Genomic DNA, 288,358 nt, shown 5'->3' with positions numbered 1-288,358 from the left:
ATAAAATGAAAGACGGCTAACAGGCCCCCAAGAAAGAAAACTTTTACTGAATAAAAATAAACTGGAGCGGTATACACTGTAGCTAATGTTTTTATCTGAGCTTCTGGCATTTGTAACTTGAATATTTTATTTTTAAAAAACTGTATTTCTTGAAAGAGTAGATACTTCAACCGATGATGAAAGCTGTGGCACGTTTTTAGAACAGATGCTGTTTGCACACAGAAAGTCCCAGGTTCAGTCCCTCAAATTTCTGAAGACTCACCCAGGAGACCTGCTGGTAATCAGTGTAGACCAGGTGCAGAGAACCTTTGACCTTCCAGATGCTGCTGAACTACAACTCCCATCACCCCTCGGTCATCAGCCATCCTTAGTGGGGCTGATGGGAGTTGTAGTTCAGCAACAACTGGAGGGCCACAGGTTTGCTATGCCTGAGGAACTGGGAAGAAACTGTGGTTCTCCAGATGTTATTGGGCTTTGGTTCCCATCTGCCTCAGCAGCAAGGCCAATGTTTAGAGAGGGTGGTAGTCTAATGAAATGTGGAAGGCTAGTTTCACCCATCCTAGTGGAGGCAGTATTGCAGCTGACTTGTAATGCAGTACAGTGGTACCTCTGGTTACATATGCTTCAGGTTACATATGCTTCAGGTTACAGACTCTGCTAACCCAGAAATATTACCTCAGGTTAAGAACTTTGCTTCAGGATGAGAACAGAAATGCTCCAGTGGCGCGGCGGCAGCAGGAGGCCTCATTAGCTAAAGTGGTGCTTCAGGTTAAGAACAGTTTCAGGTTAAGAACGGACCTCCAGAACGAATTAAGTACTTAACCTGAGGTACCACTGTATAATATCCTGCCTACTCTTCAATCTGTGTCTTGATCAGCAAAAATGTGCTAGCCACCTAAGCTTTTCACTGCATGGCCAGAAGCATTTTCATCTAGTAATGTCTGCACATTGACTAGCTGTTAAAGAAATAGGATCAGAACCCAGTTTTAAAAGTTGATAACCATGGAAAGGATAGATAGTAGAGCACACTGGTTACATTATTTGAGTAGGCTGTAAGGAATGCCTACTGTTACTCTCAGACCCGTTACTCATTATTCTTTTTTAGAATGCTAACTAGCTAATATGAATATATTTACCATCAGTACATCATCATATAAAACATCCATTTCTGTAGTAATATACTAGTAATATGTTTGAAATAAATAAAATTAATAGTTCATGTATATGTGGCTGGGGGAGAGAGTACAGTAAATGATTATAGATAATATATATCTGACTGAATTCTCCCCCACACCAGCCACACACATATTCAGTTATTAAAAAAAAAATATTTTAAACATATTACTGGTATGTAGTGCACAGCTTGTGTAAAACACAAACAATATCCAATGTAACAATAACAATCAGAATAAATGTTCCATAAGTATCATAAGCCCGGCATGATGGCTGCTCAGAGTGTAGATGGCTGAATGCACACCTTACATCTAAGTACCATTTAAAGTACACTGCTACCACCAAAGAACCTTAGGAGCAGTAGTGTACACTTCATAGCACTACAATTCTCAGCACCCTAAACTACAGCTCCCCAGGATTCTTGGGGAGCGGCATGCATGCAGCAGGAAAAATAGAATTAGGAGAGCACAACCCTCAGAAGGCCTTGAAAGTACTTCGCGTTAAAAGTATGTTCCCTTCAAGGCTAGGTGCTGCCCTGGCAATCATAGCTGTTGAAACAGTCTTTCGTGCATTTTTATTTACTTATTTTTTGCTAAGGTAGGTTTCTGTCAAGGGGCCAGATAGCACATAGTTTATTCCCTTATGTTTCCTGCCTGATCCTCTGAGATTCTTCCTTGAGGGGGGTCTAATAAACACATTGCCGAACAGGTGGCAATATATATGAATGTTGTAATATCTCTTAGAACCATTTTGATTGTGTTAGCTCCTAGCTTGTTACCAATTGGGGACGGAAGTAGTAGTTTTCCATGCAGAAGATCCTAGGTCCAATCTGCACCATTTCCAGGTAGGGCTGGAAAAATCCCCCATCTGAAACCTTGGAGAGGTGCCACCAGTGAGTGTCAACATAAAAAAACCTGTCTTATAGTGAGCCAGACCACTGGTCCATCTGACTCAGGATTGTCTACACTGACCTGCAGCAGCATTCCAGGCAGGGTTCTCTCCCAGTCCTACCTGTAGATGCTGAGGATTGAACCTGGCATCTTCTGCATGTAAAGTGAATGCTCTATCTCTGAGCTACAGCCCTTCCAGCACTAGACAAGCTTGGATTAAGCAGCCCTTTGTGTTCCTATGGAAAGATGCTCCATGAACAATGTGTGGACCCTGGAGTCTTCCTCTCTGATCCTCTCTGCACATTGACTACCTCATTTCCCCTCCATCCACACAGCATTAGAATCTTGTAACAGAAGGGTCTTATCTTCATTGACAGACAAATTCCATATCACAGGGCCTCAAACCTGCTGTATGGGAGAATTCAAGGCTGGCAGACTCAGCACATTTCATGTGCAGCATTTGTCCCTTCCACTCTTTTTCACACTACGAGGCAGCTTCACCCCTCCCCCTACTCTCTAAACAGAATTCTAAAATATCTCCCTGGGCATTTTTTGTTTACAAAGAGGATATATTCTATTATATTGCTACACCCCCCCCCACCACCACTTTTTCTCCGAAGGGAGTGACCTCCGAACGTGACATCTTTTTGTACAGACAGAGCTGCAAGGAGGGTGGTTCCTCCCCTCTCCCTGTGTCTATTGCTGCTCGAAATAATGGAATGGCTTTAAATAGAGAGGTTAAAGGTCTTTTCTGCGAGGGCAGCTTCATACATATTTATTTGTATTTGATGGCAGGAAAGAGAAACCAAGACACACAACAGGATTGCTGAATGATAAAACAATGTGCTTACTTTATTTGTGTGCTAATCTAACAGAGATTGATCGACACACCCCACACACACCCCACCCCACCAAGGGCTGTATCTGATTGTCTTAAAAGCCCTACATCTTGTTCTGCAGTCCCTAGCCCTTTCTAGGGCAAAGGTATGGCAACATTCTCTACCCAAGGGCCACATTCGTTTCTGGGCAACCTTCTGGAGGCCGCATTCCAGTGGTGGGTGGGGCCAGATGCAAAAGTGGGAGGAACGGGGTGTGTGTGATGAATTTTATTTTGTACAGTAGGCTGATTTCTACTCACACCCAAACAACCCCCTCTAACTTCAATCCAGGCAACCAAGATACATTGATCACAGTTCCAAGACTGCAAAAACACTCAGGGTGATTCTCAAGGGGTGTGGCTTAGGGAGCGAGAGGGTGTCTCTGGGTAGAGTTCTGAGGACCATATAGAAATGCCTTGGGGGGGTCTCATTTAGGTACCCAGGCCTGAAGTTCCCAACTGCTGTTCCTTGGAGTGAATTCATGGCATTCCGGCATTGCAGGGGTTGAACTAAATGACCCTCAACTTGACAGTTGCTGACCTGGTTAGAGACTATAATTCAGAACGTTTCTGCTCACTGGAGAAATCCAATGTTCATTCCCCAGTATAGGTGGACAGCAGTACTTTTATTTTATTTTTTATTATTCATTAAATTTGTATAGCACCCTTCATCCAAGATCACAGGGTGGTTTACAATATAAAAACACAGAAATGCAAGCAAAAACAATAACCCCTCAACAGTTCAAAAGGTCATATATTGTTTAATTAGCCAAAGGCCTGGGAGAAGCAGAATGTTTTTGCCTGGTAGCTAAAAATATGGAACAAAGGTGCCAGGCGAGTCTCCCTGGGGAGAGCATTCCAAAAATGGGGAGCCACCACAGAAAAGGCCCATTTTCTCTGTTGCCACCCTCTAGACCTCTCATGCAGGAGACACATGAAGAAGGGCTTCAGAAGATGATTTCAGGATCTGATATTGAGAAAGGCAGTTACTGAGTTTTTAGAATGATGCAAAGTGGAGGATCATATTCGGAAAAGGCTGGGAATATGTCTTATCTGAAGTTGCTGTATAACTTTCATTGTTCTTGGTCCGTATACCTGCCAGGAAGCTCCTTGCATCAGAGGACCAGCCTATCACAATGTCCCTTACTTACACATGCATCCACGAATGAGACAAAATCAAAAAGGACTAAGACTATCAATGGCAACTAGCCATGATGGCTACAAGAACATAAGAGGAGCTTGCTGGATCAGACCAATGACCCTTCAAATCTCACAGTAGACAATCAGATGCCTGTAGGAAACCAGGGAGCAGAACATGAGCACAAGAGCACTCCATGAATTTGTCCAATCCTCCTTTAAAGCCATCCAAGTTGGTGACCATCACTGCCTCCTGGGGGAGTGAGTTTCATAGTTTGACTACATCCTGCTGTGTTCTGTCTCCAGTGTCAGAGGAAGTATGCCTCTGAATACTAGTTGCTGGGATCTGCAAGTGAAGAGATCACTGTTGTACTCAGGTTCTACTTGTGAGCTTCCCATGGGTATCTGGTTGGCCACTGAGAGAACAGAATGCTAGATGAAATGGGTCTTTGGCCTGATCCAACAGGGCTCTTCTTATGTTCTTAAACCCATTGAAAGAGTATATACAACACTCCATGCTGTATCCACCATACTTTTTTTTAAAAAAATATTCTAGCCAATTGGAGCAATCCTTCACGAGTACTCCCTTCATATATTTTTCCAGTTGCTCCCTAGCGCTGTCTTACATAGTTATGGATGTGTGTGCTGGATCCAACACATGGGTGGAGAGAACCCTATGAGCCTTTTGCATTAAATGGCCTCCTCACTATGAAGGAGAATGCTGATTTGGGTTGAATAATGTTCCACAATTGGAACTTGTGGAACACTAAGACCAGCCAGCCAGTAATTCCAGCAACATCTGCAGGGCCAATCCTTAATCTACATTAGGGATACCAAACCACATCCGGACAACTCTATCTAGCCCTCAGGACTCTTCTCAGGTCATATCCTCTTCCCAGCTGCAACTGCTCGGACTCACTCATGGACCCTTCATTTGACTGTTTTTGCTTGACCATAATATGTCACAACTCTGATAAGGACTCTTGTTTGCCTGGATGTTGTATAGATACTGGTGTGTGATAAGAACATAAGATGAACCCTCTGGATCAAGCCAATGGCTCATCTTATCCAAGATGCCATTCCCACAATGGCCAACCAGATGACTGTGAGAAGCCTGCCAAGCTGGACATGAGACAATGAATACAGAACATAGCCATCATGGCTAGTACCCACTGATAGCTTTGTCTCCATGAATTGTCTAACCCTTTTTTAAAAAAAGCCATCCATGTTGGTGGCTATCACTGCCTCCTGTGTGGGTGAGCTCCATATTCAACTATGCACTACATGAAGAATTACTTTATTTCATCTCTAAGACCCTAAACATGTTGGTGTGCTTAGAAACCAGCCTAATGTACAGAGGTAAAATTGACACTCATTGCTCCATCAACTTTTACTTATGGCCTTACTCAGCACTAGCATGTGGCTCCTGGAAAGTTGCTTGGAAGGGAATGTGGTCCTCAGACTGAAAAAGGCTCCCCACCCATGAACAGCCCTTCACATGCGGTTGCATTATTCATGCACATAAAACTACAGCCGTGTGAGAAGGTGCTATAGGGGAACAGCTGCCACATGAGCGAATGAATGCAAGAAAGAGGCCTCAAGAGAATGCTGAAGGAACTTAACTACAATAGGAGGAAATGAAAAGGCGCTGCAACGGAGGCCCTTGCTAAATTATCTTAAATCTCTTTTGTAATCTCATCAGCATTACAAGTCTGGTCAGGTGCAGTTCAATCATGTTGCCTCTGTATTTGAGCTAGATATATATACTGTACATGGTATTTTTTTAATTAGTTGCCTGCGATTTATGGATTAAACTAAGAGAGACAGAGAGCATCTTAAATCAATTCAGAGCTTTGTGTTAAATTACCTGGTGCCGAAGTATATTCTGGATGGCAGAATTCTTAATTGCACTGGTTAAAATGTATTTTAGTAGTACATGCTAAGGGGGGGGGTGGCTTTGTGCAGGACTTAACTCCTAGACATGTATAATGTATTCAAAAGACACCTAGCCAGCCCAGATCCTATGGTACAAGGATGTACCAGACTGATCCATCCTAGTCATATGTTTTCAAATATTCTGTCAGAAAGTTATAGCTGTCCAGCACTGACTCTACACCCGAGGAGAGTGGGTCTGGCAAAGGGACCTCTGCTGACCCCTCCAATATCGTTGCACCCCAAAAATAGTTTACCTGGTGGTGGTGGTAGCAGCAACACTTTAATCTGTGTCAAGTGATTGCAAACAGTGAATTGACAAACATCTAGTGGAAGGCCAGGAGAGACTCTGAAGCATTTTTTATTATTATTTAAGAATATAGAGGCCAACCCAAAGAATCCATCTGCATCTGTTCAAAGGGTTGGGCTTGTACTAGTTGCTGGCACAAGTCGGTTTTAACTAAGGTTCAGCAGCAGCTCTCCTTCTTCGCTGCAGGAGTCCTTTATTAAGAAATGACCACTTTGGGTGTACACAGTGCAATCCTATACTTGCCTACTACCCAGAAGTGAACCGCTTTGAGTTCAGTGGGTCTTAAATGTGCAAAGGGCTCCAGTCTTCCTAAGTGCCAAGGGTCAGAAAATCAGAATTGGTAGAATCTACATGCAGTCTACATGTGGGAGTGGATTTCAATGCAAGCTTTCAAATCATCAACAGAAAATCGTAGGATACCTTAGCTAAAATGTATAACATAAGTAATAAATGCTGGAAATGTAAAGAAAAAGAAGGATTTTTTATCACATGTGGTGGGAATGTAAGAAAGTGAAAAGCTTCTGGGAAATGATATATAATGAGATGAAAAAGATGTTGAAATATACATTTATTTAAAAATCCAGAAGCATTTTTACTTGGCATTGTAGTGGAGGATATTAACAGACAGGATAGCAAATTGTTTTTAAATGCAGCAATGGCAGCAAGAGTATTATTGGCACAGAAATGGAAACAAGAAGAACTACTGACAAAAGAAGAATGGCAGACAAAATTAATGGACTATGCAGAATTAGACAAGATGACAGGAAGGATTCGAAACCTGCGGGACCAGAGATTCTCAGAGGACTGGATTAAATATTTGAACTATTTGAAAAGCAATTGTAATAAACAGATTACGCTAGCAGGATTGCAAGAAGTTCTGTAAGGAGGACTATGCGAAATATTGCAGAGAAAATTATGAAGAGAATTATTAGTGAAGGATTATTAAAAGTAATAATGAAATTAATGAAATGTAGACTAAGTGATAAAGATTGAAAAATCTTCAGATGTGGCTGATGGAAGTCCAAAACAAGAAAATATGTTATATGATTTTTGGAAATTATATGTAAAAATCAATAAAAATATATAATAAAAAAAGAAAGAAAATCGTAAGATACCTACAAAATGTATGTTATTCAATGCCATATAGAAGGAATTGGGGAACCTGTTGCCCTCCAGCTCCTATAAGCCCAAACCAACAGTTTTTTTTGCAGCTTCTTCTGTCCATGCCTATTTGTGTTTGATTTAATCACTTTGAATCAGCTAACAGCTTTTGACATTTTAAACTGGGGCTTAAATATTTTTGACAAATAAATTGGGGAGTAGTTTCGATGAGAACAAATTTGGAAGCATTTCTGCAAAAAATAAAATAAAAAAGAATAGAATCCAAACATTTGATGAAGCTGCAACTGCCATGTTCATTATCTCAACCAACCTGTAACAGCCTTTGTAGATTTGCAGCTGCTGTCCAGAGCTCTGCCCATTTTAACCTCCATCAGACGGAATAGACTATCAAATAAAAATGAAATAAAATGCCCCCTTTTCATTTACTGAACTAGTAAACACAGAGTCAGCTCTACTCCAGTTTCTATTAGACTTGGTGAGATGCATTTTGTGTTGTGTTTGGCAGCCTGAGCTGTTTTTTGAAAAGTAATGAATTTTTTAGTGTTATTCAGTGTTTTATATTTTCAAAGACAGTAAAAACATGAGAAGAGCCTGCTGGATCAGGCCAAGGATTCCTCTAGTCCAGCATCCTGTTCTCACAGAGGCTGGCCAGATGTGTGCAGGAAACCTTCAAGCAGGACCCAAGCACAAGACCATCCTCCCCACTCCATGGTTTCCAGCATCGATTATCCAGAAGCATTACTGCCTCCGACTATGGAGCCAGAGCACAGCCATCATGGCTGTAGACATTTGATAGCCTTTGCCTCCATGATATATAAATGCTTTACCACTTAATAAGAAGAACTCTAGTAGATTTGAATAAAAATAGCAATAAAAAGACTTAGAAACATAGGCATGATATAAATATTCAAATATAGACAAAATCATCAGATTTTAGAAATATGCACATCCCTAATAAAACGGCACAGCTGGGTAGGTTTATCTAACCAAAACGATTTTTTAGCAGGCATCAAAAACAGCACAATTAAGCTGCCTGCCTAATATCAGTAGCACTGCATATTAGGCAGGACATTCCAGAAAATTGGTGCTTCCATATTAAAAGATTATTTTATTGCAAGTGAAGAATGAACATTTATGTGCCACTAGCTAACATGCCAGTTCCAAATACTGAAGTGGTCAAGTGGGCACATATGGGATAAGTCTAGTCTCAAGCTGCTGAGGACTTTACGTGCTAATAAGAGCACCTTGAATTTGGTCATTGGTAGCAATGTGGGACGCGGGTGGCACTGTGGGTTAAACCGCAGAGCCTAGGGCTTGCCGATCAGAAGGTTGGTGGTTCGAATCCCTGCGACGGGGTGAGCTCCCGTTGCTCAGTCCCTGCTCCTGTCAACCTAGCAGTTCAAAAGCAGCACATCAAAGTGCAAGTAGATAAATAGGTACCGCTCCCTGCAGGAAGGTAAACGGCGTTTCCGTGCGCTGCTCTGGTTCACCAGAAGCGGCTTAGTCATGCTGGCCACATGACCTGGAAGCTGTACACCGGCTCCCTCGGCCAATAAAGCGAGATGAGCGCTGCAATCCCAGAGTCTGCCACGACTAGACCTAATGGTCAGGGGTCCCTTTACCTTTACCTTTATGATTGTGGAAATTGTTCAGATTGGTTGTGTACTTTTTGATGTGTTTTGTTTATTGTTTATTATTATTTTTGTTATATTATATATATTTATATTGATATTATTTTTCATGCTGTAAGCCGCCTTGAGTATGGGTTTAACTATGGAAAGGCGGCATACAAATAAAATGATGAATGAATGACCCAGATCATGCTGGTGCCTACATGCAAGCAGGTGCTCATTATAATGATCCCCAAAAGCAGGTGTTTGAACCAATATTCAGAAGCCCAGGGTCAGCAATGCAGTCTTAGGAATGTAGGAATCTGCCTTGTATTGAATCACAGCATTTGTCCATCTAGCTCAGAGTTGTCTACACTGACTGGCAGAGGCTCTCTGGGGTTTCAGACCATGGGCATTCCCACTGGGACCTTCTGTGTGCAAAGCAGATGCTCTACCATGAAACTACAGCCATTCGACTTGTTTCCTGATAACTGCATGGAGCTTTGAAGGGGAAATATGTATCAGGCCCTTCCACTTCCCAGACTCATGGAGATCTATCAGATGTTTATTGCATAGAAGGATGAGATGAAACATTAAACTTCTTGCCTATCTCTCTCTCCCCCCCTTTTTCTTTTCCTTCTTCCAGTTGACTAAATCCTTCTACTCACAAAAATATCTAGGAAGGTTTCACTCAGCTGAAAACCTATGCATAAATATTATATGAGCTCTACTGACCAAAATAAATATATACAGCTTCTCTTCTAATGGGCATTTTGAAGAGTCAGGAAGAGTTTTGATGACATGGGACATTATCCCAGCACTTGGCTCTCTCTCAGCGCTGACACAAGGTACTGGAGGAGGAGAAAACAGCAAACCTGGATGCAGTCGTGTCCCCCCTGCATGCCAATTCTCTGAACTTTCCTTTAGGTTACAGCATTGTGGAGAGAACATTCATCCTATAGTTTCAGGGCATGGCACAGGAATTGTCCACATGGTCCTGTCTGGCACAGATCCTGTTCAGTTTTTCCACAGCTTCCAATATTGTTTGTCATGGTGGGCCCATTATCAAGATTCCTCTGGAGTCATTCTTGCACTTGTTCTTAGCAGTGAGTCAACTAAAGCTGCTGTAAGGCAAATATTTCTCATTGCTGTTTCACAAGAAAGCCCTGCAGGACAGGACCAAAGGTCAATGTAACACAGCATCCTCTTTCCCACAGTGGCCAATCAGATGCTAGCCAGAGCAGCTGTGCTCAGGTTCTGCTTACAGACTCCCCATTGGGGCATCTGGATAGCCACTGTGAGAAGAGAATGCTGCACTAGATAGACCTTTGGCCTGATCCAACAAGCCTCCCATCGGGTTCTTATGCCTCTCTTCCTCTTATGCCCCAAAGTATGGAACAAAGTAAGTGAAATCAACCTCCAAGAATGTGTGTAATCAATCTAAACCAATAGCCATCAGCACATTTCCTGGCAGTGAATTTCATCAATTCTGATGGTTACAAGAAAAGAAAAAAAGTTTATAGAAGAAAGAAAAATTCCCTGGATGCAAAGATGCAGGTTTGGGGCAATTACTCTTTGGTGAGAGAGCCCAGCAGAGATTTAAAATTACAAAATATGCAGCAGAGTAAAGCATGGAAATATATGTTGTTAGGGCTTTAAAACATGCCCTTGTGAGTTCCAAAACTTCCCCCAGCATAGGAAAAGACCACACATTTGGTAAGTTTAAAAAATGGTTTACATACAAACTGTTAGAAGTTCAGATTTATATGCTTTTCCATACATCAAAAAAGTTATACAGGCGGTTAAACTTGGCTTAGTTACAGTGGTGAAAGTTCCTAAATTATTGGTATAGGAACTCAAGAGTGTCTTTTGAGAGCCATGCAATCTGAGCTGCAGCAACCAGCTTACACCTCCTCACACATTGAGCTTCTCTGGTAGACTGAAAGGGAACAAAGGCTTGATTATCTAGTCCCTCCAAATGTGAGCTAAGCCTAGCAGGACAGCTTACTCTATGGTCTTAACCACTTCATGCATTAATTAGACTTATGCATGTTGGTTATATGAGGCTGGTTATTCCTACAAATTATTCATCCACTGCATGAAGAAGTCTTTCGTCACCCCTGTCTGCAATCTGCTGCCAACCCATTTTATTGGGTGACTCAAAGTTCTACTGTCAGAAAAAACTTTCTGAGAATAAGAGCTATTCACCAGTGGAACAGACTAGTTCAGGAGGTTGGGGACTCTCCTTCATTGGAGGTTTTTAAGCAGAGTTTGGATGACCAACTGTTATGGATGCTTTAGCTGAGATTTCTGCATTGCAGCAGGTTAGACTAGATGACCCTTGGTGTCCTTTCCAACTCTATGATTCTATGAGAGGGGGAAAGTGAAAGAGATCTAACCATGTCATATATAATTTTATGAACCTATGCCATGTACCTCACTAGTTCTCCCACCTCCTAGCTCACAAATGCCCTATGATCATTCTAGTTGCCCAGCTGGTATTATGCAGAGCTCTGGAGTTCAATGAACCTGTTAAAGATGTGATGACTGGATGAAATGTGGCCACACATTGTAATTCATGATTAAAACCTTCATAACATGGATGAGTTAGAAGGTGAAAGCTACATTAAACCGTCAGACAATTGGTTCATGTAGCTCAATATTGTCTATGCAGACTGGAAGCAGCTCTCTGTGGTTTCAGATTGGGAACATTCCTGGAGATCCACAGATTGAACCTGGAATGTGTTGCATCTTAAGAAAAATATAATTAGTGATTCTTTCTGGTGTATTACCTCAACTCATCACAAAACCTGTGAACCAGGCCTTACTTAGGGGAATAGCTGCCCACATGCTTGGCCAGTGTTGATGGAAGTTGGTTCAACAACATATGAAGGGTTACAGGTTCCCATTCCACAGCGTTTGTATGCCTTGGGTTTCTGAGATTCAGAAGATTTAGAAGCAGTGCCTTTTTAGTGGTTACCTCTTTACTGTGGAACTCCCTGCTCAGGGAAACTCCCTAAGTTCTTTCTCTCTCTTCCATACTCATGGCTTTTTGGAGACCAACTGGAACATTCATTTTGTGAAGTCTTGTGAAGGAGGAATGGTGTGAACCAGGAATCTAGCTACTAGTGCAGGCAACTTGCATTTTTACTGAAGTGTAGGAATCTAAATACTTCTAGGTGGGTTAAGAATTATTAGAGTTATACAGGAACTGAAAAGACTACAACACTAGACTAGATCATCCTTGATTTTGTTGTTGCTTTTCTTTTGTTTCTTATCTCTTTTTGACTGCAATCTATTCAATATGGAACTACTTTAGCTGGTGATACAGATTCATCACTGCAATACTGCCTATTGAGCTTGTGAGCTTAGAGGCAAGTTAAAAGCAAGTGCCATAAAAACACAATGTGAAACATTTGCCAGGTCTCAGAGTGGTTGATTAGACTGTTGTAATGCACCTGTAATTTTCCCACAGCCATGTTGCAGTGGGGAAATAGTCCCAAGGGGAGATATTATGGTTTCTAATTTTGTTCGTCTCTCACTCTGTCCATTTATAGAGTGCTGAATCCTTACCAATACAGCTCCTACACAGGAGCAGCCAGTGGGGAGCAGCAGTGCTGTGGGCCTGCCCTCCTAGAACTGGCATCACTGAACTTGCCTGTACAATATGGTGGAAAGGTTGGGGTGGTGCAGGTGCACTGGCAGGAGCACAGTAGGAGACTTCACTGCTATTAAAGCACTGCCCTGATCCCACCGCTACACTGTCCTAGCACATGGCAACACTGCTGTTACTGGATGCAAGGTCTGCAGTTCTATCCCTCCCCTCTCCCCTCTTGGTTCTGCACCATTAACAATCTAGAACCTCCAGTCAATGCACACTTAGTCCTGGTGAGGTTGTCAGATAGGTGTCCATAACAACATAAGAAGAGCCTTGGCTTACTAGTTCAGCATTCTGTTCCATACAGTTGTCAGCATTTAGGAAGCCCAGTAGGAGGAACTGGGAGTAGTAGCCTTTTCCACTTGCAATTCCCAGTGACTGGTATTCAGAGGCACCTGGAATATATTCATTCATTAAACCAGAAGAGCATTTCGTAACATGGGGCATGCTTTCAAAAGTATTGTTTAATGCAGAAGTAGCCAATGGGATATTCTTCGGGTATTTTGGACTACAGTCCCCATCAGCCTCAGCCAGCATGGCCAATGGTCAGGGAAGATGGGAGTTGTAGTCAACAACATCTAGAGGGCACTACATTGGCTACTCCTGGTTTAAAGAAGGGTATGCTACCCAAGTTCCTTTGCCTTAGCTTATGTGAAGGCCAGTGTAGACAAATCACAGCTGAACTGAAGGGTGCTCATAAACATAATAGAGCTTGCAAAAGGAGAACAGAGATGGATTGAGTCAATTTTTTCCTTAGGTAAACTCTAAAAAAAATCAACAAACTAGTGACAGATTCCGCCCCCCAAAGGGACAAAATACAGAAAAAAACAAAAATAGCTACAGTGTTTGTGAAAGATGGTAGTGTTCCCCACCACCACCACCAATGACATCCAGCAGTGGAGATGAGTATCTTTCTCTTCCATCAGTTTTCCTCCAAATGTGGAGAATCTGGATTACTATTCTTTCTTCAAATGTACCTTAATTCTTTGTCCCTAAAAAACAACAACCCTCGACTGCCACCATAGAATTTATAATAAAACCTCTTACCCATGGGTAGGCAAAGTAAGGCCTGGGGGCGGATCCGGTCCAATTTTCTTCTAAATCCAGCCTGCAAACGGTTCGGGAATCGGCGTGTTTTTACATGAGTAGAATGTGTCCTTTTATTTAAAATGCATCTCTGGGTTATTTGTGGGGCCTGCCTGGTGTTTTTACATGAGTAGAATGTGTCCTTTTATTTAAAATGCATCTCTGGGTTATTTGTGGGGCATAGGAATGCGTTCATTTGTGGTGGGGGGGGGTTCACAATATAGTCCGCTCCCCAAAAAAAGGTCTGAGGTAAGGTTACCAAACATCCCCGTTTCCCGGGGACAGTCCCAGATTTACAAATCAGCCCCAACACAAAAATCCATTGAAGTTGAAAGTGTGCATGGATTCATTGAAAAAAATCTGGTAACCTTGGTCTGAGGGACAGTGGACTGGCCCCCTGCTGAAAAAGTTTGCTGACCCCATCTCTTACCCCTTAATATGTCAGCAACATCACAGCCACAGAATTTTTTTTTTTACCAGATTCATTGAAAAAAATCTGGTAACCTTGGTCTGAGGGACAGTGGACTGGCCCCCTGCTGAAAAAGTTTGCTGACCCCATCTCTTACCCCTTAATATGTCAGCAACATCACAGCCACAGAATATTTTAAAATAGCTTCACAGTGTGACTTCCGGAGGCGGCGCCTCCGACAATGGCGGATTCCCTCTGATCTAGAGGGAGAAAGCCCTGCAGAAATCGGGTCCTACCGCTGCAGCGAAGCGGGGACCCTTTCGAAAACCGCAGGCGGTGAAGCCTGCGACTGTGGGACTCGGCGGGCACCCTTTGCGCCCCCCCCATCGGCAAAGGAACCCTGTAAAGGGCTCCGGAGCGAGACGGGGTGCTGGCGCGGTGCTGTGAGTCAATCGCTACTTCTGCGGAGCGAAGCTGCACAGCTGATGTCGGAGAGCGCTGTCCTCTTTCCTGTGACAATTCGGCTTTTAAACAACAACCCGTGAGTAGGACAATTGAAAGATCGGGAGATCAAAGGAATTCCCCCTTTGATCAAAGGAACAACTTTGAATTTGGCACCGAAGCGGGAAGGTGTAAAAAGGAAGTCCGCCTCCTGTTTTTTGTAAATAGACCGAAGCAAAGATCTTATAAGCTAAAAAGCCGGAAAAATTGATTTTAAGATTGAAATTTCCTGCATCTATAACTATAAAAAAACCCCTGGACAGCAGGAGGAAAGGGGGAAAGAAATTTTGACCTTTTAATCCTGCAAAGAGAGTGAAAGAATACAAGCTTCCATCGTCCCAAACCTGGGGACGGAATGTCAGGACAGAAACTGTCGGTGATGATTACTAATTGAAAACGGGAAAACTACTGACAGACAGAACTAAAAGAGAAATAAAATAATTCTAATGCCGCTTTCTGCTTGTCTGCATTATATTGAAAGGAAACAAAGAATCTGAAAATCAAAAGTAAATTTCCCTTTGTTGGATACACTTTAAAGGACGTTAAATAGTAATTGTATCCCCTAGAGGGAGCTAGCCAGTGTGTTTGTTGCAATTTACAGGGAACACATAACATCTGTGAAAATCAGACCCTGGGACCAGCTATTTGACCTTGACAGAAAATGAATAGGGAGGAAGCCTTACTTGCTGCCCTTGGCAAAATAAATGCTATGCTGCAGCAGTTGGATGAGAAAGTGATCTTGATGAACCAAAAGTTGGATCTTATATCTGCTCCAGCTAGTAAAGATGAACTAACAGGAAACGAAGTCAAAGAAACCTCACAACAGCCATTACAGGAAACTGGTTCAACAAGGCAAGTCCAAGGGCAGAGGAAGATGGAAGAGGTTGTGATTGCACCTCAAAAGATACAGAGACTTAAAATCCTGCATGACCAAAAGCTGCAACACTGGAAGATTGAACTTGGAGAACATCTGTTAAACTTTGGAGTTAAGGAAGTCATCAGCTCTGGTGGGACTGTGAAACAAGTTGATGATCATTTTTGGAACAACTACTTCTTGGATTACAAATCAAATATTGGGGAGTGGAGTATCGGGGAATGGAGCAATCTGATAAAAGAAAATGGAGAATATTTCTGTATGGAGTTCCCCGGAGATTCACTCCCCAAGGAGAAAGGGAAGAAAACATGCAAGAATCCAACAAGGGACAGGGATGCGAGCAAGTTTAAACAGGAACAAGAAAACCTGCAGAGGGGGCACAGAAGGGACTTGAGAGCCTCTGATATTAGAACACCTGATTGATGGATAGAACTTAATGGTGTAAGGACTGACATTATCTGAAACCAGGAAAAAGGGACGTTGGATAAATCCAGAATGAGAATCTTTTCTTTATAAACTATTTTACTTTTGGAATTAGTGTAACACTAATGAAATACTAAAATGTGCTGGAAAGGAATTAATTGGCTTTAGCAGAAAGGTTTGAAGGAGTTAAGTTTAAATATGGTTTAAATTCTGAAATTTTGAAACTTTAAGGTTTAGAAGGTAAGATAAGGTTAAAGAAATTAATGGTAAATTCAACTGTAAAATTTTTAAATGGTAACGATGTCGAAACGTAACGAAGCAGTTCTAGTAATAAGGTAAAATAAGAACCTGTAAGAATGGATTGATATTAGATAGAAATCTGAAGTGACAACATATGAGGATAAATAATTAAGGGTAAAATAAGAAGGTATGAATTTGCTGAACCAACTTCTAAATGGAATACAAAAAAGGGAGGTGAGAGGAAGACAGGAAAATAAGTAAATGAATGGTAAGAAACTGAAAAGAGGGATTTTTATTTTTTATTTTTTTTACTTTTTTATGTTAAATTTTGGTTTTTGTATCTTTTGTGTGCTTTTTGACTTTTCTGTCTATTGTTTTGTAACCTTTTTTCTGTTAAAATTTAATAAAATATCATTTTTTAAAAAATAGCTTCACAGTGTGAAACAGGAAATGACCTATCCAGACAATGTGACCATTTTATTGCATCTTTTACTCTCTATGTGTCTTTTCCTTCCTTTCTTTTCCACTTCATTCCATTTCCTCCTCACACAGGTTTGTTGTTGTGTCATCAACATTCCATGCCACTGCATTTTTCTAAACCCTGTTTGTTCTTTTGCGAACCCCAAGAATTCTCCTGAGTCTGCTGAATCCTCCCTCTTAAGGATAGATGCTGCTGTTTGGGCAACATAATGGCAGACACTTTCCCCCAGAAACAGAATATAAGAAGACATTGCTACTTGATTAATGACTGAGGAGCATAGCTATCCTGGCTGGACTTTTGGGTGCTCAAGCCAGTTCCTGCCCAAATAAGTAACTGGCTAAGCAATCCAATAGTCCCACTAACCCCCCCTCCTAAGACTGGTTACCGGAGAACTATAGGGTTGTGTTATAAACTGCAAAACATAACCAAAATATGTCAGAGTGTTTTCACTGGTTTTATTGGCACTCTTAGAACAGGTGTGGGGTATCTGGCTCTCCAGATGTTGCTGAAATTCAACTTCTATCATCTCCAGCAAACTAGAAATGATGAACATTGTAGTTTGGCAACATCTGGAAGGCCAAAGGCTCTCCATTCCTGCCTTAGGAACTTGCTCTACTCGTAGCCTAACAGCCCTTTCCATGTTTACTCAGAAGTAAATCCCATTATGTCTAATGGGGCTTATTCCCAGATGAGGGTGCATAGGATTGCATTGTTAGTCTACCTGAAAGTATTCCAGTAAAATGAAAAACACCTATCAGTGGAACGACTGCTAATGGAAATCTAACCTAGCCAGAACGTAATTAATTTCATCTGAATCTCAACTACTCAAAATATAAGCATTTAATTGGCCTGGTTTGTACTTTAATAGAATGTGTTCACTTTATGTCCTTTAACAAGCTATGCCAAGTTATATAAAAATTGGGCATCCAATTGAAACCTCTTTCATTTACAGATACCTCCCAAATGAAAAGTTAATACACCAGTTGTAAAGAGAAATTACTACAAAATTATTTGAAAGCATGGAGAATTACTTATACCTAAAGGGCACAAACTCACAAAGGAAAGAGGAACAAAGTATACATTACTTATTAAAAAAAAAATAGTGCTGTGACCTGGCCTCAACATTGCTCTTGAATGGAGAATTCTCTGGTAGAGATCTCATATTATAATAACTCGCCAAGCACATGGATAGGGGAATCCAACATGATGATATGTTTTCATACTTAGTCATACTTGACTGGGGATGTGGTCCAACAACATCTGAAGAACCACAGGTTTCCCATCCTGGCTTTAAGGACCCTTTGTCCATCTACCCTCTGGAAGTCTCCACTCCCTGGCATCTGTGTCCTTCACCATATAGGACAAGAATGAGGAAAGTGTGGCCTTACAGATGATGTTGGTCTACAACTCCCATCATCCATTACCATCCACCAGGCTGGCTGGAGACAATGGGTGCTAAAGTTCAATACCTCGAAGGCTAAAATCTCCATCCCTGACCAAACAAGTCTTTCACTGATCCTGAATTTGCCCAAAATAAATGTGACACTCTAAAAAAGTGTGGAAAATATAGGAATATAAGAAAAAACCCACTGGAGCTTCCTGTGAGAATATCTAGTCCAACGTTCTATTCCCTGAATAGTCAACCAGATGTCTATGGGAAGCCCACAGGCAGGACACGAGCACAGTAGCTCATGTTCCCTTGCCATTGGTATTCAGAGACACAGTACTTCTGATACTAGAGGTAATATGTAGCAGTTATGACTAGTAGAAAGCCTAAATTTGGAAGGTTCTTTATCGGCATAAGGGTTCTCAAAGCATGGGGCCCAGATTGTTGCACTGATCCTCCCACTCTCAAAGGGCTGCCGGTGTGGTTGGGTGAGGCTAGTGAGGGGCTCAGCCAGGGCCTTACCTGGCCCACCATGGGAGCTGGCCCTGCTTACCTTCCTACAGAAGGCTGAAAAAGTGTCTCTACCCTGCAAAAAGAATCTAGAAAAAACCTTGATAATACATTACTGGATAAATTGAACAAAAACAGAACATAATACAAAGAGAAATAAATACAGAGATCTGTCTTTCTTAATTTGGGCCTCACAGCAGGAAGACTTACAACTGCACATACAGGGAGAACTCCCACAGAGCCACACAGCCAATCAGAGGAGGAGTTACCTTGGCAAAGATCATGCGGCTCTGACGGGTTGCTAGGCAATACCTCCACCGTCACCATTCTTGGTTGGCTAATTAACTGTAAACTGTAAATGGAATTAACCCCTAGGTTACTGAGTGAATGATTCCAACAGGTCAGTGGCTACTCTCCCTCACTGTTCTTCTTCAAGCAAAGTTTGGAAAGCCAACTGTTGGAGATGCTGTACCTCTGGATCTCCTGCATTGCACATACGATTGAACTCAATGCCCCTACAACATGGGTAGGCAAACTAAGGCCCGGGGGGCCGGATCCAGCCCAATCGCCTTCTAAATCCGGCCTGCGGATGGTCCGGGAATCAGCATGTTTTTACATGAGTAGAATGTGTCCTTTTATTTAAAATGCCTCTCTGGGTTATTTGTGGGGCTTGCCTAGTGTTTTTACATGAGTAGAATGTGTGCTTTTGTTTAAAATGCATCTCTGGGTTATTTGTGGGGCATAGGAATTTGTTCAATTTTTTTCCCCAAAATATAGTCTGGCCCCCCACAAGGTCTGAGGGACAGTGGACCGGCCCCCTGCTGAAAAAGTTTGCTGACCCCTGCCCTACAAGGACCCTTCCAACTCTATGATTCTTCTTCACCTTTTAAAAAAGCCACTGTGGCCAAATACTAGGGGCACAGTATTTCAAAGCAGAAAACAAGTTTGGGACAGGTGCTATATAACCTACAGTTAATATTGTGAACATCTTTAGAAGGAATGACCTATGAGACGTTTCCGACATTCTGCTCTCAATAGTGATTATGATCATCATCATATTTCACTAGTAAACCAAAGAAGCCACAGTGAGCTTGTTGGTGATGCAATTTTCAGTGGTATGAGCGGTGAGCACTGGGGATGACAGCAGTGGGGAAAATTAGAGAAGATCTGCCAAGCTGGTTCAAGCATTTTAGAGATTCCAGCTGTGCACATTGTACTGGCTCCATGAAAGATTCAGCAGTGCTGCAAGAGAAAAATGCCTGGAGAAAAGTATCTATAATGAAGTTGTTTAAATCTGAGTTTATGGAGATTTGACGCATGAAGGATTTCCCAAGTTATTAAGCAGCAAGATTAATAGCTTCTTAAGTTTCAGCAGTGGCAGACAAACAGAAAAGTCACACACTTCTTTTCTTCTTTCTCTTTCTTTCTGCAAACAACAAACTTTATCTCTCTAGCTGCAAACAAAGTAAGTTGGTAGAACATGGGTCTCCTTGATGGTCTTACCAAACGTTAGTGACTTGTAACCCATCAACATCAACCGGATGGTGGAGACAAGCTCAGCAGAAGTTGAAAATTGAATCTGATTAGTTTTGCTGTAGCCTAATGATTATCAGCTTGTGGTAGCATGGAGGTAGGCTTTTTCACTGGTGTGGAATGCCCTCTCTGCTGAAATACAAGAGGCCTCTTGGGTATTGCCATACCATCAACTCTTGAAGACAAGTATTTCCCTGAAGTTGAACTTCCTGATTTAATTGTTTTAATTGCTCTTTTAAACTTTTTTTAAATTGTTACACTTTTTAATAGGCTTGTTTTTTATTGTATATTTTAATTATGGATGTTTCTCATGTTTTCATGAAATTGTTCCATGACATTCTGACCATGGGGACTGTTTAAGTTTCACAGTCCTTCATGTTCAGCCCCTTCCTCTGGCTGGTCAAAGTCCTCCCCCTCCCTGATGATCCTTTGTGCTCTTTAATAATAATAATAATTTATTATTTGTACCCCGCCTATTTGGCTGGGTTTCCCCAACCACTCTGGGCAGCTTCCAACAAAGATTAAAAATACATTAAAATGTCACACATTAAAAACTTCCCTGAACTTCTCCTTCTTTGTCATCTAGAGTCACAAGGGCACCTCTTCTCCATCTGTGGGTGCCAGCCTTACAGCCCCTGGCCTCTCCTCATCCTCTTCCCTTCTCCTCATGATCTGTCTAGGGCTGCCAAACCATCCCAAACCTGAATGGAGCTGAAGAGACCAGGACAACCTCATTGTATTTCGGAATGCAGTATCCATTTGAAGAGGTTCCAAAAATGCAAACACTGGCTCACATTTCAAGATTCCTCCTATAATGCCAAGAGTATAGGACAGGGGTCAACAACCTTTTTCAGCCATGGGCCGGTCCACCGTCCCTCAGACCATGTGGTGGGCCATACTAGATTTTTTTTGGGGGGGGGGAGAATGAATGAATTCCTATGCCCCACAAATAACCCAGAGATGCATTTTAAATAAAAGCACACATTCTACTCATGTTAAAAACACCAGGCGGGCCCCACAAATAACCCAGAGATGCATTTTAAATAAAAGGACACATTCTACTCATGTAAAAACATGCTGATTCCCGGACTGTCCGCGGGCCGGATTTAGAAGGCGATTGGGCTGGATCCGGCCCCCCGGGCCTTAGGTTGCCTACCCCTGGTATAGGAGCTCAACTTATGAACTATAATGAAGTGCATGAAATGAAAGAATCACATTTCAAATGCCACACACCACCACCACAACTGTAGCTGCCATTAAGACAGCCAAGGTCTCTCAAAGATGCACCACTCCTTCACCTTACATGGCTTGCCAAAAGAAAGGGAAGGATTAGAAGACATAAGAAAAAAATCACATAGAGCAAAAAGCCCAACATTGCTGTGGAAACAAGTATAGGGCTAAAATAATAAATGGATTCCTGTTCAATATTTTTTTTTTTAAGTAAAGAAAGAATCAAGGCACATTCCAGCAAAAGGTTAGGTTTCCTTAAGCCTAATTGCTTTCAGTGGGATTTAAGTGTATGTAAGGGTTGTGGCCATTCACCATGACTGTCACGTTCCCAATTTGCCAATAAAATCAAGCTCAAACAAACATGCCATGCATCGCTTCATGGAAGATGGAAATGATTGTTTGCCTTCCTCCTGGGAAAAGGTATCTCATATCACAAGAATTCCAAACCATCCAACAAAATAAATTGGCAATATGTCTGGGACAGCGATAAGGAGTCTCATTACAGGAGACACATTTATGGAATTAACTGTAAAATGTGGAGATGAGCACTGGCTTTCAAGTAGGATTTGCTAAATCCATTGTGGAGGATAGGTATGTCAGTATCATGACCCCATAGTCCGGCAGTATTCACAATACAGAATTGGAGGCTAGAAAGTTCCCAGTTGAGGAGCTGGACCAGGTTTGGGTTCAGGGACTGCTGCTGGAGATCAAGAGACCTCTGGAAGACAGGAGTTTATAGAATAACCTCCCATAGCACCAGAATCTGTACAGCCAGAGCCAAGACCATCACACGAACCTTTCCCTCCCAGAGTACCACACCGATTCAGAGGCACATGGAGTATACAGAGCTCTGGAACAGGGAAAGAGTACCCATCTTCAGGCCATCGCATGGGCTCTTTCAAAATCTAATTTACTGAGAAGTGATGAAACTTTAGAGAGGTAGTCTGGGGGCAAAGGCTTTAAAACAGAGGCAAGGAAATTTTGGCCATTCATATGTTACTAGACTTCAACTCCCACCATTCTCAGTCAATGGGGCCAATTGTCTGAGATAATGGGAGTTCAGCAACATCCTGGAGGAGGGCTCTAAGGTTCTCCTGGAAAAATCTGAATTTTCCTTTTAACTTCTTTGGAGAAAGGTGCTCAGTCAGAGCTCTCCATGGTCCTGAAACGCCTAACCTGTCTAGCATCACCCCACCAGCTCTGGCACAATACCTGGCCAGGACAATAGCAATAAATTGCTATTAGGCTTCATAGCTTAATGGAACCTCCACCTTCAGTACATTATTGAATACCAGTTGCTTGGGTGACCAACAGCTTGTAGTTAACTAAGCTGCATAAACTCTACCTTCTTCATTGTACAGTAGAAAATACAACATATTGATTTTTAGCAATGTAAACATTGAGCAAGACATTGCATTATTTGATTATTGTATTATTTGGTTTTTTTAAAATAAATAAATAATATATAGATAATAAATAGATGGCTAGACAGACAGACAGACAGACAGACAGACAGACATTGTCTTCATGTCCTGTCCATGGACTTCCCACAATAATGTGGCTGGCAGCTATAGATAACAGCATGATGGACTATATTAGGGATATGGAACTTTTGGCCTTCCAGATATTGTTGGACTACAGTTCTGGTTGATCCCAATCAACATGGCCAATGGTCAAGGATGATGGGTGTTGTAGTTCAACAACATCTGGAGCTCTATATGGACCTCTGGTCTGACCCACTAGGGCTTTTGTTGTTCTATGAAGCATAAAATTCACCTGTTGACCATGGGTAAGTCTCTACCTCTAAACTAAATCTATTTCATTGGTTGTTGTGAGGATAAAACAGGGGTGTCAGTGTACACAGAGCATGGTTATTTTTTTTTAATTGGTGGTTAATAAATATTTTTATTAAATGAATAAAAAATAAACAGAGCTCTGTAGATGAAAACTTGGCAATAAAAGTGATAAGACCATGTCATTATATGTGGGCTGGTTTACACATCAATATCCATCACTTGATAGCTACAGCATCAAGCGATGTCCTGTGTGCATAATAAAGCCATCACAAATCCTACATCACAGACAGAACTTGTGTCAGATCACTGGAATCTCTAAGTCTGATGCCTTCTCAATAAGCATTTTGAAAGCATTTGCTGCCTGGAAGCATGTGTTGCATTTTGAAATACGAAAAAGAAAAAGCCTGTTTTCATGGGAAAGGTTTGATTCCATTAAACACTCTGCAGAATAACAATTGCTGAGAGCTGAAGAAATATTACATAATGGTTTCTAGAGCCATAGCTTATGCAAGATGTCATTATGTCGTCATTTAGATGGTTAATGGCTTTTATTGGGAGATGACATTGTAAAACACAATTGCCTAGAGAGAAATGGATGTAGTTTGGTCCAAAGCTATGTAATAACAATGGTTTAGCAAAGGTAATATTATTTTTCCCCTCCCATGACTGAGAACAATTTGCTGTATACTGCATCTCCTCAAGTGCTTTCAGTTGCGTTTATTCAGGAATCAGGAACCTGTAACCTTCCAAATGTTGCAGGACCAGAATTCACATGCCCCCAATGCTTGGCTATCCTGGGGAGAACTGATGAGAGGTGGAGTCCAGCAACATCTAGAGGGCCACAGGTTAACCACCCCTTAGTTCAAGCATTCAGTAGTTGGTCCTCAATTGTTTAGTGACAGGAAACTGCATGATCTACATGGATGTGTCAAGTGCCTGTCATCTTCAAAGGTAAGCAGTCATTGATAAGAAACAAAGAAGGAATTCAGCTGAAGGTCTATCTATGGGTCCCAGGATATGGTCTAAGATTATGAGGCTGCCACCTTGCTGGAGCATGGGTCTGGTCAGTGCCAAGATAGGTGACTTCCTGAGAACTACACATACACTGTTTTTATTTCTATGATGTAAGAAAATGGACTATAAGTATAAGATAAATAAATAAAGAAAGAAAGAACACTGTGTTTCTCCCAGAGCAACTAAATTTTAGAAGCATACCTTTTATAAATATATCTTTTCTACTTTACTCTCATGGTAGCCAAGAACTGTTGCCAGACCTATTCTTTTTCAATAATTTGTCTATTTTCCTTTTGGAAGCCACATTAGACCATCACTGCAACTTTTAGGTAGTAAATTCTATAAGGTAAAGGAATCCATACCCAACAGAAACATACACAAATCATTTATGGCAGGGGATGCTTCACTAGCTCATTTTCTGTCCGAAACCTTTTACCCCAAATCATTTTCATTGGCTGACACACATGTAAAATTCAATCAATTTTCTTCCATTTTATTTTGGGGTTTTTGGTCCAAGACACTTCTTAATGTACAGAAAGAAAACTGTATGAAGTAAGCAGATAATATGTAAGAACACTGTTACTTCTGTGCAGGTGCTAATGTCCTAGAAGGACTTCGATCTCATTCTGAAATGTAAAGTGGAGCAGGGGTATAACTGCAACCCTAAGTGTCTGAGCTAGGGGGCTCCTAATTTCAAAAATAGAAACAGCAGTATCAACATAACTTAAGATTTGCATAACTTCAAGAGAGCAAGGAAGAATGAGCACTCCTTTATTACCTAGCTGTGGACAAATATACACCAGAAAGTCCTTCCTACTGAGGCCAGTGTGATTTACAGTGTCAGCCTGAATAACAGACATTAGCAATCTAAACAATGACGTAATTACATATTTCATATGCTTTGGTGCTGGAAGTCACTATGCCCTATTTCATCAGAAAGGTAGAATTCTATTTCAACAGAGTATTCTTTAATGGATTCAAACCTTTCAGATGAAACGTGCATTTCTGTAAAATACAGCACATACTTTTGTGCAGCAAATGCTTTCAACATGCTGATTGAGAAGTCATTAACCTCAGGGACATCAGTGATCCGACACTAAGTGACTATTTCATGCAAAATCTCAATGTCTTTCAAGTTCATCCTTCTCCCAGATCAGATTGCCTTCTTATCATGCTACTTTGTCGTCGTCCCTCTACCACCAACACAGTGCTGCTTTGGACAGCTAACTGCTGCTATCTAAATCCGCCAAAATGTCCTTATTTAACCTGGGATTAAATTCTATTGAAATCCACAGAATTTACCTCCAATAAGTACACATAAGGGTAGGCTGCACCTCCTTTGTTTCCAACTATTATCTGCTATATATTTTGGAAAGTTGTTTTTCTGTTGATATCAAAATCAAATTTTCCATTATGATTCCTGAGATCAGTGAGCAGGTTTTCATCTATGGATATGACTGGGTGTTGGTCTGAAGCAAGATGGCAGACAGAACCTTTCAAAACTGCAGATGATGATGATGATTTGCTTTCTTCGAATTCCTGAGCAATGGCAAATTCAAGACAGGTAATATTAAAGATAATTAACCATATACATATTCTTTGTTTGTTGGTTGTGAATAATGAGTCCTCAAGGTGGCTTATAACAGACTGTTATAATACACTGTTTCAAACAAAATAAATTCTCCTGTATGTAAATTCACATCCAACCCCCTGACTCTTACGCCTCTGGCCAATGATGTAGCCAGAGCATGCTTCTCCCCTTTTGCAGCCTGAGAGCAATTGGCATTTAAAGCAGACTGTACTTTTAAGTACAGAAAAGGTCTAGGTTAGGTGTGGCTGATGCTTCTTCCACTGTGGGGTTCTTCCTGGGAGGCAGAGAGTCCAGCCTTAGTCCAGAGAGTAACCCTTAGTCCTGAGGAAGGAATATTTTTTCAGACTGAAAGCTACATTCTCATTTGGACAATCTTCCAGGGTCTACATTCCGGAATAGGGTGGGGTCAAGTCAAAAGTGAGCAGAACAATGAATGTAAACACACTTTCACACCTGTCCTCCATCCAGGGAGGCAAGAAGCACTGGCATAGTTCAAGGACACATTCCAACCACCTACGAACACTCAAGGGCCAGTGGGGTTATGTGGCCTGGGGAGAGTTATGAGGGACTGACAAAGAGGCTGGAGGACTACATACAGCCCAATGAGCCTAAGATTCCCCATTCTTGTTATAATCCTTTGTTTGATTAGATGCCAGGAGAGGATATGTTTATTAGGTATTATCCTTCCTCCCTCACATGTGTGAGTTCAACAGAGTGCCACCCCCTTGCTGCTTAAAGAGAAACTTAGATAGACTAGTTTTAGCCTTTCAGTATAAGAAATCCAAGATGCTTAAACTGAATTTTGCCTTAAACTGGATTTTTCTGGTATGACTTCCTGTTCCTCCACTTAAAATAAAACCCACCAACATCATCACACACACAAAAATATTATAAAAGGTTTTTAAAAAAACATTTACTTATTCAGAATAGGTTTTGAAGAGTAACAGGTGCAGTAGCATGATGCAGACAGGCTTAAATAGGTAATTAAGTCACTAAGGCATAGGAAGTCTAGTTTAAAAATGTAGCCAGAGATGCAAGTGCTGTCATGTTGCAGACATGGTGGGAAAGAATGGAAAGAGAGTATGTCCAGACAGGGAGCAGCATATATAGCTACACCTTCTTCCTGTCAGGACACAAAAGGGAAATGATGTGTGAATGTATCTCACAGGGTTCTCTCTAGCATGTGCACAGAAAAGCTCTGTGAGCCTCAGCCCCTTCATGAGCCTATCTGGCAAAACATGAATCATTGGTCTGACTGCATTAAATACCCCACAAATCCTACACACTGGAACTAAGATCCACCTTAATGAATGGGGTTGACTTCTGTGTAGAAAGGCACCGAACCACACTGTAAACCAATGTGCTTCTGCAACTGTTTTGCTGAGATAATAACTTATTTGTTCATCTCTTAACACAAACATGAGGAGTAGGAGGCGAAAATGTTTTTACTCACATAGAAAACAAAAAAATTATTAAGCGTGCTAATCCTTGCACGCAAGGCCTGATTAGGCTACAAACACCCTTGGAAGATTTTAGTTCTGCAGGTCTGTAACACCACATTATTTTGACTGAAGCCACATTTGCCAGGATAGCAAGAAAACATTTGTCCGTAACAACAAGAAGTGTGTCTTCTTCATGCTGTGGACAATCAATTTTCAAACCAAGGGTTGAAATATGTATATGTATCTTACCTATTTTGAGTATATATTTCATTAACTCATTTGGTTGAACAGAGGAAAAAAGCAAGATTTTTTTGTTGTGGGGGTAAGCATCGCTTTCCTCTAAATGACCTTTCCCTCAACAAATATACCATTTAATTGAAACAAGAAACAAACGTTTTCCTGCTGTATATTTACTCAGAAACTTTTATAAAGGTCAAGCAGAAACAATTGTAAATGTGGCATTTAGCCTTTAGTATTTTGGAAAGTATTAATTGAATCTCCACATACACAAAGGGTACATTGCCTTTGTTTAGTCAGGAAACTTTGGAATAAAGAACAGTTCCCCCACCCAATAGAAATAATAATTCTGTTTTCCTGCTCTTTTTAAAATGTTTATATTGCCTTCTGATCTAAACAAACTGCAGCAGATTTCTTTTAAAACAAGAAAATATATTTTAAAATCTGAACTTGGAGTGGTGTCTTCATGCTCACAATCACCTTACGTTACCCAGCAGGACGGAGTCAACTATTGCTTTGTGAAAGCATGATGCCACATTGCTTGCTTTTATCCTTATAGTGTTTGAATAATTAGTCTTTGAAAGCAAGGTGCAGGCATTATCAAGCTCAGGCCCACACTCCTACAATGGGGTTGCTTTTGCTCCCTGGAGTTTCCTCGTCCTGCTGCTTCTACCTCTTTACTGTCACTGTCTATTCACCTCCCTCTCTGGATAAAAAAGCTGTGCCCAAGCTTCAACAGCATCATTCATTTGCCTTGGCGTCTCACTCTAGGGAATGGGCACCCTGAACAGCAGTGAGGAGATGGTGGCAACTCTTAAGGAGGCAGAAACACAGAGGGCACCTTTGCCCACAGGCCCCCTTGAACTTGAAGCTGGCAAATATATTTGGGAGGCATATATATGCTAAACATTTCTATAGGAAATGGTTTCTGCATAATAGAATTGTGTTTTGCATCTGAGTGCCAGGCATCTTGCATAATATTTTGAAAATGCATCTTCTATAAATGGTTGCTTTTTCTTTCACAGTAATTATGAGTGATGACAGCTAGGTATAGACTGCCATATCCTGACCACATTTGGATTCTTCTTAGGGGCATCATGCCACTTCCTGGTTGTTTGATGTATGTTGATGTATGTTGGCTCCCAATGTGTGTCCAGGTGCAATTCAAAGGACTACTCATTACCTTTAGTTGGTGGCACCACAAGGGCTGCCCTTAAAGCTGCAATCAGAGGTCTTGCTTCATGATCCACTATTTGTAATAGTACACACCTGTCTGAGCAGTAGCAGTTTCTGAAGTGGCATAATGGCACATCCATGACTTCTTTTGGAAGAGGAGGCAAACATTAGCAGGGCATTGGGAAACTGTTTACAGTGGGAGTTGCATTCTTTTCTGGACAACTTTCCAAGATTCATATGTCAGTGGTGGGGTCAGGGCAAAATATAAATTTTACCTTGTACAGCTGCCTACTTTCTACAAATACATGCACCTCTCTATCCTTCAACCAAAATCACTTCAGGATGGTGTGAAGCAGGGCTGTGGATTGGCGAGACAGTGTGTGGATTGGAGAGAGTTCCAAGGACCAGGCAGAAATGCCTGGAGGACCACAGTTGGGAACCACATGTACACTGCTACCTTAGGTTTTATTTTGGGGGGGAAAGGCAGGGTTTAATGTAAGTTTCTTTTAAAAAAAAGTATTTGGCAAGTGTGCACAGGGCTCAAAATTACTGTTTATTATTTGTTCCTAAAAACTCATTTGCCAGTGCCGAAGAAACAATAATTCAGCAAATAGACCCCATTTCAAGAGCAGCCAGCAAAGAAAGGATTTACAAAAATCCAATAAAAAGCTTACGTTTTTGTCACCATGTGATAACATTTCAAAGTAGTATGAGGAAGGGGTGAGGGAGAGGGAGAGAGAGGGAGAATGTGCTTAATAGAATTAGCCAGGGAATTGGATGCTCGAATATTTCAGTCAGATTAATGTTAATCTTAGCATGATTTACAACATAAAGGGAGCTTAGAGAATAAACACAGCAGACTTAATTCATCCCTGGAGTAACTTCATTAACTCCAGTGATGCTACTCTAGGCATAAATCTGGCCTGAGCCTCTAGGAGCAAGTTGGTGAAGTTCCTATTCTAGCTAAACTCTTTTTGAAGGAACATGTTTTAGGAAGGACTATGTGCAAACACTGGTCAGAAGTCAAGAATTGCTAAAGAAAAAGGCAAAAGCATGCCCTCCAAAGGCATCAAAGGAATGACAAACTTTGAACATCTGCACCCAGAGGTTCCATTGCTATCATTACAATCAAGAGGAATTATGGGGAACAAACAAAGGTCTCCATCCTCTGGACTGTAGCTCAGTGGTAGGGCACCTGCTTTGCATGCAGAAGGCACTGCTGTCTGAAACCTGGAGAGCTACTGCCAGTCAGTGTACACTATACTGAGCTAGATGGACCAATGGTTTGACTCAGTATAAGGCAACTTCCTTTGCTCTCTGCATCAATCAACTGACGGGCACTGAAAGTGAGCCCCCTTGAACTCTGATTGTACATGTGATTTGTATCCACACTGTGCCTGCAACTGGACTTCAGAGGAGTTGCTCTCAGCAGTGATCAGCTGATTAGCACTGAGAGTAGTCAGTACCTAACATTATGATATCACAAGAGGCATTCCCTCCTCTAAGTATTAAAGAAGGGAGAATACTTCTTTCAAAATGGTTTTCCATAGCAGACATCATTCAGAAGATGCATTCCCTTCAACACAAGAGAAGGACCATAGCTCAGTTGTAGAGCATCTACTTTGCTTGGAGAACATTCCAGGTTCAGTCCCTGACATCTGCAGATAGGGCAGGGTACAGGTAGGGCTAAGAGTGTCCCCAGTCTGAGATCCTGGAGAGCTGTTGCCAGTCGGTTTAGACAGCACTGAGCTAGGTGGTCCAAGGGTCTGCCTTATACTAAGGCAGCATTCTTTGCATCTATCTTATTTTAGGAGCAGGATGATAGTTCAGTAGTAGAGCATCTGTTTCATAGAAGGTCCCAGGTTCAATTCTCAGCATGTCCAGGTAGGACTAGCAGTGATCCTTACCTGAAATCCTGGAGAGCTGCTGTCAGACAGTGCAGGCAATACTGAGCTAGAAGGACCAATGGGAAATTCTGATGTCCATTGAGACCAGTATTCGCTGACAATAAGGCTTTACAGTCTCAGACATGTTTTTCCCTGCCTTACTATGTAGTATTTTTAACTGCATTCTGCTCCTGGGCATGACATGTGTTGGAGATAAGCAAACATGTTTCCTTCTCTTGAATTTTTGGTTAATGCATGTGCTATTTTATTTATTGCTTATGACTACTTTTGTTATGTTTGTAAATTTGTGTTCTTTTCATGTTATATGCCACCTTGAGCATGGTTTTGGGTACTAAAAGACAGCATACAAATAAAACAATGTACCGGTATGTATGTGTATATGTTACTTTAAACCACCAAAGGGTAATGTTTTTCTAGGAATCTAGTCAACACTTGCTTGTAGTCTTTGCTGTGTCCACCCCTAAAAGCCGAGTCATTTTGTTTGTGGTTCTATCCAGACAAGATGTGCCCTATTTTTATATCCTCTCCACTTATATGGTAAATAGTTCCTGCATGAATAGAGTCTTTGAACTCCAGACTGCAAGTTATTGTTCCAATCTAATTCACTCAACGCGGGTGGCGCTGTGGGTAAAAGCCTCAGCGCCTAGAGCTTGCCGATCGAAAGGTCGGCGGTTCGAATCCCTGCGGCGGGGTGCGCTCCCGTTGTTCGGTCCCAGCGCCTGCCAACCTAGCAGTTTGAAAGCACCCCCGGGTGCAAGTAGATAAATAGGGACCGCTTACTAGCGGGAAGGTAAACGGCGTTTCCGTGTGCGGCTCTGGCTTGCCAGAGCAGCGATGTCACGCTGGCCACGTGACCCGGAAGTGTCTCCGGACAGCGCTGGCCCCCAGCCTCTTGAGTGAGATGGGCGCACAACCCTAGAGTCTGTCAAGACTGACCCGTACGGGCAGGGGTACCTTTACCTAATTCACTCAAGCTGCAGGGTCTGTTAACAGGGTTACCCTCCCATGATGTAGACAACAGTGAAGTAGATGAACCAATGGTCTGACTAAATATGAGGCCGCTTCCCCTGTTTCTGGGTTATCTTCAGATGTTGGTCATTACTTTAATTCATATTGAAAACTGAGTACCTCAATGATAACAACATCATATTTGTCTCTGTCCCTGTGGGGCAATTAATTACTGCAGAAATTTATCCATTAGAATATTGGGTATATGAATGTGAGTAATCTGAAAACAATAGCAAATGGCTTGGCAGTTTAGGAAAATGAAACCCATCAATTTATGGGGCTAGATAAATTGAATCGTGAATTGAACAGCCACACATTCCATTGCTTTAGAGGAGGGGAGGGGGAGACTTGCCAGAGATTAGTATGATCATGTCACTCAGAGTAGATACCTTTCTCAAGCCAATTATTCAGGATTAACCCTACTGCCTTCAGCATTTTGATGTACCTGTCTAGTTAACTCTTCACATAACAGTCTTGTTCCAGATTTAATTCCAAGGAACTGGTTGTGTGCTGCAATTAGTGGACTAGGATTGGGATGCACACAGCTCAATCTGTATCAAAAGATTAGTTGTTAGTTAGTTAGTTAGTTAGTTAGTTAGTTAGTTAGATTTCTACCCCATCGTTCATGTGGCAACAGACCACAGGTAGGTTTGGAATATCAATCCACCAATTGCAGCACCTCATAAAATGCAGTTTAAAATTAACAACAATCTGCAACAGGTATGATTATTACCTTTGCTCATCCAGCCACACAAAAGTCTAATGAATTGCTCAGCCTAAGGAAGTTCTCCTGGCCCCATCACTGCTAGCCTTTCAACAGACAACTGGGGGTTGTATCCAGTTTTAGAGCAGACCCCCTGAAATTATTGGACACAACTATTTAAGGTCTATTAATTTTAATGGTTCTGCTCTGAATATGAGTAAGTTTTTATACATGCAGTTGTTTTAAGTATATTTTTATTCTCTTGTGAAATTGCTTTGAGATCTTCATAGGAAGCAATTCATAAATGGAAACTACAATGTACTGTATTGCAATTCTATATCTAGTTTCCCTAAGCCCCACTGAGCAAGACTTGGTTTTAAGTGGACATGAATAGAATTGGGCATGAGTCCCATTGAACTGAGTGGGGCTTGTTTCTGAGTGTTGTTGTTTAGTCGTTTAGTCGTGTCCAACTCTTTGTGACCCCATGGACCAGAGAACACCAGGCACTCCTGTCTTCCACTTCCTCCCGCACTTTGGTCAAATCGGAGGAATTTAGTTACAGCTTCATGCCGGTATAGCTGATGTCAGCAAATTCTGCCAGAAACAGAAGCAAGAGCAGAATTTGCTGCAATTCACATGTTTATCCAAGGTTAGAAATGGAAGTCATGCAAGTGAACATGAGTGGCATTTGTTATTATTGGTTTTTTAGTTAGGAAATGTTATGTAAATAATTACATTATTTTCTGCAAGTTTTTGACAGTTCTCTTCCACTGAAATGAATTATGTAATTAATTAGGTTAGTTTCAGCCATAGCATATAGCAAGATAAACAACATAGGTTTTAGTAGAAGATGATCTATAGTAGAACAAAACAGCACTGATTGTGATGAACTTAGGATGGGATAGAAATCACTGCCTCTTTACATCCCTAACTGAGAGATCTTAATTAGGGCAATGGAGTAGTATGGAAAGCAGTAGATCCATAGCTTTTTCTGTCTCCATTCACATCTTGACCGTGCACTTACTACCACTGGCAAGAACACCACTAGTGGTGCCTTTCTGCCTGCTCAGCTCTCCACACATAAAGCAGAGAGCCCCCTTACACACACACACACCCCAATGGCAAAGGGACAAATGGAGGGCAAATGGAGACTGTTCTCCATTTATTGTCTGACTACAATTCCATTCCTGCTCATTGGCTATGCTGTCTGAGGATGGTGGGAGTTTGTGTCCAAGAACATCTGGAGGACCAAAGGTCTCCATCTGTGTACCAATCCCCTTTAGCAAGCAACATCAGAGGGTTAGAGCTGCTTGCTTAATTTTGTTTTGTGTGATCTATCATCTATCTATCTATCATCTTTCTATCTATCATCTATCTATCTATCATCTATCTATGAATATGAGAGAAAATAGATGAAGAAATAAAAAAGGAATGTATGTAGCTGCATACCCATGAGATATACCTTAGTATGCCATTTCTGGAAATATATAAAAGAAAATGAAATGTGAGCAATATGGATGCAAGAGGTAGCAATCTTACCTCTTTTCACAGGCAAGTGAAAGGTATTTGATCTTTCTCTCGCTTTGATTACCTGGCATAGTATTCCCTTAAGGTTATTTTTGCTAGTCAAGAACATGAGACCTCGTAGTTGCCACAATGTGAAATAGATATAAAGTTCCGTGTTGCAGGAAATCCAACCTTGCAAATGTAGATGATTGTAGGAGCACAACACAATTATTCTCTCTTTAGATATGTCATTGGATTCACATACTTCACTTTTGAGTCCTCAAACTCACCTTTGCAATTATTATTTTTACAGTGTTGCCACTGAAAATGCAGTCTTGGATGTGATGTGAAGGGTGGAAGGGTTCAAGGAAGGGAAAAGCCAGCAATACAAAGAGGCACTTTTTTAGTAATATGCTTTAAGCTGGGCTCTGTCTTATTAGGAGCTATTTGGGCAGAATTGCAGTGGTTAACATGAGGTGGTAAAGATCAGCCACCATGAGTCCACAGGGCAATTTGCCCAGCATAATTATACTTACCTGAATCCAATTAGCTGACTGCACCAGCACATCAGAGTTATTCTGACTGTAACAGCAAACTCCAATTATGTTTAGGAGGTTAGGACTGTTTGTCCATTTCCTCCATTCACAGTGCTTTAAGGGAGCTGTTGCTTCAGCAGTGAAGCCGCTCAGATCTGGAGCAGGAATGAGGAACCTTGTTTAGCTTGAGAGCTTAGTGGGCAACTTTTCAGGAATCACATGCTGGTGGTGGGTGAGGCAATGGACATGACTCTTGGCTTTGAAAAGGAATCTACAGTCCAACCATGCAAAATCCAGAGGTTTCTACATGCACATGTCTCCATCCAGGTCTAAGCAAGAGGCATCACTGTAGTTCAAGGACACATTCTGGAGGGTCATTGAAGGGTGTGGTCTGAAGAGTAAACGCCTTCCATCCAAAACATTCCCAGTTCAATGCTTGGCATCTTCAGGAAAATATGGGTAAAGAACACCTGTCTGAAATCTTGGAGAGCAACTACTAGTCAGTGTACACCTGGTGCCCTCCACATGTTTTGGACCAACTCACATCAGGCAGAGATGTTGGGGGTTGTAGTTCAAATGAGCTAGGTGGACTATTGATTTGACTTGCTGTAAGACAGCTTCCAGCACAAGGCAGCTGGTAAATATTGCCACATTTACAGCAATCCCCAAAATATACATCTCTGCTCCAGCAGCAAAATATACCTATATATATTCAAGGTGTGCAATCTGTGATCAGTTTTTACTGTAAACCCAAGGGATTTGAGGGTGAAATATAGCAATGCATGCAGATTCTGCAGAGGCTGATTTGCATATGAATAAATTGCCATGTACAAAAAAAGGCTAGGAGAGGCAAATCCATATACTAACCATACTAGAAAGTTCATGCCAATCCTGTATTATCATGGGTACTCAAAATGCATCCCTCACCCTTCAGAGGTGTACATTAATATTTGAACAAAAAGAATTCTGAAAGCACGTGTGTGTGTGTGTGTGTGTGTGTGTGTGTGCGTGCGTGTGCGTGTGTGCGTGCTTGTATGTGAAAAAGAGGAACTATCACCGCAATCCTATGAGTGTTCACTCAGAAGTTAGTGATACTGTGTGTGTGTGTGTGTGTGTGTGTGTGTGTGTGTGTGTGAGAGAGAGAGAGAGAGAGAGAGAGAGAGAGAGAGAGAGAGAGATGGGGAGGGAGGAAGTTGTTAAAAATAACACTTCAGGCTGCTGGATGCTGTTTTGTTGAATATTATAAGGTGGGGAGAAACAAGGACCAGTTGAACCAGTCCTATAGATCTATACTATCTGCCCCTTCCTCCTCTCTTGTGGTCTCCACCACTCTTGTTCATCTGCCCAGACCCTGTCACTGGCATTTCCAATTAGGGCTGGCAGAAACCCTGGAAAGGCACAGTTAGAATAAGCAATACTGACCCAGATGAATCCAATGACATATCTAAAGCAGTGTCCTATGCTCAAGGCCTGAGTAGAAATCATAATTTTAAAGGTTCTGAAATCCTGCCAGACTTAAGAAGGGACACCAAGGGCCTTGATTATCATCTTTATGCGCCCCCTCGCCCAGCTTGTTCGGAGTTTTGGGCTGGGTTGCCATCAGTATGCCGATGACACCCAACTCTATCTGTTGATGGATGGCCACCCTGACTCGGCCCCAGACACACTGACCAGATGCCTGGAGGCTGTGGCTGGATGGTTACGTGGGAGCCGGTTGAAGTTAAATCCTTCGAAGACAGAGGTCCTCTGGCTGGGACGGGACGATATGGGATTGAGGGGGCAACTCCCATCTCTTGCGGGGGTGCAGTTAGTGCCAGCACCGTCCGTTAAGAGTTTGGGTGTAATCTTCGATACCTCCCTCTCTATGGAGGCGCAGATTACAGCTATAACAAGGCGGCATTTTTTCATCTCCGCCAAGCTAAGCAGTTGGCCCCTTATCTCTCCCGCCCTGACCTAGCCACTGTGATCCATGCGACGGTCACCTCCAGACTGGATTATTGTAACTCGCTCTACGTGGGGCTGCCCTTGAGACTGACCCAGAAACTCCAGCGGGTGCAGAATGCCGCGGCGAGACTCCTTATGGGGTCTTCGCTGCAAGACCACATTCATCCGGTGCTATATCAGCTGCACTGGCTCCCGGTGGAGTACAGGATCAGGTTTAAGGTGCTGGTTTTAACCTTTAAAGCCCTATACGGCCTAGGACCCTCGTACCTACGGGACCGCCTCTCCTGGTATGCCCCACAAAGAAACCTACGGTCTGCAAATAAAAACATCCTGAAGGTCCCAGGCCTCAGAGAGGTTAGGCTGGCCTCAACTAGAGCCAGGGCCTTCTCGGCTGCGGCTCCAATCTGGTGGAACGCTCTGTCACAAGAGACTAGGGCCCTGCAGGACCTGACATCTTTCCGCAGGGCCTGCAAGACAGAGTTGTTCCATCAGGCCTTTGGTCAGGGCGCAGCCTGACTCCCTCCTCTGGCAACCTGCACAGAGTTTTGCTTAATGGTTGCCATTAACTTGATTTTAATTAATTTTTATAATGAAATATTTTTAGAATGTTGGTTTATTTGATTGTTTGATTATTTGATTGTTGTTAGCCGCCCTGAGCCCGGCTTCGGCTGGGGAGGGCGGGATATAAATAAAATTTATTATTATTATTATTATTATTATCATCAGTTTTATGTGAATTGTAGAACTCTCGAAAGACTGCCAGATGTACAGAGAAGTTTCGTCGGCCGAGGGGTTGGGGTAGATTTCTTACATGTGGAAGAACTGTGTGGTTTTGTGGTTGTAAGAAAATGACATCTTTCAAACATGGCAGAAGCTCATTACCATAAACTTTGTAGATGATTAATGTAGCACAGACTTCTGCTCATCCTCTGTCCAAATCCTGACAGCCAGACAGGCTTAAACAAATGTGTGAAAACACACCAATGGTGGGCAAGAGATCTAGGATCATTTGTATGACATTCATCTGCCTTACTTTAAATATTTATTATTCCCCAGTGCTTTTGTAAAAATGAAAATGAAAATGAATGCAATCCAAAAGAGAAGAAAGTTTACAAGGCCCGGAGACAATGAGAACAGAATGATTATTTTAGTCACGCTGCACGGAAGTCATGCAGTATTTATACTCACCTGTTGCTTGCTTCTTCAGCTGCTCCAGGCTCTCAACTTACTTTTGATTAAGGTGTTGGGTGACATCCTGATGATAGGCTGGCAGTGAATCCTCCAGGCAATTTCAACAAAAAACTGAAAGGGGTGTGTGAAATATAGGCATTGAACAGTAAGCAGAAGTATGTGATACAAAGCACACCTTTGGATGAGTGGCACATCAGTTCTGGGATCTAACCGTATAGCAGGAGTGAGGAATCTCAGGCCCAGAAGTTTGCTGCCATCCAGGCCTCTCCATCTGGACTCTTTCCAGTCCACACCCCAACCTCAGCCACTTCCCACACTGGCCCTGTTTTACCTAAGTGTTTTTGCAAGGCGGGGACCATTGAACTCTGTTAATGATTTTTACTAGCCTGGATGGAGAATAGAGAGGGGTGTGTGGGTTTAGAAAGTAGCGTACTGAAGAAAGATAAAATTTATATCCATAACTCCACCTATTTTGGCTCTGGCCCCACCCACCCTGACATGTGGCCCTGGCAGGTTTCCCAGAAGGAAAGGCAACCCTAGGGGTGCAAAGTGTTCCCTACTCATGCAATGTACCAAATGCATCTTTCTTTTCAAAATTCACACTTCTCTAAATTTTGTAGGGCAGTTCTCCAACCAAACTATGTGTACACAAATGTGTGTATTAGAGGGAATTGTGCATGGAAATGCATATATTAATAAAAATAACATTACATCAAAGGAAATTGCTTTGTAAACATGCAAGCAGAATTGCACACAAAACTCAGAACATCAAGAGAGTTGTATACCAAAAATGCTGATGAATTTGGGAAGGACTTTAAAAACAAAAGGTTGCTGATTTGAAAATGTGGTGAACTAAATGATTGGAAAGATGAGAAATGGAGAGAAACCAAACTGAGAGAAACCAAAATTACAAATCTGTCAATCCCTATTGCCCTACTCCAACTTTATTTTGTACCTGAAAGAGATGCTATGGCTTTAGTACATACCAATAGCCCCAAGTAGTTCATTAGTGTTTTCTGGTTCAGGCCCTGGAATCTTGTCTCTACAGTATCCTATCTCTTCACAGTGTACCTCACCAAAGACTACTATGAAGCATAGCAATCATGGAATAAGAGGAGAAGTCCTCTTGCAGATCAGGAATTGGTTAAGTAGCAGGAAGCACAATAGGAATAAATGGGAGTGCTCCACTTGGAGAGATAGCAGAAAGTGGAGTCCCCCAAGGGAATCTGTGCTTTTAAACTTGTTTGTAAACCATCTAGAGTTAGGGGTGTGCAGTGAAATGGCTGAATTTGCTGATGATACCAAATTGTTCAGGGTTCTTAAAACAGAAAGAGATTGCAAAAAGCTCTGAAAGGACCTCTCCAAACTGGGTGAATATGCAGGAAAATGGCAAATGCAATTCAGTGTAAACAAATATAAAGTGATGCATGTCAGTGCAATAAAAAATAAAACATCTTAAATTCACACATACACTCACGGGGTCTGAACTGGTGGTGACTAACCAGGAACAAGACCTTGGAGCATGATGAAGATGTTGACCCAGTTTGCAGCAACTGTGAAAAAGGCAAATCCCATACTAGGGATCATTTAGGAAGTGAATTGAAAGTAAAACTGCTGATATTATAATGCTGATAAACAAACCTTTGGTTCAACCACATTTGGAATACTGTGTACTGTTCTGGTCACCTCAGCTCAAAAAGGGTACTGTAAAGTTGGAAAAGGTTCAGAAAAGGGCAACCAAAATGATCAATAGGATAGAGTGACTACCCTAGGAGGAAAGGTTACAGCATCTGGAACTTTTTAGGCCACCTGTGTCCCTGAAGTACTCCTTAGGTTCTGCTTTAAGGCTTCCCACAGGGATCCTGTTGGCCACTGTGAGAATAGAAAATAGAAAAGCTATTGGCCTGATCCAGCAGGTTTAGTGCTGTTCCGGCAATCTTCTCTCTTCTCTCACCCCTCTGTGGGATATCCTGTCTTCAGGATCTTTCAATCCAGCACTACCTTAGGCATCATAGTTGTTGCATTGGGATCCAGATGGCTCTTCTTCTTTCTTCCAAAAGGAAGCCATGGGATCCTAATATTTCTTTTATCTTGTGCATTTCCAGGACAGAATCCTCTCTCCAAGATGTTGCTCTGAGCAGTATAGCTTCTAAGCAGGGGTAATGCTGAATACTTTACAGCAGAGCTACCAGAACCACATGTTAAAGTTTCTAGACAATGAGGATATAGCCTAAATACTGCTAATGTATCCTGTTATGCTGTAGGATAACATGGTTGGGATAGGAAGTAAGCATCTTTCAAGTTCTATTGACATCAGGAAATCTTCAAGGGGATATAGCTACTATGCTACATTGTCTGAGACTGATGCATCCCTTTTTGAACTTAAGGTCTATGATAAATTTAGTGCTGTCATCCTTCTTAAAAACTATGAAGATAATAGAATAGAGGGCCTGAAAGCACAGGAGGCTACCACCATGCTGACATGAAGCAGGTCTCAGTCTAGCCAGTGCCTGGATGGGAGACCATCTGGGAACCCTTGCATATGCTGTCTCAAGTTCCATAATGAAATATATGAGATATAAATATTAGATGAACTAGCCTTATCACTCTGAATTTATGAAGATATTGTTCATTCACCTGGACCATTAAGATGTGTTTCCATCAGCAGCAATGAGCAGCCAGTGTCACGCTGGATGATAGCATGTCTCCAACTCCCATCATCACTAATAAAAGACCATGGTGACTAGGGCTGATGGAAGTTGTATCCAACAACATCTGTAGATACACCCATAGGCCTAAAAGGATCCCACTGCCCATTTTTGGCAATGGAATATTGGTGGATCTTTGCCAGTCCAGCCAGTGTTCTTTAAATCACTAGTTCTCAGCAGGTGGGTTGTGAGCCACAATGGGTCACACCTTGAACTAAATTGGGGTCAGATGTGTCATCCTTTACACTGGAGTCATCTGCACTTCCTTTCTTTGAGTGGCTTAGCTTACTATTTTTTTAAGAGAGAGAGATGAGGAACCTGTGGCCCTCTAGATGCTGTTGGACTACAACTCTCATCATTATTGCCCATTGACCATGCTGGCTGAAGTCTAACAACATCTGTAGGGTCACAGGTTCTTCACCTCTGCTAAAGGCTACTTCAGCATCAGAGGGCTTAGAAACAATTTCCTTGGAGTGCTCGAATTCCAGAGAAGAGCGCATGCAAATGGCTTAGTGGACGCACTTGATCTGTTTCTGAAGCTCGCCAGACACTGCAGTAAACCTGCAGTCTCCCTCCCACTGCATCTGGCAATACAGAGAACTTTCTAATTCTGCATCTCTTTGGATTTTCAATACTTGGCAAGTACAAGAGCAGTATCAGAACAAGCATTATTTCTCCTTACTTTTACCTGAAACTGCATTCCAGGAATAGAGGAGTTAGGCCTGTTTAAGGACTGTAGAGTTTAATTCCAAACTGCCTTTATTCCTCCCATCTGCCAAAGAAGCAGTGGACTCCCCACCCCCACCTGCTCCAGAGAACAATGGAAATGTGCACTTGCTAATCGGGAGATTCTACAATAGTGCTTTTTTAATATTTTAAAACCTTACAACAGCACTCCTAAATTTACAGCACCAAAGAGTCCCATCTAGCGATGCCATTAGATTAATCTGCTCTCTCCTTCAGTCGCATGATTATGCTTGGAACAAAGATAGTGTTGGTGTATTCTTTGTTCAATTTAATAGGTCCAGGCACTTTCCTAAAGCACTGCAGTGGATCAATTGGAGTTAATTATTATACAAGATTAAACAGCAAATAACTACAGTACATCAAAGTAATGCAGGGAAGAATTGCCTGAACAACACAAAAGGAAAGAATTTCAAAGTTAAGCTGGGCAGTATCCTTAATTTACCCCATTGCACCTAAATGGCCAACACAGCATCAATGGCTGACTGTCCAATGCAGTTCTGGTGCAGGTGAGATGGTGTTTAGTATCCAGAAAGAGTTGGTCTCTGATTTCAAAGTTAGGAAGCAAGCCTGGTGCAGTAGCCTTTGTAAGTGTCAAGCTGTAACAGCTGAGCCTCTGTGGTCCTTTTGTGGTTCTGATGTGGCTGATTTCCGCCCCTTGCAATTCCCTACTTTGGCCAGAGCTAGGGGGGGCAGGGGGAGGAACCAGCTAAGGGGACAAGATCCACCAGGATGAGAAGCTTAGGATGCAGAAGATGCCCAGCTGACTGATTTCCATATCTGCCAGGCTCAGCTAGTGTTAAGTCCCTAACTCCTGCTCAGCTGGAAAAAAAATGCCCTGTATCACATTCCAGCTCAGCCAGGTGAGCTGAAGCCAGGTAAACCAAGGCTTGTGTGAATCCCCCAAAAGGGGCATTCTGGAGGCATGGTGTGCCTGAACCAGAGAGGAAGGGCTTAGGCTGAATCCTAACTCTGTTCAGCTTGGTCATGTGCAACCCAGCATAGAACAGTGTTTCAAAGCCTTGCTTTCTCTCTGCAGGCTTAGGCAGAGCAGCAGCCACCATGCTGCAGAATGAGCTTTGCATCTGATGTAACTTTATGGGGACTTAACATACACTGACTTGCTCCACACCAGCTTATTGTGTATAGGATTGCTTCCTAAATATCCCTCATGTCACCAGCTAGAATTCACTGTGAGTGCATATATCTGCGGCATGGGTTTTCTATAAATTTTTGAACTGGGAAAATTTCCAGTATTTTTATTGATTTTTTCCAGATTTGTTATTCCCACCCGCCCCAAAAAATTATCCAATGCCCTGATCTGATCAAAGCTTCTTTTTTCCCCAGTAGCTAAAATTTTGAATGAAAATAGGTGATTTAGAGAAACACACAATGTATGGTAGTTTAAATGTTGTATTCAGAGTCAAAGCTTTGCTTGGAATTTGTTTTTGTTGAAATACTTGCCAATATTTTAAGATACAACAGTTCAATAGCATGCATGTCCCTTAAAATTTAAGGGCTGTATATCATAAGCATGCATGCTTCATAGGGGTTGTCAGCTGAAAGAAGTTAATTATGACTTTGAAACCATCCAGCCTGATTTTGTATGCATTGTGCTATTCATTAATTCTAATTTTAAGAATTTATTGGAAATGAACATATGTGAAAAAGCCTATAGCTGGTCTGAAAAAATCTAGCATAAATGAAGCACAACTTATGGAGCTTCCATGGCACATCAAAAATATGATGCTTATGAAAAGTATCAGTTCATATAATAAACAGCAAGTCGTCAGCTAAAGCGTTCCTGGAGATAACCTGTTAAGTGATGTAGACGTTTGTTCAAAGTCCCTCACTGGAAATGAATTAAATAGCATTCCAGATTTTGCCTAAACAGATGTTTGGAATAAAGTAAAGATGTTTGAGGAATTCAATCTTTATAAATTTTGATATGATTTAATCCAATAAACACCTCCCCAGCTATTAGGCTGATCAGAACATAGTTATCCACTGACTTTACCAATTCCCAACATTTCCAAAAAAATTAAAAAGTCATTGGTCCACTGGATGGACCAATGGTCTGTTGAAAGGGACCCCAAAGGTCATCTAGTTCAACCCCCTGTAATGAAAGAACGTCAGCTAAAGCATCCATGACAGGTGGCCATCCAACCTCTGCTTAAAAACCTCCAGGGAAGGAGAGCCTGCAACCTCCCAAGGGAGACCGTTCAACTGCGGAACAGCTCTTACTGTCAGAAAGTTCTCCCGATGTTTAGTTGGAATCTCCTTTCTTGTAACTTAAAGCCATTGGTTCAAGTCCTACCCTCCAGAGCTCTTACTGGTGCTGCGTGGCTGCCCACTTCCGGGTCAGAGGAGCACCGATAATAGCTTGTGCACATGTGCAAGTGTCATTTGCGCATGTGCAAGCGTTATTTGTGCATGCGCAAGCATTATTTCTGGTGCACATCTGGGTTGGAGGAGGCTCGTGCACATGATCACAAGCTATTTCCGGTGCTCCTCCAACCTGGAAGTGCACCAGAAATAATGAGAAACTCGTGTGCACACGAGTATGGGCACACGCTCTCCTGCCCTCTGGCCCACCGTGCGATCAGTGCTGGAGACACCGGCCCAAGGAGCGGTAAGTTTGCTGACCCCTGGATTAGATGGTTGATCATCTTTGTTGCCCTCCTCCGCACATATTCCAGCTTGTCAACATCCTTTTTAAATTGTGGTGCCCAGAATTGATGCGGTCTGACCAAGAAAGAATAGAGTAATACTATTATTTCCCTTGATCTGGACACTATACCTCTGTTGATGCAGCCTAGAATAGTGTTAGCTATTCTGTTTACTCATCTTAAGCTTGTGGTCCACCAAGACCCCTAGATCTTTTTCACATGTACTGCTAATAAGCCAGGTTCAATCCTTGACATCTCCAGGTAGGTCTAGGAAAGCTCTATCTCTAAAACCTTGTAGAGCTACTGTCAATTACTGTAGACAATAGTGGGCTAAGGTGGACCATTGGTCTGACTCAGTATTAGACACCTTCTTATCCTCCAATGTTCATCTGAAGCACATTCCAAAAGTCAGGTCCTGGACATAAGATGGTAAAGTGTGAAATGTTCCTGGAGATAACCTGTTCTTACCTGCCCTTGTGCAAGAAGTTGAACATGAAGAACTACCTCTTGGGATTTAGTTTCACTTTCCTCATACAACACTCAGATGCAGAAGTTAAAACAGCCCTTGTGTTGAAGGGAAGAGCACCTCTAAATTCAGTCCACATCTTTGTTTCCACAAAGGAACTGATGTATTCATTCAAAAGATTGTGTTTTCCTATTGACTTGCATGTTAAAAGTGATAGAAAGGAACACCATCTTCTTTTAGAAAAATAAATATAACAAGTTTTCAAATTAGTCTCCATAAAATGCCAATTACATGAGAGACAGGTTAAAATTAATACCACAGTTAATTAGATAATATATTTGACTATAGCAGCTCTAATTAAAATCCTAATTGGCTTTTCACCACTTATCCTATTGTTGCCACTTTAAAACAATTTAACTCAAACATTTCTAGTTAATTTCACTGGTGCACTTTTCATGCTTGGACTACCCAAAACCCCAAATCCCAAAACTTCCAACCCACCCACCTGCATTCAACCTACTCTATAAATGATGAACTATGTGGTAGTTTCCCAGATACAATGTCACACAGCTGTTAAGCCTGCAGCCAAATATACATGTGTGAGTTTTCTGAGATCAAACAGATCCCAGGCTGCAATTCTAAGCATACTTACTAAGGAATAGGCTCCATTGAACACCATGGGAATTTCTTTTCAAGGAAACACATATAGGATTACATTGCACAATTTTACACAGTGTACTAGCAACGAGTCAGGAAATCCTCAGCTGAGCAACAAATGATTTTCTTGGGTTTGTGTGTTGATGCTTTCTTAAGGCCTTGATGGCTGGTGACTACTAGACCACATCACTTGGGGAGATTTAAAGGAAACAGTGTGTCAGTTGCCAGTAAGGAGGGGGGGAAGTCTAAGTAGTAGGTCCTAGCCAAGGAGAAAGCTTGGGGTGCTCCAAGGCTATGCTGAAGATTTCCCTTCTATGATTTTATTTGGCTATAGTCTCCGCCGACTACTGCTTAATTTCTCCTTCTCCCAGCCAATCAGGGACAGTATGTTGTGTTAGAAGCTGCCAGGGCTAAAATGAGGAACCTCCAAATTTATGTGCTTTGGACTCATTTAGTAAGCTACAAAGACTTAGGAATGGATGGATCAGTCCCTCATATTACACATCAGACAGGTACTGACTCTGTTCTCTTTGTGGCTCCCACTGAAGACTTTCCTCTTTCAACAATTGGAGATGTTCTTGTTCTATCTGTTGACATGTATACTGGATTTTAAAATTGTGTTTATATATGTAATTGTTTTAACTGTCTTTGTATATGTAATTGTTTTAACTGTCTTTGTATATGTAATAGTTTTTATGCCTGTAATCATTTTAACTGCTTTTATATTTTTCTTGTAGTATGAAATCACTTCAAGAGGCTTCACAAAAAGTGATTCATTCATTTTATTATTATTATTATTATTATTATTATTATTATTATTATTATTATTATTTCCTGATGTGTCAATTTGGCATATGTTCATACATAGGCTTCCTCTAATCCATTTCTGCATTAGTCTGCATTTCTAAAAGAAGTATGAGAGTTTTATTCAAATATGTATTTTATCACAAAATGTATTTTTAAATACATATTCTTTCACACTGTATGCATTTCTAAATGTGTGTACATTGAGCTAAAAGACACATTAATATACTTATTTTTACATGTCAAACTACGTTTTCCCATCTGGGAACAGCATCACAACATTCAGTGAATGAAACAATGTGTCTACTTGTCCATCTCCCACAAAAGAGGAAGAGCACCACCACAAACAGAGGATGCAGGTTAGCATAAAATTTGCATATGCTAATATATATGCATGCAAATTATCCCTAGAATTTAACAGAAACACAATGCAACTCACCATGGTGTGTCTGACTGTGACCAGGTGACATGTGCATCTGCTCAGTCTGCTGTCCATTTGCTAACTCTTGAGGGGGAAATTTGAAATCCCTGCTCTCCCTTTTTTATGTTATTTATCTTTCAGCTGCACTTGAACCACGCAGCCCTTCTAACAGAGGATTTATTCAAATAGAGGACTGTCTTCTGTAAGGCAGGACACATAGCATCCTAGCACCGAGTGCTACAATTGCACCCGTAGCCAGATTAACACTCTCTTCTTCTTTGGACAATTTGCTCCCTCTTTAATTCCCTTTCATCTCTGTTATTATCAGTGCTACTATCACACAATCTGCAAAAATAACCTGGTCTCCTTTGGAATTAATCAGGTTGTAGCTAATCAAACCACAGGCATTAGCATAAAGTTCAGTTAATTGTCTCTCCTCTGCTTTATGGGGAAATAACCATAGAGAAGCGACATATTTCTGATTAGATGAAAGGCTCTTTGGTTTAAAAAAGAAAAGAAAAAGAAAAAATAAGCTGGAAGATACAATAGAATCAGCCTTCCTTGCTAGCAATAGATAGTTTTAAGAGACTCAAAAGAAAAGGGATGGTCATTGTCTTACTCAGAAACCTCTCATACAATTAAAAAATAGAAATGGGAAAACTGTATGTGTCTGTATATATACCAGAATTTTCAGCCCCCTACTCCCCGCTTTCTATGAGCCTTTGCCCCTACTGCTCATTGTCTCACACACAAAGCTTCATGTGTGTTACTCCATTTCATTCTTGAGGATCACAAAAGAATGTTTTAGCAGACTTGAAGCCACTTTGCCTTTCAAGGGAGAATGCATTCAACACTTCTTCACCTCCCCATAATTTCTGCAGTTGAAGGTAGTTGTTAAGGCAGTTGTGAAGCTCCCTCCTTTCTCCATTCTCCTATATACACAGAGTATGGCACTGGACTGGTCCTATTCTGTTCTAATCCCAATGAGTAACCGCAACCCCAGAGTCATCCGCAACTGGACTTAACAGTCAGGGGTACCTTTACCTTTACCTTTTAATCGGGGACGCGGGTGGTGCTGTGGGTTAAACCACAGAGCCTAGGGCTTGCTGATCAGAAGGTCGGCGGTTCGAATCCCTGCGACGGGGTGAGCTCCCATTGTTCAGTCCCAGCTCCTCCCCACCTAGCAGTTTGAAAAGCACATCAAGTGCAAGCAGATAAATAGGTACCGCTCTGGCGGGAAGGTAAACAGCGTTTCCGTGTGCTGCTCTGCTTTGCCAGAAGTGGCTTAATCATGCTGGCCACATGACCCAGAAGCTGTCTGCGGACAAACGCTGGCTCTCTTGGCCTATAGAGCGAGATGAGCGCACAACCCCAGAGTCTTCCGTGACTGGACCTAACACACAGGGGTAACTTTACCTTTACCTTTTAACCCACCAGGCATGGTGGAGCAGGTAAAGTCAGTTTCTGCAGCACCAAGGGCAGCTCCCAGTGAGCAACTTGCAGGGGCTGAAAGTGAACTGGAACCTTTTGAGCCTGTAGCTCCACTCTACCTGTCATATGCCCTCCCAACACCCCCTTTGTTGGAAAACTGCAGCCTCTTAAAGGACCATCCCTCTGGCCCAAAAATATGCCTTTCTCCTTTGTACATGGCCTCTCACCTGATGCACTCCCTGCATTGTTGAAATGGCAAAGTAGTGTGGGAGGCACTCAGTTCATCAGGGCCAAAGGTGAACATCCCAGCTCTGGTTCTACAAGCCCTGGTGCTATGGGATCCTGCCTGCCTGTCTCAGGTTCAGTGTAGCCCTAATCACCAGCATTAGGCTAAGACTGCCAAAAACCTGGTCCAGCTCCTCTAACTCACTGATGGGTTCCAACTAAAGAAGATCTCTGGGGCTGAAGGTGCTCTCAGCATAGTGCTTTCCTCTGGACAGTTCTTGCTTTCTCAAAGACAATAGCAGTACAGGCAGGAACCAGCAACATGCAGTTGGGTACAGATGCCCTGTGCCCTAGATGCCATGCTAAATTCTTATGGTCCTTCATCTTTACACCAAACTTGGGCCAGATAGCACTTCAAATAATGGACACCTTCAAACAGAGGACGGCCACCCTGGCAGGCCTTCAAACAGGGGGACTGTCTGCTGCAAAGCAGGACACATGGATAACCTATTTCCATCTGTGAAATGCTGGATGGTATGGAAATATGGTCATCAAAGGCAGACTTTTCCTACAGGCAAGCAGTAGCTTTCAATTATAGTCAATGGCAACAGTAGCCATGTGTGGGAGGGAGACAAAACAAGGAAAGAGAGGGAGGCCATGTGCAAAAAATTCCTCCCTTTGAACATCTTCCCTGATACATAATTACATTTGCTGTGTGGTGAAGCTCTGGGAAAGGTTCCCTGTGGCAGTCCAGAAACATACCCCATTTAGCTGTAGAAGCTGCCATATCACCTACAGCAAAATACTTCAACTTGTACCCAAATTCCACCTAACATGAAATTCCTAGGTGAATATGGGGGTTACTGTTCAGACAAACCTCTTAGGAAATGTTGAGAAAAGCTCAGTATTTCTGAGTCAGGTGGTGAATGAGTTTACACATACTTAATCTGGAGATATATATATAGATATATATATATATATATATATATATATATATATATATATATTCCAAAGCTGTGGGCCTTTTGTTTCCTAAAACATTTCCTCAGGTTTAAGTGTTTGATTTGTCAGAAAACATGGGTTATGCTAGGAATGGGTAACTCATGGCCGTCCAGCCATTGTTGTACCACAAATATCATCCCTGACCTTGTTGGCTGGGGCTGATGGGTGTTTAAATCCAGCTACAGCAGGAGAGTTACAGGCGTACCATCCATGGCTTACATGACTCAAATTATTGTGTTGATTGGTTATCCTAAGGATCCCATGGTCCAGTTTAATATTTTTTCACTGCCTATTAGCTTTCTTGTTTGTTTATGGACTGTAAGGCATCTGATGCCCCAAAGAACCAGCACACAACAGGCAAAAAAGAATAACTGAGATATGGGAGCACTGGAAGAAAGGAATTAAAGCAGATATTGGGGAAATGCATTAAACTAGATTAGTCATATATATATATTTAGTGAGTTTGTTTTTAATGGTACTTACTAGTCCAGGAGACCATCACCTCTTTTTTTGCTACCCACAGTAGCTATCTTATGGCTCTTATGGCACAAGAGATGAGTACTAGCATCTCTCTCTCTCTTTTAAAACCCAAAAAATCCCCCTCTGTCTACATTTGCCTATCCTTCTCTCCTAATCTGGGGGCCAGGGACTTCTTGCATTACTTTCACCACCCTACAGGGTTCACTTTGAGAAGTTGTGATATTTAAATGGATATAAAACCATGCAATAGCATGATTCTTACTATGCCTGCCCTGAAGAAAATCCCATTGCATTCAGTGGAGCTTACTATCATACAAGCTTGTATAGGGTGGTGTACTAAATTTGCAATGTGCATCTGTCTACTAGTTAGAAGCAAACCATATTCTATAAGCTAGCTCTGCACTGAAGAGTTGAAATGTAGCTCACCTGCCATGGTGACATGTCCCACCTGTAAAATAAAGAGATTGAGAAAAAAGGATAGAGCAGATCGCATAAGCAGGCTGAAAGAAAGGCCTGACACATAGGTGTTGCTTCTGCCTCTTCTCAGAGACTATTAGGTGCTGAAGAAGGTAACATGGATCATATAATTGGTGAAAAAATACTGACATGCAACATAGATTAAAATATGTTGGGAAAGAAAATTGGGAGTTAAAAGATGGATGGTTTACTTTGGCAATATTCTGAGCAAGCAAAGCTCAAGGCCCTATTGCTTTAACACCTAGAGCCACACTTCTGTTGAATGAACTTGTAAACGTGATTCTTTCACTTCCCAACAGAGAGAGAAAGGGAAAAGGAAAGCACCTCAAAAGCTAGGCATGGTCTGCATATATAGCAGAATGGGTTGGTAAAGCATAGAATTGTAGAGTTGGAAGGGACAGCTAGGATCCTCTAGTCCAACCTCCTGAGTGTAGGAATCTTTTGCCCAATGTGGGGCTTGATCCCATCGCCCTAAGATTAAGAGTCTCATGCTCTACCAACTCAGCTATCCCATATCTGATTCATGTTAAAAACTCTTTCCCCCAGCACCACCAAGCTGTCCTTGGTTAGCCTCTCAGCCACATTTTATCTGGTCACTCTGATGTTTTAGTCTGTCTCAAACTTCAGTTTATGGATTGATTATATTCTTTGGGTTAATATTTTGTGGGACACCATTCTGAATCTTTATATGTTCAGCAGCCTAAAAGGACTATAAAATAAAAGGAATAGTATTATGGACTGAGTATGTAGCAGAGTATTTGAAAGTGGTATCCCCTACACAGAGAGAGGGAGAGGGAGGGAGGGCGGGAAAGAGAAAGTACAGGCATACATTAAAGAGCCAGTGTGGTATAGTTGTTAAGAGCGATAGACTCGTAATCTGGTGAACAGGGTTCGCTTCCCCACTCCTCCACATGCAGCTGCTGGGTGACCTTGGGCTAGTCACACTTCTCTGAAGTCTCTCAGCCCCACTCACCTCACAGAGTGTTTGTTGTGGGGGAGGAGGGGAAAGGAGAATGTTAGCCGCTTTGAGACTCCTTAGGGTAGTGATAAAGTGGGATATCAAATCCAAACTCTTCTTCTTCTTCTTCTTCTTCTTCTTCTTCTTCTTCTTCTTCTTCTTCGCACATCGTTGTCTCCCCCCCCCCCCCAATAAAAATAATCCTAGGTTCTGTAGTTCATTAAGCTGGCTGGGAATTGCAGCTCTGTGAAGGGTGAAGTAGAGTTCCCTGAATTATTTTGGGGAAGTTGTGTGCTTTATATATGCTTTAACCACATACAGTGTCCATAGCCAAAAACCTGGACTGGTATAATCTATTCTACTACATTTTTCACACTTCTTTTGGATGCATACATAGACCCAGCAGCAGAGAATGCTGGAAGGAATATTTGCTGCTAGTAATAGAACATACTTGCAGGGCACTAAAATGGGAACAGCTGCGTTTAGGAAAGAGCAGTGGCAGAACACACACTTTGCATGCAGAAGATTCCAGGTCCAGTCTTTGCATTTCCAAATAAAAAAATCAGGTAGCGGATGATGAGAAGGACAGACCTGCTTGAGGCTCCGGAGAGCCATTGCCAGTCATAGTAGGCAATATTGTGCAAGATAACTGAATGACTTAACAGGGTATGAAAGGCAGCTTCCTTCATTTCTATAAGAATTTATTTTTATTTTGCATTTGTTCAGGAACGAAAGAGATTACTTGAGATGTCTGTTCATCCCCCCCCTTTTTTTAAGGAATCTCATGCAGAGCTGAGAAGAGAGCAGCAAAATCTATAGACAGATAAACATGAAACAAATGCAGCATCTTTAACCCAGCAGGACTGTGCTTGGCCGTAGTTATGAAGAAATAAGAAGTGAGGGCTTTCAGGAAGGCCAGAATCCTGTATTATAATAGGGTTGCCTAGTCCTGCTTTTCTGCCTTGAGCTACAGTTCACTTTGCAGAAATCAGCAGGTGAAGCATTGCAACATGCATAAGGTAAGTCTGATTGCCTGCTAATACTTGATTTTATGGCTTTAACTCATTTTTAGTTTCATTGTATTAAGTCTTCTGCACAGTGTTTAGAGAGAACTTTGGTTAAGTGAGAAACAAATTGCCAAAATACATAAATAAATGTTGGTGGGTCAAAATGAATGCAAGCAAAACTCACTAAAAAAAAAAGTTGGCAACCCTACTTTTCATTGGGAAATGTACCTGCACAGCTCATTCTCACTGGAGTCCAGAATGCTGCAGCGAATAGTCTTAGACCAGGGTGATCTGAACCTGAAGTGCTGTTCTTCCACAAAGCCCATTGCATGGTGCTAGGTCAGTGTTCTCATTCCCTTTTCATTCCCAGATCCAGTTTGGCATCCCCCACATGCATTTGCGTACACACACAGGCTGGGAGCCTCAATGACATCCCTCTGGAGGCTGCACCCGGGGGGGGGACCCAGCTAGCTCCTCTCCCCCTCCCTCTCCCCCCCCCCGTAGCTACAGCTCTGCCAGATCCTTCTACTCCCTGATTGCCATTTTCAGCCCTAGCTCTTCTTATTTTCTGATGCGCCCACTCTCATGCACTCTTATCTTCAGTTATCCCATCCTGCATTTCCAGAGTTAGCCCAAGTACACATTCTTGGGATGACACGATATTATTCAGGGCAATAACAACATGGCATGAAGCATGGAAGACGGTACCCAGGAAGGAACTCTGTGGGTCCACTCTCAAACTGCACACAACTTAGATATGGAAGAGGTCATCAATTTGGATGGCTTTCATTATTTTTTTTAATAATAATATTTATTAAAATTTCAGAGGAAATACAAAAATATAAAAAAAGAAAAAAGAAGAAGAAAAAAAGAAGACAAAAAGATACAAAATACAGAAAAATAAAAATAAAAATAGTTAAAAACATTGCCAAAAATGTTATTTCTGTTTCAGTCATTGCAAATCTTGGACAAGATGGACTGTTTCAAGAAGTGGCAGAAAGATATATCTAGATTTGTCTGGCAGGGCAAAAAGCCCAGAATAAAATTTAAAATATTGACTGATGCAAAGGAAAGAGGTGGTTTTGCCCTGGCAGACTTAAAACTGTATTATGAATCAGCAGCATTCTGCTGGTTGAAAGATTGGCTGCTTCTTGAGAACACAGACATTTTGGATTTAGAAGGTTTTAATAATGTTTTTGGATGGCATGCATACTTGTGGTACGACAAGGTTAAAGCACATAAAGCATTTAAAAACCGTATCGTCAGGAAAGCATTGTTTAATGTCTGGATAAGATATAAAGACTTACTTGAAAATAAAACCCCAAGGTGGCTGGCACCAATGGAAGCGAATGCTCAGAAAAAGCTCAATATGGAGGCCAAATGGCCGAAATATTGGGAAATATTGGAACAAGAAGGAGATAAATTGAAATTGCAGAGTTTTGAGAAATTAAAAGATAAAGTGCGAGACTGGCTTCATTATTATCAAATAAGAGAGGCCTATAATTTGGACAAAAAAAATTGGCTTCCGGGTGGAAAAATCAAAATTGGAAACAGAACTGTTAGATCCCAAAACTAAGATACTTTCAAGAATGTATAATTTGCTGCTAAAATTGAATACGCAGGATGAAACGGTTAAATCTGCTATGATTAAATGGGCACAAGATATCGGTCACAACATTATGTTTGCTGACTGGGAACAGTTGTGGATCACCGGTATGAAATTTACGGCATGTAATGCCCTAAGAGAGAATATTATGAAAATGATATATAGGTGGTACATGACAGTCAAGCTTGCAAAAATATATCATTTGCCTGATAACAAATGTTGGAAATGTAAAGAAAATGAAGGTACATTCTTTCACCTTTGGTGGACGTGTCCAAAGATTAAGGCTTTCTGGGAGATGATCTACAATGAAATGAAAAAGGTGTTTAAATATACCTTCCCGAAGAAACCAGAGGCCTTTCTCCTGGGCATAGTCAGCCAATTGGTGCCAAAGAAGGACAGAACTTTCTTTTTGTACGCAACAACAGCAGCAAGAATACTTATTGCAAAGTATTGGAAGACACAAGATTTACCCACCCTGGAAGAGTGGCAGATGAAGGTGATGGACTATATGGAAATGGCGGAAATGACTGGCAGAATCCGAGACCTGGGAGAAGAGCTGGTGGAAGAAGATTGGAAGAAATTCAAAGACTATCTGCAGAAACACTGTAAAATTAATGAATGTTAAAATGATGTTGGATTGAAAATAAGTGGTATTAGCAACAAAGTTAATAAGAATATGCAAGAATGAAACTGATAAATGGATGAAAATATAGAATTATAAAATGTTATGATATAGTGTTAAGATAAATGAAAGAGGGTAAGGATTTGCTGACTTAATTATGCAAATGGGAATACAAAAAGGGGAGATGTGAGGTCAAAGAAACAAGCAAAGGAGTTTAAAGTTACGAAAAATGGATTTGTTTTTAATTTTTCCTTATTTTTTTTCCTTATGTATGTTGTATTTTTTTACTTATATTTTTTTTCTTTTTTATGTATTGTTGTATTCATGTTTTTGTAAAACTTTAATAAATATTTCTTTTTTTAAAAAAAACAAATCAGTCATTCCATATCCTATCTTTCATCTGCCTATTTCCCTGACTTCCTCACACCTCCCTTTTTTTGTATCCTGATTCAGTCATTGTTTCAGCAAATCCTTTCTATATTTTATCTTATAACCAATTAATTAACTCTATACATCCTATCCATCTTTCACCATATTCTGATGTTGAATTTACCTTACTTTATTTAACCTTATCTTACCATAAAATAACCTTATCTTAACATAAAATACTGTAAAATACCTTAAAACTTAAAAACTTAATACTTATTTATCCTTATATCATTTCTGCTAAAGCCAGACAATTTCATTCCAACATTCTCCCTAATATTCATTAATTTTACACTAATTCCCAAAATAAAAATTTTTCTTTATAGACTCTTCCAGTTTTCATCCAACGACCCTTCTTCCTGGTCTCGGGTTGTGTCAGTCCTTATTATCCAATTCCATCTAGTCCATCAACCTGGTAGTCTGATATCCGAGGCTCTTAAGTCTCTTCCATGCCCCTTCTGCAGATCTTTTTCTTCTTCTTTATGCTTGCACTTTTCCTTGTCTTTTGTTGGTCTCTTTCTTAGTTTCTTTCCTTTCTCCTTAGGGAGTAGGTCTCCGGGGAATTTCCATCCATACTCATGTCCATCTCCCCACGTCAAACCAGCCCATTCCCCACAGTCCCACTCCCCACAGTCATCAATATAATCCAAAAGATCTTTAACAGCATATTTTAAAATCTCTCCAAAGTTGAGATCCTCCTCAGCTCCAGATTCCTTCAGGCCTAATTCAAGTTCATTCTTCCAAAACAGCGGCTTATACTCCTGCAGGGCCTCGGGTCTCACCATTTGTGTTGCTTGAAGTAGCACCGTAGCTTCCTCCATTATTATCTGCCCTTGCATTTGCCCAGTCAAACCAGTTTCCTGGATTGGTCCCTGTATAATTTCTATGTCAATATTCCCTATTTGTCTACATTCACTAGTTGCAACAGTCATCAAATCCAACTTCTCATTCATCAAATCCACCTTCTCATGCAACTGCTCCAGCAAAGCACTTGTCTCGCAAAAAGCAAGCACCAGGACTTCTTCCAAACACATTTTTATTCAAGGTCACAGTCTGGTCCCACGATGTTAATCTCGCAGCTGTGAAATCCCCAAGTAAACTGCAGCAACAATTTGACAAGCTCCCTCTAGAGGATACAATTTCTATTTGTGTCCATCTTTTTAAATCATGTCCAACAAAAGAAAGTTACTTTCAGTTTTCAAATATTTTGTTTCTTTAGAATGCAACAGGCAGCAGTGGAATCAATTTGTTTCTCTTTTTTCTTGCTATCTGTCAAAATGTTCCATTCACAGTCAATGAACGTCTCCGATAATTTCTGTCTCTGGCACCCCGTTCCCAGGTTTGAGACGGTGGAAACTTATTTTCCTTTACTCCCTCTCCAGCAGGCTTAAACAGTTTAATTTCCCCCCCTTTTCTCCTGCTTCCAAGGGGGTTTTAATGGTTATAAATGAAGGAAATTTCAACCTTTGTAAAGCGACTTTCCAGGCTATTAGCTTACAAGATTTTTGCTTCAGTCTATTTACAGAAAGCGGAAGGCGGACTTCCTGTTTTGAACCTTCCTGCTTCGGTGCCAAATTAAAATATTTCTTGATCCAATTTTCCGTTTCTACTCACGGGTACTTGTTTAGAATCCAATTGTCAACAGGAAAAAGTCAGCACTCTCAATTTGGATGGCTTTCAAATGGGATTAGACAAATTCATGGAGGCTAAGGTTTTCAAGGGGACGCGGGTGGCACTGTGGGTTAAACCACAGAGCCTAGGACTTGCTGATCAGAAGGTCGGTGGTTCGAATCCCCGCAACAGGGTGAGCTGCCGTTGCTCGGTCCCTGCTCCTGCCAACCTAGCAGTTCGAAAGCACGTCAAAGTGCAAGTAGATAAATAGGTACCACTCCGGCGGGAAGGTAAACGGTGTTTCTGTGTGCTGCTCCGGTTCTCCAGAAGCAGCTTAGTCATGCTGGCCACATGACCCGGAAGCTGTAGGCCGGCTCCCTCAGTCAATAAAGCGAGATGAGCGCCACAACCCCAGAGTCGTCCATGACTGGATCTAATGGTCAGGGGTCCCTTTACTTTTACTAAGGTTTTCAATGCCTGCTAGTCATGATATATACCAGGGGTGGTTGGAAAGTATAGATAAGGATTTACTGATAGATCTTTTCAATGAGAAAGGTGGCAATTCCTGGCATCTCCAGGCAAGAAACTCTGGGGAGCTGCTGGCGGTCAGCAACATAGATAGCAATAGTAGGCAACTGGTCTGACTCAGTATTAGGCAGTTTCCTCTTGCAAACAAATTTTGCAAGAGTATTCTAGAGTATTCAACTAGGACCTGGGAGACCAAGCTTCACACCTCGATTCAGCCATGAAGCTCAGCTGGTGATCTTGGCCCAGTCAGCATCTTTCAGTCTAACCTACTGCACAGAGTTGTTTTGGGAATAAATAAAGGGAATAAGTATGTAAAGACACCTTGGAGAACAAGTGGGATAGAAAGGTAGTGAATAACTTAAAATAAAATAACTTACATCTTTCAGATAACATGATGCAGCACCACTGGTGGTTGCACAATGGTTTAAGCTGTAATGCTAAACAAACTTCACTGAGGAATAAACCCCATTAGAAGCAGTGCAGCTTACTTCTGAGTAAACATGCGTAGGAGAGCACTGTCAAGCCAGCTCTGAAAAGAGCTTTTATGCTTTATTTTCTTCAAAGCATTTACATTCCTTGCCCTAAAGTCTCCCTTTTTTATTATTCTGTTTCCAGAAGCTCCATTGGATATGTCTCTAGCTGTTCCTGTGCGTGTTGATGTCGTTTCACTATTTAGGCAGAGGGTGGGGGAGGGAGAAGAAGAAGAAGAAGAAGAAGAAGAAGAAGAAGAAGAAGAGGAAGAAGAAGAAGAAGAAGAGTTTGGATTTGATATCCCGCTTTATCACTACCCAAAGGAGTCTCAAAACGGCTAACATTCTCCTTTCCCTTCCTCCCCCACAACAAACACTCTGTGAGGTGAGTGGGGCTGAGAGACTTCAGAGAAGTGTGACTGGCCCAAGGTCACCCAGCAGCTGTATGTGGAGGAGTGGAGACGTGAACCCGGTTCACAAGATTACGAGTCTACTGCTCTTAACCACTACACCACACTGATCCAACTTTGTAGATCTTAACTCCTTCTTGTGCCTTTCTGAGATTGTGCAGAAGAAAGGTTAGCTGTCCAGCACAGACATCAGTTTGTTTTGCAGGGCTCAGAAAATACTAACATCCCTATTGAAATCCTCTCTTCGGCAGAGCACTCCCTGCCCAAGCCTACAAGTACATCTCACTACCTGCACTCACTCTCCCCATGGCGGACTACAGCCTGAGAGCCCAGTCCCTATGCATGTCTACCAGAAAGAAGCTCCACTGTATCTAAGAGGAGCTTATTTTGATATAAGCATACTTGCAGAGTGGTGACCTGATCCTATGCAGCAGATGGGGTTGGGCACCTTTGGCCCTCCAGATGCTGCTGAACTACAACTCCCATCATTCCCGGCCATTGTCTATGCTTGCTGAGACTAATGAGAGATGTAATACCTAGAAGCCAAAGGTTCCCCACCCTTGCTAAGGATAAGAAGGGAGGAGTCCCATTGTTGTTCAATAGGGATTACTCCCAAGGAAACATGTGTACAGAGATTGCAGCTCATCCTATGCAGCTTCCATCAGAAAGATAAAAACCTAAGAAGAGCCTGTCTAGATCAGGCCAATAGCCCATATAGTCCAGCATCCTATTATCACAGTGGCCAACCAGATACCTGTGGGAAGGTGACGGGGAAGACCCAAGCCTAAGAACACTCTTCCTCCCACTTGGTTGCAGGTACTAGACTCCATCTCCCATCTCCCTGGTCATTGGCTAGGCTGGCTGTAGGAGAGCTGGACTAGCTGGATGGCACCCTGTTGGCTGCCCTGGTGACTTTGGTGTTCCTTAGACTGTACTCCTTGGTCCAGGTGTATGAACAGCGGAACAGCCTTGAGGCATAGGTGCCTTGCTCCTGGGGAGAGCAGGAAGAGCCTTAGCTTGGTGATAGAGCACCTGCTTTGCATGCAGAAGGCCCAGAGGTTCAATCCCTGGCGTCTCCAGGGAGGGCAGGGGAAATGTCCTCTGCCAGAAACCTTGGAGAGCCGCTGCCACTCAGTGCAAACAATGCTGAGCTAGATAGACTAAATGAATATGTTTCCTAACACTCCTCACCCCCACTTTTCCGTGTGCTTGCCTTCCTCTCCCGCAATCCCTCTCTCCCCCCCCCCCACCTTTCTCATCTCCCCTTCGTGCCATCGCCCTGTCTCTTGGCTATACCTCCCTCTTTTCTTTCTCTCCCTCTCTTCCTTCCTTCCTTCCTTTCTCCCCTCCTCCTCCCAGAGATGGAATGCGAGAAAGAGTCAATGCAGCTTTAAAGGGGCCAGCTTTAAAGGAAGGTCCACGTGAGCCTCGGTGTGTTGCCATTGATCGCATCTCCCGGCGTTGCAGCAGCAGCCCGCCTGCCTCTCTCTCTCACTCACTCACTTGCCGGTGAAACTGACACACATCGAGACGCCGCGTTTTGCGGGGCTCTTGCGGCAGTTCGTGCGGGGAGCCTGAAAAGGGGACGACCCGCGCTCAAGCGGCAGCAGATGAAGTTTGAGCTGTGAGCCCCCGCGTGGCCCGATCGGGGGCGGCTCGCTCTTTGGGTGGGGGAAAGGCAGGCAGGCTAGCGAGGTGGGGGCGATCGTTTGCTTGGCTCGCCCCACCATCTTTGCGTAGGGGAAGAGGGGGAGAGGCAAGCGTAGTCCCAGCTCGGCTGCGCTGCAAGCTCCTCCAAGCCAATGAGCCTTTTCAGGCTGGAGTGAAGAAGGGAGGAACGAGGGAGAAAAGGAGGGCGAAGAACGGGAGGGAGTGAGGGGAGGAAGAAAGGAAGAAAGGAAGGAAGGAAGGAAGGGGGTCTTACTTCTGAGGCTCCCCACATTTGCGCCGATGCCCATCTGGTCAGTTTCGTCGTAGGGACTGAACTGCAGGGGCCGAAGAAGAACCGAGCGAAACGAAAACTAGACGAACAGAAGTAGGAAAAAAAACCATATTAATATGGGTCAGCCGGTGCCTCCAACTATTTTCCTCATGCTGGTGGGGCTTCTGGGGGAGTCGCTCGGAGGTTTTCCAAACACCATCAGTATAGGTAAGAAGCTCCTATCACTTTCCAAAGCGCCTAATTTTTTATTATTATTATTATTATTATTATTATTATTATTATTATTATTATTATTATTATATTAGCGCTTCAAGGTTATACTGAAAGAAGATTGAAAGAAGTCGATGATAGTAGTGGCGATGGGGGGGTCGACCTTTTCATCTCAAACTCGTGTACCCCACTCCTTTCCTCTTTCCACTCCCCCACCCCACCGCCACTCCCGCAAGGATCCCCCAAGACAGGAGCTCGCTAAAAGAAATTGTCATTTGCTTTAAAATTAAAATGCAGCGCTGCATACCTTTGGACAGATTAATAATGGGTCGAGGGTGGGCAGCGCTGGGACGGAAGCCTGGATTGCGGTACCATTATTAACAGTACTATGAGACTTGCAGTCTCATTTGAAATCGTGATTTATTTATGTTAAAGACCCCACCTCTTGATTTGATCGTCGATCGGGGTGCTATTCTCGTTAAAGAATTATCTGTAAGCCCTCACCCAATGGAAAAGCAAAACTTTCACTCATCTCCCCCCTTCCCCCAAGAAGGGGGCTAGAGAGGCTCCGTGTCTTATCACTCTATTTACCCCCGTAATCCACCTGAATCCAAAACTTCCTCTCCCCCTCTCTTTCCCTCCCCACTCAACAAGATTCACCAGGCACGTAACTCTGCCGTTTAATGGAGTACGCTTTTGTAACTCGCAGCTCTTCTAAAACCTCTAAACATTGTCTTGTTTGCAGACGCGGGAGACGCGGGGGGGGGGGGGGACGGGACGGTGTGTGAGTCTAGCTGATGGACCCAAATGTGCCAAGACTAATAGGACAAAGCTATCGGAAATGGCACAACCATCCATCGGGTGTCTCGTGTGTGTGTTGGGCTGGCATGGAGCGAGGTGGGGGGGGGAGTGGGGGCGGTTGGAGCGGACAAACGGACAGGCAGATGGCTAAAATAATCAATTCCTTGTCTGCCTGCATATGTCATCAAACGAGCGTTGCATCCAATGTATTTAGGGGGGGGGCTGTTCCGCGAGTGGGAGTGCAAAGTTCCCTCCCACTGGGGTTCTGGGGCATTGAGAAATGCCAAGCCGTGTTTAAAAATAGCGTTGTATTCATTTAGCGTAAGGCGCCGTTTTACCTCGGTTAGGGTTCCTCCCCCGCCCCCCTTCCGTTTGCGGCTGTAGCCTTCCCTACACGGCTGCAGAAGGAACAGGCAAGGGTGGTAGCGATACATAGGAAGCTCCTTTGAAATGCATCCCATCGATGCGCTGGAAGTCAGGCCATTGGTCCATCTGACTCACTGCCGTCTACACTGGCTGGCAGTGGCTCTCGAGGGTCCTTATTCCAGCCCGACCCGGAGATGGTGCTGGGGATTAAACCTTGGACCATCTTGCGGCTGAAGCAGATGGTCTTTTTGTTTCTTCATCTCTGGGGGGAGGGGGATTGACTCCCTGCCCCCCGCACAATAAAAATAACAAGAATAAGTTCTGTTTGAAGGGTCCACCCCAATGCTTTCTCCTTCACTGCTTCCAAGGCGAGATCCGTGCCAGTCTTTGTTGGGAAGACCTCTGTGCGCATTGCTGTTCAAAACTTTGTCCGTGCATAACGTGTGTCTGCTATGTGTTGCTCCGGGACCAAAACAGAACGTTTTTGAACCCTTACCTGGAGCCAAGACATATCAAGCAGATTGACCCTAAAACCCCTGCAGAAGCCTGCTAGCCCCCAGGCTCCATAGAGCCTTATGTTATGCATATCTGATCTTTATCTGTGTTTACTCAGAAGTAAGTCCCACTTAATTCGGTGCGTGTGTGTTCTTGGGTATATCTACACCATAGTTTAAGCCCGTAATCACACTGCAATCCTGTGCCCTCTTATCTGGGAATTAGCTCCATTGAACTCTGGATGATTTACTTCTAAGTAGGCATGCACAGGATGGCAGGGTTAAAGGTCCTTTCCTATGCATGCCTGCTTGGAAGTAAGAACCAGTTGGGACTCCTTCCAGGTAAGGCTGCAGTCGGGTTTCTGCATCATTACCAGGGAACAAGCCCCATTGAATGTAGTGATATGTGCATTTAAGTAAGCAAACATAGGAATGGGCTGCGCATGTTTAGGGTTTTTTTTGGGGGGGAGCCATAGTGATATTGGTAGGATTTGTTTCAGCTTGCTTGTTTAAAGTATTTGTTTGCTCTGAACGTGAAGCCCTAAAATGATACCTTAAGGTTTTGTTGTGAGCCACCAACATATATGAGGCATATAGACTGCAGGCACCAACTGTATGCATACCTGTGGGTTAGGAATAAGCCCCACTACACTCAGTGAGATTTGCTCTGGAGTAAGCATAGATGGTATTGGGCTACAGAAGCCCAATCCTATCCCTGTTTTCTTGGAAGTCATTGGGGCTTACTTCTAGGTAAACATGCACAAGATTCCACCTTGCAAGTGAGATAGAGATTGTGTGTACATGTTTCACATAAACCCTAGTTGTAAGCTGCATTATATGTTTGAATACGTAGCTTTAGATGTGGAATATAGTATTTTTGCTGTGTGATGTTTGGTAATAAGCATCAATTGCATAGCATATTCCCAACACAGTTGAAAATATGCAGGTTCTTTTACCCAAGCAAATAAACAAATGCTGTTTCTTCTGCCTTACAGGGGGACTTTTCATGAGAAACACAGTCCAGGAGCACAGCGCATTCCGATTTGCTGTACAGTTATACAACACAAACCAGAATTTTACAGAAAAACCTTTTCACTTGAACTACCATGTTGACCACCTGGATTCCTCCAACAGTTTTTCAGTAACAAATGCATGTAAGTAGCTAGCTGGATTTTTCATATTATAGCCGCTGCCTGTTTATAGACCGATTCCCCAACTCCACCGTCCAAACACATTATCTCCCTCTTGCCCTGAAAAGCTATCTAGAACTGCATATCATGTTTGGTAAAACTAGATTGCAGCAAGACATCATTAATTGCTCTTGCAGCATTTTTAATGCATGTTACTGTTGGGATCATGAATATGGTTTGGCCTCCCCCCCCTTCACAAGCACACCCCCCCCAATAAATCTGATGGAAGCAATTCCAAGTAAGACACATTTTCATGTGCCTCTGTTGCTTTGATGCGGAGATTATAAGCAGCATTTAGCAACAGCATGGATAGGAGTGTGAGCAAGTAGGTGGGGATTATTTCACAAATAATGTCTCTCAGGAACAAAATGTGGAGGAAGCTTTTTGAAGTGACCTTGAGGGTGGCAGAGGCAAATAGGCTTACTGGCCTCCTTCTGCCTTAAAAATAGCATTTCTTCTTGCTGAGAATGCCTTGATAAAAACCAGTGTGACTGTGCAAACTGATGGATGCCCTAGGAACCGAAGGGTGGGAGGAGAATTGGTGGAGAAAGCTTGACAGTCTGGAGAAATTAGCACTGCAAATGCATGTGTGTTTTTCATAGCTCTTGATGTTTCACAAGAGAAAAAGAGTGACTAGAGAGGGAGAGACTGAGGCAATCAGACAAGGAATGAATGTAGTATGGTCAGGGAAAGCAAGTTAGTTCTGCATTCTGTTACACTGCAGCCTGTTAGAAGGCCTATCTTAATATTTGGGCATCTGTTTTTGTTTGGGAGAGGGATGACGTTTACAGCAACAAGAGCATCTCTGGCTGTATGCCAGCCTCTAATCTTAAATCCAAAGGAGCTGTTTAGGGAGCAGACAAAAGGAGGGCTTTTTAGTTCCAGTGACCTTCCACACTGAAAGCTTAGTTGGTGTCTGATTTCAGACTTGGATTATTTGAACACCAGACAATTGGGTATACTGGGGTCAAGGGTACATTTCGCAGACTGGATGGTGGACCACACAATTCCAATTGTGCAGTGCTGGTTTTAAAATGTAAGGGGTTCATATCCTGCCCCTTCCTCCCAGAGGTTCAGGGTGACACAAACCTGGGTCTCCCTGATTCTAGTCTATGGACCTTACAGCCCAGGGGTGAGCCAACGTGGTATCTTCCAGGTGTTTTTACACTGTCAGCTCCCAACAGCCCAAGACAGCATAGTCAATGGTTAGGGATGATAAGAGTTGGAGTTCAAGAACATCTGGAAGCCATCACTACACCATGACAGCTCTCATGCCCTGCTGCCAAAAACCACTCTGTATGATGGTGCTTTAAAAGAAAGAAAGAAAGAAAGAAAGAAAGAAAGAAAGAAAGAAAGAAAGAAAGAAAGAAATCCTTACTCTTAAGCAAATAATTCAATTTGTTATCATGGTAACATTTGTGTAAAATGTTTCCCCTGGACCTTCCAGTTGAACTGGTGATGGTGGTGTGTGGGAGAATAACATGATCCTATTGCAAGATGTCCCAGAGACATGAAAATTATTGGGCAAGGAGCTTCGAGAATATGTGAGCTTAAGTTTTAAGAAAGCCTTTTTCTGCTGCACAGACCCTTGTAGGGAGGCTCCTAGTTGTGCAATTCCATCCTATTGGTTTATGTTTTGTTTTGTGTAGGATTTACAGTTCAAGCTCTTTGGAAGTTTAAATAAAAATTCCAATAGTCCTGTTTATAATGAAGTTCCCAGTTTTTTAAACCAGCCATTGAAACTGTGACAATAACAGCAACATATGTGTGAACCTTAGCAGGATTTTTTTTAATGCTATGGAAAGCTACATCTGCTGGTTTCTGCAATGTTAAAGGCACAAGAGCAGGACACACTTGTTTCTCTGGTCAGTTGGCAAGTACCCCCGCCCCCCCAATAAAACCCTATGTCTAGATTTGGAGTTTTATTTTAATAATCCTGTCCTTCCCGAACAGCTCTCTTAACACATATCTGAGTAGTAATCCTTAATGAATGTAATCCCTTCAAGAGGCCCTATCTCAAACATAGTTTCCTTTAAAATATCAATTATATGGATTTAAACTAAAGGCACTGTACTTTTATGATAATTGGCTATTAACTACTTTCTTTTTTTAAAAAAAACATAAAACTGCTGCTTGGATCCTATGAAGGGTGCCTCAAGGTGTCCTTTTAATGGCACAGATTATTATTATTTGTGTTCATGATGCTATTGGAACAGTCCTGAGTGATCCCACATCCAATACTGTTTGTACCTACAAATGTTTTGGAGCAGTCTCACTGCTTCATTTACAACCAGCACATGTTCTGTAACTTCCTGCTGAAACCTGTAACATTCTATACACCACCCTTGTTGCTCTATAAGCCCTCAGGTCAGCAATAACGTGGCAGCATTTGGGAAGCATCACAGAAAAACTAACAGAGCAGAATAAATCCACCACTGGTGCATTTATATTGTGGCAAAAGCATGCCATCCCAGTGTATTTTGGCACCTGAAGCAAACCGCAAAATGGTGCCCACCCCTCTCAGGGAAGAAGGGGGTGAGTGAAGATCATCATCAGGAACAAGGGGAAAATAAAGATCTACAAGAGGAACATGGGGGGGGGGACCAGCAGCACTTCCTATGAGCCGAGACTGCTGTACAGGTGCCTTGGGGCAGCTAAGGAGGAACACACCACAGTCATTGCTGCTACCACAGCAGCGAGTGATGTATTCATTGGAGGCTGGATCTACTGCCCCTGTGAATCCTACCACCTGAAGCAGTCTCCTCAGCTTGCCTTATGGGTGAGCCAGCACTGAAAACATGTTGCAGAATAAACCTTCAATAAAACTCCAGAATCACTTGCAAGGCTGGTTTAAAACACTTGTCGATCTGAGATGGAAAATAAACACTATTCCTTCTTCTTTCGGTTAATGAGGATTGTGCACTGAGATAGATATATAAAACCTCCAGGTTCAGAGGCAGTATGCCAGTGAATAGCAGTGAGGGTGGGCTATTGCTTTTATGCTCAGGAGCACATGACTGGTACCCTCTTTTCTGAAGCTTCTAAAGGGGGATCTGCAATAAGATATTGCTAAGTTGAGAGCTCCTGCACTTGTGGTCTGCTCCGTTCCAACCAGCCATGCCGCCTCTCAAGATTGCCCATTCCATTTGCCATCTCTCTCCAGTTTTCTATTCCTCTACCAGCTGATGCTTAACATCCTGTGGCCATGGAGCATTCTCATCCCTTACTGAGCTGACGTGAGAGGGCATTGCACTCTCTTAAAGCCTTCCCTCCTAAACATGGCAGTACCATGCTCCTTGGATGGTGCCTTGTAGCCTCCTTCCAACAGCTCTTACAGCCCAGCTGGTGCCAAGCGCATTGCTCTGCTTTCCTTTGGACCACATCGGCAAGGTCGAGGGGGGTGTTGTGTTGTCTGGGCAGCGCAATACCTCTATATGCACTGCCCAGGCTTGCTCCCCAGGGACGTCACTTCAGTACTTCTACTGCAGTAGTTTGACTTCACTCCCAGAGCTACATTCTATTGTCTCTTGAGAAAGATGCCAATGTGGCAGTACCTCTTCCTTTTTTCAGTAACCTCATTTTGCCTACATACCCATTGTAACCAGATATCACTATTAGCTTATATAATGCTGCTGCGCTGGATGACTTTGGGGTTTGGCTGAAAGGGCTCTTATATTCTTAAAATGAGGGTAATTATAAGGCAGAATGATTACTTTGGATGCCACAGAAGAGCAGCAAGGGGTCAATTATTTCATCATTAGGTGTGTGTGTTTGTTTTGTCTAACCCCCTTTAAAGCTATTCTCGATATTTGCCATGGAACTCCATGCATTAATTGTGCCTGGAGAGAAGCAGTTCTTTATCTTCACTCTCCTGAATACTACCAATCAGACTGGAATTGAACAGTTTATTAAATGCTCAGGAGCATATATCATGCATTATATTACTTGTTGCAGCAGCGCTTGATCTTCCTGAATGCATCCCTAATCCAATTAGAAAATAACATGGTAATGCCAAGGTGTATTTCTCCTCCACAACTGCATATTTTAACATCACTGGAGCTGCAATTCTTTTCACTAGGACTAAGCCCCACTAGGTGCACTTAATTTTGAGTAAACATAGAGTTGCAGTGTTGGTTGCTTGTTACTGCCCTTATATGTCCATACATGTGGTTAGTGTGATCATAGGGTACATTTGATGCTTGCTTATGGCAATCTAGTCTGCTTTAGCAATTAAGCATTTGGAAAGGAAACCAAAGCATGCTTATTTTTCCTCAAGTTGCACCCTATATTGGACCATGAGTTCCATCCAGGCCAGAGATGAGAAGCTACAGACTTCCAAATACAGCTGAAATCCAATTCCCATTGCCCCAGCCAGCATAGCCAATGGTCAGGGCTGATGGGAGTTGTGGTCTAGCAAAAGCATGTAGTGCCATAAATTCCCCATCACTAATCCTAGTCCAGGGACGTGGTTGGCACTGTGGGTTAAACCACAGAGCCTAGGACGTGCCGATCAGAAGGTTGGTGGTTCGAATCCCCGCAACAGGGTGAGCTCCTGTTGCTCGGTCCCTGCTCCTGCCCACCTAGCAGTTCGAAAGCACATCAAAGTGCAAGTAGATAAATAGGTACCGCTCCAGCGGGAAGGTAAACGGCATTTCCGTGCACTGCTCTGGTTCGCCAGAAGTGGCTTAGTCATGCTGGCCACATGACCCGGAAGCTGTACACCGGCTCCCTCAGCCAATAAAGCGAGATGAGCGCTGCAACCCCAGAGTCGGCCACAACTAGACCTAATGGTCAGGGGTCCCTTTACCTTTACCTAATCCTAGTCCAATGTCCTGCTTTAAAGAGCGGGCAGCAGCATCCTTCTGGGAAGCTTAAGGGCAAAACACAAAATAACCTTCCCCTGTTTGTTTCAAGCATCTGATATTCAGTGGCAAACTCCCTCAGATCATGGGTGTCTCCACAGCTTAAAGTTGCTGTTGGATACTTTAACTTGTCTCTGGAATTCAGGAGGAATGACTGTGACTTGGTGGAAGAGCATGCACTTTGCATGCAGAAGATCCCAAGTATAATTCATAGCACCTTCAGATAGAGCTGGGGAAGATCACAAACATTGGGAAATCACTGCTAAGCAGTGTAGGCCGTGCTGAGTTAGATGGATCAATGGTTTGACATGGTATAAGGAAACTGTCTAAGCCATTGTCATATCTTCTGTCAATGGAATTCCATACATGCCTTTTGAAAAGAAGTTACGTTTCTTTATTTGGCAGTAGACTTGCAACAGACTATTCAATGCAAGTGGCCCGGTAAATTTGTATCTGATATGATATGTGAAGGTAAACATTTTCTCTCCCCCCCCCCCCCCGCATCCTATTCTCCTGGAGCATCTGTGGCTACGTCCACAGAAGAAAGGGTAGGGAAAAGTGACCTTGTCTGGAATAAAAAGCTCAGTTGACAATGTATTACAGTGGGTGGAAATACATTATTTGCAGTCCTGCCCACTGAACACTGAAGTCTTTGCAGCTACAAATAAATATCCAGAAAGGCCACTACTATTCTCAGATCTGAAAGTAATTTGTCTCTGTAAAGTCATAATGCTCATGCATACAAATATGCCCTAGTTCCCCAAAGTGTATACAAATTAGCCACTGCCAATCCCTTATCCTTATTAATGAGCTAATGCTTTTTTATGTTTTGGATACATTTTCCTACAATTGTGTGGCTTCTCTTGGACAATCACCTACCCTCAAGGGCTACCATGTGATATTTGCCTTTGATATTTGCAACTGAAAATGAAAAAGTTGCAGTGACTCTACCGTGATTTGGGGTTTATCTGCACTGCAGATTCAACAGACTGTTTAGTCCATCCTTTCCCAACCTTGCACCATTCAGGTGTTTCGGACAAATCAGCTTTAGCTAGTATAGCCATGTTCCCTTCAGCACCAGCTTCATGCAGCCCATGCCCATGGGGGTTGTATTCTCAAAGATCTGAAGACCACCAGGTTAGGGAAGGTTGGTAGTTACATTCCCTTCCTTAGGGGACTCTGGGAAATATAATTCTGCGAAGAGTGGCTGGGGGACAAACTCAGTGCTTTACCAAATTACCTTCCTTGGGTGCAATTAGAGTGATAGGTATAAAACCAATATAAGTTTATACTATAAATAGAGCCCCATCATAGTGAATACTGCAAGGGACAAGGTGGTCGGATTACTATTATTCTTTTATCACTGAATTCTATAATATGTTTTAAATTGGGATGGTGCTAAATGTTCAGGTCCTTGGTTCCTATTTTGTTTTAACCACCCCTTTCTCTTTCAGCTGGGGCACTTGTAAAGGTATCAAGTGGTATATTGTTCTTCCTAAAGACATTTGAAGATGTTTTCACCCTAATAGTTTCACTATTTGATCCTAGGTTAAAATCATCCCAGGTTATTGTTGTGTGTGTGTGTGTGTAAATTTGATTCCCACTGGGTTGTTAAAATGCCTATAAAAATATTTTGCATTCCAAAGAAAGCCAGATAATTATTGCTGTTTTTATTTGTTATTTTGCTTTTTAAAAATAATGCTACCTTGTTTTCAGTGTTTGCTTCTATCAGTATTTTTAAATGGATATTTAAATGACATGTATTTTTTCCTATGGAGTGAGCAATATATAAATTAAGTAAATAAATTTATTATTATTATTATTATTATTATTATTATTATTATTATTAGCCACCCAGCCACCCAGCATAGAAAACCAGATGGAGCCACTCCATCTGGCTCAGCATTGCTTACACCAACTGGCAGTGGCTTTTCAGGGTTTCAAAACAGGAGTCATTCCTAGCCGTATCTAGAGATGCCAGGGATTGAACTGGAGATCTTCATCATGCAAGGCAGATGCTCTGTCACTGAGCTATGGCCCTTCCTCCCTGAAGAATCCAGGTGCAGTGCTCTGCTCAGTGAAGGATCAGTCAGGGATGCAATGGTCATATGTTCCATCCACAGCAACCCTGGAAGATGGCTAGCCTCCTGCTTAAATACCTCCAGCAAATGATAGCGCCCCCACCCCACCCTGTCCCACAAGGCAGTCTGGTCTGCTATTGAGCAGTTATTAGTGTTAGAAAGTTTATTGTTTGACTGAAATTTCCTTCTGTACAACCTTCACTCTACCCTCTGGTGTAACCAAGGGCACTTTCAGGGTGCCCAGAGCTCTGGCACTTAACAGGGCGTGTCTTAAGGGCTGGTCAGCTTGCAGTGTCATATAACTATAAACGGAGATCTAATCTAGATTTGCGAGTGTGGAGGCAGAATGATAAGGAAACATTTATACCAGGAAGATTGTCCTAAGGTCTGAAATTATGATCTCTTGAAACCATTTTCTAATTTGATCAAGGAGGAAGAAAACTCGTTTCTTATGCCGTATCCAGTTTACTGCAACCTGGTGCACATCTGAGGTAGCATAGACTTACCTGGGGAAACAGGGAAGGGAAAATGGGCTATTCGCTAAAAGGTATCATCTATTTTCAGAGGCAGAACCACTCTGATCTCATGAGATCGTGTGTGTGTGTAAGCACTCCCCCCTTTTCCAGTTAACTTGCTACATAAACCTGTAGTATTTTGTCTTGGCATACCATGTTTCTTATCTTGGTGTTAACACCTATCTGGGGATACAGAGGAGAGATGCTGTACTGAGCTGTAGCTCAGTGGTGGAGCATCTGCTTTGCACAGATCCAGCCCCCAGAATCTCCAGGTAGGGCTGGGAAAGTCTCCTTATCTGAAACCTTGGAGAGCCACTGCCAGTCAGTGTAGGCAACACCAATCAGATAAGCAAATGCTCTGTTAGCAATAGTGTGACCATTCTACAGCTTTGGGTTCTCTCTCTTCCTTGGGGAGTGGGAAATGCCAAATGAAGCTGCTAACTTGCTTTGCAAGTCTGACGAGTGCATAAGTCAATGTAAGCAGGTGGATACAGAGGCATTGCAGGGTTCAGCTCACATTTGAAGTGAGACGTCTTTGTTGGAGTATATTGAGACAGAGCAGCTTAAATGCATAATTCCATCCCTAGCATGTCTACCTGTGTGTGTATATATATATATATAAATAAATTCCCTCTCTCTGAGTTTAATTCAAAACCTCCAACGGTGTCTTTTACTGTTAGGTTTTCAATTATGTTTAACGTTCTGTTGCTCCTATTCCCTCAAAATAAAGCACTGCTGGTGTCTTTTTCTGTTCTGCTCTTGTAGTGCACTACACTACATTGCTCCAGCCACTGCAGTGTCAGCTCATTAGCACTCAGATCGCATATTCTCTCTCTCTCTCTCTGCACTGTCATCGCAAAAAAAAAAGGGCTGTTGTACACCTTTATGGTCAACAAATGTGGTCTTGGATTACGCACCATGTGCAGGGGATATTTAGAAACCCAAGCCTTGGGTTACTTCACCCACCCCGCTCTGGAATTTTCCTAGGGAAAAGGGTTAGCTTTAATACTTAAAACCCTGCAAGAAAATTGGTTGATCTTAGTGAAGGTGGGGCCTATTTTTAAAAGCTTTAGTTGCACGATGCAGATGATCTCTCATCAACAGCTAGCCACCTTGACCAATCTTCAGGCCACCCTCTATTCTCATTCCTCTTATTAAATTTCCTTGTAGGTATCTGTTGAAAATCTTCAGCTAGCCCACAAAGAGAGATAACAAATGTTGATCTGTCTGCATCCTAGATGCAGATGCCATGGCATTTCCTCCTTTGCCAACCAAAGGGAAAAAGAGCATAATTACCTAATTATCCTTGTTTGCCGAGATCCATTTAGATGTTTGTTTGGGTGCTTCTCATCAAATGGGGGGTTTTGTAGCTTTTCTTCACTATTTCTACTCAGTGGTGTGGTGTGTTTTCCCCCCTCTTTGATTCGTTTTCAAGCATTCAGAGGGATGGGGTTTTACAAAACAAAAACTTGGCATGTTTTGATGTGGTGAATAGTATTACAGGACATGATATGACCCACAATTTGGAGAGATCATTTAAATAAGAAAAAAAATGCCTTTACTCCCTGCTATGTGCATCACTTTTCTTGTCTGTTGCTGTTCCTCATTTTCTGTTTCCACTGGACAAACAACTTGCTTTCCTTGCCTCTGGGTGTTCTCTCTCTCTCTCTCTCTCTCTCTCTCTCTCTCTCTCTCTCTCTCTCTTTTAAGCCAGCTGGTAAAGCAATGATGATGCAAACTGGTCATTTCACTGCTGCCCAAGATGCCTCTGTTTTAAGGGAATTAACAGAGGAAGGGGAGGAGAGAGAGAGGACAGGGCTAGCAGTTGAAAGTGCAAATCACTCTTAAGTACATCAAAGGATGGCCCTCCCCACTAAGACACTCTAATGTGGGTTATGTTTTGAGAAGCTCAGTTTATATAGGGCTCCTGTGTTGTCCCAGACATCCAGACACCGGCCAGATTGGGGGCTTCTGCTTAGCTTTAAATGATAATGGCATCAATTAACCCAGTCTTTACGTTAGTGCAGGTGTGGTGAACATGTGGTCCTCCAGCTGTTGCTGAGCTATGCCTCCCAGCATCCCTGGCCATTGGCTATGCTTGCTGGAGCTGATGGAAGTTGTCCATAAGCATCTGGAGGACCAAAGGTTCCCTGCACCTGTTTTAGTTAGTGCCCTTCTCCTCCCTTACCCTCCTGTACTGCTGCAGTTACAATTAGCATGATGCTCCATGATTACTTCTCCTCCTGCTATCTGGATCTCATTAAGTTTCTGACCAATCTCTGGCCTCGCTAAAGATGAATTCATAGCAACAAGAAGAAGTGGTGACAGGTGCAAAGGCTTTGATACAGATGAAGCTACCCTTAAAGTCAGTGGTTCATAAATCTGTCTGTCCATGGACACACTTGACTGTAGCTACCCACCTGTAAAATACAAACAAGGACTGCTGGTGTGTTGATGACCTGTGAATGACTAGAGACATATTTTCAGCATTTATATACCGTATATTGTCCCCAAGACTAAATTCTCCCAGGTTACACTCACATCATAAATTAAAGCAGTGCTATGCCACTTTAACAGGGACGCAGGTGGCACTGTGGGTTAAACCACAGAGCCTAGGACTTGCTGATCAGAAGGTCGCTGGTTCGAATCCCTGCGACGGGGTGAGCTCCCATTGCTCGGTCCCTGTTCCTGCCAACCTAACAGTTCAAAAGCACGTCAAAGTGAAAGTAGATAAATAGATACCACTCCGGTGGGAAGGTAAACGGCATTTCCATGCGCTGCTCTGGCTCGCCAGAAGCGGCTTAGTCATGCTGGCCACATGACCCAGAAGCTATACGCCGGCTCCCTCGGTCAATAAAGCGAGATGAGTGCTGCAACCCTAGAGTCGGCCACAACTTGTCCGAATGGTCAGGGGTCCCTTTACCTTTACCTTATGCCACTTTAACAGCCAGGCCGTTCCCCACTCTAAAAAATTCCTGGGAGCTGTAGTCTGTTAAGAGTGCTGCGAATTGTTAGGACTTGTACAGCTTACACAGCTAAAATTACCAGCACCCTTAACAAACTACAGTTTCCATGATTCTTTTGGGGAAGCCATGACAGTTAAAGTGGTGTAAAAGTACCTTAAATGAATTCTGAAGATGTTCCCCCAGTGTTTTGCAAAGGCCTGGGCATCTGCTTGTCTTATTATTGACCATCTGCATCTGAGAACCTTTTCAGTATGTTTGATGCAAAATGTGAACTGCATTTCTCTAAGATGAGTATGGCCAGTAGTGCTTGTATTTTTACTTCTTATGTTTTGAGTATTCTTCACTGGAGCAGAAAGAGCCTGAGTTCTTACTTAGACAAGAAGCCTGGGGACTTTCATCCTCTGAGGTCTTTGAGAGTTTTATTTCCCATTGACTTCAGGAGGAACAAGACCCAAGCCCACTGGGAATATTCACATGAGAGGGCTGCAACAGCAAGCCAAATCTTTGACAAATTTGATACAGAAGACAGCAGTTCAGATCCAAGGGAGCATAGAGAGGCATGGCAAGCAAGGGGAAAACAGAGTGCTCAACATAAATGGCTATTTTAAACTGAAGGTTTAGAGTAGGGAGAGAGAATCTCCCATTTGAATAAATAGCAGGAACCTGCATTGGGACTTTCGTTTTGCAATGGTAAGTAATGCAGGTCTGGAGAACATTTGGCTTTCTTGATATTGCTAAAATATCCCAGCAGGTATGGCATGATGGGAGTTACTGCTCAGTAATACATGGAGAGTCAACTGTTCCCCACACCTGTCGAAAAGTGTTTAATTTTTTTGTATTTTTTAATGCATGCACAATGACTGATCAAACTAAGCTTACAATTTGAAATTAGAGAGTTGTGAGGGACCTTGGAAGTCATCTAGTCTAACACATTTTGGCACATAATGGTATAAATAATATAAACAACAACCCCTACACAATGCAGGAACGAAAATGCGCAGTGCAGCCACAGCATCGCAGAAAGATGACTGCCCAGACTTTACTGATATATCTCCAGCAAAGGACAGCCCACCATGTCCTGAGACTAATGTTGAACAAATCTTACTGCTATAAATTTCTCCTAAAACTTATCTGAAATCTTTCCTTGCAAGCCTGCTCCATCTACCTTATGACAATACCTGTATGGCAGCCCTATATTTAAACACAGCTGTAATATTTCCTCTTAATCTTCCCTTCTCCTGCCTAAACTTACCCAGCTCCACCAAGCCAACTCCATAGGACTTAGTTTCCAGACGTCCTCACTATTCTAGTTGCCCTCTGCTGGACACGCTCCAATTAGGACAATGATAGGGAACTTGTTGTCTAACAATATCTGGGATGCTAATATCTCCCATCATCCCTGACCACTGGCAGTGCTGCCTGGTGCTGAAAGGAGTTGGCATGAAACATGTTTATCTACCCTGAGTTAAGGGAAGGGTCATGATTCAGTGGCAGAGCTTATGCTTTGCATGCAAAAGGCTGAAGGTTGAATCCCTAGCTTCTCCAGCTAGGGCTGGTAGAGATTCCTCTCTGAAACTCCGAAGAGCCTTTGCCAGTATGTGCAGAAAATATTGAACTGGATGAACCAGTTATATAATTCAGCATCCTGTGTTTGTCAACAACTAACCTTTTGACTGTTACAAATCCCCCGCTTCAGTTGGGACCACACAGGAAAATAAGATTGCCCTAGGTAGGATCCATTAGTTACGACAAGTAGATGTATTGGCTTGATTTGGATCCAGTGAATATAGTACCAAATAATTACTAAACTTTTTGAAGATGACACTACCACTCATTTTTATTCTTCTTAAAACACCAACACTAATGCACTTCACATGTTTTGCCTATTGGGTCACTGTGTAATATGACCTTCACCTGAATACTCCCAAATTGAGTGGCTGATTTGAAATAAACAAAAGGCCAGAAAATTGGAACAAAAGGGAATTGCAGTCACATGGGGAGAGGGACCAGGTAGGTGACCACAGCTTCTCCTCTGCTGCTTCTCAGTTTTGCTATATTGATTGCATTTGTTTTGAAGCTGCCAAACTTCTCGTTGTCTAATTAACTTTGCTTAATGTCAAAAGAGCAGCCCTGTCATCAACCTCTTTCACACATCTGAAATATCAGGCAATGCTAACTCTGGCTTCAAGGTTGACATTTTCATTGCAATTCAGATTAGGTCACCCTTGGAGAAACTTTAGATGAATATAATTAGCAGATTGAGGAAGTCTCCTGCATCGAGCCACCATGGGATATTTGCTTTTCTCAGCATGCATATAATTTAATGCTTACCAAAAGGGGAGAGGGAAAACGCCAAAAATGTCACATCACAAGTCAGCATACTTCCATTCTTCCTGTTACTTGTTGGAATGTAGAGACATTAGCTCTCCTTCTACCTGCTAAAATTTAGGTCCTGAGCAGTAGGTTTCCTTTATAAACACTGTGCCAAATGCATGGGAAAATACAGTGGATGCCCTGTGCAGCTGGTCTCAGGGTTCACAGAGTAGCTGGACTGGAACACTGTTGCCATATATTGGCAGGGCAGCTTAGTCCCCATGCTGGGAACCTCATTTTGTTAAAGGTGCTGAGACTTATTGTTAGGAGACCCTGAGGGAGCTTATTGAAAAGAGGGATTGATTGTTCAACCACTCTGGAAACTGTAGCTCTCAGTGAGGGAAAGGGCAACTCTCAGTACCCTTAACAAACTACAGTCTTCATGATTTTTTGAGGGAAACCATGACTGTTTAAAGTGATATGATGGTGCTTTAAATGTGTAGTGCAGATATGGCTTTAGCGATTTGGTAAATCAGGGTCTGGCTTAGAAAAGGCATGTGCAGTCAGTACCTTGGACAGATCACTGTGTGAAAGCTGGCTGAAATGTTCTTACCCAAGGCGACGAGCTACTGATTCAGCAAAATGTATGTACAGGCCTTCAGAGGAACTGTGTGTGTCTTTCTGGGGCTACTACCTTATTCTACATTCATTGGAATGTTGGGGGCTGCCTTGGGAGTGAGTTTTCTAAAACAATATCCACTGGCTTGGAAGGATGAAGTATGTGATAGCAACCCGGCAAATGGCATGCTGTCCACAATTCATAGAATCATAGAATCATAGAGTTGGAAGAGACCACAAGGGCCATCGAGTCCAACCCCCTGCCAAGCAGGAAACACCATCAGAGCACTCCTGACATCCTCCTCTGTGCTGAGTACAGTTAGAGGGTGACAGTAATTCGTATTATGGATTTGTATATCTAGTACAAGATAAGGCAAGTTGAAGGGTCATTTTTGGAAGGTCATCATTAAACTATTTAAAGAAATCTGTCTCCTTTCCTCAAACATTAGTAGAAGCAGTGTCCATCTAGAATGGCATCCTGCAGGTGGTATGGAATGTGGCGTGACATTGCCTTGGACAGCCCTGGCACCAGTTTTGGGGGGAGACTGGCAAAGCAATATGCAGGCTTATCTACAGACAGCCACTAGCAGTAGTGCTGCATTCTACACTGGCATGTGTAATCCACCTACCATTGTAAATATACACAATGCCCCCAATTCAATCCAGCAGTGTGAATGAAATAGCCTACAGATGGCTCTCAGGATCAGCATTGCGTGGTAGCGGTCCCCACCACTTTTAATTTCATTGTTTGCAGATATAGCGAAAAGAAAGAAGGGATGTCAGCTGACATCAATACGAATCAACCCCGATATATATGTAGATGTTGTCTATATGTCCAAATAGATATACAAATGAGATAGATACCTCCAAATATTTTTGTAAAAAATGCAGTAAAATCTTCAGACCATTGAGTAAAGTATGGTGGGTGTTTCGCCTTCAAACCTTGAAGTAGAAGTCTATTTCTAACCACAAGGACTCGCTTTTGTTAGTGAGTCCCCAGACCCACTATTGTATGATGAGCAACTTTTTAGCTATTTAAATCCAAGAATGAGGCCTCTTGTTGAAATATGCTGGTGTCTATGGCATCAGTAACAACTAAAATGTAGTGTATCTGAAGAAGTGTGCATGCACACGAAAGCTCATACCAAGAACTAACTTAGTTGGTCTTTAAGGTGCTACTGGAAGGAAAAAAAATTTTTGTTTTAACTAAAATGAAGTCCAGACCACACATTCCAAAATTTACTAAAGGGCAAAGCCAATTGGTGCAGGACAAGTGCTCCTTATCAAATTAGTTTTTAAGATCTACCAGAAGTTAACAAAGAGAAAAAGAGTGGAAGGAGCTGCTTTTATATCTGCTGTACCGTGGTCTCCTGAGAGACAATGCAGACATTTGAAACTTACCTGGAATTTGATACCTTAACTCTTTGTGGGATAATTGCTTTTTGTCTTGCATCAGGATGGCTTTGACCCTTTTTTGTTGCTTTTCCATGGGAGAAGTTGGTCCTTTGAGATGACTGTATCCTATAGCTGGTGTCCTAAATCAGAGGAAGTGAGCCAAGACCCCACAAATTATTTACTTTTTTTATCAGGAACTCTTTATAATCTGCCCTTCACTCTCAAAGGTACTACTGTGGAACAATGAAATTAAACAAAATATATATGCAGTGCCACCTTGTTCCTCCCAAAGGTAGCTGAGGGTCAGCTGTGGACATCACTGGTGGACCAACATTAACTATGCTTCTTTCCAGGTGTCAAAAAGACTATGAACATCTGAATGCCATCCATCCAGATTCACTACAATGGCAGGATCCAACATGCCAACCCGCATTCAGAACCTACATTCTTAGATACTTTCTCCCAAATATTCCAGTTTTGTTTGGTTTTCTGATGTTTTCACAGGAGATTGGAACAGAGCTCAGTTTCCAGACCAAGGCTGCAGTCATAAAAAGCAGGTTTATACTGGCTGGTTGTATAGTTCCAGCTAATAGTGAAAGCTAGTTTGCATTCTTTTGTTGGTGAATTACTGGTGTTGATGGTGACAACAGATTTCCAGCTGCTGTGGCAGTTTCTACAGAGATGCCTCTGCATCTTCTTTTATGTTTCTTAATTCTTCAACACACTGAGGGACTTGCTTCTAGAACTTGTTGAGATTGACTACTGAGAAAAGATGCATATAGTCACAATACAAAATGTACTTTACTCTTTGCCATACTGGTGAGGGTCTTGAAAATCGTAATTATGATGATGATCTCAATGCAAATCAGCTAGGTATCGTTTGCCAGTGAGATTCTTCCTGGGCAGTGAGATTCTTCCTGGCCCACTGCTTGACACAATAAATAAACAACAAATAAATTCTATTATCCTTGGCCAGTGGGCATTTTGGCTAGGGCTGTTGGGAGTTGGAATCCAATGACATATGGAGTCCCTAATAATAATAATAATAATAATAATAATAATAATAATAATAATAATTTATTATTTATACCCCACCCATCTGGCTGGGCCTCCCCAGCCACTCTGGGCGGCTTTCAACAAAATTTTAAAATATAGTAATGCATCAAACATTAAAAGCTTCCCTAAACAGGGCTGCCTTCAGATGTCTTCTAAAAGTCTGGTAGTTATTTTTCTCTTTGACATCTTGTGGGAGGGCATTCCACAGGGCGGGTGCCACTACCGAGAAGGCCCTCTGCCTGGTTCCCTGTAACCTCACTTCTCACAAGGGAGGGAACCGCCAGAAGGCCCTTGGTGCTGGACCTCAGTGTCCGGGTAGAACGGAGGGGGGGAAACGCTCCTTCAGGTATACTGGACCGAGGCCATTTAGGTTTCCTATGATAGAAGTTTATAAAATTATGTATGGCATGGAGACAGTGGATAGAGAAATGGTTTTCTCCTCCTCTCATAATGCTAGAATTCATGGACATGCAATGAAGCTGAATGCTGGAAAATTCAGGACAGACAAAAGAAAGTACTTCTTCATGCAACACATAATTAAACTATGGAACTCACTCCCACAGGAGGCAATGATGGCCATCAACTAGCATGGTTTTAAAAGAGGATTAGACAAATTCAAGAAGGCTAACACTAACTAGCTGGGATTGCTATGTTCTGTCTCCACTGTTGAGGCATAATGCCTCTGAATGCCAATTGCTGGGAATCACAGTTGGGGAGTATGCCTTTGCACTCATGTCCAGTTTGCAGGCTTCCTGCAGGCATCTGGTCAGCCACTGTGAGACAAGAATGCTGGACTAGATGGGTCATTGGCCTGATTGAGCAGGCTCATCTTATGTTCTTAATTTGTGGTTTGTGACTGGTTAACTTTTAATCAACGTCACAGTGGTGGAACATCATGATAAGCAATGTGTGCTGTGTATACACTGACTGTTGTGTATGCAAAGGGAAGGCAAAAGTCTATGAGGGTTGGTACAGACTAGGAATGAAGCAAGCCAAATCAGACCCTGATATGCTTGTGCCAAGAATCAAAGTCTGACAGCTGGGGAGATTCCCAAAGATTTAATGGTTTCCTGCAAATGTAGCTGCTTTACATATATATCTTTAAAAAATAAAATAAAATAAAGCTTTCTTTTTAGAACAGATTCAGCCTTGTCGGCTGGTAAGAAAAGCTTTACAGTGCAAGCTGTGATCTATCTGTGTCCCTGGAGCCACAGGGGGCAGAACCACAAAGAAATGGGTGAGCCGCTAACATTCACACTGAAAAGAAGGGCCTATTTTATACTCCAAGGCCTAATTATGAACAGTTTAAGAGCTAACGTTCTTTTTATCCCTTTCACTATTGATTAGCATTGGCACAGAATGCAAGCTGGCACGATTGGAAGCTGTAATCAAGGGCAGCAGTGCTCATGTGATGATTCTGCAGTGTGAGGGCACCGGTTGCCTGGAAATCTCCTCGGGATTCTGGCTTGTGCTGATTTCGGACATCTGATTCTTATAGGGCATGCATAAGCCATGATGCCAGACAGGCAGAAATATATTGTGTAAGCTGTTTCAGTTATTCTACAGACCGCTCCTGAAGAAGGAACCTTGTGTTCCGAAGCACACTGAACTGTAATAAATCTTCTGAGAACAAATTTCTCCTTCCTGCACTCATTCTTTCCTTTTTGCTGGGTAGAAATGCTTCTCAAGTTGTCACCAGCCCTCCTTGCCTGAGGAACATATCATTTCCAAGGAAGCTGAATGCTGGAAAATTCAGGTGAATGAAAGAAACTACTTCTTCACACAGTGCATATTTAAACTATTCCCATAAGAGGTACTAACCTCAGATGAATTCATGAAAAAGGCTATCAGTGGGCACAAGTCATGAAGCAGTGTGTCTTTGCATACCAGTCGTTGGGAATCACAAATAGAGAGAGTGCTGTTGCATTCAGGTCTTGCTTGTGAGTTTCTCATGGCCATCTGGTTGGCCACTGTGAGAACAAGATGCTGGACTAGATGGTCCATTGGCCTGATCTAGCAGAGCTTTGCTTATGTTCTTATGGTATGCTTCTTAAGACTTCCAACCATGTTCTTGTTAACCCTGAGCCTATTTTCCATCCTAGCTGTTCCTTGCCTCCTTGCAACCTCAACCTCCCTTAGTCTCTTTGGTTGTGTCCTGCTCCTTACTACCCTTGCCCTAGGGCAGAAGATCTTCAGCCAACCCTTTCCGCTCTCCCTTGCCACCATTTCTTGCCAGCTTCAGGCAAATCCCAGTGACTGAATCTCCGTTCATCAGGGATTCAACACATATGGCATAGGCTCGTTTATTGAACTTTCCCCATACTAGCTATCTCACTATCTCGAGTTGGTGATTTATTAATTATCTGAAGTCTTGATCCTGTGGCCACATCTATCTAGGGCTATGGACCGGGTCTCCTATGACCCAGTGAGTGGTGGATGTGTGCACTATTATGAAGAAAAAACTGCTAAAAATGGGTGTTGAAAACTTAATGGTGCCTGAGTACCACCCATTAAATATTCTTGATGCACACTTGTACCTGTGCAGTGTTTCCAGCACTGTTTGGATGATCTTTAAGATTTGCCAGTTGTTGAGCCAGTGCTTGGTCTGTTTGGTTTCATCCAGTGGAAGCTCCAGTGATCAAGATACACCCCATGTACTCATTGTACATTCAAAATATGCTGATCTTTTAGTTCCGATCTCCAGCTCACATGAAGCTTAGTCAATTCACCTTTGCACATACATATTCCATCACCCGTGTTCCCCTGCTTTCTTCCTCACTCTCAACATTCTAGATCATAAAGCTCCTTGGGGCAGCAACCCCCCCCCCCAGCTTATTTTGACCTCCAAAGCAACATTGATGACAACAATGGATAATAATATAAATATACAAAAATGATGACTATGGTGCACTCATCTTGCAATTAAGCTCAGCCATTCGGGTTTTGAGTTTTGGACAGGCCAACAAAATGCAGCGAAACTGCTGATTGTTTTGACAACTTTGCCACTTCTTTGAAAGAACTTTGCACTGATTTATATTTACAGAGCTATTCATTTTGCCCTGGCAGTTACACAATGCAGCTATTATGAGGATATGAAATGATGCCCTGAGTTTTACCTTCCTTGCATGCCGAAAATAACAAGCTTTCTTCTTATGACTCTTTTTAGTGGCGGATGAATTTGAGAGCCATTCATCACTCGAGAGTACTTTAGGATGCTTAAAAGGAAAGGATAATAGGGTATTTCTGCTTTAAGAATCAAAAGATTACTATAATGCTTTCAAAAACAGGCAGAGTTAAGAAAAGGAGTAATTTTGCACTGATAAAGAACAAACTCAAAAAGCAGTGGCTTGCTGGCATGGACAAACGTCTGCTGCATAGACCAAAGGGCAAAAAAAATCCACTTTATTAAAAATTAAATACCCATAGTCTTTCTCCAGGGGTGGCTAAAAACTAACACAACTGGTGGGACCGTAGGCAGAGCAGCTAATGGGGGGCAGAGCCAGTCATCTGACTCTGATTACCCACCTCTCATCCTTTTCCCTTGCAAAAATGCAGTGGACAGCTAAGTTATTCTCAGACACAAGCATCAGATATTTAAGACACAGCTACTGAAGAGAAGGGACGCGGGTGGCACTGTGGGTAAAACAACAGAGCCTAGGACTTGCCGATCAGAAGGTTGGCAATTCGAATCCCCGCGACAGGGTGAGCTCCTGTTGCTTGGTCCCAGCTCCTGCCAACCTAGCAGTTCGAAAGCACGTCAAAGTGCAAGTAGATAAATAGGTACCACTCTGGCGGGAAGGTAAACGGTGTTTCTGTGCGCTGCTCTGGTTCGTCAGAAGCGGCTTAGTCATGCTGGCCAAATGACGTGGAAGCTGTATGCCGGCTCCCTCGGCCAATAAAGCGAGATGAGCGCCGCAACCCCAGAGTCGGTAGCAGCAGCAGCAGCAGCAGCAGCAGCAGCAACAACAACAGGACTCTAGAGCTCAGTTTCTGCTGTACTTTCCTTCTATGTCTTAGACATCGTTTATTAGGTTCCAGCAGTATTCAATGGTCTTCTGTTATAGCCTGCCAATCTTAGGGCCACCCTGAACCCTAAACAACAACACAGTGCTGCTGCTCCCCCCAAATCATATGTTACCATCTTGTTCATTGTTTGTTTTCTCTGTCTTTTTTATTATCAATATTTTATTGAAAGAATTTATGGTGATGAAAGAGAAGGAAAGGGGGGAAAGTGGAAAAAAACACTACATTAATAAAGAAAGATATAGTAAAGGATCCTTGGACGGTTAAGGCCAACTGAATTTGAGTATGGGGTACAGCACTCATCTCCGCTTTCAGGATGAGGGAGCCGGCGTTTGTCCACAGACAGTTTTCCAGCCAGCATGACTAAACCACTTCTGGTGCAATGGGACACCGTAATGATTTACCTTCCCACTGCAGCGGTACCTATTTATCTACTTACACTGCTGTGCTTCCCAAACTGCTAGGTTGGCAGGAGCTGGGACAGATGGCAGATGGCAGGTTTAGATTAGCAGCCATTGCAGAAGTTGAGACAGAAGATTGTGTAAGTAATGCATTATGGATTTTTCTTTTTTTTCATTTCCTCCAAACCTCTTCAGCTATATTAGGCGACTCTGGTTGTAGTACACTTGAGTTTTATGAAATCCCTCTAATAATCTTTGTAAGTCTCTGTTGTGTTTCCCCCCCACCTTTTTCATATATGAAAAAGCCAACAAATGCTTTGGCCTTTTCTAATGGATCAAGGGCCCCAACAGCAAAAGTAAAGAATATAGGGAGCTGCCTTACATGGAGTCAGGCCAACATTCCATCAAACTCAGTTTGGCCAATACATTGGCAGTGGCTCTCCAGAGAACACTCACAGTCCTGCCTGGGGTTGCCAGGGGATGTCCATTCTGCATGCAGAGCAAATGTCTTACCACTGAGTTACGGCCTTTGCCTAAGAAGTAGGGCTTCAAAAGTGCTCCAAACGTGGCATAATCCTGGTTTCCCTTTCTGGTTCTAAGATAAGAAGTGAAAAAGACAGTGATGCCTTTCCTTGAGAATCTGCTATACTTCAGCATCCTCAGTAACCATTATTGTTGCCTTTCTGAAATCTGATGGGGAGGAGAGAGAGGGGGGGGGGAAACAACTCTGGCAATCTTTTTATTTTTTATTTTGTTAAAGCTAACCCTAAAAAGTTGCTATTCCACATGCTGTCACTTAGCTAATGGTGTGTATATTCGCTTCCAATGCTCTTCAGTCACCTACTTCTCTTAGTGTTGAATTCTCCAGAGAGATGCTCAGCAGATGGCTGTTGGGCTGCTGTTTCTCTGTTCTTATCATCTGCAATCTGTTGATCTCAGTCAGAATCTTCAAGCAAAATATATGTGTCACTCCCCCTAATAGCAAACCAGGGCGGTGAGTGCCAATAGAAATTGAGGGGAAATGGGGCCACGGAGTAACATGAGGGAAGTAAAGGCATGCTTGAGGGAACCCTGAAATATGAAAAAAGTGCAAACTTTATTTTAAAAAAATGCCTAAGGAGTCACCCCAAAAACCCACAGCATAATTAGGAATGTGCATGATTAGCAATCATTGAATGCTGGGTGTCAGTTGGGGAAAATGAAAAACTGAATGAGGGGGAGGTATCTTCTGCTTCAGCTCCCTGTTGTATCTTGAAGCAGGTCACAGCTAGCTTACAGAACGTACTCATGATAGGCAGGGCCAGCCCAAGACATCTTAGCACCTGAAGCGAACCACAAAATGGCGCCCTTGCATCAGGGAGGAAGGGGTGAGTGAATATCTTCATCAGGAACAAGGGAGAAATAAAGATCAACAAGAAGAATGGGGTGGGGTGGAGGAAGGAAACCAGCAGCATTTCCTATTCACCAAGAGGCTGCTGTAGAGGTAGCTTGGGGTCAGGGCCGGATTTAGGTTTGATGAGGCCCTAAGCTACTGAAGGTAATGGGGCCCTTTATATGTCCAGCTGACCTTTGTTAACAACAAATTGTCGCTGTTTTTTGTGTATGGTGATTTATGGACTTAATAGGCCATTTTATTTGTTTTTTATCTTATATTTTGGAAATGTACATCCACTTTTTTGTCCTTTAAGAAGAAGAAGAGTTTGGATTTGATATCCCACTTTATCACAGAGAAGTGTGACTAGCCCAAGGTCACTCAGCAGCTGCATGTGGAGGAGCGGGGAAGCGAACCCGGTTCACCAGATTACGAGTCCACTCCTCTTAACCACTACACAACACTCTCTCTCTTTAATTTTTTGGGGGCCCCCAAGAGAGTGGGGCCCTAAGCTATAGCTTGTTTAGCTTATATGTAAATCTGGCACTGCTTGGGGTGCAGGCAGCAGATCCAACCTCCAAGGAGCACACCACAGCCATTGCTGTTATTGCAGCAGCAGTATCAGTGGATAATGCATTCTTTGGAGGCCAGATCTGCTGCCCCTATGGATTCTGCCACCCTAGACAATCACCTCACGAGTGGGCTAACCCTCCTGATAGCAGGTCAGGACATGGAAGCCAACTCCTAGGGGACGAGGGGTCTTCGCCCCCTAATAAAATATTTGAGGGGGTGCCACCCCCAAGTTGATGGGCATTGCCATTCAAATGGTATCCATGTGCCACGTTATGTGATTAATTATTCAGGGCTGGGCAGGGCTTACTTGGCCACCCCCAAGTTTGCACCCCAGGGTGAGGATAAGCTGCAGCATTTTCTCATTTGTTCCTTTCCTGCCATGTTAGGAGTAACTTGAGGAAGTGGCCGAAAATGGGTTCTCGTGTTCCAATTCTTAATTGCCCTGGCTAAAGCTGGATCCAGAATTATGAAAGGCAGGGACCAGACTTGGACCTCCACCCCACACAGAGAGGCTTTGAAAGAGATGGAATTGTTAGTCAAAAACACAATTGTAGGAATGATTGGATAATTATAGAACTGCTTGATCTAAACAGGATTCAAATATTCTCGCCTGCAGTCTTCTGCATTAGGATATGATTGCAGAGCAATCTATGGATGAAAGGTCCATTTGTATGCCTCTGCTCCTGGAGGCCAGGTCATCCTTTTTGTTTCTGATGAGAAATGGGGGAATTAATTTGAGCATTGGCCATGTCTGTGCATTCTTCTTCCTAATGTTCTATTAATATTTTTCTAAGCACTGCTTAATGCCAGGATTGGCTTCTAAATGGTTTACAAGTATCACAATGGATGACATACACATTAAAATAAGCATCTATAATTAAAATACACAATAAAATAATCCCATTAAAATATAAACATCCATAATTAAAATATGCAATGGTCTGATCCCATCAAAACAATGCTGTAATTAAAACTGCATACTTGGGTCAAGAGATCAAGGGAATGCCTGTGTACATAGATGCATTTTCTAAAACAAGTGGAATACCAATGCAAATAGGGAACTGTCTTAATTAAGCAGGGAATGAATTCCATAATTCTGGCACCACCAGTGAAAAAGCCTAATGGGTCCATGCACCTCTCTACTGTGGGTGGTGTTGCCTGCATCACAACTACTACTATTATATATGGTATTGGAGGATAACTCCAATGTTGTTCCTTCAGTCTTCACAAAGTTCTGTCAACTGGTTCAGAAATAGAGCTGGGGATGGGGAATTCAGTTCGGTTTGTCCGAAAGGCAAACTTACATTTTCTGCAACAATATGCTAATTCACACTTCTTCAGATTTTACATCTCAATTCTCCAGCCAAGTAATCTGTACAAAAATGCAATTATTAGTGAAGGCAGCAAACAAAATGTGCTATATCAGAGGAAACTGCTTTGCAAAAATATGTATATTAGGCAAAACTGCATGCAAAAAAGTGCATGCTAGGAAAAAAATCACACTAAAATGCTGATTGATTTCCATGAGAACTTTTTGTTAAAAAAAATTCCCAAACTAATGAGGGAATGTGGAGAACATTAAACCAGAAAAGTCAGAAACTAAAATCAACAGATTTGCCCATCCCTACCCAAAGGTTTACTTTAGTAAATACAACTGGGATTTATGTGTTTGTGTCCATTGGTAACTGTACCTTCCAAATACAATAATGAGAGGTAATGAGAAAACTGAAATAAAGAAAACCCATACATTGGTCAATTCCACACATTTTGCAGGAAAGAGCTGTTTTATGCCAGTGCTTTCTCCATGTACCTGATCAGGCTGTGATTTCTAAATGCATGCACATGAAACACTACCAGTATAAAACACCTGTATTTACTGCAGCAATCATAATTTTCAGAGCTACACTAATCTCTTATCATTTCTGCAGGAGACCAAGGCTTCCATTGCATTAACAACAACCACCCTTGCCTATGAATCCTGCAGGAAAGAAAATGTGTTCTTATACACAGCAGGATGGGAAAGATCGACTGGGCGCTATAATAATTGCCAAATGTCAGTGAATCTTGTGATTGTCTCTGCTTAATCATTGCCAGGGTTTCTCTGACCAGACTTATGCAGAATTGATACACAATTAGAATATCTACACACATTAATACACAAACATTAACATACACATTAATACACAAACAAAATACATACAGTATCTGTGAGAGATATGAACTCCTACTGTTCATGAAATGGATGGCTTTAGAACACAAAACAGTAGGTGTTCAGCCTCTCTTGAATTAAAACAACACGCAATTTTTCCTGTTCCACTATACTGTCATATTATTCCAGACACTAACCTACACTACAAAGCAACAGATATTATTTTGTCATAGTAAATACCAATGACTCATTTCATTATTATCATTTATGTTTACTGCAAAGGAAGCTAGAAAGGCAGATCACATCAAGGAACTACAGACTTTAAAAAGCGTGGCTACTGGAATTGTTTGTTTGTTTAATTAGAAAATGAATTTTTAGGAATTCCCTGGCAACCTAGGAAGTGAAATTACTCTTTCAGAGTTTGTGCCTTTATGGCAAATTTTCCACCCAGGAAATGAATGCTGAGCAGGGATATAAAGAGGCAGCAATTTCCAACCCATCCCATCTTTGCCGCTCTGTTTCCATTCTTCCATTCCAGTTCTATACGTTTCCATACAGTCTGACAAGCTAAAGTCTCTTTTTATTATCTGCTATGGCCAAAACTAACATAATTAATTGTGCAATCAATTTTAATGGGAGGGAAGCATTTAAAATTATGCAGATAATAATGTAATTATTTACATAACATTTGCAGACTAAAATAACGATAGCTAATACTGCTCCTATTCACTTGCAAGATTTCTGTTTCTGTATGATGAGCTTGCAAATTGAAGCAATTTCCACTCCTATTCCTGTTTCTGAAAGAATTCCCCGACACCCCTAATTTCTAATAAACATGTTTAGAGGCTGGATTACAGAAACCAAGAATGGCTTTCTACATGTTCACCACCACAGTCTATTTGATTTCTTATCCTGCCTTTTGATCCAGAAAGATCTTCAAGGTGGCTTACATAAAAAAACGATTTGATGCAATAACATGAGAGATCCTTGTATCCTCCGCAGCAAATGTCAGCTAGAAAGGTTATGTAAACTGACTCCACTCAAAATATTCTATGCAAGGTTATAGTGAAGTTCTATGCCTGGTGCTCGCATCCATAGAAGTCTATTTACACATGCCAAGGCATCACTTGTTGGTGCTGTCATCTTGTGCACCACTTGTGTGTCTGAACCAGGCCTTGCTGGGAGGAAGCTGAATCTGTTAACTGACTCTGTTGAAAAGCATTGTCTTTTATATGGCAAAATGAAAAGTCTGAGTTGTGGCATTAGGTCTGCAGGGTACCATTCACATCATGATAACTTGATTGATGCTGTCACCATAAATATGCATTGTTCCTTGGCTCTGGTTGAGTTGCTTCTCATGTTAACTATACTTAGAGTTTAATTATTGAAATTGAAAGACATGACTAATTTAAGCATATTAATTCCAATGAGTCTACTCTGAATAGGATTTAGTTGACTACAACCACACCTATTTTTCCTCCATGAATGGGATTAACTATGGTGGGGGTGAAGTAACAATTAAGTTCTCTGTAGCTTCTTGGAGTTATCTGGAACTGTATTTTCTCTATAAATTACCCCTTTGTTACTCCTTTATCTCTCTTTTTGAGCCTCACGAGACTTTCACAGCCCAAAGATAGCGACAGCTGCCAGCTATTGCTTAGCAGTCATATTTCTGTGACTTGATCACAGCAAAAAGACAGGGCAAAGATGGATAGTGAGATAGATTTGCCCTCTTATTTGAACTTACAAAAACATTAGGCACTGTTCTTATTTACCTTTTTCACAGGATTCCCTACTGTGCAAGAAAATGTCAGGCCCCCCCTTTTTCCCTCCTTAAATGCTTTTGATCCATCCTTAATGGTAACTTTTCCTGATGCAATTTCATTTCTGCTAGTCAAAACTACGCAGAGTGGCAGATTGATTTCATTCTCAATTTTCCTAAACCATAAACATAGAAAAAACTTCAGAAAAGATTTATAACTCCCTCCCCCATCAAACTCATTTTGCTGCAATAACAAGAAAAGAAGCTGAGAGATGAGTAACATGGCAATACAGTATAATAAAAAGCGAGGGAGAAGGTATAAGGAGAGCCCTGCAGGATCAGGCCTTGGGCCTATTTGGGTGCATTCAGATGTACAGACCAGTGCACTAGTTTTCCTGGTTATATTGCTAGCACTGCTGCCCTGGCTTATAACATACATTTCACTCTGCATTAGCTGCCATTTTATGGAACCATGGCTTCTTGATTAATATGCCAACATGTCAAGCTACATTTCGTTCAAACCAATGGGTGTGGTGTGATACAACAGCAGACATCACAAAACATATCACCCCCCCCCAACACATTACATATGCTCATATATGCTTCTCTCCCCCCCCCCCCCACACCTTGATAAAGGTGCTGGGAAATAATTATGTATGATTATCTGGGATAATGGGATTGCAAATGATTTTTTTTTCTGGGAGCAATTAACATGGAAATGAGTGCTAAATTCCACTAGATTCTCCTAGATTTTCAGAAGGTGTTTTGTTTTGTTTTGTCTTTTTACATCGTAGGAAAGATTACATGACTATTCAGGTAAGGAAATATCAGGATGATGGAATGCAACCCTATCAGCAGTCTGTGCTCACTGTAGCCAACCAGATACTAGTCACAGCAAGCCCCAAAGCAGGACAGAGTGCAAGAGCAGTCTCCCTATTTGTGATTTCCAGTGGAGGACCAGCATAGGGATTGTGGCTACTGGCCACTGATAGCCATCTGCTCCATGAGTTTGTCTAACTCTCTTTAAAATCTGCTCAAGTTGGTGGTGGCCATGCTCAAACATGAAGCTGGGATGCAGTCAAAGGCTGCTTCCAGGCCATCAAACTTTGGTGCAGATATTTTACACATTTGTGTTTAGGCCAGGGTAGGTTCTTTTGCACCAATTAGTTGCTTATTAGTGAATTTGCTCCAAAGAAGTGCCACCTTTAGGCTGAGGTAGGAGGACATTGGGCAGCATACTATATTTGAGTCCCATCACCTACTTGCTGAGCCCAATTTCTATTGCCACTTAGAGAAGACAAGGTAAGAGAATGGAACAGGCTGAAACTGCTGCTTCCCCTTTTCACAAGTGCTCTCCCTCTACCAATAGGTGAGGTAGCAGCAGGACCAAAGGTCCATTCTGGTCAGCTGTGGGCACCCTGCTGAAGTTTTGGCATTGGCAGCTGCCCAACAATAATGGGATCATGTGCTGTGCCTGGTCCAAAGGTTATTTTTGCAGATTGGTCCAAAGGCCAATTGCAGATTCTTTTTAAAAGGCTTCTATTCCTCTAGAAGCAACATGAAGCTGATCTGAAGCTAGCTAAAATTGCTACTCAGGAATTCCACCATGGTAGAAATATGAGTTTCATAGGCACCCTTTAGGAGACAGGTGTAGCAGTGATTGTGAATATTTCTATTGGTGAATCTATTCCTAGTGAACTCTCAATAGTTTTATATGGTTTGTAGTTGATGCTAGTCCTACTCAGAGTAGGGCATGGCAGGGGTGTACCAAGCGGGAGGCGGAGGGGGTGGTTCACCCCGGGTGCCACTCAAGGGGTGACAAGATGGCACCTGCCTCCCCCCCAGCTGTAGAGCAACTGAGGGTGCGTGCAGTCCGTATGGGTGCCACTCACATGGCGTCCATATGTGCTGCCTCTCGCATGGCAACCATACGGGCTGCAACGCGTGCGCACTTCATACAGGATGCCACACATGCGGGGTCCGTATGGGATGCCCCACCCCGGGTGCTGGAGAGGGTTCCTCTGCCACTGGGGTATGGCTAACTCTGATTCTTTAATCTCAGTGGGTCAGTTGTATACAGCCTTTGCATATCACTTTGTCAGGTGCCAATCTACCTTCAATGTCCATACCCGTGTAGGACATTGTGATGTTAGTGTTTCATTCTGTGTGTGTGCGCGCACACTCGCACACACACACACTGCATTACTGGCCCAATAGGCTTTTGAAATAGCTTGGAGTTTAGACCCAATGGAAGATGAGCACCACATATAAAAGATGTGAGCAGAACCTTCAGTAAAGCAGAATAATCTGAGCAAAGGGGGTGCTCAGGTATCTCTGGTTGGCCTAGAACCTCAAATATTGGCCTAGAACATCTCATTATTTTAGTCTGTAATATGTTGAAGGTGCAGTGGTGCCATCAGACCAACACTTTCGGACAGAGATCCAAGGTTCCGCCCTCCAGAATGGGTAGGAGGGCTGTCAAATACAGCCATGTTGGCTTCCGGCAATTTGAAACAAGTGAAGTAATATGCATTGCCATCTAAAGCATTTTAAGGAGAGAGTCATTGAAAGAATGCACCCACCCCAGGGATGAAGCACAACTTTGGGGCTGTTGACAGCAGTAGAGTTGAAAAAGTGAAAGTTCATGGGGCAGAGACAGTGACCTAATTTGTTTTTCCTAAAAATAATTTTTTAAAAAATCACATTTCCAGACACGTGCAAAGTGCTAGTGGGGGAAAAAATCTAGGATGAGGCAGATGTCGTGAAGGTGGGCGAGAGACAGAATTTGGCCTAAATAAATAATACGCTGCTGTGCATGTGAGCACATTCAGTACCTTTTAGCATTTCTAAGTAAAGAGACAGATGTCGCTAGGAATGCAAGGGAGGAAGAGCAGATGTTTGCCATGGACCCATAAAAATTCCCCTGCGAAAGCATTTTTCTCTTTGGTCTCTTTCTCTTTGAGTTTTGCGCAAATTTTGCTAATCTTATCATGTCTTATGGGTGGAAGTGTCCTCCATGCTATACTACCACACCCACAATAGATTATTTAAGATAACAGAAATCTAATATGTGGGAGAAATTCAAGTCATGGCACATTTTAAGGCAAATCTGTCTGACCTGCACTTTCTGAAACAGTACACAAGCCAACAGGCAGCCACCCTCTGAAATTTGCTGTCCTCTCAATTTTGCAATGCTATTCTTCAGGCAAGTAATATGTATAGGAATCAGCACACTACAGTAAAATGTGGATAAAAATGCATATGTTAGTGAGAAAAGCATGCAAAAGTCCATTATATTAGGGTACACTACTTTGCATAAATGTGTGTATCGAGCAAAATTACGTACAAAATGGGTACATTAGAAGAAATTTGTGTTGAAATACGGATGAATTGTCATGTGGACATACTGGTGTGGAAATGTTGAGAACGGGATTTAAGGCTGGAAAAACAGCAAACTCCAATGAACTTTCAAACATTTTAAATAATGTTAATGTGCCCTTCATTGTCAAGGAGACAATCCCAGGGCAGGGTACATTTAAAGTGAAACAACAGCTCCGGGCATCTGGCAAGGAAAGCTAAAATATACACCTTTGCCATCATCTTCCATCAAGCAATCAAATCAGGTCCAGGCACTAATAGCTAGAAAAAAAGCTGGACAAATAACTTCAGCCGGCACGGAAAGCTCATAGGAATTGGTGCAACCCATATCTCAGAAAGGTGGAGATTCGAGGGCTGGGGTGCCACCACTGAAAGTGCCCTGTATAAATATTTAGCGTAGTAGTGAGAACCTCCTCAGCCCTTTCCAGGCCTCAGGCCTCCCCAGCCTTGCTTCTCACCTCCTGCGAGTGTTTTTTGCTTTGCTGGAATGTATCCTCTAATAATGTCTCTTGACTGCCTAGATGGAGAATAAGGAGGCGGGGAGGAAACTAGCCTACTGTACAGGAGTAACAATAACATTTGTTCTGCCCACATTTGACTCTGGCCCCACCCACCAGTGGCGTAGCATGGGTTGTCAGCACCCGGGGCAAGGCAAGTAATTTGCGCCCCCTAACCCGTGGATTTTAGCACTCGAGTCTCTTCCGCAACCCCCCCCCCCAGATGTTGCGCCCGGTGCGGCCGGCACCCCCTGCACCCCCCACACTACGCCACTGCCACCCACCACTGGTATGTGGCCCCTGGAGGGTTGCCCAGATGGAAATGTGTCCCTTGGTCTGAAAAATATAATATTACCCTGGTTTAGAAGGTAGTATTAGCAGCAGCATGCTAACTGCACCAAACTTCTATTTGTGCTCTGTGCTCTGTACAAATTGTGATTCTCTTCACTTCAATTATGCCACCTTAAACATGTTGCTAACTAAACAGAAAGTTTAGAAGGGCAAAATGATCTTGCCACATCTAAGCAAAACAAGGCCTGGGCTAATGTCATAGCTTGGTGGCTGTGTATGCATGTGTGTGCGCACACACACACTGGATGAACTGCATTATAGAGCTACAAAGGCTTCTTCCAATATTGGCTTGATTACATTCTTGAGAGAACTGATTGCCTTCTGATTGCATTCTTCCTGATTGCTTTCCTTGCTGTTAATAATCAGGGACATCCTTTCGCCCCCTATTCAAAGGAAACAGTGGGAAACCTGTGACCGTGCAGATTTTCTTTACTCCTCCCAACTTCACTGACTACTGGAAATGCTGGGAGCTGAAATCCAGCAATATCTAGGGTGCCACAATGAGTGCCTACTTGGCCCTGCAATCCTGGGTGTCCGGGGCTGTGGATGCCATGCAGACCTATGCCAGAGTGCCAGTCTTGTTCTGGAGCCTTTTGTTCAATGATGTAGGCAGCACTATCTTTTAAAATAAAATAAAATGAATATTATAATATTTATCTTGCCCTCCTCCTCTGAATTCCAGTCCTGGGAATTCCAGTTCAGTCCTGAATTCCCAGTCCTGGAAAAAGGCTACTTCTGGAACAATCAGTATATAATTGGAGATTATATTTCACTTGTCCCTCATCAGTACTGTATAGATGTTATTCAGGCTGTGCTTAACTCATCTCCCCCAACTGAGACTGGTTACTTATTGTGGAGCAAGTGTGGAAGGAAATGGCTTGGGGATATTTGCAGAAGTGGTGTCTCTGTCTGTGAAGTATTCAGTCCTTCATCTATTCTCCACCCCCATCCCCACACCCAATACAGTGGTACCTCGGGTTACATACGCTTCAGGTTACATACGCTTCGGGTTACAGACTCCGCTAACCCCGAAATAGTACCTCGGGTTAAGAACTTTGCTTCAGGATGAGAACAGAGATTGTGCTCCGGAGGCGCAGCAGCAGCGGAGGCCCCATTAGCTAAAGTGGTGCTTCAGGTTAAGAACAGTTTCAGGTTAAGAACGGACCTCCGGCACGAATTAAGTACTTAATCCAAGGTACCACTGTACTTCCCACCCCACTTGTTGTCTCAGCAAACATAACTTTGAGAGGGCTTTTATATTGTGGGAGCTGTAGTCTTAAATCCTGCTCAAGTTCTATCTGTCTGCTCCAGTTTTCCCAGGTCTGATCCTACCGACCAGTATTTACTGTGCAATACCAGTCCAGCAATGTCCAAATATAAGTTTTGCAATATCCAGTGTCTCTTCCTTGCTGTTGATGGGACCTAAGGAGGCTAGAATATAACTGAATCTATCATTCCTTACAATCATAATGAATTCAATTCAGTCTCTTTCACAATCACCTTTTAAAAATGAAGCTCAGTTGTGTTCGTTGTTTCCAATGCCATTGTTGTCCAAGGTAAGGTTTGTACTGATTGATAACAACACTGACTGTGGAAGCACGGATTTGTTCATGGAGATAAAAAGTTGACAATAGCTTTAATAAAACCCACTCTCTTTCTGTTCTTTGAACTGCTACTTCTTGGAAAATGAGGTCTCTTGTCACTCCTCATTTTTGAAGAGTCACTTTACTTAATCTGTTGAATCCGCCTGTGAAACTGTATTATCCTACTTTGCCAAGCATGGGTACTTGAAGGATGCCAAGGATGCATCAATAATAAAACTGTCCAACCAGCTTGTAATTCTGTTTGGGGCAAAATAACCTCTATATAATTTTCAAGTTCAAAGAGGTAAAGGTAAGCTAGAATTTGTCATTTGGGCCATCTGCATGGAATACCTTTTTGCATTAAAAGGAGGACTGGTTTTATTGCAGTATTATTTTTCATGTACTTATCAACACTTCTGCTCTGAAAAGTAAGTCATCCACCTATCCCAAATGCAAGGTCACCCCCTTTAGTAGCAAAGTCCGTTGTGAAGTGCCAGTAAAATTACATGCAAAGTGGAGCCACCCAAAAACAAAGAGGAAAATATTGGCATACTTTGAACAGCATAAAAATGTTTTTGTTTTTTGTTTTTTGTTTTGCAGGGGTGGGGAACAGATACAGAACTGACTCTATGCAGGGCAGAGCCTCTCACCTATCAATCACAAGACATCCTATGATGTCAGGTGTCAGAATTCAAAAGAAGAATTGGGAGTATACTCAACACACTCCTGATTCCTCCTTTGCTGCCCTGGACTGAATTCAGGCTACAGCTGACAATATTCCTGCTGAAAGGAGGTCTTGCTTTCAGCAAATTCAGCTCTGATTGCAAGCCTTGGCTCCACCCTTTGTGGGAGCTCTGATCAGGAACTCCCAAGCAGAGGTGATGCAAGTGGGTTTTGCAATCTGTGCTGAATTTAAATCAGTCCTAATCCTTGCACCACGTGTTCCCCTCCTGTGCCCTAGATCTTGAAGCCCACTTGGAAGCAGAAGGCCCAGAAAACTCTTTCCACTTGATCTTTCCAGAAGTTCCCCAAGGGTGTTGCCACACCATGCTAGCTCTATCTTTCCATCCTGTAACTCAAGTTGGTGTACTTAGATTTTTCCCAATGCCCTGTGAAGTACCATAGGGTGATAGAGAATGACTGAATGAACAGAGATATGAACTGTAGTCCAAGACCAACTATCTACTGACTACATTATAGTTGCTTGCATACCTCTCTGATTACAGTAGCAATTTGGGTTCAGTGAGGCAGAGAGAGAGAGAAAGAGAGAGAGACTTTCCTAAGGCCAACCACTGAACATCTTGTCTGAACTGGGATTTGAATCCTGCTCTGCGCATGTGTGCCCAAGCCATCAGATTTTGACCTCTGCCTCTTCTGAAAATGCAAAATGCATTTTGAAAGCAGCAATGACTCCTTCTCTGTGCAATCAAATACTTATTGTTCAGTTTCCCTCCCTGTTTCTGGTGTGCGCATTACTCAGCAGTGCACCAGACATCTCTTTTGTTATGTGTCAATTAACTGAGCTCGATAAATACTGATTATGCATAATTTACATTGAGAAATCTTTTTCTTTTCCTGTGAATGTGTTTGGTTTTTGGTTTTTTTAAGATGATGAATTGTCCTGTGTTATTATGTTGAGGAAGAAGAAGGGCCGTTTTGAGGGCTAAAATTGATGCAGCATCTGGATCATCCCCTCTGCACCTTTGGGAAGACTCATGGGTCAATTCCCACAAAAGACTGAACCTTTCTCCTCCACTAGGGATAGACATGGAATCACAAATATTGCTTCTTGTGTCTTTTTTTCCTTTTTCCTTTTTTCTTTTCTTTCTTTTCTTTTCTTTTCTTTTCTTTCCTTTTTTTTGCTTTCTGGTCTTTTCTGGACTAAATGTGTGAGGGTTAGGGTTAGGGTTGGTGCAGAGCTGGGGAACCCGTTGCCCTCTTGATGTTGCTGGACTACAGGTCCCTTCACCCCTGATTGTTAGTCATGCTGGCTGTGGGCGATGGGAGCTGAGAGTCCAAGGTTACATCAAACACCATACATTTAATGCACATTTATACAGTTATTGTTTTCCCTCATAGAATCCTGAGGACTGTAGTTTAGCCCTTCACAGAACTATAATTCTCAGCATCCATAACATCCCAGGATTCTTTGGGGACCCAACAGCACCAGAAAAGCCACAGGTTTTCTCCTCCCGCCCTGCTCTCATAGTGTGGAAGAACAATATTACAAAATTATTATTGCTGTTGGAAAACTAACCAGGGATTGTAAGAGCTCGTCAGCTGGCCAACAGAAATTAATTGCCCTAAGTTAACCATGCCAATTGATTTCAGTGGGTCTACTCTGGGTAGGACTAGCTTTGACTACAACTCCTAGATTAGTGGTCCTTCTCCTTGTTCAATGACTTCATGATGAAATAACACACTTTTTTTCTTTCATAAAGAGGTCTTAATTTCTGTTCATCAGCAAAGAAGCCATTAAGCAAGGTTGCATTTCATAAACTAGAGCCCAACAGCTGCTCTGGAGCTGTGAAGTTAAATGATAGCTCCCTCTGGAAATGGCCCCTTGCAATAGATATTCCAGAATTGATCCATGAATGCGACACACAGCATTCTTCTAAGTATTCTTTTAATGGATATAAGCCTACAGTTGTATATTAGTCTAGCAGGTGCCTTACACTGCCAATTGATTTTATTTTCTTTCTCATTTTTTCCTTCCCTTATGCTATAAAATTCTTGTTTAACTGTTTGCTTATTATTTAAAGTATTGATCCAGCATATGGTGTACAATGCAGTTGGGGCAAAACAACAAAAATAATAATACATCCAAGAGGGAGGGAAACAAGCAATAGGCAGCATTTGACCTGTCAGAAATTTTGTCTGGCCTAGTGGAACAAAACTAGGAGAATTTCAGCTCCCCCCCCCCTTTTCCATTTGAGGAAAACAAACAAACGAATGAATAGTATAAAACTCTCAGAACACTTTTTTCTCAGATAATTTCTGTGACTTGGCTGACACTCATCTTCAACATATTGAGCTAGCTTTGTGTGTTGGGGAAGACATTAATCTGCATACTGTTCTCTCTCCTTAAAAAACCATACAAAATTTTAAAAAAACACACCAATTGCCTGGTTGTCCTCCTTTTTAGGACCTTGGGAATTAATGAAACCTGCTTCCTGGCTTGACAGCAAGGAAGTTTTACTTGAACAGAATGGAAAATTAGGTGTAGCTGTGTAACCCCTGGCTCCAGCATTTTGCCACAATCTGGCCTAGCTGCAACAGAGCTATTAAAACCCTAATCAGCTTGCCTGCTTACCTAAAACTTGGCCGAGTTCCTAATTGCTAGCCCTTCTAATTACCCAGCAAAATAATAAGGATAATTCTGAGTGGTTAGCATTTAAGCATAAATTCCTGAGATAAAATCTTTAGTTCATGTTGCAACATCCCACAAAAAACTACTATTAATAGCATGGTGGGTTCTTGTATCTTCTGTTGCTTTTTAATCCACCCTGATCCTTAAACCTCCATTTTAGATTTTGGCAAAACTCCCACAGGCAGTGGAGGCCAGTTTATTAGGTTGTAGCTCAAGGTCCAGGTTCAAGCCCCATCATCTCCAGGTAGGGCAGGGAATGTCCCTCCTCTGAAATTCTGGAGAGACACTGCCAATCACTGTAGACAACACTGAGCTAGATGGAGCAATGGTCTGATTCAGGATAAGACAGCATCTTTTGTTCTAACACAACCTCACCTGCTCTGCTTTTTTACTTACAGACAGTCAAGAGGGTCACATTGCCTGTCAGCTTCCTCTTTCTCAGTCTCAGTGTCAGCCTTGTAAAACTCACCATGGAGAAGGATGGAGACAAATGTAGAATGAGTTGCCCCTACCTGTCATGGCTTCTGGCACCACCTACTGGTGGCGTCTTTGCCTTTCACCCAATGGGCACTAGCCGCTGCTAGACACAAATTGCCCTCATATCCAGTGAAGACAATTTGTTAAATATTCCTTTGACAAGGAATGTCCTGCTAAAAATGCTGAACTCTGCATGGTTGTTTTTTTAAAGAATAGAATAAGTAATGTGGGCTGTTGGTTTTGTTTTGTTTTTTGAAAAAACCAAAGAGAATAGGTTTGTGAGCTCAAGGCAAAAATGATGTTTCCCTTAGTTTTATATTAAATCTGACAGTAAGCTAGAGCAAAGGTGATATTCTGCATGTTTTCACATATTGAAAATAACACTCTGCAATTAGAAAACTTAGCATGTTAAGGAAAGGATTCTCTCTCCCGCCCCACCCCCCTCAGCATGTCCATTTTCCATTTACAGGTTAATATGGGGAAATAATCAGACATATGGTAGGTACCTCACCTTGGTCTGGGCTATAAACTTGACAATGCTGGGCATGTCTACTCAGAAGTAAGCCCCTTTGTGTTCAGTGGACTTGCTTTCACATAAATGTATTGGTGCTTCCATATCAGGTTCAGTTTAAGAACACAATAAAAAATCTCTAGTTCTCACCGTGGCTAACCTGATGCTTAGGAGAAGCAAACAAGTAGGATGTGAGTGCAAGAGCACTCTTCCCACTTGTGATTCTCGCAACTGGAGGTAAAACATGGCTATTGCAGCTAATAGCCTCCTTGAACAGGTAATTGCAAATAAGTCATTGAGGTATTGCAGGTACATTGTTGACCACAGAGGTTTGTTTGTTTGTGTACTTACATTCTCCAGAGGAAAGATAAATCCGGACTAAACAGAGAAAGGAATATGGGCAGGCATTCTGATTCCAATGAATAAAAAAACCAACAACTATCATCAAAAAAGCTTTCCCAATAAACACTTGCCTGGCAGTGTCCTTTAGAGGATGGCTGCTTTCATGCTCATTTTTCAGCTGCTATGAATGATCTAAGGCAGTGGTCCTATTCCCACATATATGGGAGCAAGCCCCATTGTTCTTATTTGTGAAACTTGATTGAGCACAGTGATACTTATCTCTGATTAAGCATGCAAGGAAATGCTCTGCATCGATGCATGTGTGATGTTCAAAGGTGTGGGCCAGAGTATTAAAAATCCAGGCGTGACTCTACAGACAATTAAAATATATTGAGGAGTTCTGCCTGTGACCTGTCTTGAACTGGCAGGGAATCGCTTGTTGTCATGTATGAGTTCAAGAAAATGCAGCTTCTCACTTTCAGAATGACCAACCAATTAGCAGAGAGTGACCAAAGAGTCCTTTTCTCTCCCAGCTGGTCATTAGGACAACTTGAAACTAACAGTTTGAACCTGAGTTTGCTTATTTCCTCCCTTACCTCCCTCCCTTTTGTGTCATGTATTTTTGAAATTGTGAGTGCTCTCTCACACACACCCTCTCACTCTCTCTCTTTAGTGATTTGGGATCTGCTCTGGGAACGTTTCCTGTCTGAAGTGTGGGATAATTTATTGTTTTAATGAATACCTTTTCTGTTTCCAACCTCTGTTTCATGAATGTCTAGCCATGTTGTTGTTGGTTCATCTACGCAGCTTTTAATTTCCAGAAGGAGAGATGCCGAAATGATCTGCCTGGAAACTTTATCAGAAAAAAAAACCCCACTCTCTTCCAATCCCTCATATCTGTGACTTTATATTTACTTGGGTCCATCTATGTTAGCGGTAGGCAACCTAAGGCCTGTGGGCTGGATGCGGCCCAATCACCTTCTCAATCCTGCCCACGGATGGTCTGGGAATCAGCGTGTTTTTACATGAGTAGAATGTGTGCTTTTATTTAAAATGCATCTCTGGGTTATTTGTGGGGCATAGGAATTCATTCATTTTTATTTTTCCCCCAAAATATAGTCTGGCCCACCACATGGTCTGAGAGATGATGGACCACGATTGAAAAAGGTTGCTGACCCCTGACCTAGGTCAATATTGTCTGCACTTTTTAGCAGCAGCTCTCCAGGGTCTTGGGGGATGTCTCTAGCCCTACTAGGAGATGCTTGGGTTTGAACCCAGGACCTGCAAGTCAGACTAGTGTTCTTGCCCTGAGCCAAAGTCCTTTGAAGCTGTTGAAGCTTCGTCTTGTCTGTTCTCTATGTGTTTCAGCATTAAGATCTGACAACGGGCTGAAGCTTCTGAGCCCTAGCCTAAATTAAGACCTGTAGTACTTTCTGCTCAAGCAGAAGGAGCTGTCCAAGGTGCTAGAGGTCTTTTTTTATTTTTTTTAAAAATGTTTTAGCTGGAGATGCCAAAGACTGAACAGGGAGCTTCTACATGCAAAGCATGCACTCTACCCCTGAGCAATGTCCCTTGACCATCCATTATCAGGCTGCATTCAAGCTAAAACAATGGGCAAGCTATCAGATCTTAAGGAATGTTATTAAATGGCTGTAGCGTTTATATAGAAACTCCAACACTGCCTGTTCTGAGGTTATTTTAAAATGCTGCAACCTTTCCATTTTGATGATGCCCAAAAAATCTATTAATACTACAGTTAATTATATAATTAATTATAGTTAAAGTATTTCCCTGATTTTAAGGGGGGGGTGCCCCAAGTACCTGGAATATCCCAAGTCAGTAGATCCCATCAAAAAATTCCCTATGAAATGCTTGAAAATTGCTGAGGGTGTTCACAAAACACTTAATGATTTTGCTCCCTGTTGTTTCAGAATTGCAGTGATCTTTTCTAACTCTCCCCCTCCCTCTTTCTTACTGCTTCTTCCATTCCCATGTATTGAATCTCCACTCCTTTCAAGTGCCTTGACAGCCTCTTTTAGCAGCTTGGGACTTTTGTCCTCTGAGGATGAGAAGGCAGAGCCTCTTCTCACCCTCCACTACCTCCACAGACCACCTGAAGCTCACTGGTGGTCTATAGACCCACACTTTGGGAACCCCTGACTTAAGTGAGCAAAATGAAGATACCGCTTTTAAAATGAGTGAGGTATCCCTGAGTTATTTAAGCCAGAGAGGATCTAGCAGAGGGAGGGAGTTTGGAGGGCTTTTGTTCAAATCTGGCAGGTTGCAAACGAAAGTGCCAATTTCATGCTTGAGTTTCTCTCCCCCCCCCACCCGCCCCAAAATAAAAAAAAACAACCCTTCTGCATAATGTTTAGCTTCCTAGGCAATCTGCTCAAATAAAGGCTGCATCATGGCTCAACGTCTACACAAATTTTGGCTTTGTGAACTGAGCTCAGAAATGAAGCAGCAAACAAATACTGGGTCACAAATGTAAGCACGTCTCTTTTTGTCCTGCGCTTTATTGAAAATAGCTCTTGCTATTCTGTCGCAATGCCCACCCCCCGAGGCAGCATAGAATGAGGATTTCAAAAGCATCTCCCCCTCCTAAGAACCCAGACAATCATATAGTACAAATGGAACAGCAATGTGTGGAGTCTTCTCAATTATGCAGCTATTAGTATTACAGGGAAGGGGCACCTGATGCCTTGTTGGACTTCAGCTCCCATCATCCTTGACCATTGGCCATGCTGGCTAGGGCTGGGAGTTGGAGTCCAGCAACATCTGGTGAGCTGTAGTTTTCCCACCCATGTCATTTTGCCTCCTTCTGTCTTACATAATGCCATTTCTAGGAATGGCGGCATTGCCAACATACTGAAAAAAGTCTTCCCTGAATCCACAATTGATGCTCCATTGCTCTGCCACCCTTTTCTTAACCTTTCAGTTTTGAATAAGAAGGATGCTCATAAAATGGCCCCCTCCTAGAGAAGAAAACAAGAACAAAAACAGAACTACTGCAGCAGCAGCAGCAGCAGCATACTCCTGCACCCAACAGAGGCTAGTCCATTAGGGTGAACGGGGCACTGACCAACCATACTCAACATGTTCTCAACCATCTCCCTGCTTTCTTTCTGACAAGTTCAAGGACTGTCAGCTTTCCACCTCCTTAGTCTCAGTGTCGTTGCTACAGAACTCATAAGGGAGGAGGATGGAGATGAAAAATTAGTCAGCTCAGCCTGCCAATGGCTCTGCATCCACCACTACATCCACCACTGTTTCCATCTGATGTCCAAAGAGCAAATGGTGGCAGCAAATGAATCTCTCTCTCTCTCTCTGGTATTCCACAGATAATATTCTATCTCTGGTCATCACATACCTAAGCTCTTCAGGCTCTTGTGCACTGGTAGAACTTGCCATGGGGCATGATTCAGTCATAATTGCTGATCACTTACAATAGGTCAGTGAGATTCATTCCTGCATAAAGGTATACAGGAGTGGAGTCTTGCTGTGTCTTCCATGTTAAGGTGTAGACTGTAAGTCCCTCAGGACAGGGAGCTGCTATCTTTTGTTGCTTTATTTTAATAGCACAATAAATGTATTGGTGGTGGTGGTTGAGTAAATGCACTGTCATACTTATTATAATTATTTATTATTAGCATGTTAACAACCGCTTTGGCCACAGCTTCATGACCTTTTTGCCCTGCTGCCACATAGCCACTACCCCTTTAGATCCAAAGATCACTGCTTTGCATTCAGAAGGTGCTATGTTCAATCCCTGGTTTCTGAGGTTAAAAGGAGCAGATAATGATAGGTTTAGTGCTCCTTGAGGGTTCTGCATTGCGGTGTAGAATTCAGTTCCATCTACTTTGCAAGTCCATTTCTGCAAATGGCTAACCACAGCATAGAAATGGGGGGCAGAAAAATATCCATGTTAGATAACCAGCATGCAGATCATTAGAGAGTCGCTCTGTGTTTTGCTTCATGCAAGTGGAACTAAAGCATGCAAAATCGATGGGATCTGTAGGTACACTAGGGTTAAAGAGTGGGATCAAATGCTGCCATGGTTATCCTACCCTAAAAATAGCCTTGTAAATGTGATGTCTTCAGTTTGTGCTGGGATGTTTTTAGAATTCCACCAGATTCATACAGAGAGACAAGCCCACAAAGCCCATTGTTATAGTGCAGTTCTCCAGCCAGGTAATTTGTACCCCAAAAATGCCTATGCTAGGGTAAAGCATGCATAAAAATGCATATATTTGCAAAAATAGCGTACAAAAATGAATTAGGGAAACCTGCTTTGCAAAAAAAAGAGTATATTAGGCAAAAGCGTTGCAAAAATGTATATATTAGGAGAAATTCATACTGACATGCTGATAAATTTTCATAAGGATTTCAGAAACTGATGCTAAAATATGAAAACCTAAATTTAAAATTTGAGAAGCTGAGTGAAGTCAAAATTGACAGATTCACACGTTCCTAGGCTCAGCCTATCTGGACCTATTCCTACTTCTTCCCATGTCATCCTTAGCAAATATTCCTCTCTGTTCCAGTACAAGCAATTGCAGCACAGAGGAGAGAGATCTTCTGTGCATTCTAAATAATGTACTGTCCTTCACTGCACTGTCAAAAGGACAATCCACTCTGCTGAGAAATTCCCTGTACTGGAAAGACTAAAATAAAATAAAAATGATTAGTGTCCTTAAAAAAAATAATCCTCTGAAATAAATATTACAGTGTTAAGTGAATAAAAATGGAAAGCATTTCTAAGGAGCAATAATTATTAAGGAGATGAGCCTGTTGAGGCCAGAATTTATTTAAAGAATATTTTATTGCTGTTTGCTCCATCACGACTTACCAAAACTGCTTATTTAATAACCTGTTTATGAGCTTCCCGTTCTGACCACATGTCAAATGGAGATGAAAAATGCATTGATGCTGTTGGGCAGCGGGGAGAGGGGAGAGGGGAGGGAGGGTTTTACCTGAATTACATGGAAGTAGTAGGGAAGGGCAGCAGACAGAGAGTTGCTCCGCATTTTTCTTCATGCAAACAGCACTAAAGCATATGTAGAATTGATGGGAATTTTGTGTACAGTGCAAGGGAGAGATCAAATACCACAATGGTTATTCTGCCTTAAGAATAGCCTTGGAAATATGCCGTCTTTAGTACCTGCTGGCTTTTTCCCATGTTCTTCACGTTCTAAACTTAAAAGTCCATTTGCTTTTTATTTGCATGCATGCATTCTGATCAGCATCTAAGTAAGCCAGATGTGTTCCCTGCAGCAATCACAGTCTTCTATTTATACAGTATATTATAAAACAACCATCTGAGAGAATCCTCTTCCTTACAGTTTGGTATGTATGCGTGGTAGATGAGGCCCAAATATTGTTGCCAGATCTAAAGAGGTTTGCAGTGTAATCCCATGCAGGTCTACTTAGAGGTAATTCCTGTTGAGTTAAAAGGGACGTATCCCTAGGTAGGTAAGGTTGTCTGGCTAGTTGAAGTTGGCAGTTCCAAACATTTGAAGGCCACCAGATTCAGGAAGGCTATTGTGTAAGACTGCACCTTAAGAAGAGAAACAGGGCCAGGAACAGGGTAGGCAACTCAAGCAGAAGAACCACTCACCCACAGTGCCTCCATGATTCAAGCTCAGCTTGCTTTTGCTCAGATCCATGGAGCTACCCAAGAGCTTCTTCCTACTTGGGTCCATTGTTAGCAGCAAGACTTTTACTCTGCTGTGCACATTCAGAAACACCCCTCGTTGTAGAATTATAAGACCATCAACCATTTCTACAAATAATTTTTGAGTGCTTCAACTGTAAATTCTCAGGACCAAGCCTGGACTCTTGGGCACACATAACATGCATTCTTACCATTGAGCTATTGCCATTGGGTGACAAAGAGCCATGGGTTGCAATAGTTGCAGATGATAGTGCTTACTCACCTCTGACACATGAACAACACTCAAACGTTTCCCCCCACTCTATCTGCCCATGTTTATTTGTTTACAGTGTTGAAAAATCCTCTTTCTTTCATATATACTTTTAACAAAAGATCTAACAGTTCTCTTAAATCTTGGGGAAGAAGCAAATGTAGTATTCTATGTGCTTTTATATCTTCATTTCTGCTACTGAGGCTGCTTTTAACATTTTGTCCTTCATTTAAAGTGTGTTCTTTATTTCTTCAATGTGTCTGGTGGTGATCGACTCTTTATCCAAATGCACCTGCCCTTTTCTTAATATCCACATGCCCTTTTTGCTTTGTACTCATTCACAGTGTGTAACCACTCCAGAATAAAACCTCTTCTTACCAGTTTTATATTTTTGCATCTGTGTTTCATGAGGATGAGAAAAGATGTGTTTTAGTTTCTCTTTCCTAAGGTATTCTTTTGATTCTATGTCAATGAGCTATTGTGGATAATCTTTTTTCCCTTCTAAAATTATTTTAGCAGACTTCAGAGATTCTAAATATTATGATTTGTGGAAATAATGAATGCTCTGGGATCTGGTACTTGGGAATGCAGCATCGTATATTTACTGCAAAGGTTGTAGTCTCTATCCATTGCAATTATTCCTCCATGAATCTTGGGCAGTTAAATATATCATTACTAGGAAATGGTTGGTTTCCAAATACAGTGAAGATTATAGCTGTAAAGGGTGTTTCAGATGGCACAAAACAGATTTTCAAAAACAGATGCATAGAATGAGGTCTTCATAGATATCAAATACTAAGGGCTCATAAGTTCCAGTTGTCTGTTTTGAAACATAAATTTGTTTTTTTTTATTGCTTTTTTAAATGTAAAATTAGTAATAGAAGAATTCTAGAGAACCAAGTTTATGAGTCACTCCATTCTAAATCTGGATTTTCTTCTTGGCCTGAAAGCAAAGCAAACAGCAATCATCTTTGCAACTTGCCTTGTTAGTAAAGATGATTGTGACTTGCTTGCTATATAAGCATCACTGAAACTTCTTCATGTTTCTCATGCACTGTCATCCATCCTTGCCCATCCCTGATTTGTAACAGCTTTGTTCTTTTGTCTCTTAGTCTGTTCGCAGTTTTCCAGGGGAGTGTATGCCATCTTTGGATTCTACGACCAGATGTCGATGAACACGCTGACGTCTTTCTGTGGGGCGCTGCACACATCTTTCATCACTCCCAGTTTCCCAACTGATGCTGATGTGCAATTTGTCATTCAAATGCGCCCAGCTCTGAAGGGAGCCATCTTGAGCCTCCTGACTTACTACAACTGGGAGAAGTTCGTGTACCTCTATGACACAGAAAGAGGTAAGACAATCCCTTTGAACTCCCTGCACTTTCCTCTTTCTGCTCCTACACACAAGGTATTTTATCTAACATAATTTGTATACTGCTTAATCATCATGATAGCTACGCAGTTTCTTTCCTGGATCATCATCTAAGAGCTAGCATGGTATTGTGCTGTACTAGGATTCATATCCAGGGTTTAAATCCCCACTTGGCCATTAAGCTCACTGGGCAACCTTGGGACAATCATTGGCTCTCAGTCTAACCTACATCACAGGTTTGTGTGGGGATTAAATGAGCCAAGGGAGAACACCATGTGCACCAAGCTGAGCTCCCTGTAGAGAAAAGTGGGGTATAAATGCAATAAAGAATGCAAAGAATAAATAAATAACAGTTAGATATGTGTTGGCAACAGGCAGCTCCCTAGCCAGATCTGGCCTAGGTTGCATCAGCATGCCAAAGGTTCTAAAGCTAACTCTCAGCTGTCAAAATAAGCCACCTTTGGGGCTGAGTATTCTTAGTCCTCTTCCTTAGTTCTCACTGTGGCTCTGTGATGTGGGGAGGTGAAACTTAGATGCTAGTACTTAAGATGCTAAATACAAGAAGCAGTGTAAATGAAGTAATATTTATTTTTACTAAGCAAATATTAGCAAGGTCCAATAATAATAGCATTTTTAAAAAGCAGTGTGATTGAGCCATGGTTGCAGCCCATCACAATGTTATGCTAAGCCTAGTTCCCACAAATAGCAAATGAGGTAGTGACACTGTGTCTGGATTATACCACTTCAGGCTGCATAGTGAGGGGGCAGCTCATTTAACTGAATAATCCCAAGTACCAAAAGAGAAAAAGAAATAATCACAGAGAAACCTGTGCAAAGAACCTAGGATGTCAAGAGGGAGAGATGCTAGCTTCCCCTTCTTAGAAATCCAGCTGGAGTTTATATCTCTATGCTCTTCCTTATCTCAAACTAATTACTTTCTGCACACAAAGGATGGGCAGAGCAGCACATTTTGGACCAGAGGTACCCATTCAAAAGCCCATTCCATCCCATTTCTGCATTATTCAAGGAGATGGAATTGCTCCCCTATGAGGAAAGGTTACAGTTAGGGTTTTTTAGTTTAGAGAAAGGACAGGTAAGAGGTGACTTGATGGAGGTGTATAGAAGTATGCATATCATGAAGAAGGTGGATAGAGACAGGAAATTATTCCTTTCTCGTAACGCTACAACTTCTGGGCAAGCAGTGAAGCTGAATGTTGGAAGATTTAGGAGAGGCAGAAGAAAGTACTTCTTCACACTGCTATCACACAAGAGTCAGTGGTGGTCACCAATGTGGATGACTTTAAAAGAGAATTCAATAAATTCATGGAGTGCAAGGTTACCAATGGTTCCTGGTCACAATATCTATTTTCCACTTCCACTGTTGGCAGCAGTGGGGAGAGTGCTGTGATGCTCAGGTTTTTCTGGCAGGCTTCCCATGGGCATCTGATTGGCCACTGTAAGAATCTGATGCTGGGCCAGATGAGGCTGTGGTCTGATCCAGCAGGGCTCTTCTCATGTTTTCTTTATGTAATGTATTTGTATGCATGTGGATACACACACACACACACACACACATATATATATACACACACATACATACATACAGTTTGTGTACTCTGTGTGTGTCTATTGTGCATGCATGTGTCTCCATGTGTAAATCCATACTTAAATACATGTTTGAATCCATATAAAATTTCATATTTAAATACATGTTTCCATATGCATTACACATTTCTAAGCATACCTTATCCTAAAATATTCATTTTATACTCAAGTTTATTTTTATATCTAAAAATGGGATTGTTGTATTGTGTGTCTTAAGTGTGGATGCTTATATCTCCACGTATGTGAAACTGGTTTTTATACCTGTAAGCTGCTTAGAAGTCTATTTGGGCTTTTAGTGGTATACACAGTGCTTTTTTTTTCCTTAAAAAATGTTTAGGGGGTACTCTCATTTTCCTACTCATATTGAAATACTTCCCCTCAATGAGGTCAAACTTAGATTCATAAAATGTTTAGGGGTATGTGTACCGCTGCATACCCCCAGAATAAAAGGCACTGGGTAAACATAAAATAATAATAAAAATTAAATAAATAATTCTAACACACTTTGGCACAATTTGATTAAGCGAAAATTGTTTCACAAAATTTGGAGAAAACCTGAGTGATTTTCTGATCTATTTGTTAGTCCAGGAGCTTCGTTTACTGAAAAGCATGGACCAAACAAAAACAAAAGCTACCCTCTATTCCAACTCTATACTGATTTAGAGTTCTGCTGCCTCTTTATATAAGGCCAAAGTGACAATTTGGGTACCACCATCAAGAAGCAAAAAGTTGAGTTTCAATAGAGTGAAGCTTTTCAGCTTTGGGGTTTCTGGGTTTCTTGTGGGCTGATAAAGTCTGTGCAAAGCTGATTTTAAAAGCCTTTGGGTGGGGGCTAAAATGACCAGTGCATCACTCTTTTATCTTGGGGGGGGGGTGCTGTATTCTATTCTGCACAGCAGTTTTATCACCCACAAGTCCGTGGTGGTAGGCGTGGCCAGAGGCAAAAGTTGTTGGAGCAATAACAGCAAATTTTACTTTTGCAGAGTAGGCTAGGCTAGTAGTCACATGCCCCTCTATATCCACCATCCAGGCAAACAAGAGGCAATATCAGAATTTAATGACATATTCCATCCAGGCAAAAACATTTGAGGAGAATGCAAAGCAGGGCTGGTGAGAAGTGTGTGGCCTGAGGAGAGTCACAAGACCACATTTTGCTCCAAGGCCTGAGATTTCCCATCCATGGTATATGGTGGGGAACAGGGAGGAATAATCCTATCTTTTACTTTGTATGCACCTATTAGTAAAGTTTATATTAAATTTTGGGATGCGGGTGGAGCTGTGGGTTAAACCACAGAGCCTAGGACTTGCCAATCAGAAGGTCGGCAGTTTGAATCCCCACGACAGGGTGAGCTCCCATTGCTCGGTCCCTGCTCCTGCCAACCTAGCAGTTCAAAAGCACATCAAAGTGCAAGTAGATAAATAGATACCACTCCAGCGGGAAGGTAAACGGCGTTTCCATGCGCTGCTCTGGTTCATCTGAAGCGGCTTAGCCATGCTGGCCACATGACCCAGAAGCTGTACACCAGCTCCCTCGGCCAATAAAGTGAGATGAGCGCCGCAACCCCAGAGTCGGTCACAACTGAACCTAATGGTCAGGGGTCCCTTTACCTTTACCTATGTTAAATTTAGCAGAGCTCTTGAGGAACTAAAAGACATCTCAAAGCCAGGTTCTCTAAAACAAATTGCTGAGATACACACTCATACAAATGTAAAGTTCACTGCAGTGCTTTCCCCCAACCTTTTGCTAAAAATGAGGTGCTAGTATTCATATCTTGATAACAATGATTGAGAGAAAGGCAAGGGTACAGTATACCACTGGGCACCATCACACACACAAAAATACTGCTCTTATCTAATCCAAGACAGTATGGCGAGCTCCAAAATTAGTTGCTGCTTGGAAACCGCAGGCTAGGTATTCAAATAGCTTTGACTACCCACAGATTTCAGATAGGGAGAAAACTGGCTTGGAGCTTCTCCGCTTTTTCTTTTAGCTGGGGAAGAGAACTTGGTCTGATTTTGTAAATATCTATAAAAATATAATTGCCTTACAGTTTCACCAAAAAAAGCAAAGACAGTTTGTGTTTTGGGCAGATACAACCACAGTCAGAACATCTGTTTCATCTTTTTTGTGCTGTTAATGCCCTGTGAGGATATCTTTCCCAGACTAAGAAATTAAAGAAGTGTTGTAATTACTGCCCGAGGTCTTTAAATCCATAAAATGTAATAGAGATGCTTAGGCCCCAATACACACACACACACATACATATGCACAGCTCAGTTGCTAGCAGTTGTTTGGGAAGCGTGCCCTGATTCACTTTGTAATATAGGCCTATTAGCACATCCTCATGCACAGGTGGATGTTGGTGTCATGGCTCACAGGTAATGCACATGCTTTCTATGCAAGTGGTTCCAGGTTCAATCTCCAGGAAAACATCTGTTAAAAGATTTAGGTGGTAGGTGATGGGAAAAGCCTCTGCCTTAGACTCAGAAGAATCACTGTTACAGTACACAAAACTGGGCTAGATCTGATATAAGACAACTTCCTATTTTCCTAGTGGTGTGTATTTTAATTGACCTGTAGCTGTAGACCTGTAGACTGGCTACACCAGAGGGTGTGCTGTCATCTAAAACTGTACTCTCTCAGTCAAGGAAGGCAGAAATATTGTTCCACCTAAACTTGACTTTGCTACTAGGGTATGCCAGTGGCAGAACAGAGGGAGCTACGTACATTCTTGCTCCATGGTTGATGAATGACCAAAGGATGCCGCAATGGACCCCCAACCCATGCAAACCTCTTTGTCTCTACCATGTCCCACCTTGAAAATGCCCTTGCACAGTGTAACTTTTGCAGAAGGTCAATAGCTCAGTGGCAGAGCACATGTTCTGCATGCAGAAAGTCCCAGTTGTGACAACTGGTATCTAAGGTTGCCACCTTTGGTCGGGCAAAAAGGGAAATGTCAGGCAAAATAAAGGACAGGTTAGGGATGGGAACTGGTGGGGGGGCACACACATTCTCATGACACCCAATTCCTGCCTCCCAGCTTCCTCACCACCCTGGTTCCGCTCTTCCCCTCAACTCATGTAGACGGACAGGGTCCAAGGGTAGATAGCCAGCTCCGATAGACAACTTGAGCTGCAGCTCCTAACTCTCTCCTTTGCTGGCATTGGAAGATACTCGAGTGGGAAGGAGGAGGAGGGATGAGGGAGGAGAAGTCAGGTCGGGGGGGGCAAGCAGTGGCAGACCCACACCATGCTAGACCAATGGGCAGCAGCTGGCTGAGGAGGAGAACCAGTGAGAGGAGGAGGAGCGAGGGGGAGGAGGTCACTCCTTACCCCTTCTCTCTTGTGCTGGACCAGGCTCCTCATCAGCTGCACCAGTAGTGATGCAACCACCATTTTGGGCCAGCTGAGCTCAAATATAGGGGGGAAAGACACCCCATTTTAAGTCCAAATTGGACAGGGGACACTTTTGTTAAAAAGCATGGTGATCCCATTTTTCTAGGGACAAGGTGGCAACCCTATTGGTATCCCCAGTTACAAGGTTCAGGTAATGGGCAATGTCTCTGCCAGAGACTTCAGCATGGTATGGTAAGTCAAGAATAGATAGTTAAATGGAGATATAGTTTGTACTGGTTTAAGGGTTCTGTGTTCCACACATTCAAATGTGCATTGCAGCATAGATGTATCTCTGGTTCTGGTAACCAGGTCCTTCTGCTAGTGACGCCTAGGATAATATCTCCATGAAATCTCAAAGCCTGTAGAATCCGCCAGGCATGGTATGAGAGGGGTGTCAGCCCAGGTCTTTCCGATGAGCAATCTAAACTGGCCCACCCAGAACTCTTGGCTCCCCGTGAGAGATTTGAGAACACAGAGGGCGCGATCTAAGGCTGCTCAAGTCCTGGAACTGAAGAGCACCAGCTTGGTGGATGTTTGTTCTAAGACCACGTGAAAGTCAGTAGAATTTCCAAGGGTTTTTTTGTTTTGGGTTGTTTTGGCTTGGTGTTTTTTTTTACTTTCCATCTACTTTTATTGTTTCTGGGGGAAACCAGAGCAAGCTGGAGTTGCAGGACAAGTGCATTACCTTTTGGAGCAGGAGACCCTAAATCCCATCTTCTTGAGAGTTGTAATTGTATTTGACAGTATCTGAAACATTTGGCAGTTTGGGTAGCCTGCCTAATCTATTGTGATGGGTCTTCAAATAAGGGAGCATCGCAAGAGCCTCCCCAGTAATTGTGGTGAGTGATTGCTTGTATCAGATGGTTCAGTAAAAGACCTCATATACGTCACTGCCAAAATCCCACTGAAAATTGGGGAGGGCAGGCAAGGAGAGGAATCTGGAACTGTCATACTTTTTAATAATTTGTTCTGTCAAATCTTTGCTTGCTCGGGGCACTACTGGGAGACGGTACTGAGCAATTTTCTGTCGGTTCTTGAAATACATTATCATTTAAATACAATCTCTCTCTCAGTGTGTAAACATTATTAGCTTACTAGGCTGTTGTTAGAATCGGGTGATCGGTGAGAAATCGCAGGCTGTTGAGCTGTTTCCTCCTTGGTTTGACTATTGAGTTGCTGGGAAAGACAGACAGAAAGCATTAAACTCTGGATTTACCAGTGGAATGGCAAGTAGCATATTACAGGTGTTTGCAAAATAGAATGTGTTTTTGTAGAGGGGTATATTATATTGTAAGCTCCTTGGAAGGCAGGGACTTATTTTGCTCATGTTCTGTAAAGAGCTCCAGCACAGTAATCTATGTCCTTAACCCTGTGTCACACTTTGGGGTGATCAAAATTCGAAACACAGGATGCAAACTTGATTTCAGCATGGCTAGGATCACTAAGGATGAAAAGCAAGCTTAAACCCTCTGCTGTAACTGAGTCCATAGGATATACCCAGGTTTAGTTGTACCTAGAGTGGATCCATTGGAGATACTGCTACTTAAAACTGAGTTATGGTTTCAGGGGGTCTACTCTAAGCATTATAAAGTCTCACTCCAACCCTTTATTTTCTCCCTTTAATGAATATCGACTATATATACCGGTATATATATATATATATATATATATATATATATATATATATATATAATGGGGGGGGGACATAGTGTTGCCTTAAGAAGACAAAAAGATATCTGCTTGGGTAATAGCCTTCCCCTGCATTTGCTCTGTATCTGCTGCCCTGCAGGACATCTTCAAAATAAGATAAGGTTAAGGAGTAAATCCTATACAAATCTGGAGTAGAATCCCAGAGATGGTTGGAGGCACCTTGTATGCCTCCTTCTACCAACTCCTGCAGCCCAGCTGACGTAAAACATTTTGCTCTGCTTTCCTTTGGACCACATCAGTGGGTCCAATGTGTCAGCAAGGGTCTTATTGTCTGGGCAACCCAGGGCCTCCATGCACACTGCCCAAGCTTGCACCCCAGGGAGGTCACGTCAGTGCTGTTAACACAGCATTTGCTCTCCAGCAACAGGTATTCAATGGAATATTTCAGGTATTGGGAATGTGACACTCCAGCCTCTATATCTGCTCCTGCTTGGAAAGGAATGCAATCCTCAGACTGAAAAGGGGTTACCTGCTTCAGGTATATCGGCATCGAAGATGGAGGTTCCACTTGATAATTATGACTAAATGCTGTTGTATGCAGAAGGCTCCAGGTTTCCACCTAAAGTAGCAGCAAGTGATGGGAAAGGCTTGTGCCTAAGACCCTAAGGAGTTCTTGCTACTGAGAGTGAGAGTCCTTCATTTGAAGGGTTGTTCAGTCCTACTCCAGTTTAAAGTTAAAGAGCCCTAAGAAGGGTGAATAAGTGCCTTGAACTTATGCGTCAGCAATTAACACCTGGGCAATAGCCTAAGCTGGCAGACAGGATGCTTGGCTATACAGTGGTACCTCGGGTTAAGTACTTAATTCGTTCTGGAGGTCCGTTCTTAACCTGAAACTGTTCTTAACCTGAAGCACCACTTTAGCTAATGGGGCCTCCTGCTGCTGCCACGCCGCCGGAGCACAATTTCTGTTCTTATCCTGAAGCAAAGTTCTTAACACGAGGTACTATTTCTGGGTTAGCGGAGTCTGTAACCTGAAGCGTATGTAACCTGAAGCGTATGTAACCCAAGGTACCACTGTAGTGGGAAAGACTGTCACATTCTGTTTAAGCCCTTTCTGTATTGGCACCAAGACATTCAACGTGGAATTCAATATAACACTAAGGAGATAGTTCCCACAGAGAAAGCATTTTCTCCCTCTGATCTGGGAAATCCCCAAACACTCCAGAACAAATCTGGGGGATGTGTGGGGAGAACCCCACTGTACCAATGAGAGTCCTTTCACTGGTTTCTGCTAGCGTAACAAGGTAGTTTAATCTGGTCCTTAAATTAGTATACACACACACACACACACACACACACACACACACACAAAAATGAAAATATGGCTCCTTTTTTCTGGCAATGATTTGGGACCACCTACATATCAGAGTAGATAATTCTGGTCTAGATGGGCAGATACTCTCTTCCAAGACAGCTTCTCATATATGAAGAGCAAGCTGTGAAGAACTACATGCAAAAACCCATGCTTCAGTATAGCATCTGATATTCATGCAGAAGGTCTTAGGTTCAATTCCCAGTGTCTCCAGGTAGGACTGGGAAAGTCCTCTGTCTGAAGTTCTGGAGAACCACCACCAGTCAGTGCCATAGCTGTCAACGTTTCCCTTTTATAAAGGGAAATTCCCTTATTCCAAATAGGATTCCTCACAAGAAAAGGGAAAAGTTGACAGATAGATGGGTCAAAACTCAGACTTAGTATAAGATAGCTACCTATGTTCCTATTCAAATGAGAGTAACAGTCAGCTAAGAAAAAATAAAGATGCAATAATATTATCCGTACTATCTTTACATATTCTCATCTAAACAGGTAGAGAATCAGACCTTAAAGGCCTAATCTTGACTCTACAAGCTAAGAGGGTGGGAGGAATTTAAGTCAGCAATTGTTGTTTTCTTACTTCATTGCTATGTAGACCACAGGGTAAAACACCATGGTGGGAAATCTATTAATTTGATGTACAGAGCAGCCATGTTGAGAGTCATGTTTAAATGCAATAACAAAATGAATGTTTTTTTTTCATGGTTCTTGGGGGGCTGCTAAGTTGGTATTTATCCTAAACAATGATGGGGAGTTTGTGCTGCTTTCATAATCATACCTCTTTCACAAATAAGAGGCAAAACTTCTTAGACTTATAGCCAAATAATTTATTACCATCCTGCAATGGAACACCATCCATGGAGGCAAGGAGATTTCATACATTGAAAAAATATTTCCTGAAGATCTAAATCAGGTATTTCACCACCACTTTTAACAAGTCTTGTGTTTAGTTTTGGTCAGTTTTAGTAATATGCATGCATTTATTTATTTTTCGTTATAAAATAAACATCAAAATAAACATCACAACAAATAAATAAAATAAAAATACAACAAATAAAAACAGATAAAACAGTTCTCAAAAGAACTCAACCTTCTAGGGGAACCTATAAGCCACTGAGCAGAAAGTATGGTCCTCCTTTGCTAGTCATGGATTCCCCCAAAGGATCCTGGGAACTGTAGTTTGTTTAGAGTGCTGAGAGTTCAGAAAAGACTCCTATTCCGCTCTCAGATGTGCAATTTCCATAGTGGTTTAACAATCAATCCCTCTACCCAAGGAATGCTGGGAATTTAGCTTTGTAAGGGAAATAGGGGCCTCCTAACATATAGCAGGTGGGACACGGGTGGCGCTGTGGGTTAAACCACAGCGCCTAGGACTTGCCGATCAGAAGGTTGACGGTTCGAATCCCCGTGACAGGGTGAGCTCCCGTTGCTTGGTCCCTGCTCCTGCCAACCTAGCAGTTCAAAAGCACATCAAAGTGCAAGTAGATAAATAGGTACCGCTCCGGCAGGAAGGTAAACGGCATTTCCGTGCACTGCTCTGGTTTGCCAGAAGCATGGCCACATGACCCGGAAGCTGTACGCCAGCTCCCTTGGCCAATAAAGCGAGATGAGCGCCGCAACCCCAGAGTCGTCCACAACTGGACCTAATGGTTAGGGGTCCCTTTAGCTTTACCTTTAACAAATAGCAGAACCCTTAACAAACTCAAGTTCCTAGGAATCTTTGGGAGGAATCATGACTCTTTAAAGTGGTATAATGTTACTGCCTTAACTGTGTAGTGCAGATAGGACCTTCATCTGGTGGTTCACATACTCTGGAGGCCTCACCTACTTCATCCTTCTAAGACCTCCCAGCACATTTTGAGCATGAGACAAGCATTGTGTGTTATGAGATAGGCGATAGGTGCAGAGCTCTTCAGCTTAGCACAGAAAAATGGGGATGGGCTATGAACAAAAGATAAAATTTAGAAACAATATCTAAAATTCTCCAAAGCTTCTCATGCACTGATCAATATCACCAAGATTAATAAGGAAAGCAAACAGAATTATTTAGGCCATAAAGAGAGGCAGCAAGATCTGCATGGAAGGCAATTCCAGTATATATATATATACCCCTACCACTTCAGAAGACTCCCTCCCCCGAATTTGAAAAATCCTGTCTGAGAACACCACTGAGCTCCACTCCACTTCTCATTCGCTGCTGAGGCCTCAGGGAAGACATATTTCAAGGCCTCTGTGCGACTGCCATTCATAACTGCTGTAAAATAGGCCGAGGTCCCCATGAAACTGTTCTCAAGTTCCTCCTATTCTTCCCCCATTAAAAAAATAACAGTGCGGAGATGAATTCTTAGGGCTGCTGTGTATAAACATTTCCGCAGCTTCTCCTTTTCATATATCAAGGTGAAGGAAGAGCAGATAAAACTGCAGGTGCTTCATTTAGTATTGCCAAGTATAAGACTTGCTGCAGTAAAGATGGAACAGACAGGGGCTGATTAATTCTGCCATTCTTTCTATTATTTAGATGCCTAGAGCAATATATTGCATCCGAAATGCACATCTGACATTAATCATGGCGGAAGCCCCAGTTGACTTCCGCAGAGCTACTCATCTGCTTAAATTTTAAGAGAAGGATTGATCCCCTTTACCACGCTCTTCAATGAAATATTTGGTGTTGCAGCATTAGACAAATTACTTGTGAGGTCTAATCCAACTTGCCAGTAGTGTGCTGGCTATTTCCTGACTCCTGCTCTCGAAACCCCAGGCACTCAAATTATAGAAGTGGGGTCCTGCAACAAAATGTTGCAGACCTTTAGTCCATCAAGCTCAGAACTGTCTACACTGGCTGGCAGTGTGTCTCTCGGGTTTCAGACAGGGGACATTCCTGACCCAACCTGGATACTCCAGGAATTGAACTTGGGACCTTCTGCATGCTAGGCAGATGCTGTACCACTGGGCTATATAGCCTTCTCTTACCAGCACCTAAACCTTCACTCAGCATTCTGTGCTCACTGTGGCTGTTCAGTCCTCATTTTGGTCCCCCCTCCCTGTCTCTGTGTGTGCACAAATGTAAATTCTTGGATTTCATTTATTTTTTTTGGCAACTCCCATTTATTTACTGAATTTCTATTCTACCCCTTCCTCCAAATTCTGCAAAGCAATGCAAACATTGTGGTCTTCTTCTTTTTTAAGCATTTTTAAGCATCAAATAAATGTGTTAATTGTACAGGCAGCATAGGACGCTGGCAAGGAGATTTATAAAACATGAAAGGAGACTGGTGTATTTGGTCTCCTCAGAAGACAGTAGTAGCTACTGTTACACATTTAGGGCTCACATTAGTGTTTACAGCCCTCAACAACTTAGGGCTATATCTGAGATTATCTCCATCCTTAACAACTGGCTTGGGTGTTAAGATGTATAGACTCGTGGTACTTCCTCCATCCTCAAAAGTGTGGGGTATGGTGGCCCAGGAGAGGGCATTCTCTGGGGCAGCCCCTACATTGTGGAACTCCCTCCCCACAGAGGTGTGTTTAGCATCTTCCACTATAAAAGTTTTTGCTCTATGCTGCAGATACACTTCTTTACCTTGGCCCTTGGCAATTAAGGTATTTTGCTTTGCAAGTCCAACCTTATTTGCTGAATTTATATTGTTTTGTCCCACATGGAATGGTTTTATGTGTTTTCTAATTGTTATGATTTTAGCTGTTTTTATAACTGCATTTTCTGTGAGAGGGGTGAGTGAGAAAACTTATAAATAAATAGTAAGCCCAACCAAATTACATACTAATTATAATTAGCTGTATATACACAATTTGTTAATTTTTTTTGCACATTGACTGTTAAAGCATTTTTTAAAAAAGAAGCAACAACGCCATATTTTTTTCCAGTGCAGAAAACACACATTCTTTCCCTAAGGACATTTAACCACAGCTTCTCAGTGTGAACCAGGAAATTGTTCATTTAGGCAATGAGAAGGGTTCTCCTCGTGTTTTCTACAACTGTTTGTCTTCCTTCATCTTCCTTTTCCAGTTACTGCATTCCTTTCCTCCCTCCCCAGTATTTTGCTTTTCAGTCAGTCTACAGATGGCAACTGAGCATTTATTGGGCTGTTTGGGGGGTTTTCCCTCTCCTTTCTGAAGACTTCTGCAAACCTTGGGGGTTATTCTGAGTCTGCTAATATCTCCCTCTTGCCCATGGGGGAAGCCATTTTTGCTTTGTTTGTACAAGCACAAAAAGACTTGATTCAGAAACAGTCAAGGATGACAGCTGATAGCCCGTTTGTATATAGAAGCAAACAGCTACAGGCCCCTTCCTATAGAATGACGAGGGATACAGTCCCTTCATGCAAACTCTACCTCTTTGGCACTAAAATGTGTGTCTTCACTCAACGAGGCTGATAATTCCTTGTACTGAGCCAAAGCATGTAGTATTTATTATATTATTATTATTATTATTATTATTATTATTATTATTATTATGTTTACTCCTCAAAATTCACACAATGGAATCAACTGTTTTCTCTTACCTGTTTAATTATCCATGTCATGTTTTCTGGGAAAGCATTAATTCCCTTAGTGGAGCATAATGATGACTCAGATGTTTTATAGAGTGGGGGGAGGAACACAAACATGACAAACTTTGTGCATCTGGAGGATGAAATGATCTCGTTTTGAATTAATTTTAAAGCAATTTGTAAAGTGTTTCCCTCTTACAAAGATGGATTTTGTTTGGCATTCCAATGAGATGTTTAAAATCGTAGTCATCCCTCCTCCCTCATATATCCTTGCTTCTAGTGAGTCACAGCTTAATTTCCTAGCAAATGTGGTAAACAGACGATATTGTATTCTTGGGGTAATTCTCCTTGTAAAGTGAATATGGATTGGTTCAATACCACCCAGAGAATCAGATAAATCTGTAAATAACAGTTGATGGGGTAGTGGGGTGGGAGGTGGGAGAGCTGAAGCCCTCATACCATGGAATGGACTCCAACTCTCCTTCATTGGAGGTTTTTTAAACATATGTTGGAAAGCCATCCCAATCAGAGATTCTTTCAATGCAATTCCTGCATTGTAGGGGTTGTACTAGATGACCCTTGAAGTCCATTCGATTATTTATTCATTTAGACATACATACATACCCCACCCATCTGGCTGGGTTTCCCGGGCCACTCTGGGCGGCTCCCAACAAAATATTAAAAGCATGATAAAACATCAAACATTAAAAACTTCCCTAAAGAGGGCTGCCTTCTAAATGTCAGATAGTTGTTTATTTCTTTGACATCTGGTGGGACGGTGTTCCACAGGGCAGGCGCCACTACCGAGAAGGCATTCTGCCTGGTTCCCTGTAACCTCACTTCTCGCAGTGAGGGAACTGCCAGAAGGCCCTCGGAGCTGGACCTCAATGTCCGGGTTGAACAATGGGGGTGGAGACGCTCCTTACAGGGCCGAGGCCATTTGGGGCTTTAAAGGTCAGCACCAACACTTTGAATTGTGCTCAGAAACTCAACAATTCCAACTCAACACGTCTATGATTCTGTGCCCTGCTTGTGAACTTCCTTGAGACATTTGGTTTGCCTGTGTGAGTAACAGAAAACTGGGCTAGATGGGCCATTGGCCTAAAACAGGAGGGCTCTTCTGGATTGTACTAGTAGGCAATCCATTATTTACATGAATGAAATGCACTACTCTGTTCCAGCTTGACCTGAACAGGAGCACTCCACTTTTTTTTTTTTGCTAGTACCACAAAATAGGATCTTAGCTTGAGGATTTTGTTACTAAAAGTCAGCATGTTCCCAGGAATCAGCTCCTAGTCAAGGCTTGATGACGTTAACAATGTCTACATGCTGTTGACGCTGACAGCAATACACAGTTAGACAGAGAAAGATTGTGGAAAGAGCTGGATTTGGATTGTATTATCAATTAATTAATTATATTATTAAATGCGGACAGATTTAATAATATAGTTAATTACATTATTGTTATATGATTGCGCATCATTAATTTAAATGGGGCGCACCATCAATAATATGTTGTTTGTGTAGTGGGGGGGAAATAATAGCGAATTGCAGGAAGAAAATGAGGGCAGCAAATATTGATTGCATTTGCCTGCCTGATTACCATTCCTACTTGCAGATGGACACACAAACTGACCCAGTTCCTAGCACCATTCTTCATTTCCATGGAATTCTCTGACACACCCAGGAAGATCTCAAGCTAGCCTTTCTCATGGACAGAAAAAAATGGAGGAGGGAACCATTTTGATGAACATTTTCTCAGGGAATTATTATTTTTTCTGAGCCACTTCCACTCAGCTCTAGTCTGAATTTTCCAAATGTGCTACAAGAAATCAGCCCTGGGTCCCCCAAAAGCACTGATTGGCTAATGGAAACTTGTAGCAAACATCTCTGTCTGCCTCAGAGCATAGTGCAGCCCTGGAGCCAGACTTGTAACTAATGAAAACATAAACCCCAGCTCTGTTTCCTTAGCCCCATAGGGAGCATATTTTATTAGAATCATAAATTTGAGTTTAGCTACTGGGGCTGCCGCTACGGCAAGGCATGGCACTTGGATAAAAGGGAGATCCTCCTGGGAAGGTTAAAGGAGTCCCAAGCACCAGTTGTTAAGGATTCTGCAGGAGTCTTGCAACTGTATGTCACAAAAGCTTTAACATGTCTTTTGCCTTTGAGATAGTTCTGTCAATGCCACACGCGGCACCTGATGGTATCGCTAGTCTAGTATACGTGCGCCTATCTACATGAATGTTACTGAGACTGGAGATGTGTTTGCTGAGAGTATTTAATTCAGTGGGTTTATAGAGATGGCTCTGCCTTTCAGTTGCCATGTTGGTCTTATTTACTTTCTTCCTCTCTCTGCTGCCAAGATGGCAATTGGCAACAGGCCTCTTTGAGTCTTTTTACTGTCTAATGAAGGGATTAGACCTGGGTCACCCCTGGATTGAGTCTGCCTCCCCCCCCCAAAAAAAAACCTTTTAGCCCAGGGCATTTCCTTCTGAGCAATCTTCTGGGGGCTACGTGACTGTGGTGGGTGGGGCCAAAGTGAGGTAGGTGGTACATGTCATCATCATCTGAGGCCCTTCTTTGTGTGGCTCCTCCATGAGAGGTCTGGAAGGTGGTATTGCAAGAACAAGCCCTCTCTGCAGAGGCAGGCAAAATCACTCTGCTTGTCCCAGGCCTTTGGCTAATCAAACAATCTATGAGCTTTTAAGTTATGAGGGGGCATGGTTTTGGTTGTTGGTATGTTATGTGTTTTTGTGTTTTTAATTGTAAACAGCCCTGTGACTCTTGGATTAAGGGCAGTAAAGTGGTACCTTGGGTTAAGTACTTAATTCGTTCCGGAGGTCCGTACTTAACCTGAAACTGTTCTTAACCTGAAGCACCACTTTAGCTAATGGGGCCTCCTGCTGCTGCCGCGCCACCAGAGCACGATTTCTGTTATCATCCTGAAGCAAAGTTCGTAACCTGAAGCACTATTTCTGGGTTAGCAGAGTCTGTAACCTGAAGCGTATGTAACCCGAAGCGTATGTAACCCGAGGTACCACTGTATAGAAATGCAATTAATAAAATAGTAGTAGTAGTAGTAGTAGTAGTAGTAAAAAACCTCCCATCCTTCTTCCTCTGTCCCAGCCTCCTCTCCTGCTTAAGTCCTCTATTCATCCTAATCAGCCCCAAGGGTGGCAGGTAGATGTGTCCATTAAACTAGGGGGCTGCTGCAGTCTGTTCAAGCCATCTGTCTGTGGCTTGCAGGAACTGCCTATCTAGCTCCTCTGGTCACACAGCAGTTAGCAGCGCCATCTGTTGGCAGCCATACAAACTATGGCTTGACAACAGCCTTACACAAATATAGATATAGAAATATCACACACTTGTGTCCAAAATGAAATTGCTCAAAATGACTACTGAGATATGAACAGACAGACACACATTAAACTTCATCATTAAAACAATTATCAGAAACAGCCACAATAAAAGTCAGATGGTGGTTTTTTAATTGTCCAATGTCTATAGGATACCTTCATTTTGAAAAGATGCAGTCACAAAATATCACCAAAGAGGATGGAGTAGGAGAGAAATCCATATAACAACCATAAAATGAAACTTGCACAAACACAACATAATAATAATAAGGGGGTAGACGATAATACGGTTTCATCTTTGATCTTCCAAAACTCTCACAAAATGAATTGCCACTTCTTCTTTCAATATCCACTCACTTGTTATACGTTCTGGGTAGTTATCTACATTCCAGCCATTTATGCTAAGCATGAATCCCTGAGATGCGGACACATCCACGCATTCCGCTAATGTAATGCGGGCAATTTCTTTTGTAATGCCATTATTTTTAAGTAGCAATGCATGAAACTCAGACTGTCACTGTGTACATTACAGCTGCCTTGAGGCAGCTATTGCTTATGTATCATTCGGCTTCTCCCCCTTCCTTTGCTTTTCTCCCTTGCCTCTCAAAATCTCTCCTTTTCTCAGAAATAATATCAAGCATCATTCCCTCTCCTACCCGCCCACCCCCACTCCCATTCCTACTCTGCATCCCTTCAGGGTAGCCATTTGAATGCCTGTGACACATGAGGAGGAAATAGGTTAAGAAACTGAAGAAAATGGTACATAGATCAGAAACTCTTTTTATGCGGGGGGTGAGGGGCTCTGTATAAAAACTGTTCTTCCTTCAAGACAGGCTGTCATTATTGTATGTTGAGTAGGGAAGCTGAGATGGGCATTAGGCTTTTAATTTCTTTAATAAGAGCTTCACCTAAATGTAGGTGGATGATTGTGAGTGCAGGCAAACGTGCAAGGCTGATCGATAATGTGTATTGCTTAGCTATTTTCTGTCAGGTGATATGAAGGTGAAGATGTTGCCTTATTGCAGGAAGGAGGAGGTGGTCAGAACACTGGTTGACAGGAGAGTCAGTACAACTAACTACTACACCACACAGGGTGCAAGATCTGGTGACAGCCACTCACCTAGACAAATTTAGAGGAAGGGCCACAGTAGAGCAACTGCTCTGCACAAAGGAAGTCCCAGGTTTGATCCACAACCTATCCAGGCAGGCCTTGAAGAGACCTTTGCCTCAAATCCTGTTGCAGGTCAGTGTAGATAATACTGAAACAGGGTTGGTCTTAGGCAATATGGTGCCCTGTGCAAGGACAAAATCCCCTCTCCCCTCCCCCGCCACATGATGGCAGAGCAAACCCAGCTACCCTACCAGATTGTGACTAAAAATCTGCTAGATCTTGCAAGGACTAGTTTCTTAAGACCGTTAGATATGTTGGGCTCATCTCTGATCGATGAATCCTATATTGAGCAGTTCTCCTGATTTGTCTGTGTGAAGGTTATGACACTGTAGTTGAGGGGCTGTTCCCCCCCCACACACACACACACTATAGTTTTCTATCGCTTTCCTTACAGAAAAAGGATTCCCCCCTCACCTTGACAGAGCAAATTCATTGTACAAGAGTGTTTACTTTGTGTGCCTTCGATGAAGGTGCTTTCACCCACCCACCACCCTACTTCCTGGCATGCAAGAGCCATTATCCTAGTTCAAGGACACTGTGCAAAAGGACCAGGCAGAAGTGCCCAAGGAAAGGATGGCCTGGAAGGGTTCCCCATCCCTGAGCTAGATAATCTGATTTGCTTTAAGGCAGCTTGCAACTTTCCTGACTGGCAAGGCCAATTCTGGCTGAATTTCACCGTGTTTAAATATTTACTTCCCCCAATAATTGTTAACATCCTTTAATTTCTTCGTGTTCTTAGCACATTTATTCCAAACTTTGGCTCAGCAGTTGGCACTTGCTGGAGAACAGTTCCCCAAAGGATACTTTGTGCCATCTCCCCCCCTCTCCAAAGAAAAGAAAATGAAATATTTTTCAGTTACTTACATAGAGCCGTCAGTGTGCATGGCTACAAGAGATCTTCAACTCCAAGGAGTTAACATTTGTTAGCAGAAACAACAAAGGAAGGGGGGATAAGGAGACAGGGAAGTATCTCCATGTAGAGAATATCCTCTCACAGAGGAAATCTGCAGATGGAATGCACAAAGGCTGAGTGGGGTGGCAGAACTTAGAACCTTGTAGATCACAAGGTTCTAGGGCTCCATTTGCACTATTGCATTTTAAACTGTATCATAACACCTTAAGCAGCCATGACTTCCCCCAAAGAATCCTGGGAACTGTAGTTTGTTAAGGGTGCTGAGCGTTGTTAGGAGAGCCATATTGCCCTTAGGGGGCTACAATTCCCAGGAATAATCAATGCTTCAACACTGGTGAGCTTTGCTTATTCCAGTGCACTGGCATTATGTCTTCCCAAGTGATGTGTAAATTTTATTGGAGACACCATTGATGGAATCTTTCAAGGAGTTAGAGATGGTATTTATAAGTGGTCCATGTTTCACAAGCATACAGTAAGGTTGGTAGTACAACAGCTTTGTAAACTCTCCTGCCTGGAAACCTATGTCCCCACTGTGGAAGGATGTGTGGATCCAGAATTGACCTCCACCATCACTTACGGACTCACTGTTAAGACCGTGTTCATGGAAGACAATCTTACTCAGCTATGAGTGATCGCCCAAGACTAAGAAGATAATTCCCAGATGGTTTAGCAAACAATTCCTCTTCCCTGAGAACTTTGGGAATTATAAATTTCTGAGGAGAATAGGGATCTCCTAAGGATTCTGAGCATTCTTAACAATATTTGGGGGGTGGGATCCATAACTGTTTAAAGTGGCATGATACTGCTTTAAATATATAGTGCATATGGGGCCCAGGGTGCAAAGGTGACATAACTACTGCACCTACTACTGTAACCTTCAGTTTTTGCAAAGGGCTGTCAGGTGTTTGTGGGGAGCCATGGTGCTCTGTGGTGCAAAGCAAGGATAGCTAACCTGGTTCCCTTCAGGCATTGTCCAGATAGTACTACAACTCCCATCACAAACACCCCACCAGCATGGCCAATGAGGAGAAAAGGTGGGATTTGTAGTTAGGGGTGAGTGAGAAATTTTATTCACTTCTTACTTACAAGGTTATCCTACCCAATTTGTTCTTTCTGAAACAATACACGAATGGAAAAATAGCCATCCTTCAAAATTCACACTTCTTCCCATTTTGTACTGGTATTCTCCAACAAATGTGCGTAGAAACACATATACTAGGGTATGACGTGCACAGAAGTATTCTTGAAAACGACACATGAAAATGCATTCCATTTGGGGAAATTGCTTTGCTAATATTAGGTAAAATATGCTGGAGGAGACTCTTGAGAGTCCCATGGACTGCAAGAAGATCAAACGTATCCATTCTTAAGGAAATCAGCCCTGAGTGCTCACTGGAAGGACAGATCCTGAAGCTGAGGCTCCAATACTTTGGCCACCTCATGAGAAGAGAAGACTCCCTGGAAAAGACCCTGATGTTGGGAAAGATTGAGAGCACAAGGAGAAGGGGACGACAGAGGACGAGATGGTTGGACAGTGTTCTCGAAGCTACAAACATGAGTCTGACCAAACTGCAGGAGGCAGTGGAAGACAGAAGTGCCTGGAGTGCTCTGGTCCATGGGGTCACGAAGAGTCGGACATGACTAAACAACAACAATGTGTTTATTAGGAGAAATTTGTACTAAAATGCCGATTTGCTTTCATGAGGGCTTTTTAAAAGACAGGCGTACCCGTGCATGCACACACACACACACAAATTTGGAGAACTGAACTTAAGACTGGGAAAAATAAGAAACTGGGAGAAATCAAAACTAACCGATTTTCCTATCCCTACTTGTCCAACAACATATTGAGGACACTACACTGGCTCCCACTGGTCTAAAGCTACTACCTTCAGTGAAGCCAAAGCACCCACATTTAAAGGGGGCGGTTTGATGTTCACTGAAGGTGACTTCAGTGGGGTTTCTTCACATCCTACAGACACATGGAGACTTTACTCTTCTTTGTATTTAAGTCATGCTTAAAATTGTCGCTCCAGCAGCAACAAAATTGTTCTTGAGTATCCATTGTTAAGAGCTGTATAGTTTTGCCTAGCAACCACATTCACTTAAAGAAGAATCGCTTGCATTTTCATGCATATAATTGCTTTGAGTGTCAGTGGCCTTACTCTATAAATAGTGCCGGCGTTTTCCCAAAGTGTTTTTCAATGAGTTTGCTGGGCTTTCTGATCTCTGCGAAAGACACATGCAAATCAAACTATACACCAGAATGGAACATGGGCCAGATTATGTTGTGAAAAATCCAGCAGTACCTGGGATAAACTACACTTAAAGCAACAACCTTGCTTGCTGCTTGGTAACAATGTAGTGTTTAGACAAGAGTGAATCTCTATCTCCCTTCTTAAAACTTAGTTGTAAGGTGGAAGTTGAATGAGTAGTGTTTCCTCTGGATCCAACTTGCCTTGTTAACCAGCGCAGTACTAGAGTTGGTGCAATTTGAGCTGATTGGACTCCTGTAGTTTTATTCTAGTTCTAACTGTGTGAATAGTGGCGTTCTAGCTTCCTGACTGACGTGTCCTCTATGCCTTCCATGACACATAAAACATGTTGAAAATAATGCAAAAAATGTTGAGCTTCCTTTCACATCGAGGGAGAAAGACTGCTTAGATCTCCAAGCTGTTTACATCAGCATAAATATATTTTTAAAATGCACATACAATATGATATTTTTTGGAGGGGGTTTAAAAAAATCAAAACAATATGTATTTTAATCAATATATTATCATTGTTATCAAACAGTTAATACTCACATCAATTCACTTGATTTCTGACATTCTGATACTGAATCTAAAGTAAATTTATTCCATTCTTCCAATGAGTCACCTTTTTCTTATATTTGATAGATAAACACTAGCATATGAAGAGGGAAAGTGATTGTTAGCAGGGAGGTCTGGTGAAAATGAAGTACAAAAATTAGAGATTATGATAATTATGTTAAAGTAGGTTTGACTCTGGGGACGCGGGTGGCACTGTGGATTAAACCACAGAGCCTAGGGCTTGCCGATCAGAAGGTCGGTGGTTCGAATCCCCGTGACGGGGTGAGCTCCTGTTGCTCGGTCCCTGCTCTTGCCAACCTAGCAGTTTGAAAGCACGTCAAAGTGCAAGTAGATAAATAGTTACCGCTCCAGTGGAAAGGTAAATGGCGTTTCCATGCACTTCTCTGGTTCGCCAGAAGTGGCTTAGTCATGCTGGCCACATGACCCGGAAGCTGTACGCCGGCTCCCTCGGCCAATAAAGCGAGATGAGCGCCACAACCCCAGAGTCGGCCACGACTGGACCTAATGGTCAAGGGTCCCTTTACCTTTAGGTTTGACTCTGCAAGTTGTTTGACTGCACCTCCCATCATCCCTGACAATCGGTCAAGAACAATTGAAAAGTCATGTGTTTCTCACCCTCAAACAACAACAAAGCTCTAAGATATTAGAACAAGTCTTGTGTGTCCCTAGACCGTATGTGCACCATACATTTTAAAGCAATACCATATCACTATAAGCAGCCATGACTTCTTTCTTGAAATGCTGAGAACTGTAGGCTGTTAAGGGTGCTGAAAATGGTCAGGCAATCTTTATTCCCCTCAGAGAGCTACAATTCCCAGAGTCCCCCACAAAAATGAATTGATTGTAAAAACCACTTTGCAAATTGTAGCTCTGTGAGGGAAATATGGGTCTACTCAGAACTCTTAGCACCTTTAACAAACTACATCTCCTAGGATTCTTTGGAGGGAAATTATGACTATTTATAGTGGCATGATACTCCTTTAAATGTATGCTGCAGATGGGTCCTAAGAAAATTATTTGGTTCTTGGACATAGGTAGAATGTCAAGGTGGTAAAATGACTCAACGAAGTATGCAAAATAATGTATTCATGTATATATTCATTTATTAAAATGTTATTTATTTATTTATTATTTATTTATTTATTTAGGAAGTATTTCTTATCTAAGTATTACTAGGTGATGACGCAAGTAAAACTTTCCTCTTGTATTAAAATTTTAATGCTTTTTTTTGTAAATTGCTTAGAGCTTCTACTTGCAATCAGTGCTACATAAATTTTGTTAGATAGATGAATAATTTATCTGAATTAAGCAGCCAGGTTTTTGCCTGCAGGCCACAAGCCAGACAATCAAAGTACAATTCCTGTAGCTGCCTAACATTGCAATCCTAAGCCACTGTCCTTGGAAGAACAGGCTGTCAAATCCAGTGGAAGCTTGTATCTGACTAAACCTGCTTAGGATCAGTCTATCAGAGAGTTAAATTAATGGGCATGGGGGGGGGGAACTAACCTCTCCTTTCCCAGATTGACTGCCAGGCATATTCTCAAAAGGAAATATTTGAATTTGATGCATCAGGGTTGTGTGTTTGTTTCCTTTTTAATGGTGCCTTGGAGCAACTAGAAACACATAATCCTTTTCCTTTCTTAATTGGATTTGGGCATTCCACTATTGTGAATTGCTTTGCAAAATGCATATCGGAGCCTCTTGCCGCAGGAGTTCAATTAGAGTATGTCCGTCTCTTCTTAGCATTCCTGCAGGACAATTTCTAAACCTTAGCTCAGGTTTTGTTGTTGATCAGACAGCAAATGAGAAGCTTACAGAAGCTGGACTTTTCAGTGACGTCCATCAGCACAGGATCCATTAATTTCTGTTCCAAGAGATGGCTTCAGCTGTGGAGATTCCGTCCTAAGCTTGGAGTGGGTTCAGATCAGTAACTCTGATTCCATCAAGCACAGCAAGGTGAGTCAACATATGGCAGATTTAGCTTCGGGAAAGGCCAAGGTTCAGGATTTGAATAGCGGCATATAAATAGCTCCATGTGGAAGTCAAGCTGGAGACTCATCCAGCCAGAACTCAGTTCTGCCACCTCTCACATGGACACCATTGCCATTATAAGATTAAGAGCTCATCCCCACCTCCATTTTCTCTGCTGCATTCCCCTGGGAAATCCCACTGCTTATCACTGAGTCAGAGCAAACTTCAAACGGGTTTTCCATGGCTTGATGTTTGTTCCAATTCAGTGGTAAATAATGTTGCTGTTTTTCCAGGGGAAACCGTGGGGCAAATGTAAAACCACTCAGACTTATGCCTAGAAAGCATGGGGCAAGCGGAAAACCTCTTGGACCCACACCCACAGAGAAGTATGGATGAGCCCTAAGCCTTAAACGGCAGCTGCAACTCCACCTGGGTAGGAGTCTTCACATTTAAAAGGGACTGGCTGGCTTTGACAGTCATCAGCTCCAATGAGTCAGTTGAGAGTGTGATTTCATTAGGGCTTCTGAACTGGAGTCTTGGAGTCAGAGCAAAGCAAAATCCCTGGGCCTAAGAAGTGAAGTTTTTAAAATTTGATGCTGTATTGTTTTTAACACTTGATTGGGAGCCGCCCAGAGTGGCTGGGGAGGCTCAGCCAGATGTGCAGGGTATTAATAATAATAATAATAATAATAATAATAATAATAAAAATAATAATAAAAAAATATTAATATTATAATATCTGGGGCTGGCTCTGAAACAATGCCCATTCTGCACCCCAGGCTCAACACCTGAAGTTGAGGAGTCCAAGCAGAGTATTAATGAAAGTCTGGCTCTTTAAATTAGGTTTGTTTGTTTGCTTCTGAGTTTCCTCTCGTCCATATACTGGTTGCTATGGAGATCAGGCCTAGCTGGGAATAACTGGATTTTCAACCCTCAATAGTAGCTTGGCTTTCTTATTCTTCTTCCACACCCAACACCCAACATATATAGAGAGGGGGGGGAGAGTGTATATGGGAGGAGATTGTGTTCTCCATTCTAGGATGCATGGATGAGTAGTCCTCAACACAGTGGAACATGCTTTATTATTGCTGTTCTTATTAAAAGAAGAGGAGTGGATTAAGTATTTGGATCTTAATTGAAATAATATTGTGTTACTCTATTATTTGTTTCAAGATTTCTACCCCACCCTAATCCAAAACAACTCCCAAAGTAGCTTACTTAAAATCAATAAAAATAGCACATTCCCTGTCCATTCCATAAGCTTATAATGTGAAGGGCATGGCAGAAAAAGAAAAGGGGATGAGGAGGGAAGAAGAAAACAAGCAAATTTAGGCACTAATTCTGAACATTCTACAGTAGTTCTTAGAATGACCAGCTGGAATGGAAACAGATTAGGGAGTGGGGAAATCCAACAGATGTGGTAACTCATCAGAGCCAAGTGAACCTGCTTCAGTAACTCTCAGTGCAGAGGCTCCACAGAATTATGGCATCCAGAGAAGGCTCCCCATTATGGAAGGGGGGCAATAGGTAGTGCACACTGTGCCTGCAGATGGTCCCAGTTTCAACTTCCTGTGTTTCCTGTCTGAAGTCCAAGAAAGCCACTGCAAGTGAATGCTGAGCTAAGTGGACCAATGGTTTCCTAGTTCAGTCAGAGGTAGGTTCCCATGTTCATTAGCAGCACCCATCTCTCAGTGGTGTAGCACATGTTTTCACTGCAAAATGTCCCAGTTTCCAAACCTGTCATTTCCAGTCTGCTGCCTAAATGAACCCATGCATTGTGAGCTAAATGGGGCAGTGATCTGTCTCAGTCTAAAGCAATTTCCTATGCCCACTGGAGTCCAGAGGCATTCATATATATCAATCACATGAAATTTATTTTATTAGAGTGCCAGGTCCTAAATAAAGGGTTTTTTAAAGGATTCTTAAAAAAAAAAAGCAAAGTGAGTCCAGTGTCAGCAGCAATGGACCCTTGAGGCATGGGACCAGGGGAGTACGAAGTGGGGGACATAGGGGGGGTGTTACCCCGGGTGCCACTCTGGGGGGTGGGTGACAAGATGGCCCCTGCATCCCACCAGCTGTAGAGTGGCCGAGGGTGCGCGCAGTCCGTATGGGTGCTGCTCGCACAGCATTCATACGGGCTGCCTCTCGCACGGTGACCGTACAGGCTGCCGCTCTTATGTGCCATTCATACGGGCATCCATATGGGCTGCCTCTCGCGCAGCAGCCCGTGTGGATGCCATGCAAGTGGCAGCCCGTTCAGAGTGTGAATGTGTGGCATCCTGTATGGACTGCTCATGTGCGACATCGCATACGGAGTGCGCATGAGCAGCATCCCATATGGTTGCCATGCGTGCGCACTCTGTATGGGATGCCGCACATGTGCAGTCCATACAGACATCACACATGCATCATCGAGCAGTTCACCCCGCCCCTCGGCATCCCACCCCGGGTGCCAGAGAGGGTTCTTCTGCCACTACATGGGGCCCCTGACATTTGTCCTACCACACCAGGTGCTGACCCCAGACCTGCTTGCTGTAAATCTTGCCGTCCACTAATGAAATCCCTTTCCCTCTACTGATATCTGAAAGGGCACTGCTGTGTTGAGATTATATTACACAACGTCCTCTGCAGTGAAGCACAGAGAGAATGCGCATGCTTTGCTTGGCTCTTCAAACCAATGAAGTCGAGAACAAGTTTCTGAGAGCAATGGAGGTGCAAATTGAAAATTGATGAAGATCAATAACCTAAATGAGGGTGGTTCTGATTATTTAAACTGAAGATTGAAGTCACTAAACGGTCTTGATTTGCACCCCACTCAAATCAATTCTTGCACTTGCACTCAATCTTGATTTCAATCCATCTATCCCAAAGGGTACAATTCAAGTCTTTATGCAAAAACCTCGAGCATTAAAGAATGAAAAATACCATCATGTTCCAGCGGTGGTGTTTGCTACTAGAGAACAACTGCTTTCAAAACATCTGCTACGCTACCACTTTCAGTTGCAGCTTGCCCTCCACCCCAGTGCTGGTGTTTTTTATAAGGAAAAGAACCTCCTCTGAGCCAATTTCCTAGTTAGCCCTGCTAATTAAAGAACACATGTTGCAAAGTTCCTTTCTGCCTGCAGTAGCCACTAGTAGTAGTAGTAGTAGTAGTAGTAATAATAATAATAATAATAATAAATTTTATTTATACCCCGCCCGCCCCAGCCAAGGCCGGGCTCTGGGCGGCTAACACCGAATATATAATGCATTAAAAACACAAAATCAAACAATTGATTAAAACATAGCTCAAAATCACAGTAAAATCAAAATAAAATGAAGTGGCCAACCCACGAATCACAGCCATGAAGGTAGGAATATTAAATATTCGCCAGGCCCAGTCACCTGTGCTGGTTCCATATGGACCAATAGAAACGGCCAAGGGGCCACTTACATACAGGGTTACATGGAAAGAAGGGGGGTCACACTTGGCCCAGACCAAAGGCCTGGCGGAACAGCTCTGTCTTGCAGGCCCTGCAGAAAGATGTCAAATCCCGCAGGGTCCTGGTCTCTTGTGACAGAGTGTTCCACCAGGCCAGGGCCATGACCGAAAAGGCCCTGGCCCTGGTCGAGGCCAGTCTAACCTCCTTGAGGCCTGGGACCTCCAAAGTATTATTATTTGCGGACCATAAGGTCCTCTGAGGGGCATACCAGGAGAGGCAGTCCCCTAGGTATGAGGGTCCTAGGCCATATAGGGCAGGCATAGGCAAACTCAGCCCTCCAGATGTTTTGGGACTACAATTCCCATCATCCCTGACCACTGGTCCTGTTAGCTAGGGATGGTGGGACTTGTAGTCTCAAAACTTCTGGAGGGCCGAGTTTGCCTATGCCTGCTATAGGGCTTTAAAGGAAGAACATTACTAGAACAAAGTAACGTGCTTTCTTCTTTGAAGAGCAACATATTTAACATTTTGTAGATGAAAACTGAAACACTTGCATTATTGAAGGGATGTGGAGCCTTTTTCAGCCCAAAGGCCACATTTCCTCATTGGCAACTTCCAGGGGTCATGTGTTCCAGTGATGGTTGGGGCCAGAGGCAAAGTAAGTGGAGCAATTAATGCAACTTTGGCCAGCAGGGTGCATTCCATCCATCCCAAACTCATAGGTTTCTACACATATGATTCCATCCAGCCAAGTAAGAGGTGCTGGAGTGATGGGGTGAAACCCAGAGGTCCACCTGCCTTTTTTTTCCCCTTTCCTGCTGCATCCTGTATTCATTTTCCCAACAATGGCCTATCATGCAATGGCTTTTGAAACTCAGAAAGTTTTAGCATAAGGAATGAGAACTTTTGGCTCTCCATATGTTGCTGAACTACACCCCTCATCAGTCTTGGCCATTGGCCATGCTTACTGGGGCTGATGAGAATTGTAGTTTTGCCCTCAGTCTATGGAGGTGTCTGGCTCACCCTTCAAGGACTCAAGTTCTGGGTTAGAGATAGGCATGGCACTCAGCCCTCTCTGTTGCATTACCTTTAGTCAGCTTCCAGCCCTCTGTGAGCTTGAGTGTGGCTTTGTGAAGTGGGGAATCTCCTCCATTCATGGAAACTTCCAACACATTTCAGGGTCTAAAGTAAGGTTACCAGATGTCCCTGTTTCCTGGGGACAGTCCCCAGATTTACAAATCAGTTCCCTGACAAAATCCATTCATTCCTACTGAAGCTGAAAGGTGTCCCCGGATTCATTGAAAAAAATCTGGTAACCTTAGTCTAAAGCACAACTGTATAAGTAAACACATCATCCTGTTTTCTGTTGTGGAAGGTGGGTGATTGCAGGGTGTACAACCAACAGAACAGAACCATCAGAAATACAGAACAGGCTATTAACAGTAATCCTTGCTGTGACTATAGGGACAGATCCATACCATGCATTTAAAGCACATGGCTTCTTCCACACACCCCAAAGAATTCTGGGAGCTGTAGTTTGTTAAGGGTACTGGAGATTGTAGGTTTGTGAGAGGTGCCCTTGATTCTTTGGGGATTGTCATGTGCTTTAAATGTGCATTGAATGTGTTTGAAATACATTTTTTCCTCTGGAATCCCCTAATTTTTTCCTCTGGAATCAGAGTATGGATATTGTACTTCAGCCCCCATCATCCTCAGCCAGCATGGCCAATGGACAGGGATGGTGGGAATTGTAGTCCAACAACATCTGGAGGATCACAGGTCCCCCAACCTTGCCTTAGAGGGAATACTGCTTCCATATGATTCTAGCCTTAATAAATCTCAACAGAAGGGTTACGATTAAATGGATGGCAAAAGGTAGCCAGAGAATTTGGTGTAGTCCCTGGAGTTGTTCCAAGCCTGTAATATCTGCAAGCGAATAATTGGCCATTTTACATGTCCCCCCCCTCCTCCTCCTTTGAGGCAACTGTACTGTGGCTCACGGGCAACACTGACCTGATTTTTATCTTTCCCTTCCTCTTTTTGCACAGATATAAATATCATAGTGAGGCAATATTAAATAAACATCTTTTCTGCTTTGTATGTGAAATAAACAAGGAAAGAGAAGCATCCGATTTGCAGGGTGAGGTGGGGAACTGAGAACACTAATTCACTTCCCACTCAATATGCATTGCACCCTATCTGCTTAACACCTTACCTTCTTGGTTTGAATGCTCCAGTTAAATATGTTGGGAATAATCTACTGCTGTAAGAATGTCCAGTGCAACACCCACAAAGTTTTAATGCTGGAGCCCACATAATGCTCTATTTCATATTCCTTGTTAATTCTAAAACTGTTTATGGGGGCTGAGCTATGGTCACAATCCCTCTCAAACTGCACATGGTGGGAAGGGTTCTAATGGACTCTTCACAGTATGTCACTATTGTCACCCCTCTCCCAACATGCTGCCCCTGTGCTGAAGCTATGCTAAGCTGCTTATTTCAAAGCTAAGACCAAAATGTTCTTTGAAGCATCCAGCAGTCTGCTTCCCACCCAAGGGAGATCTAGTCCTTGCAGGACCGCAATGATCACACAGCATTCCAGAAGAGGAATGCAGCTAAGGATCTACCTCCAAGCAAATGGGAGTGTTGTAGACTGTTCCATGGAGTTTGGGACCAGATATGTTCCTCTACTAAGGAACCATTTCTAGTGCTGTGCCAAAAATTCTCCAGTGGTTGTTGTTGTTGTTTTAGCCATTGCCCATCAATAAATGTGAAAATATATCGCATTTCAAAGTTATCCAAGGGGAGAGAACATTTCAATGAAATTCTTATGGGAGTGGTACAAAGTTTGTGTCATGTTTGCCTACCTTTTGATGGGGACACAGGGTGTTTATGAGCACCCTTTATTTCATTGGGGACGCGGGTGGCGCTGTGGGTAAAAGCCTCAGTGCCTAGGGCTTGCCGATCGAAAGGTCGGCGGTTCGAATCCCCGCGGCGGGGTGCGCTCCCGTTGCTCGGTCCCAGCGCCTGCCAACCTAGCAGTTCGAAAGCACTCCCGGGTGCAAGTAGATAAATAGGGACCGCTTACTAGCGGGAAGGTAAACAGCGTTTCCGTGTGCGGCTCTGGCTTGCCAGAGCAGCTTTGTCACGCTGGCCACGTGACCCGGAAGTGTCTCCGGACAGCGCTGGCCCCCGGCCTCTTGAGTGAGATGGGCGCACAACCCCAGAGTCTGTCAAGACTGGCCCGTACGAGCAGGGGTACCTTTACCTTTTACCTTATTTCATTATGCCAAGCATCTCACCTGGCAGCTTTCCTAGATGCCCATGTTCTGATAAAAGGGAAACCATGGGGAAACCCATGGGGTACCGTAATTCTTTCCATGGGGTAGTTTTGGGATTTATTTATTTATTTATTGAGACCAGGAAGCAGGGGTAGCCAGGGAGACTGCAGAGTGCTGAAAAAATTATTTACTGGGAATGAAAGGAAAAACACATGCCACTTTCAACTATGACGAACATAGTTATTGCACTGATTTGCATACAGTATGCCAAGTGATCCATGGATTATTATTAATGCCATTGTAAACAGCGTACGTAAATTTCAGAGTACCTTAATTATTTTTTGATGACCAGTTCTTTAAAACAAAATTCAACTTCACGTAAATGTGCAGGCACAGAATTCCTCTTACAAAGTTGATTGGTGAAGGATGACATGTTCCCTGACAGAATTGGTAGATTTTTCCTATGGGGTACTTGTTTTATTTCTGGTTTAAAATTATTAGCATATTCTAACGACAATATCAGGGTGGCTTCAGAAATATATATTAAAGTTTATCAAGAGGAGGTACATATTTATTCGCTCTTGATGACTGGAGGTTAGGCATCAAGAATCTTTTGACGAAATAGGAAGACAATTCAACCAGCCAAATATTTGACTTTTCTAGGACATTTATCTAAGACTTGCTAAGCTAACATACTCTTATAAATGTTGAATATGAATTTCCATTCGTGGCTTGATTAACATAATCTCCTGCGATTGTTTCTTCAAACGAATATTATTTATCATTATTTAAACTCAGCAGTTTCTGGACTTTTGTTCTCTCTTTTTAAGCGTTATTCAGCATTATTCAGGCTTGCGTAATGAAAACTTGATTTGCTTTATCAGTAAGATTACTGCTTGCATTTGAAATTAAATTTATTACATTTTTATCATGCCCTTCCACCAAGGAGCTCAGGGTAGCACTTACTCCTCACAAGAATCCTGTATGGCAAGAAAACGTGTCAAGTCAGGTGAGCCAGGTGACCCTAGTCCCTAGATCTGGTGGGTTCCAGATGGCAGATATGGGGCTGTATTCTTCAAGGTACCGGTAATAGGTCTGGAGCCATGTTGTGATGGCGAGCAAGGGGCAGAGAGAGAGAGAGCCAGAAGGGCAAGCAACTTGTCACCAACTGCCTCTCTCTCCCTGCTCAGCAGGCTGTGAGGAGAGGGCTAGATTGTTCCTGCCAGAGATCTTGAACCAATTGCTAGCACATTGCTCCCTCCCACATTAATTGCTCCATCCCTTTTGGCTTGTTTCCACGTTTTCCCACTCCTGACCTCCTTTTCTCTTGCAAAACGTCACCCCAAAGGCACACAAAATTAGGCTAAGGGGTGCATCAGCTGCTGCTCCTGTCAGCTGCCATTTGTTGTCTTTTCCCAGAATGCTTCACCCTGGCTACCATCACTCCCCACCCCAGGCAATGCTCCAGAATTATCCTGCATTGCTGAATTGGGGGGGGGGGAGAGACACCAAAAGGCAGCTTCTAGAAATGGCTACAGATGTCTCCTCTGTCGCTGCCACCAAAAGCAAAAAAAAATATGGGGTTGGGGCTGGGGTTTTGTTTTGTTTCTTTTTTAAAAAAAAATTCCTGAAAATAAAAGTGGGTGTCACAACAAAACAAATGCAGATGAATGAGGCATGAAATAAACTAGACCAGCAGAAATGACTGGAATCCCAGTGCAGTGTGTGTGTGTGTGTGTGTGTGTGTGTGTGTAATCTTGCATACCCCTTCAGAGGGGGAGCAGGCTTTTGTCAGCGGCAGAATGCCCTTCACAGCTGAGAGGGCCAATCTGGCTCGAGAGTCAAATAAATTAATTAATCTCTTTGCAATTTTCTTGGAAATTCTTCCATAAGCCAAACGTACCTTTTGAGGGTGTTGAATGTGCTTCTGGCAATTGTAAAGCCGCCAGCAGCAGCAGCAGCATCTCACCTCCAGCTGAGAGCCACCTGATTATAGGTTTGGGTATCCCTGCATCCAGGCACTCAACCCTCCTGGAACACAGATCAACCATCTCACCCAGTGCATGAGGTTATCCGCTAACCTGCTAATTACTAACTGCAGGATTCCTAATTAGATCCCCTTTCCTTAAATAAATACATAAACATAGGCAGACGTGTTTATCTGCATCTTCAGTTAGGCACCAGCAGCTACAGAGAGGGGGGATTTTTTTTTTACACATAGAGAGATAGAGAGATAGATAGATAGAGAGAGAGAGAGAGATACTTTTGATTTTGTGCAGTCCACATTGATGGGCATGTTTTAAAAACCTGGGGGATATATTCAGTTCAGTTCACATTTATAGATAAACCTACCTAACTCACACTTTCTGAAATGATGTACGAACCAAAACACAGGGACCCTTCGAAATTCACACTCCTTAAAGTTTTGCAATGCATTTCTCCAGGCAGGTAATGTTTACAAAAATGCATATACTAAGGGAAAGCATTGTATTTGTGAAAATAACATTTTAAGCCAATTATTATATCTCTTTGCAAAAATGTGTATATTAGGCATAATTTCCTGCACACCCAGTGAGGGGAGTGGGGTGGGCTGGAGAAGAAGGGCAACTAGCTACAGAAGACGGATTTAAATTACTGGTGCCTTCTTGCACTAATGTGCTTGATGGCTGTCCTAAAGATTTTCATGCTTCCAAAGATATGCGCTAATATGGTCCACTGGATGCAAGCCCTTATCGGATCTATCATTTCTTCAGTTGCATTCACAAGTGATGGTTACGGTGCTATCTGATCAAGCATAACTATATAAAAAATTCGGTCAGTCCTGCTAGACATGGAATTTTATCTAACTGAACGAGCTCTTCAGTGGAAAAAGTATTCTTTCCTCTTGCTGCTCAGCTTGCTTTTGAAAAGAGAGATTCTCACACGCTTTTAGTAAAGGTAAAGGTACCCCTGCCCGTACGGGCCAGTCGTGTCCGACTCTGGGGTTGCGTGCCCATCTCGCTTAAGAGGCCGGGGGCCAGCACTGTCCGAAGACACTTCCGGGTCACGTGGCCAGCGTGACAAGCTGCATCTGGCGAGCCAGCGCAGCACACGGAAATGCCGTTTACCTTCCCGCTGGTAAGCGGTCCCTATTTATCTACTTGCACCCGGGGGTGCTTTCGAACTGCTAGGTTGGCAGGCGCTGGGACCGAGCAACGGGAGCGCACCCCGCCGCAGGGATTCGAACCGCCAACCTGACGATCGGCAAGTCCTAGGCGCTGAGGTTTTACCCACAGTGCCACCCGCGTCCCTTGACCACACGCTTTTAGAGTGCTATTAAACTGGGCAAATAGGCCTCTTTTGTCTGTGTAGTGGTATTATCAGAGCAACAGTATCTGTCTAAAATTGTAGGCAAAATGTGTTTATTTTCCCCCCCTTTGACAGCTATATATCAGTTTTGTTTGCATTTGGTGTGTGGCTCAGGGATAGATAGAGGCATTGCACTTACAGTTCTATGATTCCATGAGCAGGAGGTTTAGACCACACTTACAACTGCATTAAGGTGGTAAGAAAATAGTTCCTGGAACAGAATCTATGACAGCCCTCCTGCATGACCAGAGCAGTCCTATACAGTGGTACCTCTAGTTATGAACTTAATTCGTTCCGGAGGTCCGTTCTTAACCTGAAACTCTTCTTAACTAGAGGCGTGCTTTCGCTAATGGGGCCTCTTGCTGCCCCTGTGCTGCCGGCACATGATTTCCGTTCTCATCCTGGGAGAGAGTTCTCAACTCGAGGTAGCTCTTCCAGGTTAGCAGAGTTTGTAACCTGAAGCGTTTGTAACCTGAGGCATTCCAACTGTAACTTGCTTATTCAGAAGTTAGTTCTACTGAGTCCCATTGATAATAAACCTGTAAGTCTTTAAAATTCCACAAGAAGACTCCTGTTTTTGCAGCAGCAGTGTAGCACAGCTGTCACAGAATCATACAGTTGGAAGGGTAGGGGGGTATCCCTGGTGTGCCACAGTGGTCAAAGTGTTAGACTAGGAGAAGAAGACCTGGGTACAAATCCCCACTCCCAACACAAAGGGTGTGGGGTGTGCTTGGGCCAATCACTGTCTCTCAATCTAATCTATCTCACAGGGTTGTTACATGGACAGGTTGGAGCAGACTAGAGCCCTGATCTCACTTGGGAAAAGTCAGTAATAGGAATGCAATATACTTTTTAAAAATCGTCATCCGGTCTCTCTCTCTATCTCTCTCCTTCACTAGAGATATTTAAGCAATCTCCTTGTGAGGCACTCTGTTCCATAGGCAAATAACTCTTGCTGTTAATGCATTTCACCCAATGATTAGCTGATATTGCTCGCATCCACACCACACATTGAAAGTACATTGAAAATACATGAAATACATGGCTTCACCCAAAGAATCCTGGGTTTGTCCCTGATAGAGTTACACCTCTAAGAAACTAGTTCTCGGGGGGGGGGGTGAGGGGAGTCATGGGCTTTCAATGTGTCTTCAATGTGTGGCATGGATGTTGCCATTGATTACTCCGGTTTGCATTGGTTCTCCTCCAGATTTGTCAGATCTTTGTACAGAAGCTGTCAGCAACTGAATCTGGACCCCATGGGTCACCAATATGGGCACACATCCTTGATGTCCTCAGGGTCCCATCTCCACAAAGAATTCTTTGGCCAAAATAAGGCTTTTTTTATCTCCTGGGAGGGGGAGATTTGTGGCTAAGGCTGGGGAGAAATGTGTATTTAAAGTCAAATCTATCAAATCTGCTCTTTTTTGAAACTGAGACATAGCTATATCCTTGTAAAAAAAATTGTGATGAAGCTCTCAAAAACACATCTATCAGGAGAATATGTACGCAAAAATGAAGATAATAGTGAAAATAACACCAAAATTAATTGTATTCAGGCAAATTGCTTTCAAAGATGTGTACAATAGTCAAAAGTGCATATAAATATATGTCTGGTTGGAGAAATTCACATGTGCATTTTTTTAAAAAAAAAATTCAAATTGCTGCAGTGTGTGAGGAACTGAATTTAAGACTGGTAAAATGAGAACACTGAGAGGATCTAAACAGACAGATCCTTCCATCCCTGCTTGTGACATGCATGTTTCTCCAGTTAGCAAACATGCCCTTTGGCCCCCAAAGGCTGGTGACCTAGCTTTAACCACTGACCTATGCCTCCCCAAGAATCTTGTCTCTGAAATTTTGGAAAGTATGAGTGCATACAACAGCTGTGTGGCAGTGAAGCAAGACTCCAGGTATATTGGCAGGTTCCCTTAGGGACATGATGTACAATATTAAACACTCCTTAAGCAAAAGCAATAAAAGGCCAATTTTTCCCCCACTTAGCTTAAAAAACCGGCATAAATCTCCCTTTAATTGCACTTGGAGTTTTCAATTATCAAAATGTCTCATTTGTAAGCTGTCTGCTAACCCAAGCCTTGTACCTGCTCGTTCTATAGCATGTAGCAGAATCGTAATGCTGCCTCAGACATCACAGCCATCTTTGTAAAATATGATGTTAAGGAAGGCTGAGTTCATTGTACCATACATATGTAAATGCCTCTCTTTCAGTGGTCTCAGGGGAGAGGGGAAGCCAGACCGTATTCCCAAGCACAGCATGTATTAATTGTACAGCAATAAAGTGCACACGTACGAACTCAAGAACGTTCAAGAAGCATTAAGCAACCAAAGTCAGGACATCATTAAGGGAACCAGAAAGCCCTGCTCATAAGTTATATTTAAAAGATGCTGCATTGGGAACTGCCTGGACTGAAGCTCTTTTGCAAAGGGCAGACAACCCAACCTGTAAACCAGGTAATGTGAGGAGTAATTTTCAGCCCGGAGCCTACATTTCCTTCTGGGTGACCTTTTGAGGACCACTGGCCAGAAGCAGAAGTGGACAGACCAACAAATATAAAAGTTACCTTTGTATAGTAAGCTGGCTTCTACACAGTGATGTGAGCCCAACTGGTGTGTGGCTTGGGGAAGAGTTTCACAGGCTGGACAGAGAGGCATTGTTGGCATCCATCTGTCTCAAGAGACAATGGAGTGCACCTCCACAGGTTAAGTCAAACTGCTGGAGAATCATAGTGCCTGCTGTGGATGCAGAAACCGGTAACTCAGAACTGCTGCCTCGCATGTTGCTTCTGCTGTGTTAGCAGCACCAAAGTGACCTTCCACAGTGTGCAAGTCTGGGCAGTGTGTATGGAGGTCCTGGGCTGCCCAGATAACAAAAAACCCCTCTTAGCCTCACTGATGTGACCCAAAGCAATGCGTTTTGCACCAGTTTGGTTGCAGAAGTTGCTGGAAGGAAGCATACATGACACCATCCAACCATTTTAGGAACTCCACTCCATATTTGTTTAGGGTTTACTCCTTCACCTTTTCTTCTTCCAAAGATATCCTGCAAGGCAGCAGAGGTTTATGTTCAGAGCTTTCCTTCTCTTAGTTGGGTTCCCTTCCCAGGCTGACGAGCCGATCTGCCCCTCACTTACCTCCACAGCACATGCAGAAACTGCCGTCTTAACCATTGGACCCACTATGGGTCTCATCCGCTCAATCCACCGGAGCCTGTCTTCACATGCAGGAGAAGTCGCTAACTCACTGAGAGTTTGAGACCCAATGGCCACCCTCACCTGGTTTAGCCAGCTAGTCAGAGCCCATAGAGAGCAGCAGCATACCACTTTAGATTCACATGGCTTCCCAAAAAGAAACTTGGGGAATGTAGTTTGTTAAAGGTGTTGAGAGTTGTGAGGAAGCATTCCCCCATTCCCCTAACAGAGCTACAATTCCCTGTGTTCCCTGAAAAGAGGGTCTGAGCGTTCCACTACTCTGAAAACTGTAACTCTGTGAGTGGAATAGGGGTCTCCCTAACAACTCTCAGTACCTTTAAGAACCCTACAGTTCCCATGATTCTTTGGGGGAAGCTATGACTGTTTAAAATGGTATGGCACTGCTTGCAGAATAAAGTGCAGATAAGGCCTGTTAAATCCACCCACAGCCCTGGACTGAATCCCTATCATTAGTAAATAATGGTTTCTTAAATGAAGTCAGGGGACATTGCCCTCCTGCTATAAGAGACCATAGCAAGATTGCAGCCCACCCCCCTAAAAAAAAAAGCTTCCATGCAGATAGCCTTCAAGAATGAGATTATTCTCCCCAGCTGTTCCACAATTAGCTCTCAGCAGTTTGCTTAAATTCAGTCTACGTCCCAGCCACAGTTGTTCACAAGGAATGAATGGTCCACTTGCAAGCGTAAATTTCCCACTGTGCTGCTCTTTGTTCGTTTTATGCTGCCTCCCTGCTCTGCTGAAGCTGTTAAATGAGTCGATATTACCTTAATATGAGCTTTAAAGGTGTTATTTAATGCCTTTACATTCTCTATTAAAAAAAGAAAGAAATGCACTACATGAACGGGGGGGGGGGGGACACACACCTCTGAATACCAGTAAAACCACATGTCTACATTACTTGCCTTGAGATAATTGCCACAATATTTTAATTGCCATTTTCTCCTTATGCAGAGCTCAGTCTGGGCTAGTTATGGGCCAGACCACACCTCCCAATCAATTCCAGTACTGCTCCGTGCCACCTTGGAAATATGATAATGTCAAACAGAAGCTACTTCATGCTATATAAGGTTCCACCTGCACTATACATTCAAAGCAGTATCATACCGCTTGAAAGAGTCATGGTCTCCCCCAAAGAATCCTGGGAGCTGTGGTTTGTTACACCTTCCATTGAGCATACAAAGATCAATGCTGGGGTGGAAAACATGATCCTCACAATTTCAGTGAGCATATTTTGAAGGTGTGAACAGGACTTTTCAAGTTGTCCTTTGGGCTGCTGATTAGGCCAGGGATGGGGAGACTCAAATGTGCCCCCCCCAGTCTATCTGGCCCTTGGAAGCCTTCCCAGGCTATGCCTTCTCCCTAGCCACATTCCCTCTCCCTAGGTCTCAGCCCTTACCAGCCCTGCTTTGTACCCTCCAGTTTTTCCCAACCTGGAAGGTTCCCTTGAACTTGACTCGATGGAGGCTAAAGAGGGGTGTACATATATCTGTACTGCACTAAAGTAACATTAACTTTTACTGCTCTGCCCACCTTTCCATCTCTGGCATGTGATTCCTGGAAGGTTGCACAGAAGGGAATGTGGTCCACGGTCTGGAATAGATTTCCTCCACAGCATCAAGCTGATTGCACATGAGGTCATCTAAAGGAAATTACACAGTTTCGTTGGTGTGTGGCTGTGGGTCTGTGGGTCTGTGGCTGTGGGTGTACTTGCCTGGTCTATGGCAGCAGGATGAATGGACTTGAAAATTGTCAAGGCACGTGTTAAATGTTTCATGGAGAATCTCTATGTCTTGGCAACTCTGCTAAATCCAGAGGGTTACTACAAGCAGGAGAGAAATTACAACTGGATTTCTATTGTTCACAGAATGCTCGCAGGTCATTAATTTTACTAGGTTATAAACACTGCAGCTGTTTCCAGATGAAGCAGGAGCTTTCTTTCCTTCTTTGTTTTTAAATCAACTTGTCCCCACTTTCTGTTTTTAAGTCTTCTTTCTCCTTTTCTTTCCCCAGGATTTTCCATTCTTCAGGCAATTATGGAAGCCGCCGTGCAAAATAATTGGCAAGTGACTGCCCGATCCGTGGGAAGCATAAAAGATGTTCAGGAGTTCAAGGCAATCATTGAGGAAATGGACAAGCGGCAGGAGAAAAGATACTTGATCGACTGCGAGGTTGAAAGAATAAACACCATTTTGGAACAGGTAGGTTCCCTTTTCGTAATGGGCATATCGTTGTGCAACAGTTTTATACATAATGCACATTGCACTCCACCTTACTGGATGTGTGAATTGAAGGATTGGGCTGCCTGCTGTTGTTACCAAGCATTGTGAGCCATCCTGCATTGGGCCTGCAGCACCACTGTTGCCTATTCAGAAGAAATTTATGTTGTGGGGAGAGATTTGGGAGAGATTCTATTCTCCAAAAGCAGAATTGAGCACAATGGTGATTGTTCCAAGCACATTAAAACTTTGTTAGATTTATATTGGCTCTTATCCACCTTTAAACAAACATTCCCCACAAAAATACCTAGGCCAGAATAAATCACAGAAACTTAGCTTTGCAGTAAAGTGGCTGTTTTACTCATAGAGTTTCCAGAAGTTGCATCAAACAAGTCTCCATCTGCTGGCAGTAAAATAAAGATGAAAAAGATTCCAGATGACTTTAAAATAAATGTACTTGGTTTTCTTACAAAAAGGATCATACACTATTTGGGTTAGCAAACATACAGGGTTTTACAGAGATTCAATTCATTTACATGCAGCATTTGCTGAGTTCGGAGAACAAACAAAAAGGGGGGGAAACAAGGAGGCAAAAGCTGCTGGGAGCAAGCCAAGCCGTACTCGCTGGCAACATGAGCTCATGGCTCACTTTAACCCTTTTTTACATGCAAGGGTGAGTCAGTAACAATTTACTGTGCCATCACTTTTTGTTCATTCATTATTTAAAGCATCTTTACCTTGATCTTCAGCCAAAAAGCCCTATTCCTTTTTGCGGGCAATGGCTTTTATAGCCTGGCATGATGGTGGAGGGATGTAGTGCTGGCATCTGGCCTTGGGGGGTGATTCCTATCCCATATGGCTGTTCTGACAGCTGGGGAAAACCCGTGAGACCCAGGAGCTAATTAGCACCCAATATGGGCTCTCAGGGGCAGGCCTCCCCTGCAGACCTGAGTGAAGACTTCCCACTCCCATGGGAAGCTGCTTTATACTTAGACTATTAATCCATCTGGTTCAATGTTGTCTACAATGAGTGGCAGCTGCTCTCCAGGATTTCAGTGAAACCTTACCTTGAGATACTGGGGAATGAAGATACAAAGCATGTTCTACCACTGAGCTATGGTCCTTTCCCAATTGTGCCCTGTTGTGACAAGACAGCTCTCATAACTCTGCATTTGAGATCATTATTTCTAAATAGGGTTGTTAGAGAGGGCTGTTATGTTTGTTTGTTTGTTTGTTTGTTTGTTTGTTTGTTTTAAGGTTGGGGGAGGGCTAGCAGAATATGCACTGGACTGTTTTTAAAGCTTGATCTGTGGCAATTTGGAATAAAATCATTCGATTAAAAGTGCACCATATGATAGATTATGAACCACCAGGGTTGTCCCCTTGCAATTTGTATGAAATGTCATCAGTGCTCATGGTGCTATCTAAATAATATATGAAGAATTCAATTTACTGAATCTAGTATTTGACTTTACAGCTTGGAATTTAATGGAAAGTCACAACTGCAGCCCAACTGTAAATTTGTTTACTAGGAAATCAGTCTCCCTAAGTTCAGCAGGGCTTTCATTCCTGGGAAGCATGCTTAGGCTTGTTGCCTAAAATTTCAGAGAGCATTAGCATATTTTCCTGAGCAAATTTTCCATTATTGACTGATGGCAAACTAGCCTCCCCGCTATAAGCAATTCAGGAGAAGCGCTGAAGATGTGAATTGGTTCCGACAGCATTCAGCTCCAATCAAGCTGTGTGTTGAATCTGCATGGGTAACTGGGGTGCTTGGGTCATATCCTGCTGCTTTTGAACTTAGCAGGAACATTGCAAGAGAGCCATGATGTTGAATTGCATTACAAAAAGATGGCTTTTTGGTGATATTTGGGAATTACCCATAAACATCCTTGGTTGTATTTTTCTTCTGCTTTACACTGAAGATCCTATAGGTTTATCTTCTGATCCTTTCATACAGGTGTAGCTGAACTGCAGGTTTCTCAACCTGAAAGACCTGAAATAGGATCCTTTCCAAACAATGGTACTGATTCCTGGTATTACTGGGGATCTGAACTAACAGTTATGAATTTAGCTCACACCTGCTGCATAGAACCCCAAAAGGGTTTGGTGGTCAGCACAAGTTTGATAGTAGGGATGGGGGATAAATATGATTTAGCTCATATTTAAAGACTAACCTACTTATTTCTCACTTTCCAAAAAAATACACAAACAGAAAACCAGCCATCTTTTAAAATTCATACCCCTCTGAAAGTTGGGATGCAGTTCTTTAATCAAGTAAAGTGTACAAAAAGAAAATTGGAAATCGGGACAGAAGTGCTATCATTTTGATTCATAAAACTAATGCAATAAATCACATGCCTGAATGCACCCAGGAAAAACTAAAATGATATTGAGAAGAGGGAACAGACATGCACTCTGTTGCTCTAGAAGGCAGGATCAGAAGCAGTAGGTTTCTACTACTGTGGACCAGGAAAAAGACCTTGGGGGCATTTTGGATGGCTCCATGAAGATGTCAACCCTGTGAACAGAAGCTGTGAAAAACGGGTGGCAACTGTTGGAGAAAGTACATTCTAGGGATCATTAGGAAGGGGTTGAAGTATTGTAAGCCTGCACTTGGAACACTTGGAGAGGCTGAACAAGGAGAAGTCTGTGATAATACTAAAACTGTGATAACTCCAATGAAACTGGATGTTGAAAGATTCAAGACAGAACAAATGAAAATACTGTGGAACCTTGGTTTTCAAATGTAACCCATTCCAGAAGACTGTTTGAGTTCTGAAACATTTGAAAACCAAGAACTCAATACGGAAGCCTAAAAACGGAAAAATTAATACAAAAAACTCAATACGGAAGCGTTCAAAAATGGAAGCATTTAGGGCGTTTGAGTTCTGAATCGTTCGTCAACGGAGACATTCAGAAACCAAGGTTCCACTGTACTTATCCAGAGAGTGTATAGTTAAACTATGGAACTCATTGCCATAACAGTGATGGCAACCAACTTGGGATGGTTTTTTTAAAAGGATTAGAAAAAATAATGAAGGATAAGGCTAGCAATGTCTACTAGCCATGATAGCTATGTTCTACCTCCACTATTGGGGGCAGTGTGCACATGAATCCCAGTTGCTGGGAATCACAAGTGGGGAGAATGCTGTTGCACTTATTGTGGGCTTCCTGTAGATATCTGGTTGACCACTGTGAAAATAGGAGGCTGGATGAGATGGAACTTTGATCTAACCTAGCAGGCTATTCTTAAGTTCTTATGAATGGTTTCTTAGTACATCTGAATTGGGCCTCTAGCACCCATGAGGAGTAGAGTTTAACTATGGAACTGACTGTCACAGAATATAGTCGTGACCATGAGTTTAGATAGGTTTTTTGTTTTTTGGGATTTGTTTTTAAGGGGATTTGATAAATCCATGGTGGAAACAGCTACTAATGGCATGATGGCTATATGCTACTTCCAGAATCAGAGACACCATGCTATTGCTTCACTGTCAAAGGCAGTATGTGCCTGAATGCCAATTGTTGGGAAGGGTGCTCTTTCACTCAGGCACTGATTGCAAGCTTCCTAGAGCCATCACTCCCTCTAATAGCAAACTCGTGATGAGTACCAAAAGGACTGGCGTCAAAGCACGGCTAAGAGGAGACAAGAGCTGTCTCCAATGAGGTGCCATCAAGACATTTAGAACTACAGTGGTACCTCTGGTTGTGAACGGGATCCGTTCCGGAGGCCCGTTAGCAACATGAAAAGAACGCAACCCACATCTGCGCATGCGTGGGTTGTGATTCGCCACTTCTGCACATGCGCATGACGTCATTTTGCACGTCTGCGCATGCGCGAGTGGCAAAACCCGGAAGTAACCCTTTCCAGTACTTCCGGGTCGCCGTGGGACGTATCCTGAAAGAACGTAACATGAAGCAGACGTAACATAAGGTATGACTGTATTAAATTCCCTCCCACAAGAAGTAGCAATGGCCACCAACGTGGATGGTTTTAAAGGATCATTAGACAAATTCATGATGGGCAAGACTGTCAATGGTTACTAGCCATTGAGGCTGTGCTTGGTCTCCACTGTCAGAAGCAGTATGTCTCTGAACACCAGTTGCAGGGAAACACACTTGTGACCTGCTTGCAAGCTTCCCAGTGGCATGTGATCGGCCACAGTGAGAATAGGACGCTGGTCTATGTGGGATTTTGGCCTTGTCCACAAGGGCTCTGTCCTTAATAGCCAGGATGCTGCTGTCACTCCACTGCTGCCAGTACATTTCTGAGCACAATTCAAAGTGTTGGTGCTGACCTTTCGAGCCCTAAATAGCCTTGACCCAGTACACCTGAAGGAGCACCTCCACCCCCATCATTCAGCCCAGACACTGAGGTCCAGCACTGAGGACCTTCTGGTGGCTTCCTTCCTGAGAGAAGTGAGGTTACGGGCAACCAGGCAGAGGGCCTTCTCAGTGGTGGTGCCCGCCCTGTGGAACACCCTCCCATCAGATGTCAAAGAAATAAACAACTATCTGACATTCAGAAGACATCTGAAGGCAGCCCTGTTTAGGGAAGTTTTTTCATGACTAGTGTTTTAATGTATTTGTAATCTTTTATCAGAAACCGCCCAGAGTGGCTGGGGAAACCCAGCCAGATTGGCAGGGTATAAATAATAATTTTTTATTATTATTATATCTTCCACCTGAGGTGCTCAACTCATTCTGGCTAGTGGTAGCAATCTGCCCTAAGAGCCATGGCTTGCTTTCCCAGTCAGGATTGATCTACCCCTGGGTTGACTGCTATGTGATTTACATTTTCTTTCTTTGAAAGTGTTTGCTTCCTTATTTCCAGCTCAACTCCTTATCACCACACAAGGCAAATAAATAAATAAGACAATCTCAGGGAAATTTTAAACACTTCTTAGATCTCTGCAGTAGGGATAGTCAAGGGGAAAGGAGAGGTCCTTTCTTCTTGGCAACTGTGTTTGGCTGATAATACAGCACTGTGGGGTGGGATAACTCTGGATTTGCATATTTTGGATTGTCTTTTTCTATTAAGCTTAGAAGAGAATTTACCCAGCCAAAGGAAAAGAAAGCAAGCAAAAGAATTGAAATGAATTATATATGCTGTTGGTGCATTTCGCTTCCTCTGGAGAATGAGTTTAGCATGTGCTTTCACACATTCTTGATCACTGTGGCACCATTTCTTAGACATTTGAAATGGGAGGTTCATTTCACTCTTATGTCTTGAAGATTTTATTTATTTAATTAAAAAGCTAGAATGAGCCATTCTGTAAGTCAAGCCCAGAATGCCTTATTTGGATGCAGACCAAGGTAAGTCCCAAATCAATGCAAGACAATGTCCAGCATGGCTAACTTGAATTACTCTGGTTTCAGCCCACTAACTCCTGCAGAGGCATAATGGGAGAAGTCTTCTCTGGGAGTGGTTCATTTTGCATGGTGTGGAAACAGTGGGCAGGGAGAGGTTTCTCCTCCCTATCTTGTTAGCACTAGAACTTGGATTCACCCATTGAAACTAATTGGTGACTGAGTCAGGACAAACAAAGGGAGTCACTTCACCCAGTGCCTAACTCATTTATGAGATGTGCTGCCACAAAAAGAGGTGGTGACAATCACTTGGATTTGAAGGCTTTAAAGGAGGACATGACACACTCCTTGCTACTTTTAAAACAGTAAAGGGGGGGACAGTAAAGGACATTTTCTAATAAATGTAGTAGATGGAGTATAACAATATGTCATGGGGCCCTGAGTAACAACAGTTAGTATGTGAATGTGGATAGAATGAAGGAGCACATTCCTGTCTTATACAGAGTCAGATACTTGGTCCTTCACCCTCAGTACTGTTCACATTGAGTGGGAGAAGCTCTCCAGGATTTCAGCCTGGAACCTCTCTTGGTTCTGCCTGGAGTTTTCAGGAACTGAACCTGGCATCTTCTGCTTACAAAGCTTACTGAGCTATGGCCCTTCCCACTCACGTCCCGCATCTCCTCCAAAAGAAAATATAGAAACTGTGATTTAACAGGTACAGGCAGGTGCCAGAAAAAATAGAGGCAGGCCCTGGTAGATATGGACAGCTGAGATACAGGGCTGCAAACAAGAATGCTCCTGTGAAATATATGCAGTGCTGTTTGCATTTACATCAGTTGTAGTCTGGAGGGCTACCCCCAGTCTGCACATATGGGACTTGTGCAGCCCTACATGGGGATGATGGGGAATAAAACTGAAACTGTCTGCATGCAAAGATGTTACTCTAGCACTGAGCTTCAACCTGTCCCCTGCTTCACAGACACACGGCTGTTTTCACCTGTGAAACATTGGACGGCAATGGCAGACTCCTGGCTTTAAAATTTCAGAGCTGCCCTGTGCAGTGCCTCCTCTCACCTTCTGTTGTTCAACATTGTTGCAGCACCCAATGCAAGCAAACTGGGCACAAAAATGCTGCAATATGGAAGAACAGCAGAAAAAAACATACCCAAAATTGTGTGGGTATGTGCTTCCCTCATCAACCACCCCATCAGCTAAAAATGGGTTCCTACATCAGCTACTACTGTGCTTGCTCACAGAGAGAAGCTCTTACTGTCTCCCCTCCATTCAGAATGGAAGGGAGGGTTGTTGTCCAATCCTAGCTTCCAATAAAACGTTGGCATTTTTTAGGGGAAGGAAAGACACCGAGCCAGGGCAAACAATGGCCAAGCAAGAAAAGCAAACTGTTTCCTGTGCATTGTGGGCCTGTGCATTATGTACTGTGCATTATGTACTGAGGTAGTGGTGGGCACACTGGCACAGATGCTACACTGGGCACCCCTGCTGTAAGCCTAAAAAAAACTCAGTGTTGCCATGCAAGCAAATGCTGTGCTCCAGTCCTAACATTTACATCTTTGTTCAGCTTAAAATGAAAGATCATACATGTTGTTATTTTTTAAGGCATTACCTTAATTTCTGCATCTGTCTCTCAACTCAAGCATTGGGGTGGAAACTTCACTCGCAAGCAGAGTCACTCCTTAATTAGTTTCCAAGGCAACCTCTGGGGGGGGGGGAGGAACTTGGTTAAACTGAGTAGGAGAAAGCAGAAGAAAACATGGCAATGTCAAATGATAAGATAATGCCCTAAGAATTGGCTTTTTTCCAAGTAGCTTGGTAGATGGAGCATTTGCTCCATGTGCAAAAGATCCCAAGTTCAACCCCAGCCTCTCCAAGAATGATTTCAGAAGATCCCTGATTGAAAATCAGAAGAGCCTCTACCAGTCAGTGTAGACAGTACTAAGCTATCTGAACCAATGATCTGACTCAGTAGAAAGCAGCTATCTATTCTGCAACAGCTCTTCCTTCCAATGAATGTGTCCAGAACAAAGGGGTGAAAATCTCCTCCTGGTTCTTTGTCCCACTTGGTTCTTGTGTTACACTTCATATAGTTCTAGGTTCTCCTATGTAGAAAAAGTGACACATGAATTTCATGTGAGCAAAGGCAAAGCTGCCACCACCACCACCCAACTGCTTCCTTGCAAGTAAATCTGCCAGTGGGTAAAAACCCCCACCACTACATGTTATGGTTCAGGTTTTTCCAAGGAGCCATCTTCCATTTACTTTATCTATTAAATGTATTTGTATTCCACTCACAGTTTGTTCCAGTGCCTCTGGGTAACTTACATAGCCTGCTTTCCTTATATTGTCACATCAACTTTGTGAGGTAGATTAGGATGAGAGTGAGTGAGTTGCTCAAGGACTCCCAGTGAAAGATGCCAACTACATAAATTAACTCTGCCCCCTTAACAGCAGATGGGCATATAAAAATTAAAATTAAGTAGACAGGGATTTTTCCTGGTGCTGAGGAAGAGTAATAGGGAAAGTTCCCCAGGAACTATCCAAGGTTTTCTGAACTGTCCCCCTTTCCAAGTAAGATGCAATCACATATCAGCATAATTTTAGTTGATTGGGAAGTTTTATACAACAACCCTGCTTCCTCCGAAAGGTTGGGATTTTTAAGCTAAAGAATGGGAGAAATGCGCTGAAAAATGTGGGATAACACTCAGTGTCATCTAACATGTCTGCAAACAAATCAGAAAGAATGTTTACGAAATAGCTGGCAACGTCTAATCTCCTGCAGAAACAAATCAGGATGAATGCTCCATAAATGGGCCATTGGGAAGTGCCCTGACATGAAAGCTCTCTTTCATTTTACACCCTACTTGCTGCTCCTTGAGAAGTTGTAAGTTAGGTTTCCTCAAACCACAGCTGGGCAGAATGCTATTATCTCAGAAATAACATTTTTTGAAACAGTGCTGCCTTAGATGAATCCCATTCTTGATCAATTCCCCAGGGTTATATTAAGTTTGCCCAGCTGATCTCATCCTCTGTTATAGCCTTCACCCCTTGAGTTGTGGACTACAGCTCTCATCAACCCCAACCAGCATGACCAATTGTTGGGGATGATGGGAGCCCTGTCCAAATCATTGGGCAAGAACCAGATTGGAGAAGTCTACTCTAATTGTCTCAAAAACAACAACACAGGAGTGCTTAGAAAGCCTAACATTCAGAAAAATCTTCTTTAAATGCCTTAATTTCAATGTGAATGTTATATGCACATTTTGGCTATTTGCTAGATGCCACCTTTAGCACTGCAGTCATAAAGGAAGAGCAGCCTATTCATTTTTAAAAATAAAATAATGAACTAAAACAAAAAATGGTAGACAACGCAGAAGATTCTAGTGAAAACAAACAAAGAAAGAAAAAAGACTGTGCTTACGTGGGTGCATCTTATAACCATTTTCAGTAACCCGTAAAAACTGCTGTCTGTCCATTGGAAAAGTACCTCATTGTATGGTGCTTCTGCAGAATGAGAAAAATGCATTGGAGCAGGTCGATCTCTCATTGCCACCCCTGCTTAAGAGGCATATTTCTATGAGTTGTCACTTACTGCAAAACCCACGAAAATCTTTAGCAATGCCGTGTGTCATCTTCGATATTTTATCTGGTGGAAAAATATAATGGGCTCAGGAATATCTGAAATGTCACCTTTGGAAGCGGCAAATAGAAAAAAGAAAACACTGCAGCAAATGGTTTAACCCTCGTTTTAAAAGATAAGCATGGATCATTAGGCATTGATAGATCTGGGGAGCTGAAAGCAATGCATTCACAGTGTCTATCCTATATCCTTCAATAAAGCTATTGTTAACACAGTTCCAGTGCTGGCACTAGGCCAGAGTTGGCCCTCAGAACAGGAGGGGCCTCCATGTCCCACTTTCACTGGCCTACTCCATCATATCTGCTATTCTTCCTTTCTCTTCTAGAAGATTGTGTAAATGATACAGTTCTCTGCAGTCCTGGTGTTTCCCATACCACTTAACAGCAACAGACACACTTCCATCATCTCAGAGGCCCATCTTTGTCCCAGGAATTCCAAGTGTGTTGAGGGAAAGCAAAGATGGTGGCTAGAAAGCTTCTGAGATGAGAGTTCAGTGTCTGGTACTGAGCATCAACAAGGGAAGGGAGGATGAAAAACAAGGGCTGCAGAGCGACTGGACTCTACACCACCAAGTTTCTATAACCCGATGATAAAAAAACTCTTTCTTTCCTCTGAAAAAAACCCCATAAACTGGAGAGGAAGATCTGGGTTCCACTGGGCTCCATGGGGCACACCAACCCATTGCTAGCACCAGCATTGTACAGTTCTATAACACACCCACAAGTTGGAAATTATGAAAATCATCCATGGGCAGGGGAGTGAGCAGATGATTTGTGTTTACCACTAGATTTCTTATGAAGTACAGTGGTACCTTGGTTTATGAACTTAATTCGTTCCGGAAGTCTGTTCTTAAACCAAAGCATTCTTAAACCAAGGTGTGCTTTCCCATAGCAGCGGGGGTCTCAATTTACAAATGGAACACACTCAACAGGAAGCGGAACATGTTCTTATTCCAAGGCAAAGTTCACAAACCAAAACACCTACTTCTGGGTTTGCAGCGTTCTTAATCCAAGTTGTTCATAAACTAAGCTGTTCTTAAACCAAGGTACCACTGTACTTAATTTCTTAAGGGTTAATGCTAAAGAAAGAGGCTTATGTTGTTGTTTACCTGCCTGTCTTGCACAATCAAAATAAATAAGCTGGCTAGGCTAAGGAGCTGAACAAAGATTCTCTGCTCTCATTGTAACAATTCTGTCAGTTTTCCCTCTAGGTTGCTAGACTCAAAAAATGTATACACAGTTGACAAGATTTATATGTTCTGCTTCTGTATTTCTGCTTTGTGGAAAGGCATTATCAAATTCATTTGCTCCTGTAGGGCCAATGCCAGTGTGGCTGATTGGTTCTGATAAGCTTGCCTCTCTTTCCATTCAGATTGCTGCAATGTTTTCTCAGGCTTACATGCCGTTAGCTCTAGGCTAGGAAGATGTGCTGAATTCTAAAAGTACTATTAGGGTCTAATTAAGTCATTTTCCCTCTAACGAGCTTCGATTTCACCACATATATAAAACAAAACCTGATAAGTTTCTTCTGGAAATGCTGCTATTTTCTCAAGCAGGGATTTGGCCGCTGCTGCACAGTGATCTTAGAACCACATGATGCTTTCAGACTCTCTGCAGGAAATCTATTAGATTTCACAGAAGCTATACAGAGTGTCAGGTGCCCTGTGCCACAGACCCAGCAAGGCAGGGCTGGGCAGGGCAATATCAGAGCAATGAACTGAACAGGCGTAGTAGAATAAGGATGAAGTTTTCAGGGTGCAGTTTCAGGGTGCCAGGAGTGCCAACTTGAATAGAATTTGGGGGGAACCCAGGTGAGAACCCACCCTGCACAATCGATCACAAGTTGCAGCATGCCCAAACCATTTGAATGGCAGTGTCCATCAACTGGGGGGGCTGAAATATTTTATTGGGGGGCTGAAGCGACCTCAGCCCTAAGAGGTTGGCTCCTGTGCTACCACTAATGTATGGTGAGGCACCCAGATTGCCTGGTCTCTTCTACGATACCTCCTGTATACCTTTGTTCCTCATTTTTTGGGAGTGCCTTTTAAGTCAATCAACCCTTTTTTAAAAGAAAAAAGGATTCTGATCTCTACAAGTTGTTATTGGTTTAGTTGACCACCAACCATCTTGTTCTACCTTATAACTTTGCTTTACTGGCTTTGAAACTTGCAGGATGTGTGTGCTAAGGTTGCCATATTTCAAACAGTAAAAGTTGTTGACCTTTTTTTGGCAAAGTTGTTGGGCTTTTGGGGCAAAAAAACACACAAAAAAAATCCACTTTTTAAAGCTATTTTTTATGGGAAGTTGACAAAACAGCCCTGCCGGCATGGGCTGCCATACATCTGGATTTTCCAGGACATTTCCCCCTGATTTGCACCCAGTGGCGCTGTGGGTTAAACCAGACAGCCTAGGACTTGCCAATCAGAAGGTTGGTGGTTCGAATCTCCGCAACAGGGTGAGCTCCCGTTGCTCGGTCCCTGCTCCTGCCAACCTAGCAGTTCGAAAGCACGTCAAGTGCAAGTAGATAAATAGGTACCGCTCCGGCGGGAAGGTAAACGGCGTTTCCGTGTGCTGGTCTGGTTCACCAGAAGCAGCTTAGTCATGCTGTACGCCGGCTCCCTCAGCCAATAAAGCAAGATGAGCGCCGCAACCCTAGAGTCAGTCATGACTGGACCTAATGGTCAGGGGTCCCTTTACCTTTACCTACTGCTGAAGTATTCTGGTTATGTCCAGGAAATCCCGGACATATGGCAACCCTAGTGTATATGTGCATGTGCAATTGTTAACATATTCCTGGTATTCTTATTGTGCAGCTGAGCACATCATTAAAAAAAAAAATCTTAGATATGCCATCACCGAGCAGAGTCCTGCCTTAGTTTCAAAACAGCTTTGCCAAATAGAGGGTAATTAATGAACTGTTTGCCGTTTGCACATAGAAATGACTGGATTTGGCTGTGTGGGTAGCAGACATTCAAAGAGCAGCTGCAAAAGATTGTTCCCACTTAATCCTGGCAAGACAAAGACAAACTAAATGTAATAACATGGCATTTTCTATGTAGAAGCAGAGGGAAAGGTAGTGCAGGTTCTGTTTTTTTCCAGTAGAATTATTTGTCTCTGAAATCTAAATGAGCACTACTTCATTCTGATGATTACCGTAACTTTGCCTTCCAGTATATATTTTGAAAAGTTGTTCGTCCATCTGTTATGCATTTGAACACCTCTTAAGATCATGCCACCAAAATCTGCGCATATCAGAGATTAGGAATTTGTGAACTTCCAGATCCTCTTGGACTGCAGGTCCCATCAATTCTGACTGAGGCTGATGGCTGTTAGAGTTTGACAACATCTGGAGGGCCCCAGGTTTCCCATCCCTTGTCTGTATAAAAATATAAAAGTAGATTATTTGGGGACAGATCATTGGTCCATCTAGCTAGTACTGACTGCTCTGATTAGCAAAGGATGTCCAATGTCTCAGGACTAACAGCCTTTGTAACTTGAAGTTGCCAGGGATTGAACCTGAATCCTTCTGCATGCAACATCTACTGTTGAGCCACAGGTTTACAATTTTGTCTAACTTCACAGTTACAGAACACATAAGGTAAAGGTAAAGGGACCCCTGACCATTAGGTCCGGTCGTGACCGACTCTGGGGTTGCGGCGCTCATCTCGCTTTATTGGCCAAGGGAGCCGGTGTACAGCTTCCGGGTCATGCGGCCAGCATGACTAAGCCACTTCTGGCAAACCAGAGCAGCGCACGGAAATGCCGTTTACCTTCCCGCCAGAGCGGTACCTATTTATCTACTTGCACTTTGATGTGCTTTCGAACTGCTAGGTTGGCAGGAGCTGGGACCAAACAATGGGAGCTCACCCCATTGTGGGGCTTCGAACCACCGACCTTCTGATCAGCAAGCCCTAGGCTCTGTGGTTTAACCCACAGCACCACCCACGTCCCTACGGAACACATAAGTTTAGTCAATTCTGCATTACACATGCATGTGTATAAATATATACTACATGCAAGATTCAAAAGAAAGAGATAACATTACGGAGCAGACTCTCCTGTTTCCTACACATATTTCTGGTGTGGTCTCCAGGTATCACATTTGGACTGCAGGCTGGATGTTGGTCATCCATTATGCTTGAACCTGTGAGTGTGGCACAGTCTTTGGCCCTCTGTGCTGACCAATAAGACACAGGGACAGTGCTGCAGAGGCAAAATCTCTGGAAAGGATGAACAGCTTTGTTTAAAGTACTTAACAACACATGCCTCATTCCTTAACAACTCAGGGAGATTTCTCCATGGAAACCTAACCACATATCTTGAGTCATTGTGTTGTTCTGTGCCAAGAACTTCCAAGGTTCCCAGGAGTACTGTGGCTCAAGGAGATATGGAAGCCTTGTCTGTGGTCTTTTGCCTGTTTTGTAGATACAAGTCAACACTTAGATGCCACTGTCACCAAGCAATGGATGTTCATTTGTGAAGGTGCCCTAAGTATAGGTTGCCAAGAGAGCTTGTTGAGCTTCCATCTTGGTAAGGAAAGTAAGAAGTGTCACTTGGACAAAAGTTGGGGAATGGCCATTGTTCCCTGGTAGAGCATCTGCTCTGCATGCAGAAGGTCACAAGTTCAATCCTATCATCTCTAGTTAAGGCTAGGAGATAACTCTTTCTGAACCATTGTAGAGCCACTGCTAGTCTTTGTGGATAATACGGCTGTGGATAGACCAGTGGTTTGATTCAGTATGTTCCTATGATGCATTCCATGCAGGATTCGCATTAAGGTGTTCCTTCCACCAACACCACCCCAGAAATCTGTAGACTCCATGTTTCTTTCGCAGTCAGCAGTTCCAAGCAGAGAGCTATGCAAGACTAGACAAGAGATTAATATGTTGCTTTCATAAACAATGTGTTCTATACCCAGTCAAGGAATCCTCACCATTCTCAGTATCTGTGCAAGGCTAATAAGACCTGGGGAATAGGCACACATGATCACAAAGTAGAAAATCTACCATCAGATGCATTCCAGCACAAGGTTCCATTCATTTCAAAAACGGAATTTGCATGGGAGAAGTCCTTTGTTGTGAGCTTTTGTGCAACACTTCCCTGTGTGGAAGGCAATGTGAATAGCAGGGGTCACCACAAAGTGGTGCCTCAAAGTCAACATCACCTTATGCTTGCCTTTTTATTCATGTGGAATTACCTGCAGCTAAATAATGTGTCTTTTTTTCCCTTTCTTTATCCCTTATACAGGTTGCAACCCTTAGTAAACATTCCAGAAGTTATCACTACATGCTTGCTAATCTGGTAAGACCTTCTGTCTCTCTCTCCCTCCCTCTCTCTCTATCTATTTATTTATCAATGTAGGAGATTTAGCATGACTGCGGGAAATAACATACTGACCTTTAAGTCATGCCATTCCTAATTGCCCAAGCAAACTGAAGGATGGTCACTAGAATCTGATGAACTGTGTGCAGCTAGTTCCATATTCCCAGGATTAATGTTTCAAACCACCTCACTCTTTACCGTCTCGCTCCCAATAAAAGCAAGAGAGGTACACGAGTCAGGAAGCTAGCTTAGCAGCCCTTCCCAATCCAGTGAGCTGCTTCTGATGATCCAATTCATCCAATCCAGATCACAAGAAGCAATCCTTACACTCAACCCTAAGCAATTCAGGCTGTATCTGGAGCCCTCTGTCCAGTTCAAAAGACGCTGACAAACTGGAATAAGTCTAGAGGTGGGTTACTAGGGCCTCGTCTGCACTATACATTTAAAGCATCATTATACCACTTTAAAGAGTCATTCTTCCCCCAAAGAATCCTGGGAACATTAGGTTGTTAGGAGGCTGAGAATTGTTTATAGGCCCCTTTTCCCCTCACACAGCTACAATTTCCAGAGTTCCCCGCGAAGAGGGATTGACAAACCACTATGAGAATTGAAGTACTTCTTTAAATAGCATGTACAGTAGTTAACTATGGAATTCACCCTTTTGCCTGAGGCAGTGATGGTCACCAACTTGGAGGACTTTTTAATATATTTTTTTTAAATGGCCAAATTCATGGCAGCTAAGGCCCTGAGTGGCTACTGGCCATGATGTCTAAACTCTCTCTCCACAGTCAGAAGAAGTGTGCTTCTGAATACCAGTTGCTGGAAACCACAGGAGAGGAGGTTGTTGCATTCTGGTCCTCCTTGCAGGTTTCATACAGCCATCTGGTTGGCTGCTGTGAGCACAGGATGCTGGACTAGATGGGCTATTGGCCTCATCCAGTCAGGATCTTGTTATCCTCTCTTAAATTGATCCCAGAAGGGAATAGGAAGTCAGTGAAGACTGAAATCTTGGCAAATTTCTTTTGTATTTAAGGGACATTTCAAAAAGGTTCCATTGAGCATGTGCAAAGCTCAAGGCATTTCTAAAGCACCTATTTGAATCCTGGCCAGAATGTATTTCCCAGCCCTTGCTGTGTGGCTTTGGAACAATGCTAGAACTGGGATGTCATAATCATTTGTTCTCAGTGACTGCCTCTTGGCTTTTTACTGAAGCTTCCCTGCCCTAATAATCTGAAACTAATTCATAATTTGTATTTCATCTCAAATTATGCCACTGAGAATCCAGATCTCCTTTATAATGCTTCAACCTCACTGCTAAGAAGTACGACATTGTGCTTGGTTATTTTACAGTTGTTATGAAGACTCAAAGTTAATCCATAATTCTATCTTGCCAAGTTGTCAAGCTGCTTAACAATTCATTTGTCCAATTCCAGGCAGTACATCTAAAGCTTATTGTGGAGAGAGTAAGATATAACTTGTTTCATATATTAAATAACTAGATATGGTGTGCCCTGTGTCTGTCTATTTTTAAGAGGGCCAGCCCAAGACATTTTGGCACCTGAAGTGAACCACAGGGAGCAAGGGGAAATGAAGATATACACCAGGAATAAGCAGGGATTAAAGTTCTACATCAGGAACAGGGGTTGGGTTGGGGGCATCAAATCAACCTTTGATGGTTGAAGTGTTAATCAAAGGCTGTTGCTTGGGGGAAAGGGGGCCCACTCTAAATCATGGACAGGTGTAGACCCCAGGAGACCCCAGAAAGCAACCCCCATCATTTCATCTTTAATGGGAGGGGGGCCAGCAGGCTGCTATGGAGGTGGCATGCGAGGAGCCCTGCTGAGGTGTGCTGGAGTTGTTCCTGCCACCACGGCGGTGGTTGTGGTGGATGCATTCCTTGAAGGCCAGATCTATTGCCCCTGTGAATCCTGCCGCCCAAGGCGGTTGCCTCACTTTGCCTCATGAATGGGCCGGCCCTGATTTTTATCATGTACTTTATAACAGGTTTTTCCCAAGGGTTTCTTCTTATGGCATGAGAGACAGACAGAGAGAGAGAGAGAGAGAGTTTTGAAAGTCTTCTCTCCACTTCCCATGTGTTGCACGCCACCCCAATCTCCAAGCGGTGCGAGATTCCAGGGGTTCCAGGCGTTTACCCAGGGTTCGTGTTTCCTTGGGGTATGAGGCACAACAGACTGTGGTGTCTTTGTGATACATGGTTTATTTTCCTGCAATGGAGGTGTTCGCAGCATCAATACCCCAAAAGGGTCTTGCTCCTCCCATAGACGCAGCCTTGGTAGGGCCAGCCTGCAAGCATACGCTGTTTGCTGAGACCCTTACAAAAGGTGCTGGACTGTAGAAGTTGGCTAAATACAGCAATGTATGTTCTTAAGTGTATATGTGGGATTACTGAATCTGGATCAATTAAATTCTTCCCACTCACCATTCACAAAAAGGGCCTGGTTAATGTAAAATAAAAAATATAAACAGGAAAGAGCATAATCAAGGTTATAAAGCATAGGAGATGTAAAAAGGTAGGATTTTCCTAATAAATAGAGAGCATATAATGTAGAAAAATAAAAGCAACAAAACGCATAATGAAAGCAAAAAGTTGTGATTTGGTGGGGGAAGAGAGTTTTGTATATTTGAATTCGACACGTAAGAAATGAAATCCCACCAAACAGAATAGAAATGTTCTCTACAATAGACAGAGTCCACATAGCATAGAAAATTTCTTTACAATAGCCAGGGTCCACATAGCCTTATACTACGACAAGAGTTTAGTTCTGTAGTGTCTTCCATTTCTGGGCCAAAGAGGTTTGTCTTGCAGCCAGCATCCATGTTAACAAGAAGTTCCATAGATTGGGAAGATGTGGTTTGATCATCCCACAAGTTCAAAAGGGTGAGTTGCAGGGAGGCTTGGAGGGGACATTTTTTAAAAAAATAATAATTTATACTTCTTCAAATATGTCAATCTAAAATTTGGATGCCAGAGGGCATTCCTACCATAAGTGGAAAAATGTCCCCCTGCTACTGCAACCACCCCAACAGTCTTGAGGATATTTGATGTCATATGAGAAAACTGCACTTGTGGTGCCACCTATACAGAATTTTTAGACAACAGTCCCTTAAATAAGGTGATGCTTATTTATAAGACTTAGACACATAATTGCATCCCATCTGTTTTCAATTGTAGGTCCTTCTGCTAGCTACAATGTCTATGTTCTATTTCTCTGTCACAGGCAATATGCCTCTGAGCACCAGTTGCTGGAAATCGCAGGTGGACAGAGTGCTCCTGTGCTCAGCTCCTGCTTGCAGGCTTCCAGTAGACATCTCGTTGGATACTATGAGAAGAGGATGTTGGGCGAGATGGGTCATTGGCTTGGTCCAACAGGCTCTTCTTATGTTTTTATGCATCTATACTGCATTTCTGAATTTCAAAACAGTAATTTTTTTGTATTCCAAAAAAATAAATAAACGTATTTCTAATTCTCTCTCTTCCAAATTGAAAGTCAGCAACAGTTTATGCACCCAGCAGGATAAAGTGGTTAAGCTGTTCCTGGCATGTGTCGCTTTAGGATGGAGACTGCAAGATTGATTCCAGGTCAAAACAAAAAAACTATTTTGTCTTTCTAGGGTTTTACAGATATTTCACTGGAAAGAGTGGTACAAGGAGGTGCCAATGTAACTGGATTTCAGATTATTAATAATGACAATCCAATGGTCCAGCAGTTTATGCAGCGCTGGGTGAGACTTGATGAAAGAGAATTCCCCGAAGCAAAAAATTCTCCGCTAAAGGTAAGTGTTGTGGAGCAGTGACAGAATGGGTAAGAAATATGGGTCTATAGCTTTTTCAGGGTAGATCCTGGATCTGAAAAAGTTGGAGGCTACTACGCTAAGACACATGAACTCTGAAGGCCGAAATGAAAAGTTATGGATATTGGGTGACCACTTTTCAAACCATGACCATTGTGGCAATTCCTCTTCTTTCCCTCACCACTAATTTGTACCACTGACTTTGCTCTCTGAGATCTCCTGTAGGAGTCCTTTCCCAGCTCTATTGGAGATGCAGCTTCTTGGAACTCAATATCTGTTGACTGATGCTAATTGATATCTGCTGACTGAACACTGTGTTAGACAGACCATGTACATATTAGGTAAAATGTCATACAAAAATGTGTGTAGTGGGAGAAATTTCTGCAAAATGCTAAATGCTTTTTTCAAACTCATGGAAATGTGGATATAGTCAAACTTAATCCATTCCGGAAGACCGTTCAACTTCTAAAACATTTGACAACCAAGGCATGGCTTCCAATTGGTTGAAGGAGCTTCTTGCACTCAAGTGGAAGCCACGTCGGACGTTCAAGTTCCAAAAAACATTTGAAAACCAGAGCATTTACTTCTGGGTTTTCAGCATTCGGGAGCCAAAATAATGGAGGCGTTCGGGAACAGAGGTTTGACTGGACTGAATTTAAGCCTGGTAAACTGAGAGAAACCAAAACTGACATATTCACCCATTCCTACTTGGAGGCAGGACAGTGCTATCTTGTCCAATCCAGTGCAAAGATCATTGCAGTGTGCCCTGTATCAGAGCTCTGTAGTGTAATTTACTATAGTTTAGGCCTAAAAATAACTGATTTGGGGGCCGGGGGCAAAAAAAGTACTCCTCTGGCTTTTAAAAAATACTCTTATTGTTGGGTATCACTCAGGAACGAAACTAATATTTGCACATCTGAGGAAGTATGCATGCACATGAGAGCTAATACCCAGAACAAACTTAGTTGGTCTCTAAGGTGCTACTGGACAATTTATTATTTTTATTTTTATTTTTTTGACTGTGTCAGACCAACACGGCTACCTACCTGAATCTAATATTTACACAGATTTACTCCTGATATTTATGAAAGAGACAGCCACTCCCTTTAGAAAACCATCCTGACAAATGAATGTACAACGTCTGGGAGTAAGAAATGTAATTGGCTAGAGACTAATGCCCTGGTGTCTTGATTTATTCAGTATTTCATCTACTCTTTCCTCCTTCCCTCGCTGGCTTTCCTTTGCATGCTCATGCATTTGTTAGTAGAATACAAATAAAATAGAAAATTTGATTTGTCTCTTGGCATGATTCCAAGGAGGCTGCATTTGGGTATCTGATCATTAAAGCAGGCCTGGCCCGAGGGAGAAAATACCACTGTGTGAGCTTTATGTAGTAATAGATTGGACAGCTCTTACAAAACCCTTTTCTTGTCTATGTAAGAGCAAAAGTTGACTCTAATGCTCAGTTGTACGGTGGAGCTGTTCTGTGATATTTGCTAGTTTTAACTTTTTAGAAGAAGCTCTAACAAAAAACAAACAAACAAGTGAAACAGAAGAAGCATTAGTTAGTTAGCTAGCTAGTTGGTTTATTAAAGATTGGCTCCTCCCAGATATATTTGGGCTACCAACTATCGTGCTAGGGAAATGGGTTGCAATTTAAAACTCAGGAGCCTGATTCCCTCAGATATTGCCTATTTGTCTTAGAAACACAAAGTTCTTCAGAGAGGATGTATTTATTTATTTATGGGCTTCTAAGCAAAGGCAGACTTTTTAAGGGCAAAATAATGTTATAGGGTTTGTGTAGCTGCTGGGAGCATAGATCAAGTGCCTCCTCAACTTGGGCCACATTCACACCATACATTTAAAGCACTTTATACAGCCATGACTTCCCCCAAAGAATTATGGGAGCTGTAGTTTGTTAAGGGTGCTGAGAGTTGTTAGAAGACTCCCATTCCCCTCCCAGAGCTAAAGTTCCCAGAGTGGTTTAGCAGTTCTTCTTCCCAGGGTACCTTTAGGAAGGGAATAAGGGATCTACTAAGAACTCTCAGCGCCCTTAGGAAACTGCAGCTCCCAGGATACTTTTGGGAAAGCCATCACTATTTAAAGTGCTTTAAATGTATGGTTTGGCCTTGGCTTTGATGACAACATTCCACCATTTAGTTTAGTAGAAGTGAAACAGGAGATAAAGGGAATGTTTTGAGAGGTTGCCACCCAGTGTCCATAGGGTTGTATCCTATAATATGGGATGGGGTTGGGGGAAGGAGGGTTAGTGATTTGTGGGTTTTTTGTTATTGTTTTTAGTATTTTTTGTGTTTTTATCTTGTATTTTTATGCTGTGAAATGCCCTGAGATCTAAGACTGAAGGGTGGTATACAAATTAAATAAATAATAGTTCTATGCATAGTAGACCCACTGAAGTTAATAGACATGGCTAACTTAGGCCCATTAATTCCTATGGGTCTACTCTGAGTAGTACTTGGTTTGCTACGACCCACTACTTTTCATATTAGCCTTTAACTCAGAGTTGGTATGTTGTAGCACAGTAGTCATCAACTTTTTCAGAACCCACCTTCAACCTTAGCTTCAGCCATGCTATTAAAATCATACACATTCTTCTTTCTCTGTATGTTCCTGCTTCTCCCTCTTCTCTGGTTCATACATAATGCTAAGCTATGGTTTGTTTAGCCAAACTATGGTTATTCTGATTGTGTAAACCTAGCCCAGCAGACTATTGTTTATTGTCTACCAACAAACATAAAGCAAAGCCATGGGTTGTTGATGGCTCACAAACCATTACTTGTTTTAACTATGTTATGATATGGTGTCTGAATCCAACAGCCTTGTTTAATCATGGTTTGATAGGTCACCCACCATAGATGTTGGTCAGGCAAGACTAGCTGGATATAAGCCATGGCTGGTTCATTCATCCATGAAATGACTCGTGGTTTGTTGAATAAATAATGTTTCAAATCGAGCATGGTTCAAACCAAATGTGACTTGTTGCACAAATTAAGCCTCAGTCTCTCCCCACATCCACATGTAACATTCCTGGTTCAAACCATAGTTTTATGGAGCAGGAATGTGCCTAAGCTCAAGTACTTTCTCTCTTTGTCTCCCCTTCCCTTCTTGGCTACAGAGGAAAATGTTTGTTAAAGCACAACTTGCTGTAATGTCTGAGTTTTCATGGGTTTCAAAGCCATGTCTTTGGATAAACGTGAATAGACAGGGAGCTATAGGACCCTGTCAGAGCCTCATGCCTCTTTCCCAAAGCCCAGTGCCTTGCTTACCAGGCTTTGAGATGGTGCCCCCATTAATTAATTAATGGAATTTGCTGTCACAAGGTCTGGTGGCAGCCACTGGCATCTCCTGAATAGAAGACTATATGAGCCCTATTCGGACTCCCCCACCCCCACCATCCCCATTTTTCCAGCACTCATAAGTCAGAAAGCATGTTTCTGTGTGGAGAGACGTTCTAGAGAGAATCCACTTCCCATGTGGGGTGGAGTTGCTACACTAGCCTTCAAGAAGGAGGGTCAGTGTTACTTACTGGGAGGGAGAGGGCTGAGGCAGTTGGGAAACTGGTGCAGTGACTTTGCACCATGCCACCCTCCCCTGCCTTGCTTCTGTCTCTGCCATCAAGCAACAGCAACCCACCAGCTGGGAACCCAGCCCAGTGGCTCTTCCCCAGCCGCCGAGAAGCTACTGCAGTAGCCACAGAGGTTCTCTGCACAATTTAGAATCCTGCATAATCAGGGTTCTAAATCACATGGGGAGTCTCCAGCTAATTTTGCCAACTCTGAATATTCAGCTACAAAGAAATAGAATGCCGACCACAGAAAGCAATATATTCAAAATATAGGCAAATCTCTAATTTTGAAGAGTTGGGTTCTCTTTTCTTTTTTAAGTCTTTCTCTGAAATAAATTCAATTCACTGGCAAAAAAATAATAATCATTTAGAGATCTTACCCTTCCTACGAACAGGAATGTTTATCAGATTTATAACCTCAATAAGAACGGTAATTCTGAACCGTATGAGAAAGCAGTGAAAGTGGTGTGTTTTCATTGTTTTCCTAAGGAAAAAAAATAAACAGATTTATTGCTGGCTACATATTTGAGTTAATAGAAAATACAGTCCAGAGAGATGTAATTCATGGTCGCTGTGCTTTTAACACCAGACAGCCTATATTGGCTAGCTCATTGTTTAACAAAGAAAAAGAAGAAAACTGCAAGCAGAAAGAGATGTTATATAGAATATATTTGGTTTATAGCCAGAAAGATGTCATGAATAGACCCTGCACCTAATGAGGGCTTGAATTTTGTTTTACGGGAGTGGTTTCCAGCTTTACTTGGCGAATGTGTGCCACACATCAAGTTAAAAAGTTAAAATAATAATAATAATAATAATAATAATAATAATAATAATAATAATAAATTTTATTTATATCCCGCCCTCCCCAGCCGAAGCCGGGCTCAGGGCGGCTAACAACAATAAAACAATACAAAAGTACAACACAAACAACATCCTAAAATCATTCATTATAAAATTAATTAAATTCAAGCCACTGGCCACCATTGGGCCAGAGCTCCGCGAAGATTGCCGAGGGAGGGAGTCAGGCTGTGCCCTGGCCAAAGGCCTGGTGGAACAGCTCTGTCTTGCAGGCCCTGCGGAAAGATATCAAGTCCCGCAGGGCCCTGGTCTCTTGTGACAGAGTGTTCCACCAGATCGGAGCCACAGCCGAAAAAGCCCTGGCTCTAGTTGAGGCCAGCCTAACTTCTCTGTGGCCTGGGACCTTCAAGATGTTTTTATTTGAAGACCGTAAGTTTCTCTGTGGGGCATACCAGGAGAGGCAGTCCCGTAGGTACGAGGGTCCTAGGCCGTATAGGGCTTTAAAGGTTAAAACCAGCACCTTAAACCTGATCCTGTACTCCACCAGGAGCCAGTGCAGTTGATATAGCACTGGATGAATGTGATCTCACAGCGAAGACCCCGTAAGGAGTCTCGCTGCAACATTCTGCGCCCGCTGGAGTTTCTGGGATATGAGTTTCTTAAGGGCAGCCCCACGTAAAACAAACCTATGACCCAGGAAACAGGCATAGGAGTATAAGAAGCCACCTTATACCCAGTGCTTTTTTCTGGGGGGATGCATACCCCTAAACATTTTGTGAATCTTTATATTTTTGTCCATTTACTATATTTATTTTTCCCAATTTGAACTACAAAATAGTGGTTTTCTTGAGTCAAAATGAAAGTACCTCTAAACATTTTTTTACAAAAAAAAGCACTGCTTACACCAAGTCAGACCATTGGCCCCACTAAGCTAGTATTGTCTATGCTGAATAGCAGCAGCTCTCCAGCATCTCACTAATGGGCCATTCCCAGCCCCATCTGGAGATGCTGGGGGTTGAACCTGGGACCTTCTGAATGCAAAACCAGTGCTCTACCCCTGAGAAAGAGCAGGGGCAAAGCAGCCAGGCATGCAGCCTAGGTCCATTGCCAGGTGAGTGGGCTCTTTGCCTTCTGTCCAGGTATGTCACACATCAGAACTGGATCCTCCAATCTGTGCTGATCCTTCTGGTAGCTGCTCTACGGCAGGTACCAGAAGTCATGCTACCTTCTCTCTCATGCTCACCTGCCCACTCTCTTGCTCTGGAGCTGCTGAGAGTTCCTGCCCAAAATATCTGGAAGGCAACAGGTTGGGGAAGGCTGGCATAGATAAACATGGTGCCCTCCAGAAGTTGTGGGCAACACCTCCCATCACTCATAACCATTTGACGTGCTGGCTGGACCATGGGAGTTGGATCCAAAACAACTGGAGAGCAGCAGGTTGGATGCCCTGTTGTAGATGGATGAGTATAAGGCAGCTCCCTATAACATTGCAACAGATGGTAATACCTCACAAAAACCACTGCATATTGAAAGGTGAAAGATGTGGTAAAATAAATAAACACTATAGAAGGAGGGGGAGGAAAAGTGCTAGTAGACACAACTTCCAAAAGCACCAAAAATAATTTTTGGAGGAGTTGGTGAAGCATGACAGAGAGGAAGGGATCATTTGGGTTTCCCAAACAGGGGCTACAGGAGGAAGACATCTCCTTGAGATCGGCATAGTTAATATGGAATAAGATGACCCAGCAGATCTACATACACAGATGACACTTTATTGTTGCTGTTGTTGGTTTTATTTTGTTGTGGACTAGTCTCTTGTTAAGCCTCCATGAATATTGCTCGTCATTGAAAGACAATATAAAGGTAAATGTGAATGTAAAGGAAAGCAAATCTTTATTGTTACAGTCAATGACCAGCATGAATATGAAGGAAAACGTAAACCCCTTCTTCCTCCTGTGTCAACAATTATGTAATTACAAAATGAAGTTTGACACCTCCAGGGATGTGGGCTAGTTAGGGTGACTACTCCAGGCTGAAAAACAAACGAACACAGGGAGCAAAACTGGGTCTGAAGCTGTTACTAAAATGCAGTTTGTCAAACTGTCTCCTTTGCATCTTCTTCAGTACACATCTGCACTGACCCATGATGCCATACTAGTCATAGCAGAAGCTTTCCGGTACCTCCGAAGGCAGCGTGTTGATGTCTCCCGGAGAGGTAGTGCTGGAGATTGCCTAGCAAACCCTGCTGTGCCTTGGAGCCAAGGGATTGATATAGAAAGAGCACTGAAAATGGTAAGGACAAAAGCAATGACGACACCAACCTAAATCCTAATGTATTTGGCTACAGAGGTTATCATTAGGGGATCCGGGAAATGTGTTTGACTGTGCATGCAACTGTAAAGTACACAACCTGGCTTTGCCATGCAAAATGTATTGCCTTTATTTTACCTGATACCTTACAATGTCATGTAAACAGGTTGTCTGTATTCATGCCAGGGGTGCCAACTTGAATAAAATATTGAGGGGGCCCAAGTATGTCCCGCCCCGCATAATCAATCACATGACACTGTGCATGGAAACCATTGTAATGGCGATACCCATCAACTTTGGCACCCCCAGTCCCTGCAAAAAAATTGGAGGGGCAGGAAGCGACCCCCGCCCCTAGGAGCTGGCTCCTATGATTCAGGCTGTGTTGAACACAATTCCCTGGAAAATTTACACTACCATCTTTGTTGACATTTTGTATGTATAATGTAGGTATTTATTTAAATACAAGAAGACAGGTCCCTGCCTCAAGAACATACAAGCTAAAATTCACCATGGGGAAAACAATGGAAGAAAGGAAGAAGGAATAGATTGGGGGAAGATTATTTCAGTTGCATGTACTTAGGCTTAGCTGGAAATGAACGTGAGAACCAGGGAGTTGAAAGAAGCAAGAGAGGTTGTACCTGTGTTGTAGAAAAGGGTCACAGCTTGAAGTACCTACTTTGTACTCAAAAGGCCCTGACAATAGCCGACCAGGTGCCCATGTGAAACCTGCAAGCAGAATATTAGCACAACTGTACTCTCCCACTCATGTTTCCCCAGCAACTGAGAACCACTGCCAATTGGTTGCTGTAGAGAATAATGAGCTAGATGGACCAATTGGTCTGATTCAGCAGAAGGCAACATCCTATGTCAGTATTGCTTAAGTCAAGGGTAGCCAATGTGGAGTCCTCCACATATTGCAGGAGTACAACTATCATCATCCCTGACCATTAGCCATACCATCTAGGACTGATAGGGGTTGAATTCCAACAACATATGGAAGGCACCACATCAGCTCCCCGTAATGTAGATGCTCTGGATGGCAGTTCCAAGTAGACAAGTCTGCAAGAGAGACAGGAAGTTATTATTGTTTACTATTCACAGAGCACAGGACGCTGGTGGCGCTGTGGTGTAAACCGCTGAGCCTTGGGCTTGCCAATCGGAAGGCAGCGGTTTGAATCCCCGCAACGGGGTGAGCTCCCGTTGCTTGGTCCCTGCTCCTGACAACCTAGCAGTTCGAAAGCACGTCAAAGTGCAAGTAGATAAATAGGTACCACTCTGGTGGGAAGGTAAACAGCATTTCCGTGTGCTGCTCTGGTTCACCAGAAGCGGCTTAGTCGTGCTGGCCACATGACCCGGAAGCTGTACGCCGGCTCCCTCGGCCAGCAAAGCGAGATGAGCGCCGCAACCCCAGAGTCGTCCACGACTGGACTAAACTGTCAGGGGTCCTTTACCTTTACCTTTTTATTCACAGAGCAAACGTTGGTTCTGTGAGACTATATCTGTGTGCATCTGTGTCCATTCATTTTGATGGAATTTTTTGGGGGGCTGTTAAGTTCCCAGGGAACTGTGGCCATTGAAGGGGCAAATGTGTTGTGGTTGTACCACCCCAGAAGCAATAAATTCCTCTTAGGAAGATTGGGTGCTGGAGTGAAAGCATGTCCAGTAGATTGCAATTATTTCAGATCTGTGGGCATCTTATTCCTTTCAATGACAGTATGTTGTGATTTATCATTGCTAAGGTTCAAGTGCAAGGAATGACGGGAAATATCCAATTTGACACCTACGGACGTAGAACTAATTATACAATTGATGTTTATGAAATGAGACCTGGAGGACCACGGAAGGTAAGACACACATGGGTAAATGTGTATTTACTCTCCCAGCTCAGCCCTGCTTCTATCATGAGTTTAAAATAGAAGATCAGTTGAAAAACAGAAATATTTTAATAGAGCCATTGGGCACAAGCAGACTTCAGACTTGTGGAGTTGCTTCCTTTTTATTTTGTTAATTATTTTTAAAAACATCATATACCAGTTTTCCTTTATAAATTTACAAATCTTACAACAATATATAATATGCATAAAACCACTAAAAGCAATAAATAGCATATAAGAATGTAAGAAGAGCCTCAGGTGCCTATAGGAAGCCCCAAAGCAGGATCTGAGAGCAACAGTGCTCTCCGCACTTATGGCTGCATTGGAAGGGGGGTTGGACTAGATGGCCCTTGGGACCCCTTCCAACTCTACATTACTATGGTTCTATGATTCCCAGCAACTGATATTCAGGCTATACTGCCTCTGACAACAATGTGGGATCAGTTACCTCACCTTTCCTTGGTGTCTGGCCTCTTCAGATGGGATATGACTGAGAGTGCCACATGCCCTTGAGGTGCACTTACTTTATACTAGATTCCAGGATTTTAGGGTTGACTCTCTAGCCACCTGGAATCAGTTGCTAGCTGAATTTAGACAAGTACCCAGTGTTGTGGTGCTTAGGTGCCTACTGAAGCTGTTTTTGTTTGAGAAGGCTTTCCATGAAGTGTGATCCTGTTATTTATGAAATAATCAATTGGGTTTTTTTTGCTTTTGTGGTTTGTAGGAATGGTTTTAACTGTATTCGGAAATGTGTTTGGTTTTGTATTTTATGTTAGTTTAATCTTGTTCTACACTGCTTTGATGGCCTAGGCTAGAAAGGAGTTTATAAATTTGTGAAATAAAATGAATGAGATTAAAGCCCCACCTGTAGGTCTCTGCAATCCTTTAAGGTGAACAGGTGATGAAAGCCATGTGCCACTTATTACTAGTCTGGTATAGATCAGGACCCTGCTGGATCAGGACCCATCACAGTGGCCAACAAAATGCCCATGGGAAACCCACAAGCAAGACACAACAACACTCTCCCCTCATGTGATTTCCAGCAAGGGTTATTAAAAATGCGGGGGCAGGGCAGCAGACTAAGGGCTTGTCCACACTTGCCTTTTCTCCACTTCGGAGCAAACAGCAATCCCCCCCCCCCAAAAAAAAACAACCAATTGCCACATGTTTCACTTATTGTTTGCTCCAACTGAGCTTTAAAGAGTGGATTTTCTTGGGGAAAGCTCCAGGGCAAAAAAAGAAGAAGAGCACTCAGACATGGAGCATTAAAGCAAGGATCTGTGCCCGGAAAGAGCAGAGCAAAAAGAAAAGTGTAGATAAGCCCTAGATCTAAAAAGCTTAAGTTACAGGAAGGGAGATTTTGGTTGATTGTTAGGAGTCATGCCTTCGAGGTAAGAATGGTTCATCAATGGGACCAATTAGCTAGAGGGCTGGTGGGTTCTGCCTCACTGCAGCTCTTGAAGCAGAGGCTATATAGCCATGTGTTGCATTGCCCTCTAGGTTCCCTACATCAAGCAGTGGATTGGAGTACGTATCCTACAACACACAAACACACAGCAATCTATAGATGAGCTATTGAATGAATGGAGGAAGTACATATTAATAACATTAAGAATGGATATCTGCAAATGTTCTCTTGATGCACAACCCTTATTGCAAGACATATCAAATAGAGAGGGAAAGCACTCCTAAAAAATTAATACTGTACCTTTAACAAAAACCCTTTGAATGTTTTTTTGCATGTGTGTCTTGTGCTAATTTATGTAAAGCACCAGGAGTGCCAATCAGCAGGGTTGTTATTATCCCCACAGTGGCCCAGTGGATTGCATGGAGTGGCTGGTGAAATATTAACACAGTTGAAATGCAATGTGCTAATTTGGCTGTGTTCTCTAAATTACAGGCTGGTTACTGGAATGAATATGAGAGGTTTGTGCCAGCAGTAGACCCCACAGTCTCCAACGACACTTCCTCTGTCGAGAACAGGACCATCGTGGTCACAACCATCCTTGTAAGTTCCAGAGCAGCCGGTTTGTAATTAGCAAATAGAAGTCTTAGAAAAGGACCATTCTCACCAAAAGTGTATAAACCAGTTGTGCTTCTCCTTTAGTTATCTCCGTTCTAACCTCAAGAAGCCCCAAACACTTTACCATTGCCTTGTACAGTATGGGAGGTGCCAAAAAGACCCATAGCTCTGCATTGGGAGAGTCTTTCCCGCCCCCTCTAAGGAGTAAACCCTATACAAATCCAGAGTGGAGTCTCTAAGACAGTTGGGTGGTGCCTTGTACGCCTCCTTCCGGCAACTCCTGCGGCCAAGCTGGTGCCACATGTACTGCTGTGCTTTCTTTTGGACAACATCAGCAAGGCCAAGAGGTGGGTCTTGTCATCTGGGCAACCCAGGTCCTCCATACATTCTGCCCAGACTTGCATCCCAGGGAGGTCACTTTGGTGCTGCTAATGCAACAGTTTGATTTCGCCCCCAGAAGTACACTCCACTGTCTCTAGAGACAGATGGAGGCCAACATTGGCTACTTATGGGGAGATGAGTGTGCAAGGGGTTTTCTTCAAGGTAAAAGATTATCCAAACATGGCCCATTATGCTCTTCCATCTCAGCTTACTTCCAGCATTTCTGAGATAGTGGTGCAGATGAAGATGGACACTTGCAAACTAGGGAGAGGAGAAAAATTTGGTTCAGTTCACATTTAAAGGCAGACCTCCCCTATTTGCATTTGAAGAACAATGGAGTTCTCCGGCCAAGTAATGTGTACACAACTGTATGCTTGGTAAAGCATGCATTGAGACGCATACATTAGTGAAAACAATACACAAAAATACATTTGGAAAAATAAAATAATGTGTGTTTTAGATAAAATTGCATACGAATGTGTATGCACTTAGAAGAAATTCACCCTAATTCATGAGGACTTTAAAAACTGGAATTTGCAACGGGTGTAGGAATATGGGGAACTGAACTTAAGATTGAACAAATGAGAAACAGAGAGAAAACAAAATTTGCAGGTTTGCCCGTCTCTGCTGCACACACACCCTGCAGACTCTGGGCACATTTTTAATAGAAGATGTATATTAAAACTGTGGGGGGGAGGACTTTGGTTTTTGTTTTCACCCCCTGTCATTTTACAGGAAGCACCCTACGTGATGCGCAAGCAATCTCCTGACCAAAAGGGAGGAAATGAAAAATATGAAGGCTATTGTGTTGATCTAGCTTATGAAATAGCAAAGCACGTTGGGATAAAATATGAACTATCCATTGTTCCTGATGGGAAATACGGAGCAAGGGATCCTGACACTAAAATGTGGAATGGCATGGTGGGTGAGCTGGTCTATGGGGTAAGTTGCCACTGAACTTTTGTGCATATAATGTGGTTTTGCTTATGATTGAATGGACAACAAAGCCAAGCAGGGCCCAATTTCTATCATCTATACTGGCAAAGCTCCATAGTTGTGTATGCAGGTACAGAAATGTGCAAAGAAAGTAAGAAATATCACTTTGGGATATACAGTACTGTGGTGAATGTCCAAAATACGGGCATGATGTGTCTCTTTGTCTGTCACCTATTGACCATTCTCAATTACGTGACTTCATCATTTCAAGCATTCACTCAAATTTTCTTTAGGGCAGCTACAAATTTGGTAAACCTGAAAAAATTAGTATTATGCCGGTATAGCTGTCACAGCTACTCCTTTCCCAAGAATTCCACCATCCTGCATCGGGTTCCATGACGGTTAAACCAAGTAATATCTATAATGTAGAGATATTTGTATTTGTTGTATGCAAAACTGTTTCCATTGTCTGCCGCCTTCCACCAAAAACTACATTATTCCTGCCAACATCCAGTATGACAATATGGATGTTATCTTGTCATTGCATTGCAATGAATGGGGTGGAATAATGGAAAACAAATATTGAGGGGGGTGTTTAATCAATTACATATTGCTTACAGACTGAAAGCAAATGTCAATTGTATTCACCGGAATGATTTATGTTATGGCCATCAGACAAACAAGTGAACATTGCTCCTGTTTCTGTTTTCATGGGAATTCTCTGACATCCTTATGTAGAGGTGACCTTAGCAGGTTTAAAGGAAACTTAGACAGAAGAAAAAGAGAGTAAGCATTTTGCCTTATTGACTGAAAACAGGACAAGAAGTGATTGTTTCAAATTATAGAGAGGTAGGCTTAGGTTAACCAAGAGGGAGAGGTTCCCAGATATAAAAGCTCTTGAGCAATTAAAAAAATGGAGTGGAAGCCAAGACCACCCTGTTATGTTCTGGCTCTGCGGTTGACTTGCTGAGTGATGTTTGACCATGTAGTTAACCTCAAGGAGCCTGACATTTTACCCACGGTAAAATGTGGATGAGTGATACAAGCTCAGTCTCACCCAGCAAGGATTTTGTAAAACACCTGGAGACTTCATGATGAAAATGTTCTTGCCCGGTGTGAAAAGCTATTCCTCTCCACTCAAATTGGAGCCATCCCTGCTTCTGTGAGCACATCAGCAGCCCTCATCTGGGTTGGCGATCGTTCAATCATCTCAGCTGCCAGGAGGAGAAAGTAGACTTAACGGTGTTATGTTATACATGTTGTTTACTCCAAAGTAAGCCCCACTTTCTTCAGCAGGACATAAATATGTGTGAAATAGCCTCAGTCATTTTAGTGCTGAGGCAGGTAATATGCACTTTGGTCAGCAGCATCTGATGTGTTATTTGTAGATTATACATTAAGTAGAATTACATGGTAAAGTGTTTCTCAGAGTGGTTATCACTCTGGGCTGCAGGTAAATATATATACTATATTCATATATATATGAATGCCTGCTGGATGAGGCAAATGTCCCATCTAGTCCAGCATCCTGTTCTCAGCATCCTTTGTAAGGATTAGGGAACTTTTATGCTTTAGCAAGGTCTGTATCTGACAATGGAGCACAGCAACTCTTCTCTGTAGGTTTTACCCCTATGAGGCAGATGCAGTGGCTGAAGATCTCCACCTTCCCACAGCTGTCCAGATATCCTCTTTCCCCATGTCTCCCCCAGCAATCTGAGACTTGCCAATGTGCCTGTCTCTGTTCCTCCCTCTTCATACATCTTCTGGTTCTGAGAGACCAAGACAAGAGGGGAGCTCACCACAGCAGGAGGGAGCGACACCCTGGCTAATCTCTGCCTCTTCACCCACTTCTTCTCCAGTTTCTGCTTCTCCCTCTGATTCTGGACTGCCACAGCCTCTCCCAGCTCACTAAGCCCTGTTACGCCTTCAGCTTCCAACACCTCCTCTCCCCAGTCTTCTCCCTCTGACCCCACCACCACTCTCCAGGCTCAGAGCCATCTTCCCTTGCGGGTCCCCCAGCTGGTGCCTCCTACCATTCCTGTGTCCATTCAGTCCATGACATCAGACACAAACACACACACACAAGCACACACACACACACACCTCTATCCTCCATCTAGGGAAGCAAGAAGCATTATCAGAATTCTATGCAGGCAAAACAAAACAAAACAAAAACCCAAGGAGGGTATGGCCTGGGGAAGAAAGGCCTGGAGGGCTGTGGGCATGAGGCTCCCATTCCCTGAACTAGGGGTCTTCCCCCTTCATTGGTCCCTGACAGACATCTGAATATTGTCCAACACAAAGTGATTTCCCCAGAACTGCTCAGTTAGTGCCAGCTCCAAGTTTTGGCCAAGATATTCTCAACAGGCCCATTTTCTCTTTGGCATTGCAACCGCTGCCCCTTCCTTCACTTGCCAGTCTGCCAAACTGTCCTAAGGGAGAGCAGAAGACAGGTAGATGTGATGCTTCTGCATCTCCTAACAGACTGCCTGCTCAGAAAAGGCAGGTGAGTAGGTAGCAGCAATGAAGAGGAGAGGAGGCAGAGCCAGGGGGCTCCAAGGGTTGATGGAGGGGTAGCCTGCTTGGGTGCGGACCTTAGCAGCGACTTGACAATGCTGAACCCTGGTGTTCTGTGCTCCGTGCAATTCGGCATCCATAACTCTTGGATTCTCTCCACCCGCTAGCCACATCTAACCTACTTTTCTCATGACCACAGTGGCAATATCATTTCAGTTTGGGATCTGCTTACATGTCGCCCTACAGCAGATGCATCCAGTGAATGATAAAAGAGTTTGCAAACAATGAAATCTCCGTGCAAAAGCCAGCCTTCTGTAGGGTAGTTCGTCTCAGTTCAGAAATCTCCCTTGATCTTCTGGGATTAGTACAACTCAGAAGGCTGTTGTTCTGATGTGTTGCAGAGAGCCTCGGGTGTGTTACGTGAACATGATTGCACTTCTCAACCTCTCTCCACAGGGAGCACAATAGCTCTGAGTGTAAGGCTGGCAATGATACTGTGGTTTTTTAACAAAACAGCAAGGCAGACTTCTCTGCCTGAGCAGATCTGGACTTTCACATTGCTGATGAACAAAGGTGGATTGATCATGTTTTCATTCATATGTCAGGTCCATTCTAATTTTGCATCAATCTGTTTTTTATCATAAAAATGTGTTTAAATAAGTACTTTACACATGTATTTCATCACAACCTTTTTTCTCAAAAAAAATTAAATTTGGTTATCTCGATATGGACATTTCTTAAAGTACTGTTTCCTCAAATATGTTTCTTTCTCTTCTTTGCACATTTTGGTGTGAAGCTGAGAGCTGTATTGAAAAATTTGGAGAAATGTGAAATCCAAAGGGAAATTACTTTCCAAACCATGTAGTTTATGTTTGTGTGACTGGTTTTGAATTTATTTATTTATTTCATTAAACATATATCTTGCCCTTCTTTCTAAAGGAGCCCAGGCACCCAGCAAACCTTCCTCTGATAACAAAAAGCAATTTAAAATATAATTAAAACATTTAAAAACTTTTATGTTTTGACAAGTGCTTATAAGCCTGCTTGGCAAGGAAACCCATTGTGCCCAAGAGCCCTCCAGAGCCTGAATCTGGCATTGCTTCTGCCTCTCTTTTTCCTTGCCAGCCAGCTACTTTTCCCCAGCACTCAAATACAGGGCCAGTCCACCCTTGAGGCAAGGCAAGGCGACTGCCTCAGGGTGCAAGATCTACAGGGACAGCAGGTCCAGATGTAGATCTTTCTTCCCTCCTTGCTCCTGGTGTAGATCTGCACTCGCCCCTTCTTCCCTGGCAGGGACGGGGGCACCATTTTGTGGTTTGCGTCAGGTGCCAAATTGTCTTGAGCTAGCCCTGAAGCACAGCTCCTTTAGCTCTTGTTTATTATAAAGTTATAGGGGCTATGAATTGGCCAAAATATGGGGAGAGCCTAGGGTAGGGCTTATGAATTTAATTAAGGAAGACCCCTGGCCCTGGTACCTTTTCCCATATAATTCAGCGCTGTTGTTCTGCCCTCAAAGTAAGGTTCCAGATGCATTTTTACTGCATGGGGAAACAAATGGGGGGGAGGTTGCAAGGGAAACATAATAGGTGGGAGGATTAAGCTCCCTCCTTCCTGTTACTCTTTTTACTGCAAATCATGCCCTTTCCCCAATTTGCAGCTTTTTCTGCTGCCGAATATGTAATTTGCTCCTAATGTGCTTGATCATCCCATGGTCTGCAGCACTCAAGTACAGTGGTACCTCGGGTTACATACACTTCAGGTTACATACGTTTCAGGTTACAGACTCCGCTAACCCAGAAATAGTGCTTCAGGTTAAGAACTTTGCTTCAGGATGAGAACAGAAATCGTGCAGTGGTGGCGTGGCATTAGCGGGAGGCCCCATTAGCTAAAGTGGTGCTTCAGGTTAAGTACAGTTTCAGGTTAAGAATGGACCTCTGGAACGAATTAAGTACTTAACCCGAGGTACCACTGTAGCCCCAAGTTGGGTGCATTTGCTTAGACAAAATTTTACCTTGACAAGAAGAGAAGGAAGGAAGGAAGGAAATCATAGAATCATAGAGTTGGAAGAGACCACAAGGGCCATCGAGTCCAACCCCCTGCCAAGCAGGAAACACCATCAGAGCACTCCTGACATATGGTTGTCAAGCCTCTGCTTAAAGACCTCCAAAGAAGGAGACTCCACCACACTCCTTGGCAGCAAATTCCACTGTCGAACAGCTCTTACTGTCAGGAAGTTCTTCCTAATAAATCAGGAAATAAATAAATCAGGAAATAAATCAGGAAATTGGTAAGCAAATACTAGGGAACCTGCCACATTCTGCAATCCGGAAAGGTGACTCCTTTAACCTTGATATGAATTATGTAAATAGGCACATTTTTCCTTTTGCTTACTTTGCATAATGCGTTCTCTTACTCCTTGTCCTTGAGAGGGGGAAGGGATGGGTTGATGAGCACTAGAGCTCATCTCTGATTATTCAGCTACTCTTCTGGATTTAAGCAGACACTTTGCCATACATTTCCAAGCTTATCTCCACACCCATAAGGACTAGAACCTTTGCTTTCTGTATTTAAATGAAAGCTGAACTTTGCCCCTCGTGGCCTTAAGGATTAGAGTTTAAAAAAAAAATTAAGACAGCCGTCACTCAATCTACTATGACTTGCACCAGAGCCAGGGGAAAGGAGTGTGCAGTTTGGTTCCTTCCACACTCCCTTTTTCATACCATTATTCTTCACAGAATAATGAAATTCACACTCATTTTTTCCCCACCGCCACCAATGGAGAGGCAGAAACATATGGCAGTTCATAGGGGCAGGGGGCTTAATAATAAAATGCCCACAAGGCCATTTGAAGATGAGCTCCCCTATAAAACAGCTCATTATGGCAAATACACTTTTCATTCAAAAGATGGCTTTACTTTCTCTCAGGAGCTTAGGAGCCTGTCAGAAAAGTCAAGGGCAAAGAGTTTTTGCATTTCTCCAATGCCCCTGTGTGTCTTGTCTGGAAAAATGATTGTCTTATTTTGTATGCACGGTATTAATTTTGAATAACTATGCTACCAGCAACAGCAGCAGCAGCAAGGAATGGGATCTGAAGGAAGCCTGGTCTGTTGTGAAGTCAGTTCCTGCAACAGCCATGCTGAGCGGTTGCATAATTCATTATTTTGGCTTGTGTTTGTCCACTGTGTGCTTAAGCTGTCACAGCAGACAAGTGGCTCCTTCGAAGCTGGCCAGGCAGTCTAGCTGATGCGTATCCACATTGCGGCTTCTTCTGATGCTGCCTTAGTGGTGTGAGCACTGCAGCAGTGTGCATCCCTCACAGAGCAAAGCTGGAAATTTGTGTCTCTTTCCCCAGAAGTTGCTCTTGCATACGTCTGAAACAACCTAAAGGCGCGAATATGTCCTTCCCTGCTGATACAATAGAATGGTCAGACAGTCCATAATTTGCCAGATGAGCCCTAATTAAGAACATAAGAGCCCTAATTAAGAACATAATTAAGAACATCTAGTCCATTGCCTTGTTTCCCACAGTGGCCAATGGGAAGCCTTCAAGCATATCTTGAAGACAACAGCCTTCTCTTCCTGCTGTTGCTCCCTAGCAAGAGCCATTCAGTGGTATACTGCATTTAAACATGGAAGCGCCATCTAGGCATCATGATGAACAGCTATGTGTTTCCCTTTAAATCCCTGTTACAGTGGTACCTCGGGTTAAGTACTTAATTCATTCTGGAGATCTGTTCTTAACCTGAAGCACCACTTTAGCTAATGGGGCCTCCTGGAGTGTGTAACCTGAAGTGTGTGTAACCTGAAGCATATGTAACCCGAGGTACCACTGTACTTTGTTCAAAACCCACCTTTTGCATAAAGCACCCCCCCCATTTATTTTATTACCTTTTATTTATTTTATACCTTCCCTTTCTTCAGTCATAGAACCCAAGGCACCGCTTAGTGTCAGCAATGGGGTGGCCTCACTTTCCTTCAGACCATTATCCCCAGCCAGCAGGGCCTCAAGGACAACGGGAGCTGTAGTCCAAAATCATCAGGAGGTCACCAGGTTGAGGAAGGCTGTGTTTGCACATTTATTAAGTGTATAGAGCACAGGCTAAACTGAGCCTGGACTCAGTTTCTGAAATGAAACTTCCCAGCTCCCTCCTGCCACCCCCACCCCTGGCACTGTTCATAGCATTAAAAATGTAGGTTCATGTCTTCGTGCAAAGACCTGGCTATCTTGATTACCTTGGCAGAAAGCATTCATCCTTTTTTTATAAGCTATTTCAATTTGGGGACAGATCCTCTTCCCTAGTGAGTTCTCACCTCCTTTGACATCTTTTGAACAATTGTTTCAATATCAAATCTGTGTCAGAGTCATGCATAACCTCATTTTTACCCTATTTTTGAGACTTTGCCTCTTGGGGTCTGTTTCTACTATCAGTTGAAAGCACTGGACCATTTTGCCTATGGGTCTTCACTACATTGTGGGCCCTCGCCCAGACATTACTGGGTTGCATGTGTGTGTGCTTTAGGGGGGCTGGGGTGGATCAGAATGCCAGAACTTGACTTGGTGTCAAACACCTAAAATAGCAACTGAACGGGATGGTGTTCTCCCCCACCAAAACTAAGAAAGGAAAAAAGGCAATAGGCTGTATGCATTCTGCAAAAGTGCAGGGCGATAACAGGAGATAGCATTAACCACAGAACACAAACTTCCTGATTCTTTTTTTGTTTCTAGCCTTTGTGCTCCAAAGATTGGCTTGAAGATGTTTGAGCAATGACTGGGGGATTCCTAGATGCTAGAAGAGTGGGGACAGGATAAGCTTTCCACACTTTCAAAACATATGGGCTCTTGTACTGATTATTATAGCTCTGTCTTGGGGATCACTGAAGTACTGTATGTGAAGCAATGTAAGGAATCATGAGGGGTATAAATTACCTAAAAACTACTGAGATATAATATGTGTGAGGTGTTGGCTTGGGCGGCTTTTAAAGAGGATTAGACAAATTCATGGGAGATAAAGCTCTCGCTGGCCACAGACCACAATGGCTACGTTCTACCTACATAGTTAGGAGGCAAGTGGGGAGAGAACTATTGTGCTCAGGTGCTGCTTCCAGAGTAAGAACAGCATGCGGGAATAGATGGGCTCTTATGACATGAGTGCAACAGCACCCTCCCATCTTGCAATTTCTAAGAACTGGTATTCAGGTACACACTGCCTCCAATACTGCTGAAGGAGCATAGCAGTTGTAGCCATTAACCACTGCTGGCTTTATCCTCCATGAGTGCATCTAATCCTCACTTAAAGCCATCCAGCCTTTGCCTCCATGGTGCCCTCCATAGGTTTTGGCTGAGGGTGATAGGAATTGGAGGTCGCCATGTTAGCAGAAAGGCTGTTCTATATAAATGCCTTTTGTTTTTATGCAAAGGTGGCAGGGATACCTGGCTGTAATTCTCTCTTCTCTTTTCTGTGTGTTGTCATTTCAGAGAGCAGACATTGCAGTTGCCCCGCTGACTATAACTTTGGTCCGAGAAGAAGTCATAGACTTTTCCAAGCCATTTATGAGCCTGGGCATTTCCATCATGATCAAGAAGCCCCAAAAGTCTAAACCGGGGGTCTTCTCCTTCCTGGATCCTTTGGCCTATGAAATTTGGATGTGTATAGTCTTTGCTTACATTGGAGTCAGCGTGGTTCTGTTCCTAGTCAGCAGATTCAGCCCTTACGAGTGGCATTTGGAGGACAACCAGGAAGAACCACGAGACCCTCAGAACCCTCCTGACCCTCCAAATGAGTTTGGAATATTTAACAGCCTTTGGTTTTCCCTGGGTGCCTTTATGCAGCAAGGATGCGATATTTCTCCAAGGTTTGTTTTTTTCCACCCCATATCACACTCCCATCACCTTTTTGCATTTTATGGTCGTTGGCTGATGCCATGGTGCATATATGCTTCTTTCTCAAACATGCTTTCCAAATTTTTATTTTGACATTCCATCCAATGCTAAGCTTCCTCCATCAAGCCACAATTGCTTGCCGGCGTTCGCCCTTGAAAAGAAACGTTTGTGACGGGCATTGCTTTTCAATGCCTCTCATCCGTGCATCACTGCCAGAACTTATATACACCATGTTGAGACTGTAAAATGCATCGGGTTTTTACATCTTTCAGCAATACTTGGAGGGTTACCGTGTTTTTGCTGCATCTCTCATTTTACGGTCATCTGCTTGGTGCATATAACACTTTGATTTCTGCTTTGCAAAACAAGAGCCAATGCCTTTGCAAAGCCACACATGCAACAGCATTTTAAAAATAAAAATAGAAACCCTCTATGCTGCTCACCATTATTCACACTAGCTTTTTAAGTTTTCGTCATGCCTTCATCTTCTTGTCTTTTTTCCCTCTCATCCATGACTTATGTTGTTATCTGATATTCATTCCTTCATACACATCCTCCAGAACTGTTATGTCTTGCCTTGTGTACGTGTTGTTCTGAAAAACAAATTTGCTCGGATCTCCCAGTCTTTTAAACATAGGTCAGAGCCTTGACTGACAACGTTACGTTGGGACACGTCAGGGAAACTAGATAAATGCAGATTGAATGTAAGTTGGTGTAGAACAGCAAAACAAAACAAAAAATTCAAATAGCCAGCTTACATTAAAAAATGTATCATTTCCAATCTCTAGAAGTACAAGGGTTAAAGCTTTTGAAATAGTGCAAAGAGGAGGCCTCTTTGTGAAGCCTGCTCCTCACCACTCATTATGGCTATAGCCCCAATCCATATTGTCTTTGTAACAAAGGCTACCATGTTTCAGATCCTCTTTTTCATTTAAAAAAGTAATAAATCTTATTTGTATTAGCTCTTGGTATGGCATATCTCAGCAATCCTACGGAAAGAGGCAATGCTTTTGAATTTTAAAGACATTTAAAAAAAACCTTTTAGTAATAGTAACTGGAGATCTACCTTTGGGCCCTCTCCACATTAGTGTGTCCTGTGCCAAGAAAAGTACAGTGGTACCTCGGGTTATGAACTTAATTCATTTCAGAGGTCCGTTCTTAACTCAAAATCGTTCTTAACCTGAGGTGCACTTTCGCTAATGGGGTTGCCCGCCGCTGCCACTCGATTTCCGTTCTCATCCTGGAGCAAAGTTCTCAAACTGAGGTACTACTTCCGGGTTAGCAGAGTTTGTAACCCGAAGTGTTTGTAACCCGAAGCTTTTGTAACCTGAGTTACCACTGTACTCAGTTAACTGACGTTCTGCTCCCTCCTAGCAGAAGGCAGCCCCCCCACTATGATTTCTGAACTTAAGGGGACAATCTCCTAAAAAAAAGCTTAACAAATTCGGCTGCTCCCCCTAACAAAAATCCTATTACTGGCTACTCCCATGATCCGAAAGATTTTCTGCTTGTCCGATGCTTTCTAGACACAGGTCTGAACAGTTTTTGGTTGCTCCCCCTGCCCCCACTTTCCCTAGGAAAACCCACTCTTTACTGCTGAATGGAGCAAACGTCAGTGCCTGGAAAACTCAACAGATGTTTGCTTCTATTCAGCAGCAAAGAGCGGGATTCCCCTGGGGGAAGCAGTGGGACAGCAGAAGGGCTTGCCCACACTAAGCTTTTGCCCAGCTCTTTCTAGGCACTAGCCCAAGCTTATAAGCTCCATATCCAAGTGCATACATATATATATATATATATATATATATATATATATATATATTGCCCACAAACATCAATTCAGGTTTTCTGTGGGTTGCTGTTTGCTCCAATTGAGCTTAAAAAAGCAGGTTTTCACAGGGAAAGCTCCTGAGCAAAAAAAAGGGGGGGATCATAAACAGAGCCTTAAAGCCTGGAATGAGCAGGGGAAAGGCAAGTGTGGGTGAGCCCTAAGTCTGAATGAGCCCTTATTCATTGAGACTGAACTGTGCAAACACGAAAGCTTTTTAACAGAAGCGTGTTGCAATGTATTGATGAAATCTGAGAAGGGAGCATGGACATAGATAGGATTTTGGGGGTGGGGGTGGGCAGGCCTTTTGTAGGGGGGGCAGAACCTCAGTTAGCTCTGTATTTTTATTGATTGGGAGGGCAGCTGCCACTCCCTGCCACTTCCCCCCCCCCCTTGGCTATACCCATGGAAGGCAGATAGATATATGGTGTTTCTCTGATGAAATTGCCCCCCGCTCTATTGAAAGCTACTTTCTATCAGGCCAGGCCATGTAGACCACAGTTGTCTACTCTCAGTGGTAGCCAGAGGAGGATGCTCAATTAGGGCAAATGGGGCACTGTCCCACCAATTTCAGTCTTCTTTCAGCAATCTCCACCTGTCTGCCTTCTTATTTGCAACTATTCCAGAGAAATAGCACTGCCCATCAACTTCTCCACCATAAGTCTTGCCCTTCTGGATTTAACAATAGGATTATGGAAGCAAAAGGAGAATTACGGTAGTTGGTTCTGCCTGCCATTTGTTATGACTCTGCCTATCATTAGTTCTGGCTCCACCTTCTGGTGGCCTCTCTACCTTCCACCCTCCCAGTCCCATTGAGTACCAGCCACCAGTAGCTCTCCAGAATCCCATCACCTGGTGCCTGAACCGTCCAGCTGAAGATGCCTGGGATTCATGTAGAGCAGGGGTCAGCAAACTTTTTCAGCAGGCGGCCAGTCCACTGTCCCTCAGACCTTGTGGGGGGCTGGACTATATTTTGGGGATAAAAATAAACGAATTCCCATGCCCCACAAATAACCCAGAGATGCATTTAAAGTGAAAGCACACATTCAGGCCCCACAAATAACCCAGAGATGCATTTTGAATAAAAGGACACATTCTACTCATGTAAAAACACACTGGTTCCCAGACCGTCCGCGGGCCAGATTTAGAAGGCGATTGGGTCGGATCTGGCCCCTGGCCCTTAGTTTGCCTACCCATGATGTAGAGACATGCATGCAGATGGTGGAGCAGAGTTGCTATGAGTCCTATTTTGCATGAGTCCTACTGTTTGAAGCGCTTCTCCTTTTCCCATGTCTAGAAAGTATGGCTCCGAGTGGCTTTCCACTTGTGCTGGGCTTTCTAGACATGGGTCTGAGTGGTTTTGCCTTTGCCCTGCTGCTGCTTCCCCCTGGCAAACCCACTCTTTAGCACCAAATTGGAACAAATGGCAATATGCAGAAACCCCAGTTGCTATTTGTTCTGATTCAACACTAAACCATGGGTTTCCCCAGGGGAATGAGATGGGGATGAACCCCAGATAGGGTTTAAAGGTAAAGAGCCATTAGAAGGGAGATCTAGGACCTTGTAGTTACACATCAACAGTTAGCACCTAGGTAGCAGGTTCAACATGCAAACAAGTCACCTGTTCACCATCTTTCCCAGTATGGGAAGTTCCATGATATTTCATATGCAATGCTGTATCCTATTTTCTCCCCTTTTTTGGCCATACCTATGTGGCTACCCGAGCACATGTGCTGTCAGTCAATGCTTTTCTCCTGGGGGTATACAAGGGTATGCAGTACCAGCACCTCTTTTTTAAAAAAAGAAAGAAAGAAAAGAAAAGCACTAGTTCAAAGTGTGGCTCTTACTGTAACGACTTCATGGTGAGTACCAGCACCATTTTTCCAGAAGAAAAGCACTGCTGTCAGCGTGTAATGATCTCTCCTTTTCATTGCTATTAGTTGCAGAGGGGGAGTCAGGTGCCCTCTTGTACCTATTTCCCCATCTTCAAGGACTAACGATAGCTTCAGGGATGGGTTTTTTTAGGAGACCGATATAATATTTGCAAGAACGAAAGATCAAGACTGTGGATCTAGATGACAAAAAGTTCTGATGAAATTAAATGGGACTGGACCAGAATTCACACAAAGTCGTGACTGCATGTTTGTTATAGTCACATTAAGATCCAAACCTTATGATCTGTCCAGCTGTTCATGTGCAATGCCTCTATAAGGATTTGTTGATGGCCAAACAAATTTCTGTCACAATACCCTTCTGTATATGAGTAGCTTATAGCCTCCTTCATGTGCCCGTGTGCTTTGTAGTTTAATCCTGAAACCTGTAACGAGACCCTGCCTCTCTGCTTGCTGTTAAGATAGTGTGTAGTGATAGCATTTAAATTGCTGTTGACCATGTGTTCACCCATTAAAGGACCGGGAAAATAAGCATGAGGCATCACATGGAAAGCCGCAGGCTTTATGTTTATTTCCACTAGACCTGTTTTTCAGCTGTAAATAGAATCCCATAGGATTTCTGTTAGGCTCTTTAGATGACTCTTAACATGTTCAGCAATCTCTGTTTTGCATAATGAATGGGACATTTTCTCTCCTTATCAGCGTCCCAATTTTGGATGCTTCAAGAAGGCCTATGAAAGATCAAAGTCGCTGTAATATACATATCAGTCTATGAGTAGCTAATGTTATTAAAGTTCCCAACCGACTCTTGGCTGCTCCCCATACCTGGAGATTAGTGGGGGGGGGGGCAATTCAAGAAAGCCCAACATTTTGTCAGTGATTAGCACTGTGTTGTGGCCAAACCACACAACAAAACATCAGAAGATTTACCCACAATTCAATACAAGTAATTAATATTTTATTTGTGCAGAAGAACATTTCTGCCTCTGCCTTTCAGCTCAGAGGGGTCCCCAAGGCAATTCATAATAATAAAATATAAATAAATGTACAATATGACAATAAAAATTGTAGACACATTTTTTAAAATAACAAATGCCAGAGAGCATTAAAGGAGAAGTGAATGAAACAGAATATGTAGTGGGATTTAAAACACATAGTAAACCAACTTGTAGTAATAAGGGCGGGGGGGGGGGGGAGAGACTTGCCTGCCTGTCCAAAAGCAATAAGAAAGGGGACAGCCCAGGCCTCTCTAAGGAAGCAATTCCACAGTCTGGGTGCTGCAACTGAGAAGGCCCTGTCCTATATCAGAAAACAAACCAGAGTGCTTTCTTAGCATTACATGTAAACCAATGCTAATGGTTTGTTTCTCTCTATACATACCACAGGAGTGCTCCATATTATATTCTTCTTGTGGTTTGAAGAAGAGAAACAATGAGCATCGGTTAGCACATAATGGCTTGTTTCAGTATGGCATAGCAAAGGGAGGCAGGTTGGCATGATTTGAGTAGCATGCATGCACCAGCATGCTTGCTCATTCCTGGTAAGCCATAGTTTTTAAACATTGGTTCACCATTATGTGCAAACCAGACCAATGATTCTTATTGCTAAAGAGACAATCCACTTTTGAAGCAGAACAGAGGCATGTTTCTTCAGCAGTGGGAACTGCTCAGGGGTGGAGGACAATGAGCCAAACCTCTGCTGCACATACTTCCCACCCACCCACCCAACCACAATTGCATACCTTTCCTGTGGATCCCAGCCACTGCTCTGTAAATGTGAAGAAGCTGAACAAGGTTTTCATTTGTTCAGAAGATACTGAGCCTATAGTCCTCTTTTTAATATCACTAGTTAAAGGAATTTAGGTCCTCTGGTGTGAGTTTTGTTGGAGTACATTTATGGAATGAAAGCATGCAGAGCTATTAGACAGACGAGAATTCTGGGAGAGACTTCACTGTTGGACTTCCTGACCTAGACTCTTTCAAGCTGCCTTTGTGTGAAACAGCCAGAACACCTAATGCCTAGTTAGACCTATAATAGGTGAGTATTTGGTGTGGAAATTCCTGAGGGTATGCCCTTACTTAATTTTAGATTTTTAGCTGGAATGAGCTACTCACTGCATTGGATTCTTCATGAGAATTAGCATTTGTCCAGGAAATTGAGTTCTGTTAGATGATAATGCTTATCATTCATTCATTCATTCACTCATTCATTCATTCATTTTCCTCCCTGTGGAATGCCCTCCCACCAGATGTCAAAGACAACAACAACTACCAGACTTTTAGAAGACATCTGAAGGCTGCCCTGTTTAGGGAAGCTTTTAATGTTTGATGCATCACAGTATTTTAATATTTTTTTGGAAGCCTCCCAGAGTGGCTGGGGAAGCCCAGCCAGATGGGCAGGGTATAAATAATCTATTATTATTATTATTATTATTATTATTATTATTATTATTATTATTACTACTATATTCCACCCTTCCTCCTAAAGGAGCACAGGACAGCAAACATATCAATAATAATAAAAATGTAAAATAGTATAAAACAGTCTAAAAACAGATAAAATAATGCCACATTTCTGTGGGATGCTTCACACAGTACGTTTTTAGGTGCACATCTAGGATTTTCTCACTGGACACCTAAAACGTAGAACATCAGTGTGATGAATGCATGCATCCTTCTCAAGGAACACGATTCTATGCAACTGATTATTCAAAGCCCCAGATTTTGAAGGACCCTTGGACTAAACTCGCTCCATGGAGTCCCTTCCCTCAATGAGTCTACCTCCTTGTTGCAGCAGCTCTAGGGGAATCTTGTCCAGCAGCCTCCTGCCTGGATGTGGGCTCTTGCCAGATGTCTGACTATTGATGCCAGCCCGGGTTGTACACCCAAGGCTTTCTTCTGTTCACTATGTGAAATGGCCTTAAGACCCATTCAGCTGTTCCTCTCTCCCATGCAATGATGTGGGAAGTAGGAACGTACATGGATACAACATCCCACAAAGGGTCTTGCCTGGCCATGAGGGAGCTAAACCAGATTATGTCCATCTGTTTCACTGGAAGTACTTACCCAACCTGCAAAACAATTTCCAACTTGTTTTGAGCAGCAGGCTAAATGAGTTGACTACTTTCTCTCTGGATTGCATTCATGTCAAAGGAACAGAAGACAGGTCTGATGTTCACTGCTCTAAAATAATAATAATAATAATAATAATAATAATAATAATAATAATAATTCAAAGCATTGTATGAGTCTGCTTGCTTCAAACTATCCAGTTTCAATTTGTTTTGCCAGGACATAAGCATGGACTCAAGCATCCCCATGTAACACCTGTGTTTCCCAAGTGATTATGTTCTAATTGTGGCATATTTCCTGGGTTAGTGTCAATTAATTCACATAGGTGTGTGTCCCACACTCAAGGTGACATGGCAATGAAGCAGTTGTAAGAGAGAAGCAAGTTGGGAGATCTTGTCATAGATCTCCCACCTCATATCTGCCCTGATGATGTAATTATATGCCCTTTCCTGCTAGCAACACATCACATTGTCCAAGGAATGAGGTCCTCCTACTTACACAGATGGTCCTTATCAGGAGATCCTGATTGTGGCAGGTCCAGGGGACTCTTGTCAATCAGCGTCCTGCTTGGGTGTGGGCCCTTGACAAATGCCTGGCTATGTCAACTGCCGGTGCCTGTACACCAAGGTTTGCTTCTTTTTTCTATGGTGTTACCTCCCTTTCCAGAGTTCATGTAGGTGATAGATGCACATTATGCTCAGTGAAAGAAAATATTTTTAAGGCCCCACCAGGATCCAAGGCACTCCATAGTGCTGTCCCTGCAGTAAGTGCCATGGATCTATGGAACCACTTTAAGGTAAAGGGACCCCTGACCATTAGGTCCAGTCATGACCAACTCTGGGGTTGCGGCGCTCATCTTGCTTTACTGGTCGAGGGAGCTGGCGTACAGCTTCCAGGTCATGTGGCCAGCATGACTAAGCCACTTCTGGCGAACCAGAGCAGTGCACAGAAGCGTCGTTTACCTTCCCGCTGGAGTGGTACCTATTTATCTACTTGCACTTTGACGTGCTTTCGAACTGCTAGGTTGGCAGAAGCAGAGACCGAGCAATGGGAGCTGACCCCGTTGCGGGGATTCGAACCGCCAACCTTCTGATCAGCGTTCCTAGGCTCTGTGGTTTAACCCACAGCGCCGCTCAGAGACTTACTAAGGTTTTCTAATTTATATTTAGACACACACACACTCACCATCTGCTTTTGAAAGTTCCGTTGCCCCCCAAATAAGAATAACAATAATAATCCAGTTTGTGCTGTGAAATAAGGGGTTGCTCCTGGAGGACCAAACTAGATGCTTTGGTTAAAGATGCAGCAAAAGATGCAACTATGTATCTTTGGCTGTGTTCATACCACATGTTTAAAGTTTATTTAATGGCACACGGGGGTCGCACCCATACTACACATTTAAAGAAGTGTTGTACCCCTTTAAGCAACCCAGGCTTCCCTCAAAGAGGCATGAGAATTCATCCTTCACAGTTCCTAGAATCCTTAACAAACTACAGTCCCTAGGATTCAATGGGAGAAGTCTCATGTGTACTGAATTTGCTTTGATTGCATAGCATGGGCTGCTGGAGAGATGCCTTCTGCACAGCACAGTTCTGCACCTCTCGCATTTAAAGCGCAGGGCTTCCCCCTAGGAGAATCCTTGGAACTTTAGTTTACCCCTACAATTCCCAGCCCCCTTAAAAACTACAGTTCCCAGGATCCATTGGGGGAACTGTGAATTTGACAGTAATTCATTACAGGTGTGTGGGGTGGAGGATCCCTACTGGGAAGGCAGCACTTGGGAAGGGGAGACTGTTCTCTCCACTTCACATAGGATCCATTCATCATGCAGTGAGTTTTGTTTCTATGCATTGTTTTGCTTCTAGTTTTTTATGGTTTTAAATTTATTTATTTATACTCAGTTATTGGAATGGGAGTGCTGCAACTCTCAGGTCCTGTTTGCAGGCCTCCAAGGGTCCAGAATCCTCCTAAGGGAAGACTGCAAACAGAACCTGAGAGCAGCAGCAAATGATGGGTGCAAATGCTTTAGAACATGAGAAGAGCCTGCTGGATTGGGCCAATGGCCCATCTAGTCTAGCATCCGTCTTTCACAGTGGCCAGCCAGATGCCAATAGAAGGTCTGTAAGCAGGACCTGGGCAAAACTCCCCCCCCCCTGCAGTTCCCTACAACTGGCTTTCAGAAGCATAGTGATTCCAACAAGAGGAGGTAGAACATAGCCAACTCAGCAGCTAGAAACTGATAGTCTGACTCTGAAGGAATTTTCCTAATCCTTTTAGAAAGTTGGTAGATACTTTAAAATGCTTAAAGAACATAAACAAGCAAACAGGAATCTCAGTGGGATGGAAAATCTCCATGGCTACCGATATGAGAAAACCAAAGACAGCCAGCATTTTCCCCTCGCACCTAAAAATCTCTTTACACAGCACTTTAGACCCCAGCCTGCATCTCTAGATCTTTGTCCTTTCCAAAAAAAAAAAAAAAACAGCTACAGGAATACTTTGTGGTCATCAAGAATCATGCCAACTGACTTCAACAGAAGTAAGTGGGATTAAAAGTGCTCCAGATTAGAGTGCCTAATGAGAATTTGTCTAAGACAGAGAGATGCATAATTTGTAGTCAAGAGTATAGTTAAACATTCACGATGTTCCCATTAAAGACTGAGTAAATGTTCTGTAAATATAATGTAACTGTTGCATAAAGATGCATCTGTTTTGTCCTTGTTGTTAACATGCTATTATTTTAACATGCATCCACTCAAATTTTCCTCTCAAGGTATGCTATTTACTTTGATTTCATGATAACAGCTAAAGTTCATTTGTTGAGGAAGGCGCTCTTAACTGCAATTGATTTTGTGCTTATTTTCATGTATCTGACCACTCTGTGTACTTTGCATAAATACTATTGAGAGGTCAAGTGCAATTTAGAAGGAGAGGGGAAACCACTGACTTTTATAATCCTAAAGTTTGTTTTTGGGGCCAGGGATTTGGGGTTCAGAAGAATATTGGTACTCCTTGCAGATGGTATCATTATAGTGTGATAGCTCAGTTGGTTAGAGCATGGTGCTGCCAAGGTTGCAGATTCGATCTGCTGCATATTCCGGCATTGCAGGGAGTTGGACTAGATGATCCTCAGGGTCCACTCCAACTCAATGTGTCTATGTTCTGTGTCATTAATTTGAAATCTGTTGTGCATGCAGTTCATTTTGTGCTAAACTCACACACAAATTAAAGTTGCAGAGATAATGGGTTTCATCTAATTTCTACTTAGAGTAGACCCATTAAAACTAAGGGACCTAAATTAGTCATGCCTATTAGCTTCAATTGGTCTACTCTGAGTCAGACTAGCATTGAATACAGCCCAATATACTTGAGAGCCCATGAGTATCCTACTGGGGAAAGCTTTATAGTCTTCTCAAAGACCAAGAGAATACAACCCCAATATAATTTGGACAAGTCATTACTGTAGGTCACACATTGGGTTTGATATTCTATTCTGGCCTAGATTCCAGTGTTCTGAAAGTGAAGGAGGGAGATGTGCTTCTTTTATCATGGTCAGGCCATTACTCGCTGTAGGTTTTCTGATGACAGGTTTTCCATCCATCTACCAGGGTGGAAGTCCAGTTAAGTTGATTCACCCTTGGAGACTTATGGGCCCAATTGGTTTCCAGAGTGCTCTCTTCTGTCCCTGTTACCAATAGCTCTTGGGTGTGTGGTTGCTGTGGAGAAGGGGCAGCTATAAGGGGTATCCACTCTTGTGGTTTAATCAAATTTAAGTAACTCTCTCCCTGGTTTACTGGGCTGGGGTCTGCACCAAACAATGATAACTAGAACACTGAGAGAGGAAAAGTCTCTCAACATGAAGCATTTAAGAAAGTAAAGCTCACATGCTGAATTAATGAGTGACTATGAAGAGGGATGCAGGTGGCGCTGTGGGTTAAACTACAGAGCCTAGGACTTGCCGATCAGAAGGCCAGCGGTTCAAATCCCCGTGATGGGGTGAGCTCCTGTTGCTTGGTCCCTGCTCCTGCCAACCTAGCAGTTCGAAAACACGTCAAAATGCAAGTAGATAAATAGGTACTGCTCCGGCAGGAAGGTAAACGGCGTTTCCGTGCGCTGCTCTGGTTTGCCAGAAGCGGCTTAGTCATGCTGGCCACATGACCTGGAAGCTGTACGCCGGCTCCCTCGGCCAATAAAGCGAGATGAGCGCCACAACCCCAGAGTCGTCCGCGACTGAACCTAATGGCCAGGGGTCCCTTTACCTTTACCTTTATGAAGTGGGGCAATGCACATCACCCATATGTTGATGCAAACATCAGTAAAGGGGGAATCATTGGTTGAACAGGGTTCCATATTGTGTGGAATCCTTCATGAGTCCAGCTGTATACACAATGAAGGATATTCCTTCTCAGCCACCTATGTCAAAGCACACACATTTGGCATGACTTCAGGGATGGGTCTAGCCAGCACAGTTCCAACCCCTGAATACGTGTTGATTTGATGCATGAGTATTACTTCCTGAATTGTGTATTAACTATACACTAGTGGCTGATGCAAAGAAGGTGTGTTTTTTTTTTCCTTCAGCACCCGGTGAACTAATGCAAAATCATATCTCTAGATTTCTGGTGATGAAAAAGTTTTCTTACAATGACTTGGCTTATTATAAATTCCTTCTGCATTTTTATAAATTTGCTAGGGAGAATGAAGTGACTAAATATTTGCAGTCCTCTTCCGGGACAATGCTGGCTAAAATGGAAATCTGCCAGAGACTCAATTGCTAAAGCGGAATATGCATGCTTTGGAACACTGGGTTTTAGACATGCAAATTCCAATTAACATAAAATACACCAGAACATCTCCTCATGTCTCTCTTTGTTAGACTTAGATACTCAAAGTCCCAGTAGGATCTGATCAAGAAAGCTTGCTGATACATATTTTTTCCAAAAAAAATACATATTTCCATTCACTGAATATTTTACATTTATGTTTGCTTAATCTGGCAATATAGAACAGTTATTTCATTTCTAAAATTGCACAAGTGCTCCTGTTAAGCAGAATAAAATGACCAAAAGAAATAGTAATTGGGGAAGGTCCATAGTGAGTCACATTTTGAAACGTTTTCTTCAAAAAAGAACTAAAAGGAATGGAAATAGGAAACTGCCTTACACCAAATCAGACCATTGGCCCATTTATCATAGTATTGTCTACCCTGACTGGGGTGGCTGTCTAGGGTTTCCCAGAAATGCCGGAGGTTGAACCTGAGACCTTCCGCATGCAATGCAGATGCTCTGCCACGGATGCTCAGTGTTCCTTCCTCCCCACCAGTGATGTAAAGGTAAAGGGACCCCTGACCATTAGGTCCAGTCATGACCGACTCTGGGGTTGCGGCGCTCATCTCGCCTTATTGGCCGAGGGAGCCGGCGTACAGCTTCCGGGTCATGTGGCCAGCATGACTAAGCCACTTCTGGCAAACCAGAGCAGCGCACGGAAATGGCATTTACCTTCCCGCCGGAGCGGTACCTATTTATCTACTTGCACTTTGATGTGCTTTCGAACTGCTAGGTTGGCAGGAGCAGGGACTGAGCAACGGGAGCTCACTCCGTCACAGGGATTCGAACCGCCGACCTTCTGATTGGCAAGTGATGTAGTAGTGGTTAATTTTGAGGTAGGAGTTCATCACAACAGCCCCTATATCCCACCCCTCTTCCCATAAATGCAAGTCCAAAATTATAACATAGCACCCAACAAGATCCAATAATACCCATATAAGTAAGATCAACATGGCTACAATCTTCTGCACAGTTTCTTGGGAGAAGGTTCATTGGGCTTACTTCTTACAGCATTGGTTCAACCCATAAAACACATTGAGCTTTAACTAAATATATTCAGCCAGCTGAAATACAAGCTTTAGCTTTTATGTAGAATTGCATTTCATATTGCCAATGAGTGTTACATTTTAAACTGCTGGACTGAAGGAGGAACCCCATCAAAGAAAAGAAGTGCCTAGCCTCTGTTTAGTTCTTTTCATCATTCTCTGACATCCGCTTTGCTAATATGTTCTCACAGACAAACTTGAAATCCTCATTCACTTGTCAAAGCAAGGAGTGTCAGTGATTCTGATGGTTTGATGAATGTCATTGCCACTAATGCCCAGGTGCTGCACTTCCCTGCATCCACCCCATACTGCACCATTGTTCCCTCTCCAGTTTTTTCCCCATTTTGACAGATACTATTATTATTATTACTATTATTATTATTATTATTATTATTATTATTATTATTATTATCATCATCATCTGACTGGGTGGCCCCTGGCATTCTGAGCGGCCCCCAACAAAATATTTAAAACACAATAAAACATCAACCTTTAAAAACCTCCCTGAACAGGGCTGCCTCCAGGTGTCTTCTAAAAGTCAGATAGTTGTTTATCTGTTTGACATCTGGTGAGAGGGCATTCTACAGGGCAGGTGCCACTACCAAGAAGGCCCTCTGCCTGGTTCCCTGTAGCTTCACATCTCACAGTGAGGGAACCAGCAGAAGGCCCTTGGAGCTAGACCTCGGTGTCTGGGCTGAGTGATGGGTGGAGACACTCTTTCAGGTATACTGGGCTGAGGCTGTTTAGGGCTTTAAAGGTCTGCACCAACACTTTGAATTGTGCTTGGAAATGTACTGGGATATGGCTACTATATCCTTTTTGATCCTCCCCTCCCCAAAAAATTATTTAAAGCATGACCATCAACCTTTTCAGATACCATACATAAACAATTGGTGCTGCCACTTACTGTGTGAAACAATTGATGCATTTAGCCTATTACTGTTTTCTCCAGTTGGCAGGGCTTGGCAGACGCCATGTCTTACAGTCTGTGTGGGTGATATTAAGCTAGACTGAGCCATTGTCCGACTTGGCAAAAGGCAGGTTCCTATGTTTCTACCAACATACATACAATGCATGGAGGGAAGGAGGCCGCCCATTTCCCACTGGGCCTGCCCCCTCATAGGTCTTTATAAAACCTACACATGCACAAGTGGAACAAGCAATCTGTACACTAAAAATATGCAAGGAACAGATCGTGCAGGCAGAGCCTATGCACATGCAGTTTTTTATATATATACGGTAAATGTAGGCATTGTCCAGACAGCCTGATCAACCTAGCTAGCAAGTAAAGCTCCAGAATTAGAAACAGCGTTGATGTCAGAGGTGGCGAAAGTAGGGAGGCTGAGGGAAGTCAAGGAAGAACTAACTCTGTGGGTAGGAAGGGAGCTGAGAGTTAAAGAGGAGGAGGATGTGAGTCCTTTCCGTTGACATTCTCAGGGAAGGACTGTTGGCAGCAAGTTCATTTTGACTCTGATGTATGTGAATGTTGCGTATATTGGAGATATTGTGGGGGTGGGGGTGGGGGTGAGAGAGAGAGAGAATGGCCATTTACATTCAACAAGTGTAAGACAAATAGTTGAGGTGTGCACCCTGAGTGTTTCATATGTGACTTTCAACAAATGTGCAGTCTGCATACCTGTGTGTATGCAGTAGTTGAGTTGTGCAAATCTAGTATACTTGTTCACACAAACGTATGTACAGATGTAGAGGCAACTTGTACATGTGCTCAGTGTAGCGTATGAATAACGAGAGAGAGAGAGAGAGAGAGAGAGAGAGAGAGAGAGAGAGAGAGAGATGTGGAGTGGAAGAGGTATTTTTACACACACACACACACACACACACACACACACACACAAAGCCATACTTCCTTTAGAGTTCAATGCATGCTAACAACACACACATGTTCTATAGTTACAATGAATGGAAACAAGAGCAAGCAGAGGGTGGATGGGGTGCTCCACCATAGCATGGGGGGCATATTTTGGAATCAGTTCTCACCTCTCTAACCCTAACCCTAACTCTCTCATGATTGGGTGCCTAGATTGGCCTATAGACTTTCTGGAGTAGAGCACTTCAGTCAGGTGAGTTGAATTAGCAGACACAGCACATGAGTTGTTAATTTGGCTAGAGATACAATGTGGAAAGATGTTCAGGTGTTCCACCCTTGCATTGATTAAAGAAGCCAGAGCTCTGCTCAGAAGAGGATAGTAGCCATGGTGAGATCTATTTCTCTCTTGCCTCTACCCACTCTGTGAATGGATTGCCAGCCATTAGGTGCAGCATAATAGGGGTTTGGGCACTGGTGGTTTTCATGCCATGATTATTGATGATGTTGGGGCATCTTTTAATGCCAATATGGGTGTCTAGCTCTCTCTCTCCCTCTCTTTCTCTCTCTCTCTCACACATCTTCTCTTCTCAAAGAAGATCAAAGACTTGTTTTTATAACCAATATAACCTCATCTCCTCTTTCTTAGATCTCTCTCAGGGCGAATTGTTGGCGGCGTCTGGTGGTTCTTCACCCTCATCATTATCTCTTCCTACACTGCCAACCTTGCTGCCTTCCTTACGGTGGAAAGGATGGTGTCTCCCATAGAAAGTGCTGAAGACTTGGCTAAGCAGACTGAAATAGCCTATGGAACTCTGGATTCAGGTTCAACCAAAGAATTTTTTAGAGTAAGTTTCCTGGTTTTTCTTACAATGTCTAAACTATTTCATTATTATTAGTAGTAGTAGTAGTATTTTTAAAAAAGAAGAAGCACAACCACCCTTTATTCTCTCAGCATGTTTGTGTATGTGGAGAAGGATTGCAGCTACTGCAGCTGCTCCATCTTCAGCCTAACACATAAATGTAATCTATGCGCACAAAACCTAGATGCATGTAGGCACTGTGTGTGCAATTAAAAGCTCTGCAAAAGTTTCATGGAGAGAGGCTATGGATGTAAGGGAGAAGGTCCTAGCTCAATAGCAGAGCAGCTCAGTCAGTAAGTATGAGACTCCTAATCTCAGGGTCTTGGGCTCAAAACCTACATTGGGCAAAAATGTTCCTGAACTTCAGGGGGTTGGACTAAATGGCTCTCCAACTCTATGATTCCATGAGTCTATGATTCTACATACCTTCCTTGAAGAAGGTCCCAGGCTCAAATTTGGCATCCCCAGTAAAGACGAAAAGACTCCTAACTGAAACTCTGGAAAGCAGCTACCAGTCAGAAAAGACAACATAGGTAGAAATGGTGCTGACCTCCAGACAATGCTGGGCTCAAATCAGTGCCATCTCGCATGACCAGTTGTCAAGGATGAGCGGAGTTGTAGATGGACCATACCACTTGGTACAAGGCAGCTTCCTATGTTCCTGTAGATGTGTAAGCCCTGTTCAGGGTGGAGGGAAGATCCAGCAGGTACATTTCTCCTCCCCTTTTGACGTGATTACTTATATGCTGATAAGTCTCAAAAGAATCTTTGTATATGTAAGTACGCTTAACATTCCAGTAGCAGGCCTGTTATGGTACACTGTAATTTTGTTTTAGAGGGAGCCTTTTCATAATTAAGTGACCTCATTAATGGATTGACTTTCTGGCTTGTTTCACTCCTTCCTGTTCATGTGGATAGGCAACAAACCATGTTCCCTGGCATAGCATTAGGTCTGAACCAGAGACCATGGTTTATTTTGCTCTCAACAATATGCATGGTTTGTTCTTGGCTTACTGACTATGGTTTGCTGGAGCAAAGCAAAACAAGAACACTGATTTGAACATAGCACAAAGCCAGAGATTGTAGTTCATTAGTTGGCAGTACAAGCAGAAAGGATTGAACCAGCCCTCTTAGGCCCCATCTGCACTATACATTTAAGGCAGTATCAAACTACCTTTGGCTTTCCACAAAGAATCCCAGGAACTGTAATTTGTAAAAAGTGCTCAGAATTGTTGGGAGGCTATTCTCCTCAGAGAGCTACCCCCCATTAACTGCAGCTTGTCATGTTGTCCAAACATAACAAGCTGTGGAGAGCCGCAATTATGGCTTGTTTGAAACAAGCCACTTGAGAGGCATGGCAGCTGGATTGTTTTGGCAAACCATAGTTCAGATTAACTACAATTTAGGGCTTGGACACAACACTAAACTGTGGTTAATCAAAGCTAAAAGGAAATGCTTGCAGTCAATGCACAGTTGCATTCCAGGCAAAATGGTGTTCTCCATATGTTGTCAGACTCCAACTCCCATCAGCCCCAGCCAGCATAACTAATGCTTAGGTATGATGAGAGTTGAAGTCCAACAAAAGCTGGAGGATACCCCTGCATTAAACCATAGTTTATTGTGATGCCCATTTATTGTGAACATTACAATAAACTATGGTTTAATGCAGGAGTGTCATCCATGTCTTATTGGACTACAACTGCAGTGAGTGACTAGCAGAAAACCTCCCCCCACCATCTCTCCAGTTCTTCCTGCATCCTGGATCTAGGAGACTGTGCGACAAAGTCTCACCCCAAACACTCAAGGATACTTTTTTAATGCTTTTGGCAACTGTCTATTTTCATCTGCTATCTCCGTCTCCAGAGAGTTGCATGCTATGGCCCTTCTGTTGTCTTCAAACTGTGATTCAAGGGATAGGTGGTTTGTGTGTGTGTGTTTAAAAAAGATCAATTGCTGGCAGAGAGGAAAAGATGGGGGTGCATGCACCCCCTCTTCTGTTATCTAAAAAGAAATCCTTTCTTTCAAGTAATGAAAGGCAAGTGTTGTTACAAGGTGTAAAAAATGGAAATCATTAAATATCTGAATGCTGCAATGTACAATTAAAAGAACTGGGTGCTTTATTGCTATGTCTCTTGGAGGAAGATGCATCTGGAATTCTAAATAATATGTAAAGGGAAATTTAGTGCAACCAAGAGAGGGGTTTGGTGGGAGAGATGAAATTGACTGTGGCAGCATAACTTGGAACTTCTCTGACAGCTAAAATAAGGACTTATGTACCTTATAACTTGGGGTCATAGTCAGGCTAAGACCTTGGGTGTCTGGATTCCAAAGGGAACGTTTTCAGATAAAGAGTCCACTGTGGATTGAAGAGTTGGGTTGGGTCTGGGCCCAGAGCTTAAGCAGGAGCTAAATCAAGGGTGGGCATGCTGTGGGACTGCAACGTCCATTGCCCCTAGCCATTGGCCATGCTGGGTGAGGTTGAAGGGTGCTGAAGCCCAACAACCTCTCAAGAGCCATTGGTTCTTAATCCCTGAGCATGAGCTGAGAAAACAGGCTGATGCTGAAATGCATTGGACAGGAGGTCTTGCTCTGTTGACTAGGTATGGGAGAATGTGACACTCTATTTCTTGATTACTCGTTCATTGATTACTGCTCCTTTACCCTTGAGACCTTATCAGGGAAAAAGACAGGATGATGATGGTGGTAATGATGATGATGATGATAAGGCACGCCTGGATCTACCTGGGGATTTGTTGAAATATTGTGATCCCTGGTAAAGGTAAAGGGACCCCTGACCATTAGGTCAAGTTGCGCATGACTCTGCGGTTGCAGTGCTCATCTCGCTTTATTGGCCGAGGGAGCCAGCGTACAGCTTCCGGGTCATGACTAAGCTGCTTCTGGCAAACCAGAGCAGCGCACAGAAATGCTGTTTACCTTCCCGCTGGAGCGGTACCTATTTATCTACTTGCACTTTGATGTGCTTTTGAACTGCTAGGTTGGCAGGAGCAGGGACCGAGCAATGGGAGCTCACCCTGTTGCGGGGATTCAAACCGCCAACTTTCTGATCAGCAAGTCCTAAGCTCTGTGATTTAACCCACAGCGCCACACAAAGACTTAGTAAGGTTTTCTAATTTATATTTACACAAACACACACACACACACACACACACACCATCTGCTTTTGAAAATTCCATTGCCCCCCAAATAAGAATAACAATAATAATCCAGTTTGTCCTGTGGCATAAGGGGTTGCTCCTGGAGGACCAAACTAGATGCTTTGGTTAAAGATGCAGCAAAAGATGCAACTATGTATCTTTGGCTGTGTTCATACCACATGTTTAAAGTTTATTTAAAGGCACACAGGGGTCGCACCCATACTACACATTTAAAGAAGTGTTGTACCCCTTTAAGCAACCCAGGCTTCCCTCAAAGAGGCATGAGAATTCATCCTTCACAGTTCCTAGACTCCTTAACAAACTACAGTCCCTAGGATTCAATGGGAGAAGTCTCATGTGTATTGAATTTGCTTTGATTGCATAGCATGGGCTGCTGGAGAGATGCCTTCTGCACAGCACAGTTCTGCACCTCTCGCATTTAAAGCACAGGACTTCCCCCTAGGAGAATCCTTGGAACTTTAGTTTACCCCTACAATTCCCAGCCCCCTTAAAAACTACAGTTCCCAGGATCCATTGGGGGCTTGGGTTGCCATGTGTTTAAAGTGTAGGGTGTGAATTTGACAGTAATTCATTACAGGTGTGTGGGGTGGAGGATCCCTACTGGGAAGGCAGCACTTGGGAAGGGGGGACTGTTCTCTCCACTTCACATAGGATCCATTCATCATGCAGTGAGTTTTGTTTCTATGCATTGTTTTGCTTCTAGTTTTTTATGGTTTTAAATTTATTTATTTATACTCAGTTATTGGAATGGGAGTGCTGCAACTCTCAGGTCCTGTTTGCAGGCCTCCAAGGGTCCAGAATCCTGTCTGCAAACAGGACCCGAGAACAGCAGCTGTCCTATTCCAGCAAATGGTGGGTGCAAATGCTTTAGAACATGAGAAGAGCCTGCTGGATTGGGCCAATGGCCCATCTAGTCCAGCATCCGTCTTTCGCAGTGGCCAACCAGATGCCAATAGAAGGTCTGTAAGCAGGACCTGGGCTCTGTGGTTTAGACCACAGTGCCACCCTCATCCCTGTGATCCCTGGTATGATTCAGTAAAGGTCCATAGTGCCCAGCATCCTGTAGATGCCTCCTGGAAGCCTATGACCAGAACATGAAGGCAATTGTGCCTCACATAGTCTTGCTTTCCAGCAATTGATACTGAGTCAGATACTGCCTTTGAACCTGTAGGTTCTTTACAGTCACTATGGGTGATAGCTGTTAACAGATGCTCATTTTAATCCCTGAATTTGTCTAATTCTTTTTTAAAGTCATTTGGGTGGGTGGCCATCACCACATCTTGTGGCATTGCACTCCACAGATTAATTACATATTCTGTGGAGATGTACTTCATTGTGTTTCACTGGATCAACCACATCCAGGTTCTAAAGTCATGACATGAGGGGCCTCTTTTGCCTTAACCCCTTGTTCTCAACCTGCATCTTGTTATACACCACCTTTGTTCCAAGCTAAAAAGCAATGAACACTTCAGCCTTTCCTCATATGACACATGCTCCAGTCCTTTGGTTGTTTGGATTGTGCCTTTCTGCTCATTGTCAGTCCTCTTCCTCTTTCTTTCTGTGCTCAGAGGAGTATTCTGGTGCCTGAGCACAGATATGTCACTCAGCAAGGTCTTGGTTCATGTCCCAGAATCTCTGGCACTTAGCCATGTGCAGGTGAGAGGTGCCTAGGTTAGTCCAATCTTTGGCCTCACTAACAAAGCCACAAAGTATTAGTCACTGATGTTGTGGTGTTGTTTTTAATGAAATGGGGAACACTTACTATTTGAAAGTGGAATCACACCAGCAATTCATTTTATGTGAACAGATGGTAATGAATTTCATCTGCTTCAGGACTGGGCAGCATCCAGCCAGCAACCTGTTTTATACTGCTGACTGTTTCCCTATCTGTCATAATGGTTTGGTGGCTGGCAGGACTCAAACTTTATAGGTCAAACATTCCCAATCTTAAAAAATTAAAATGCACCCTGAGTTCTCATGATATGGTGTTCTCATCTGTGTATGTGACATTTTCACAGTAGAACATACTTTATACTCCAAATAGCTCCTGAGCTCCTGCAGCTTCCCAACTGCAAGTTATCTGGCTACCAAAGGATTCCACTTAGTCATGCTGGCCACATGACCTGGAAAAACTGTCTGTGGACAAACGTCAGCTCCCTTGGCCAGTAAAGCGAGATGAGTGCCGCAACCCCAGAGTCGTCTGCAACTGGACTTAACTGCCAGGGGTCCTTTATCTTTTTTTTTTCTTCTTATTTCTAGTTAGCAACACTAGGCAGCAATGCAACACAAGGGTGGTGCTATAAATGGCAGTCAATGGGTTTTGTGCACTTTTATCCACATTCTGGAATGCTTTTATCCCAATGGGATAGACATTGGGAATGTTTTAGCCTTTTTAGTGTAATCCTTGATTCTAAAAAAATAAAAATCCCTTTTATTTCAAAATGTCTGAGGTGATCTTCTACCTCTGCTATCCAATGCAGTATGTCTGTATGTCTGTTGCTAGGAGTTGCAAGTGATGAGAGTGCCATTGCTGTCAGGTTCTGTTTGTGGTCTTCCCACAGACACCAAGTTGGCCACTGTGAGAACAGGATGCTGGACTAAATGGGGCCATCTAGCAGGCTCCTGTGGTGTCATGGTTAGTGTGTTGTATTGGGACCTGGGAGACCAGGGTTCAAATCACCACTCAACCATGAAGCTTCCTGGCTGACCTCGGGCTAGTGACTGTATCCCTTAGCCAAACCTACCTCTTAGGGTTATTGTGAGGATAAAATGGGGAGAACTATGTATGTCACCTTTAACTTCTTGGAGTACATAGTTGTTGTTGTTTTGACAGGACATTGCATGACTAAAAACCGAATGCACTACTATTGGGTTTAGGATAATATAATGTATTGTGTTAAAGTTGCATAATGAATCTGATTCTTTCTGTACATCAGAATTAACAAGAGGATGATGGAATCCATAATTAGAAAAAAAAATATAGCATGTTGTTGCCATTTGTTTTTGATAATTCCAGTAGATCCAAGTGACCCTTGTACCCAGTTAGCACTCTGGGGAGTGGGGAACCTTTTTCCGTTACACTCTCATCCAGGGGACACATACCAGCGGTGAGCAGGACAAAAAGCAAAAGTGGGTGAAGCAATTAAAGTAGGCTAGTTACCTCTCTAAGGGATGCGGGTGGCGCTGTGGGTAAAACCTCAGCGCCTAGGACTTGCCGATCGCATGGTTGGCAGTTTGAATCCCCATGGCGGGGTGAGCTCCCGTCGTTCGGTCCCAGCTCCTGCCCACCTAGCAGTTCGAAAACACCCTTAAAGTGCAAGTAGATAAATAGGTACCACTTTATAGCAGGAAGGTAAACGGCATTTCCGTGTGCTGCACTGGTGCAGGATCGCCAGAGCAGCTTCATCACGCTGGCCACGTGACCCGGAAGTGTCCTCGGACAGCGCTGGCCCCCGGCCTCTTAAGTGAGATGGACACACAACCCTAGAGTCGGACACGACTAGCCCGTATGGGCAGGGGTACCTTTACCTTTACCTTTTAGTTACCTCTCTACCCTCTCTCTAAGCAAGCAAGAACGATTATTGAATCTCAATGGCACATTCAAGTCAGGCAAAAACACTCAAAGAGGGTGCACATCAGGCCAGGGAAAGGAATTTGGCCAGGGAATGGGTGCAACCTGTGGAAAATACCAAGTACCAGACAGAGGGGTCTAGAGGCCTGCATTCAGTCCCCAGGGTTGAAGTTCCCTACTCACAGAATTTAGTGGCAAATTCAGAAGTGCAGAGTAACTTCATTATAGTCTCAGCCACACACTCTTCTAAGATTATACAATCTTCTAAGATTATACACGAATAATCATTAGAGATCCATTGTAATGACCTATGCAGATCTCCATATGTTGCCTTCCAGCTAGATCTACTTTTTCGTGCTTATGCACATGGGCAAATGATTTGGAGTGTTCCAGTATCTTCTTTTGGAGTAATGTGGTTTTCCTGAAGTTCCATTGTATGTGGCAGAACTTGCACACCGTTTTCTTGAAACTGAAGCATCTTGTGTTTTCAATATTGCCAAGAGCTTAACTTTGGAGCATACAGGAAAAACCACTACAGTATTTGGTGTTCTTTACACACAGCTCCTTTCACTCTGGCTTCAGTTAGTGCAAAGAGTGAGAATATTCCTTTTCAGTAGCTACAAATTTCCTCTTTCATGTTGATTGGGCATCTCTAGGTTGCTGGAGACGGGGACCCTACTAGGGCCCTGCTGCAGAAATAGTAACAGGGCCTTGACCTCCTGTGATCCCAGACTACTGCACTTCTGCCCACTTCTGGTCCTAAAGTGAAATCTTGTATATCTTCATAGCAAAATTTGGCATGGCTGATAAATGGTCCCCTTTGACTTGCATCCTGCAAATCTTCCCTCCACTCCATTTAACCTCTAATTGCGATTTGCAACACACACATGAGCAAATTTCACTCACTATCTCATGAATATTTGCTTGCAGAAGACACTAACTGTGAGACCTGAGACTTTGTGCAGGTCAGAGAGCAGAGCATGAATTGCAAAGTTGTTGAAGTGAAACTGCAGTAGAGCTTCAGCTAACGGGTTAACTTGGCAGCTAGGAGAATGTATCACTGGAGCAAAGCAGCCAGAGCCCCAGGGAAATGCAATCACTCCCTGTTTCTGTGTTCTACTTTTGGGAGAACAACTACGCAATAATGATAGTGACATTGCCTGAGATAGCTAAGGCTCCATATTCTTCCCCCCACCCCCTAACTTACTGTACCACTTTATATAACTGCTGTGTCACATGAATAGGTGCTTGTTAGAAGAAAATATATAGCTTCTCTGTAGGGACGCAAGTGTGCAGGTGATGAATTGGTTAGATTATTAATTGATGAAAGACCTTTTGAGTGATTGAAGGGGTGCCCTAAATGAATAATAGGTATTTTTACAATTTATTTTTTTTAAATAAAGCTTACAAACATCACGAATGGTAGATCCTTTCACAGAAGAGATGTCCAGCTCTGTACATGCCTCATTTAGGATGGCAAAGAATCCTTCTGAACTTTAAAGACTACCATTGATTATTACAGCATAAGCTTGAAGTGTTTTCCTGAAGGCATTGGATGGAGTAGAATGTAATATATGAAAGCTTGTATCAGGGGATGGGAGCCCTTTTGGGCCTGGGGGCTGCATTGCCTTCTGGGCAGCCTTTTGGGGGCCACATGTCCGTGGGGGTGGGAGGCCAGAGGCAAAAGCGGGCAAAGCAACAAATATAATATAGCTTTGTACAGCATACTTATCCAGTCATCTCTATCCTTTATCAAGTCACTCAAAAAGCTGTATCAGAACTCAAGGATGCATTCCAATCAGGATAAAAAGCAGGATCTGTGATGAGGAGCATGATCTGGGGAGTGTGCTGAGAGCCTGGAGTGACACATTTGGCCCCATATCCTGTGGCTTCCCACCCCAGCTTGTACCATAATTTGTTATTCTTTAAGGCACCACAATATTTTTTTCTCTTTCTTTCTTTCTTTCTTTCTTTCTTTCTTTCTGGTTTTTGCTGCTGACTGAAACAGCTACCCATCCAGGCATTTTTAATATATATATAATGATAACAGACAAAATGCATGTCAAAGCCCAAAAACAACAGTTGTTAAATTACTTACTTACTTACTTAATGCCCAAAGGACTTGCCTTCTACAACCCAAAAACTGTCCAAATTCACCTGAGGCTTTGAGAGACTTGGAATGGAGCAGTCCAGTTTCCACGTTAGTGTCTGCTTGGCATGGTCGAGATCACTGGGCAGTGCTATAGCTACAGGGGGCTAGCTGGGTTTTTTGCCCCAGGTGAAGCCTCCATAGGGGTGCCGTTGAGGCTCCCAGCCTGTGTGTGTGCATGTGGGGTGGTGCCAAACTGTGTCCTTGACCTGGGTGAAATAAAGCCTAGCTTTGCCTCTGCACTGGGGCTGGTTCTTGTTTTTTCCATCTCTCTGTGTGCGCATGTTGGAGTGAATAGAAGGCAGCTTGGCAGGGTTGGGAAATCTTAGACCTGATGGCTTCTCTTATTTTGCCCTAGGGAATTTCCTTAGGCCACATGGCCCCTCCTTAGGCCACACCCCTTACCAGGCATGCTCCTCAGGTGCTTTTGCCTGGCCGGAATGCCCTTGAACTCCAACAATGCTCCTGCTTGCCTAGGTGAAGAGATGTTTGTGGGTTGGGGGGGTGTGGAAACCTCTTGAAGTTTGATTGGCTGGAATGCAGCCAACCATACACCTACCCACTTTTGCCTCTGGGCCTGCTCATCACCAGCATGCAGCCCCCAGGTGGTTCAGGAGGCAGGGCATAGGGAATGGCACTCATTAGGCCAAGGCAGCAGTGAGGTTGTTCCCTGGCACCACCATTGCTCAGAGCAGTGGTTCTTTGAGCCACAATTTCAGAATAAAAATTTGCTAGCACCAGACCAAATTCTTTCTTGATAGGAAATACATTGGAAAACAAAAAGAAACAACTCCTGGCAGTGATTGATTTATAGTACAGAACACAACTATTTCATAATATGATCGTGGGACATCTAGAAAATTTTTTTTTTAAAAAACTCAGCTACATAAGAACACAAATCATTCCCAAAATATAATTATAAACGAGACTCTTACATATGTACCTTAGGTATGTATACAAACTCAGTGAGAGGTGTGAGCTTGCCTGGTGATGTCATTTATATCAGGTTCAGTTTAAGACAAACAAACTCTCATCTCCTCATCAACACAAAGAATCCTTTCTCTTTTCTAATTTTTCATATTTGCCAGAGTTTAAAACCCCTGTTTGTGGAGAACTGTAGGACAATACCCAATGCTCCTGAAGAGAGGTGTGGATACTGTTTCTGGTTAGAATCATATAACTGTAGAGTTGGAAGGGATCCTGAGGATCATCTAGTCCAACCCCTTGCAAGGCATGAATCTCAGCTAAAGCATCCACAACAGATGGCCATCCAACCTCTGTCTAAAGACCTCCAAGGAAGGAGAGTCCACTACCTCTTGTGGAAGTCCACTGCTGAACAGCTCTTACTGTCAGAAAGTTTTTCCTGATGTTTAGCTGGAATCTCCTTTCTTGTAGAATCAATTGGTTTGAGTCCTACTGTCCAGAGCAAGAGAAGACAAACTTAATCCATCCTACATGTGACAGCCCTTTAGATATTTGAGGATGGCTGTCAGATAGTCCTCTGTATCAAAATGGGATAGCTGCCTTTGACAGCCTTTTCCTCCAGATGGGAACCATTTACATATATCCAAATGTAATGAATATGCCACTGCTGTGATACTGTGGGATACCTGGGAGAGGGGAGAAGAAACAATCCAGAAGTGAAGTTGTCTTAAGTCTACAGCTGTGGCAGCTTATCTGCCTGGTAAATCTTTTAATTACATTCAGCATCTAATGACTCGCAATTGTACAAGTAGATATGTAAGCTCTGCTGCTGCAGAACCTGATGCCACAGTTGTAAGGACATGGGGAAATAAGAAGAGCATGCTATCTCTCCCCCCACCCTCAATGTTTTTGTACTATGCTATGCCACACTGAGGGGGACGCAGGTGGCACTGTGGATTAAACCACAGAGCCTAGGGCTTGCCGACCAGAAGGTCGACGGTTCGAATCCCCGCGACGGGGTGAGCTCCTGTTGCTCGGTCCCAGTTCCTGCCAACCTAGCAGTTCGAAAGCAAGTCAAAGTGCAAGTCAATAAATAGGTACCACTCCGGCGGGAAGGTAAACGACATCTCTGTGCGCTGCTCTGGTTCACCAGAAGCAGCTTAGTCTTGCTGGCCACATGACCCGGAAGCTGTACGCCGGCTCCCTCAGCCAATAAAGCGAGATGAGCGCCGCAACCCCAGAGTCAGTCACGACTGGACCTAATGGTCAGGGGTCCCTTTACACTTTACCTTTATGCTTCACTGAAATGCTTAAATGCTTCTTTGAATCTTCCTGCCACACTTGCCATCCTCTCCTGCCACACCAGTGTGGTGCATGCCCAACTCACAAGCCACTCCATGCTCACAAGCCGCCAAAGCTGCTCTTGGGCACTTTCTGTGTCATCCTAATCAACTGCTGAAGGTAGTTGTGCTAATGAAAAGGGATGGACCCCCACATGGCCTGGGACTACAACAAGGTGCAATAAGCAGTTAACATATAAAGAAATCCATAAAGTTGGATGCCCATTTGGCCAAAGCACCAGATTCTGAGCTTAGCTGGTCACACATATACCGTGCAGGATGAAATGATGTTTGTTATTTTCCTGCCTTAAGGAGCTTCATTGGAGAAAGGATTCTTTGCTTGTATCCTCTGGGCATCTTGCTTAGCCTCTGAGCTCTTAGCGTTGCACACTGCACTAGGTTTCCAGAGCAATCTTGTAATGCTCCCAGGGCCTAATAATTTCTTCCCTGCAGGCAAAGCAAGGAAATATAGGAAGTGATAGCAGTCCCAGCACACAAAAGGATATCTCTTATTCTTAACTGTTGCTTACCAAGAACAAACCTTGGTGACAGCTAGGGAAGGGGGGAGAATTCAATTTAGTTCACATTTAATGACAAAACCTACTTAATTCATGCTTTCCGAAACATGGGAACCAAAATACCTGTCATTTTTGTAAAATAAAAAATCAAGATTCCCTGTGCTCTGCTCCACTCCCTCTTTCTTCCTGCCCAGGGTAGCCCTATCTTCTGCCTGCACCTCAGAGCTGGGGCAGCAGCCTCTACTACTCCTTGTTTGCTCTCCAGCAACCACTACAAGCTGCCCAAGGGAAGAGGGTGGTAGTGATAGCCAGGGAGAGGTCAGGGAGAAGCCAGGGAGAGGCAACAGAATGGTCCCTTGCAGCGGCAGTTGCCGCCGCCGCCACCACCACCACCACCTAGGACAAGCACCAGCTCAACCTCCTTCCCAAGCTCGGCGATGGTGGCACTGGTGGACGCGACCTTCTGATCAGCAAGTCCTAGGCCCTGTGGTTTAACACACATCGCCACGCAAAGACTTAGTAAGGTTTTCTAATTTATATTTAGACACACACACACACACACTCACCATCTGCTTTTGAAAGTTCCGTTGCCCCCCAAATAAGAATAACAATAATAATCCAGTTTGTCCTGTGGCATAAGGGGTTGCTCCTGGAGGACCAAACTAGATGCTTTGGTTAAAGATGCAGCAAAAGATGCAACTATGTATCTTTGGCTGTGTTCATACCACATGTTTAAAGTTTATTTAAAGGCACACAGGGGTCGCACCCATACTACACATTTAAAGAAGTGTTGTACCCCTTTAAGCAACCCAGGCTTCCCTCAAAGAGGCATGAGAATTCATCCTTCACAGTTCCTAGAATCCTTAACAAACTACAGTCCCTAGGATTCAATGGGAGAAGTCTCATGTGTATTGAATTTGCTTTGATTGCATAGCATGGGCTGCTGGAGAGATGCCTTCTGCACAGCACAGTTCTGCACCTCTCGCATTTAAAGCGCAGGGCTTCCCCCTAGGAGAATCCTTGGAACTTTAGTTTACCCCTATAATTCCCAGCCCCCTTAAAAACTACAGTTCCCAGGATCCATTGGGGGAACTGTGAATTTGACAGTAATTCATTACAGGTATGTGGGGTGGAGGATCCATTCAGCATGCAGTGAGTTTTGTTTCTATGTATTGTTTTGCTTCTGGTTTTTTATGGTTTTAAATTTATTTATTTATACTCAGTTATTGGAATGGGAGTGCTGCAACTCTCAGGTCTTGTTTGCAGGCCTCCAAGGGTCTAGAATCCTGTCTGCAAACAGGATCTGAGAGCAGCAGCTATCCCATTCCAGCAAATGGTGGGTGCAAATGCTTTAGAACATGGGAAGAGCCTGCTGGATTGGGCCAATGGCCCATCTAGTCCAGCATCCGTCTTTCACAATGGCCAGCCAGATGCCAATAGAAGGTCTGTAAGCAGGACCTGGGCAAAACATTCCTCACCCCCTGCAGTTCCCAACAACTGGCTTTCAGAAGCATAGTGATTCCAACAAGAGGAGGTAGAACATAGCCAACTCAGCAGCTAGAAACTGATTGACTCTGAAGGAATTTTCCCAATCCTTTTAGAAAGTTGGTAGATACTTTAAAATGCACTGGTGGAGGAAATAGGGACAGTCCAGGCTCAAATGAGAACCTGGCTGGCTTTTCTAATTTTGGGACTGTCCCTGGTTAATAGGGACGCTTGGAGAGTGCATTGTTCTGACTGAGTGCTAAAGAATGGGTTTTCTTGGGGAAAGACAAAACTGCTCAGACCCATGGCTAGAAAGCACAGGACAAGAGGAAAACTGCTCAGACCTGCCCTTTCTATGCATGGGACAAATGGAAATGTGGATGAGCCCTAGCTCTAGTCAAGAGGACTTTAGACAGTCCTACTTAGAGATGCTGGATATTTTATTTGAGGATTTAATGGAGCCTTATGGGTTGAATCCAACTAAGTTTTTACCCACAGTTTCCCCACTGAAATTAATGGACCTATATTAGCCACATTCTACTTTGAGTAGAACCAACAATGAATACATGCAAAGCTCTATTACTGATCCAAAACCCTTCCCAGTGATTACAAAATAATAGCTCAAGGCAGCTATCTGTTTTCTGTAGTAAAAGTAGTGTGGTAGTCTTCTTAGTTATTTCTGAAAGAGTTTCCAAAGGAGCACCAGGAGTTGCTGATAATGTCTATTTATAATCGACAATAAACATCTGGTTGTAGAAGGTAGTTTTAATCTCTCTGAAGGCCTACATGAAAGACTTAGAAATATGTTTGCATTTGAACTGTCCCTAAAAACACGCATGCAAAACAAGCCCCCAGAAAGCTATCATTATTATCTCTTGAAGTTGTAAGAAATATTTGCCTCTGGTCTTCTAAAGAGCAGTATCAAAAAAAGGAAAATGGATTTTGCAGAGTACATAAGAGAAATCACTTCCGTTTGTGGGCTTCAACACTTGGCTTCTCTCCATGTGTTTGTGATGAGGGCAAGCTGGATTAGAAGGAAGTCTTTTATGTACCACTGTATTTTCACCAGTATACGATAATTACATCAGGCCACTGAACCCACTTGAGTTGAGATCAGAGTAATAGGGAAAGGACTGTGGCACTGTACAGAGCACATGCTTTTGCATGCAAAATGGCACAGATGATGATGGTGGTGGTGATGATTTCAGTCGACACATAAGGAGTCACCAAGGAACTTGCAGGATCTTAAAGCATGACATAAAGAAATCAGAAAAAAGAGCAGTGCATTGTAATAAAAGCAGAACAGCAAGCCCCATTTGCCAGCATGATTTGGATTCCAGTGGGCATTTGTTCCTCTGCAAACCAGCAAAACTCACTGCAATGCCAGCCTGGGAAAACACCCACTTCCAGGTGTGGTTTGAATATAAACAATGCCTGCAAATGGCCAGCTTCAAAGGGGCTTGCTGTCAAAGCCCATCCGTGATGTCAGTGAGCTGTGCTTGCAAAGAAACAATCAGGGCACACTTGAAGTTCCCCCAACGTTCCATCGCAGCTCCATTTTATATGACATCTGGTGTACAGCCAGTGGGTGTGGTTTAAAGAAAACGGGCCAGACAAGGAACCCTGCCATGCCTGCTTAAGCCCATGGGCCAGAGGTTGCTCACAGCATACTAAAAGTTTGAAATAGAGAGTTATATGGTCTTGGGAGGCTCACTGATTTCCTGCAAAAGGTTCAAACAATGTGCACTGCTAAAACAGTTGCTTACTATTTAATACAGTGTTTCAGTATGTCCTCCCTGCTGTGTGTATCATCAGCCAAACTGAACTCCTGTGGTCTCAGGGCTGCATTTGAATCTACTCAATGGAATGTGAAATCCCATTTTCTTTTTCTTTTCTTTTTCCTGTCATTGGGATTCCATGATGGGGCAGGGTGGAATTTTAACTGCTGGTTTCTCCTTGCTGGACCAGCAATTCAGAGAAGAAGAGTGCTACCAGAAGAAAAATTGGCAACCCTACCTGGGGCTAACAAATTTGAGCTATGTTTTCCATACTTGTTCCCCATCAGCTCTCATCAGCCACTCACCCTTTTTTTATGTAAATAGGCAGAGACACACAACCCAGTTCAGCCATAATAACACAGATGAAGGGAGAATAAATATAGCTGCCCTGTTTGTGCTCTCCTGTGAACCTTGACTATCAGGTTCAGGTTCCACACAGGTGTTTGCAACAAGGCCATTTGCACCATTTATCCTAGACCAGAGATGGGAAACCTGTGGTTCTCCGGTTATTGTTGGACTCAGCTCCAGCCAAGGATGCTGACAGCAACTTCTGGAGGGCCACAGTCTGTCCTGTGGGAGGAAGAGAAGGAGGCAGACTGGGTTATTCTTAAGGGGAGAATGCATAGCTAGCTCACTCCCAGAGCATCTAGGTTGGCCCTCGCCCAGCAGTATAGCTAGCCATTCAGGTGCCCAGTGTGGCGTGTGTGTCCTGCAGCTGGGGGTGGGGCGAACTGGCCATGGGGGCAGGGCAGGGCAAGCCAAGGCAGGGTGCACTGTGTGGAGCCTCTCTGCAGCCTCCCCCTCAGCTGTAGGGCAGCTGAGGCAGTGGGCAGACACAAGCCCCACGCTGCTCAAAAAAGCAGCGCGGAGCTTGCAGGCAGTTCACCCGCCACCTCCCCCTCAGGAGAGATGCATGGCTCAGGCACACTGCAGGCCCCGCAGTGTGGCACCCAGTGCCCCATGCCTCACACCTCACCTATCTACCAGTGGCAAAGGAAGGGGGTGCATTGGGTGCGGGAGTTATTTTTTTCCCCAAAAAGTGTCATGAGCCCAATTTTTATTTATTTATTTATTTATTTTTATTTTTGCCATTTTGTCACCCCCCCCCTCAGTGATGACACCTGGGGTGGCCCGCACCCACCTCACCCCCCCTTCCTACACCACTGCCCTCACCACATCATATGGTCTGGTGGGTATGGTTAGCTCCTATAATCAATGGGTTTTTTGCATGTTAATTCTGCACATTCAGTGGATTTCATGATGTTTGGGCATTGTAGGATGATTTATTGTATTTAATGTTTCCACTTCATTCGCATAGCAGCCAACCTCTAGGGGCTGAGGTCCCTTCAGCCCCCCAATAAAATATTTTAGGGCTCCAGAGCCCCCAAAGTTGATGAGCATTGCCATTCAAATGGTGTGTGTGTGTGTGTGTGTGTGCCGCATGTCATGTGATCAGTTATGCAGGACGGGGCTTACCTATTCCCCTCCCCATCTTCAATATTTTATTGAAGTTGGCATCCCTGTGCACTTGTCTAGATTTTGCATTTATATGGTATTGCTTAACTTTGCTGGATTTGGGGAGACATTGGAAGCTGTCTTATACTGAGTCAAACCACTAGCTCACCAAGCAGAGTATCGTTTAATTTATTTATTCATATATATATATATATATATATATATATATATATATATATATAATCTCATTATTTCATTTTAAAAATATCAAAGTGGTTTACAACAAAAATGCATAAAGCCATACAGTAAGAACTGTCTCTAGAAGTCTACACTGACTTTCAGACAGTCTCTCCCAGCCTTACCAGGAGATGCCAGGGATTGAACCCGGGACCTTCTGCATGCAAAGCAGGTGTTCTACCTCTCACCTGGGGCCCTTCCCAACAACATGAATCTCTTTCTGATCTCGTTCTTGATGAAAAGTGGTACAAAAATATTTGTATGAATGAATTAAACATTTGAACAAAATATATTAGAAGCAGGGGGAAATGGCCTATGCTAGTGGTTCCCAAACTATTTCCCCTATGGACCTCTTGGAAATTTCCAAGAAATTGGGAAGACCACTTAATGATATTTCTGCTTGTTTTAGCGATTACAATGAAGTGTTCTAGATGCTCTATGGGGTTTTTTAATTGTATTTTTATTTCTTCCTTTATTTCTTGTGTTGCATTTTACTTTATTAGACCTTGAATTCAATAGAATTCAAACTGTAATGCAATATAAGAAATAAAAGAAGCAACAAAAGAAGTGTGAAGTCTGAAGAAGTGTGCATGCACACAAAAGCTTATACCCAGAACAAATTTAGTTGGTCTCTAAGGCGCTACTGGACAATTTTTTTGTTTTTTTTATTTATTTCAACAAAAATGCAGTTAAATATAATCATGAGTATTCATTGCAGGCATGCCACGGACCACCTGAAGGAAGCTCAGTGGTCCACAGGCCACAGTTTGGGAGCCCCTGGACCCTGCTAAGAATTTTGTAAAGTGAGAAATTGCATGTTAACCTTTCCTTCTTCCTCCACCCCAACTTCCTGTCTTCTACAGAGATCCAAAATAGCTGTCTATGAGAAAATGTGGTCGTACATGAAGTCAGCAGAGCCATCTGTATTTGCCAAAACAACAGCGGACGGGGTAGCCCGCGTGAGGAAATCTAAGGGGAAGTTTGCCTTCCTGCTCGAATCGACCATGAATGAGTACATTGAACAACGGAAGCCTTGTGACACAATGAAAGTTGGTGGGAACCTGGATTCCAAAGGCTATGGTGTAGCAACTCCCAAAGGCTCAGCATTAAGGTGGGTGGAATAATATAACAATATCCATGTTGTTATAGTATTCCACCTACCCTGATGTATTGTGTTGTCTTTTTCTTTCTTGTGGATTTGAGGTAAACTTAAAAAAGTTTTCAAAAAAAAAATCAGTATTCCATGAAGTTAAATAAGACGGTAAATTATGGTTTCATTGACTTTAATGCATCCATTTTTTTTCTAAATGTTCTCTCCGTGTTGTCCTTTCCAATTGTTTGTTGCTGTTTTTAATTTTACAGTCCAGTGGCTTTTTTCAATTTAAATGGTAAAAGCCCAAGTTAAAAACCACCATACGTGACGGGTGTTAATTGCATGACGTGGTGTTCTCGTCGCCTCTTTTTTTAAAATCCCCTCCTCCTCCTCCTCCTCCTCCTCCTCCTCCTCCTCCTCCTCCTTCTTATTTTTTCTCAAAAGACAATTTCCCCATCCCGCACACTTCCGTTTTTTAAGCAATTGTTTAGATCCTCCATGCCACCTTTCCAATATTTAAACCCTGTTATTTGCTGTAACAAACACGTTCTTTATATAGCTCCACCTCCCTGTGAAAAACCAAAAAGAAAAAAAAAAGTGAGAGAGAGAGAGAGAGAGAAAAGAGGAAACAAAAATTACCGGCCAATTTGTCCTCCTTCTGCTCCTTTCTTTATACGTTTTTTAACGACTTTAACCGAGCATCTGTGCATTATTCTTACGAGTTATGTTTTATCGTTTCAAGAAATGCTGTTAACCTGGCAGTATTAAAACTGAATGAGCAAGGCCTCTTGGACAAATTGAAAAACAAATGGTGGTACGACAAAGGAGAGTGCGGCAGCGGGGGAGGTGACTCCAAGGTCAGCCTCAATGTCACCACAATCGGGTACCTTAGTCAAGAGTAATCGGCAAGGCTGTTATTTTATGCATCAGGGAAAAAAGAGCCTGGAAGATGAGAAACCATCTTGAAACCATTATGTTCAAGTCACTTGCTTGTCCAGTAGCTTGCAAGGCTCAGGGAGGGGGGATTTTTTTTCTACTTCCCCCCTTCCTTTGCACTGCTACCGTTGCAATCAATCCTGGGTCCTTATTTAACTAACAGAGAGAAAGAGAGGAGAAACCAGACTGAGGGTTTCATCCAATGCTTGTCATACTCAAAGTTGGCCCACTGAAATTAGTGGGCATGGTTAACTGAGGTCTGTTAATGGCATTGGGTCTGCTCTGAGTATTACTTCATTGGATGCAATCCAGGGAATCCTCTCTTGTTGCATTCGTTGAGTTGGATGTGGTTATATGATGGGTTATGGATTGAGTGGAATGGATTATATGAGTCTCTACTTATACACCAGTGGTTTTTACTGGGCCAGTCTGTCCCCGTTTGTATGGGGCCTCTGGTGGGTGCGGCAGGCAGATACGTTTCAAGGATTCACTCTTCAGATCCCAGCCAGGGGTGACAAATGTTAGCATTGTGTCTCGGTTGCATATCTAGCACAGGGCACTGAGTATTTCCAAAAAAATCAGAGTTCAGATATGTAAATAAGCTTGTTTGAAAATAAGTTGTGTGTGTGTGTGCGTGTGCGTGTGTTCAAATGTGTTAGATTGCCAAGACCTTTGCTGGAAATGAATTACTAATTTTCTCAAGTTATATATTAAACACTAAGAAAATGAGGAGGGGGAGTATTTAAGTTTAGAAAGATACATTTAAAAAATCATATTGTTTCAGGATTTGCTGGCTCTTTAAGCTGATAATTTTTCATTGCTAATTTTTAATGTGTATTGTTGTATATAGCTCTGGTTAATGGATACTAGGATAGTTAAATAACCAGATGCTCAGTTTGTGATTTGTCAGAAAGAAAGAAACAATATCCATGTTGAATTTTTAAAATAGGGTTGCTACTTCCTTCCCTGACAAAATACCCCATGCCTTCGAGATTTGCAGACCCTCCAAGTGTCCCTGTTTGCCAGGAATAGTCCCGGGTTTACTGAAGCCGTCCCAGTTTCTGATTTGATCCCAGAATGTCCCACTTTTCTTTAGGACATCCTTATTTTCATTGGAGAAATGTTGGAGAGTATGGTATTATGTGACCCAAGGAGATAAGCAACTTTGCAACCTTTAGAAGACACCTGAAGGCAGCCCTGTACAGTGGTACCTCAGGATGAGAACAGGGTCCATTCCAGCGTCCCGTTTGCATCCCAAACAGAACGTAAGACGCAACAGTGCGTCTGCGTGTGCGTGGGTCGTGTTTCGCCGCTTCCACACATGCACGTGACATCATTTTGACTGTCTGCACATGCACGCGTGGTGCATGCACACTCCATTACTTCCGGGTTGCCGCAGAGTGCAACCCGAAAGTGCTCAACCTGAAGCGTATTTATCCCGAGGTATGACTGTATAGGAAAGTAGGGCATCCCTATTCTCATTGGAAATGTGTTGAATGCTATGGACTTGCCTAAAAGGTGCATAGAAGTTTTCCCCACCAGCAGATATTGTGATGATGCTATGCACTTAGGCATTGGGGTGTGCATTGTTTGAGGGTGCATAAACCCATGGCTTGTTCCTGCAATACAATGTATGTTTCAGTTTCACAGCCCTTTGTCAAATCTAATAACCCAGCTAGGAAAGGGATATTTCATTAAATTAATCCCATTAATTGAAAAGTAATACCCTGAAGAATTCCATTAAATTCTCTGGGCTGCTGTTCCTCTCCCCCCTCCATGCAATCTACTCTTTAAAAAAAAAGAGCCAACAATAATTTGTAATTACTTTCTGTAGTTAACCAACCCACTTGCAGGAAGATTATTGATGGGGAAACGTGCAGGCAGTTAATACAGCTCCCCCCTGAATTTCTTCATAAATGATGCTTCTATCAGCAGAGCAAGTGCAATAATCATTTACTTTAATCATATTGGATAGCAGCAAAAGCTGTATATGATTAAAACAAAGGAAGTTTTATGCCATTTTCTTCACTTCTCTAGTCATTACCACCGGGAATAAAAGCTAGGGTTGGGGAAATATCCAAGTATACATTTGAGCTCAAAGGCTTATTCCGTAGCCCAACCTTTACTATAGTGTAACCGATGTTTCTGAAATACTTAAATTCCCTCTTGTTCATACTGTCGTATTAGGCAAGGTGTCCAGAAGGAGTAGAATTTGAAGCAGATCACAACCTTCTTTTGAGAGTCTAGGTAAAAAGATATCTTACTGCCTCTGAATAATATGATGTGGCTGGTTGGTTGGTTTTACATTTATATCCTCTCATTCCTCCAAGGAGCACAGAGTGGGGGAGGGGCATACACAGTTCTCCCCTTCCCTCATTTTATCCTTACAGAACAAACATGTGAGGTAAGTTAGACTGACATGTGAGGTAAGTTAGACTGAGGTAAGTTACCTCACAAACATGTGAGGTAAGTAATAATAATAATAATAATAGTACTAAATTTTACTATAGTGTAAACGATGTGAGTTTCTGAAATACTTAAATTCCCTCTTGTTCATACTGTCAAATTAGGTAAGGTGTCCAGAAGGAGTAGAATTTGAAGTAGATCACAACCTTCTTTTGAGAGTCTAGGTAAAAAGATATCTTACTGCCGCTGAATAATGTGATGTGGCTGGTTTTTTGGTTGGTTTTACATTTATATCCTCTCATTCCTCCAAGGAGCACAGAGTGGGGGAGGGGCATACACAGTTCTCCCCTTCCCTCATTTTATCCTTACAGAACAAACATGTGAGGTAAGTTAGACTGACATGTGAGGTAAGTTAGACTGAGGTAAGTTACCTCACAAATGTGAGGTAAGTTATAATAATAATAATAATAATAATAATAATAATTTATACCCCAACCTCCCCGGCCAAGACTGGGCTAAGGGCGGCTAACACTGAATAGAAATATAGTAAAAACATTTTTAAAAAACAACAACAAAAACCAGTTGATTAAAATGTAAGTTAGTATACAGTTTAAAATGCAGCTTAAAATGCAGAGTCGTTTTAGTGGTAGCCTATAGATCAAAGCCATGAGGGGAGAAAACGTCAAATATTCATGGGGCCAATTATCCATGCTGGTCCTGCATGGGTCAGCAAAAAGAGCCAAGGGAAAATTTATATACAAATCCCATATAAGGGGTTCCATTAAAAAAAGAGGGGGAGTTAGACTGAGTGGGGGTTTGAACTCTGGTCTCCTAGGGCCTAGTCTGTTGCTCTAACCACTACACTATATTGGCTCTCAGTGGATAGTATTCACGATGACCATATAGTGCCTCCATAATCAAAGGCACTATGCCTCTGAATACCAGTCACTGAGGAACAATGGTGGGAGCAAGCTATTGCTTTCTTTTCCAGCTTGTGGGCATCCTAGATGCATCCAACTGGTCACTCTCAGAGCCAGGGTGCTGCATTGGACAGGATCTTGACCTAGCAGGACTGCTTTTTCCTAATAAGTCAGATTCTGTTCATTCATGCCAAGCAGAGGAGAATGCTGGCCCTACTTGACATCTGGTTTGGTCACTGTGAGAACAGGATGCTGGACGGATCAAGCTGCAGATCTTTTCTTATGCTTAAAAAAACCAAATATAGACTTCAGTTATAACATGGAGATGCAGCTGAAAGTCCAGGATCCAAATCCAGCCACCAAAACGTTCTATTTGGCTTCCAGCAAAGCTCTGCATGACTCAAAGGCACTCACACAATGTGAAAGCTTTGTACCTCACCCTTGCTTGCAAAGATAAAATAAGCAGTGGCTTATCAAACCTGGGATGTGGGTGGCACTGTGGGTTAAACCACAGAGCCTAGGACTTGCCAATCAGAAGGTCAGCGGTTCGAATCCCCGTGACGGGGTGAGCTCCCGTTGCTCGGTCCCAGCTCCTGCCAACCTGGCAGTTCAAAAGCACGTCAAAGTGCAAGTAGATAAATAGGTACCACTCTGGCGGGAAGGTAAACGGCGTTTCTGTGCAATGCTCTAGTTCGCCAGAAGCGGCTTAGACATGCTGGCCACATGACCCGGAAGCTGTACACCGGCTCCCTCGGCCAATAAAGCGAGCTGAGCGCCACAACCCCAGTGTTGGCCACCACTGGACCTAATGGTCAGGGGTCCCTTTACCTTTACCTGTCAAACCTAAGAATGTGACGTAACCAACATACAAAACAAGGGTACATATAGCAAGCAAAATTGTATCCACAGCAAAAACATCCACAGCAAGGAAAACAAAATCTAGACACTATGCCTGGACAGAAAAGAAAGTGTTAGTCTCTGTGTCCTAAACACACACACCACCACCACCCCATAATGTTAGGGAAAATGTTACACAATCAGGGCATTATTTTGGAAAAGTCCATCCATGGTTGCCATCCATTCTTTCTATGTCAGGTTTGGGGAACTTGTTGTTAGGGATTTGGGTGAGATTCGATTCAGTCAGTTCACTTCACAGTACAAAGCGAACCCATATAATTCACATTTTCCAATGCAATGTGCAAACCAAAACACAGCCCTTCTTTGAAATTTGCACTTCTCTTAGTTTTGTAGTGTGGTTGTCCAGCCAAGTAATACAATACAGCTCACATCTTTTGCAGGGGTCACATTCCAGGAATGGCAATTATATGCAAAAGTACAAGCCACCACCTTGAAACTGTCCCCTCATGAAAAGCCTTACCCAGAGCCAGAGAACCAGACAGGTCTTACCTACTCCCTCCGAGCAATGTATAGGGTTTTTAAGCTCTCAGACTTGGTTAGCGGGCTCTGAGTATGTGCAAGGCTCTCAATATATTGCAGGGCTGTCCAAGTTCCTATGAGATCTCTCCCATCCAGAATCCATGCAAGAGCTTCCCAGAGCCTCGTTAACTAGTTTCAGAGCTTAAAAGTTATTTCCATGCCAGGAAGACCCTGTGCAAAAAGAGCTTTTTAGCTCTCCACCTTCCATGCATCTAATTTGTGTGATTTCAGCCAGCCAGCTTTCAAACACGTAAAATTAAAATTGCACATGTTAAGCAAGCAGGAGCTGAGAGTTACCTATATGTACAAAAATTCATATACAGTAGTGGGGCAAATTTTGGATTAAAGTGCACGTACTTGTGAAGATGCATGTACTTGGCGTGCTTTGGTCCATGGGGTCATGAAGAGTCAGACACAACTAAACGACAACAACAACAATAACTTGTGAAAAATGACATATAAAAATACATTATATTAGGGGAAATTGCATTGCAAAAATGTGTTAGGCAAAGTTGCATACAAACATTAGGTAAAGGTAAAGGGACCCCTGACCACTAGGTCCAGTCGTGACCGACTCTGGGGTTGCGGTGCTCAGCTTGCTTTATTAGCCGAGGGAGCCGGTGTACAGCTTCCGGGTCATGTGGCCAGCATGACTAAGCTGCTTCTGGCGAACCAGAGCAGCGCACGGAAACGGCGTTTACCTCCCCGCCAGAGCGGTACCTATTTATCTACTTGCACTTTGACATGCTTTTGAACTGCTAGGTGAGCAGGAGCAGGGACCGAGCAACGGGAGCTCACCACGTCATGGGGATTCAAACCACCAACCTTCTGATCAGCTAGTCCTAGGCTCTGTGGTTTAACCCACAGCACCACCTGCGTCCCTCATACAAACATTATATTGTGCTAAAATGCTGAGGAATTTTTATGAGGGCTTTTAAAAAAGAATTGCAAATTGATGAGGAAATGCGGAAAACTGAGCTTATGACTGGAAGAATGAGAAACAGAGGAAACTGCAGTTGACAGATTTGCCAGTCCCTATCTGTGCCTCTCTAAGGGACGTGGGTGGCGCTGTGGGTTAAACCACAGAGCCTAGGACTTGCTAATCAGAAGGTCGGCGGTGTGAGCTCCCATTGCTCGGTCCCTACTCCTGCCAACCTAGCAGTTCGAAAGTGCAAGTAGATAAATAGGTACCACTCCGGCGGGAAGGTAAACGGCGTTTCCGTGCGCTTCTCTGGTTTGCCAGAAGTGGCTTAGTCATGCTGGCCACATGACCCAGAAGCTGTACGCCGGCTCCCTCGCCCAATAAAGCGAGATGAGCACCGCAACCCCAGAGTCAGTCACGACTGGACCTAATGGTCAGGGGTCCCTTTACCTTTACCTATCTGTGCCTCTCTAGATGTTGCTGGACTCTAACTCCCATCAGACCCAACCAGCAGGGTCAATGGGCAGGGGTGATATGGGTGGTAGTACAGCAACATCTGGAGGGTCACAGCTTCCCTCCCTCCTCCTTATAGGTCCTTACCCTCCCTGAATGTGCCATGCCCTTTTCTAGAGCCATTTAAGCTTCTGAGACCATCGCCACTTCTTGTGGCAATAAATTAAGTGAATTAATTATGCAGGAACTTCTGTTAAGCAGGGGAAGTAAACAAACAAACAAAACAGTGGAAATGCCCAAGTGTTTGGGTGCTTCGGAGGAGCTCTTTGTATTTGACCATCTGTGCTGGCCAAATGCTCTCAGCATTAAGCTGCTGCTTGTTTACCCTTTATATAAAATGGAAATGGAAATAAGAACCTATATTTCCCTGTTCTGAACCAGCAAATTGCTCCCTTGTTTGTTTGTTTGTTTGCTTGCTTGCTTGCTTGCTTGCTTGCTTGCTTGCTTGCTTGCATTATTGTTTGTTTGTTTTTGAGCACAGAAGCTGCTCCTAAGACCCAGCAGTCATCAGCTCTAAACCTCCATCATCCAGGCCAAGTCACCTGGGAATATAATATGGGTCAAGCCAGTTGTTGGTGCCAGATGTATACACATTTTCATCAAAGAATTAACGGTGCCCTTTAAAACTGCTTAAAGGCTGGCATGTTGTTGCTTTTTGATATAAAAAGAAACAGAAATAGGCCTCCCCCAATTTTCTTATTTTCCTTTTTCTTTGTTTTGTCCCTCTTGGGCAAATGTTTTGGAGACATCTTTTGGCACTGCCCATAGCTTCTGCTCAAAATAGCTTCTTTTTCTAAAGTGACAGTTTATAAACATTTAATATTGCAGACAGTAATGTCTTTGTGTACAACACTTTAAAAGCATTTATTCCCTACTGTAAATAAGACAGTTCAGCCGCAATTGTTCAAGCAATATTCTCCCCCCATCTCCAAAATTGCACATCCTTCAAGGAAATGCTCCAGAGTTGGCTTCAGGATTTTACAAGACACAGGGCAAGCAGATCAAGAATTCTCTTGCTCTCCTTTCAACCTTCCCAGGTGACTAGTCCTTTTGAAGTGGTGGGTTCCTGACTGGTCTTGGCAGCCCAGCAAATGTTGAATGGTACTACCATCCTCTGGAGTTGCCCATTAATATCCTCAGTGTCTAAGCTGTATAGGGGAGGGCTGTAGCTCAGTGATAGAATCCATGCTTTGCATGCAGAATGTCCTGGGTTCAATCCCTAGTGTCTCCATGTCAGGCTGGTAGGAATTTTTTTCTGAAACCCAGGAGAGCCACTAATAGTGTAGACAAAACTGAACTAGGTGTGTCAATAGTCTGACTTTTCATAAAACAGCTTCCTATGTTCCTACCATAATTCACACTTACCGGATTCATTCTTAAACCAGTTGCCCCAGGATTTTCATGGTAATTCCAGAACAACTTAAATTTCTTCTTTTAAATTATTTGACTTTCATTTGTGTAGCACCTTTCTATATTACTGCACACAAGGCGGTTTACAAGCTGAAGAAACAACAAAATAGACAATAAAGATCATATACCTAATAACAATCTGATCCAATACAAAAAAGTCATAATAAAAACATAACTTTAAAATAAACAACATATAAATTAAAGCAATATTCAATAATCCATTAGAATATAAAAGTAAACAGTAAAGTTAAATGTCAGCAAATAGTAATTAAACAGTTTCAATAAAGGTTTAATAAATTATAATCAATGAAAATAATGGCAAGTCACAATTCATAAAATACCACAAAACATACAAAACCATGTAAAAGGGTCAAATTGAGAAACAAGGACAGTTTCCAGGAATGGCCCAAGATTTTCCACCACCTGAGGATGATGATTCAAAAAATAAGAACATCAGCACTGCATACCTTATGAAAAAGTATCCTGTCCACCTTGCATACAAAAGGTGCTTGGTTTAATTCCTGACAGAGATGGGAATAATTCCTGCCTGAAACCCTGGAAAGCTGCCGCCAAAACATGAGCTTTTTGGGCCAGTGGAATGACTCTGTGTAAGACAGCTTCCTGTGCTTAATGTGATCTATTTATTTATTGCAAATATTTCTATCCTGCTGTCCTGTTCAAAAAAACAAACAAAACAAAAACCAACTTGAGGCACTGTGCAACAAATGTGGGAAATGATAACGCCACAGAAAAGAGAGAAGCAATCAAAAAGTTTGAAGTAAGGAGCACAGGAGCTAAAAACAGCATTCCACATTCTCATTCCCAAACCTAGACATATTGGGTAGTTTCCCAGTGTTGCTCCTATCCAGAGTAGGTCCACTGAAAATAATGGGCATGCATGGCTCACTTAGGTTATTTCATTTTAACTGAAAAGTTATAGGCAACCCTATTGGTCCTATACAGAAGAGGTCCATGCAAATCCCTGGTATTTTATGGCCTTGGCTTTTCCAGTTCGGTCCTTTTCCTGCTGTCACGTAGACACCATTACCCATATTTAAAACCCTCCTCTAAAGCATAGAAACAAATGATCTCATGATAACAAAGAACTATTGAATTGCATAAATACATGAAACATCCCAGCATACACAAACACCTTCCTGCATTCATGCCAGAGCCCTTGCTGGATAACTACCATGATATTCTGTTAAATCAGCAGGACCTGTTTCCACATAATGGGCTTAAAATAGGGGCAAATGCATGCTTAATGACAGGTCTGTTTTTCTGACTTTTCCTCATGGGAAGCCCCCTACCTTCTCTGCTCCAAGGCTTCCTCCGCCTTTACATCTCTGGTTTGGCACTTCGTAATTTTGCACCTACCTACACTAATCTTTCATACCAAGTTCTTATTATGAACTTAAATAAGTATTTATTAACCCACACATTTCCTCCCACTCTGTGCTTCTCATGGTTGTGATGTATTGATAATAATAAAGTGACAGTCTGGTTAAATTTGACGCTCAGGGAATCTAATGTGGAAGGATCTCAGAGATTCTACTGAACACCTCTGTGAAACAGCAGAATGTGCACATGTCGGCAGCCTGCATGCAGTTGGCTCAAGTCAGTGTGAAAAGGTTGCTGGGCCTTAGGCCAAGCCAGACTCCTGCCCTTCCTTTGGAGGTGAATAATTTAATGCAATGATGGGGAACTGGATTTGGTCACCAGACCAGTCCTTCTCTTCCCCACCCCCTGCTGGCTAAGTTTGGCAGGGCTGCCCAACTCTCAGTCACCTGACAATCCCAATGACATCAGATGACCATTTTCACCCACGTGGCTTGGAATTAAGCTGTGTGGGTGCAAACCCCAATGATTAGCTACATTTGGGAGCTTGCAAACCCCATTTTGGCCCCATGATGTGTACTGCTGACCACACCTGCTATGTTATCAGGTGTAAGACAGGTGGACATTTGTCCAAAATGACTTTCTGGGCAAAATGAGGATTGGTGGACCATAAAGCACATGGACCAGATATTTGTAGAGCAGGGGGTCCTAGGTTCAGTTCTTGCTGTCTCTAGTAAAAAGATCAGGTAGTAGATATTTATAGTCTCAGGCAACATGGAAGGCTTAAAAAGAGGATTAGATAAATTCATGAAGAATAAGACCTATCAGGCAACATTTGGCCTCCAGTCTGCAGGGACCTCACCTGTTCTCCAGGAATTCTCAAATATTATAGACAAGGCCCTGAGATTAAAGCTGCAGGCTCCCTTAGTAACCTTAGTTGCTGCTCATCAGGCCCTGTAGATCTGAATTCATTTAAAGTAACTAGGTGTTCTCTTACCACCTCTTTTCCTATCTTGGGTTTCTGCTCCCTCCTTCCTTTGTTTATTCTGTTATCACTAAGTTGGACACAGCTTTCCTTTTGGGTCAGAGGCAGAATGGGTGTTGAGCAGTTCCACCTTCTTTCTGTCACCCAACAATATTTCTCTGTCTTCTCCTTGCAGAGGACCCACTACTTGCTTGTTCTTCCTCTTGCTTCAAACATCGCAAAAGAACCCTTTTTTAATTATTTTTACCCTTCTTGCAGGTGTGAGCTGATTCTGTGCTTTTGCTCACATGACTTTCTCCCTGCAACTGTTGGCTCTTCATGTATACTCTTCCTTCATTTGTGTATAACACTGGGTAACAATTTTTTGCTTTTTGAATGTTGTCTAGATTTCTACAACTGATTTAGGGTATTTTTGCACTGCTGAATCAGGAAATGGCATCCATTTCTCTCCATCAGGTCAGGTTTACTGTAAACTGAATGGTGGGCATTGATAAAGGTAAGTACACGTAAATTGCATGTTGCTTCACCATTTTTCAAACTTCAGGGCTTGAACTTCTGTTTCTTGGAACTCCTGGAATGCTCAGCGGCAGGGAGGTCTCTCTTCAGAGTCCAACAGTAGTCAGCCATCATGACTGTGTCCCAGCGACCCTGATACCTGGTCTCCATCTCTTTCATGTCCTGATGGAATCTCTCCCCCTGCTCGTCACTCATTGAACCCAGGTTCTCAGGAAACCGGTCCATATGTGAAAACAGGTAGTGCATCTTGACGCTCATGTTGCAGCCCTGGTTTCTGAAAGCAGTCAGCATGTTGTTGACAAGTTCTGCGTAGTTTCTGGCCTTATTGTTGCCAAGAAAGTTCTTCACTACCAGAACAAATGCCTTCCACGCTTCCAGTTCCACTTCGTTCATTGAGTTTCCGAACTCTGGATCTCTGATGAGCTGACGGATCTGAGGACCATCAAAGATGCCAGCTTTCAACTTCTCCATGGTCAATCCTGGAAAAGCCTGGCACAAGTAAGTGAAGCAGTCACCATCCTTGTCCAGAGCCTTGGTGAACTGCTTGATTAAGCTGAGCTTGATGTGCAGCGGTGGGAAGAGTATTCTGTCTCTGTCCACCAGAGGGTCGTTGATGACGTTCCTTTCTTTACAAGGCACCAATTCCTCCCGCACAGGCCAGTCCTTCTTCATGTAATGCTGAGCACGGTCCCTACTATCCCACATGCACAGAAAACATGGGTACTTGGTGAAGCCAAACTTTTGTCCCAACAAAAAGTTCACCATCTTCAGGTCAACACAAATAAACCACTTATGCTGATCATAACCAATTTTCTCCAGCACATACTTCACCGCTTCATAGTTCTCCTTCAGTGTACTTGAGTGAGCCAGGGGTATAGAGGCAAACTGGTTGCCGTTGTGTAGCAGAACACATTTCAATGATCGCTTGCTGCTATCAATGAACAGTCTCCAATCTTTGGGTTCATACTGTGGCACTCCAAGCTTGAGCAGAAGCTGTGCAATATCTGCACAGTACACCAAGTCCTTCTCTTCCGAGAAAAAACGGAGGTACTCTTGATGCCTGTTGTGGAAGAAGCTGGTGCGAGCACTGTCAGAGAGGAGGTTTTTTTCCTTCAATCTGGATGCTAACAGAGTCCTTTGACAAGCTGAGGTCGCAAACTAGATCATTCAACTCCTTTTGGGAAAATGGATGTGGAGCATCATCTTCAAGAACCACTTCTTCTTCATGTCCTTCAACACTGGACGCATCTTTGTCACTAATGTCAGGAAGTTCTCTGAAGATAGGCACTGGAATTTCATCACAATGAGCTACAGGACGACGTGCTGATTGAAGATCAGGATACTTGAGGCTGCTCCGGTTCTTTCTGTTGATCCCAGCCGCACCAATTTATGGAAGATTCGAGGTTTTATGACTTCAAACTGATCCCTTTTTGACATAAACACCCAGAACTATCGGACCTGAATACTTCTTGTCATTAAAATAATCATTTCCAATCAAAACAATTATTCAACATGGCATTTTACCCCCACCAACTGCTTCTAAGATGCTCCACACAAGCGTACATGTGAACAAAAACGTAAAAAAATGACATGTGGCCATAGCTCAAAAACTTGACCTGATTGAGCAAAACCAATGTGATTTTTGGATTCAGTGCATCAGATTCGTCCTAAATCATCTGAAAAAATGCAGACAACAAATTTGTTGTTGACCAGTGATAATCTTTCCCTTTTCTTCCCTTTCTTATACATGTCATTCTTAGATCTTAGCTCATTTGTAAGCTCCTTATGCAGCCATACCAGTCTCTTTAAATGCTTCCCACTTCTCTCTCCTGTTGCAATTGTCTGCATTTGTGCCTTCAATTTTCCACCTTTAAGAAACTATCATCTATCTTGGACTCACTTCTTTTGAGTATTTCTGACCATGGGATCTCAACCCAGTAGTTCCTTCGGCTTATTGAAATCGGCCTTCTTAAAGTCCAGAATGCATGTCCAACTACACTCAGCTTCCTGCCTTTCCCTTGTCTCTGTATCATGAAACCCAAAAGGACATGAATACTTCCTCCCAAGGTTCCCTTCGTCAATCAGTTCTTCCCTGTTGGTGAGGACCAGGCCCAAGATAGATGATGTTAGTGCATGAGCACCAACACTTAGGAGTTCCTTTTCTCTGTCTCAGCAAAGCTCCTCAGAAAGTCTTCCTGCATCTTCACAGCAGCAGCATTCCAGCCCTCTCTTGGTGAATGTCTGTGACAGGAATAACCACATCACCCATCCAGTTCTTCTCTAAAGTCTTTATTATTTACATTACAAGTTGCATATTACTACCGGTCTAAATATAAAATAAGAAACAGAACTATATACTCTGCTCCCTTCAGCCATTCAGCCAGAGAGACAGGCTCACAGACTTTCACATATTCTGGCGGCCACACTGACCAACACTGACTGCCTCACACTTAACTACATTTCTCCAGAATGCCCTAAGACACCTGTTGCTGGGGAGAATTCTTGTTGCTAAGCAGATGTTTTAAGGGTGCCTCAGGGATGCGCTTCAAGGCTCGTTTCAAGTTTATTTTGGCAATGCACCAACAGATGATCCCCTTGTTGCTTCTTCCACCTTTTGGGAAATTGCCAGTGAGGCAATTCAGGAATTTTCTGGAGCTTACATTATTGACAGAGTTCGAATTCCTGCAGATATAGGGTAGCTGAAGTCCTCCATGGCTATTAGATCTCTCCCTTTGGAATGCTTGGTAACCTGCTCTAGGAAGGCATCATCCAAGTCTTCAGTCTGGCTTGGAAGTCTATAGTAGACACTCACAGTAGGGTCATTTCCCCCACCTGTGTTTTTTTTTAATCCATTTACCCATTGGCCCACTCCAGCTGGCTCTTCCTGTGTCCCTATGTATATTGAACTGATGCTTCCTCAAGAATGAATTCCAATATACAGTTTGTATATTGACAATCTCAAGCAAATTGTGTAAATATCCTAAAACTCAAGAGATGCAAAGTGAATGTTGAAGCTCAGCTAAATCATTATTGTAGTGAATGCGCCCAGAAAATGTGTGTTTTGAGGGGTGGGGATATATCTATTATTGGACATTCCCAAAATTCATCTGGGATTGTCAGTATTCACAGGTGAGTACCAATGCTCATTGTACATGGCTATCGAGGCTTTAGTAGAAGATTGCATTCTCTCTTGATTCACAGTCTTAACCAAAGGCCCTACAGAAGTCAGTGATATCTGTGAACTCTTGAATCACAGATTACCTTACTCCTGTGGATGAAAAGTTAACATGTAAACATTCTCTTAGAATAGTGAAGAAATACGGTAAGTAGCATTGCATGCCAAATGCCGTACTTCACTTCTCTAGATACCAGGGTTCTGATTTTCAGCTTTGTTCTGTTCTGTTCACCGTGGTTTGGCATTCACATTAGGATAATTATCCCTGCTACAAAAGGTGTTTGATTTGCATTACTTTTTAATTTGAAATAAGAATGTGCTTAGAAGCTTCAGTCCTTAGCAAACTTATATTAATAAGTCCCATTAAACTCAGTGGGGCTCACTTCTGAGTAGACATGCCTGGGATGGCATGCCATGTATCTTATTGTTTAATGATACAGTGAGATGAAGCACATTTTATTTTCCTTTATGATAATACTTTTCAGAGGAAGAATTTTTGCTTAGTTTGTTTGGGGACTGAATGCAGGCAGCAATTTCACCAAGTTGTAGTTTGCTACAGTGAGACCAAACTGTGCTTCAGTTGCCTGCAGTGGTTGGCCTCTGCAGCTGCTAGGGAAAAATCACAGCTCACCACTAGAGTATCTGTTTTGCATATAAAGTGGTACCTCCAGTTAAGAACTTAATTCGTTCTGAAGGTCCGTTCTTAACCTGAAACTGTTCTCAACCTGAAGCACCACTTTAGCTAATGGGGCCTCCCACTGCCGCCACACGATTTCTGTTCTCATCTTGAAGCAAAGTTCTTAACCCGAGGTACTATTTCTGGGTTAGCGGAGTCTGTAACCTGAATCATCTGTAACCTGAAGCATCTGTAACCCGAGGTACCACTGTAGAAGCTCCCACGGTCAGTCCTCAACACCTGCAGATAAGGCTGGGAGATACCTCTATGTGAAACCCTAGAAAGCTACTGCCAATCAGGGTAGACAATGCAGTGCAGACAATGGTTTGAATCAGTATAAGGCCACTTCCTGTGTTCCTAAAAACAATGCAACTAACTGATTTTTCCAACCCAGGATTGGAAAAATAAATGCTGTATCAGAGAGAAGTGTATGGCACTCTGATAGATCATCTGCTATTATTGATGCAGGTTGCATAGGCACAATGCTTGGTGGACTGATTGTGGTTTAACAGTGCTACAGAATTGTGTATGTGCATAGGAGAGACCTGTGTGCACTCCCATATGTGCCTTTGTCATTTCTGCTGTAGCCCCAGTGGCATCTAAACAGACCAGTGAAAACCTACCTTGACATCTCAGAATTTCCAGCGGACATGGGGGAAAGAAAGAGAAGTCCTTACAAGTTATTAATGTGATTTGCCAACATACCTTGACAGACCTTGAACTATTTGACGGTATTCTGACAATATCTGAGTACTAAGTCTTGTAAAAAGAAAAAGAAAAGGCAAGATTCAAGCACTTTCCCAGATAATTATTTGCTCAGATAAAGCAAGCACACTTCTTTTTTAACAAATGACTTGATGTCGATCATTTGCCCAATTATCTCTCTCCAAGAGCCAAACAGAGGCAGACAATAAAGGACCGGGAAATAAGACATGTGATGGAAGACACAGAACAATTTTGCTAGCAAATCGAGTCCAAGTGACGGGCATGAAGTTCAAGCACAAAGATCAGACTTGAACAGGTGATTTTCCTCCAACTTTGAAGAAGGGATGCAAGATGGAGTTACCCCTTATTTTTGACATTCCTTTCTTCTTCTTTATGAGATTATCATAGGTGACATTTTTAAGAGATACCTGTAAACATTAGTGAAGCGTTAGTCAATAAACAAATAAAGGCAATGCATTGATGGAACAAGCGTGTATTGAGAAATAGGTGCATTAATCCAATAGATTGGTGAATGCATTAAGCAGGTGAATCAGCAAGGTAAAGTAAGTGCTGTTGAATTCAGGTCCTGCTTTTGGGCTTCCTATAGGCATCTGGTTGCCACTGTAAGAGCAGAATGCTGGACAAAATGGGATGATCTTATGTGAACTCATGAGAGACCTGGGATCGGCTGCAGTTCCCTCGCAGAAATTAATTCATCAAAACTGCATGCAATTTAAAAATGGAAAGGGGTGGAGTACAGTTGCAGCATTCACAAGATATTCACATGTCAAAATTCTGAGGATCAACATGAAAACTTCTGTGTGTGCCAGGAAAGATGTCAAGGACCATTGGGCCTACCAAGGGCCAGCGGTGATCACCAGAGCAGCCTGGGCCCTGTTGCTGCTGCTCTTGCCATTTCCACCTGCTCTGAGGAAGAGGATCAGCCAGCGACTGGAGTGAGCCAAAGTAACAGCAGCTTCCATTGACTCCTTACTCCTCTAACTTTTATCTCTCATCAGTGGTAGAGATTGGACAAAATACCAAGTGACAATTGCAAGAAGAAGGACCCATTGAGAGCATTTTGCAACCTGGAACCAACATTATGGTGCCTTCTGGTTCACTCTTCCTGTAGTTGTTCTCCCCCTCCCCCTCCTGGAAAACTTGCTGCTGAAAATTTAAGGAACTGCATACCGAAGAGGAAACCAAGGGTTGTGTCTGGAAGTACTTGGGCTCAATCTAAGCCATATTCCCAACTGGCTTCATACACATCCTGGAACACAGAGCTGAATATTGATAGGGCTACAAGGAGAAAAGGGAACACCTAGCTTAATAGGCAAACAACCACCATTTTAATTCACTGATCCCTGAAGACAAGTTGAGTGAAGCTCATGCGCTCAACCTATTTGCATTTCTATCATGAGATTGGTCTGGTTTTGTTGCAAGAATCTCCCATGTATTTCATGAAGATCTTGGACCACTGCTCATCTATCCCAGAATGGATTGAGCTTCTGTGTAGGAGAAGATGTCAAGTGTGAAGAAGTCCTTGGACAACCCAAGACTCAGAAACTCATGGGGAAGGCTTCAAGAGATTGATTAGGATGTTTATCACAGTGTAAGTAAACTAAATCCCATAAGTGTTTTCACTTTACTTTACTTAGACCTTACTCCCTGGATCTCAGAGCAGCTTTCATGTGGCTTCCCAAGACAGCATACAAATCCAAAGCTGCTTCAGCTGTAGAACTTTATTAAGTATCTCCAGACCATCTCTAAGCAAACCATTCAAGAGGGGAAAGTTAGAGACAGATTATGGAACTCACTGGAGAAAAGTGCTTTTTCCCCCTTCAGAAAGTGTATTTAAAAGAATGGGACAGCTGATGATAATTTTTTCCAAGAAATCTCATGAATTTAGGAAGCAGTCATAACCGCCCACGTAGCCCAGAGGGTCTTTTACAGAGAGTGGCAGCCAGAGTGGAAGGTGAAGGACAGACTTATTGATGCTCTGACCTGGAGCTGGCACAGCCATAGGTCCAAAGCCAAGACATGATGGCAGCAGCACTGGCTTGGGATCCAATGGATCCCAGACTAGCTCAACCCCAACTTACCCTTGGAACATCCTCTTTTCAGGCTTTCTACTGCCTACTGCCTGGTGAATCTCTGCCAGCACATCTGCGGGCAGAAGGGGAATCTCTGCACCTTTTGAACAATGCTGGCATCACTCCACAGGTGACAGGAGGATGTCAGAGGTCAGCGTTGCTGCTAGATGGACAACACCGCTGCCCAAAGACCCAGCCCAGAGCAAAAGAAATTTGGATTTCTCTGCCAGTATTGATATCTCCACCACCTTTGAAAAAATCATTTGATGTGCTGTGCAGTCACTGAGTACAACCCATAGTTAAGCACTTCTCAGTCCCTTTGATTTCATTCTCCAATTAAGACAACTAAGTTCTAAGTATTTGCCTGGATCATGTCCAGTAGCATGAAGATGCCTGGCAGCAGGGTTAATTTCCTAATCAGACAACTTGTGCATTGTTGCATTAGCACCTATGATATTGTTAGTGTAGAATTTAATATGTGTGGGCTACATTTATAAAAGATATAATATCTAAAGAAGCACCTGTCAAGCCAGATGCTGCCACTGGACACAGACAGTAATATTTTCACAGAGGTGAATGCAAAGATCTGCAAAATAACTTCTGACTTCATCAAATTGTACACACACATAGCTGTTTTCCTTATTATGTATTTTAATTGAGCAGAATGCACCATCTCATGTAGGGGGCGGGGGGGTAAATTCCACTGAAAAAGGCGGAAAAACTGCATTAAATTCCATCAAGGGAACAGCAGGGATCAAAGGCTAAATGTGCACACTTGAAAGCAACTAAATAAGAAGTGTTTTCAATTGCTCAGAAGGAAACTAATTACAGAAACAAAATAATATATTAATGGAAAATGGAAGAGAATGCTGTGATATGATGCTGTGATGCTACAGTTCCTAACTCATCAATGAGATTTAACACTTCAGCTAATTTTCATAGGTTATGAAAGAGGCAACTGCAAATTGCTCCCAACTCCTGATAGGAAAAAAAAAGTGTGCTTTTAGATTGGGATTACAACTCAGCTGACTGTCAGAGGAGTGTTATTTAAGAGACTGAATACTGATGAATGTCTGCACTTAACTTGCATCTCTGAAAAACAGGCTTCAGGAAAAGGACATGAATATGCTACTCTTGGCCAACATCTGCATGGATTGGGCCTATTGTCAGTATGAATTGCAGCATAAAGAAATATCTGTTCTATAAATCCACAAAGCCGGCTCGTGCCATCTAACATCAGCCTACACATTTTCAGCAAGGAGTGGAGATACACGTTCAGATAATCTCTCCAGAATGAAGCGAAGCCTGATCCATAGGGATGAATGAGGCACCACCATCCTCAGCCTGCCCTCAGCCAGCTTCCACCTGCTGACTTCCTTACTTAAAACCTGCCCAGGAGCTGGCAGTGACTGCCATCCTCATTCTCTTCAATCTCAGTGTTGTCTTTGCAGAGCTCAGCAGGGAGGAGGATGGGAACAGAAGCAGCAGTAACTGGTTCTGCGTAATACTGGCTGTAGCCTTCCTGCCTTTTGCCCTACCAGTCCCAAAGCACACCACCAGTTTCTATTGTCAAAATGTATGCGAATTGCTGCTGCTTTCAAACCAGCATACTTAAACAGCAGTAGTGGACAACATGTGGGGCGGCAGTAATTGCTTGACCTCCAGTTGGTGTAACCCTGCTGAAAGGGAGGAAGGCCTGAGGTTGGTGCAGTGCAAGCCTACCAGTGGGAGCTCCAGATTGGCTCTGCCAGCACATTTGCAAGCTGCCAACCTCACCGCCATCTCACCCCTTCCCTCTCTACATAATAATAATAATAATTTATTATTTATACCCCACCCATCTGGCTGAGTTTCCCCAGCCACTCTGGGCGGCTCCCAATCAAGTGTTAAAAACAGTACAGCGTTAAATATTAAAAACTTTCCTGAACAGGGCTGCCTTCAGATGTCTTTTAAAGAGAAGATAGCTGCTTATTTCCTTCACGTCTGAAGGGAGAGTGTTCCACAGGGCGGGCGCCACTACTGAGAAGGCCCTCTGTCTGGTTCCCTGTAACCTCGCAATGAGGGAACTGCCAGAAGGCCCTCGGTGCTGGATCTCAGTGTCCGGACTGAACGATGGGGGTGGAGATGCTCCTTCAGGTATACAGGACCGAGGCCATTTAGGGCTTTAAAGGTCAGCACCAACAGTTTGAATTGTGCTCGGAAACATACTGGGAGCCAATGCAGATCTCTCAGGACCAGTGTTGTCCCGGCGGCCACTCCCAGTCACCAATCTAGCTGCCGCATTCTGAATTAATTGCAGTTTCTGGGTCACCTTCAAAGGTAGCCCCATGTAGAACGCATTGCGGTTGTCCAAGCGGGAGATAACTAGAGCGTGCACCACTCTGGCGAGACAGTCTACAGGCAGGTAGGGTCTCAGCCTGTGTACCAGATGGAGCTGGTGTACCAGATGCACACCTGGTCCTTCAGGGGCACAGTTACCCCATTCAGGACCAAGGTATCCCCCACAACCGCCCGCCCCCTGTCCCTCCAAAACAGTACTTCTGTCTTGTCAGGATTCAACCTCAGCCTGTTACATCATGGTAAGCAGCAGTGACACAGCCAACCAGAAGCGAGGTGAGCACAGCCACCCAACCATGCCATCTTCTGCAATTCAACAATGATGCTTGACAGTCCACTGAGGACCTCTCTCTTTTTGTTGCTTTTCTGGGACTGCAAAATAAAGGAGGGCTTTACAGGGCAGGGCTGGCTGAATGCATTTGGCTTGGTGGGACATATATTCTGCAAAGGAATATCTTAAAACATCCGTTTAGCTTCAGCAGGCATCAACATCCTGAGAGATGAATGGGAGAATCATTGCTTTAATTTTCATACACTTCTGTAGATTTGAAACTGCACTTCATCAGAGATGAAAATGTTTGCCCATTGTACAAGAGTCCTCAATGCCTTAATGAGAGAAAGAATATCTAAATGCACTGTTTGGAAACATGTTATTCAGGAGCACTTAACACCAAGGATACAGCCTCTCCCCAATTAAATCTCACTGCTATGGCAAATGGAATTGCACAGATGTGTCACTATGTACAGTTTGTACTTCATGTGTCTGTCTTGGCACTTTAGATATTTTAAATGTATTTTAATAAGTCTGTCTGTTCCACAAAACTCCAGGGAGAAGCACCTTCCATACAAACTTCCTTTTAATTTCCTAACTCAAGCTGGGACCCCAGCTGGCCATTGTTTCTCTAGCCCAGATTTGGTCAGTAATTTATTTCTTAGTCTGAAAAGTAAGGCAAGAGTTGACCCAACAATGTTTTTATTTGCTTTTGATCTTGACCCACCCCAGCACTTTGCCTTAGAACTCTGTTTACCTAGCTCAGTTTTGTCCACTCTGACTGGCAATGACTCTCCTTCCTTGTAAGTTTTTAAGCAGAGGTTTGGATGGCCATGGATGCGTTAGCTGAAATTCCTGCACTGCACGGGGTTGGACTAGATGACCCTCGGTGTCCCTTCCAACCCTACAAATCTATGTTTCTATTACTCTTTTTAGGATCTCAAATGAAGGTTTTCCCCATCATCTGCTATCTGATCCTTTTAGCTATAGATGCCAAAGATTGAGCCTGAGACCTTTTGTTTATTGAACTTTTTGTTTATTGAACTTTCAAAGCTAACAGAAGGAAAAATAAGGGGGGGAGAAAAAAATCATCATGCAGGATCAATGCAGACATGGAACATAAATCTTAGCAATATTTTGCTGTACTTAACAAGTACTTGCACATATTTGAAAAAGAAAATCCTACAGTAATTAGCAATATGCTGAACTCAAGAGGTGGCTCAAGCAAAGATGCTAATCTTAATTTGCTTGCTTTCTTACGTCTGCACCATGTGAACAGAAATATAAGAGTAAAATATAATGAATATATCAAAAATTAATAGAGCTCTAATAAGAGTAAGGGGAAAATCAAATAGCATGAGTCTGTTAAATCTTGTTGATTGTAATTTCATGTAACCCATACTTTAGCATAGACTGTATATTCAAAGACAAAATGAAATCAGACAGCATTGCAAAAAGCCTGTCATTTTTACTACACAGCCTTAAAAAAAATTCTGCAGTCATTAGCAATACTTTTGAACTCAAAAATAACCAAACAAAAATATTAATTTACTTTCTTTCTTATGTGTGCACCATTTTCTTATGTGTACACCATTGATTAGAAATAATAAGAATAAGAAAAATATTATTAAATCAAATAGCATAAGTGCTAAATTTTGTCAATTGTATTTTCATGTAACCATACTTAAGCATAGGCTTGAAGAACCTTATTCATAAATAATATGAAATCAAACAAAAAGTCTAGCTATTACGAAAAGCCTACCTTTTTTACTAGAACCCTTAGAGACCTGCAGTTTATGGGTATTTTTTTTTTCTTGCCAGACACTTGAGGACCAATGGTCCAAACTGACTAACTCAATATTTTTCAAAACCTTGTTACGTATATTATTGCTGCCATCGAAAGGCGAGGGGTGAGTTCCTTGTTTTAAAGGTATTTAAGGCACCAGATGCAGAGATGAGACAAGAGTTTTATCTGCTGTTAGAGAAATCTCCTTAAACACCTTGTCCCATTATTCTGCAATATTAAGGGATTCCCACTACATTTGCTCCCAGGTATCCCCTGTTTGGCAGCCCGTCCAGCGAGCTTCTCAGATGCATAAGTGAAAGCTGGTATCATCACAGCAGATGCAAAGGACATCTGCCTGTGGCCAAGTGCTTAGTACTGAGCTAGACATATTAAATATATTTACATTTCAAATAGATTTTTTTATATATCTACTGTTTTAAATCTATTACTTCTATTTCGGTCCAGAAAAAAACAACCAAAAAAGCAAGATATAAATGAGCCTAATGATACTGATTATAACTTAGGTTTCTCTCTGCCAGGAGTGAAACGAATTCCATTTCCTGGTCTTGGCTTCTGCTTCTAACTTCTTTAATACTTGCTGGAACATCAGGTGGTTGGAGAAGCAAGCTGGTTCAAGACCTTGTCCAACCACTGCAAGGGGCCATTCAGATGGATCTCAATCCAGCAGGGAACACTCGCGAGCGTCTGCCGCTTGTGTTCAAATCCCCAGGGCTTGACGAAGCTCATTCGGATGATGCACATCTTCATCAGCTGGTAGACTGCTTCATAGCCCCGGGTTGCAGCCTTGGACAAACTTTCACTAAATACGTCCTTACGGAAAATTTTCAAGTTGCATTCTTTTGGAATCTTGATAACAGTGGCTGGAAGCACTCCATAGCGCTGGTTACACATGAGAGACTGGACAAAAACGGGAGTCTTGCTAAGGCACTCCAGAGACACGTCCCCGTCTTCATAGCTGAGTCTCACGCCTTCCCTGATGTACATTCTGGCTTGCTCCACCTCAGAATCGCGGTGGATATTGGTCTGCTGGCCTAAGCAGAAACGTTCACCATTGATAGGGTCAGTACCGCCATCTACAATCACGGAGCGCTGGTAAGCATGGAAGCTCTCCCCAACCCGTTGGCCGAGCTCGTAGTAGGTGATGGAACACCAAAAGGCTGGTTCAGAGTACGGGACGGGCTTGATGTTCACATTACTGGGTCCAGGGATCACCAGAGCTTCAGATGTTTCCTGCTGGCTACTACTACTAGTGCTGGCTGCTGTACTCTCAGGACGACAATGAAGCACAGTGGATGGTGTTTCTACAAAGGTGCTGCTTTTAGAGGTGCTCTTTTTAGGGGCAGAGGTTCTCTTTTTAGGGGCAGAGGTTCTCTTTTTAGGGTCAGAGGTGCTGCTTCCAGGGTCAGAGGTGCTGCTTCCAGGGTCAGAGGTGCTACTTCCAGGGCCAGAGGTGCTGCTTCTTCCAGAGACAGAGGTGGTGCTGCTTCCAGAGACAGAGGTGCTGCTTCTTCCAGAGACAGAGGTGCTGCTTCCAGGGACAGGGACAAAGGTGCTGCTTCTTCCAGGGACAGAGGTGCTGCTTCCAGGGACAGGGACAAAGGTGCTGCTTCTTCCAGGGACAGAGGTGCTGCTTCCAGGGACAGGAACAAAGGTGCTGCTTCCAGGGACAGGGACAAAGGTGCTGCTTCCAGGGACAGGGACAAAGGTGCTGCTTCTTCCCGGGACAAAGGTGCTGCTTCCAGGGACAGGGACAAAGGTGCTGCTTCCAGGGACAGGGACAAAGGTGCTGCTTCCAGGGACAGGGGCAAAGGTGCTGCTTCCAGGGACAGGGACAAAGGTGCTGCTTCCAGGGACAGGGACAAAGGTGCTGCTTCCAGGGTAAAAGGTGCTGCTTCCAGGGACATGGGTGCTTCTTCCGGGGACATGGGTGCTGCTTCCAAGGACAGACATGCTGCTTCCAGGGACATGGGTGCTTCTTCCAGGAACAAAGGTGCTGCTTCCAGGGACAGGGACAAAGGTGCTGCTTCCAGGGACATGGGTGCTGCTTCCAGGGACAGGGACAAAGGTGCTGCTTCCAGGGACATGGGTGCTGCTTCCAGGGACAGGGACAAAGGTGCTGCTTCCAGGGACAGGAACAAAGGTGCTGCTTCCAGGGACAGGGACAAAGGTGCTGCTTCCAGGGTAAAAGGTGCTGCTTCCAGGGACATGGGCGCTTCTTCCAGGGACAGAGGTGCTGCTTTCAGGGGGAAAGGTGCTGCTTCCAGGGACATGGGTGCTGCTTCCAGGGACAGAGGTGCTGCTTCCAGGGACATGGGTGCTTCTTCCAGGGACAAAGGTGCTGCTTTCAGGGCCAGAGGTGATGCTTTCAAGGAAAAAGGTGTTGCTTTCAGGGGAAAAGGTGCTGAAATCAGGGAAAATGAGGCTGATATCAGGGAAAAAGTTGCTGCTTTCAGGGCCAGAGGTGCTGCTTTCAGGGCCAGAGGTGATGCTTTCAGGGCCAGAGGTGATGCTTTCAGGGCCAGAGGTGATGCTTTCAGGGCCAGAGGTGCTGCTTCCAGGGCCAGAGGTGATGCTTTCAGGGCCAGAGGTGATGCTTTCAGGGACAGAAGTGCTGCTTTCAGGGGAAAAGGTGCTGAATTCAGGGAAAATGAGGCTGATATCAGGGAAAAAGTTGCTGCTTTCAGGGCCAGAGGTGATGCTTTCAGGGCCAGAGGTGCTGCTTTCAGGGCCAGAGGTGCTGCTTTCAGGGACAGAGGTGCTGCTTCCAGGGAAAAAGGTGCTGAATTCAGGGAAAATGAGGCTGATATCAGGGAAAAAGTTGCTGCTTTCAGGGACAGAGATGTTGCTTTCAGGGACAGAGGTGTTGCTTCCGGGGCCAGAGGTGCTGCTTCCAGGGCCAGAGGTGCTGCTTCCGGGGCCAGAGGTGCTGCTTCCAGGGATAGAGGTGCCGCTTCCAGGGTCAGAGGTGCCGCTTCCAGGGTCAGAGGTGCCGCTTCCAGGGTCAAAGGTGCCGCTTCCAGGGTCAGAGGTGCCGCTTCCAGGGTCAGCGGTGCCGCTTCCAGGGAGAAAGGTGCCACTTCCAGGGTCAGAGGTGCCGCTTCCAGGGTCAGAGGTGCCGCTTCCAGGGTCAGCGGTGCCGCTTCCAGGGAGAAAGGTGCCGCTTCCAGGGTCAGAGGTGCCGCTTCCAGGGTCAGAGGTGCCGCTTCCAGGGTCAGCGGTACCGCTTCCAGGGAGAAAGGTGCCGCTTCCAGGGTCAGAGGTGCCGCTTCCAGGGTCAGCGGTGCCGCTTCCAGGGTCAGAGGTGCTACTTTCAGGGACAGAGGTACTGCTTCCAGGTACAAAGGTACTGCTTCCAGGTACAAAGGTACTGCTTCCAGGGACAGAGGTGCTTGCCTGGAGGTTAGAGTTTCCTGGAGCATGGTAGCTGTGATCCTCCAATGGAGGACATGAAGCTGGAGCTTCTGGCTGTATTGGCGGGTGCACTGGAGCACTGGAGCTCTGGAGCAATGTGAATACTGGCTCACTGGTGTACTCTGGCTTTTCCACTTTCTCAAAGTGATACGGATTCACACAGACTTTAGACTTTAGTTTTTTATAGGCATTTGCACACGTCTCCATGCTACGCAAATCATGGTGGCTTTGCACCTCTGGCCATCGCCACAGCCGGCAGTAGAGAGTGTGCGGGAAGTTATTTCCGCAGGACGCATACATCTGTTCAAACAGAGGTCTGGTGATGGTGATGCACTTGGTGCCAGGATTCTGAGTGCTGATAGCCTTCTCCAGCTCTCCCAGCTGCTTACTGGCGTGGGTCTTCCTCACCAAGGTCTTGACAGCATTCTCGTACACCTTGCCTTCCTGCTCGTTGAAAGTAATCGTCTTCCAGGCCAGCAGGCGTTTGACGGTGGCGGCAGCGAAGAACGGGGGGGACATGGCTGCGTCGGACCCACAGGCAAATGGGGACACTTGTCAAGCGGCACCGGGAAAACGAGAGGAAACAGGAGGGGTGACTTGCCTGCTTCTCTTATTCCAGAGGCACCCGGATAGCAGCGAAGACCAGTCGCGGTTAGGAGATGGGACAGTGCCGAGAGGGGCGGGCGCTTCAGCTGCAGCTACAACACCTGTCTCGCGCCTCAAACTTTCTCCCGACTTCTCTCACTCCTCTGTGAAGGCGCCTCTGTCGGCCGAGGCAAAAGCTGCTACTAAAACCTCTGCCGGACCCTCCCCCTCATGACCTGGTATCCTATCAGCATCCCTTGGAGACAGAAAATTTGCAGAAGATCTCGGGGCAGAGCCAATCAGAGTTACCAACAATTAGTTGCGTTTGGGAATGAAGTTTCTCATCCAGTTTGGGTTGGCTGCAAGAACTCAATAAATTTAAATTTAAAGCTGCCCTGCAAAGGATCCTGGGAAGTGTAGTTCCTTAAAGATTCTTCCCAAAGAATCCTGTGAGAGTAAACTACAGTTCTCAATATTCTTTTTGGGGGTTGCTTTGAATGTATGGTGAGTACACAATGTTAAGTTCTGCTTGTGGCAGATGAGTTGGACTTAATAGACCTAAGCTAAGCCTGTCCAATAACTTCCGTGGGTATACTCTTGAGTATGACTAACTTTGGATGCAACACCTAGTGGTTAACACTTTCCACACCCACCAGTTCTCCCCTACAAACACTCCCTTGAATGTTTTGAAATTGTTTTCCCCTCAGATGTACACAGAAATGGATCTCAGCGTGATAGAAATCTATCAGGCTGAATGCCCTTGTATGAGCAAATGGACAAATGTGGGAAGATTCAAACCCCCCCCCCCTCATCTCCTACTGATACTCTCTCCTGCAAACACGTACAGCCTCTGCATTCACATTGACTGGCAGACATGTTGAAAACGCAAGTTTGCTGGTATAATGTTTAGAATTTGTCCAAAGATCCTGTGGTGCCATTTCCCCATCCTTTGCATGTACAGACAGCAGTTGGAGCGTTGTGGAGAATAAGAGGTCTGTTTGCACCTCTCATACCCCTGTCCAATAGAATTGTCCATCCTCAGCCTAATGACAGCGTTAGTGGTGGAGTGTGTGTGTTCATCAGGACCATGGAATGAGAATAATTCAATCCTCACAGCCACCACCATCCAGTCATAGAAGGGACCCAAAGGGTCATCTAGTCCAACCCCTGCAATACAGGACTCTCAACTAAAGCATCCATGACAGATGGCCATCCAACCTCTGCTTAAAAACCTCCAAGGAAGGAGAGTCCACCCACCTCCCAAGGGAGACCATTCCACTGTGGAACAGCTCTTACTGTCAGAACGTTTTTTCTGAATGTTTAGTTGGGATCTCCTTTCTTGTAACTTGAAGCCATTGGTTTGAATCCTACCCTCCAGTTCTGCCCTCCGTGTGCTGCTCTGGTTCACCAGAAGCGGCTTAGTCATGCTGGCCACATGACCCGGAAGTTGTACACCGGCTCTCTCAGCCAATAAAGCGAGATGAGCGCCGCAACCTCAGAGTCAGTCACGACTGGACCTAAGGGTCAGGGGTCCCTTCTCCTTTATCATATCTCTTCTCGGTCTCCTCTTTTCCAGGCTAAACGTACCCAGCTCCTTCAAGCACTCCTAGTAAGGCTCAGTTTCCAGACCCTTGGTCATCTTGGTCACCCTCCTCTGCATACATTCCAGCTTGTCAATATCCGTCTTAAATTGTGGTGCCCAGAATTGGACACAGTATTCCAGGTGTGGTCTGACCAAGGCAGAATAGAGTGGTACAATTACTTCCCTTGATTTGGACACAATAATTCTGTTGATGCAGCCTGTATTATCCTTTTTTGCTGCTGCATGACACTGTTGACTCACATTAACCTTGTGGTCCACCAAGACCCCTAGATATTTTTCACATTTACTGCCAGTAACCCAGGTGTCCCCCATCCTATTTTTGTGCATCTGGTTCTTCCTACCTAAATGCAGAACCTTACATTTATACCTATTGAAATTCATTTTCACCCAGTGAAGTTCAATTCACCCAGTTCTGCAATCTGTTAAAGTCATTTTGAATTCTGATTCTGTCTTCTGTGGCATTAGCTACCCATCCTAGTTTGTTGTCATCTGCAAATTTGAAGAGCATTCTCTCAATTCCTTCATCCAAGTCATTTATAAAGACGGTGAACAACAATGGGCCCAGGACAGAACCCTACAGCATCCTGCTTGTCACTTTTTTCCAGGATGAGTACTCTTTGGGTTCAGGCAGTCAACTAGCCACAAATCCAAAGGTCTTACTGAAACCAAGATAAACTATGTCCACAGCAGTTCACTTATTCACCTAGTTTGTAATTCCATCCAAAAAAAGAAATCTGATTGGTCTGGCATGACTTATTTTTGAGAAACTCGTGCTGGGTCTTAGTAATCACAACATCCATTTCTAAATGCTCAGAAACTGACTGTTGAATAATCTGTTCTAGGACCTTTATTGATGTCAAACTCACCAGTCAGTAGTTAACCCTTTCCCCCTTTTTGAAGATGGGGACAACATTTGCCTGCCTCTAGTCTGTAGGGACCTCACCTGTTCTCCAAGAATTCTCTTCTCAATTCTCAGCTCATCTGTAAGCTCCTTAATGCAGCCACACTGGTTTCCTTAGATGCCTCCCACTTTTATTTCTTGTTGGTATTGCCTGCTTTGGGGCTTTCAATATTTCTCCTTTTAGAAACTCCCATCCTTCTTAGACTCCCTTCTCTTTGATATTTCTGACCATGGGATCACACCCAGTAGCTCATTAAGCTTTTTGAAATCACTGTTGCCCTAAACTTGCCCTTTGGGGTGGAGGGTAGTAGAATGGGTATACTTCCTTGCTTTACACAAAATTAACAACACCTGTAGTTTGCCCCTTAAAAATAGACTTTGGTCAGGATGGTGAAAATGTCCTTGCTGTGCTGTAGTAAATTAGCCTCTGTAAAAGGCAGTGGTGGCCACCAACCTGGATGGCTTTAAAAGAGGATTAGGGCAGTTTATAACAATTAAAATACAATATTGTTATTAAAACACAATGTTATATTATATTAAAAACTGTTTCCAACAACTTAACATTTCAAAAATAAGATGGACCCTAAAAATACATTTCAACCTTAGAAATCCTGATTGGAAAGAATGGGAGATTACACAGAAACACACACACACACGACCAATGCAAACAGCAGGAATTGGGACTGAAGTGGGGCAAAGTGTTAAAGCCAACTATCTACATCAGGACCCCAGTCCAGATCAGGACTCCTGCTCCTGCAACTCTGCAACATGCTTTGGAAAAGTGAGCTGCTAGGCTTGTTGCCTAACAACTCACTAGGCTAGTTGTTGTGGTTGTGAGATTTTGTGGGAGTCTGCTTTCATCTGGCTGCATATCAAGGCCCCATGACCACCTTGTTCCCTAAGGTGAGAATAACTAGACAACACATGACATACTGGTTTTGGGGATCAAATGAGACTTATTGGTTACAGATGTGAGGTTTGACCCAAGGCATTGTGGTAAACAATGGCTCATGTCACTCCTGCTCGTCCACTGGGAGTGTTTCTAAAGGTGAAGCTGGTGGGTGGAGGGGGGGATCGCTCTATGACCTACGTCAAATCAGGGTGTCCCCCAAGCAGTCACCATTGGAGGAGGAGTATGGCCCTAGCCCCCATCTGGGCATTGGGCAGGAGCCACTCCTCCCAGATCCTTTTAACAGGATACCCTTAGCCAAGGAGGGGCAGGCGGATGCTACAACCTCCCTTCCAACCAAGACTAGGCATACCCAATGCATACCCACCTCTCAAAGTTGTGGCGATCCTACTGTAGCTCAGTCTGTTAGAGGCTGCATCCAATCTTAGTCCTATTCTGAGTAGATTCTTTGAAATTAATGGACAATACTTAATTTAAGCTCATTAAGCTCTACTCTGAGTAGAACTTAGTTGGAAGCAACTCTAGGATTTATATCCTGCTTTTGTTGTGGTTGATCATAAGACTACAGGGCATGTGTAATCCAATCCATCCATTATTTCTCGAACGTGTGGTCCCACACTGTTCCCATAACTGCAACAAGAAACTGTCTCAACATTCAGCTGTCCCACATCATGGCTCCCTTTTGACAGACCTTGCCAGAGAGCGGTTTGTGTCCAGTATTTAGGGAAACTCACACTTCCTTAGTAAGGTATGTATTGGGTCAACATCTCTCATAAATAGCTTGCGACTTTCTAGCTTGTTTGAATTTCTCTCCTTTTTTCTTTTGTTTCTTTCCTTCTTTTGAATATAAGACAAGGGAAACAAGCCAAAATATTTTCAAAGTGCACGTATCATGTGGCCAGTAGATACTTGAAGATGGCTATCATATCTCTTCTCAGCATAGCTGTCAACTTTTCCCTTTTTTAAGGGAAATTCCCTTATTCCGAATAAGATTCCTTGCAAGAAAAGGGAAAAGTTGACAGCTATGCTTCTCAGTCTCCTCTTTCCCAGGCTACACATATGCAGCTCCTTCAACCATTCCTCATAAGGCTTAATTCCCACACCCCTAATCATCTTGATCGCCTTTCTCTGCACACGTTCCAGCTTGACAATATTATTCTTAAATTGTGGCACCCAGAACTGGACACAGTGCTCCAGGTGTGATCTCACCAAGCCCACATGAGGTTCTGTTTATGCTAGTCGTAAGAAGGAAAGCCATTTTATATATCTATAGAGCTTTCTTGTGCCACCAGATCAGAGATAAAAGTGACCGTAGATAATTTCTACATGCAACAGTGCAGAAAACTGCATTGTGATCTCTTTTGACACACCACTGTACAAAGGGATTACCTGTGTATCACAACTACATTGCTAGAAATTCTCTGCAAATATACTGGATAACCCAATCTTATTCATCAGCTGGATGCATAGGTGAAGTGGAATGGGAGTGGATGAGCAGAAAAACATTCATCTGCACTGGCTGAAACAGAGGCATTCTTTCTGTTAGTTCAATAAGCAACCTTTGAGTGCAATCTTTCTCCTCCACCTTAAATCTATTGCAAAGCTACTGCAAGCTGACTAAAGGTACTCACCGGAAAAAAAGAAAAAGAAAAAGAAAGAAAAAAAGGGGTGGAAAAAACTGGGGAGAATTGAACCACTTTGTTTCCATGGAGTTTATTTAACAGTGTGTGCCGATTACTCAAAGCGATATGGGCAGGACCTGGTGATCTAGCGATGCTCTAGAATTTTAACTTTTAAGGGGTTTACGATTCCAGTTTGCCTGCAGTACGAGATAATTTCTTTTGACATTTGTGGCCAGGAACCCTGCTTTATCGCTTTGTATAGTTTTAAAGTAGTTTAAAGCTTGAATAACATAAAATAACATAATATAATGTTATTTATGTTATTTCCCACGTGAAGAACTCCTGTAAACCTTGCAGTATTGAAACTCAGTGAACAAGGCATCTTAGACAAGCTGAAAAACAAATGGTGGTACGATAAGGGTGAATGTGGCGCCAAGGACTCGGGAAGTAAGGTCAGTCGCTGAAGGTCTTTTTGTACTGATTAGCAATCACATATATATTTATATATATATATATTTTTGACCCGCTGTTTTATTTTATACCAAAGTTATTCTCCAAAGTTAACTATTTACATTCTAAAGCATTGAGGAAAACACACCCCATCCCCGTCAAAAAAAAAGGGGCAGGGATTTTTATTTATTTTTTATTTTTAAGAGAACTCCATTTTTTTAAAAAACTCAGTAAAAATGACAGCCTTTTTCTTTTGCAGTATCAAAGGCGCTAGTTGTAAGTACATTTTTTTATATATATACTCAGGTTGACCCCTCCCTCAAAAAAAAAATCTCAAACTGGTATCTCTACTTTAATATATACCTACAGAAGTTCCGTTTGAGTCCATGTATGATTTTTTTAGCCTCTAGTTTGCCTTTATTTTCCATAAATTTTCAAAGCTCATCGATTTTATTATGAAATTTCGTAACTCCTTTCCATGCACAATGATGGTTTTTGAACAACAAATGCATGAGTGTTAAGGATGGATATTTTTCAGAGGACTTCACATTAATAAGCATGACATATCCTCTTTTTTTAAAGAAAGAAAGAAAGTCTGGAGGGGTTTATTTTTTAAATATATATATAATAGCGCACTATTTTATTGCTGGTTCATTCCATAAATCTTAGCCATTCAATTTTTTTTTATGATTATTCATCAAACCATTTTGCTACTGTATTACTTACATTCCATACCAGAAACTTTTGCCACTGCGTACTTTGATTTCCCTTTTATGGTATGGCTTTCAGCTTGTCACAAGCTTCACACACAAATTATGTTGCTGGGGCGGTGGGTGTGGACCATCCCAGTGGGGACTTCTCCAGTGGAACTTCCATAAGTTTGAAATGGATACTCCAGATGTAGAAGTGACCCAGGGGGTTTCCATCCATAAACGCTTTTCCTTCTTGATTTGGGAGAAAACATTATGCTTACCTGCTGTGATGAAACATGGAGATGTATATATAATGGAACAATTTCAAAAGGAAAAAAGAACTGAAATACCCAACCAGTATTAAATACTGATTTGGATGCATTTCTAAGGCACCAAACAACAGCCTGGTGTCCAGTTCCCATTGCAAACAGATGAGAATTGAACACCTGCCTTTCGTTTGTGCCTTTGAAAAATTACTGTGATAATGACCATAATAAGAATTACTAGAAGTTTTTTTAGAGGGCTCCATTTTCTGGTCCTGCTGAAGTCAACTCATGAGTATTGATTCCAGCAGGGCTTGGAGATGGCTTCTTGTTAAGGTGAACTTTGGGCCGATGGATGTTTGAATGCACCATTGCAGGATCAGCCTCTTTGTAACTCAAACCTAAAACCAAAAAATCAGAAAGGATTCAAAATTTATTAAGTCAGCCAAGCCCAGTCTTCTAAAATGTGTTTGTTTTCCCCTGGCTGGAAGGAACTGATATATTTTGGGGTCTGGTTTTCATTGTTTGGTTTTGGGACATTGGGGGGGGTTCCAAATTCGAAAGACATTTTGCAACTGCTTAAAGATTTTTGGTAAGCTGAGGCTTAACCTGCAACTTTTTAAAGAGTCAGTTTCAAATTTCTGCCGTAAATTGGTCTGGAATCCAGATTGACATCAATTACTCAGGCCTTGCCTACATGAGAGAGCTGTGTTGGTTTTAGATGAAATTAGCTGTCAGACTGGAGCAAGCCCCTGTGTGTGGACTGCTTTTTTGTTAATTAGAATGGCTTGTTGCCACTTTCTGCTTGCTGAGTTACATTTTGCAATTCTCATAACCGTGGAGGCTCATTTAGTCCTGCAACGTTAACAGCTGCTAATAGCTTAGTCACCGGTTGCAATGTGAGTCTTGGCTGGGAGGGGAACCCAGTCTCGCAAGCCCAAAAGCAGTCTGTCCACACTGAGACTTTAACCAGTTTGACTCAATCGGTTTGAATTCATATTCCAACGCACACCTGCACAGCCTTCTCATGTTGACAAGCCTTCTGATTTTCTTTGTGTCACAGCTCAAACCATAAGTATTCAAACAATTGAGAAACCATGTAGCAGGTAATCCAATTCAGCAGCAAAATGGTTATGATGGTGTCTCAAAACAGACAGAGAAATCATTAATATTATTTTTTCAAACAAAAGGCTTCCCCCATTGCCTTGATGGTACACCTTAGACAGTATAGATTGATTAATATTTTAAGCTGGGAGTTTTGTTTGTTTGTTCAACCCCAGAAACTCAAGTGAGAGCGTAGGGTTATTTAGCTCAGCCTGAAAGTAACTGACCAGCTTCATCAAACATAGCAACTGTTGCTACCAGATGTTAAAACAGCAAAAAAGTGATTCTTTTCCTCTACATTCTCCAATATCAACAGAATTAAAGGCCTTCCTTTAATTTTTTTTAAATGAAAAAGCAGTTTTTTTCTGAATTCACCGTGCTATGTTCTGCCCCGCTCCAGAGGGGGAAAATGTTTAAAAGATCAATAGAAAGGCTCAGGTTAGCCCAGTGATATTCACCATGAAGCTGTGTGTAGTCAGCTACAAAGTGAATACCACTGGTTTACGGAACTATCCATATTGTTACCAGATACTGTATAGTTAGTATCAAGTAGGGGGAGATAAAACATTATTTCCTGGGTGTTCCTGCCTTAAGCCCTTTCATGTCATGGGACATTATTTGTGAGATGAATCTGGCAAGAGTGTTTTGGTTCAGCTGGTTACCTCTGAAATTGATGTAAAGATTTGGGTACAAAGAGTTCTAAGCTGCAAAATAGTGAGAGTGAGTTGTCTAAATGCACATTTAGGTCTTTAAAGCTAGACACCTCTAGAAAGATGTTGTCCTTCTGTCTCTTTCCTTCCCGCTGCAAAACTAACCAACTGGTTCGTTTTTCTTAGGACAAGACAAGCGCTCTGAGCCTGAGCAATGTTGCTGGGGTTTTCTATATTCTTGTCGGAGGTCTCGGCCTTGCCATGACGGTGGCCTTGATAGAGTTCTGTTACAAGTCACGGGCCGAGTCCAAACGAATGAAACTCACAAAGAACACACAAAACTTTAAGCCTGCTCCTGCACCCAATACCCAGAATTATGCTACGTACAGAGAAGGCTACAACGTGTATGGAACAGAAAGTGTTAAGATCTAGTGGTACGGCTAAAGGTCCAGTAAGCAAATCAACTGGTTTATGTTTTTGGTGTTCCCTGTGGTGATGTGTTGTTGGTGTTGTGTTCCCCAACGTGGAGTAACATCTCAGGATTATGCACATCAGAAATGGGACACAACACAGTTGATGCCTTTCCAACATGTGTTCTAGCAATGCCATGGGAAAGGCAGTAGTAGTTGATTGGCAGAGCACCTGATTCACATGCAGGAAGTCCTAGGTTTGTCTCGGGCCCTCTGGCTGGGAGAGAACCATGTCTGAAATCCTGAGAGGCCACTGAGAGTCATACCCAGTGAGATTGGTCAACATTCCGACTCAGTATAAGGCAGCTTCCCCACCTTTAATTCCCAAACAATTATTGGATTAATTCTTAAACCATTTGCCATCCTGGATTTTCACTATGATGCCAGGACACTTTGAATGGCAGCTTCTAGGGCTCACCCAAGACTTGCCACCACTTGAGAGAGATCATCTAAATAAAAACAGCACACACACCAGCGCATACTCAATGAAAAAATATCCCAAATTTATTAGCTGCCATGAATGGATGCATTAACATTGCATCCTCCAACAATCACCTTAGTGCACCAAAAATTAATTTTACAAATCACACACACACTCACAAATATGAAACACACACACACAAATATAAAACAAGATCACATGTCATTAAAAAATCATAATAAACAATAAATTGAATTTGTTTGCCCTTAAGAGGGGCCCTTAAATTTGTCTCCTGAAGCAGCCGCCTCATTTATCCTCACTGGAAGGTCAGCCCTGAAAACTTTGGCACTGGGCATCACAGGTCTTGCCAGGATATCATCATGCCCTCCAGCCTTACACATAGAGATGGACATCATTGATTATTCTTTCCTGACTTTCTTATGATGTTTTCCCCTTTCATTCATTAAAGGGAACTGTGGTGACTTCAGGTAAGTGCATTCTTGAGGTGTCTCCCCTGCTGCCAAAGCTGTGGGGGTGGGGTGGGGGTGGGGGATAACACACTGACCTTCTACAATTATGTGATTTGTATAAGCAGCAAGGGTGAATGACAGGTGTGTATGTACATGGAAGTAGGAGTAGGGGAATCTCCTGGTGAAGACAAGGGCAGAATTCCCATTTATTGCTTTCTAACCATGATTAGAAGCGGGACGTGGGTGGCGCTGTGGGTAAAACCTCAGTGCCTAGGACTTGCTGATCGTATGGTCGGCAGTTCGAATCCCTGCGGCGGGGTGAGCTCCCGTCTTTCGGTCCCAGCTCCTGCCCACCTAGCAGTTCGAAAGCACCCCTAAGTGCAAGTAGATAAATAGGTACCACTTTATAGCGGGAAGGTAAATGGCGTTTCCATGTGCTGCTCTGGTGCTGGCTCACCAGTGCAGCTTCGTCACACTGGCCACGTGACCCGGAAGTGTCTTCGGACGGCACTGGCTCCCGGCCTCTTAAGTGAGATGAGCGCACAACCCTAGAGTCGGACACGACTGGCCCGTACGGGCAGGGGTACTTTTACCTTTACCTTTAACCATGATTAAGGGCTTACCCACACTAACCCTTCCTTCATGGTTTCCTGGCACAGTCCAACACTTTAAAGCTCTGTGTTCGAGCACCCTTTTTTCTTTCTTTCTTTTTGGCTCCAGAGCTTTGCTCCCTGTAAAAACACACTTTCAAAAGCTGAATCAGAGCAAACGACAAACTGCAGAAAACCATTTGTGGACCGTTGCCTGGAATGAGTGGGGCAAGAAGTGGATAAGCCCTAACTCCTATCTCTACTGCATTTGAAAGGTCACAGTAATGTGCTATAGCATTAGCAATCATCATTTCTCTAGCTATAAGTCATAGCATAGATAAAATGGCATTCAGAATTCAGCTACAAATTCATCTCTCTATTTTCTGCCAGTGCAAGCAAGGAAGAATGCAATGTGACATAATTTTCCTTGTCTGATAGCAGAAAGCAAACAGGCTCACTTGATGTAACATAAATTCCTCCATGGCTAAACTCAGTCCCACCCCACCCCCCACCCCCACCCCACACACAGAGATATTTATATACAAGGTAATATAATGACAACATCCTCTTTAGCTGTTCCAAAAGTAATTTCTCACAACGGCCATCCGGGAAGGCAAAGGTCATAACATTAATTCTTAATTCAGTAAGGCACTTCTACTTGGAGCTGAGGTTATTACTTCAAATAAGTAGATACAGCCTAGATAATTTCAAAGAAAGGTTAATTAGCATATCAGTAACACAGGTGGTGCTGTGGGTTAAACCACAGAGCCTAGGACTCGCCGATCAGAAGGTCGGTGGTTCGAACCCCCACGACGGGGTAAGCTCCCGTTGTTCAGTCCCTGCTCCTGCCAACCTAGCAGTTCGAAAGCACATCAAAGTGCAAGTAGATAAATAGGTACCGCTCCGGTGGGAAGGTAAACGGTGTTTCCGTGCGCTGCTCTGGTTCGTCAGAAGCGGCTTAGTCGTGCTGGCCACATGATGCGGAAGCTGTATGCCGGCTCCCTTGGCTAATAAAGCGAGATGAGCGCCACAACCCCAGAGTCGGCCACGACTGGACCTAATGGTCAGGGGTCCCTTTACCTTTACCTTTAAATAAGCTTTACTGCACCAAATAAGCTTTAACAGCAGTATGCAGGGTTTCCCAACCTTGGATCTCCAGCTGTTTTGGACTACAACTCCCATAATCCCTGATTGCTGGTCCTGCTAACTAGGGATGCTGGGATCTGTAGTCTCAAAACAACTGGAGAGCCAAGTTTGGGAAACCCTGATTTAGACATTGACTGGATCTTTGTTGTCTAGCAAGTGCATGCAATGCAACAGCACTCTGCTGAATTGGTATCACTGAGTGAGAGTGATAGGCTATGAGTTATGCTCAGTAGTAGGACATCTGCTTTGCATGCAGAAAGTCCCAAGGTCAATCTCTGGCATCTTCAGATAGAACTGGGAGAGGCCCTTGTTTGAAACCCTGGAGAGCTACTGCCTATTAGTATAGGCAATACTTATATAGATGGATTAATGGCCTGATTCAGAGTCAGGCAGCTTCCTATGTTCCTTAAATCCCCTATGCAAACTCATCTGCAAACCTTGAAGACAGCTACATATATGGGATTCACATGCTACATTCCATGAGTTCATTATTTGTGTACCTGTATACACACTTAGAGTCATAGAATTGTACAGTTGGAAGGGATCCTGAGGATCATGTAGTCCAACCCTGTGCAATGCAGGAATTTCAACTCGATCATACATGACAGATGGCTATCCAACCTTTGCTTAAAAACCTCCAAGGAAGGAGAGTCCACCCCAGGGGGGGTCTGTTCCACTATTGAGCAGTTCTTACTGTCAAAGTTCTTCCTGATAATGAGTTGGAATTTCCCTATTTGTTGATTAAAGCCATTGGTTCGGGACCAAGGCTGCAGAACAGGAGAAAACAACCTTGCTCCATCTCCCATGTAACAGCCTTTTAGATATTTGAAGATGGCTATCATCTCTCCTCTTTTCCAGGCTAAACATACCAAGCTCCTTCAAGCGCTCCTAGTAAGGCTTAGTTTCCAGACCCTTGATCATCTTGGCTGCCCTCCTCTGCACACATTCCTGCTTGTCAACATCCTCCTTAAATTGTGGTGCCCAGAACTGGACAAAGTATTCCAGGTGTGGTCTGACCAAGGCAGAATAGAGTGGTACTATTACTTCCCTTCATCTGGACACTGTACTTCTGTTGCAGCCTAGAATAGCATTAGGTTTTTTTGGCTGCTGCATCACACTGTTGACTCAAGTTAAGCCTGTGGTAACTTGACTACCTTTACAGTTATTCACATGTAGCATTCAGCAAGTGTACAGTCTTTGTCCCTGTGTGTTCAAGAGTTGAGCTGTACTAATCAGCAAGTGTACATTCTTTCGCTCAAACCCTTGTTCATGTGTAGAGACAGCTTGCACCTGTGTTCAGTGTAATGTGTGAACAAGTCCTCTGTTTAGTTGGATTTTGTGGTGCTATGTATTTTTCAGTATAATGCTTGAGTAGCTAATGTTCAGATAATTTCTTCCCTCATCCCTGGTTTTCACCTATGCCTTCATGATAACCTCCTTCTCATGGGACACAGCTGAGATAGTTGCATTCTCATTGCAGATCCCGCACTTATGATGGCATGCAAAGGAAGGAGCTACCAAGATCCCAGCAACTTCAGTGATCCTGACCACCTGAGCCAATTTTACTCCCTCCCAGATGTCGGGTCTGACACATTATTGACGATGGTGCAATGAACTCTTCATAGGAATTTTATTTTTTCCTTCAGTGCCTTACAGGAAATTCTTAAGACTCAAAAACAATGCAAACCATCAAAAAAAATAGTCTTGCTTTGCTTGAAAACAAAACAACAACAACTACTACTACTACAAGAAGAACACAGATTAATAAGAAGATGATATTCTCATACACGGAAAGAGAAAGAGAGAAAAGTATTCTTGTAAAAATAATTTTAACAAAAGTTCAACAGAAGCCATTCTTTGATACCACTGCACAGTATATATGGACGTTAATTCTTTTGAAAAGAGACAAAAGGTTTTCAAGTGCCCCCTTTTATCAAAATATTAAGCTGTTCTTAATATTATGCCTCAGAATACCACTGCTTATATTCTTAGGGCAGCCTGTTAACCTAACTCTGTGATTTCCTGTCACAATGTGTTGCTTTGTTCCTTCCTTTGTGATGGTAAGGATCCTCTTTTGCCATTTCCGCTCTAGATCCTGCCTCACATTTTAAGAAAATGCATATATCTGCTCCAACAAGTGAATGTAACATACAAACAAAACAAAAAATGATGAAAATATATGGAGGGGGGGAGGAGGTGTGTCAACCAATTGAAATAAAACATCATGGAGGCTCATGCATCAATTTGTCAAGGAAGGACCTGGTGTATCTTACAAAGGAAAGTTTTCAAGAAGGAAAACACAAGAGGACAGGCTAGAAAAGCACCCATGTCCTCTATCATCTGCAAGTGCATTCTTATTTTTATTATTAAAACAAAAATAAATAGCATCACTAGTTTTGAGAAGAATTCATTCCATTCCATTTCCTGCCACATTTCACGTTTCTGTGCGATATATCTTTTGGATGTTTATTGCTGGCACCGTTGTCCCTTCTCCATTCTACATTTAATATCAAATGATTATAAGTGAGAGGACTGAAGAATACAGTTGTCCCCCATAACGCAGTTTCAGAATCTCCACCTTTTCTTTTCCTTTTCCTTTTGTAATAGTTAGGATAATAATAATGATGATGATGATGATGATAATTTTTTTTTAAAGAAAAAAAAACTAGCACTGTGCTCAGACGATGCTTCGTGGATCAGCCTCGCTTTGTAAAAAACTAAAATTAAAAACATAACACAGGATGGTACCTCAAAAGAGACCAGCTGGTCCGACTTGTAACAAAATGCTCTAGCATTACTATTGCTGGTAGTTATTATATTCTCAGCTGCTGCCAATCATAATTTCATGGCTACTTTTTTTCTTTCCTTTCTGAAAGATACTTAGGGTTCATCTTCAGTTTTCCTAACAGATATAACGCATTCCAGTATATACAGCTTAAGATACGGACTGCATTTATTGCCTTACAGCTTTTTCAGATGTAGGATGTGCTCCACCATAGAGTCTAGCAGAAGTCGACAACATTGGAAGAGCTCAGGGGCAGAGCGTGTGGCTGGAGTTAGAGAAGATACCAGGTCCAATCCCTGGAATCTCTAAATGTAAAAGACCTCAGGTAACAGGGTGAAGGAAGACCTCTGAGTCTGGAATCTTGGGGAGGTTTTTGCTCCTTAGAGTAGACATCCTTACCAAGGTGGACCAATGGTCTGACTCATTATGAAGCAGCATCATATGTTCATAAGCTGCATCTTTAAACAAAAAAACAAAAACAAAAAAAACCCATTGTCATTTACCAGATAGACAAAATACAAGTTAAAGGAGTCATCTACATACTAATTACCTCTAATTATGACAATATGTGCAACTGGTAGTTCAGCAAGGGTTTCATTTCACTGATAACATACTGGATATTAAACAAAATTTTAAGAAATATTATGAATAATATATTTTTTCTTTAAAATCAAAAAAGGAAAAAATGTTTGAAAGAGGTCACTGAATATATTTGATAGCTCATTAGAACAAGGCATATAAAGGTCACTGATGATATATTTGATAGTTCATTAAATCAAGGGATATACTATAGGACTTGGGGGGGATACGTTTTCACAAATGTAACATAAAAAAAAAAATCATCAGAGAAAATTCTCCCATAGAATAAGCTGCTGCTCATGTTTTTACAGAGGTATTAAGCAAAAAGAAGCTGTACTTTTTCATGAAACTGTGATTCTCAATTTCTGAATGCTATAATGTTCCAGCAAAAGGAAATGCAAAGCTGTGCAAAATGTTGTATTTAAGTTTTAAAAAAGGGGGAAAAATAGACATTTTCTTAGATGCTGTATAAAAAGAAATGTATGTTTGTCAAATGAAAATAATTTTTCAGAGTGGAGACTTCACACTAGTGAAGGGTTTGGTAAAAGGGTTGTTATTTTTAAAAACATGCATGTTTAAATAATTAAAAAATGTCAATTGCTTAAAAAAAATCCTGCTACTAACTTCAAGCTCTGGAAGTTCAGCAGTAGCCAGTTGAGAATTTTTTATTTTTATTTTTTCCCTTTTGTTTTTAAAAACAACAACAAATCTTTTTTAGGTTATTTCTTTATTCGGTTGTTAAAATTGCACTTCAGTGAACAGAAGAAGAAAAAAAACCCTGCCAAGCGAAACTCATGGCTGTCAAAAGTGTAAAACTGCATGTGTGGGCATAAATTCCTAAGCCTCATTTGAATGAGGCATTGTACAAAGAGTTTTAATACATTTTGTAAATAAAATTGTAAAGAAAACAAAATTAAAAAAACTGATTCTGAACTTTTGCCTAAAGCAAACACTTGGCTCAGTAGCCTGTTTCATGGATATTCCTGGCAACTTGCACCCAAGCAACTGCAATAGTTTCCACCATTCTTAACAACTCTTAAAAAAGAAAGAAAGAACAAGGTTCTAGGCCTTATCTATACAGAAAAACCTGGGGGTGTACTTCACTTCGCATTTCCAAAATAAAACCATGGCAGCAATTGCTCACAGGTTCACTAAATATAGTTTTTATCAAAAGGAATTAATTGTGTTGAAATGACAAAATAACCATCCACACAATCACCTGACAACTGTAGGCAACTATCAGGGCTCATCAGCAGAGATACCTATTCTCAGTCTCCTGTACTGTGGTACCTCTAAATACGAATGGGATCCGTTCCAGAGCCCCGTTCTCATCTAGAGGTAAACGTATCTAGCGATGGCACGTCTGCACATACACGCGTCGCTTTTCGCCGCTTCTGCGCATGCGTGTGATGTCATTTTGCGCATCTGTGCATGTGCAAGCGGCGAAACCTAGAAGTAACGCGCTCCGTTACTTCTGGGTTGCCGCGGAGCGCAACTCGAACACGCTCAACTTGAAGTAAATTTAACCCAAGGTATGACTGTATTAGGTGGCTGGGTCTTTGAGCCACCGTTTAAGCAATCCCCACAATTCTCCAGATTGCTACTTCATTAGGGGCATTATGGGAAATTTTACATGGCATCTTCTAGTTAGGAATGGGGGAGACATTTGAATCAGCTCACATTTGAAGGTGCACTTACCTAATCTGCACTTTCTGAAACAAGACGACAACCAAAACACAGCTGTCCTTTGAAATCTGCTTTTCTGTGAATTTAGCAATGTGGTTCTCCAACCAAGGTGCAGGGGGAAGGTATGCTTATGGGCTGGGATGAGCTGGAATCAGACCTATACGATCCCATACATTGTTGGTTCCAGATTTCAGATGGCTTCTTAGGCATAACACCATCTATGGCGCCCCATCCTCAATGTATCTATCTCCTCACTGCAGCAGATCCAAAGGGGTTCTTGTCAGACAGACCACTTCTGGGGTGAAGAACATCTACAGATGCCTGATCATGCTGACCCCCTGTCACCAGAGGCGAAGCAACCTGCTCCAGTATCTGGAGCGTCACTCGTTCCAGGGGGCGTGGTCACATCCCGGGGGCATGTAACATGTCACGGGGGGTGCCGCTGATGGGGGGCAGCATTTTGTCACAGACACCCTTGGAATGGCACCCAGGGTGCCCCCCACATAAGAATGCCCCTGCCTGTCACCAGGCTTGGTCACATAAACTATCCCACTTAAATAAACAGCTCGTATCTACAACATGTTTTACCAGCAGTATGGTCATTTCTACAAGGACTGTAGGGAAGTTTGCCTTGACCCATAGTCCTGCAAAGAGTCTTGCAGTGGGACCAATGGGTGGTGAGCAGAATTGGCAGCAGGTAAGATGTGATGTGGAAAACCCAACAGAGCAAGGGTTAAGGAGAACCTATGGTATACAGAGAGCCCACAGGTTGTACAAAATCCAGGGATCTGGCACACTGTGCTATTTTTCTAGAAAAAGAGGCACCGGAACTCATGCTTGTTCAATGTTGCCCACATGAAAGATGCCGGAATTCAGTTCCCATAAATTTCACCTGGAGAAAAAAAAACCTGCTGGCACACAATGGGCTAAGCACAACTACAAGCAAGCACCCAATGTGGGAAGCAGGGAGCTCGGCCTGCCAGCCAATAATGTACAAGAAGAAGAAGAAGACCCCATAAATTACATTATATGCAGAATCAAAGCACTTAGCCATGCTAGATTTCCTTTCTTCTTCACCACTAACAATGGTCCTCCCTTTTGGCCAGCTGAACACCACAAAGTTGCTGCCCTTTCGAGAGACATCAAAAACCAAAGGTAGGAAACCTCAGGCCGAAGGCCACATTCTAGCTGGCCTTATAAACTCTAGGCCACACCCCTTGTCCCCAGGCCATGCCCTCCGCTGGCCTTGCTTCACATGCTCCTAGAGCATTTTGGGCTGGATGGGATGTGTGTGCCATGACTTTTGCTTGCCTTGGTGGAAACTAGAAAGGGGCAGTAGTGAGCTTTGGACCTTACTGAACGAAAAGAATGTTGCAGTGCCCGCATTTGCCCCTGGCCCCACCTGCCATTGTGATATGGCCCCCATAAGATTGGTCAGAAGGAATGCGGCCCCTGGGGTGGGGAACAAAAAGGTTCCTCAACATTCCTGCTGGAAAGCCTTCAGAGGCAGAAACAGATAAGATTCCCTCCGAAGTGCAAAAAGACAAAAGGATTTTGTGGAGGGAACCCTTATATGCCTCCTTGTTTATCCAAGCTATTGGGAGCATGTGACATGGTGGGCTTACACACCAGAGGGCTTTGTTTCCTCTAGTTTATACAGGCCTCTGGTTTCCAAACTGTTTTCTGTAGAACCCTGCATTTCCTTGGCAGCTTCAGGAGAAAATAAGTAAGGACATGTGCCCTAAACGGCCTCGGTCCTGTTTACCTGAAGGAGCGTCTCCAGCCCCATCGTTCAGCCTGGACACTGAGGTCCAGCTCCAACGGCCTTCTGGCGGTTCCCTCACTGCGAGTAGTGAGGTTGCAAGGAACCAGACAGAGGGCCTTCTTGGTAGTGGCGCCCACCCTGTGGAACACCCTCCCTTCAGACATGAAGGAAATAAGCAGCTATCCTATCTTTAAAAGACATCTGAAGGCAGCCATGTTTAGGGAAGTTTTTAATATTTAATGCTGTACTGTTTTTAACATTTGACTGGGAACCGCCCAGAGTGGCTGGGGAAACTCAGCCAGATGGGCGGGGTATAAATGAATTATTATTATATATTATTATTATTATTGAAAGGTCCCTTGCTCATCTCTTGCTCTTCTGACTTCTACATCCTGTATGCCCAGAACCAGTGTGGACTGGTTCATTAATTCAAATGGGGCACTGCCCCACCAACCTCTGCACTCAGCCAGCCTCACCACCTGCCTACCTCTCTGCTTACAACCAGTACTGTTGGCAGCTTCCTCCTTGGTGTTGGGGTTGTAGAACTCAGAAGGGAAGAGGATGGGGCCAAAACCAGGCTCTTGCCATTGGCTCTGACTCCATCTACTGTTGCGCTCCTTGCCTTCTGCTTTACCAGTCATCCCTGTCAACAATGTGCAATGGCAGGTAAGCACTTAGGAACACAGATAGGTGTGCTTTAGGACAGAAACCACCATTCAGATTATGTGGTGACAGTAAGACAGTAAGAAGCCTGGTCAGAACTCACATTAAGGCCCATCCTCTGCAGGGTTTTTGCATGTGTTCAGGGCTGGTCCAACACATTTTGCCACCTGAGGCAGACCCCAAAACAGCACGTCCCCTCCCTGCCAGGGAAGAAGGGATGAATGAAGATCTGCATTGGGAACAACAGGGAATAAAGGACTGACTTGAGGATCTGCTGTCCCTGGGTATCCTGCTGCCTGAGGTGGACACCTCACCTTACCTCATGGCCCTGCATGTGTTCCAACTGATCCTCTTTGGAAGAGACCAACAGTTCCTGTTTTCTAGCCCCTGTAAATCACCGTTTCTCACTTATCCAAACATTTGTCTTGTAGGGATGCCCAAGTGAAATGGTCAGTGTGAGTTTGTTGGCACTCTCATTCTTTTTCCCAAGGACTGGGAATCCTGTGGCCCTCTAGATGTTGTTTGACTCCATCTTCCATCAGACCCAGCCTACATAGGCATTGGTCAGGGGTGATGGGAGGTGGAGTCGTAACAACAACTGGAGGCCCACAAATGCCCCAACTCGTATAAAACTGCCTCTCTAGAGTTTCTAGAGAGTGTCTTTATCCCCTGTTGCAAACATAGGAGGCTGCCGTCTACTGAGTCAGACCATTGGGCTATCTTGTCCACACTGTATGGCAGCAGCTCTCCAGGGTTTCAGGCAGGTTATCTTTCCTTGCCCCATCTTGACCTGCTGCGGAAGGATTATGGGACCTTCTATAAGAAAAGTTGGCCCCTCTCAAACTTGAGGCCTCAACACTAAAGTGCCTTGCTGTGACCAGCAGACCACTTCACATGTACACGGCAACTACCAGTTTATATTTGAGCTGCTGGTCATTTATTTTGGGATTATTATTCTTTCCTTACTATATCAAGAACAAAGAGCCTTAATGTTTTTAAATCTGTGGAAGACTGGCTTTTGCAGAGTACATAAGCACAGCAGGCAGAGTGAGGCAGGACCACTCTAGGGAAGTCCAAGCGCAGCAACAGAGCACACATTTTGTGTGCATAAGGTTCCACTTGAATCTCCAGTATATCCAGAAGGGGGGAAAAGATCAGAGGTAGCAGTTGATCTGCCTAAGAAGCTGGAGAAGGTTACAGCTCAGTGGTCAGATTATGGATGCACGTGTGTTGATGTTAAAAAAAAAAGGATTATATGAAAACACCCTAGTTTTCATCTCTGAAAAGGAGAAGGTGTGAAAATGAGTGTGGAAGAGCATGCCTGTTTCTTATTTTGTTTTGTTTTTTGCTTTTTTTGCTTTTTTTTTAATTAAAAAAAGCATTTCTCTTCCATTAAGCACAAAGAGAGGAAGAAATACAATGGAGAGAGCCACTCCAGCTCCTGAGCTGATCTAGAATGGGAGGATGGAAGCTCAGAGGCCATCATCCCCAACATCTCATGTAAGGCGGGGAAAGATTTCCCGTCTGAAATCCTGGAGATTCTGCTGCCATTCCGTGTAAATAACACTCAGCTAGATGTCCATAGGCAGTTTCCTATGCACATCTAAAATTACCCTAGCTTTGGGGATGGGATGGTGGACAGCAAAGATACCTGACCCTTCAGATTCAATCCTTCTATGGACACTGGAGAGCCAACGTCAGATGGACCGCAACATCACAAAAGTTTCTGCAGCAGTGGAGAAGGAGTGACCCAGTATCAGCCTTGCTGAGGTTGGAGCTCTCTGTCTGAAAAAAACACCAAATCCAATGTAGCCTATAGCCCAGGGTGGGGAATCTTCTTGACCGGGTTGGCTATATCCCTCCCCAACCACCTTTGACAGGTGTGCAGGACCACGTACTGCTCAATCACCTGATGACTCAGTAATGAGGATTGAAGTCTCTGCTTATCAGGTGATGAGCTGAGAGTTTAATCCTGCTCTCTCCAGAGATCTGAGCTGGAGTTAACCTGTTGATAAGCAGGTGATTAAATCATGCTGCTTTGATTGTGCACACCCAAATTCGCTGTGGGGAACAGGTGGGTGCAACCAATGGGGAAGCCCACCCCATGCCCATCAGCTAATCTCACCTGCCCATTAGAGTGACGTTAGCTGATTGAGAGGTGGGCAAGGTTTGGGGGAAAGGGCCTTGTGGGTCAAATTAGACCCCTAGCAGGGCAAGGTTGGCCCCTGGGCCAGAGGTGCCCCACCACTGTGCAGGCCATCAGACAGCCTCCCAGGGACCAAAGAATTGCAGCCTTAAAGTAGAGTGTTTGATAAGCCCTGTCGTAAGAGAAGATAAATCCTAGATGCAAGGTTATTTCTGAAATTTGTCACCTAGCTACATTCAGCTCAACACAGCGAGATGAATCTATTTATGTACTGAACCTCCCACACAATATGCACACACAGAGATGCATGTTAAGTGACAATATTATATTCCTTGTTAGCAACTTCATTTCATGCTCAAAATTTAATCAGACCCAGGCAGGTGTGTTGTTGTTTCCTCCCACCACCACCACCACCATACCCCCATCCTTCAAAGCAAAACATGCTTGCCTTCCTTTATTTCTAGGCTCGGTGCGAAATATGGTGGAAACTGGCAAGCAGAAACAACCGCATGCTGGTGATTGATATTCTAACCAACGAAGCACATGTCAAAATTACCAGCATGGCACTGAGAACCGGGCTGTTAATTTGTTGGACGTTTCTCACTGTGAGAGTTATAGAAGTGTGAAAGAAACTGTAATGACAGACTAATAAATAAAGCCCTTGCTGTGCAAGCAGCCCTTTGCACAGCTATTCCAGCTGCAAGCTGCTGTGTGCTACAAGAAGCTAGGAAATTGGCGCATTTAAATTGAGCTGCACCAAAGAGGTGTGGGAGCATGGATGCCTCAGGTTGCGCTCATTGCACTTTGGGGTGCTTTCCTAGAGAACTGAGGCTCTAGCATATTAGAAAGAAGCAGCAAACATTATTACTTAAAGGAGCATACAGTATCTGCACTATAAACTTACAGTGCATTCAGGCATGGGATATTATTGTGTATTAATACAATGCTAGCACTCCTGGGCCATTTTCTAACGTTGCTTTTGCCCTGCCTGTTGTATTATGGAACTGTATTCTTTCTCTGTCATCTCCCACCCCCACCCCACCCCATGCTACATAGCCCCATGCAAGAGAGGACATAAGTACTACTGCACAGAGTACAGTTCTCTGTTTGAAAGACTGTCAGCCGAGAGCTGTCCGTTCAAAGAAGTTGTCTTGCAGAAGGGCTGTCCAAGTCATGTTCAGAGTTAAACAAGCGTATGAAAAGGGATCAGGGACTTGAAGCTGTCCATCAATGGTCAGCACCTGGGCAGTGAATTCAGCAGGAATTCGACAGGTCACCAGGTCTTGATCTTCCTCACTATGTATTTCTGTTTCAATTGCTGTGATTATTCCTAAATGTGCACCTCCTAATTAGTATGTGAAAGATGGATGCAAATCAGTGCCCCCCCCCACTTGGCAGTGTATATTGGACACTCTGTCTCTCCCCCCCCCCCAGCAAAAAAAACCCCCAACAATATTGGATTTAACTTTTCCTCCACTCCTCTCATTTTGACTGCCCTTTCAATCAAGACTAGCAACTTTCTCTAAGAAAGCCAAAAAGGTTCACAGAAGCACAAGCTCAAACGATCTTGGAAAATATCTTGGAATCTGCTACTTTGAAAATAAATCAAATGGGATCATAGCTCTCTGGTGTGCAAATTGTCTCTTTCATAGCAAAGTGTGATAAGCTTAACTGCTAGAAATAAGCAGAAATGAAAGGCAACAGGATAATAGTTGTTTCTGGGCGTTGTAATGAAATTGCAACATTCCTCAGTGAATCTTGCTTTAAAATCTATGCTCTTTTGCAATCTGTAGAACACAAACAAGTACTGGAAGTAAGCTATTAAGCTTAAAATCTTTTGTTACCGTAGAGGATTTCTTATTCATTGGTGTTATCAAAATACCAAATAAGGTTGTTTCAGATTACAATACTGTTTAAATTGTGTGTGTGAGAGAGAGAGAGAGAGAGTAGTAATAGTAGTAGTAGTAGTAGCGGGGCTTTGAGAAAAAACCACAGATAGCCCACTGATGTTTGGGAGTTTTATTTAGTTATTCATTTAAAGACAATTCCAACCAATGTTGTAAGATCTCTAAGTGCTATACAAAAGCAGGGGCGTATGAAGTGGGGGGCAGAGGGGGAGGGCCACCCCGGTTGCCACTCTGGGGGGTGACAAAATGGCCTCTGCCTCCCTCCAGCTGTAGAGCAGCCAAGGGCATGCGCAGTCAGTATGGGTGCCACTCGTGCGGCGTCCACACGGGATGCCGCACATGCACACTCCACACGGGATGCCGCACATGCACACTCCACACGGGATGCCGCACATGCACACTCCACACGGGATGCTGCACATGCACACTCCACACGGGATGCCGCACATGCACACTCCACACGGGATGCCGCACATGCACACTCCACATGGGATGCCGCACATGCGCACTCCACACGGGATGCCGCACATGCGCAGTCCATACGGGATGCCGCACATGCACACTCCACACGGGATGCCGCACATGCACACTCCACACGGGACGCCGCACATGCACACTCCATATCGGATGCCGCACATGCACACTCCACACGGGATGCCGCACATGCACACTCCACACGGGATGCTGCACATGCACACTCCACACGGGATGCCGCACATGCACACTCCACACGGGATGCCGCACATGCACACTCCACACGGGATGCTGCACATGCACACTCCACACGGGATGCCGCACATGCACACTCCACACGGGATGCCGCACATGCACATTCCATACGGGATGCCGCACATGCACACTCCACACGGGATGCCGCACATGCACACTCCACACGGGATGCCGCACATGCACACTCCACACGGGATGCCGCACATGCACATTCCATACGGGATGCCGCACATGCGCAGTCCGTACGGGATGCCGCACATGCACACTCCACACGGGATGCCGCACATGCGCAGTCCATATGGGATGCCGCACATGCACACTCCACACGGGATGCTGCACATGCACACTCCACACGGGATGCTGCACATGCACACTCCACACAGGATGCCGCACATGCGCAGTCCGTACGGGATGCCGCACATGCACACTCCACACGGGATGCCGCACATGCGCAGTCCATATGGGATGCCGCACATGCACACTCCACACGGGATGCCGCACATGCGCAGTCCGTACGGGATGCCGCACATGCACACTCCACACGGGATGCCGCACATGCACATTCCATACGGGATGCCGCACATGCACACTCCACACGGGATGCCGCACATGCACACTCCACACGGGATGCCGCACATGCGCAGTCCGTACGGGATGCCGTACATGCGCAGTCCGTATGGGATGCCGCACATGCACACTCCACACGGGATGCCGCACATGCACACTCCACACGGGATGCCGCACATGCACACTCCACACGGGATGCCGCACATGCGCAGTCCGTACGGGATGCCGCACATGCACACTCCACACGGGATGCCGCACATGCACACTCCACACGGGATGCCGCACATGCGCAGTCCACACGGGATGCCGCACATGCACACTCCACACGGGATGCCGCACATGCACACTCCACACGGGATGCCGCACATGCACACTCCACACGGGATGCCGCACATGCGCAGTCCACACGGGATGCCGCACATGCACACTCCACACGGGATGCTGCACATGCACACTCCACACGGGATGCCGCACATGCACACTCCACACGGGATGCCGCACATGCGCAGTCCACACGGGATGCCGCACATGCACACTCCACACGGGATGCCGCACATGCACACTCCACACGGGATGCCGCACATGCACACTCCACACGGGATGCCGCACATGCACACTCCACACGGGACGCCGCACATGCACACTCCATATCGGATGCCGCACATGCACACTCCACACGGGATGCCGCACATGCACACTCCACACGGGATGCCGCACATGCACACTCCACACGGGATGCCGCACATGCACACTCCACACGGGATGCCGCACATGCACACTCCACACGGGATGCCGCACATGCACACTCCACACGGGATGCCGCACATGCACATTCCATACGGGATGCCGCACATGCACACTCCACACGGGATGCCGCACATGCACACTCCACACGGGATGCCGCACATGCACATTCCATATGGGATGCTGCACATGCACACTCCACACGGGATGCCGCACATGCACATTCCATACGGGATGCCGCACATGCACACTCCACACGGGATGCCGCACATGCACATTCCATACGGGATGCTGCACATGCACACTCCACACGGGATGCCGCACATGCACATTCCATACGGGATGCTGCACATGCACACTCCACACAGGATGCCGCACATGCGCAGTCCGTACGGGATGCCGCACATGCACACTCCACACGGGATGCCGCACATGCACACTCCACACGGGATGCCGCACATGCGCAGTCCGTACGGGATGCCGCACATGCACACTCCACACGGGATGCCGCACATGCGCAGTCCATACGGGATGCCGCACATGCACACTCCACACGGGATGCCGCACATGCACACTCCACACGGGATGCCGCACATGCGCAGTCCGTACGGGATGCCGTACATGCGCAGTCCGTATGGGATGCCGCACATGCACACTCCACACGGGATGCCGCACATGCACACTCCACACGGGATGCCGTACATGCGCAGTCCGTACGGGATGCCGCACATGCACACTCCACACGGGATGCCGCACATGCACACTCCACACGGGATGCCGCACATGCACACTCCACACGGGATGCCGCACATGCACATTCCATACGGGATGCTGCACATGCACACTCCACACGGGATGCCGCACATGCACATTCCATACGGGATGCCGCACATGCACACTCCACACGGGATGCCGCACATGCACATTCCATATGGGATGCTGCACATGCACACTCCACACGGGATGCCGCACATGCACATTCCATACGGGATGCTGCACATGCACACTCCACACGGGATGCCGCACATGCACATTCCATACGGGATGCTGCACATGCACACTCCACACGGGATGCCGCACATGCACATTCCATACGGGATGCTGCACATGCACACTCCACACAGGATGCCGCACATGCGCAGTCCGTACGGGATGCCGCACATGCACACTCCACACGGGATGCCGCACATGCACACTCCACACGGGATGCCGCACATGCGCAGTCCGTACGGGATGCCGCACATGCACACTCCACACGGGATGCCGCACATGCGCAGTCCATACGGGATGCCGCACATGCACACTCCACACGGGATGCCGCACATGCACATTCCATACGGGATGCTGCACATGCACACTCCACACAGGATGCCACACATGCGCAGTCCGTACGGGATGCCGCACATGCACACTCCACACGGGATGCCGCACATGCACACTCCACACGGGATGCCGCACATGCGCAGTCCGTACGGGATGCCGTACATGCGCAGTCCGTATGGGATGCCGCACATGCACACTCCACACGGGATGCCGCACATGCACACTCCACACGGGATGCCGTACATGCGCAGTCCGTACGGGATGCCGCACATGCACACTCCACACGGGATGCCGCACATGCACATTCCATACGGGATGCTGCACATGCACACTCCACACGGGATGCCGCACATGCACACTCCACACGGGATGCCGCACATGCACACTCCACACAGGATGCCGCACATGCGCAGTCCGTACGGGATGCCGCACATGCACACTCCACACGGGATGCCGCACATGCACACTCCACACGGGATGCCGCACATGCGCAGTCCATACGGGATGCCGCACATGCACACTCCACACGGGATGCCGCACATGCACACTCCATATCGGATGCCGCACATGCACACTCCACACGGGATGCCGCACATGCACACTCCATATCGGATGCCGAACATGCACACTCCACACGGGATGCCGCACATGCACACTCCACACGGGATGCCGTACATGCGCAGTCCGTATGGGATGCCGCACATGCACACTCCACACGGGATGCCGCACATGCACACTCCACACGGGATGCCGCACATGCGCAGTCCGTACGGGATGCCGCACATGCACACTCCACACGGGATGCCGCACATGCACATTCCATACGGGATGCCGCACATGCGCAGTCCATACGGGATGCCGCACATGCACACTCCACACGGGATGCCGCACATGCACACTCCATATCGGATGCCGCACATGCACACTCCACACGGGATGCCGCACATGCACACTCCATATCGGATGCCGCACATGCACACTCCACACGGGATGCCGCACATGCACACTCCACACGGGATGCCGCACATGCACACTCCACACGGGACGCCGCACATGCGCACTCCTTACGGGATGCCACACATGCGCACTCCATACGGGATGCCGCACATGCGCACTCCTTACGGGATGCCGCACATGCACACTCCATACGGGATGCCGCACATGCGCAGTCCATACGGGATGCTGCACATGCACACTCCATACGGGATGCCGCACATGCGCAGCCCGTACGGTCACCGTGCAAGCGGCAGCCCTTACGGATGCCTGTATGGATGGCGCGCATGAGCGGCAGTCCATATGGAGCTCACACATGTGCCACCGGGCGGTTCACCTCGCCCCTCGGCATCCTGCCTCGGGTGCCAGAGAGGGTTCCTCCACCACTGTACAAAAGCACAACATAAAAACAACAAAGCAGTACCATAAAAATCGAGGTACAACATAATAAGGAGTAAAAGAATATGATAAAACCAATAAAAGTTCAGATGCTAGGACTAAAAGTTATAAAGAACTGAACGATGGAGAGATGAAACGATAGAACATTAAAATGTTAGGGTATGGGGAGGGAGGGAGGGAGGGAGGGAGGGAGGGAGGGAGGGAGGTATGGACTATACAGGCATTTGAAACTGTAGAATGAAGATCCAGAAAGGTGAAAGGTAAGAAGAGTCATTCTGAATCAGCCCAAGTACCTGATCACTGTCTCCCACAGTGACCAACCAGATGATTCTGTGAAGGCCACAAACCATATTGGGAGAGTCCGCATGTTTTAATGGACGTAGTTATGGATTCTGCAATGTGGAGGAAACACACTGATGGTACTTGAGCACGTTAAGTTCTTGAAGGTAAAAACCACAAGAAGAGTGGCATGCAAGATAACTCATTCAGGATGGGCCAAGAAGTTTTGTTGTCCATGTCTTGGAAGGAAACCATTAAGCTAAGGAAACTTGGGTAAGGCAGTGACTCCTATTCTATGCCCTGAATTCAACTGGACTAGTAGCTGAATGATTCAGCATTTGATCCAGCAGACTTGAGGACATTGGGCTACTTTACAACAAGTGTGGAGAACTCCAGGCCCAGAGACCAAAAGCAGCTCTCCAAGCATTTGTATGTGACACTCAAGGCTCTACCCACACCCCCACAAGCACCTTGGGAATATAGAAGGAAGTATCAGGAAGACGCAGGATGCAGGTGGCGCTGTGGGTTAAACCACAGAGCCTAGGACTTGCTGATCAGAAGGTCGGCGGTTCGAATCCCAGCAACAGGGTGAGCTCCCATTGCTCGGTCCCTGCTCCTGCCAACCTAGCAGTTCAAAAGCACGTCAAGTGCAAGTAGATAAATAGGTACTGCTCCAGCGGGAAGGTAAACGGCGTTTCCGTGCACTGCTCTGGTTCACCAGAAGAGGCTTAGTCATGCTGGCCACATGACCCGGAAGCTGTACATCGGCTCCCTCAGCCAATAAAGCGAGATGAGCGCCGCAACCCCAGAGTCGGCCATGACTGGACCTAATGGTCAGGGGTCCCTTTACCTTTACCTATCAGGAAGACAGCAAAGTCTGCCTTGAAACTATGGGCATTTCAGTCTACTGAGGCAGAGCATAAATGGTCCAGGACCAGGATATCTTTATGAGCCACTTCCTCCCATGAGGGGATGGTTCACAGAACCATCATACAGGATATGATTTGTATGCACAAGGTCCCAGGTTCAAGACCTGCAATCCCCAGCTAAAAGGAATCATGTTGAAGGTGATCCCTTCTCTGCCTAACCCTATACAATGCTGCCTGCCAGAATAGACAATAATAGGAAAGATAGCCAAAGGGTATGACCTTCGTTCCATGTAACCCTACCCAGTGCTGAGGTCAACATCAGCGGCACTGCTCCATGTCTCTCTGCCAAGAAACTGATGGTGGGCATAAAGAAGGGTCTTTTCTGTGGTGGCATCACAATTCTGGAATGTGATCCCAAGGAAGGTCTACTAGCTTTCTAAAAAGATCGTTTCAAAAAATGTATTAGGAATGCATGATAGCTGATTCTACAATTATGCCATATGCCTACTGAGGCAGATGCCTGGTTTATTTTGTTTATTTGCTTGCAAGTTACAGCTCTTATTTTCTTTAATTGTCACGGTGTTCCTTTAGATATTAGTTTGATGCCATGGCTATTTTGTCTATTGGTTAGCTGCTTTGATTGATTCTTAACAGGAAAATGGAATAGCCACTGCACCTGGCTTCAGTATCAAAGGCAAAATTCGGCTTCAATATCAAAGAGAAAAGTCGGGTGATCGCTCCCACCCAGTCAGTTCATTCGTTGGGGTTTAGCTCCCACTGCCTCGGCCATTATTAATTACCGTAGCAGCTAATCCACCTGGCTGCATCAGAGAGGGAGGTGGGAAGAAGGCTGCTGAACAGGATCTGGTGAAAGACACGCCCACCCACACTCACCCCTTCTTGAACTGTTTCAATTAACATCCGTCGTTATGAGAATTGCTTTTGTAGTTTTCCTAATTGGCGTGTGAGTGTTCTCCATCCCTTCTTCTCGTGAAAGATTGAAAGCCTTCCAGAATTATTACCGTATAGGCTGAATATAAGCCTCACTTTCTCCCCCAATTCCGGCCGTGAAAAGTTAAAGTGTGGCTTATATTCGCGACCTTACGGTATGCAGCCAGGAGCGGGGCAAAGCAGTGCCCACCCCGCGAGCAGTTTCCCCGTCCTCTCCCCCAAGGCCAGGGAGGGAGGGAGGGAGGGAGGAGAAAGGCCAGGGGCAACACAGCACGCCCCCCCCCATTATGCAGCCAGGAGCAGTGAGGAATGAAGTGGCTTATTTTTTATTATGTTTTTTTCCTTCCCCCCTCTCCAATTTTAAAGGTGCTGTTTATATTAAGCTGTGGCTTATATTCGAGCCAATGCGGTATTATTATTTACTAAATTTGTATACCACCCTATACCTGCAGGTCTCAAGGCGGTTGACAGAAGAGGGCTTTCTGTTTTTGTTTTTAACCTCCAGTACATTTTAGGTCCTTTACAAATTATAAATAAAATAATGAGTTGGAACCAAGCAGGCAAGCAAGAACTATGCTATTACAAGTCACTGCAATATTATAGATACACAGGTTTAAGGAAATCACAGACTTTCAGAATAAAATAAGGGAGCAAAGAAAGCGCTAGATTAAAAGCTAGGAGCAAGTTCCGTTAATTGCAACCTACTCAGTATCAGTCCTTCAACTTTAGAAGCATTTTAATCTACTAAGCTTTGTGGTAGATGTATTAATTTGGAGCAATACTGACATTTAGTGGCCAGTTAAGGCTGGTACAAAATACTGGCATTGGAACTGAATGACCAACCAAATAGCAATTCATGATCTGTACAGGTTCTGGCTTGGATTTATAAAGCAAACAAGAACAACAAAACCCGAAACACATACAAACCAATTCTTGCAAATACATCACATGTGCAAAGGAGTCTGAAATCCAGATAGAAAGGAACAGAGGAAGCTGAATTATACAGAGTCAGACCAGAGGTGGATTTAGGAGAGTGTGAGTGGTTCACCCACACTGAGCACAGAGCTGAAAGGGCACCACAGGGGGTGCCACAACTCAGAATGCAAGGCAAGAGGTGGGGGGGGCACCAATTTTTGGCATTGCACAGGGCATCTCTGAAATTTGAAAGCCCGAAGTCTGCAACTGTTGACACTGACTGGCAGCTGCTCTTCAGAGTTTCAGGCAGGTGTCTCTCTCCCAGCACTACCTGAAGAGTCTGAGGATTGAACCTGGTACCTTCTACATGCAGTGCAGATGCTCTGGCACTGAGCTACACCTCTTATCCTAAAAAGATTCAGGGCTGATTTGAATAGGTTTAATGGGACCGGTCAGACGGCTCACATTTTCTCACAAGTCAAACCTGCCAGGCAGGCCAGATCATACATCTCTTTTGTAGGTGAAAACGCATCCCCTGAGAGCTAATGCTTTCAAGGTTGCACACCCTCCAACATTTCTCTGATGAAAATAGGGACGTCCCATTCCATAATGTTAATTCTACTATTTATACCCCACACATCTTACTGGGTTGCCCCAGCCACACCGGGCAGCTTCCAACATATATAAAAACAGAATAAAACATTAAGCATGTTTTTTAAAAACTTCCCTATACAGTGGTACCTCAGGTTAAGTACTTAATTCGTTCTGGAGGTCTGTTCTTAACCTGAAACTGTTCTTAACCTGAAGCACCACTTTAGCTAATGGGCCTCCCACTGCTGCCACGCCACCAGAGCACGATTTCTGTTCTCATCCTGAAGCAAAGTTCTTAACCTGAAGCACTATTTCTGGGTTAGCGGAGTCTGTAACCTGAAGCGTATGTAACCTGAAGCATATGTAACCCGAGGTACCACTGTACAGGATTGCCTTCAGATGGCTCGGGGGTCGGATAACTCCATATCATCCAACAATTCTTTGACGAAAATTGGGACATCCTAAGGAAAAATGGGACATTCTGGGATCAATTCAGAAACTGGGACAGCTTTTCTAAATCAGGGACGTCCCTGGAAAATAGGGACACTTAGAGGGTCTGAGGTTGCCAAGAAAAGTATTTTTCAACCATCAAAAGCTTGAGAAGGTTGTGTCAACACCAGCTAGGCAGCAGCCAGCAGTGGCACCACAATAAGGTATTTCCTTCTGGTTGTAGGGCCTGAGATGTTTGGTGCTGGAAGAGTGCTCTTTTAAGCATTTTTAAACAGTTTTCAAGCTGTTTGGGGCTTTGGGTTGTTGAATACCACCCCAATCTCCAAGTGGTGTGAGATTCCAGGGGGTCCAGGCACTCACCCAGGGTTTGGTTTCCTTGGAATGAGGGGCAGTGGAGACTGTAGTGTTTTGATGATATATGGCTTAATTATACATACAGTCATACCTCGGGTTGAAGTTTCTTCAGGTTGAGCGCTTTTGGGTTGCGCTCTGCAGCGACCCGGAAGTAACGGAACGCGTTACTTCCAGGTTTTGCTGCTCGCTCATAGACGCTCAAAATGACGTCACACGCATGCGCGGAAGCGGTGAATCGCGACCCATGCAGACGTGAGAACAGGGCTCCGGAACGGATCCTGTTCATATCCAGAGGTACCACTGTATATACAAACTGAGCCTACGGTGGAAGGGTTCACAGCATTAACACCCCAAGAGCATTTTGCTTCTCCCAAAGCCACAGCCTTGGATTCCAACAGAAATCAGGCATGATCCTGTCTCCCAGCTGCCCAGCTTGCTGTCCGCAAACTTCTCATCACTCAGCTCTGCCTTCAGTGGTCTAAACTGAGACCACCCTTTAGATCCATCTCAGCCAAAAGAAGGGAACTCGCTTTGAAACTTATTTATGGATGGTACCTAACACCCCCTTCTCTCCCCTCTTATTTCCCCGCCCCCGCCCCCTGTCACACTATCTATAGCTGTAGTGTCTCAAATTGAATACAGCTGACCTGTAAAATGGATTCTATGAACTGAAATCGGAGGTGCTATATGTACTTTTTATAACCCTAAAATATTCCAATAAAAATAAAATAAAATAAAATCTGCCTTTGTCTCTCTAACTATCTGCCCTAGGCACCCCAGCCAAGGAGGGCACACGTCCGATAATTGATCCTTTATTGAAAGCACTGACAGCAACTCCCATGGTGCTCTGGGTACACATGCATCCATACTAGGCAGCTGAGTCTGTGCCTTGCAGAGCAGTTGCAGCAGCCGCAATGGGACTACACCCTGCCCTCCAGTTTATGTACCCTCATCTGATAGGATGTGCACATGCAACATGAGACTTCTCCTACACAGAAGCCATCCTATTCGAGTTCCTCCTGGTTCTAGGAGACAGCAAGGCAGGGGATGGCATGGCAGGGAGTCAACTGCCCAGTCCCTCACCTGAACAGTCTCTTCTGCCTCCGACACATCCTCTGCACCTCCCTCCATCTCAGTCTGATTAGATCCTTCCTCGGCCCCCCACCCTGGCTCTGGCCTTGCAAATAGCGCCAAACCCCATAAATCACTGGCCCCTTCTCCTGGGTCAATCCCCTGCCCCCCTGCTTCCACCCCACACACTTCAGAGCCCTGCCAGTCCCTGACACTACCTGTGAGTAAATGGGGACCCACCCATCTATCGTCTGGCACAGAGCCATTTCCTTTGTTACCTTGAATAACCCATGCTTAGTAATTATGATAATAATAATACTTTAATAATTTTATTATTTATACCCCGCCCATCTGGCTGGGTTTCCTCGGCCACTCTGGGTGGCTCCCAACAGAACACTAAAAACAATAAAACTTCAAACATTCAAAACTTCCTAGCTGCCCTGGACACAGAATTAACCTGCACCTCCATGGACAGATGAGTCCAAAATGACTCCCAGGCTGCGCACCTTCAGAGGTACAGTTACCCCATTCAGGACCAGGGAATCCCCCACATCCACCCACCCCCGGTCCCCCAAAAACAGTACTTCTGCCTTGTCAGGATTCAACCTCAAGGCCATTACCTCGCCAAGAAGCTTGCCTGCCTATTCCAGGAATTTGAATCCTTGCTTATATTGTAGCACTTTCTGGATCCAAGAATTAGAAGGTTCTTAACATGCAGCCTAATGCGTGTGTGTGCGTGCGTGCACACACCCAAAAGAAAACCCTCACAATAGTATTCTAGTACTAACACACTGAACTGGGCCTGATAACTAACTGGCAACCAGGGCAGTACTTTCAGATCTGGTGGTGGTTAAAGGGACCCCTGACAGTTAGGTCCAGTCACGGACGACTCTGGGGTTGAGGCGCTCATCTTGCTTTATTGGCCAAGGGAGCCGGCGTACAGCTTCCAGGTCATGTGGCCAGCATGACTAAGCCGCTTCTGGCGAACCAGAGCAGCACGCAGAAATGCCGTTTACCTTCTCACCGGAGCGGTACCTATTTATCTACTTGCACTTTGATGTGCTTTTGAACTGCTAGGTTGGCAGGAGCAGGGACCAAGCAACGGGAGCTCACCCCATCGCGGGGATTCGAACCGCCGACCTTCTGATTGGCAAGCCCTAGGCTCTGTGGTTTAGACCACAGCGCCACCCACGTCCCAGGTGGTGGTGGTACAAGGTCCCAATGGGCTGCCTCATTTAGCAGCCTAGAAGAAGCAACCTACACTAGTGACAGTCTCCTGATGGTCTTCAAGGGCAGCCCCACATACAGCACATTACAGTAGTCCAGGCAAGAGGTCACCAGAATATGAACTAATTTGGCCAATCTTTGGAAAATCTTTGACTGTTTTGATTGGGAAGAGAAGCTATCTTTCAAGGATGATATAGGTCATTTGTGAGGCCAGCTCAATAGGGCAGAGTGAGGCAGCCATGGGGCAGGGATAGAGGAAGGATATGTGTGCTACATGCTCTTGCAATGTGCCCCCTAAGCTAGCCTACCCCCTAATTGCCAGTGTTGAAGACAGGCTCAGTTGTCATCCTGGTCAGCTTTAGTACAAGGCCTAAGGAGGCTTTAATGATTGGGGGCTAAAGTGATCTTTAGTGCCTAGAAAACGCTCTTTCTGCCATTTGGAATGCCACAACCGCCATGTAGGAATTTGAGGAGATGCAGAAGTCAAGAGTGATTTCTCGCTCCCCTACCCTGTTAAGATTTGGCATTGACTAGAACTTAAGGTAAAGGTAAAGGGACCCCTGACCATTAGGTCCAGTCGCAGACAACTCTGGGGTTGCAGCGTTCATCTCGCTTTATTGACCGAGGGAGCCGGCGTACAGCTTCCAGGTCATGTGGCCAGCATGAGTAAGCCGCTTCTGGCGAACCAGAGCAGCGCACGGAAACGCCGTTTACCTTCCCGCCGGAGCGGTACCTATTTATCTACTTGCACTTTGACGTGCTTTCGAACTGCTAGGTTGGCAGGAGCAGGGACCAAGCAACAGGAGCTTACCCTGTCGCGGGGATTCGAACTGCCGACCTTCTGATCGGCAAGTCCTAGGCTCTGTGGTTTAACCTGCCTCCCAGACTAGAACTTAGGCAACTGCTAACTCTGTCACAGCCATACATATTTAGATCTGCCTACCCTCCACCCCCCAAGCCCTAGACATTGTAGTTTTAACTCTCACAGAGCCACAGTTGCCATGATCTTTAATAATAATAATAATAATATTTTTTTAAAAAAATTATATCCCGCACTCCCCAGCTGAAGCCGGGCTCAGGGCAGCTAACAACAATAAAAATAAAATAATACAACATTCTAAAATCATTTCATTAAAATTAATTCAACTCAAATTGATGGCAACCATTAGGATAAAATTCTATGAAGATTGCCAAAGGAGGGAGTCAGGCTGTGCCCTGACCAAAGGCCTGGTGGAACAGCTCTGTCTTGCAGGCCCTGCGGAAAGATGTCAAGTCCTGCAGGGCCCTAGTCTCTTGTGACAGAGTGTTCCACCAGATTGGAGCCATAGCCGAAAAAGCCCTGGCTCTAGTTGAGGCCAGCCTAACCTCTCTGTGGCCTGGGACCTTTGGGATGTTCTTATTTGAAGACCGTAAGTTCCTCTGTGGGACATACCAGGAGAGGTGGTCCCATAGGTACGAGGGTCCTAAGCCGTATAGGGCTTTAAATGTTAAAACCAGCACCTTAAACCTGATCCTGTACCCCACCGGCAGCTAGTGCAACTGGTATAGCACTGGGTGAATGTGATCTCGCAGCGAGGACCTTGTAAGGAGTCTCGCCGCGGCATTCTGCACCCACTGGAGTTTCTGGGTCAGCCTCAAGGGCAGCCCCACGTAGAGCAAGTTACAATAATCCAGTCTGGAGGTGACCGTCACGTGGATCACTGTGGCTAGGTCACAGCGAGAGAGGTAAGGAGCCAACTGCTTAGCTTGGAGGAGATAAAAAAAAATGCCGCCTTTGTTGTAGCTGCAATCTGCGCCTCCATGGAAAGGGAGGTGTCGAAGATTACACCCAAACTTTTAATGGACAGTGCTGGCCCTAATTGCACCCCCGCAAGAGATGGGAGTTGTCCCCCCAATCCCATATCATCCCTTCCCAGCCAAAGGACCTCTGTCTTCGAAGGATTTAGCTTCAACTGGCACCCACGTACCCATCCAGCCACAGCTTCCAAACATCTGATCAGTGTGTCTGGGGCCGAGTCAGGATGGCCATCCATCAACAGATAGAGTTGGGTGTCATCAGCATACTGATGGCAGCCCAGCCCAAAACTCCGGGCAAGCGGAGTGAGGGTGCACATAAAGATGTTGAAAAGCATCAGGGAGAGTATCGCACCCCGAGGCACTCCACACACCAAGGAGTGGGGTGATGACAATTCCCCCCCCCCAAGCGCCACCTTCTGTCCCCGACCAGAGAGAAACGAGCGCAGCCATTGAAGGACTATGCCCTGGATCCCCACGTCGGCAAGGCAGTGGTCCAGGAGTTTGTGATCGACCATGTTGAAGGCTGCTGACAGATCTAAAAGAATCAGCAGCCCCGACCCACCTCGATCCAGCTGCCTGTGGAGATCAACTGTTAGGGTGACCAGAGCCGTCTTGGTCTCATGACCAGTGCGGAAGCCGGACTGGGATGGATCCAGAGCCGATGTTTCATCCAGAAACCCACCAAGCTGTTCAGCAACCGCTCTCTCAATCACCTTACCCAGGAATGGAAGATTCGAAACCGGGAGGTAATTGGATAGATCTAAAGGGTCTAATGATGTTTTCTTTAAGAGCGGGCGCACCACTGCCTCCTTCAGTTCCCCTGGGAATGTCCCAGTGCCAAGGGACAAATTGATGATATCCCCTAGGGGGGCCCGCACCTCGTCTGGACACGCTCTAATCAGCCAAGACGGGCAAGGGTCAAGAGGACAGGTGGTGGGCTTTCCAGCTCGGAGGAGTCTGTCCACATTGGCTGGGGATATCCGATCCCAATACTGGACCCGAGGACAGTCGAGGGGCCTCCAGTTCCTTTATTGTATCCAAATTGCCCGGGAAGTCATGGCGGAGCAACAGGACCTACTCTGCAAAAAAAACTCGCAAATGCCTCACAGCTGTGTGTCAAATTATTATTTAAATTTGGCTGTCCCTCGAGGGACGTTAAAGACCTACCTTATTTTTCGCTCTATAGGACGCACTTTTTCCCCTCCAAAAATGAAGGGGAAATGTGTGTGCGTCCTATGGAGCGAACACAGGCTTTCGCTGAAGCCTGGAGAGCGAGAGGGGTCGGTGCGCACCGATCCCTCTCGCTCTCCAGGCTTCAGGGATAGCCGCCTGAAGCCTTTGGAGCGCAGCGGGAACTCGGGTTGTGCTCCAAAGGCTCCGAGTTCCTTTTGCTGAAGCCGGGAGAGCTGCATCTTGAAGCGTGACTGGCGGGGTCTGCGCAGCTTGCCCCAAGGCATCACCGCCTGGTAGCTCAAGCAGATGCCCATCAGCTCCGCGGGCTTGGCGGCGGCGGCAGCCATCAAGTGGGGAAAAGAGAAAAACAGCAAAAAAGGGAAAGCCGAGAAAGAGTGCGCGCGCCAGAAAACCAGCGCCCCAAAGAGCGCCTCGTGCTTGGGTCTCGCTTTGTGCTGCTGCTTATTCTTCGCTGCCTTGAGGCATTTCTCTCTAATGCGAGGGAGACCCGAATGAAAAAGGGGAAATGTGTGTGCAGAAAGCCGCCGGACGTGGGGCGAGAGGGTGGCTTCTGCCGCTTCGCAGCCGAAAAAGTGCGGTGGGGAGGGAGGGCTGGTGGCGGCGACTGGCAGAAAGAAGCGTGCGCTCCGCTGGTGTCCCCGCGCCACGCTCTCTCTCTCTCCTGCCGACACAGGAGCATGCTCAGATGACAAGCAATGGCGGTGAGGCCGCTTCCCTTCTGCCTGATGCGTGCTCCCAGCGCCCCTCTCCCTCACCGCCGTGGGGGGGTTGCTCTTCCAAGGAAAGCCCTGCCAGCACCCACCTCAGAAACGGCTGGGGGAGGGAGCGAAGGAACCTGGAAGGCGAGGCGGAGGTGGGGGGGGAGAGACGAGGAACACGCCAAAACACATTGCCCCTGCCTGCTGGGGGAGGGGGGTTCCTGGAGAAGAAGCGGCCCCTTTTTTGCAGGGGGAGGCGGCGAAGGCAGCCGGGAAAGGAGACGCAAAATAGGCGCGATGGGATCTCCTGACTTTCTTTCTTTTTTAAAAACTTTGAAGCAGCCACAGGGGAAGCATAGAATCATAGAAGTCCGACTTTGATCATAGAATTGTAGAGTTAAAAGGGATCCCAAGGGTCATCTAGTCCAACCCACCGCAGTGCTAGGGGATTTTATTAGCAGCGTTTATGGGGGGCGGGGTTTAAGCGTGTGGGTGTGGATTTAAATCCCGCTCCCCACATGGTCTGTTTCCTTCCTCTTTGCAGCCCCAAATCCTGGCTGCTGTTACCCCACCTGCACTGGGGACTGTTATGTACTGAAGTTCTCACCCTGGGCCAGCAGGGGGATACTGTAGATAGTGATGCAAATGAAGGATCGAAAAGTGATGTTCAGTGATTGGATAGTTTTAGAAAGTTGCAACAGTTACACTGTTCTGGAGCTCTATATAAGCAGGCTGACTGAGCTCCTCAGTTCTGGCCTCAGAATAAAGAAGAGCTGTTTGAAGAATCACTGTCATCTGATATGTTCGCCCACAACTTAACACTGGCGACGAAGGTGGGATGGATGGACATCAGAGCACAGCCAGATGCAGCCACCCTCTGAACTGAGCTGAATCACTGAGCTGAATCACTGAGCTGAATCACTGAGCAAAATCACTGAACAGAACCAATTCAGAGCTGACTATTCTGGCTAGAGCACTGTGTTCCATCCATCACCCTTTACACCGGCATCGGAATCATGGCTTCACTTGTGCCTCTACCACCATTTGCGCCAGCCTCTGAATCATGGGACTCCTACCTCTCTCGGTTCGACTGCTACCTCCAAGCCAACGAGCTGACGCAAGTATCACAGGAGCAGAAGCAGGACCTATTCCTCAGCCTCTGTGGGCCTGAGGTGTTCGAGATGACCCGAGCATTGGTTGCGCCTGTAGCAGTCCAGGAAACACCGTGGGACACGATCCAAGAGAAGCTCCGCTACAACTACGCACCAAAGCCGTCCAAGATTGCTGCCCGCCATGCGTTCTACCACTGGAACCAGGCAGAGGGGGAGTCAATCAACAACTACACCACCGCCCTCTGACAAGCTGCAATGCACAGCGAGTTCCGAGACTTAGACGATGCCCTGATGGATCGAATCATCTGTGGGGTCCGGGAAATCCGTCTGCAACAGCGTCTCCTCGCCAGGCCAGACCTCACGCTGCAGAAAGCCATTGAGGAGGCCGTGGCCTCGGAAGCTGCCGAACGCTCCGCCCAGGAGATCCGCAAGGCCAGCAGCCCGCGTCTTGCTAGGAAGCCAGCTCCAGTGCATCACAAAGAGGCCAGCAGTGATGAGGCATCCTCCAGTGAAGATGATGACGTGCACCAGACAAAGCGGGAGCGCAGGAAGTTCCAAAAGAAGTCCAAGGGCCAATCGGAATGTGCTGGCTGTGGAGGCAACCATTCCCGTGCCAAGTGTCGATTCAGAGATGCCATCTGTCGGAAGTGTTCCAGAAGGGGCCACATCGCTAAGGTCTGCTGATCGGCTCCGTCTGACACCCTCCTTCACCGACTCGCAAGTCCAAGTCTTCATTCCAGTCCGCCAAGGAAAGCTGTTTCGCTCTCACCAACTGCTGCTGCCCGTCTGGAACCACGATTGGCCAAACCGACTCGCCTACGCGACGCAAGCTGAATGTCACGGTGCTCATTGAAGGAGCTCCATGTGTCATGGAGATCGACACCGGGTCTGCCCTGTCCATCGTGTCTTGGAGCACCATCAAAAGACTGGTACCCAGAGTGTCCAAAAGGCAACTGGACTCACACCGCGTACACCTGAGAGACTACCAGGGAAACGACATTCCCATGGTAGGTGTTGGCCGGTTCCGGATCACCTTCAAGGATTTTTCGGGCCTGCTCCGGCTGGTGGTGGTCGAAGGTCAGCGGCCAAGCCTCCTAGGGCTAGACTGGTTTGATGCCCTCGGCCTGGAAGTCACCGGCATCAACTGCATATCTAACGCAGAGACTGAGGGTCTGGTCAAAGACTTTGCCGAGGTTTTTGATGGCACTTTGGGCCAATATACAGGTACGCCCATCTCCTTTAGCCTTGATCCACAAGTTACCCCCATCAAGCTAAAGCCACGCCGGGTTCCTTTTGCTCTCAAGGCTAAGGTGGATGAACAACTGGACAAGCTGATCACCCAAGGAGTTTTGGAGCTGGTTGACCACGCCAAGTGGGAAACCCCCATTGTCACGCCTGTCGAGCCGGATGGGTCGGTGAGAATCTGCGCCGACTACAAGTGCACGATCAACAAGGCACTTCAGCAGCACGCTTATCCGGTTCCTGTTGTCCAACACCTGCTGCATTCCTTGGGTGAGGGTAAGGTCTTTGCTAAGCTGTACCTTGCCCAAGCCTATCAACAACTGCCCGTCGATGATGCCACAGCTGAAGCCCAGACGATCATCACCCACCGAGGGGCATTCCGTTGCCGCCGTTTGCAGTTCGGGGTGAGTGTGGCTCCTGACATCTTCCAAAGCCTTATGGAGCATCTCCTGCAAGGGCTTCCGGGCGTGGTACCATATTTTGATGACGTCTTGGTGTCCGCAGACTCACACCAGCAGCTGTTCAAGTGCCTCCGCGCCGTGCTGGCCAGGTTCCAGGAGGCCGGTCTCAAGGTAAAGAGGGAGAAATGCCAGATAGCCGTTCCACAGGTGGAGTTCCTGGGCTATCTTATCGACGCCTCCGGCCTTCACCCAACCACATCCAAGATCCGCGCTATCCAGCAGGCCCCTATCCCAAAGAACAAGACGGAGTTGCAGGCGTTCCTGGGACTGCTGAACTTTTATAACATGTTCCTGCCCCACAAAGCCACGGTGGCTGAGCCTCTTCACCGACTCCTCAGCACAAAGACGCCTTGGTCCTGGGGTCATCGGGAGACGGCGGCCTTCAACGCGGTCAAGGCTCTCCTTTCATCGGACAGTGTGCTGGTACAGTACAGTGAAGCCAGGCTGCTAGTCCTTGCCTGCGATGCCTCACCTTTTGGCATAGGCACTGTCCTTAGTCACCGTTTTCCAGATGGAAGAGAAGCACCGCTCGCCTACTTTTCCAGAACGCTATCTCCAACGGAACGGAATTACAGCCAGCTCGACAAGGAGGCACTGGCACTTGTGGCTGGAGTGAAGAGGTTCCATGAATACCTCTACGGCAGGACTTTCGACCTCATCACCGACCACAAGCCGCTCATAGAATCATAGAATCATAGAATCATAGAGTTGGAAGAGACCACAAGGGCCATCGAGTCCAACCCCCTGCCAAGCAGGAAACACCATCAGAGCACTCCTGACATATCCCCTGCCAAGCAGGAAACACCATCAGAGCACTCCTGTCAAGCCTCTGCTTAAAGACCTCCAAAGAAGGAGACTCCACCACACTCCTTGGCAGCAAATTCCACTGTCGAACAGCTCTTACTGTCAGGAAGTTCTTCCTAATGTTTAGGTGGAATCTTCTTTCTTGTAGTTTGGATCCATTGCTCCGTGTCCGCTTCTCTGGAGCAGCAGAAAACAACCTTTCTCCCCCCTCTATGTGACATCCTTTTATATATTTGAACATGGCTATCATATCACCCCTTAACCTCCTCTTCTCCAGGCTAAACATGCCCAGCTCCCTTAGCCGTTCCTCATAAGGCATCGTTTCCAGGCCTTTGACCATTTTGGTTGCCCTCCTCTGGACACGTTCCAGTTTGTCAGTGTCCTTCTTGAACTGTGGTGCCCAGAACTGGACACAGTACTCCAGGTGAGGTCTGACCAGAGCAGAATACAGTGGCACTATTACTTCCCTTGATCTAGATGCTATACTCCTATTGATGCAGCCCAGAATTGCATTGGCTTTTTTAGCTGCCGCGTCACACTGTTGGCTCATGTCAAGTTTGTGGTCAACCAAGACTCCTAGATCCTTTTCACATGTACTGCTCTCAAGCCAGGTGTCAGCCATCTTGTATTTGTGCCTCTCATTTTTTATTTTTTATTTTTTTTGCCCAAGTGCAATACTTTACATTTCTCCCTGTTAAAATTCATCTTGTTTGTTTTGGCCCAGTTCTCTAATCTGTCAAGGTCGTTTTGAAGTGTGATCCTGACCTCTGGGGGTGTTAGCCACCCCTCCAAGAAGAAGAAGAAGAAGAAGAAGAAGAAGAAGAAGAAGAAGAAGAAGAAGAAGAAGAGTTTGGATTTGATATCCCGCCTTTCACTCCCTTTAAGGAGTCTCAAAGCGGCTAACATTCTCCTTTCCCTTCCTTCCCCACAACAAACACTCTGTGAGGTGAGTGGGGCTGAGAGACTTCAGAGAAGTGTGACTGGCCCAAGGTCACCCAGCAGCTGCAGGTGGAGGAGCGGAGACGCGAACCTGGTTCCCCAGATTACGAGACTACCACTCTTAACCACTACACCACACTGGCTCTCCCAGTTTGGTTTCATCTGCAGATTTGATCAGGATGCCCTTGAGTCCATCATCCAAGTCGTTGATAAAGATGTTGAATAAGACCGGGCCCAAGACAGAACCCTGTGGCACCCCACTAGTCACTCTTCTCCAGGATGAAGAGGAACCATTGATGAGCACCCTTTGGGTTGGGTCAGTCAGCCAGTTACAAATCCACTCAGTGGCAGCATAGTCAAGACCGCACTTCACCAGTTTCTTTACAAGAATATCATGGGGCACCTTGTCAAATGCCTTGCTGAATTCAAGGTAGGCTACATCCACTGCGTTCCCTTCATCTACCAGGGTTGTAATTCTGTCAAAAAACGAGATCAGGTTAGTCTGGCATGACTTATTTTTCAGAAATCCATGCTGACTATTGGTGATCACAGCATTCCTTTCTAGGTGCTCACAGACTGTTTGCTTAATGATCTGCTCCAGAATCTTCCCTGGTATTGATGTCAGACTGACTGGGCGGTAATTATTTGGGTCCTCTCTTTCCCCCTTTTTGAAAAGGAGGCTCCTGGGCCTCCTTACTGGTGATCGACCAACTCCACCGGTCCTCTCGCCGCGCATGCTGCGATGGACTGTTTTCCTGGCTGCCTACCACTACTGGCTCGTCCATCGCCCGGGGAAATCGATGGGCCATGCCGACGCCCTCAGCCATTGCCCTCTTCCAGTGTTTGTGGAAGACCCGGCTCCTGCTTCATCGCTCCTCCTGATTGAGGATCTTCCGGCAGCGCCTGTATCGGCTGCCACTGTGGCCTCTGCATCTGCCCAGGATCGTACCATCAGCCGTGTGCTCAACTGGGTGTGGAGGGGGTGGCCACAAGGGCCTTTTGCATCGGAGTTCCAGCCGTTCGCAACCAAACAACATGAACTCTCGGCTCATCGCGGCTGTCTGCTGTGGGGAGACCGCGTCGTGATTCCACAAAGTCTCCGTCAACGCGTCCTTGAGGCTCTGCACTTTGGGCACCCGGGAATCGTCAAAATGAAGGTGTTGGCTCAGTGTTATGTCTGGTGGCCTAACATGGACGATGCCATCACTGCCTGGGTTTCCGCCTGTCAAGCGTGCCAAGAATCAAGGCCTGCGCCACCAGCAGCTAAGGGACACACCTGGGAGACGCCCAAGACACCCTGGTCGAGGGTGCACATCGATCTGGCTGGCCCCTTTCACAGCCGGACCTTTGTGGTAGTGGTGGACGCCTATTCCAAATGGCTGGAGGTGGCCCTGATGCCCTCCACCACTACCAAGGCCGTCATCCGGGTGCTGCGAGGCCTGTTTGCGATGCATGGGTGTCCTGATGTCCTTGTCTCCGACAACGGACCACAGTTCACGTCAGGCACTTTTGAGCGGTATCTTTTGGGACTGGGCATCCGCCATGCCCTAACGGCACCATTTCATCCATCCAGCAACGGGCAAGCGGAGAGAATGGTGCGCTCGGCAAAAGAGGCACTGGCACGCCTGGACCGGGGAGACTGGCACGAGCGGGTCGCCGAATACTTGTTCGTGCAACACATCCCCCCTCATGCGGCCACAGGGCGGAGTCCTGCTTATGGGCCGCAGCCTCAGGTCCCCACTCGACCGGCTGTACCCAGACTTTGCCGTGGCTGAACCCCCAGGCTGTGCCAACGTGCCACAGTCATTTGTTCCAGGAAACCAGGTCTTTGCCTGGAACTTTGTGGGGGACATTCCTTGGGTGCCAGCCACAGTAGTGGGAGTCACTGGACCTCGCTCGTACCAGGTGGCACTCGAAGACGGACGCTTGTGGCGCCGGCACATAGACCAGCTTAGGCGCAGGGTTGGGGACTTGGACACTACCGTGGTGTCCCCAACTGTGCTCATGGCTCCGGAAGAGACACTTATAGATGGTGAGGCTCCACCTACCCCTCTCTCGCAAACTGCCGGCGTGGAGCTGAACCAAGCCACTTCAGAGGGTCTGCCAGACTTACCACAGACTCAGACCACTGCCGTGCCTGACATTCCGCCAACTCCACTTGCGGAGGTTCCACCCACAGCAGCGGATCCAGGGGACTTGGTTTCAACACCACCTAGGGTCGCACCACAGCCTCAGCAAGAATTGGGTGGCCCCCCGGACTTGGCTACCAGTCCCCGGCGGTCTGGCAGAGCTTCCAAGCGCCCAACTTATTTAAAGGACTATATTGTTGGACATGTATCACTGTTGGTCTAAGTATGTGAAATGTAACTGATATGCTTTTGTGCCTAATTGAACCATTACATGTAGTACTGTATATAAGGAAACCATTACGATTGTAACTAACGCCTTATCTCGGTGGGGAGGGGTGTTATGTACTGAAGTGCTCACCCTGGGCCAGCAGGGGGATACTGTAGATAGTGATGCAAATGAAGGATCAAAAAGTGACGTTCAGTGATTGGATAGTTTTAGAAAGTTGCAACAGTTACACTGTTCTGGAGCTCTATATAAGCAGGCTGACTGAGCTCCTCAGTTCAGTTCAGTTCTGGCCTCAGAATAAAGAAGAGCTGTTTGAAGAATCACTGTGTCATCTGATATGTTCGCCTACAACTTAACAGGGACGGTTTTCACACACAAACATGACTTAAGATGGCAAAAAGATCAGTGCAGACATACATTGTGTCGCTTGCAAAGCAGCGCTTGGTTTTGTCAACCCGATTTGGAAGGAAGATGTCTTTGGGATGGTTGGTCTGGGACTCCGTCGCTTCAGCCCCCCTAACCCTAGCCTTGTGCTGCAAAATGGATCCCCACATCAATTTTCTTGATTTCACCCCCTAAAAACTAGGTGCGCCCTATGGTCCGGTGCACCCTATGGTGCGAAAATATGGTAATTATACTAAATAATTGCACTGGGCGAGAGCTAGCAGATGCAATGGAGGCCGAGAAGTAAGACTTATTAGCGGCCTTCACTGCCATCTCGTAGGTTTTCATAAAAAACTATAGTTCTCGAAATTGTTTGCGGAAAGTAATGTGCTTAAAATGTGTGACCAGGAGAGACTCAGAAACAAGTTGGTGGTTCTACCTCAGCAGCCTCCGTCAGTTTGGTGACCTATAAATGTTTTGACTGGAGCTCCTGGAACATTCCTGGACACCAGCCATGCTGATGGTACTTGGAGTCCTACAATATCTAGAAGTTGGGGAAGGCTGGCGTTGTAATGTAATGTCACTGACTTTCAGAGTTTGACAGCCCTATAAGAAATTCACTTACAGATCAATCTAGATGAATTGGATTCCTTTCTTTTTAGGTTGGCTTGGAAGAAATCCCACCCCCAAGCTTCTTTAGAAGGCAGAGATGTTTGTCGTTGGCTTGTGGGAGATTAAGCCAAGGCTTTTTGAATGATTTGAGGGTTCCTTTGCCAATATTGGCTTTGAATTCCAGAGAAGGGCAGCACATGCAAGTTGCCAGGAATCAACAA

General features: G+C 43.8%; 1 protein-coding gene and 1 long non-coding RNA gene across 14 annotated transcripts; both read left to right on the top strand.

Annotated features, from left to right (window-relative positions):
- Window positions 1–58,438: 58,438 nt before the first annotated feature.
- GRIA3 (glutamate ionotropic receptor AMPA type subunit 3) lies at window positions 58,439–257,348 on the top strand. 12 transcript variants are annotated; one of them, XM_053374999.1, is made up of 17 exons: window positions 58,442–59,305; window positions 61,965–62,123; window positions 105,794–106,033; window positions 144,121–144,308; window positions 158,541–158,594; window positions 162,249–162,410; window positions 168,940–169,107; window positions 170,865–170,969; window positions 172,900–173,007; window positions 174,139–174,345; window positions 182,333–182,709; window positions 197,872–198,070; window positions 215,582–215,829; window positions 247,628–247,742; window positions 250,636–250,883; window positions 251,810–251,828; window positions 255,027–257,348. In XM_053374999.1, exons 1-15 carry the CDS (start codon window positions 59,215–59,217, stop codon window positions 250,879–250,881), a joined length of 2,667 nt encoding a protein of 888 aa, XP_053230974.1. In that variant the 5' UTR covers window positions 58,442–59,214; the 3' UTR covers window positions 250,882–250,883; window positions 251,810–251,828; window positions 255,027–257,348. The 12 variants fall into 12 exon arrangements, 11 of the variants coding, with proteins under 11 accessions (XP_053230980.1, XP_053230979.1, XP_053230974.1 ...); XM_053374997.1 differs by having other exon boundaries at window positions 250,636–250,900; XR_008328680.1 differs by lacking the exons at window positions 251,810–251,828; window positions 255,027–257,348 and adding an exon at window positions 216,554–216,668 and having other exon boundaries at window positions 58,439–59,305; window positions 250,636–250,743.
- On the top strand, window positions 239,728–241,191 carry LOC128407021 (uncharacterized). 2 transcript variants are annotated; one of them, XR_008328681.1, is made up of 3 exons: window positions 239,728–239,780; window positions 239,859–239,882; window positions 240,804–240,854. It is a non-coding gene; the product is annotated as an uncharacterized LOC128407021 (long non-coding RNA). The 2 variants fall into 2 exon arrangements; XR_008328682.1 differs by lacking the exon at window positions 240,804–240,854 and adding an exon at window positions 241,140–241,191 and having other exon boundaries at window positions 239,739–239,780.
- Window positions 257,349–288,358: the final 31,010 nt, after the last annotated feature.

This window comes from Podarcis raffonei, chromosome Z (assembly GCF_027172205.1).
Source record: "Podarcis raffonei isolate rPodRaf1 chromosome Z, rPodRaf1.pri, whole genome shotgun sequence".
In the NCBI taxonomy this organism is placed as follows: domain Eukaryota; kingdom Metazoa; phylum Chordata; class Lepidosauria; order Squamata; family Lacertidae; genus Podarcis; species Podarcis raffonei.
The sequence above is the reverse complement of the archived record's forward strand: the minus strand, read 5'-3'. Positions and strand labels throughout refer to the sequence as shown.

Excerpts from the sequence above, each read along its gene's own strand:
- GRIA3 (XM_053374998.1), top strand. The coding sequence starts at position 59,215 with ATGGGTCAGCCGGTGCCTCCAACTATTTTCCTCATGCTGGTGGGGCTT. Across the intron at positions 158,595-162,248 it reads ACTACATGCTTGCTAATCTG|GGTTTTACAGATATTTCACT; the intron begins GTAAGACCTTCT and ends TTGTCTTTCTAG. Across the intron at positions 173,008-174,138 it reads TCGTGGTCACAACCATCCTT|GAAGCACCCTACGTGATGCG; the intron begins GTAAGTTCCAGA and ends GTCATTTTACAG.